The 279,084-nt window shown below is 40.8% G+C and overlaps 3 protein-coding genes across 9 annotated transcripts; 1 reads left to right on the top strand and 2 right to left on the bottom strand.

Annotated features, from left to right (window-relative positions):
* Window positions 1-3,293: 3,293 nt before the first annotated feature.
* Window positions 3,294-7,414, bottom strand: ATP5PF (ATP synthase peripheral stalk subunit F6). 6 transcript variants are annotated; one of them, XM_084201271.1, is made up of 4 exons: window positions 7,276-7,414; window positions 6,500-6,682; window positions 5,067-5,191; window positions 3,294-3,422 (listed from the first exon to the last, which is right to left on the bottom strand). In XM_084201271.1, exons 2-4 carry the CDS (start codon window positions 6,667-6,669, stop codon window positions 3,394-3,396), a joined length of 324 nt encoding a protein of 107 aa, XP_084057397.1. In that variant the 5' UTR covers window positions 6,670-6,682; window positions 7,276-7,414; the 3' UTR covers window positions 3,294-3,393. The 6 variants fall into 6 exon arrangements, with proteins under 6 accessions (XP_084057397.1, XP_084057394.1, XP_084057395.1 ...); XM_084201268.1 differs by having other exon boundaries at window positions 6,500-6,679; window positions 7,276-7,412; XM_084201269.1 differs by lacking the exon at window positions 7,276-7,414 and adding an exon at window positions 7,084-7,142 and having other exon boundaries at window positions 6,500-6,679.
* Window positions 7,415-7,430: 16 nt separating this feature from the next.
* Window positions 7,431-36,287, top strand: GABPA (GA binding protein transcription factor subunit alpha). Of its 2 annotated transcripts, none has more exons than XM_084201265.1 (10): window positions 7,431-7,569; window positions 11,379-11,479; window positions 14,946-15,090; window positions 15,951-16,035; window positions 21,525-21,770; window positions 25,258-25,452; window positions 26,184-26,240; window positions 27,272-27,412; window positions 28,706-28,898; window positions 33,532-36,287. In XM_084201265.1, the coding sequence occupies exons 2-10, from the start codon at window positions 11,403-11,405 to the stop codon at window positions 33,758-33,760; spliced, it is 1,368 nt and encodes a 455-aa protein (XP_084057391.1). In that variant the 5' UTR covers window positions 7,431-7,569; window positions 11,379-11,402; the 3' UTR covers window positions 33,761-36,287. The 2 variants fall into 2 exon arrangements, with proteins under 2 accessions (XP_084057391.1, XP_084057392.1); XM_084201266.1 differs by lacking the exon at window positions 7,431-7,569 and adding an exon at window positions 7,724-7,864.
* A 31,560-nt stretch (window positions 36,288-67,847) lies between these two features.
* Window positions 67,848-261,680, bottom strand: APP (amyloid beta precursor protein). The gene is made up of 17 exons (XM_084201337.1): window positions 261,461-261,680; window positions 212,969-213,136; window positions 190,473-190,602; window positions 154,576-154,688; window positions 152,985-153,178; window positions 146,934-147,133; window positions 134,978-135,145; window positions 129,334-129,467; window positions 120,286-120,360; window positions 119,949-120,107; window positions 112,316-112,444; window positions 110,146-110,245; window positions 92,001-92,222; window positions 85,460-85,513; window positions 74,307-74,407; window positions 70,710-70,856; window positions 67,848-69,088 (listed from the first exon to the last, which is right to left on the bottom strand). Exons 1-17 carry the CDS (start codon window positions 261,515-261,517, stop codon window positions 68,987-68,989), a joined length of 2,253 nt encoding a protein of 750 aa, XP_084057463.1. The 5' UTR covers window positions 261,518-261,680; the 3' UTR covers window positions 67,848-68,986.
* Between the last annotated feature and the right edge of the window lie 17,404 nt (window positions 261,681-279,084).

The raw sequence follows: 279,084 nt of genomic DNA, 5'->3' as shown, positions 1-279,084 counted from the left end.
CAAGAGAGACACAAGTCCCCAGCCTCTGGAAGCGACTCCTGTCAAGCCTGAAGGAGAGGTATCCTTACAAGAATGATACTACATGTTACCATGCAAGTGGAAAGATATCCAGTACTTGAGGGAATTAGCCATGCTAGAGATTTATTTTGACCTGGACAATACAAGGTCCCCACAGATCCAGACCAATTCCTTTGCACATGACCCATGTAGTGGAAGTTTGCAGAGTGTACCAAGAGTACACACCAACCCACTGGCAACGTTCATCTGCAAAGACATCACACCACCATCTGTGGACACAGTGGCTTGCCATCTCTGGGAATTTGAAGACAACCTCTCTTCCTCTCTCATCCGTGGAGAAATTATCAGATAAACTGTTCCAGGAGTTTCAGCAGTTCAAAGAGGTTATCTTCTATTCCTCACCTCTACAGACCCATGCTAATGATGGTAAGCACTGGCTCAAGAGGGAGGATATGGAAGGGACACACCATGGGTTTAGCTGAGACCACAAAGAAGGCATGAAGAATTGGGATGGGAGACCTACCTTTACCCTAGAGACATGAATTGTAAGGAAAACAATCCCAAATGGGGGTTCTTCCAGGAAAGCTGCTACTCCCGTCTCCACTGGATGGTTTCCCAGGCAGAGTGGAAGGGCTGAATTTACTTCTGATCCTATGGAAAGAAATTCTAATCCATTTCTTCAAAATGTAAGCTTAGATGTGGGTTTTTTGAAAATGCATATTCCAAACTAGTCTGATTGTAAGCCCTTTTTATCAAGGAAGAAGAATGATTTCACATGGGGCCCTGAGCAACACCAAGCTTTTCAACAGAATAAACTAGAAATACTTGGAAAACACTCACAGATGCTTGGGCCAAGGAACATGGCATTTATGGAGGAGCATGGGTGTATTTTATCATGCACCAGCTGAGAAAACTAAATGATCCAATGGACTGTTAGACTACTCTGAGAGCAATGGCCAGGGGGAACTTTCAAACACTGGGATGCACATTGGCAAAGGCCACCTGGTGAGTCAGCACTAGAAGATCTGCCAAGTGGGCTGGCCCTGCCCAATCAAAACTTTTACTGTAGAAGAGAATGAAGTTCCTGTAGTGCATATGAAAACTGTGCTGTGGAAGACAGTCTGCGTTGTTCCTGCCTTGGGCAAAGGCAAACTCATCTGTGGGATTGTTTTTGCTCAAGGACTTGGGCACACTTGTTAAGATGGGAGGATGGGCAAGTCTGGTTTGTGCATTGAGTGGATTTCATTGAACAGCCAGTGCATTGTGTGATGTTAATTGCTGTGAAATGCTGTGTATTAGCACTTCTACATCAGCTGCAAGCCCATGACTGCACTGGGCACCTCATGGTGCCTGTCTCCACCCCTCCAGCTTTGGGGATCTGAACCCAGCTCTCCTTCAACTGCCATATTAAGAATGAACTTTGCTGTAACTGGACAAGCAGAGCAGTGACGGAATCAGAACTGGCTTCAACATGCAACAATCCAACACCAGACACCCTCTTTCCTGCCCTGAAAGACTGTTTATGACACTCACAAGTCACAACTGTGTAAACCAAAAGTCATGGACTGAATGAATTCAATAGACTTCTATGGGGATTGTCTGTAGGTTAAGGAAATGGTATCTGTGTGTGCATCTATAAAAAGATAGGAAAGGTGCTGGTATATCAGGCAGTGTGGGATCCAGCGTGACATAAATGGTATGGAGTAAGCAGCTGATACTTTTCTGGTTTCAGCTGGGAGTTAATTTTCTTCCTAGTAGCTGGTACAGAGCTGTTTTTTTAAATTAGTATTAGAATAATGTCAATAACACAATAATGTTTCAGTTGTTGCTCAGCAGTACTTACCCCAATTCGAAGACTTTTCAGTGTCTGATGCTCTGACAGTGAGAAGGCGCTCAAGGGAAAAGGGCCAGGACCCTGACCTGAACTGGGCAAAGTGTGTAACATCATGCCCAATATTTAAACTGGGGGGAAGTTGGCTGGGAGGGGCCATGTGCTGCTGGGCAACAGGCTGGGCATCAGTGAGTGAGTGGCGATGAGCACTCATGCTCTGCATCACCTGTGCTTCTCAGGTTTTCTCTTTCTCTTTTTCCCATATTATTACTTTGGTTCAATTATTTAAGTGCTTTATCTCAACCCACAAATTTTGTTTCTAATTCCCTTCCCTACAGTAGGGGGAGGGGATAGGGAGTGAGCAAGAGGCTATGGGATGCTTAGTTGCTGGCTGGGGTAAACCACGACATCAAGGGATCTTCTGGCCTCTGCTCTGTAAATATTGTTTCCATGTCTTACATGCTGAAAATAGAAACTGCCAATATTTAGTCAACCTAGCTGTGGTGGCATTTCAAAAAAAACCAACCCCCAAATAAACTTAAAGACAAATTATCTTGTATATTCAATTTAGTTTTCTGTGAAAGCGTCTCATCTTGTTCATACATATATGCAGCAATAAAAGATTCACTCTTGCAGCTTGGAACAATCTATTCAAATAACTTTCATAGATGATCTCACTACTTGAGACACTACTTGTGTCTCAACCATTGTCAAGGGCTCAATTTCTCCTGCAATTCTGATTTACTAGGACTTAAAGAGATGATTTTGGCAAATCTGATACAATTTCAAAGTGTGTAGAAGTAAACTCACTATGCTGATAAAATAAATCTTCCTGTACTAAAAGCTCAAGCAGTGTTTTAGTGTTTAATGTGGAAGTCTCTCTCTCTTCAGACTGTGTATGTAGTTTCATTCTGAAGAAAAATCACTTCAATACAATTCAAACTGTAGTATGAAGACTCTGTCAAAGGGTTTATGTAGTGTCTCAGATAAAATTATTCTAAATAAATAGCTCCTCAGAAGCGAAAGTGTTTGTGTCAATAGTTAATTGCAGAAGTTCACACCTTACAGCCTATTTAGCAGATTTCCTTTTCTTCTGGAAGATTAACTTCATCACCTTTGTGTTCATTGATGCAGTGTAGAATTAGGGCATTTGTGCCTATGCTTTGACTGTGCATGTCCATCACTACTCTAAGGCTTTGCTACAGACTTAAGGTTCATGAAGATTTTTTTTTCTGCAGAAGGTTTTTGAATAAACTCAACAGAACAAATAGTTCCTTCCTAGTATATCATTACAAGTGTTATAATATCCAAGCATAAAAACATAACACACAAAGCAGTTTTGCAGTTAACACTGAGCAGCACTACTCAGCTGCCTCTGTCCTGTAAGAGTTGATGATCACAGCTAGCTACACTCACCATGCAATTAAGAGCTTCTTCACACCAATGAAATCAAACTGAAGCACTACATTTATTAAATTACAATCAGTGCCATGTTCAGCAACTCCATGGCTGTACACTGCTGTTTGGTGTACAAGCTGCAGAGATCACTTTGGAGTCTCCTCAAACTTGGGCTCTATGGGAGGAATGGGAGAGAGAAAATTCCTATTAGTCTCTTTTTATTCCATCTTCAAGCACCACAATTAATTTGCAATTCAAAGAAAACTAACCATTACATTGGCAAGCTAAATCAATACATTACAGTCTACACCCCCTCCTGACTGATTAAATGTGGGCAGCAGTAAACAGCAACTAGGCTGGAGACAGGTCTTTTTAACCTTGAGGGAGTTACGTATAAAGGCTAAGCCTCAGTAATATTCTGCCCAAACAGCTTTTAGTGACACCTGGCATATGAGAGAAGACAGCCGAGAAACTGAAGAAGTCAACCAGAATGTTACTGGACGAGTATTTCCAACATGGCTCTAAGAACAAGTCATCTCTCTTCTCTCCCTTTCATTAGTGTATCATCAGTGTATATTAACAGAGAGGAGCACACAATTTCAACTCAACTCAGCAAGATACTCTCCACATGCAGACACTGACCAAGGAGTTCTTGATGTCAAAGGTGCAGGCTCACAAAGGTTAGGGCTTTGGGCACTTGGGCTACTAATGCCTGCTGTCTTTAATACAAAGTCTGAGAGGCAAGGGTCAGCTTATAGTAAGCATCCCTAAGGTAAAAAAATTGATGTTCCTACTCATATAATTGCTCACATTAATTAGAATTTGAAACCTAATTGAAATTAGATCAAGGATAGGCAACAGGCAAAAGCACAAAGTCATGTTGTGTCTGTGCTTTGCTCTGTTCCTATGGCCACACAAATTCTTTTTCCTTACAAAAACAAGTAAAATTTTAATATGCATAGTTTCACATATGACACAGAAATAAAACTGAATGCAGAGAAACTACATCCCTAAAATTATGGAAAAATAAAACAGAAAAACCAAAGAGTCTACTTTACAGGTACTCTGTTTTATCTGCACCAGTTACAACCTGACACCAACTTCACCCAACTGAAATACTACCAAAACCCCAAACATTTTCAGGTGTGTTCCAAGTCTAAACTAGAATTCCCAGACAGTCTGATCAGAACTACAAGTTGCTGACTATGGTTGCTTGGCCTTGGCTTGCTGCCTGATACCCACCAAGCCTCATGCTGTCTGCCCCTTCCCTTCCACGCTACAACTTAGAGCAGTTAAACAGAAGTCATATCCAAATAGCTGAAGAAAAAGGTTTAATATAATTTAGCCACAAAAAATTCATAATTAAGGAAGTTAAGTCCTGTGTTAATTTTCTGAAATTAGTGGCTTTCCAGAGGAGCTTACAAAATCAAAAAAGTCACAGTTTGGATGATGTTAAGACTAACTGATATTCACATTATAGTCTGCTGATCTTTTTGGCAACATGAAAAAAATAGAGACCCTAGGCTATTTCTATTTGAGCTCTTTCTTAGAGTGTCTGAAGGACAATTAAGATATACTAATAATTAAGAAAACTTGCAGTCAGATCAGTCTAATGATGACCACATCTCTGCTAGAAAAGACCAATAATCAAAACAGGAGTTGCAAGGAAACAGATGTGAACGGTGCAAAAGCATAAGATTCCCAGTGGCCATTTTACACAAAATTAATGGTACAAATATAAACTAAAGGGGAATTTAAGAAGTCTGTGAGTGAACATGTCTCTACTTGCAATTAGAATTCAGTAAGATTGTTAACTCACCCTCAAATTTAAATTCTGGAAACTTGGTGAGATCTCCTTCACCATACGCCCGCTGGAGTCTTGCAAGGGATTCATTCATATCTTTTTGAAAGTCAGGTCCTGCATCAACAGGCCCTCCAGCTTGCCTAATAAAACATTAAAAGTTGTGATTAACAATTCAGTTCTAATATTTCACATGGAAAATTCTATGTTTTCAAGCCCATTTATAAATTAAAACCTTTCTAACAGCCAGCCAAAGGAAATAACTTAAAATATTTCCAAAACTCAGTATATGACACCTTAGGGCGTCCTTACCTTACACACAAACAAGATCTCAGGGTAAAGGTTTTCTGCTATCAGTGAAGAAAATCCAACTATCAGGGATGAAAATCTAAGCCTTTTGAGACAAAAGGTGGTCTTATGAGGCAAAACCACTCATGAGTATGGAGGCTCTCCTGGCTTTTAGTTTTGTTTGTTCCAGGTGTGAATTCCTAACAAAACTGTGATTTGCACCTCTTGTCTCTGAACTAGTTATCTCAGTTAGTAAAGCTTAACTGTTCTTGCCAAGAGAATGCATTTTGAATGCTAAAGAAGCAAAAATCCCCTCCTCAACAGGAGCTTCTTGGCCTCCAAGCATCAGATAACTGAAATAGGAACTCTTTAGATTGCCAGCACTCAGTTGTACCAGCACAGATCCATACTTAGAATTTGTAAAACCACCAAATATCTGCCTCCCTACACAGATGGGTTTGTAGGTAGGGATAGACACATCTTCTACCAGTAGAGCTAAGAAGCATCCTAATTCCTTCCCAGGAATACTTCCCAAGAATAAATTACACAGAATTACTATAGTTTTCTTTTCCTGGTCAGCAGTTCATTCAAACATTACAAGAATCTAAGATTCTATTTGAAGGAACTGCTTATTAACTTAAGATGCTAAAAGGATCATCCTGATAATTCCATTAATTCTCAATTGGTTTTGGAGGCTATTTCCATTCAGCTTCTGGAAACAAGACTACAGAATAACTGTTTTCCCCAGGAAAAAAAAAAACAAAAAAAAAACACCCAAAAGAAAAAGAAAGAAATTGTTTGTTTAGCTTTTCCCCCTCTATTTATAGAGCACGTAGGTGGGTAAAAATTAGCATACCAGTACATTCATGCTGTGTGCGAGAGACCTTAACTGTGTGGCTTAACTCCCCAAGAAGAATGGCATCAGATTTTTTTCTTAAGGGAAAAAATTTGGTATTTTCTATTAGATATGCAAGAACAACCTTTCCCACTAGTGAAACCGTAAGTGCTGCAGGAAAACACACCTTAAATATTTACAGGCCAGCCTACAGAAGTATCAAACTGTGAAAAATCAAACACTTCAGGTCTGATGTTTTTATGTCAAAATCAACAGACTTTCCCCTTTTGCCATCAGCCCCCTCCTTAAGACAACTTCCTTTACTTACTGGCTCTTTGTGTTGTACTCTCTGATCTTGTCCACGAAGAGCTTCTGGACGGGGTCGAGTTCTTTTGCCTTGTTGAAGACAATGGCAGAGAGCCCAATGTTCCTGCGCAGGTGAATGGACACCGCGGAGTGGAGAAGGGACGAAAGCCGCAAGATCTGCCGCAGGATCATGATGGCACTACTACTTTAACCATTAATACAACACGAAAGGAGAAACAAAAAATTAGTCACAGCGATATAATAAATGCATTAAAAAAGCAGGGAGAAAAATAGCTTGGACCTGAAACCAGAAAAGTATTTAAAAGAGATTTCCTTTAGGATATTATTAAGATAAATGCATAAGAAGAAAGAAAAATGTACTTTGGAGCTAAACTTTAAAGCAGAGAGGTAGTCAAAGGTTATTTAAAACAGCATGGGGGGAGGGGAATTTCCAGAAACCACTGAACCCAAGGGCACAAGGATCCCACGGCTGCAGCTCCGCGACCCCTTCGGTACGGAACCGCGACAGAACAACCCAGACAAACCGTGAAACCGGCTCTTCGCGTTAAGTAGGAAAAAAGGCGACACTTCCAAGCCCAGAGTCACCTTGGCCGAGCCGCTGCCTCCGCTCGGCCCCGCCGCCCTCGCAGTGCGCGCCGGGAGCCACCACCCGCCCCCCCCCCGCCACCTCCGCCCGCACACCGGGACTCCCCATCCGCACACACAGCCCGGCCCCGCTCAGCGCCCGCTGGGACCTGGCCAAGCGGGGGAAGAGCCCCGGGAGAGCCCAGCACTCACCGTCCCCGCACGGAGCCGCTTCCAACTGAGGGAAGGAGGCTCAGGGCCTTCCGGAGCCGCGGGGGCTGCCGGGAGTCGTAGTTCGTGCGGGGGCGCGGCGGTGTCGCGCGTTTCCCCGCGCTGGGCCTGCGCGCCGCCCCGATTCTGGCGCAGCCCGCTCCTGGACCCGCTCCCGGAGCCGGTCCTGGACCCGGAGCTGGGGGAGTTCACGGACGTGGACGGACGTTGGGACGTGTCGGTGCGGCGGGCGAGCGGACGGACGGACAGTGGCGGCGGCGGCGGCGGCGGCGGCGGGTGAGCGCGGCCCGGCCCGTGTTTTGTTTCCGTTTCTCTCCCGGCGGCTCCGCGGTCCCATTTCCGTTTCGGGTTCAAACAACGACACGGAGGCGCCGCGGGAAGCGGGGCCCACGGGGAGGTGGCGCCTTCGTGGCCGCGGGGAAAGGTGCCTGGGATCAGGAACCGAGGGCTCCCGCCGCGGGGATCGCCAGGCCTCCCCGGCCCGTGGAAACTTATCCCCGCTTGTAAAAACCCTGTTTTGGCCGAAAACTTAACAGCATGTGTGGTGTCCTGTGGCTCTCCCCTTGCAGTGGTGAGAAGCCCCTCGAGTGATGTGAGCAGTTCTGGGCCACCCTTTCCGAGCAGGACTTTAGGGGGGCTGGAGGGAGTCGGAGAAAGGCAGCGGAGTTGGGGAAGGGTCTGGAGCGCAAGTCTGATGAGGAGCAGGGAGGACTCACCTCGGGGAAAAGGAGGCCCAGGGAGGACCCTGTATCTCTTTACAACACCCTTTATCTCTTTACAACGGGAGGTTGCAGCCAGCTGGGGTTCGGGCTCTGCTCCTCCGCAAACCAGTAATAAAGAGTCTTAGGCTGTGGCAGAGGAGGTTTAGGTTGGACAGTAAGAGGAATTTCTTCACTGTAGGCGTGATTAGACATTGGAACAGGCAGCCCAGGTGGAATCACCATCCCTGGAGATGTTAAAGACTGGATGTGGCACTTAGTGCCATGGTCTAGTTGACATGGTGTTCAGTCATGATGATTTTGAAGGTCTCTTCCAGCCTAATTGATCCCATGATCTTGCATAGTTTGCTTCCTAATGTTTGACCAGGTACAGGCTGCACAGCTGCAGCTCCCAGTTTGGCTTTATTTTCTCACTTCAGGCTGTTGATAGGGAAGTTAAACACATCAAATCTGGTGTGATTTTCCCCCACCCTGTTCAGTGCTCCACTGTCTCCATCATAAAACTGAACGGGCTCATGAGTTGTAAAAGCTGATCTGTAAAGGATGGGCTATCTGCTTTGTTACCTGCTTTGTGTTGGTATCTATAATTTGGATAATATGAATGGATAGGAACCATGTGTTGCACACACCAGAGCTTCTCTGGGGTACAGATAACTCCAGTGACTGGGCTTCAGTATCATCTGATTATATTAATCCAGAACTGAACCCCATCTCACCATTACCTGGAAGGATAACAAACAATTCTACTCGTAAAGTTTGTGCTCATTTCCCAGTGGGCTCATTCCTTGCTTAACTCCTTGTGTTCTAGGGAAAAGATAGATCTTAAGTAGAACAGGAGGACTACTCTCCTTACTGTAAAAGATACTGGAGTAGCGCTGGGCTGTCACATGGGAAAAAGGCTCTGTTGACAGATGCCTTCTTGTGTATTTGGGGAGGTCAGCTTTCTTCTTGGTAAGTCTTAGGCTTGTTAGGCTGAAGGAAAAAGTAGAAACAAGCAGAAATCAGTAGGCTGAACCTTCCAGGAATCAACCACAGGTTTTATGTTCCTTTGAACAAATGCTGCTGTTGAAGTGTTCCTGCCACATGAACCCTCCATGCAAGCCAGGCTCTTTAAGCCTTTTTGTCTCTCAGCAGCCTTCAGGGAAGGGGCAGGCATTTTAGTCCCATCTGAACCTATATTCCCTTTCAAACTCTGCATCATCCTGTAGGAACAAACTCCTAGACTTCATGTGAAATATTTATATTGTAAGAAATCTCTTTATGCTAGTATAGGGAAGACTGAATGATTTTCCCATTTAGGCTTCTATGAACTTTAATGAGTTTAAGTGTTTACATTATGTTGTTTTTCTTAATACCCTTCTTTGTATCTGTGCTCAGCAGGACCATCTTTCTTCCTCTTTGTGTGCCTGCTCTTTGTGCACTTGCTTTTTGTGCCTGGGTTCCTCTTTCCTGTCCCTCCAGGGATCCGGAAATATAGCAAGACCTGAGAGATTCAACCATGAACTGCCTTTGAAGAGAGAGTGAGCAGTTACTAGTCCCAGCTGCCTGTTTGGAGTCCAATCCATAGGGACTTCTAAATATCTTAACAAATTCTGTACTGTTGCTGTGGGCAGTAATATTTTCTCACTCTGCATCCCTCTGCATTTAGCCATATTAAATAATTTCTGTCAGAAATCTATCAAGGTGGTGAGTTCTTTCTGTAAGTTTGCATTGTTTTCTCAGTAAATAACGTATGAATATGTCAAAGAACAGAAATCCCAGCCTAACCCCTTTGTGACCTTACTGGTAGACTCCCTTCATCAAAACAAGACAGTTTTAATCTGATTGCTAATACAGAAAAGACATTCGCCCCTTTTTTATCATATCAGTTTTCTTCTTTGGGAGTTTTCAGCAAGAGACATTGCTCAAATCTTGGTTTTGAAATATTTTTTAACAGTCTGACAGATCACTTGTAACCATGTGGGTATCACTGCATTCAGATTTTTAAGCCTGTCTACATTCTTCAGAAGTTGTGTTTCAGTCTTTCCCATTTATCATGACAATAATACACAAGATTAAGTGATACAGAAATTGATTCCTGGGGCCCTTTGGAGATTTTCACAGAGCCAGATCTGTGAACACGTTCTAGGTTTGCTTCTAGTAGTGAGATGTTGATAAGGTGATTTTTTACTTCTAACCTTGGTAGTTCCTTACAGAATGAACCACATGGAGCACTTGATTTCTTGACAGCTGATCTTACAAAATAGTTTTTGAAGGAGATGATGAATAGTTTGAATTTCTTTAGACAGTTTATGTAGCAGCTGTAAAACAAGTTGGTTAGTATTGCTTCTGAGAAGTTTTAAAGATTAATGCATATCCTTATTATCTTGTCTTCAGTACATACTCTTGCTAACAGTCGGGTTTGCGATAGAGTAGTACCTGGGAAAGGATGATTCCAGGATGGAAGTCTTGGTGCCCTCTTCTATTTTGGATATTTAAATAGTAGTAATGTTTTGCTTTTTCTTCAGTGTTTTTTTTTTTTCTTCCTCTGTGCTTCTAATTACTACTTCTTTTGCTATGAATTAATGATGTTATTTATTGTAAACTGTTAATATAATTTTGCCTGGTTTTTATCATATATATTTCATAGTAATGGTATATGTGCTGGTTAGTGAAAACCAGTAATACCAGACTAACTATGTCTTTACAGACCAAGTGCTGTAATTCTTTGTTTCCCACTTACGTTCCCAACAGATTCCAGTGTTCTAGAGGGCATGAAAATCTGCAGTATTAGTGAGAATGTCGTCACAGAATAGCTTTTCATTTCATTACTGACATCCTACTTTAGTTTGGGACTTCACAAGATACATTCATTGTGTTCATGTCATCAACTGTTCAGCTATGGGAGTCATGGTTGGAAAGATGAGATAGTCAACAAACACTTTGTTGTTGACTTTAATTGCCTATGAAGAAATTATGCATCTTCTCCCCAACTGCCTCCTCCAACATGTCATGTAAAATGCTGCTTAAATTTACAAGTATCTTTCAGCCATGCTGGGAAGGTAGTTTGGATTTTCAGATGTGCTTTGCTGTAGGTGGCCTGTAGCAACAATTAAAAAAAAAAATCTATAAATTTGGGTGCCTCCAAGAGAATCAGCCTTTGGACTCTGTGCAAATGTCTTAATAGTCCCATGTTTGCTTCTAGAACATTTATTTGAGAACAGGTATAGTAATATATTTTGTGAAATATATATTAGCTGTTGGATTTATTTTTTTGCTTTAAAAGGCTATTCTGGTATTTGATTTAAAAAATGTGTGATAGGACACAAAATATTGTCTAGTCTTGTTGGTCTGTGACTTACACAAAAAATTCTTTTCTGTTCACAGCTCTGTTCTTAAAACATTGCAGCCATGACTAAGAGAGAGGCAGAGGAGCTGATAGAAATTGAGATTGATGGAACTGAGAAACAGGAATGCACTGAAGAAAGGTATGTACTGTCTTTGCTTTTTGGGATCCTTAGGCAGCAATTAATTGACTAATTCATTTTTCTGTTTCTTGTCTAATTAAATGGTGGTTTTCCAGAAGATGTAGCCACTATAGGAAATCATTATAGTGCTGTCATGTTCCTCACCCTTAATTAGCTAAATCCCAAACTATTTTGGTTATCTCTTGCTATGTTATTAGTACTTTACTTTTCCTATTTTCATGTCTATAGTAGTATGTCTGTGTGTGTGCTGCAAACCTTTCAGCTTCAATGGATCCTTCTGTAATTGAGATGGACCTTTCTATATCTCCAGTCCTTTGCTTTACTGTTATACAAGATTTATACAGGATGATTTGTTTTTAACAGAGCAGAAATGATGCTCAGTATCTGCTATACTATTGTTAGGGCCATTGAAACTATACATACTGAAGTAGGATGCCTTCTGATTTAATTACCTCAGCCTGGATTTTTAGTTTTGAATGCTTCCCTTCTAATTTTCCCTACTGTGTTTGGAAGCTCAGAGCATCAGTCAATGTGTAGGATAGTGCTGCAATCAGGTCTAACCACAGAAGAGCAAAGAAAATTAATTCTCTGTGAATAAAACAGATCAAACACAGAGGGGTATGAAATATAACCCAAAACTTGATTAAAACAAAATAAGGTTAGATGTTGATACCAAAAATATTGATATATTTTATTTAATACTAAAAGAGGTAAAGAGAAAGAAAGAAAATAAGAAATAAGAAAAAGAGGTGGGAGGTGGAGTTAGGGAGAGTGACAAATATTAAGAAGAAGCACATCACCCTTCCAAAGGTCCCAGCGATATCTCATTGCTTCCCTCCATCTGGTCTTCTTGGTACTAAGGGTCCTTGCTGAAAAGTCTAGAATGCAATGGATTAATGTATGTTTGGGCAGGTGGGAACACACAGGTACCTCCCAGCTGGGGGACAAATTTGGCACTGTCCCTTGCAGGACTGCAGATCTGTTCCATCACGTAGGATCTCCTGCAGTGCAGGGTCTGGGGACCCCTTTGGTGGGGGGCCCTTGGTGAGCCATGGCACCCCCTCAGCTGTCCCTGACGTGGTTGTCCCTCACACAGATGTGGCTTCCAGGGGTGGGGGGCCCCACAGCTGGGCCAGTCTGCCCGGGGGAGGATGGGTGTTCCCTGCATCTGGCCAGAGGCCATGCCACACTCCCAAAACCTCTCCTCCTTCCCTGCCTTGGTGTAGGGATCTGTGGGAGCTTGGCAGCAGAGAAACCTAGGGATGTGGCCTCCATACCAAAGGTGCTGGGCTTAATCCTTTTGTGATAGATAAGTATTGCGATGGTTGGCTCTCACAATTAAAAGGCAAATATTACATATATGTTAAGAGAAGTTCTATGGTTATGTTTACCCCACCTTGCATTGTTATCACGGGGTGACCTGAGTAGTCAGGACATTTGGGAGGATCAGCTTGTTACTGTAGCGGCACCTGACCTCCAATCAACATGTAAAGAAGTTAATTCCACCACTGGACAGCGAAAAAGCAGTTGATTGACAGCGAAAAAGGAGTCAATAGACAGAACTTTGAGAGGGGCTAAAGGGTTTAAAAGGCAAAACCTCTACTGTGTAGATGATCACATGGTAGGAAAAATCCTTTGCTCCTGATCCTGTAATATTTTCTCTATTCAGTCTCCTGTTGTATTTTTGATAAGGTTTTAATAAACCTTTTAAAATTTTTGGAAGTGAGTATCATTTATCACACTCTTGTGAATGTATTCTTTTCCCCCAGCCCAGACTTAGGTCACTTTATATTATCTCTATTTACTTGCAGTTGAGGGCCTCAAGTCAGCAGGCCCATTCAGGGTGCGGTGGTGCAGTTCTTGTTACCCACTTTTGCTGTAATAAGCAAAAGTCCTTCATAAAGATGTTTAAGCCATATACCATAACATTTCGGTCTCCAACAGGCAGAAAGAACTGAGGCTGGTTAGGTTAACAGCTCTTTAAGAACCTATTCTGGAGAACTGATTCAAAGCCACTTACTAGTTTCCTACTATTCTAAGTTCCTTGTGTATTTTTACCACTTACAGACTGTCTGTGTACGTTCTGGTTTCCTTCTGTGTAAATGAAGAGACTGTGTAAGGTCATTGTTATAAATGTGTCCCATAACAATGACATTTCCGAATGCTTGTGCCAGTACTGGTGTCGTTGTAGTGCAAGACAACCATGTCATGTGACTAATAGTTCCTTCAAGGCACCGTGTTGCTCTACTTCCTTCTGGTTGCCCCTTTTATGTGTTAAGCTTGTTATTCTTGTACTGACCAGTGAAAAGACATGGAAAGTTGCTATGTATGAGTGTGAGCATTTTTTCCCTTCTATTTTCCCTCTCTGTGTTTCTGTGTGTGCTTTTAACTTGAATATCTTTTAAATACGGTCCAGGCAAAGCAAATAAAATGAGTTTACTCTACATGCAAGTTAACAATATATGATATGCTAACTATGGCTTACTGTCTTGAAAAATGTGATCTGAATCTTGGGTATTTACCCGAGCATTTTAGTGGTGACAGGGTGAAAGAAGAGTTACACAACTATAAAATTAATGAGACCAAATTTAGTAATTGACTCTACTCAAATGAAGAGTACTCAAACTAATACTGCATTGTCAGTTTTCACCTCATGAGGGATCAGTTTGGCTAGCTCTGGACCCTGGCAACAAAGACAAATGCAAAAGATGAGAGGCGCACTTTCTTCTGAGGCCAAAGTCCCACAGCTTTAATGTAGAACAACTCCAGGAGAGAAAAGAGGGAGCCTGGGAGAGAAAATGGCATCTGGGAGAGGAAAGACACCGGGTACCTCCTGGTGGGAGATTTTAAACCCGGGGGGAGGAAAGGAACTACAGCCAATGGGATACAACTGATGGAAGGGGTGAAGGGAGGAACCAATCCAGGGGAAAACAACACCACAGGACTTGGTGGGTTGTCACCCTGGGTTTTTGAGATTTCTAGAAAAGCCTTCTGATATTGACATTCTTGTAAAGAACTTTCCCACACACTTTCCTGTAAACAACTCATAATTTACATTCTTGTGAAAAACGGACACTGTTGACGGACTGTTGGTTAAGCCAGTGTCTGTGGAGAGGTGGCACTGTCATCCTCCAATCCACTGTTACCTTTGTAAAACTATAAATTATGGAGTCAGAGAATAAACGCCCTCTTTTCCTTCTCACCTGGAGAACGGTGCGTGTGTGCGTTCTTTCGTGTCCTACAGCGACAGTGGGTGTACGGAGCAAACCCTGTGATACAAAACAAACCACTCAGTGCAAAATAATAACTGAATAAACTACTCACTGCAATACAACACTGCATGATATTAAGATTTCAGAGTCAGTGGTTTTTTTTATCTAGTTTACTTCCAACTTTTATTAAGCTTTCCTATACCTGCTCTATTAACATATAAGTAATGATTTGTTATATTAATTTGCTATTTAAGCATTGTCGAGCAAAGCTACACCACCGCAGAATTTGTGAGTCAGGCTATTGACATCAGTGAACCCATTGGAAATCTTAAGAAGTTGCTGGAACCCAGACTGCAGTGTTCCTTGGATGCACACGAGATTTGTCTGCAAGATATCCAGGTAAACTGAAAGGTTGTTAAAGATTTAACTTCATACTGGAGAAGTGTTTTACATACTTTTTCCCTTTTTTCCATTGTCTGTGGAATTCATGCTTCATGTGGAATATTAACTACAGTTAAGAGTTTAATTTCATGTCAGGTTCATTATCATCAGACCATTTAATGTATGCACACTAATTCAGTGGGAATACAATCAAAATATTCTTGGAGTTCCTGGTGTGAGGTTAAGAAACCACCTTGCAAGTGAAAGAAGAATGAGGGCAATGACTGTACTACTTTCTCTTGAGGTAGCCCGCATCATTTGTTGCTGCCAGAATTTCCATAATTCTAATCTTGCTTTTAATCTAAATGAGAAGGTTTCTGTATTATTGAGGTATAGAGGTAGCAAAGCATTACTCAAGAAATCTCCCCCTCCCATTTTTTCAGGCATTGGCACATGTTAGTGTAACTGTTTTGTGTTTTATTTGGAGTTACAATCACAGTTACATCTGTGGTTTTTCCAGAAACAACAGGAGAATATTGTTATAAAGATAAGAATTTTTATGAAGGTGTTAAAAACTCAGAGAAGGAACTGTAGATAGTTTTCAGGTAGTGAAGATACCTCCTCCTATTGCATTACTTCTTTTAGGTAAAAAAAGGTTCCTGTAGGCAAAAATATCTTAAACAGAACAGAGTGGCAAGTTTCAAATACTATCAATTTTTTTCTTTTATGTACTATGTCTAAGACAGTACTAAAAATATTTGCACACTTCTTCAGAAAATTTGCTGCAGGCACCCAGTGTTTCTAAAATTTAAAGGAGAGTAAGTTTATTGTATCTGTGAAACTAATACATATTTTTCATTTTTAATGCTTTTATCAAGCTGGACCCAGATCGAAGCCTTTTTGATCAAGGAGTGAAAACAGATGGAACAGTGCAACTCAGTGTGCAAGTAATATCTAGGCAAGGTAAGCAGTTACATTTGTCTGTTGTACTGACAAACTTGTGAAACAGTTTGTTTGTTTTACAGGCAAATTTGCACGAATACTTGTGAGCAAGCAAATGTAATCTCCTATTCCTAGCTTTAAAATTCAGAAAATCAATGAATGGTCACAGAGCTTCAGAATGTCTTTTTCATTGTGTACTGTAGTTCTAAGTAGTAAAATTAAAATAAATGTCATGCACTAATGCTATTTGAAATGTTTTTTAAAGGAATTTAATATCATTTTTATAAGTAACAAAATTAAGCACAAATCCAGAACCCAAACAACTCTTAGTCTAGTAGTATCAGTTACAGTATGAGGTTTTCCTCAAGGTTGAGTAGTTACTCTTATCAGACCAATTATCGATGCAGGCAAAAGATTTTTGTGTAAGTACGTGGCAGTTTCATCCCTGTGAGGTGAGTGAGCTTGTGTGCTTTAGGAACAATTACATTTTGAAAGTAAATGTAGCTAACTGAAAATCCTTATCAAGGTCCATGATCACTCTCTATTGTCTGTTTTCTTTGGATGAGAAGTCAGAATAAACCATTGTGTAAGAAGAATATTAACCAGTTGCATACAGATTTGTTAAGGCATAGTTTTTACTTCTATTATATGGTATGACAGGATTTCCCCTTGTCAAATTCTCAGGAACTAGCAGTTCATTGTTTTACTTTTTGTCCTAGTTTTCTGCTTTGCCCCCTCCAAATGTCTTGAGTGAAGGACAGCCAGACAGCCACCACTCTTTATAGACAATGAACATATTGGGCTATGGGAACAAGTGTTCATTTCTGTATTTTTAAACAGAGACGAGTTTGTACAGGAGTAAATTAGTTATCTGTTTTGAGTTACATCAGCAAAGCAAGGAGCAAAATTTGGGGTGCACTTTTTGTTTCCTTTTGGGTTCATTGTAGATTAAACAGAAGAAAACTTTTCTGCTTTGTATTAACAATCTTCAGTAAGACACAATTTGCATTTAATGCTGAATGTCAGGTGACTAGTGCTAGGTTGAGTCCTCAGTTCCCCATATGTAATGGGAAGTGTACTACCTTTCTGCTTATAAAATAGAATGGAAATACCCTTCAGGGAACTAGAATAACTGCTCTTAATTCATGCCCAGTAACTTCTAGTATTCAATGCTCAGACTTCCATTTTCAAAAGGATGTGAGTGATGAATATCTTCACTATCATCTTCCATGTTCGTCATGGTTTTGCATGGGAGACATTTAGAGAAGTGATGCAAAGCTTCCAGCCACTGGAAAGCTGGACACGCCTTTATGAAAAACACATGTTAAAGACAAAAGAAGTGCAGGAACTTCCTCTTTTGCTTCTGGTCTGCAAAGAGGTAATGTGCCCCGGCCCCTGTCAGCCAGGCTGGGGCCGGGCAGTCCCGGCCATGGGGCTGGGCCCCTTCCCCCTGGGGCACCTGCCTGCCCCCTGCCATCGGCTGCCGGGCAGGGGGGCAGTGCCATGGGCCGGGCCAGGCAGGCTCTGCCATGGGGCCAGGCCCCTCTCCAGGGCTCTGGGGGCTCACCAAGCCCATCCTGCCTGGGCCAGGCCCCAGCAGCTGCCAGGCAGGGGGGCAGTGCCATGGGCCGGGCCAGGCAGGCTCTGCCATGGGGCCAGGCCCCTCTCCAGGGTTCTGGGCGCTCACCAAGCCTGTCCTGCCCAGGCCGGGCCCCAGCAGCCGCCGGGCAGGAAGGCGGGGGAGGCTGCGGAGCCCTGGCTGGAGCAGGGCCGGGCCATGGCTGTAAACATCTTGCCACCAGGTCCCCTTCCCCCAGCACGGCCACCACACGAGATCAAGCGGTGAGACCGGGGGCAGCCCTGCAGCCTGTGCAGAGTGGCCCTGCAGCTGGAATTGAATGCAGAGAAAACCAAAGACCTGCCACGAGGCCAGTCCTGACACAGCCCCAGCCACAGTTCCCACCTCTGGCACTGAGTGACCATCTGCAGGCCCTAGGCAAGATGTTAGCTCCTTCAGTGCTTCAGTCCTCCTTTGAGAGAGAGAAAGGAGCAAGATGCAAGCATGTAAAGGAGCAACATGAAGACACCAAGGTTAGTGAAGAAGTCAAGTCCCAGATGGGAGGGATGAAGAGATGCCTTGATATTGGAGCTGAAATAACTTTTGTAAAGCTGTGGAGAAAAGACTCTGTTCCCCTGTAACACATGAAAGCCATGGGGAGATGAAGGGTTCAAATTAATACTGAGCAAAGGCTTCCATGCTAAAGTAAGCAGATATGAAAGCAGCTGTGATCCCATGAGAAGTTTGAACAGAGGAGATAAGAGTGGTCCTGTACCCCCAGAAGAAGAAGAAGACCTCTGTTCCCAGCGATGAAGATGATTTCAGAGATAGATAATGAGAACTTTTGCCTTTGAACAGCTAATCTTTAAAACAACACCCCATAATTTGCTGTGGCCCATAAACACAGCTGTGGGAAAAGCTTGTGGAAAATAGGAGGGACTTCACAATGGCAGAGTTCCCCAGGTGGCTGCTATTCGTGACAAATTGAGAGCCACGAAAGAACTGGCATTTTTTCACTCATTGAGAAGTCTCCATAACATTAACAAGAAGGACTTCTCTCCCTAAGTGAACTGAAGAAAGACTATCCTAGAGGTGGTAAACTCTAGACTGAAATTTTAGGTTTTGTTTCTTTACATTGTCAGTGGGAAAGAAAAGGTTGTGGGGGAGGAGAAGAAGTGTTCTGAAGGTTTTGTTCTTATTCTTACTATTCTTTCTTTTAGTTATTGTTAATTTAAAGTTTTGACCCTGGTTTGTCTTTCTCCTAATCCTACCTCACAGCAGGAAGTGAGTGCATTGGTGGTTGGCCAGTGCTGAACCCATCACACTCCTTGGTGCGCCACCCGGGAAATCTCAAAATTGGCAAACCAAAACCACTACATGAAATTGGTGTTTCCACCTGGTTTTGAACTGAAACTGCCACAATGTTCTTCTTGTGTTTAGTTTTTTCCTTTAAATGTAAACTGAGGTTCATGATCACTTAACACAAGGAGCTTCTTGTTCCATGCCCCCAGCACACCTTGTCTCTCTCCCTCCCTCCTCTCCTCCCTGCCTCCCATCTTAAAAGAAACACTTGAATATTAAGTACTTCTGGGTCACTTTGGAACACTCCTCTGTGTTGTTTTTCAGGCATGGAAACTTTAGCACCTCATAAGGTACCTGTTTGTTGAAGGCATGTAAAATATGGCAGGGCAGAATATCAGAAAGCATGCATATAAACGAAAGGAAGATACTTGGATCACTAACAGGAAAATTGACTTGTTCCTCTTGACCACAGTACCCCTTTGAGCCAGATGGGAAAAAACGGCTTCTTACTCCATCCTCATATTTTACCTGCATGAATGAGGTTTTGAGAGATTCTCAGTTCACTTATGTTTATTTTCCCCTCACTTATGTAATGTATAGAATTTAATTAAGAGTAATCAGGGATGCTGATCCTTGTGGTGGATTCAACTCTCTTATTTCGTGAAAGAAAAGCTGCTATGTCAGTTCAAATGTTCTACCAAATTTTGATGAGCTGGCTTTAAATTCAAAGACAACAGGTGAAACATAGTTCTTTTTCTATAATGGAACTTGAGTGTATTTTATAGCATTTCATTCTACAGCAGATAAAATATCATTCCTATTTTTTCATTGTACTAGTAAGACTTACGGTGGTTTGCCTTGCCCTAACTCATTTCCTCTGGTTGGAGGGATGGGAATCTGGAACTGGTCATCTTTTATGGATAGGTAAAGGGAGAAGAGATGTGAAGAGAGATGCAGGCAAACCCAGAGAATTAATGTTGTTCTAGTGTTGCAGTAAGTTAGATGGCAGATTGTTAATTCACATTTTTACTTACAAGGTGTTTCTTCTACAGAGACTCATTGCTTTGATCTCCATGTTTGTATTGTGGATGAAGCACAAAGTTCTTTTGACATGTAGTTTTATGACATACAGTGAATTATTTTGTTGAGCAATAATGAACTGTACCTCTTTTTTCTTTACTTTCTTTTTTGAGGCTAAAAAATAGAATCTTAACCCTTAGTAGTTTCCCTTACCCATTTTCATATGATTTTGAAAGAAGCCTGTGTTGTGCATATTAATTTTTCATGGCCTAGATAAAACACTCTCCTAAGTAAGGTATTTGTTTCCTTTTTCTTCATATTTGCTTCTTCATCTAATCAACCACTTACTGGTTGTCAACATCTGTTTTCACATCCTTGATTTCACATTGCTGAGTTTTAAACTCTAGGGTCTTTATAGTGTTTGTTCCCTTTCTAATAATTTTTTCAAGCTGAATGCCTATTAAAATCTAGAGGAATACTTGTCTGAAAAAGACTTGTTTTTTTCTTACTTGTAATACAGGTACATACTCCATTTGTTTTCCCTTACAAACCATGACTGGATTGTGGATTTAGCATTTAAGGCTGTTACCTGCAGAACCATCTCATGCTGTGCTTTAATATAGATTAGACAGGAAGGACATAAAGTAATATCTTTATGGTACAAGCTACTGAAGTTACTCTGGCCATATGATGTTCTGTGAATCTGACTTTCATCAGCCTCACCATAGTCAAGGTTTTCCAACTGATGATAAAATAGAATTGAAAGCATTATTTTTTAATGTGAAAATATGTTTGATAAAAATCTCTTGAAATAAGTGTGGTTGTTGGCATTATAATGAAAATTATGTGTTTCAAAAATTGAAATAATTTTGAAAACTCTTCTGTGCAATGTATGAAAATTGGTGAGGCACCAGCTGGAAAAAACACCCCAGAAGACAACAGAGAAGTTGGTGATACAAAGCATTAGTGAATGTGTTCTTTCTTGCTGCAGAATAGATGCAGACATATCTTGTTAGCTCCATGATCTAATGCCTGAAATGACAGACAAAAAGCCAAAACATTAGTAGCTGATGAATTCTAAGATGAGAAGAATTTTCTAGGTTTCTTTTAACTTGCTCTTTAACACACTGCCTGCTTCAGAGTACTGGAAGAAAATGTTAACTGCTTTGTGTAGACCCCAGAGATATCAGGGAAGTATTGTAAAGGCTGAAAGAAATGCCTTATGGTTGCAGTATAGCTGGATACTTGTTCTGGGTCCTTTTGGAGATTGCTTTTTTTATTTGTTTTGGGTTTTTTTATATGGTGTATTTCTTACAGACCAAAATACTGTGCTTTATGCTCACATGCTGACCATTCTGTTCAAGACCTGTGAATAGATCACTTAAATAGAACAAGAAGCTGTAATACTGGGGGAAGAAGGAGGGACAGTTTTGTTACTCATCTTACTAAAGTATGTGCTCTATAATAGAGTGTGTAATTTTAATTTAGGACACTCACAGAAATTTGATGACACTCCTGTGTCCTGCTTCTTTCCTGAGTTTGCTAGCCCTACTAATCAGAAAGCTTTAAAACAGCATTTTTGTCATATTTGCATTACTGTCCTTAAGTTTTGTGATGTTTCCATGCTTAGGGATAGAACCCAAGTTGAACATCCTGGAAATCGTGAAGCCTGTGGAGACCGTGGAGGTTGTGATTGATCCAGATGCTCATCATGCAGAGGCTGAAGCTCACCTTGTTGAGGAAGCTCAAGTGATAACCTTGGATGGAACAAAACATATTGCAACAATTTCAGATGAAACGTCTGAGCAGGTGACGCGGTGGGCGGCAGCGCTGGAAGGCTACCGGAAGGAGCAGGAGCGCCTTGGAATACCTTACGGTAATAGTGCACAGCTGTGGGTGCATTCAGCTGGGGGCTGGTCCCTTCTGTTCTGGGTGGGGCTGGTGCTCAAGGACCTCAGAGGAGGAAACCTGTGGTATGGGTTGGTTCAATGCATTTAATCTGCATAAGGGAATTGTAGAATCATGGAATGGTTTGGCTTGGAAGGGATCTTAAAGACCATCTGGCTCCAATCCCCTGCCATTGGCAGGGACAACTTCCACTAGATGAAGTTGCTCCAAGCACCCTCTAGCTTAGCATCAAACACATCCAGGAATGGGGCAGCCACGGCTTCTCTGGGCAGTGTGCCGGGGCCTCACCCCTCTCACAGGGAAGAATTTTTTCCTAATACCTAATCTGAAACCAATGCTCATAATAGTTTCATTAAATGAATGCTTTTGTGCCATAACTACCTTATCAGTGCAGTTTTTAGAAAGCACTTTTCTTCCTGCCCATAAAATGTGTGTGTTAGTGATAAAGCTCTTCAGGTGTTCGTGGAATTTAACAGACTTGGTATTGGGGCATTGCCTGGAAAGTTGTTGAAACAAATTGTTCATGGACTGGAGGATGCTGAATATTCTGTTAAATTAGATTTTGTATCATCATACTGGAGGAAGATGATTCAGAACTAAAAAGAAATATTGTTCCAGATGATCATCTTTTTTTGAGTTGGTGTTGTTACTTAGCAGGTTGCTCTTTTAATGTTAGCTTAAAAAACATCTCAGAATGTCTGTTTAAGATTGAACTGGAACTGTGGGGTGTAGACGTATATCATGTTTGGGAGATTATCCAGCTGAATTGCTTCTTATGACTGGCAGAAATGTGCTGTCAAGACATATTCAGGAAGCTGTTCTATATGAGCAGACCTGTAAAACTGGAATATATTTGGCTAGGGGGAAGTTTGGAAGGATTTAGGAATTCCAGTCAAATCACAGGTCTTTGCAGGACATGCAACTTGCCAATATTTTGAGCATATTTTTGATAACCAAAGCAAAGTCTTTTTCATGGCTTTTTAGTTTTCTCATTGGTAAGCACTTCAAAAATAGTTTTTCTCATGTTATGTCTGTTGATAATCAGGGATTTGATATGTAATGTTGGAAAAAAAAGTGAGGGATTATCAGAAGCAGACTAATATTTTCATCGTGCTGTCACGTTAATATTAGAATAAAATTACTCAAGCCAATGTTGTTATGTTGAATAATATTTTTAATAAACTTTAATAATGTTGATACTTTAAGAAAACCCTATAACCCACAACTGTGGCTTCAAAAATTCAATGATTTTTCGGCCATAGGAGTGCAGATTTTTCAGGAAGATCATATTGGTTCATTATGACAGAGATCCATAGATTATGAAAAATAGTGTTCTCTTAATATTAAAAAATTGTGCCAAATTACACTCCTAAAAAGAATAATATTTTAGATGTTTTCTGAGTAGATATTACAGGGAACTGGGCTGAAATAAGGTGCCCCTAGGTTCTACATTTATAATCCAAAATTATTTCTTGAATCTTTCCAGAAGACAGCATGCGTTGATGTTAAAAGTCAAGGCTAGTCAATAAATAACCATACAGAAAAGTAGTGGTTCAATGTCTTCATCCTTACAGGCTTCTCTGGTTTGCTGCAAATGGAAAACTAGCATTTAGCAGGTCTTAAAAATGTTGTTTTATTTTATGTTATGTTTTGGGTGGATTTTATTAGAGATCATAAATATTTTTCTGTTACAAGTATTTCTGCTATTAGAATCCAAATATATGGTACCTAGAAAGAAGGAAAATAATAATTGTTATGAGAAATAAATGCAGAAAACAGAGCAGCAGAAGGTTTGGAAACCACAGAAGTGGTTAGAGAAAGTAATGATTTTTGTTTCCTTGCCGATTGTGTTCTCTCAATGAGAACAAATTAGCAGCTTTTTGATGGAAGCTCACTGCTGCTGATGTTTGGTAGATCAACCCTCTTGTGGTGTGTCTTTTGCCACAGGATTACATTGCATTGTTTTAGGTAGCATTAGTGGAAAATGATACCATGTAGCTGTTCTTTGTTAACCAAAATTAAATATGTAGCTCCTAGATAAATGTTTATAGACTTAGGATACTTTGTTTTCTCTAAATCTTAACTTTCTTAATTTTTCTTAATGCTTAATTTTATTTGTTTTAAATCTTAAAATAAAAAAATTGTCAAGGTGACATCTGCTTGGGATATCAGAATTTAAAAATATATAATCACTCTGCTCCAATGAAAAGTAGATGTCCCTGTTTCAGTTTCTTGTTCTTAACCCGTTGACATATTTTAATATGTTGTATACAATGTTAACATCCCAAAACTTGGTGGTCGGGCTGAAAAGGTCCTGCAGAAGCAATCACTCACCTCCAGCAGGCCAGTGCTCAGACCAGCTCTATGCAAGGGATACTTGGAAAAAACCTGGTCCTCAGTTTTATTGCTCAGTATTCCCTGTAGGGTGGAATATGCCTTTGGTCAGTTGAGGTCATCTGTCCCTCCTCAGTTTCATGTGAACCCCCTGTCTACTCACTGGGGTGGCTGAATGAGAGAGAAGGCCTTGCACTGGGGTCCAATAGTCTGACGAGATAGTCTGTTCTTCTACTCCATGTGTGTAGGGTGTAATATTGAATATGAGATTTGCTTGAAAGTCATTGATATTACATGGGATTTCTGGTTTAGTAGAGTGATACAAGGTACATTAAAACCCAGCACAGAGGTAAGATATACTTGAATGAATACAGCAGTTTCAGAACATTGCACAATCCCAGTCCCTATCCCAGGATTCCTGGTACAGGTGTCACCATCACAAGGTTAGGTGGTCCTAATGGCCAGGAAGGAGAACATGGGTTGCAGCCAACTCAAGCCCATTGCTCTCTTTGAAATTCTCTTGCAAGTTTTGTGGTTTATGTTCTTTGTGTTGGGCTAAGCCACATCTTTGTGGCCTCTGCAAGCACTGCTCAGCAGTGGACAAAACATCTCAGTGTTAGTAATAGCGGTTTGGTCACCAGCCTAAAGTACAACACAGTAAGGACCTCTGGGAAAAAAATTATTCCATCCCAGATATAGCCAGTGGTGGTTTTTGTCAGCAGAAACTGAGATTATGTGAAACAGCTTAGAATGTAGTACTTTGTCATAATCACAAAATGATCAACGTTTTTGAAGGAGAGTATCCTTCTGTGAGAGAGGGTACTCTTTTCTTGAAGCTAAAGAGCTGTGGAAGAAGAAAATGCTTTTTTTTTAATGTTTGAGATATGTCAGGCATAGATCTGATGTAAAAACTTTCTCTAAAGAAAATCATTCTTTCACCCTTTCTGTCACCCCACCAACCCACACCATTCCATCACCATATTAAGTGCAGTCACCAACTTCCCATGTAGATTTTGGTAACCCTACTTCTTGATGTTGTGCTTTTACTCTTACGGAAGTTATTATATAATAACCTTGCAGTTCATAATGGGGTGATTTGCAGTTTCATCCATCTTTTCCAGACCCAGTTCAGTGGTCAACAGACCAGGTGCTCCACTGGGTGGTGTGGGTGATGAAGGAATTCAGCATGACTGACATTGACCTCAATGCACTCAGCATTCCTGGGCGGGACCTCTGCAACCTCAGCCAAGAAGATTTCTTCCAGCGTGTCCCACGGGGAGAAATCCTCTGGAGCCACCTGGAACTTCTTCGAAAGTGTATGGCAGTTTAGTTTTTGGTTTTTTTAGACTTTTTTCTTGAACTATGAAATCAGTTGCGAGCAGACATTTTTCCTTTACTTGACGGTAAAAACGAGGATATCAGTACAAGATAAGAGAATGTATTAGAATGTCTGCTGCCATGAAACATTGTCTGCATACTAAACACTGCCTGCCTTTTATCAAACCTCATAACTGGTAGAAGGTAGTGAATGATTATTCCACCTCTCTTTTTTATAAAGCTTCATTGTTTGTGCATCCACTAAATTTGTTAGTTCTATAATTAAATATTGATTTTGAGTTATTAAATGTACATTTCTGTGTCATATTGAAGTGGAGATTTTTAAGCACAGGAAGTGAAATCCTTAGATGGTACACAACACTGCTAAGTGATGCATTTTATGTGCATAATACAGTAACATAGTAAATATAGTTGCATTTCAGATGTACCATGCTTGGAGGTAACTTCCCAGACTAATAACTAATTCTGCCTTCATTTACATAATATAGCAGAAGGTTTTGGGGAATGGAGCTAGTGGAAGTTTGCCATGTTCACCCTTTAAAAATGAGTGACAGATCTTAAATGTCTCCACTTGTAAGACCATGAACTGTACACATCTCTTGCAAACTAATACCAAATTTTTATTTTTTTCCTCTATGAAATAAAAAAGTTTTTGGTCTTACTATTTGCGGGTTAAATCTAAGCCTGTTGGTTTTTTTCCAATCTGCAGATGTGTTGGCTAGCCAAGAACACTCTGGAGAAATAGCAACTGTTACAATTGATCAGCGTAAGTACTCCTGTCAGCATTAATTCACACAATTCACTGTGTGCAGGTTCAGCACTGTACTGTGGTTCAGAAGTATGATAGTACAACATTTAGAAAATCACTTGAGAGAGATTTTCTTTGGGAAAGGAAGGAGGACATGTTTTAAACTTCAAAATCTAACATTGAGTTTTGTTACTGGCTGAAAGGTAGTGTTTGACCTTAACTATGGAAGTTTATAACTTTCATTTTGGATGGTCGATTTTTCACTTTCTTGAAATAAGAAGTCTAGGATACATATTTGAGGTTTTTAGCTGTTTCAGGGCTTTAGGTTATATATTGCATTAATGAATGGATCTATTTAAATATTAATTTCAAATAATAAAGTGTTTCCAAAAACTGAAGGGTTCTGTGGAAGAGATGACTTGCTTAGAAACCAATATTAGAACTAATACATTAAAGTAACTCTCCAGATATTTGAAACTTATTCTTTCAGCTAAGCAGTTTCATCAATTATTAAAATGAATCCATTTTCAGATGATTTATAAGCATCTCATATATTAAATAGAAATACTGTTTATTACATCCTGGGTTGTGCCTAGTTAAAGCCAGCTCGAGTGGGGCATCTGTATCCTCCTACACCATTGCAATAGAAGGTGTTTGGTGTTTGAATATCAGGTATAGAGGTTGTGCAGTGACTGTAGAGAAATGGGAATTAGGGCAGATCATGTGGGAACAGCATAAAGATAAAACAAGGGCTTGAGAGAGTTTGTATTATTTTTCTGGAAGCATGTAATACACATGATAATAAATTAAAACTGGTGTTTTATCTGTAATGTGACACTTCTGCAATGAGTCTAAAACTGCAGTTTTCATATAAGAGGTAAAAAGGTCTTTAAATTATACTTAGCATTGTGACTTAATGCAGTGTGCCTTTTTAGCAAAGGAAAAAATTAGCTTCTAGATGTTAAGATAATACAGGTAATAACTAAAATATGCCTATTTCTGTGCAAACAATTAATAGTTGATGTTCTGCAACATTCTCTGCTCTACAGCTGTGCAGATTATACCAGCATCCGTACAGCCTGCTACCCCAACCACCATCAAAGTGATAAACAGCAGTGCAAAAGCAGCTAAAGTACAGAGAGCTCCAAGGATCTCTGGGGAAGATAGGAGTTCCCCTGGGAACAGAACAGGTATTGCCTCCATTATTTTTACATGCTAATGTTCTGAACACTGACCCATTAATTTGAATTACAGTTTGTGAGATGCATCCTTGTAGCTCCAAATGTGAGGCTTGTAGGTGTCTGTGTGAAGGGAGCCATATGTACAAAAACCAGCCCTGCCAGGTTGGTCAGCTCACACAGGCACCATGTCAACATGATGCTGCAGTTTTTCCATCCTGCAGCAGATAAAATGGATATATTTCCCCATCACTTAACAATCTGTCCTCTCAAACCACTACATAGCATTTATTGAAGCTTTTAACATCTTTCAATTTGTAGAAGGGGAAAAAAATAAACTCTGTGTTGTAAAATGTAGCCTAGCTGCTACTTGCACTGTCTGTTGTGCTCCTCCTCCATTTTTCCCCAATATGGTGACTTCAAAATTTATAAAGTTTCATATTTCTTTTTTAGTTAAAAGAATGCATGTCTGGAAAACTGCACACTAAATTTGCAGTTTAATTTTGGAATTACTGTAATTTGTACATACTCTTTGATTATTAATTTCTTTATATTTTCTTGTCATTTTTGTTTTGCTTCTCTTTAATGTTGTGATTTTTTTTCTGTTAAATCCTTCCTTCTCTTCCTCCTTGAGTTTTTATTTGTTTTAGACTCTATAAAGGCCTCTAAGGATGTTATTTGGAATTTTAAGGCCAGGATTTTATTGGCTGACATTAGTGAGGAATACTGTGTGTTTCTCTCTTTAGTCATCAGGTCTCCTCTCTTTATCTTGTTGAGAATTTAGGAATTTTACTGTGGGTACTTGAGTTAGAAAAAAAATCTTAACTATTGGATGTGAAAGACGCAACATTGATGAAAATGAAATCTGGGGGTTTCCTTTGTGTTTCTCATATTTCATGCTGAAATTTTGAGACTAAATTTTTTTTAAAAAACAACTGTGGCACATATATGTGTGTGCGTGAAGAGGAATTAGCAGCTCTTGATAAATCTCTTCTATTTGAAAGACAGATATGCTTCTTAATTATTATATTGGGGGAGTTGTGTTTTTTAAGTTCTAGGGGAAGATTTATGTGAAATCTTGATTAATTTTTTCCTGTATTCATAATTTTTTAAATAAAAATAGGTCCTGATGACTTTGCAGAAAATGTTTGCGAAAAAATCATTAGAAGAAATTAATTAAGTGAAAGTTTTCCTTCTATTATATAATCTATGCTGGTCTGCTTTAATATGTTGGTTGCAAGCTTTTAACCATGAGTGGAACATGAAAAGGACAAGTTGAAGTGAAACTTGTTATTCCTTTAACAGGGAACAATGGCCAGATCCAGCTGTGGCAGTTTTTATTAGAACTTCTCACAGACAAAGATGCTCGGGACTGTATTTCTTGGGTTGGTGATGAAGGAGAGTTTAAATTGAATCAACCTGAACTGGTTGCACAGAAATGGGGACAGCGCAAGAACAAGCCCACCATGAACTACGAGAAGCTCAGTCGGGCTTTGAGGTAAGAAACTTAAGGAACTCATGGGGTATGATTTGCTTTCATTTGGCTACCTCATTTTAATTAACATAATGCAAAACTTGCAGCTTTTTTAGTAAAGTCACATCTTCTGAAGCTGGTCCTTGCAATGAGATCCTGCTAATCTTAGGGGAGAGTTATTTTCTGGGCTTTTTGCCTTTGTTTTGTTTTGTTTTTTTTTTCCATTTTTAAAGAAGATAGTAGAATAACTTCTTGAAAAATGATTTTCTCTTTTCAAGATCATTAATTTGGGTTCCTTGCTTCCAGAAATATACCTGGTTTTTGTTTATCTTCGATATTTATGATTATAGTAGCATGTCAAACAATATTGATTATTGATGAAAGATACAGAAATATGTGAATTATTATTTTGATGTTCTACTGTCCATGTTCTTCTTGCTCTTGTTATGGAATAAAGCAGACACTTCTCTGTAATTGTTAGTGATTTTCTGTATGTAAGAACCTTTTCTAACTTCAAATATTCATTGTTTCCTGTAATTGCTCTTATTGTGTGGATCTTAAATTGAAAAGTACAGTTGACAGCTATGTTCTAACAGTTGCAATTCTAACATCACAGTGATCTGAAGAAATGGAATTTTTTCAGTGTCTTCATTTCATTGAGATTTTTAGTTTGACCTTGATAAAAAGGACTTGTATTATTGATTCACTGGGGGTGAGGTACTTGAGGAGGAGGAAGAGTGCAAATACCTGAATTTTAAACTTCTTTTCCCTGATTTTTTAGTCTCTGGAATCATTTGAAAATTGATCCATGTTCTTTGAAATTGTTGAGAGTGAACTTCTGATTTCTTATTCTGATATTGTTAAATATATGTGTCTTGATTTGTTTTCAAGAAAGATGCTTTTTGCCTAATCCTGCAAATTATTCAAGCAGGTTTAGAAATTCTTTTTGTATGAGTGAAGTTGCATTTTGATTGAGGGTCTGTGTTTTAATTTACTAGCATTTTCACTTCTGGATACGTATTGTTTGCTTGGTTGGTTTATTTGAAGTAAACTCCTCTAGCATTATATAAAAATATCAACTTCTATTTGAAAATACCTCTGTAAGAAATGATGGTAAAGTATTTCTGGCTTTCTTTACCCTTTTAGGGACTGTTTAAGTAGCATTTGACAGGCACAAGATACGCAGCTAAACTCTTCCCTTCTGTTTGCCTTAGAACTTCTTTAGGCACAGTACTGCAGGTGCTAGAATTATTTTATGTGTTTGACAGACAAGTGGAAAAATTAATGAAAAACAAATATTCTGAACAACATTAGGTATTGAAAGATGCATTTTATGAGAGTTCCTGAGCCTCAGGTCACTAAAAGCAGTGAGGAGCATTGGTAGATGCTTACTGTCATGCTTTTCCTTGGGTCTCTTGGGGTCTTGTTTCTTGTTTCAGTCTCTTGGAGTCTATTCCTGTTCTAGATGGATCTTTAGTCTGGTATTGTATGGCTGTTCTTGCATTATTTATATATTAATGAGAATGTTAATTTTTTCATAGAATCACAGACTCTCTTGGGTTGGAGGGCTGGAGGAGGTTTCTGGATCTTTCTTCCCCAGCCTGTATTGTTCCAATACCGTTCCCATGTTTCCAACCTGTGTATCTGTGAGTCTGTGTACTAAAGGCATATGTGAAAACTTTCTGATACATAGAAATGTAAACCATGCTGATGTTTTTGGGTTTCATCAACAAGCTCCACAGAAGATGCCAAAGGCAGCTGAAGAACTTTGGAATAATGCTCTTATCAGTGGGATATTAAACACCAGTTTGCATAAATCACTATTAGAAATGTTTTGCATTTATATTTTAGTCACAGAATTACAGAAATCACATTTGTCAAAGTGGTATCATTTTGGCACTGCATCAATATTGACATGTTTTCTAACAGTTTAATGTCTCAAGGGATATTTAATGACTCTTGCTATTCCTGTGATAAGCACTGTTGCCAGGCTGAAGTTTAATAAATGATTATATGTTTTGTTTACTAATGTATTGAAATCACTGTGTCAGTTATTGATTAATACAGGAAATTGTGTTTGTATTATTGAGAAATATGCTGGCTCTTCTGCCCAGCTGTAGGAAAAGCAGGCACATAGAAACTAGAGCAGAGGGGCAGAAAGGGAAGAGCAGCTTTTTTTTGTTATACATGTCTTGGTAAATGTTCTAAAAATCCAGGTCTGTTTAGTTATCCAGTAGGGAGGTTAGACTTGAAGAAAAATAATTCATCTCCTGTATTATTCTGAAACAAAGTTTCCATGTCTCTTGGAATGTTCCAGTAACTTTGTGAACTTGTGTGGGTTTTTAATTTTATGTATTTTTAGCTTTCTGTATTTTTGAGTAGGCAAATGCTGTAATCAGAAATACATTCAACAGTGTTCAAAATATCCTCTCACCACATTAACTAATTTTAACTTGAGTGTTTCAAGCATGAGATGTGGGAATCTTGCATGTTTTGGGCCTTCATATAAACATGATCTAATTTCTTGTGATCCTTTTCCTTTCTGATCCTATCAGTAATGTGGGCTAAGTCATTCAAAGTATATTCAGTCTGTTAAAACATTTTTCTACAGCATTTATTGAGACAGGAATGATTATATGGCATTGTACAATAAATGGAAATGCTTGCACAGAGTTAACCAACTTCAAAAAAATTATGACCACTGCCACTTGACATATGCCATGGCCACATATTGCAAACTTTATTTTTCTGCTTCAGACTGCCCAAGTGAGCAGAGCTCAGTTTCTCTATGTCCTCTACCCTGTCATATTCAACAGGAGAGTCCTGCCCAGTGTTCTCACACTGAACCCAGTGTTCCCTTTCACACACAAGGGACACACCAGGCTATTGCTCATCCTTCTCCAATTCTTCCCAGTACTACAAGACTCTGCTTCAAAGCTGAACATAAATTATGATCATGCCCTCATGTTTACAGAGTTCATTCAGCCCACTATAACTAAACCTCAGTAAGAGGCTGAAAGTGCTGGACAGCATTCCACAGCAGTTCCTTCAGCTGGTGCTGAGATGTCTTGGAGGACAGGGCTGGCATAGAGAATTGCTGGGTGGAAGCTGTAGTAGCAGCCAAGAGTAAGCACAGAGATACAGAGAAGGAAATGGAGGAGTTGAGGGAGGCAGGTGGTATTTGGGGGGCTAGAATGAGCAGAAGGACTGAAAAGGAAGCTTTTTTATAATTATGCCATTCAGGAGAAAGCTGAAGGAGAGCTTTAGTAAACACACCACACTGTCTTTACCCACAGAGCAATAATAAGCTACTCTGGCATTTCCTGTCCTCCATGACAGACCTCTGCAGTTTCTTGTATGATCTCAGTAACCAACAGATTTACCAACATGGTTTTCTACACAGCCTGTCTCTCATCTGTCTTTGGTCCTGCTGTTTAGGTCCTGACCCTCAAAAGTAAGAAATTAAAAGCTTTTTTTTCCAGAACTTGAGGTGTCTGAAGAATTTGCTGGGATTCTTAGTTACTTACCTCTTTTGCACTAGAGCTGGGAGTCAGAAGTTTGTGTTTTAAGTGACTTAATTTTGCTACTGAGCAAGAATCATCTTTGCTTTATGAACATGTCACAGGATTGAGTTTTAGACAGTCAAGAAATCTGGGTTCCTTTGTTCTATATTTGGGTGATGGTTTTGAGGAAATTATATTGTGTGAATTGTGTTGGTTGAGTTTTTATTATTTTCCAGATTTAACATAAGCTTTCTAGCTCATCAAATTCAAATTACATCCCAGTCATTTAAGTTTCCTTAATGAGAAATGCGATACACATTCTATTAAAGCTTGTAGTGAGAGTAGAACAGCAACAAAACTGCAAAACTCTGACTTCTGTTTTATTGGTGTGACCTAAACTGGGAGGGGCAGGGGGGTCATGTAAGAGCTTGTTATCTCACCATTTCTGCCCAATCTGATAATTCTTTTGTCACCCAATATAAAAGATATTTATAGTTAGAGACCTCACTTTTAGTTGTAAATAAAGGCAAATATGTAGTTTTGTAGTTTTTTTATAATTCATATGATAGCATATTAATTATAATAAAATAACCCCAACCCAACAAAAAACAAACAAAACAAAAAAACTAAACCAACAAAACCCCACAAATCCAACCCATGGCTTTATAGTTTTATTTCCATCTTTAAAGACAGTGTGGAGTAGCTGCTTTCATATCATATATCATAGAAACTGCTTGGTAATTTTCAGCCTGTTTCCAGCATTAATTTTTTTCTTCTGAAAAGCGAAGCAAAGGACCACAATAAGGGGACAGACAGTATTTCTTTATTAAGGCAAAGCACTACCTGTAAGACATCTTCCCTGCCAAGCTGTTTTTAAACTACTCTGACTTACTCCTGAACTGATGCTTCCAGTAGCCTGTAAAATAATTGCTGTGTTTTATTTCTCCTTAATATACCAAGGTAAAGAGACAATTTCCAACACTTCCCTTTTCTCATAAAAGAAAATGCCTAAGCAATATCTTGGAATATGAAATTATGAGAATCTCAGTGAGAAAAAGAATAGTATTTTAGCCTCTGGTGACCTTAAGTAAGTAATGGATGCATATGAAAAATGCAGATGCTAAAATTCTCTGTTACTGATTTCTGTTTTGCAGGTATTACTATGATGGAGACATGATCTGCAAGGTGCAAGGCAAGAGGTTTGTGTACAAATTTGTGTGTGACCTGAAGACTCTGATTGGCTACAGCGCAGCAGAGCTGAACCGCTTGGTCACGGAGTGCGAGCAGAAGAAACTGGCCAAGATGCAGCTCCATGGCATTGCACAGCCAGTTACAGCAGTGGCACTGGCTACAGCATCCCTGCAAGCAGAGAAAGATAATTAAGCACTGGGACCTGTAAGTGGGAACCTGAGGCCTTTCCTCTATAACCAGAGCAGTTGGTGCTCTTACCTTGATCAGAATTGGAAACGTCTTTTGTTTCTTGATTGTACAATATGGAGCATGAATTTCTATAAAGAACTCAGACATGCATAAATTTGGATCTTTTAACAGCATATATTTTAATGTAATTTAAGGGATCACCCCAACTTCTGCAGCTAGTGAGAGGTGGAGCCCGTGACCACAGCTGTGCAAAGTAATTTCTGCAACACTTTTAACAAAAATTAAGTCCCTGTAGTCCCCAGGCTGATCAGTTCTGTGAATGCAGCCTTTTCCAGTCTTTTGTTCTCTGCTGAACTACCAAATGGCATTTGATGCTTTCAAAGTTTACAATATATTCATTATTCTGTTAATCAAGTGGAGCTGAAAGACATGTTAAATGTTACAAAGCATCAAGTTCTTAAAATAGCTTCTGTGTTTAAAAGCAAAGGACACTTAAGACTAGACTTAACTGGAGATCAATGCTGAAGAAGAAGATCCAGGTTTAGATGTGGCTTAGGTGAAAAGCCAATTATGAGTATTTCATTGTAGTATGCACATAATATACATATACGAGGGCAAATACCTGTTTTGAAATAGATACTTGATATTAGCCATTTGGCAGAAAGCAAAGGTGAACTTCTTCCTCCTATGCCATTCCCCATCAGGTAATTCAAAAACTTGAAAAACCAGCCCTCACCCAAAGAGTAGATTGTTTTGGTGGGGAGTATTAATGCTGTGTTCTGCAAGGTGCTTATACCTGCATGGTAGTCAACCTTAGTATCCAAAGACTTAAGTTAATCACAGTCAGTAGTCCCTGGTTAGGAACAGAAAGCAAATTGAAAATAGTTTTACAGAGAACTGTGGTTTAATTTCCCAATCATTGTACAGTCTAACGTATATTAACTACAAAGAGGTACTTTTTATTTAAAATTAAATTCTTTGAACTTCAAGTGATATTTTTGAAGCTTCTTAAGCCAAATGCATGCTCCAGAACTGGGTGCAATTTGAAGTCTGGATGATGAGTGAGAAATAGTTGGGATGTATCCTGAATTCTGAGCTACTCAGTGCTTCTTGCAAACTTACACATGCAGTAAAAAGTAGGCTTCAGCTTTTGAGTTTCCATACTGGTGTCTGTTAGACTGCTTCTTTTGATGTCTGAGAACAGTATGATTTGGGGGTTGCTTTTCCCTCTTCCTGCTAATAAACAGCACAATTACTATGTCAGCATTGATGTTCACCAACTTTTTATAAATTAAACCCCCTCTGGTAGCACTTAACAATTACAAGGGAAGAAGACCTTTAATTCTGTTAGGGATTGAGCTACTCTTAAACCTTAAATCTGAAGTCCTTGAACAGAGAGATTCTGAACAAAGTGTGTTTGTGCAGAGCAGTGAGAGCACTGGGCTGCTGCTCTTGAGCCGAGCAGGAACGGTTACACTTGCAGGCAGAAGGCAGGGAATACAAAGACTTGTGTGTATCCTAAAGATGTGTTGAGGACAAGGTTTTTTTGTAGGTAGATGCTCATCTGCAGATAGTTTTTGCTTGACTAGAAGGTTTGCATATAGTTCTAACTTGTGTTTTTTCATCATTGACATGATTATAAAATCAAAGGTTTTTTGCTGCATTCTTTTGGTAACTCTTACTGTTGTTTTCATCCTTGAGTTCTTACAGCACTCCATCTGCTGAGCATGCTGATGTCATTTTGTTTTTTAAAAAAACTGTAAGCCCTGAGCAAAAAAATGTAAATGTATCTGTCATGAAAGGTCAACATCACCCCTTTTCTTGCTGTTATAGTTGATGTCACTGATTAGCAAGTGTTAGAGGCGTCTTGTGCAGGAGATGCAGGTTTGCTTAACCAAGAATTATGTGAAGTTGATGTTTGAGGGCAGCAGCTCTGCTTGTAACAACATTCCGTGACTAAGCAAGTCCAGTACAAGTCACTAGTTCTAGTTAGCAGAGTTCTTGAGAGGCCTTTTTAGTTAAAGTACAGGAAAATAAGAAAAGAAGCTTAAAATACCAGCTTTCTGTGTCAGACTGGACTGTGGGTTAACACAGAGCAAAATTGAAAAGTAGTATCAATACTTCATTTCCCTGCCTCTTCTTGTTACATGGTAAGTCCCATGGGGGAAACTTCTGCTCCCACCCTTTGTTTGTGATTACATCCTGTTGTTGCTTTGCAGCCTTTCAGTAGGAGTAATGGTCCTTGGGGTTCTTTGTTGTGGCTCCATCTGCTTTTCCACCATGTTCTAATTAGTAAAGAACCTCTCAAATGGTATAAAATTATTATCGCACTGTCTGTAGTTGAGGGAGAAATCTGTGACTAACTTGATATCTTCAGTAAAACAAAAGATGTAGAATATATTGTCAAAGGATTTTCTGTTACTGCCAGAAGGAAAACATAGAATATTCCCAATTTTTGTAAAACAGAAGGGGTTTTGCATACTTTTTACTCTTTAAATAAAGACACTTATACTCTGCTAATTATTACAAATTTCTTTGTTTTGCCTTTTTTTTTTTGTAATTTTCCATGAAACAATTATTTTCTATTTTTACTCTGATAAAGTATTTGTGGATAAAATGTCAATATAGTAAAATAAAAATGTTATACAGCTAATTTGCCTTCTTAATTTTTCAGACATTTGTAATATCTTTCAGGGACAAGCAGTTCAAAGATGCATATTTGCCCTTTATTCTCTTTTCTCTTAAAGTCAGAAGCTCAGTGCAGAAAGAAGGCAAACTCAGCTTATATTCTGAAGATGCATCTTCTTTGACTCAGTATTTGGCTATGTGTTTCTGCTTTTAAACTGCAACTCGGTGTCCTTTATTTCTGTAGCAGCTTTCTTTAACATCTTAATTGTAAATCTCAGAATGGTGCTTAGATGAAACAAATGATGAAAACTCAGTAGTGTGAAATTATTCCATTTATGCTTTTCTCAGTGTTTAAATCAGAAAGGTTCATGTTGACCTGTAAATTTTGGATTTCTCATTCCTGCAGATGGCCCCATTTACTTCATGTGGCTCTGCTAACAAAACTGTCCATGTTAAAAACAAGATAAAATTCTGATTGTACTGCTCTTACTTTATTTCTGCTGAGACACAATTTAATAATATTCTCATTATACTTCTGAACTCCTCCACCTGGACTGCCAAATCCAAGACTGAGATATTTTGTCATTTTTATACCTACCACATCACTTGATTTTAAAATGTTTATGTTTAGCTTAGTAGCAACAACATGTAATTGACGAAGATACTAGTTTTCAGACTTTTCAGTAACTTGTTGGACCTGATGATCTTAGAAGTCTTTTCCAACCAAAATTAATCTGTGATTTTAAAGTTCACTTACAAGTGCTCTGGTATCATATTAATGGAGGACCTATTATTTGGGTTTATAGCTATCAGTATCAGTTTCTTTTGGGATTCCTACCATACAGAAATTGTTTTTGAGACAATGTAGGGAATCACAACTAACTAGCAATGTCTTTCTTAATCAAGATAAGCTGATGTGGGACTCTACTGTCTGATCAAGAAACTGTTATATTGTCCATTGACACAGGTTTGTGGGGAATATTTTTACTGACTGGACTGGGATGTCTTGTTCTTCAAGGTCATACATATTCTTAAAGGTTGTGGATTTAATATTGGGCTGCTAAAATATATTTGGGTTGATAGTGTTTAATTTTTTTCCTTTGGAAAAGTAATTCTTAATATGAATGATGCTAAACAAGAAATTAATTAAAGGAAAGGAATTAATGATTGACTGGTTTTGAGGGTTGTAACATGGAACCCTGTGCATTAGATACATTATTGCTCCATTACATTTTGCCTCATTATTTCATGATTGGAGCCCAGGGAATCTAATCACGCACAAAACTGAAATTTTACCATCTTGCATTTTTAGAGTATTGATATCTTACCCATTCATAACTTGAAAGGAAGGTTAAAAAATACTGAAGAGGGAGAAACAAATATTGTCTGATATTGCAGGGGTCTAATTTTAATTAAAATTGCCTTTTACTTGTGAAACTGGGCTTCTGAAAACCAAAATGAAATGCTTCTAGTGGCAGTTGTATCAGAAGATGGGTCTGGGGGCCGCAGAACAGTTCTCATTTCCTTTGAAAAGACAGAGGAATCAGTTGTTGTGTTTGTGGTTTGTGGTACACAATGTCCATGTAACTTCTTTTTGTAGGCAGTGTCACTGTAACCAGCTGTGATGGGAAAAAAAGAAGCCAAAGAAGTAATTGATCGTTGTTTTAAGCAACTTACTTGTGCAGATATTTAATAAAAATTTCATCAGTTTAAAAGAGAAGATAACTATAAAGAAATAATTGGAATCCTCATGTGAATAGTTACCAGAAAAAGCTAAAAACTAAGCTAAATAGAACATTGGTTTTTCATAGTCCAGCAGTTCTTGACTTATAAAGCAACTACTAGACATAAAATATTTTAAAATATGAGTTTTTAGTAATTTTCATGTTGCAGGAGTTGAAATATTTGTTCAGAAAAAACAGAGAAAAGGCTTGTTCAGTTTAGCACAACTTGGGGTAGACTGAAAATTTGTCAAAATCTTCCATTTTGTCTACTGAATTGCTTCAAGTATTCGTTACTAACTATCTAAATGAGCTCACATAATAAAAAACTTAAGCTGTCCATCCATAAGGTCTGAAATCTTAAGACTTTTTTTTCCTTACCTCTTCTACCTCCCTTTTAACCTAAATGTATGAAATTAGCATTTAGGAGCTGTATTTCTAGTCCTATAGGACTTGCTTCTCAGAATTCACTAATCAATGTAGAATACCCCCATCTCAGTAGATGAAAAGCAAATTATAGGAATTATATCTGAATATAATTAATTACTGATTGTAATGGGAGGAAACATGGATGGCACTAAAAAATTCTGTTTCTTAGAAGATTTATTGTTTATTTGAAATTCCTCCTGGTAGGGAAACATAATTTAGGATGAAATAATGTGAATTAGCTGCTTCCCCCTTCATTCTGATAAGATTTAGTTTTTCAATATTCTCATTTTCGAGGACTCTGCAGGAGCTGCTTCATATGAACTGGTTTGCATAAACCTTTGGCTACAGAAGACAATGGGAAACCACTGTGTTTTATACAAATCTCATCAGGGTGAAAGCTGGAAACCATGCATGGAAAAAAAAATTAGTCTGGAAGAGTGAGAAGGCAAGAGATGAGATTTAATGAGATTAACTAGAGATTAATTTGGCACCTGCAGGGTGCAGTTCTTTAAACTTCATGGTTAGGATAGATAATAGATTCATTTTTTTTCCTCCATGAAAACAATGTTTTATTCCAGAAACTCAGAGCTGTGTTATTCCCACATCCTATGGCAAGCCAGCCTGTTGGGCTTCAGTGAAAGTGCCCTGTGTTGAAATCTGTAGTACCCACTTTGATGTCCACAGTGAGAGGAGGTTAGGAACAGTCAGGATGCAAAACTCACTGTGAAACTCGACTTGTTCCTGTGAAAAGAGCTGAGGGAGGCAGAACCAATGGGAAGCTATTTGGCTAACAACCATAGCTTAATAAGATGACCTGAACTGTACCCAAAAAGGAACTAAAAGCTGTAACAGGAGCTTGCACTTGTCCTCAGGCATAATTCACCAAGCCTGAAGTGACATTAGTACAACTGAAAAGAAAAATAATCATCTGGGTGATAGCTACAGAGTAGAGGAGTTTTTATAGAGAAATTTGTGTCTTTCTTGCTCAACTAATGGGTCAGTTACATCTAAAGAGTTATGAGACTAAACACAAGATCTGTGAAACTGAATAGCTGGGCCATGCCCAAATTAGTGTGCCCAGCTAGGAAAATGAAGTGTAGTAATTCAGCTTTTTTGCAACAGACAGCATGATGTTATAGACTGGCCACTTGCTGAACATTGCTCAGCTGCAGAAGCAGGAACAAAACAGGGAGCTGTTATTCCTGGGCCTGCTTGTGTCAGGATGGAAAAGCCTCAATTATTTTAGAAAACGGGTTTCAACAATTAGTTTAATTGTTACTCCTGTAATATTTTGTCAAAAGGAAGGTAGTTCTTCAAGGAGAGGCAGTAACCAGACAGAGCACAATATCATACCAATAGCTGGTTTAGGGTACTAAACTGGCATTAAACTGGAAGTAGCAATATGAATTCCTTTTATTAAAACCAGACAGGTGGCAAAAGAGTTTTTGCCTTAGACCAGAAGGCAAACTAGACCATATTGGTAGGTACAAAGAAAATAGATGATCTTTGCCTGGGTGTTCTGCTGAGGACATCAAGGGATGTCCAAGACTGATTGGTGTTGAGGGACCGAACATGTCCTGACAGAAAAATGCTGTTGCAAGTTTATAAAAATACATAAATACATATATATGCAGGGCAAGGGGTGTACCTCCAAATTTGCTTGGTCAGATTGTATTATGTGCTTTGGACTTCACCATGCAGTACAGAAAGCTGAAATGAGTGAGTGCTTTAATTTTTTGTTTATTCTTAAGACAGACCTAGCTGAAGAGAGCAAATGGAGGGAAGAAATAAAAACTTCCTTGGAGGTGCAAAGCTGGTCAGAAATGCCACCTGTCAGGCTGGAGGACGTGTTAAATAGACCACATATAAATGCAGGTAGAGCACTGATGTTGGCTGAAGGTGCAGGCAAGCCAGAAGGAATGGAAACAGAGCCATCACTGAGAAACAAAAATGCAGGGGAGCAAAGAATTGCCTGATTCAGCCCAATCAGTTCTGAGACAAGCTCAGTGAGAGCTGGAGCTGCAGGTTGGGAGCAGCCTGGTGTGCCAAAGGACTGTCTCTTCCTGGCTCCCTCTCTCCCAGAGCCTTTCTAAGTAAACCAGATGGTGTCGGGGTAGTTCTTGGTTTTATTCTCACCAGCTGCTGTCCGAAGCAACTGGCATTGATTATCCCCTTGGGCTAGGAAGTAAATAGATAAATGCAGTTCTCTCCTCTAAATGGTGATGTCCACCATTTCCATCAGTGGACATCTAGAAATATGTAATCTGTCATTATTTGTGTTTCAGTGAAGGGGCCTGAAAAACCTACCCTGATTAAAGTTTGGGCATCCTATGCAGAATTGTTTTCAGTATCAGCTAACAGATATGTCGTGAGCAGTGATCCTGGGGAGCAGCTTCTAACTGCTATTGTATCACAGTGTTATTCAATGAAGCATTTCAAATTACCAATTAAGGACTTTGATCTTGAAGCCTCTGCCTGCTGGGGAATCTTGTATTTCATTTTTTAAACTGTATTTGGCCTTGTGATTATATAGGATGCCATGGTTTGACACTGGTCCAATGCCAGGCACCCACAGCTGGGCCGAAGAGGAAAAGGTAAAAAAAGTTAACAAAGGATTCCTGAGTTGAGATAAGGACCAGCAGAAAACACTTCAAGGGCAAAACAGGCTCAACTTAAACTTGCAAAGTGAAATTTATTACTAACAGGGTCACAGGAGGACAATGAGAAGTAAAATAAGCCCTTAAAACACCTTTTTTCCCCCCAGCCCCTCCCTCCTTCCTACTGACAGCACAGGGAGACAGGGGTGGGGGTTTTGGTCAGGTCATCACTGAGATTTTCTTCCCCTGCTCCAGGAGAGGAGCCCATCCCCTGTGAGGCCATGGGGTCCCTCCCACGGGAGACAGTTCTCTGTGAAGTTCCCCGTTGTGGCTCCGCTCTCACGAGCAGCAGCCACACCACACCTGCTGCAAACATGAGTTTCCCCATGGGCACACAGCCTCCCAAAACTGCTGCAGCGTGGCTCTCTTCCACAGGGTGCAGTCCGCCAAGGACAGGCTGCTCCAGCCTGGAGCAGGGGCCCTCTCTCTTCTCTGGGTCTCCCACTGGATCACAGCCTCCTCCAGGCATCCACCTGCTCCAGCATGGGCACCTCCCCATGGATGTGGGGGGATCTCTGCATCCCCCTGGAATCCCCACGGGCTGTGGGGGGATTTCTGCATCCCCCATGGATCCATGGCCTGCAGGGGGACAACCTGCTTCACCATGGACATCACCACAGCCTGCAGAGGAGGCTGGGCTCCAGCACCTGGAATACCTCATCCGCCTCCTTTTCCACTGACCTTGGTGTCTCCGTGTAGTTTCATCACATGTTCTCACCTCCTCCCCTCCTCTGACTAGAAGCAAAAACTTGTGACTTAGTTTTGATTTCCTTCTTAAATCTGTCATCACAGAGGTGTTATCAGCCTCTCTCATTGGCCCAGTTTTGGCCAGCAGCATGTCCGTCTTCAGAGCCATCAGCCATTGGCTTTGCCAGACATGGTGGGAAACTTCCAGCAGCTTTTCACAGAAAAAAGAGGGGGGGCATCATTGTGGCCCCCCTGCTGCCAAAAACCAGGCTGTGCCAAACCAATACCTTAGAGGTCTCACTAGAAATGTATACTGGTAATGCTCTACGCTTTTCCATTGCTTGAGCCACTGATGACAATTTTGTTTCAACCAGGAACCAAATAAAAGTTTGTTCACTGTAGAGAAGCTCACAAACTTCATACCAGCTCAATACTACTTTCAGAAATAATTTGGGAATTACTGGAGGTATTTACTTTATTTATTTTTTATACTGGAGGTATTTACTATATTTAAGCATTTTTTCCTTCCTTTTACTTCTATGACCTTTGAAAGTCTTCAATGAGGTGGAAATACAGCAGGCAAAAAAATTCCTTTTTCCTGACAGTGGTCCCAGGGAGTGTGCTAGCTCAGCACCTGCCTTTTGCCAAGGGACATTGGTGCCAAAATAAGTCCAGAAGTCACTCTCTCCTGGGAAGCTAGCTTGGCTTTTTCCTTTTTTCCAAAAGACATGCTGTGTGTGCAGACTTATTTTCAGGAGATATTTTCAATATCTTTTAAACTAACTTGTGTCTAGAGAATGCATTTTTTCTCCATGACCTTCAGGGCAATCAGTTTTCTGTATGGAAAAGAGGCAATTTCCCTTTCCAAGGTTAACTTAGACAATGAAAAAATGCCTGTCACTTGCTGGAACTGTAAATCTTTAGTCATGAAACAAAATCTTAATTGAAACCCTGGTTGTAGTGGTTCAGCAAACCAATAATAGGTGTAAGAGAAGCAAACATAGATATTACCAAGTAAGATCTCATGCAGCTTCTTTCCCAAAAGATGAGCTCCGCTGTACCTATAGAGATTTTTGGCTAAAAAAATTGAATAGTCTCCTGCCCCAAGGAAAAGAAACCTTTTTGCAATGCTGATCTGAGTCTCTGAGAATTTCTTTACCTATCTTCCTCTTTGAGAAGGATTTCTCCACCCACACCTATCACACATTCAGAAACACAATATGCATTCTTTCTTGTCAAAGAAGAAATCCTGATATATTTCCCACTTGTCTGTGTATTCTAGAATTGCCCATGGCACTCTACAGCAATTCTGGATAGCTTTCAGAAAGAAATACAACTGTGCTTTATGCCTTGATCATATGAAATCCATTAGGTTCTTGCATAGTAATACATGTTGGCAGCCTGTGATGACAATTATTAACATGTTGACTCAGTGTTGTGTTGTAACTGCTTTGCCTTTAAACGAGGAGCCTGTAGTCTTAATAGTAAATTAAAATACAATTACTATCACCAGAAGGACCAGGAAAGAAACATTCTCAGCAGCCAGCCCTTCAATATGACTGTTGTCACCTCCAGCCCCCATAAGAGCTGATGCTGAAGCTTCATTCCTGTTAGAGTAAAAGAGAAAACTCCACTGTGCTGAGCTCTGTCCCTCAGCTGCGCTGCTGTGCCTCACTCTTTCTCATTTCATCTGTGAAGAATTTACAGTGACAAGAAATAATTAAAATAGAACTTCATTGGATATTAATCTTGGTAATGCTCTTGAAGAGGGAGGTCATTGCTTGCTTTCAGATTGCAGAAAGTTACAATTTTCTAATGATTTTTTTTTATTTTGGAAGAACTGAGGTAATTTTCTATGTACTGTAGGGGGGAACTTACTTTTGGGTGGAAAGTAACTTCTTAAAAAGAAGTCCTTCTCCACTACCAGCATTTCCCAGCTGATGTCACTCTGACAATAGATTCAAGCACACCAGAGGTCACCAGCACTCTTTATAAAACCTAGTGATGCTCCTGAACAGAGATAACATGTCCTGGGTTTGCAGGAGGGAGATGCATCGACACACACAGCAGAGCTGAAGGCTGAGCATGGGCACCACTGGGCAGCTGAGCCCCACTGGGAGGGGGCAGAACAGGTGTGGGCAGGGGGCTGGTGCAAGGACATACGCCAGCAGCCTGACAGCCCAGCCCTTCTGCAAGAAACAGGAGGCCTGGCACCCCCAGTCTGAATTTGCAGCAAGTCTAGCACAGCTGTTCTGAGAAGTATCAATATAGCTCATTTGTTTTTACTGGATTTTTGATGTGCCCCTTCACACTGTTTTGTCCCAAAGCCCAGCACAGAGCTTCCCGTTTGCTACTGCTGCATGCACCTTCATCCTTCCAAAGCTGCATGGTTGGGTTCCACCTCTCTGGGCAAGTGGAACTCTCTCCCCTCCTCCTTTCCACCACCTCCAGCTGCTGGCTGTAAGCACAGAGCTTTTGCCTTCCTTGCTGGAGGCAAGATGTGTTTCCAATTAATCAGTTGAAAATGGCTCTTTTCAATCCAGGATTTTTCCAAGTATATGAAAATTACTCCCCTCCTTCCCAAATAAGTACTTTGGTTACCTGTTGCATTGCAGCTGAACATGAACCCAGATATAAATAACAAATCCAGCCCACCTCCCCAAACCAGCCTTTGGGCTGACTGACAGAGGCGTTGACAAATAACAGCTCTCCTAAAACACAAGCATTTGACTGCTTAAGAGTCTCTGGGGCACAGAGTTTAGACCAATGTCTGTGCAGCACCAGGAGTCCTTGAATTGCCCATGAAAGGGTGTTGGATAAACAATAACCCAGGCTGTTTGCTGGTGACCAGAGGGAGTTTCGTCGTGTGTTATGTCTCAGACACAGGAACATCATGGGTGTTATTACTGTAATACGTGGTGACCCCTGACATGAGGACTAGCAGTCCAATGACCCGTGGAAATTGCAGAGGGAGACGGCGCGAAAAGCTGAAAGAGACCAGGAAGAGCCAAAAATAGGCAGCAAAGGCAGCAGGAGCTAGCTTTGAAACAAAGGTCACAGGAAATCACAGACAAAGGGCTGTGTGGAAAAGAAACTGGAGAAGTTGAAAAAGCTAAAAAGAAAGAGGCTGGAAAAGAGCCTGAAAATAGGCAGCAAAGGCTGCCAGGATACAAATAGTAATGAGGATTGCAAGAAGTCAAAGCCAAAGGGGTGTGTGAAAAAGAAACTGGAGAAGTTGAAAATAGAAGAAAAACCCCACAGGAGACCATGGGCACCTGGATTTCAACATCAGAAAACCCCACAGTACAGGTATGGAACATTTTCTTTAAGGAATGGGACATAGACTATGATGAAGAAGCATTATTTAATTACATGGGCAAAACCCCACAGATTTGACACAATTCACAACTGCTTTTGGCCTTAATACCTGGAAACAAATTTTATATTAAAAGCAGCCTCGAAAAGGGAGTGTCACCATCCGCTTGTACAAGTGGGGGTCATGATGGTTCATTACCTGATCTCAGAGTGCAAAAAACACAGAGGGGATTTCAGTATTACTCAAAACAAATGCATCTTTTATTGAGTGCCCACAACAAATGCGATAGAAGGATTAGAAAGGAGATAAAGGATAGAGAGAGAGAGAAAGAGGGGGAGGGGAATACAGCTACCAGTGGAGAGACGAAATCCTCGTGGTCCAGCCAAGAGATCCGTCCTGTTACGCTGGGGAGAATCTCAAAGTCTTTGGTTAGCTCGGGGGTCTTTTATAGTCCTCTGCCAGCAGGGGAACAGGTAAAAGACAATAGAGAATGGGTCCACTGAAAACAGGTACAGACAGTCCATGTTCTGAAGCAGGGCAAGTCAATTTCAGCTGTGAGTGGACCCATTGTTCTTGGTCCACTGAAAACACCTGCAGGTAACACTTGGCAGACATCCCGCTTCAGCCAGCCCAGTACCCCTGTGTCAGAATTTTAAGTCTCAGTCCTTGGGAGGGGCCTTCAATCTCCATCTGCCATGGTGGTCGTGAGGCAGATGAGGGATTTTCCATGGGGGACCACCGAAGTTACCCCAGAAAGTCAGACTTTCTCCAAAGCGGGTGGCATCTGGCCAAGAGGAGGAGAAATTCATGGGTGTGAAAAACACCAATTGCTTGTTTTAAAATTTTAAAAGTTTAATAGTAATAAAATGGTTATAAAAATAGTAATAAAAATTAGAGTAATAAGAATTTGGACAATCAGAGTTAGGACAATAAAAAAGCAAAGAATTACGAACGTTCAGATGTTTTCCTCTTGAAAGCTAGCAAAGGATTGATTAACTCTTAAAAGCAATAGCCTGTTGCATATCCATATATTTCATACATGATTCAAAAATTCTTTTCAAACAAAGGGTGTTTTCTGGTTATTGTCAACTTCCCTTCCTCATCTTGTAAATCAGTCATCTCGGTCCCCACCAAGTTTGGTCCTTCCCGATAAGGAGGCAGTAATTCTTCTCCTGGACAGCTTGGTGTCTTGTTGCTGTTGTCTCTGAGAGAAGAATTTTTTGAGCTAGTTACAAAAAGTATCTTACATTGCATAGTTTATATTTTAATATTACCTTATAGCCTAAAACTATATTTAACACACTACTGAAAAGGATTAATACAGCATAACTTTCTAACACAACACATATAATATTCATTTTAATATTTGTGAAAAGCCAATCATAAAATGCGCATTTTCCACAAAGGGCTGTTGGGATGAGCAGGGATAGTGAAGCAGGTGTAAGACACAGCAAGCTGTGATGACACAGCAAGCACACCTGCAAACAATCACTTGGTGAGCATCCACCTCAGCCAGGCCAGAACTCCAGCCGGGGTCTTCAGGGTCTTGGTCTCTCATTTGTGACGGCAAATGAGGGAAACTTCGGACCGTCTCTTACAGGGAGGAAAATGCAATAAGAGTTATAAAACCGTGGAGGCTCATTTTGGATTTAATAAGACTATTAAATACTGAACTCTATGGGGAGGAAAGCACACCAGATGAGTTTTTGGGGGGAATGCATACCTTTCTAAGCCCAAAAAGCATGTGGGGGAATACAGTGGCTGGCCATGCTGCCTCACATGGCCGAACTGCACTGAATCAGCACTGCTCCAAAGAGATCTGTGAAAAACGCCAATCACTTGGTTTCTTAAAATTTTAAAAGTTTAATAGTAATAAAATGGTTATAAAACCAGTAATATAATTAGAGTAATAATAATTTTGACAATTAGGATTTAGGACAATATGAGACAATAAAAACAAAGAGCTACGAACCTCCGGGTAGGTTTTTCTGGGCAGCATAAGCCTGAAAAAGGACACCCGTTAACAATTAACCCTTAAAAACAACAGCCTGTTGCATATTCATACACGTCATACATGATGCATAAATTCCATTCAAACACAGGATTCTGTCTGGTCAGTGTCAGCTTCTTCTTATTAGTCCTGATGGCGTCTTCAGGACTGAGCGAGGCAAGAAGAAGTTCATTTCTTCTGATAATGGAGCAATAAATTCTTTTTCTATGAAAGATTTAGGTGTCCTGTGGCTGCTATCTCGGTGCGAGTTCTCTCTTTAAAAAAGCATCTTACATAGCATAGTTTCTACTTTAACATTATTTTATAACCTACAACTATATTTAGCACACTACTTAAGAAAATTAATGCAACATTACTTTTAACATAACACATATAATATTCATTTCAATATTTGCAAAAAGCCAATCATAAAATATGCAGAAGAAACGAACTTCTTCCTGCCTCACTCAGGATCCAAGATGCCATTAGGATTCAGAGGAAGAAGCTGATGATTATCAGACAGAATCCTGTGTTTGAATGGAATTTATGCATCATGTACAAGGTGTATGAATATGCAACAGGCTATTGCTTTTAAGGGTTAATCCTCCGTTTACCGTGTGTCCTTTTTCGGGCTTATGTTGCCCAGAAAGAGGTGCCCGGACATCTGTAACTCTTTGTTTCTATTGTCTCATATTGTCCTAATCCAAATTGTCCACATTTTTATTACTCTAATTATATTGCTATTCCCCCCAGCCCCTCCCTCCTTCCCACTGACAGTGCAGGGAGACAGGGTGTAGGGGTAGTGGTCAGTTCATCACCAAGATTTTCTTCCACTACTCCAGGAGAGGATATAATCATTTATAACCATTTTATTACCATTTTATAACCATTTTATTAACCATTTATTAACCTTTTAAAACTTTTAAAACAAATGATTGGTGTTTTTCAGAATGTTGAGCTGGGAGGGGTCCGATACCGGCACCCCAAAAATTCCCCCCAGTGCCCGCACCGGGCAGCTGCTGCAGAGGCTCAGACCGCGCTGCCGCTTCGGGAGGCAGCCGGTGACCGTGCCCCAGGCTGTGACTGTGACCCGGCCTGTGATTGTCACCGGGCCGGTGACCGTGCCCCACGATGTGGCCGTATCCCGGCCCGCGCAAGCGGGGCACCTCCTCACGGCTGTAGGAAAGGGCACAGCCCCGGGGGGTGGGGGAATCCCCCGAAGCTGAGATCATCCGCAGAGATCATCCGCATTTGCCCGCGCCGTGGCTGCGGGCATTGTGCAGCCTCAGCAGGCACGGCACACTCTGCAGAGCCGTGACATCGAGCGGTCTCAGGGAGGGCCCGGCGGTGCCATGGCAGGCGGCGGCCGGGCCCAGCGGGCCCCTCGTCGCCATGGAAACGCCCGGCCCGCCCCTGCCCGAGCTGATTGGCTCATCCCTCAAACCACGCCCACATCCCCGCCCCCTCAAACATCGCCTGCCAACCGCTGCAACGCGGGGGTGGAGTCTGGTGTGACGTCACTACAAATTCCCGGATGTTGGTATACGTCACAGCCGGAAGCACACCGGAAGCAGGAAGTTCCAACACCATGATGGAGAGCCGGATCCCGCAACGAGCTCAGCCAGGCGGCTGTCACTGTCACTGCCACTGTCACTGTCACTGTCACTGCCACTCTCACTGCCACAGCCACTGTCACAACATCACGGCAGCTGCAGGCAAGGTCCAACAAGCTGAGCAAGTCCCCGCAACCCTGCCAACACCAGCTCCAGCCCCTTGGATGTCCCGAGCAGGAAACGCGCCCAGCTGGGACCCAGTGACGCTCTGGGTAGAGGTGAAACAGAAGGCTCTAGATTGTGGAGATATAGAGGGGGCTGAGCTAACTTCATCGTCAGAGAGCTGGCAACAGGGCGGGGGAATCATTCCAGCATTCCCAGCGGTGTGAGGTAATAGGAAAATACACCTGAAAAATACACAGCCTTTAACTGGCAAATCCTCTCGGGGCTACGCCAGCCAGCTGCTAAACATGGGCTGCTGTTGCAGATATGCTTCGATTTATAACTACTACTGAATTAACCCCATGTGATATGAAGTAAATAGTGAAACTGCTTGGTACTCCAGTGCAATATAGAATGTTCAAATCGAGCAGGAGAACTTATGCAGAAGATCAGGGACTAAAAATAATTAAGAGTTTCGCAGCAGGACCCATGTTTCGTTCCATATTTCAAAAACTCTAATAAACTGATAGCATATGATGAAGGTAAAAAACAATCAGACAAGAATTACAAAAATGTACAAAGGTTTGTTAAATATGCCTTAGAGTTCATAGTACAGTATTTGTCACTGCTGTTTACATTTATTAAAATCAGACTCGTTAAGCCCATGGTATCTGATTTTACTAAGGTTATTGAGAAAGTATTACATTCCTCTCTCAGGCATGGGCTGCTGTGTATCAAAGAGATGGTAGGATATATATATTAATAATTTGGCTCTTAGTATTCCTAATAGCCCTGCTTGCATTATTGCTAGATCAAACCTGAAGATGCAAAGAATATAATCACCTTAACATTGTAGGTCCATTGACACATACACAGAATATTAATTTACTCATTTCATAGGCAAATTTCAACTACAAAGTCTTTAATCAAGAATTTACCACCTATCATCATTTTAAAACCCAAAGGCACCTGTTAATTTTCTGTTTACAAAATGTTTTTTCTAGTAGGTAGACTTTCTTTAACAGTTTTAGGAGTTAAGTAGCTTGTTGTTGTTAAAATAAGCTAATTTGTGACCTAAACATTAAGAAATTCTTACCTACGGACTCTAAACCAAAATGCTGCACCTTCACTAAGAGATAATTCATGCAAATTACCATACTGTTTTCTGTCATCCTCTTTGCTAGGGACTCCTACAAATAGATGACAGAGAACAAGTCCTTTTAGTAAAGAAAAATTTTAGGGTGAGATGTTGCATTGCAAGCTGAACATGAGCCCAGTTATAAATAACAAATCCAGCCCACCTCCCCAAACCAGCCTTTGGGCTGACTGACAGAGGCTTTGACAAATAGCAGCTCTCCTAAAACACAAGCATTTGACTGGTTTGGAATCTCTGGGGCACAGAGTTTAGACCAATGTCTGTGCAGCACCAGGAGTCTTTGAACTGCCCATGAAAGGGTGTTGGATAAACAATAACCCAGGCTGTTTGTTGGTGACCAAGGGGAGTTTTGTCATGTGTTATGTCTCAGACACACGAACATCACGGGTGTTATTACTGTAATGGTTGCCTGCTGTGGCACACTGGCAAAGGTTTGTCATGCTTTCTGAGCTTTGAGCTGAATTAGAGTAAGATGGTCATCTAAAGTAAGACTAAAATCATTGCTCTCCTCTCTTCCTTTGGACAAAAGTGTCAGGCTGTGGCGTTGATAGCAGCAAAGCCTCAGCAGACAGGACTGCTCTCTGAGAGCCTACAGGGGAAGGTTGGTGGCTGTGCCCTGGAGGGGAACACCATGGCCTCCAGGCATGCCTTCTACTAAGGGTGAGAGAAAAGGCTTCCCTCATGATGCTTTGTAATGACACGTTACTTCTCCCCACTTGTGTTTCTCCCCCCTGGCCTTCCCTACCCCTTTTACCCTTATATGTTCACTTTCTAGCAAGTTCTTTATTCCCTGTTTTCCCATTGGTTCTCATATCCCCCCCTATCCCCCCTGGCACTCCCTATGGGTTCCTACCCTTTGTACCACCTCTATACCCTCAGTTCATTGCCCCCTGATGCTCTTCTCCTCCCTCTCTTACCCATACTTAAACCTGGACCCTCCTTCACTCCTGGTCTTCTGTCCCTGGACCCTTTCTTTGTGTGGCTTCAATAAACCCCATGGAAATTCCATACGGAAGACCCTGCCTGCCTTTTGTTCACCGGGAGCTGTCTGTGGCTGTGTGTGTGTGGACTGAGTGGCTGTTTGCCGTCCTGCCTGAACACCTTCAACCCAAGATGCTTCCAGGAGGGCAGTGGTGACTCACCACCCTGCCATGCTGCTACAGTGTGATGCAGCAGTGCATCAACAGCTCCCTCCTCTCCTGACACTGATTTGTTCTCTGGCATTTTCAGTGCCGTGGCTGAAGCACGTTGTGAGAAACGCCATTCACTTGCTTTAAAATTTTAAAAGTTTAATTAAATGGTTATAAAAATAGTAATACAAATTAGAGCAATAAGAATTTGGACAATCAGAGGTAGAACAATAAAGGACAATAAAAAAGCAAAGAATTACGAATGTTCAGATGCTTTCCTCAGAAAAGCATCACTCACTGACAAAGGATTAACCCTTAAAAGCAATAGCCTGTTGCATATTCATGCATCTCATACATGATTCAAAAGCTCTTTTCAAACAATGGGTGTTTTCTGGTGATGGTCAACTTCCCCCCTTCATCTTGTAAATCATGGTCAGGCTCCATAGAGTCTGCAAGGAGACTAGTTCTTCACAATAAGGAGGCAATAATTATTTCTCTTTGGGAATTTTAGTGTCTCATTGCTGTTATCTCTGTGCGAAGAATTTCTTGATTAGCTCATCTCTTTCTTGAGCTAGTTAAAAAGCATCTTACATAGCAATTTCTTACAGTTTCTATATTAACATTATGTTATAACCTAAACCTGTATTTAACACACAAGATAATTAATACAGCATAACTTTCAACATAACACATATAATACTCATTTTAATATTTGCAAAAAGCCAATTATAAAATACGCATTTTTCACACACACCTACTGAATTAAAGTGGGGGAAAAGGGGGGCTGGGGAGGGAAGCTGTGAAGCTCTAAGGTCTGTGTGCCTCCTGTGTCACAGAACTCTGCTCCCATGTATTTGCTGGAGAAGCACTCAGAATTCCCTGTGACCATGGGTGTTGCTGCAGCTTTCTCTTTACTAACCTTGGGTTCTCTCAGTCTCTTGCTGGTAAAATCCTGGGTACATGTGCCTGACAAAATGGATGAAGGGTCTATGTTTTTTTAAGTGCAGATACAAATAGCAGGGAAATTAATAGAAGATTGCAGTATTAATAATTTAAATAAAAATTGTAACATAATCTTTAAAATTCCTACTCATTTGTGCACAATTCCAGCTTCCTAATGAGCTGTGTCAAAAGATTTATGATCTTTTTACCTCCTCAAAAGTGGGGCCATTTTTATTCAAAAAACATTCCGGTTATGTTATGGCACAGCTCCATGTTCTAGCAAATGGGGGAGCTGGGGGATCCCTTCAGCTGCAGCTCCCACAGCAGCAGAGATGCCCTGGCCTGGCTGGGCTGCAGCTCCACTGGGCTGCAGCTTCTGCTGAGAGAGGCAAGAGCCCTGCCAAGGGCACAGCCCTGCCGCCTTCAGCAGCTCTGTTTTCTTCTACACTTCTGCCATTCTCTACAAAGCTACAGTCAGGGTTTTCTAGGAGGGAGAAAGACCTTTCCTGGCACTTCCAGCAGCACACTGACAGTCAGCTTGAACCCTCAGTTTTTGGTTTGATTGCCTTTGATTGCCTCTTGCCTTAACATTTGATGCCTTTACACCACCTTGCACCTATTCTGCCAGTACTTATTTTTCTGTGTTTCTAAAATACTCCTGCTGCTTAGTAACAAAGGAGTTAGTTCAGAGTGACCCAGAACCTGTGGTGGCACACAGCTCTGACTGGGACACACACACATTGGAGCCTGCCTTCCCTGACTAGCCCAGAAGCTCTGTCTCCTTGCCCAGGGAGCAGGCATAGCACAGTTGTTCTGATAACTCACACCCCAAACCTTGTGTACACCAGCTCTCCTCCCAAGTGATGAGTACCATCCACATACCAGCTGTCTAATTACTCACTGGCAGGCAGAGAGAGGATGGTGTCTTACAGCCAGAATGGGAAAGAGGCACACACTGCAGCTTTGCACCAATAAACGTCTACTGCTGAGTGAAGGAGCTTTCTGAGGCAGCCATTGAATGCTTAAAAATGTCCAGCTATTTTGAGCAAAAGGTTTAAACTGGTGCCTGTAGGAATTCCTGCTGTTTTTTACCCTGGAACGGAGCTTCTCTGACTTAAAAAGCCTCCAGATTTTTGCTAGCCATGTGTTCTGATCTGTCACTCTTCCTCCCAGTTTTCAACCAGGGTCCTTGTAGAGCTAGCAACCTCTTCAGCTGGATCCTTTGTTGCCCCACTGTGTCTTGGCTCACTGTACATCTCTGTCATGTAGCATGCAATTCCTGTGAAAAAATGAATAAAGTTTGGGTTGAGATGGCTCATTTGAGATGACTGTAATGCAGTGTAAAAGCACTGACAAATTGCATGGCCTGGTCTCACATGACCAGGATGGTGACAAAGCCTAATGAAGCTTTTGCTTTTTGGTTGTGTGTCTGGTGAATTAAGAGGATGGTCCTGTACCCTTGTTAGATGGAGAAAGTAGTTATCATGAGCAAGCTCAGGACACTCTAAACATTAAAAAAATTTTTCTAATTGTCTGTCAGGCAAAAGCAAGTCAATGTTCCTGCTGAGTCAACTTAGGTTCAATTACTTTTAGCTTGCTGTAGATTCAAGATGGGAACTACTGAAAAATCACTTGGCATTCTGAGGGAAGTGTTAACATTTCTTAGTGAGTGGGAGGGAGGGGTGGACAAAGAAGGACAGGAAAGACTGACTGTGTCTCACACCTGGAAAAGGGACACTGTTAACTCTAATGGTTTGGTTAGGATCTGCTGGGGCTGGGGTGTGCTTGTAAAATAACCCCCCTGAGAGCCTCCATTTAACCCATTGACATATTTTTTCTCAGAGGGATTTTGGTGTATGGAAGATAGATCCCTTTCAGAGGACATCAACCTGCAAGGTCTATTTCAAAGGTGCACAGGTGCCTGATGGAGATTAAGAGCCCAAATCACTGAGGGCAAGGGGAGGGGTAACCCAAGTAATTCTGCTTGCTCCAAACTTTTAGATTGAGTCTTACTCAGGAGTGAGAGACTCGAGTAGGCAAATCTTAGAGGAGGATGGAAGCAGTCCTCCTCTGAGGAAAGACAGAAGAGAAAGATGACAGAAAGAAGTGCTGGGATTCTTTTGTATTGACCATACTTTTACTACAATAACAAAAGCATTGGTTACTAACCACCCTGCCATGCAGTCTGCTCCTGGTGACCAGTGTGTTTGGGGCCCTCAGTGACAGCCACGAGCTCCATGTGCCACCAGAAGACTGGCTCCACTTCTGGCTAGAAACATCCATCCCACTTCCACCATGAACATGGTGAGGGCTTGGAAAAAAAGTATTGACAAAGGTATGGAATCCAAGGCTGGGACCAGATGCCCTGAGTGACAGGAGTCCTTCTGCAGAGATGTCCATAACTATAATATGAGGGTCCAGGAAAGCCCATAAAGGGATGGTCAGCCTTGGCAGTCAGTGCCATCAGAGATCCTCTGAACTTGGGATGGGAAGGTGAGCACAGCCAGCAGCTCCAACAAAGAGAGCCTGGAGGACTATCCAACAAAGAGAGCCTGGAGGACTACCCAACAAAGAGAGCCTGGAGGACTATCCAACAAAGAGAGCCTGGAGGACTATCTGACAAACTCTGGCACCACCTTACTCTGGCAGTCTTGTCCACCCCAAACTGATTGGTAATGGTTGGCTGGCAGGACTGGCATGGTGAGTTGCCCCAGGCAATAGCTCCAGGACACCAGATCTTCTGATCCCAGAGATAAGCTCCCAGAAATTGACATGGAGCACCAGAGTCTCCTCACAGCGGATGGTCTTGACTACAGCAACTCACATTGAGGAGCTGGATGCTTGCCAGGCACACCAAGGGCAGTGAGGCAGTGCATGTCCCCAAGGCCCTGGTCACACTCAGACCCAGCATGGTGGCCACTCAGGAGGAAATCCTGCTGTCCTCATCCTTGTGGAAGAGATGACAACAGACATCAGGTATCTTCCCGCCTTCAGGATTCATCTTGCACCCGTGACCCACAGTCCCTTGGAGATCACTCTGTCCAACATGAACACAGTGAATGGATAAGCCAGCTTTGTGGTGCCCCTCAGGAGTCTCACCAGGAAAACCAGAGATTTTTCTGGCATTAACCCTTAAAAGGGTGATGATGTGTGTACAAACTGATGTGAGCACCAACACAGTGACAGACAAAGGAAAAGACGCCGCAATACTTTCTAGACGGGGTGACATGTGTGTGAGACAGGGTTTGGTGGGGTCACTCAGCTCATGAAGGTGCCAGACTGTATGTGCAGTCAAATTCTCTAGTCCTGAATGCTGGATTATAGATAGTCTGAAATAAACACCTTGAATTTAGGCTGTAATGGGGCAGGACGTGTCCTTCCCCTCTACCACAGATAGCTGGTTCATAAAGAGATAACCTTGGCTGAAAGGCTCAGCAAGGGGTCGTGTCTGGCACCAAAAGTGAAGAATCAGCATCTTGGTTTGGAGAGCAGATGTGGGAAGAGTTAAATATTCTTGACTGAGAGACAGTTTTAAACTATAAAAGTTTATACAGAGTTTATATATATATATAAGTTTATACAGAAGCCTCTTACACCCTGACAAGCATTTAAGACTTCTTCCTGGAGTTTGGATGCAGATTCCATGGTTACTTTCCTGGGAATTGAGGGAAAGGATCTCCATGTGTGCCTCACCAACAATTAGATAAGATAGATTGAATCCTAAGTTATATTATTTCTTTGCTGGCTGTAAAATTAATAGGTACCTTTAACCTCACGCTGTATTTGCTTACTAGTAGTTTCTTTTTGTCTTTATTCCTCTTATTTCCTGTTAGTTGGTTTTAAGTCTTATCCCTGGTAGTTTTGTGTCTATTAAATAAATAAATAATTCTATAATGGACTGAACTAATCATTATTAAAGAACTTGTGAACAAGAGTGGGTTTTGGGGTGCTGGCCACATCAATAAAACTACTGCCTGCTGCCAGAGACCTGGGCAAAAGGCAAGGACTTATCTAAACCCACATCCATTAGAAACAACTGTAGCTTCACATTTCTCTTCACAGAGAAAAGCAAGGCACAATTTTTCCCAAGAATATTTCTGGGATCCAGATTCTGGGAACCTCAGGGAAAGAGAACACAATTCTTATCTCATTTGCTGTGCCTGTGCTGTGCCAAAGTAGAATGCAATATAGAGATTGTTTACCCAAAGTGAAGGTGTTTTGTTTCCTTGGCCTGTCAGTGCCAGGTGTGTGTGTTGGAGTGTGGGGTGACAGTCACGAGATTCAGTGCAGTGCTTGGCAGATTCAGCTTTAGATGTATAGAATATTACAGTATAATAAAGTAATTAATCAGCCTTCTGATATCCATAGAGTGTGGTGCATCATGCTCTGCCCTCGTCGGGGCCATCACAGCACTGCAATGAACAGTGAGGACGTGAGATGCCTCAGGACCAAGTGCTTTGATCAGTGGCTCCACACTTCTTACATTGCATTGATTGCTAAGGTGGGCTGGGCCAGATGTCACACCAGGTTTCTCTTCATCAAAAGCAGCAGCAGCAGCATCAAGTTTCCAATGCATCTCAGCGCTCATTCCTGTCCAGAACTGCTTTTATATTTGATGGTTTCCCTGCTCCCCTGCTCTCTTTTCCAGCTGATTGGAGAGCTCTGTCTTATTCATCCATGAAAGAGCTTGCTTTATTTTTTCAACATTGAAACTCATGCACTTGCCAATTTCATGAAGTCCTGAGCTGGAAGCAAAACAAACTGAGACATGTTATATGTTTACAGATCTCAAGCTAATGAAGACCTTTGCTCACAGGTAAGGAAAGGCTATCAGTGCTTATTGATTATTTATTGTTGGAGAAGGTCTGGTTTTGAACCAGAGTTTCCTTCAGCTAAGTATCATTAAAGTAGATTTTTAAAAAACTGCTTTGGAAGAGTTTACTGTTGACATGGTCTGAGCCAGGTTGGAGGAATATAATCAGAGGAGAGTTATTAAAAAATGCATGGGTTTGTGTTGATGAAGCCAGAGTTTGTTCTTGAGTTGTGTAATAGTCTGCAACGCTGTAAAACTGAAGGAAACATTCATTACACATTAGCAAAATTTTGAAGACTTTATTGTATGTATTACAAAATAGTTTAGTCAAACCATATGGAGCCATTTAAAATGCCATTTGGCTGACACTGACTTACCTACACCGTGCATATATTTAGTGTTCATTATAATTTTAGAGTGAGACACATATTTTTTTTAATAAGGTTGACTGTGAGCTATAGGCCTATTTTTATAATGGCCTTTGACTTGTAACATTTCTTGAGTTGCATAGTTAAATTTGAATTTTAAATATGAAACTCCAAGGTAATGAGAATTTTGTGTGTTTTTTAAAGCTCTGTGGAGCTGCAGACCTCAAAGAGCTCTAAATTATTTCAAAATAGAAATAAGAGCAACATTTTCCATCTTCACAGAAAGCAAGAGAAATTGTTTGATTAGGTATTAGCTGTGTTTGTGTTCTCAGCCCTATACTGTAGGGCTAAGACAGGGAATTTACTGGAACAGGGAAAAAGTGAATCTCTGCGATGCTTTCTGAGTCTAAAACCCTGACTCCTGTTGTCTCACCTGCACACAAGCACTGAATTTTGAACAAGTATGTATTTTAGGTATGCTGACTTAGTAAGGTTTCTAACACAGAAACAAGTGTGCTATGCAAGTGGCTGGGGATTTTTAAAGGGCAATTTTATGATCAGAAAAGTCCAATATAGTGTTACACTCTGTGTCAGCCAGAGCAGCATTAGGGATTCCATTTGTGCTGCTGATAGACAGGACTGATCTGGCCAGTGCCCCATCCACAGCATCACAAGCTGGCTGCATCCATGGGGCTGAGCACTTGAGAGGAGATGTGAATGGACCTTCTTGAAATAGAGGCAGATAAGAATGGTTAATATATTAAACCCTCAGGATCTTGCATTGCTCAAGCACGTGTTTTGAATGCCTAGGAGTGTGAAAACTGCAGAGTGCTCCTTCTTTCAATTAAACTTGTTACAGCTCTCCCACACAGCTATCAAAGCCATGTGCCAGGGCTCACAGTTTTAGGCAGATCAATGGAAGACTGATGTACATAAAAGCTGTGGGTTGGGGCTTTTTTTTTCAATGTGTTTGGTTCCCAAGCCTCAGATGAGTCAGGATAATGATTGGAAAGCCCTTTAGAGCAATCCAGTAAGAAAAACAGGGGATGCGAGTGTTTATTCCACATTCTCAGAGCTTCAGAGCTCTGTCTCTGCTTCCTCAGAGAAGGGCAATTAATCCTTTCTAGAAGATAGGTTTGTGTGTCTCCTCCTTCCAAAAACTGTGCAAGGTTTACTTTCCTGCTCATAAAATACAGGTAAGGGTTTTGCTCACTGTTTATGACTACCTTACAGGAACCTTCTTAACCTCTTTTTCCCTCCCAGGCTCAGTTAACCTGAAGCCATGAGATGGCACAAGCTGAGCTGAAGACCTTCCTTCCCTGTGCAGCAGCTGCAGATAATGGAAAGCATGTTTGCGACCTCGGCAGTGGAAGGCTTGAGCCATCTTGTGCCACGTATGCTGAGGAAGGCTTCTGCCACTGGGCTGGTCACTAGAAAATAGAAACTCTGAGATTAACTAATGCTGATACCCTGAAGTCATGAAGAGCTGTATCTGTTCATTGTGGTGCATTGAATGGACCCTGGGGGAGATAAAACAGCGCAATGGAACTGATAAAGCAGCCTGATATCTTAGGCCTGATGGAGCAGAAACCACGGGAGACACAGACACAGATAACAGATAACAGATCCCTGGGGTGGAAGGACCAAGAGACACACATTGTGAAACTTTGTAGTAATTACCAGGTAACTGATGTCATGAAGAAATTGTTACCAAAAATAGAATCCTATACAAGCAAAAAACCCATATATAAATGGTTTGTGTTCTCAATAAAGATTGGCTTCTGATCCAGCTCAGTCCTCCCTGTCTCTCCATTGCCATTAGGACCCTACTTGGTAGGTGGGCATGGGACTGAGCCCACACTTCAGGAGAGATGGGCAAGCAAACTGGCTTCCTTGACTTCTGGAGCACGGTGGGAAGGGGGGGCATTGCCTGGGCTCATGGACCCTGTGTATTTCTTCTGTCCCAGGAGCAGCTGTGAAATCACAGGCATCTTCCTAGAATGGATCTTGAGGTTTGGCTGCAAAGGCAGAAGTGACCTACAGAGTTTAGCTTGGGGTGGCAAGGTGGGTGAGTGGGGCACGAGAGCTCACTGAACTGCAGCCCATTCCCTCCACCAGGATCTGAGGCTAGGTGTACACAGGCTGGCTGGTCCTTTGTAACTGTGACAATCAGCCAGCCCCTTTCTGATTGCTACTTTTTAAATGTGGTTTTACAGGGAGAAATCCAAAATGCCACTTGCTGCTGCAGTGCTAAGATTACTTTTCTGTCAGGAGTTCAGATTCGAAAGCTGAAGCTACCTTCAATCTGCATTTGCCCTGTTTAGCTTAACCACAAGGCCAGCAGCAATTTGACTAGAAACATAAGGAATCCTGATTCTTTAATATGGCCACAAGGCTAGAGAATCTGGGAGTTTTGAGGAATCCACAAAATAATCATTCTGATTTGCATTATGTTGTTGAATCACTATGTTTAAACATTGTATTATCTCATCAAAGTCATGCTCAAAATGAGTGATTCAGTCCTTTGGCAGGTTTGGTCTAAAAGTTTAAAGTTTACTGGTTAAAGAGTTTATTATCAGACATGTCACTCTCCAAAAATGCTGGGTTTCACTCTAATGATTCTGTGCCACAGAAGTGATTCTGCATTAAAATGTCAATAAAGACCAGTAGCAGTTTTCTTGGCTAGACACGCTCTGCTTTGGTATTTCTCTTATATGGAGCATTCCTGAGGGCCATCAAAGCCCCACCTTGCACTCCCATGTTCCAGATGGGCCTGTCTCAACCAGGCATTATGGATGTTAAATCTTCTTCAAGGCTAGTACCAGCTAGCATGCACTCAGTCACAGAAACACAGAATTGTTGAGGCTGGAAAACACTTCTGAGATCACTCAGTCCAGCTGTGCCCCCCAGCACTACTAATTCCTGTCCCCAGCTGCCACATCCACACATCTGTTAAATCCCTCCAGGGATGGGGACTCCACCACTGCCCTGGGCAGCCCCCTGTGCCAGGGCTTGGCAACTCTTCCAGTGAAGAATTTTTTCCTAAATTCAATCTAAATGTCCCACAGTACAATTTGAGGCAATTTCCTCTTATTGCTCAGGAAGAGACCCAAACTCCTTACTACACCCTCAAGCAGTTGTAGAGAGCAGTAAGGTACCCCAAGCTTCCTTTTTCTCCAGGCTGAACACCCCCAGCTCCCCCAGCTGATCTTCACAAGACTTGTGCTCTTCCCCCTTCCCCAGTGATGTTGCCCTCCTCTGGACTTGCTCCAGCACCACGGTGTCCTTCTTAAAGTGAGACATCTGGAGCAGAACACGGTGGATATCTAGGCACCTCTTACACCCTTCCCCAGCTTTCTGTTTTCAGTCACCATGGGGAGCAGGATGCTGGGCCCAGGTGGACCTTGGCTCTGACATTCTGTATCCCTGTGCTCTTCCATCTTTCTTTAGGTTGATCATGCCAGCACTATGCAATGCCAGTCAGAATTTTCTCTCTCTCCTTTGTAACCCTGCTGGTGTGTCCTGCAACCCTTTGGAAGGTGTTCTCTGCTTAGGGAACTGAATGTGCATTGGAAAGGGTCACAGTGGGGATGTGGTTGTTTCTGGATAAACTGCAGATTGTGAATAGGATTTGCACCATGGATGAAATCTTTTTGTGGCTCCAGGCTCTCCCTCCCCTCAGAAGAGGCTGTGAGTTGCTCCACTCTACGTGAGCAGATGAAAATTTAGTGTGCCTTGGTGTCAACACTCTTTTGATAGAGGATGTCCTGACACCTTCTCTGCACCCAGCCAGAATTATGGCATTAGGGCTGTTCTGGGCAAGCAGCACAGAGAGGCTTGGCCAGTCCTCCTTGGGGGAGAGCAGCTCTTCTTTAGGGTCTGTCATCAGCTTGCTCCTCCTGACTTCCCCTTCATTTGTTTTTTTTTTTAATGGGGCATTGGATAGAGAATGTCATTCTCCATATCTAGGTTTATCTACCTTCTTTGATATCAATCATGTAAAATTTAGGCTTTGCAAAACGCCAGCTGTTGACTGCAATGCTCTTTTGGCTTCTGAATTTTGGCAGCCCACAGACATTCACAGCAGATTTTCCACCAACTCTATTGTCAAAAACAGCCAAGTGCATTTGGGTTTTTTTTCTGTGCCAGGGAAACAAAAGAAAACTGTACTACAACACTTTGTATAGGTTATAGGGTATAAATTATGTTTTTAAAAAGACTTGGCTAATTGTAGCTCAGTCTTTTATTGCTCATTTTTTGTGTAATTTCTGGGGAGACTTTATGTTGTTGCAAACAAGGGGTTTCTAATTAAGATATCTGCAAGGCAGGTGGAGATCATTTTTTGTAGCACTGTGTCAAGACTACCCTGGCAGCAGACGAGGAACTTCATCCTGACTCCCCAGGTGCTAAACCCACATAATAAATCAGCTTCCCAGGTCCATCCCTTACAGTGCCAATGAGCACAGTTTCTCCAGGAGGTCAGTGCCGGGCATGGATCAGGATTCCAGCCCCCAGTGCTGCTGGAGTGATTCTGTAACTCCAAACCTGTCAGCAGTGGGCTGGATCCCGGCTGACATAAAACATTGGTGCTCCCCTGAGTGGCCTGAACGTTGCAGACACATCCTTGGCTGTGCCCTGGGCCAGGGACACCCCATGAAGGAGCAGAGAGGTCAATGTGGTTGGCATGGGCTGGCCACAGAGCAGGCCAGATACAGGGCTTGGAATTCCCCCTCCAGGCAATCCCAAATGAGTGCCCTGGGCCTGCAGTTTCATCCCAGCTAGGAAGGGAAGCACAGCCTCCTGCTCTTCCCCAAGAAGCAGCCAGTTCACATACACACAAAAAAATTTAAAATAAACTGCTCTCTTTTTTCCATAGAGCAGGTTGAGGGACAAGGCTGTTGAAAGGAAAATAAACCCCACTTGCCCAGTATTTATTTGGTTTTGGTTTGTGAGAAACAGAGCCCACTACTCTGTTAAAAGTTAAAAATTTAATAAGGGACAATAGGGGACAAAGTGAATAAAGGAAAAAGAACAGTGCTGGGTGCTTAGCCACAGCCAGAGGCACACCAGTGAGCACAGCAACAGCCCTTATATACCCTGGGCATTGCATCAGCCAACTGCATAGTCATAAATGGTCACATATATTCAAACATTTTAACCTGGTTCCTCCTCTGTCCCGCCTTTCTGCAGCATGTGCAGCGACCTTAGTCATGGCCATTTGTTACTTTTCGATACATTCAGCAGGTTTTGATTCCTTCCTTGGTTAAATGTTAACATCACAACAACTCTTCACCACCATTGGCATTGCAATACAACATTCACACTAAAAGAACTCTCAGCTTCAGCCAAACTTCTCTTACAAAAGTCAGCATTGTAAAACACACAGTATTCACTCTAACAATTGTGAAAGCCAACACTGTAAGATATTTATCACAGGTCTGGTTTTTTTCCTTCTCAAGGGACTCTAAAAGTCAAATTAAGACTCCAGAGTTCAGTTGCCTTCCAGGCAGGGACCACTGCTGGCCATAGCTTGAGTTTGCTCTCATCTCTGTGCAGTAGCTGGAGGGATGCAGACCTTTCTTCATAAACCCCTTTTAGAGGAGCAACATATGGGGTAAACAGGATTTTGCCTGTTTCTTCCAAGCCCTCTCATCCTAATTAAATGGAAAAAAGATCCTGTGCTTGAAACACACCCCAGAGCTCCAGCCTAAAGTAGTGTTTAGATACAGTTAGATGGACATGGTGTGGCACTCAAAATAACCATAATTACCACAGCCTGTTTTGGACCAGCAGCAATGTCACAGCTATTTCAAGTATCTGCTTCCTGCAGGTGCTGGTCAGCCCCTGCTGAGGTGTGTCTGCCCTGTTCCTGCTAGTTTTCTTCCTCTGTCTCTCTCTCTTTCATTTATTTATTAATTAGCAGCAGTTTAAAAGACCAGTTGTCTTGGTTTTGGAGACAAATTTCTGGAGAAATGAGCATTTCCTCTAAAGAGAAAAGAGCTTCCCTCCCTTTTCTTCTACCAATGAGATAAATTGATACCAGTGGATGAAAGTGAAAAAAAAAAAAACAAACCAAAAGAAGTTTATTGACAAAAAAATAAAGGGGTGTGTGTGGGTGTGTGGGTGTGTGTGGGTGTGTGTGTGTGCGAGGGGCATGTGCCCACAATGCACAGAAAAGGATTGAATAAATGCTAGATATGAACTCCCAGAACTTACTCTCCACCCACTCACACATCCCCATATCAGAACAAAAAAACCCCAAAAAATCCCCAGGAAAGAAAATTGCTCAGACTGACCATGTGGTCTGGAAAACAAAATGGCAACTCATCCCTTTTGTCTCCAGGAAGGGGAAGAGGAGTTCACATAGCATCCCAGAGCGAAGCAGATGGGAAATCTGCTGAATTTCTGGTGTGGGTCCCCTCCTTGCAGCAGCCAAAGTTGGGGGATTTTAATGTTCTTTCTCAGGCTGCTTCAGGTCCTCCCAGGTCTTGGGCTCGGGGCGGTCCTGCTGGCTCTCCAGACAGGCCAGAAAGGAAAACAAGCCAAGCCAAAAAGAGTTCAAGGGAACAAAAACCCCAAAAAGCTGCGGGGAGGATTCCCAGTACAGCCTCCAGGCTAGGGAAAGGGCCGGAGAGAGAAAGTGAACGGCGCCCGTGCCCTGCATCCCCAGGCTTCACCTTAAAGATACCCCAGCCACTTCTGGGCATAAAGCAGATGATCAGGGAGTAAAGTATCATCATAAAACCAAGACACCAATCACCCTTTGATCTAGGTGGTATCCTATCTGAAACTGCTGAGGATGCTTTTCTGGAACGATCTTCCTTAGAAAAGCTAGGCTACAAACACAGAACCAGGGAATTGTCAGGGTTGGAAGGGACCTCTGGAGATCATCCAGTTTAACCTCCCTGGAGCAGGTGACACAGAAATGTGTCCAGGTGGGTTTGGAATGTATCCAGAGAGGGAGAACCCAGGACTTCCCTGGGCAGCCTGTTCCAGTGCTCTGCCACTTTCCGTGGAAAGAAGTTCCTCCTCATGTTGAGGTGGATCTTCTTGTGTTTTAATTTATAGCCATTACTCCTCAACCTGTCATGGAGCAGCACTGAAAAGTCTGCTGCTTTTTCATCCTAAAAACCTCCTTTGAGGTATTTTTATGTACTGATGAGATCCCTTCTCCTCTTCTCTTCTCCAGACTAAACAAGCCCAGCTCCTATGGGGTCTCCTCACAACAGATGCTGAAGACCATACATGGGAGGCACTAGTTAGAGAGACTTGCTTTCTAATTCAGGGTCCAAATTCAGCTTTAACTAAGAATCCTATTGAGGCCAGAATATTTAATTACTTCAATATAAATCTCAATACTTCTATTTGGAACCTTGAAAGATTTTGCTGTATAGTCAGGTAAATAAATTTCCCAGGACTGCAAAAAGCTGTGGGGAATATTCGGTGCTTGCTTCTTGTAGGAAGGAGGAGGAATAGATAATTGCTGAAAAGCAATGAGAGAGAAGAGCCATTGTAGCCTGACTTAATTGAGGCCACTCATTTTCCAGTGATGGAAAAAGTGCAGAGAGACACAAGCAGAGTGTAATTTGTAACCTGTTCTTATGTGTCATTAGGGCGTTCTCATGCACGCTGCCTGGAGGCACTTGAACAGCAGCTTGCCTACTGCCCACAAATCCATTCCTTTAAACAATAAAAATGAGCCATTTGGCCACAGAGTGAAGGCCCTCAAAAATTGATTTGGTAAGTGCAGACACAAAGAGGATGGAGGCTTTGGAGCTGTGCAAAGATCACAAGAGACCTAGAGGGAAATACAGCTGCTGCGAGGCATTGTCTGCAAAGGCAACACAAAGCCTTGGTTTGCTTTTCCTAGATAACCATGGAGTCAGAGAAACACAGCATCAGCAAGGTTGGAAAGACACCCTCAAGGTCATTTGTACAACTGTCAACCCAGCACCACCATAGTCACCCCTAAACCCAGTCCCCAAGTGTTGGTTCTCCAGGCTGATTTGGAGGCAGATACTGAGTGCAGAGCCTGGCACATTTTATGGTGGCTCCACCACTGTGTGCCTGAAAATATCTGAAACTTCACCTTGCACCTGGGACTCATTAACCTGAGCAAGCCAACACAAGCCAGCCAAAGCAAGACCTCCCCAAGGGCTGAGGAGGCTTGGGCTGGCTCTCATCCCTGCCAGGCACCACTCTTGCTTGCCAGGGACCACCCTCACAGCTCTGCTGATGAACCTGCAGTGCAAACACTCTCTGTGTTCTGTTGAAATGGACAGGCTAGAAAACTTCTTCATTGTAATAGATCAACTCAACAGACAGGGGTATTTTTATTTTATTTATTCCCCCACCCCTCCAAGAGTAATTTCCTCAGGGCTGGAGAATAGCATTTTGTTTCCAACCCATGGCTGCATGCAGTGGCCCTGCCTGGTTCATTGCTGAAGAGGGTGATCCCAAATCAATCCCACACTTTTCTAAGCAAGGCATTCAGCTGCTGTCCTCAGTGAGCTTTCCTACTTTGTGTTCATTCACACCTAATATAATCTTTCCCCAATAAGGAGCTTGCATGGCTGGAGATAGGCAGGATGCTGCCACCTTCACCTGGGAACATCAGCTTCCAGAGCTGGAACAGTCATGGGAGTGTTCCTCTTGAAGTTTTGGGAACTTTGTTCACACCTTGTGCTTTCCATGCATGTCATGGTGTGCATTTATTGCCTTACTTTCAGGAGAGCATGTGTGGAGGGAATCATAAAACCTGATCACTTAATCAGTGCATTAAACAGCAATTTATTAACAGCTCCTGCACAAGGAGCAAGAGCAGCACCAGCATCTCTCTGCACACATAACCCCACACCAGGAGGCTTGACTGTCTGGGAATTGGTGTTCAAAGCAATTGCATTTTTCTGTAACTGGGATTGCATGGGATTATGGTATTATAAATGAAATTTGCTCTAAAGGCCAGTGGTTCTCTGTATCTTATGGATTACTCCAGCTTCCTCTCAAAGGAATTTTGATAATCCCTCTTTAATGAGACTGGGCTAAATTGAATTACATCCTGCCTTCCCCCTGAAGTGGGATCATCTTCTATGATACTGGACATGTGCACAGTCTTATGTATTCCTTTTCAGGTGGTATGTGTGTGTGACCTATATAACAGCACCTACACAAACAGACACAAGCTTAAACCTAAATATTTGTAGATTTTTTTTTTTTTTTAAAGCAGCTTGGGGCCTGAAAGCCTCTGCTTATCATCACACATTATTCTGGCCCAACCAGTTCAGTTTTAAAACTGGAGAAGGTAAATCCTCTGGGGGTATTTTGTAAGTGTTTTTGTAACACACAAATTCCAAGGCCTGCAAATAACACCAACCACTTCCAGTGTTCTGATCCCTTGAGATGAATTCCCTTGACACAGTAGAGATGGAAGAGCAAAGGGAATAAACACTTGGTTGGTAAGAGGCAATAGGAAGCTCTGCAGTTATTCCCACTACTGGTTCAGGGTAGTAGGTGCCACCTCATCATCCTGAATCTCCACAGACCTGGTTGTTCCCTCACTGGGAACATCCCTCCTGGCCTGTCTGACAGCACGGCAGTGTTCCAGGCCAGCAGGTGAATTACCTGAACAGGTGAGGTTTTGTGTAAGATCATGGATGGGGAAGGACTAGTGAATGGGGAAGGACCTGAAGGAATAGGACTGGAAATGATTATTTTCTCCTAGTTGAGTGACTCAGCCATTTGCCTGAGCTGCAGCCACGCCTCATCTTGCCTGCTGAGACAAAAGCTGCCAGTGATACTGAAGAAGAGGCTGCCATGGCTTGCACACAAATTGAGTTACAAGGAACTTTCCCTGAAGAGATCATGCTGCCTTTATTCTGCTCCTAGTTCTTCCTTCAGTCCTGCTTTGTCTAACCCGTTCACTGTAGAGAAACACTAATTCACTTTCTTTTCCACAAACACACCCCTCCAGTTTTACTCCACAACCCATTTCCAAGTTTGAACAGAAGAGTTCTTATTTTGGACTGGGTATAAAAGCTGTCTTGAAGATGCCCAGGTCCACTCACCCACTGTGGTCTCATCTTCTTGGCAGAAGAGCCCTGTGGTGAGTTACTGTGCTCTCCCTGTGCCACAGGAGTGCTGCTGGAGAGCCAGGAGCTGGAGGAAGCTCTCAGGCAATGGAGAGAACATGCTGGGCTGGGGGTTATGTATCCCTGCTCACCAATGGCTTAGCCCTCTTCCTGCAGAAAACAATTCCTGGTGCTGCTGTCCAACCCTCCTGGGCACTCGCTGTGAGGCAGCAGAACCAAGCTGGATGCAGTCTGGGAGGCTCCTCCTCGCCTTCATCAGTGTAGCACATTGCAAGGCATGGATCTTGCCAGAAAGCCAGCAGAGGTGTGGGGAGGAGAGGGAAGAACTTGCTGGTAAATCACAGCAGGGGATGGCCAGGAAAGCGGGAGGTTGGTTCGCCATCCACGCCATGCTCCTCTGCATGAGCAAGGGGGGCTGGCTGGCACAGAAACGCACTACTACAACAGGGCTCCTCCAGGAATGTATTTATTTACATTAAAACACTGTTATACAAACCGAAATAAAAGAAAAGGAAGAAAGGAAAAGACATCTCAGAGGGTAGCTGTGCCGAAGATGGCACTTCCCACTTCCTGCCCTGTCTCACTGCTGCCTTCCTTCTGCTCCAGTCCAACTGTCAGCGCCACAATCTCTGTAGGATCCCAACTCTCTCTCAGCGTGAACGCCCTTGTATGCTGTTTGAATGGCTTTCAGAACTCTTTGTTTTCTGCCTCCAAAGAAAACTCTTGCCCACACATTCTTTTCTTAATTTATTTATGTAACACAGTGTAGAAAGCTATCAATTCATAAGCAATGGCTCTGTACAATCATCCTGCAGAGGACCCCTGTTAACTTTTGGCCAGCAGGCACTTCGTCCCCCAGAAGTGCTCACAATTAACAGGGACTCTTTTTAATAATTTTTTTAAGATCAAAAAGATACATGGAAAAGAAAATAAAGTTTACCTTTCAATGCCTAAAGTGTGCACATAAAACAGGCACAACAAAACAAATGTGTATTCTCATGATTTCTACATCACTAATACAGCAGGAGCAACAATCCGTACAATAAAATGCAGTTGCAGAGAAAAAGAATTTCAATAACTCGTCTGAAATACTTTTAAAAAATGTTGGTTTACTTTAAAATGCATAGTGATCAGAAAAAAATGCTCAGCAAAGAGAAGCAGCTAAACCCCACAGACACAGAAAGCATCCCCCATCAATTCTTAAAGCATGTTTCAACTAGGACCTAATTTTTGTCACAAATCACAAGAATAATATACAACTGGCTAAGGAGCTACATGATAAATAATTGGGAAAGAGAATCTATCCATGCACTAGTTAAATACAGCTAACCTCTTTACAGTACACAAAAAACATTCATTAATAATGTAGTGTAAAGACTGAAATGTAAAGAGAAAGAGAGAGAAAATACATTACCGATTTTATTAATTCAAGTTCAGGCATCTACTTGTGTTACAGCACAGCTGTCAAAAGGCGAGAATGAGTAAATAATAAAGCAGAGTGTTTTTCTTTCTTTCCACATTATAACTGAACACCAATGGGCAGTGAAGCAATTATTCTTCCATTCAACTCATGAGGCTGCTATGATGTCCTAGTTCTGCATCTGTTCAAAGAACTTGTACGTGGGATTTTCGTAGCCATTTTGCTGCATCTTGGAAAGGTGGCGCTCCTCTGGTGTCACTGCAGCATCGACCTGCCAGGAGAGGGGACAACTGGGGTCACATCCCTGCTTAATTCACAGCATGCCCCTGTGCCTTTTAATTTTCCTATTAAGCTGTAGTTTGTTGTTGTTGTTTTCTTTTTTAAAAATTTATACACACTATAAAAGAACTGTGATTCCTATCCGCATATCTTTGCCTGAGAGCCCCTAATTTCAAAATTATAGTAATTCAAAGGGAGTAGGTTTACATTTTCCTTTCTGAGAGAGGCTCCTGCCTTCCTTAGCAGACACCTGTCTTCCAAACCAAGACATACTGCAATAATGGCATGTCTACATTCAATGTCTGATCTGAGGTTTGGCCTAACAAGGTTCCTGTCTTTTCCATTATTACTAAATTCACCCAAAGGAGTCTCTGGTGGCACAACTGTTGGCAGCAAACATCCAGATATCCACCAGCTTCAATTTTCTACAAAATAGGCTGACAGCTATCACATCAGAAGCTAAAGTTGAGATTCCTGTTTGCTATTTTCTGCCTCTTGGACCAAAATTCTGCACAGGTTTCTATCTGTGCAAATCACCCCACACTGTTGGTGATCTTCTGACCATGTCTCTTTGGAAAGTTTCAAACCACATGGATAACCACAGTGTGTACACAAGGATGCACAAGCATAGGCTTAGGACAAAGGCTTACACAAATAATTCTTAAGACCCTTTGTAATCCCAGACAGTGGAATAAATCATGTGTGTCTCTGGCAAGAACAAAGCAAGGTTCATTTGACTAAAAGATTAAACCAACATAAACTATGGACTTGATCAAGACTTCAGTTTCAATCAAAAATGTCAAATACCAATTCTAAAAGGCAAAACTAAACAAGTGTCTCAAATGCTTACTAATACAAGTGCTATCTGCAAACCAGACACTCACACAGCAAACTAAACAGGAAGAAAAAGAGTTACATGAACCCCATCCAGTTCTCATAATGAAGTCTTTCTAGTTACAGAGATCTTATCATAAAGCCATGAAATAGATAAAATATTTTAAATTACTGTAAATTGACCACAAACCTCCTTGGCAGACTGAGAAGAGACAAAGATTTTAATCTTGAAAATCTTATATAAGAGTCTTACATACTATTTGTTTCTCAAAATGATGAGTTTCAGATTAGCCATAAATCCAAAATTGTCTGTGGCAACAAAAAAAATCTTGTTTAGAGAACAGAGAACAACAAAATACCCGTCTAGGGCAAAATCCTTGCAGTGCACAGCACAAGCTATGGGAGGGCCAGTCTCAAACATGACAGCTAAATAAAAAAATTGCTGTATGATTTCCCAACAGTAAAAGCAGATTTTTCCTCTTGCGCAGTGTCTTCTCCTTGGCTGCTGTCAAATTTCTTATAAAATGAACTTTCACATTATTAAGTGATTGGTCTGGAATAGTTGCAAAAGAAAGTTTTGTGGTTTTACACCCACTTTAACATGGTTTACATTGTGCTTGCATTTACTAAATAAAGCAAATTGATTCCCCACTGCTGGATGTAGCAATGCCAACATAGCTAAAACCACAGATTCTTCCCTCATAAATTAATATTTATACAGCAGTGTGTTGACTGTGTTGCACAGGTGACACCAGCTGTGCTTGGAAGTCTTTTCTTACCTCCACAACCCCATGATGAATAGATGTGTACTGCTTCTTCTTCAGCATCACCAAAGTAATGACAATCACTGTTGCTATGACAACACCTCCCACCATTAGTCCAATGACAGCACCTTTATTTGAGCCCACATCTTCAGCAAAGAACACCTACAAAAGAAATATAAAGGAAGATGCTACTAAAAAGCTCACTGAACATTTGACTAACCTGCTAAGCTGCCACAGCAATATAAAGGCTATTGAAGCATCAGTAATTCAATGGCACTGCAGGACTTGGGAATTACTCAATCCTGGATTGCTGTGCCACAAAGCTCTGGAAGCTGGAGAGGAGCAATCTGGGACATGTATGGCCTGTGGTGTGGCAGTGCTGTGCTAAAAGGGGGACTCAGCTCCATGTTCAGCTTCACACAGGTCTTGGATAGTAGCTCCCTTTTTTATTTTCAGAATGCTTATCATGAGTGTGGTCATAAATTCACATCTGTGTGGCCTGTTTGGACTATGATGCATTTTTTCTATAAAAGAGTAGTGAAGGACCTGTGAGCTACAGTGAAACCTGCACACAACCAGCTGGGAGAGAATTCTCACACCAAAGGAGATGAGCCAACAAAAGCTATCACTGATTTACGTGACCACGAAGGAGTGCTTCAAGATTTTGCAGGGTAAAGAGAATAAGCTGTATCTGCATGATGTACTTCTGTGAGACCTAGGAGGTTATAGCTGTGTGGAAACCAGAGAAAATCCACTTGAATTTTATACACTGAAAAGGCAAAACAGAGGACAGCAAGATGCTTTACTGTGCACGTAATAAATTGGGCTTTTACAAGCAGAAGCAGGTATAAAAAATGGGTGATTGCCTTCATTGCCTTGCTCCATATTCAAAGAATACATAGGATTATTTCACATCTGAGCACACACTACAATTCTTTTGTCTGCATGCCAATAGCAGGCTATTTTAATTATTATAATTATTATATTATATATATTATAGAATTATTATTGTTGTTGTTATTGTTATTATTATTGTTTTAAACCAAAATGGGCAAAAATAATGAGAGAATAAATGACATTCACAGAATCATATGACTATCTCATGCTGAAAGAATAAATACTTTGACAAGTATTCAACAAAAGTGTAGAGGGAAGCAAGAAACCAGCTGAGAATTACACTGAGCTGTGTAGCATTTGCACTCTTTAATAAACACAACCTTCATCAGAAAGGTATTAAAGTATGCAGTATAAATATTTATATTGTACCTAGTCACAAGCAAGAAATGTGTTATAAGAAAGCAAAAAATTTACTAGAAAGTACAAACAATGAATAGTGTTGGCATAAACTGGTGCAAAGTAGTAATTTCTTCCATGAATTTTACCTGCCTAGGACTGAAATTCTGTTACTGTACTATTTCAGGAGCACTGTGAAATACCCCAGCTAATATACATGGGCAAGAGAGGAAGGCCTTAAGCACTCTGAACCATGAAAATCAACTTAATGTACAGTTCAAACACAAACCTCCATAAAGGAGAAAATAAATGCAACTTCAACCCAATTCAGAGGTCTGCGTGAAAAATCCAACGTGCAGCTGAATTCCAAGAAATATCCTTAGGAGACTGTTTCAGGAAATTCTACTATGGGATAGAATGGGTGCACAGATCAAAGTGTCTTCTGCTCCCTGCTTTCAAATTAATGCTAAATGTAGAGGGGCACTGGACAGGACAGGGTGTGTGGCAGGGGAGCAAGGCCTTGTGAGCATCAGTCCAGTACTTGCTCAGCAATTCCAGAATCCCTGCTCAGTCTCAAGTGAAAAGATAAGCTAGAAGACAGCTCACTAATTTTTTAATAGTGGTTGTACCAATCAGTAAAAGGCATGGCAAAAGCCACTGTGAAGAGCCAGAAAGGTCCCATTTTAAGCATGAACAGGGACTGCAATGCCCTCCCCATCAGCCACCACAGTATGGGGAGTTCCCAGCACCTAATTCCTTGAGATGGTATCAAACCACTTACACACCAAAGGGTGCTGCTGAAAACTATGACAACCAGTAACTACTGTGTCTAGCACATGTTCCTGCAAATTCCTTCCCTTCTACACCCTGCACAGGTTTGCTCCATTGGCATGTTTAACCCGTCTGAGCTAAGCCCATCAGACCTTCCCAAATTAGTGCTAATGCATTTTGGATTAACTCATCAAATTGGTAATTCTCAGTTCTTGGCATCAAAGAGATGGCAGAATATCCTTTCACAGAGTGATTGTCTAGTTTAAATGCAAATTTAAGTCCCATGTTAATTTTGATTTTCAGTACTACTAAGCTTTAAAAATTTATTAAGGAAAAAAGCTTTCAAGTTTAGTATCAGGATATTGAAAGCTATGGAACTGAAACCTAATCACATAATATACCCTTACAAAGAAGAAACAGAACAGGTTTATAGTCAACATTGCTGTCTGGGTTCTTCATTGCTTATTAAGTGACCAAAAAAAAGCTTTTAGAAGATCCTTTTCTTACCTACAGTGATTTTGGTTGTCATTTTTATACTCACAAAAGCACACTTAAAACGAGGAACAATATTTCGCTCCCACCTGCCTTTCCCCTGTTAATCATAATTTCATATACCTTAAGGAACAAAACACACAGATACAGCCAGCCACAAACTAAAATTAAGCCCAGTGGGGAATCTCCTGTTACCCCAAGCAGCCATTCTTGTGAAAGGCTATGCTCCATGCACACACCACTACCATCAGTTTGGATGGGAAAGCACTCAATTCCTGAAATGGTGTCATTCTATTTCTTGCTGCACTGTGCTATGCGTCTCAAACTCTTTTTCTTTAAACTCAGCATTTTCCATCCTCTGTATCCCTTGTATGATACAGACAGACTGTGAGACAGATGGACTGTGGGACAAGTACTGTCCATATAAGCACATCCAGTGGCATGGTAGTGTGTCACTGTCATATTTTCTGGAAAAATCCCTTCACCAGGATTCTTCTCCTGCGAAACTGAGAAGCCTCAGAGAAAAATGAAAACAGTGATTGCTTCTCCTGTGTTTTGCTGCTTTGGAATGTGGTTGGAGATTGTTAATCCAACAGGTGGTTGTTTGATTGGTTTCAGGTGAATTAGTTTCACTTAATGACCAATCAGTGCCAAGCTGTGTCAGGACTCTGAGGAGTCAGTCACAAATTTTTAATTAGTATCTTGTTAAGCCTGCTGTCTGTATCCTTTCTCTATTCTTTAGTATAGTATTGTTTAATATAATATAGTATCATAAAATAACAAATTAGCCTTCCAAGAACATGGAGTCAGAATCATCAATTCCTCCTTTGTCCTGGGGACCCCAAAAATACCACAGTAGTGCAAGGACAGGAAGTGTCAGAACTTCCTCTCATGTGAGGCTCAATGACTTTCCATCCTTTTTAGTGACACTGTTCCAGGTTTACTCTCATCGAAGGGAGAACCAGAAAAATCATAATCTTTTCACATGCTAACTTTTGGTTGGCACTTAGAGTGTCCCCATCACTCAAGCAAAACATGGCCATAAGTGACTCACTAGTTCAGGATTGAATCAGCGTCTCAAAATGCATGCATGGGAAGCACTGCTGCATCACTCACCAGCTTTTGATGATGAACTTCGTATCCTGAGTCATGCCGAAACTCTGCATCCATCTTCACCTCAGATATCTCTTCTGTCTTAACATTGGTCAACCCAGAACCTGCATTGCACCACAAAGACAATTCATTAAATTCAGGTTCAGGAAGATTCTGTTTAACCCCATTGCTGGAGAGCAGAAGGCAGCAGTGCCATTCACATGGAGGAGGTGTGATGCAATGTGAAAAGGAACTGGGAGGAAAGTGAGGTACATCTGGTGTTTTAGTCCCACTGAGGTGACACAGAATGAGCTAGTAAAGTTTCTCCTCTGTTAAAACGATCCTTAGTCCTCAGCAGCCATATCAGTACAGGCATTAAAGGCTTCCAGCATGAAACACTGCATGAACAAAGCTGTGAGGGACCAACAGAGCCCTCCTGAATTGGCTCACAGGCTGCATACAGATCTGCTCTGACAGCCTCTTTAGCAACGTCAAGAAAATTTGTTGTTTAAGCCAAAATCTTCCTTCTCCCTCAGCTCAGGCTGCTGTGAGAAAAAACCAAAATACTCATGGTGTGAGATATCTTACTTTCTTGCTTCCTGTGAGTCTGTACCTTTTCCACAAACATGCACAAGTAACTAAAATGTTTATGGAGTTTACAGAGTTTTCAGATTTCATACTGCTCAGAATTAATGATTCTTCTTGTCTTCTCTCTGAAAGATGGTAACTGTCTCTCTGTTAAAAACATGCAGAAAAGCAAGTGACTACAGTTCATAACATTTACAACTGTACACAGTTTACAGTCCTGCTCTCTTATGGGTATGAAGAGAAGATGCTGCACTCGTCTAGCTGGAAAGAAGACCAAAATTTCCTCCTGGAAAATAGCCTTAGGAGAATGAGAGGTGAATCTTCTATAAGTCTATGAATCCTGAAGAGCTGGCTCTGGCTTAGAGAGATTGTATGGATATTCATGGAGCTGATTGTTTTCCTTCTCAGTACCCCAATGTACACAACATTTGTATTTCTTGGAGGTAAAACGCTGCAGAAGAATGGTGTTTATGAGATGTAATTTCGTCCCTCTACTGAATATACTAAAAACAAACCAGCTCATATTCCTTGTTTGTGTTTATTTCAGTATTTTCTCACTCCCAATTTCTCTCTCCAAGGCTTAAATCTTAGAATCTTGTGCTGAACTCAAGTTTTGATTAAGAGGAAGAACCTCTTTTGAAATTCTCAACACTACTGACTGCTCCTGTGCTCCACTATCTCGCTGGACTCTCAATAATAATTCCTTAAGAATTCCATGTGCCAATGGCTCAGCTCCACAGCCTAAAACAGCACTCAATCCAATAATTTTTTTTATTGCCTTCAAATGTGCAATTTCTTTTTTCATTAAATGGTGGTTTATTTTTGAATTATGAACTAGCAAGAATAGATCTTCCTTCTCTGGACTGTACAGATAACCCACTCTACGGTTCTGATCTTTATTTTCAGAGGAAAACATGCAAAGGAAAAAACAAGAATTATTCTCATGCTATAAAGTATTTATGGTTATTATTTTTTTTGTTTGTTTGAAGAGTCTAACTGCCCCAAAAATTTGACCTTACTTTTTTTTTTTTTTTTTTAAGGAATGAAACACTTCAACCCCTCAAATCTAATAAGTTTCTGATTTTTGATGCTTCATAACAGTACTGACACAAATGTATTATGACATTTATGGGAGACTATTTTTAAATGCATGAACTGTAAAGTTCCTAAGGAATTGCAGTCTGAAAACAAACAATGATATTCTGTCAAAGAAATGCAGGAGGAAGTGGAGCTGCAGGAAATAAAGCCCATGTGGTACCTGAAAACAGGTTTAACTTTCTATCCTTGAGCAGCTGTGGCTAGTTTTCCAAATTAAGAGCACAGTTTACTCTCTTTTGTGCATCATCTCAAAGTACCTCCTACACCTGCATCAATGGGAAATGAGGAAAAGCATGCTGAAGACTGAAATGTTGTGTTTTATGGCTTAAATATTTTTACAAATACTACTGCCTATTTTAGCAAAACTGTATAACAAAAACTGCACCGAAGACTCCTGAGCGAGGCCCTGGGCTGTAAATTGCTTTGGGGTAATTGATAAAGTGACACTGTTCTCAGGTCTGGTTTGGGAAGAATACTTTTACAGGAGGATTAAGCACCTTCAGGGGTGGAGGCTAGAGCCCCAGGCTTATCTGCTGCAAGGCTTGTGCAGAGCCCTACATCAAAGGGAGCATGGGGAGAGGTTTTTTTGTGTGACAAAAATTCTCTAATCAGAGGCAGTGAACACCCATCCTCCACTGGGCAGACAGGCCCAGCTGCAGGGCCCCTGGAAAGCCACATCACTGGGACATTCACATGGGGCACAGCTGAGGAGGTGTCCTGGCCCATCAAAGGCCCTCCCCAGACCCTGCACCAGACCCTGCACATGATACTGCATGGTGCAACAGGTCCACAGCCTTGCTAGTGTCAAACTGGCCCCCTCAGGGAGGTACCCATGTGTTCACCCCTGCCCAACAGTACACTAATCCATTGGATTCTACACTTTCTGCCAGGGGACCCTCACCAGCAAGAAGACCAGATGGAGGGATGCAAGGAGACGTCACTGGGACCCATGGAGGGGTGGTCTGCTTCTACTCAATCTGTCTCTGTCATTCTCCCTGTCCTCCCTCCCCCTACCCCCCATTTCTATTTCTTTCTCTCTTTTCTTTTCCCTTTCTTTCTCTTTGCCTCTCTTACTATTAAATAAATGATATTTTTTTTTTTTTTGTATCAACATCTAACCTCTTTTGGTTTTAATTGCATTTTGGGGATTATTCAAACATCCAGGTTTGTTCCATTTTATTCAGAGAGTTAGTTCTCTTTGCTCCTCTATGATTAGAGCAGATTGCAGCAAAGGAGAACAAGGAAGCAAGGAAGCTCGACCTGTCAGCCCCTCCTGCCTTTTTGGTTTTAGGATTAAAAGGGAAGGGGGGAAATTAGAGTAGTGGGGTACCAGTGCAGAAGCTGGGGGGAAAGGGCTTTCCCAGGACTTGTTTTACTGCCTTTGGCTGCAGCAGCTGAAGAGGTGGCTGCTCCCAGCTGCTCACCATTGTCCATGGCAACACCTGCTGCCCTTGCAGATACCCTGGAAAAGCACTACATGGAAATTCCACCAAGGCAAAGGCCTGAGGAACTGTACAGCTTGACTGCCACAGCTGGCAAATCCACTGAAACTATAAATATTGATTAGAACATATCCACACACATATAAGATGAATCAGTGAAGAATCTGCTTGTCTTTTGTTGAGGGAAGTCCTACCTCCCAAACACTTAGAAGTCACTGGAAGAGTTAGGAATCACATGGGAAACAGGAATTCTGCTTGGAGTGAATCTGGATTTCCAAAAAGCTTTTGAGAAGGTCCCTGATCAAAGCTCTGGAAGAAGCTAAGAGCCAAGGATTAGAAAGGAAAGTCCTATATTACTTTCCATACATAACTGACTAAGAGAAAGGAAAAGAAGTGGAAATACACATCTGTTTTGCACAATGGAGGAATATTACCAGTGGATCCCAAAAGGACCTGTGCTGTGCTGTTTGCAAAGTGATCTGGATAGCAGAGTGAATAGTGATGTGACAAAGTTTACTGACAAAACAATTCAAGAAAAAAAGAGGATAGTCAAAGTAAAACCAATTGCAAAGAACTGCAGAAGGATCTTACAAATTCCAAGAGCACAATAAAAGGGAAATTCTATATTTAGTGTTGATATAATGCAAAGTGGTGCTTGTGGGGATACAAAGCCCTAACTCCACATATATAAAGACTCTAATTTAGCTCTGTTCCACCTGGGACAGAGACCTTGCAGTCACAGTGGGTAACTCTGTGGGCACTTGGCTCAGCAGCAGCCAAAAAGGCAAAGAGAAAGGTAGGAGCAATTATGAGAAAATAGGAAACATTGTTACACCACTGTATATATGATGCATCCTCATTTTAAATCTGGCTATTTGCTCCGGTCACCTCACCCACACAGGCAGAGGAACTACAGAAGATACAATGCAGGGAGACACAGATGATCACAGGTATGGAATGGCTTTTGTACACAAAGGACTGAAATCATGAGTCTTCAGACTAGAAGAGGCAAATGAGGTGAAACACAACAGAGTGTGTGACTGTGAATGACAAGGGGAAAGGCAACAGGAAATGGCCATTCATTATTTCTCCTAAGAAATACAGGACACTAACATGGCTGTGATACAGCAGATTGAAAAGTAACACAAGAAAATGTGTGTACATACATATATAATTCAGTACAATGCAAAACTCTGGAACTCAGTGACATAAATCATGAGGCTGTTCAAAATACAAATGAACAAATGCAAAGAAGAAAGGTTCCATCAGGGTTACTAAACACAATGGTGAAAATACAGTTTTCAGTCCTGGAAGCTATCAAATGCTAGCTGCCAAATGCTCAATGGATGTGCTGAGGTATAAGGCAGAGGTGAAATCTGTACATATTCTGTTTGTACCACTGCTAGAGGTAGGAAAATGGACATGAGCACTTCTGCTTTTGACAATTCCAATCAAACAGTAGCATGGGAGCCATGCTTTCAGCATATAGCAGGATAAACAATGGGGTTTTGCCATGGAATCAGGCAGAAATTTTTTTGTTTGGGCCAAGTGACCAAGACCCCACAAAAACACCATGGAATCTGAGCACAAGGTAGGATCTGATATTAGGAAGTTAATGATGTTAAGACTTACTAAAACTTGTTTTTGGCAACTTGCACAAGAAAAAAGTCAGAAACAGAGAATTTTTTTTTTTTTTAATTAGCTGTTGCACTAGCAAACCTGATAGCAACTTTTTCCTTCCTTCTACCTCCCTTACAAGTGAGGAAAAAGACTTCAACTAGGGTAAACTGCTCATCTTCTGCAAATAACTGATTATATAGTAAGGAGAAGTATGACATTGCACTGGAATCAATTAAATACCTGGTATGAGATAAAAATATACATGGGATTATACACACCTTTCCACAATGTTACAGAATTGAGACTTTTTGTTGAGGAGATTCTCTCTATTACCAGTTAATTCACTTTGCTGTCCTAGTGACCACACATTTAGACTTTGTGCTAAAATCAAAGACATACTTTTCAAGGGTAGTAACTGAAGTAGGAAAAACTTCAGGGTCTATCTAAAACTTTGATCAGAGATGAGATGCAAACAGTCAAGGGATTCCTAAAACCTCTTCACCCTTGCACTGAAGACAAGCACACAAAGAACAGTTCTCTCTCTGACAAGAACTTTAATCCTGACCTCAGACAAAATGATGTTTTTTCCACTACCAATTCTAAAATACACAACCCAAACACAAAAGCCAATATACAAGATGAAAAGTGAGAGCAACAGCCTCATTGCAAATTCACAAATAATGATAGTTGTTACCAGATTTCTTCTGAATTACATACCACCTTTAGGGAGCTGCAATCTTAATAACTTCAATTTTAAAATGCTTCAATTCAGCTGAAAAATACAATAACTCATAGCTCCTTAGAAAAACTGACAAAACTATTTTGTTATAAAAACCATGGGCTTTTTAAAAAGCTTCTAGTGAAATGCAATAAAATGAGCTAACGATGATGGGCTTTTTATTGATATTGCCTTTAATTAGCAATATTAACTGCTTTTATGTATACATGTGTACACATGCATGTGTGCACACATACATTTCTCCAAATATCAAAAAATGGAGAGTATGAAAACCCAATTTTTCCTTGCCCTTATGGGAAAAAAAATATCATATGAAATAAAAACCAAGTAACTGCTTTGGGGAACAGTCTTTACTCACATTGATGGGCTGTGTTTGTGTAAACATATATTTATGCTTTCAGAAGACTAAAAAAAGAGATTACAGTGAATCCCATCAAGGATATAATTAGATGCACATTATCTACCAAACTGCTTGCAATTACTTCGTCTACTGGTTACAGAAACAGCTAGAAAGGTTTTGTGATATTGTTTTGCACAGATCAAGGAGTGTTAGCTGTGCCTGAGGTTACATCTAGAGCTAAAAATTCAATCTCCAAGTGAAGTGCTTCTCACTGTTGAAACAACTAGACCTGGGTGTTCTCACCACAGAGAAAATTAAAGCGGCAGTTTAAGTGACTGTGGTACCGACTGCATTTAGGAAAACATTCAGCTCCATGTCCATGAACTGTGCTTCAGTCATGGCAAGAACAAGAAAAGAGTTGTTGAATCAAAGCCTGTCACACATGTGGCAAACAGCTTTATCTGGGTTCATCTTCATCAAAAATAAAAAGGGTGGAAGGGAAGGAATGCAGTCTTCGAACAAACCCCTGGAGTAGAGAACTGCCTGTTCTAATGAGAAGTTCAGCTATTACTTCCATATGACTTGGTGACTTTGTGCAGGTCATTTAATTTTGAAATGAAAGAAGAATATTTTGTAAACTCATAAAGATGAAAATGAAGACTATATACTCTTTTTTTGTAAGGTTAACTCAACCATCTTTGAGGGACATGCGCTTTAAGACTGCATGGAGCTAAAACTTTCTGGTCTCTCCTAAGATGTCAGTGAACTGCTGGTTCACTTTTGTTTCATGGATGATTATGGGGCTCTCAAATTTAAAAAATCAGAAAATAAGTGCAATAAAAGCGTTATCTTTTTTACAAAAGAATCTCATTGAAATGAAGTATAAAATAATTATTTCTCAGAATAGATGTGTGTAGAAATGAATAATCAAAACAAATAAAATCTGGTTTGATAATCTTTCTGGCATGTCAGTCCAGATGTTGTGCCTATGTATGTATAACTGCATTCACAGTTAGCAACAATCTCATAAAACAAACCAAAACAATCTAATGGAAAAAAATTAATTATTTTTATTTTGTTTAAAGCAATTGTATTGAACTAACATCACAAAGACAGGAAAAAATTATGTTGGCAGTTTCTGACAAGAAAATCCTAAATAACTAAGCTGCTCTATGCCCTCACCTGATACACACTGCAGCATATGTGCCAATGATTCTGCAGAGCAGCCATTAGGCTTACAGAGCCTCTGCATGAGGGAAAAAACCCCTCAGTTATGATGTAATGCAATAAAGATGGACATGTCAGGATTTATTAGCAGAAGGGCCAAAGACACAGAAGCAGCTTTATTTCTTTGTGCAACATTTCCCCAGAATAGTTAAATGCTTACAAAAATGATCAACTGACAAAGAGCTGGAACAACATAAAAAACCACCGAGTCCAAACTATACTACATGGAAGAAAGTAAAATACTTAATAGCAAAAATCACTGCCTTGTGAATTATGGGCATCCTGTAAGTGATGTATTTACAGTTGTGAGTGTATACTTACAACTGCAGCTGTGTAACAGATGAAAACATGATCTGCCCTGAACACCTTGTATTACAGAAAATATGCTAATACTAAGCAATGTCCCTTCTGATGGCACATTTTCTAATCTTCACTCAAGTTCCACCAATCAGAGCTGCTGAATTAATGTAAGTAAAAGGTGCTTGCTCATGAGCATCTAGAGATGTATATGTACATGTATTTTATATGTATTTTTATGTGTATATGTCTCTATATGTACATGCACAAAGAAAAAATTAGCCAACAAACAGATAGCCAAAATTCATTTGCAAGAAATTAAGTGCTCATCATGAAAAAGTGACTGCTGGAGCACAGGAGAGAAGGAAACACTACTGAATAAGTTGTTACAGTGATGTTATCAAGAATAGAGGTACACATTCTATCTGAAGTTCTTCATATGGAAGTTCTCAGGCTGGACTGGAGCCTTCTAACACCTAACATCTCCTTGTATAAAGCAATTTATCAATAGCAAGAAATATGTCATATATCTGTTATAATTTTGTGCTGTATTAAAAAATAGTCCACTGATGACAACTTAGTACATCTAGATATTTTTCTTCCCTCTGACCATTTACCATCTCATTTACTTCCTTTTTAGGAAGAAGATGATAAGAAACGGTTTTAGGCATAATTTTTATGTTTGTTTGCCCATTTGTGAATTAGGGAGGGGAAGGACAGTAAGTTAAGGCACTAGAATTCTTTTCTAATGCCCATGTGAATTACACAGATGTTTTATCCATACTAGAAAATGGGATTCATCCAGACAATATTATTTTCCTAGGACTGATGTAGATCAGATTCCAATTCAAGCTTCAACTGTGGACAGTCAAGGTGGAGCACAACAGAGGTGGGGGCTTAGAAACTGGCATAAATTTCAACAAATGCTTTAAACTTGGTCCTTACTCATAAACTTTTCTACTCTATGAACTGGACAACTCCTTACTTTTTCTGGCTTGACTCACAGACTTCATTTTTTGAATGAGAATGATGTGGTGAAGGAAAAAGATCCCAGGTATCACAAATACTACTACCATCTAAATACTTGTTGGGCCAGATGATCATTGAGGTCCCCTTTCAACCCAGTATTCTGTGAGTCTGTGACTCTGTTCTGTACTGTGACCAAACTACCTCTCCTGTAAGAAAGTGACAAAGATGATCTGCATGACTTTGATCTGCCTGTAAGAAAAACATACTGATCATTACAAGAATGTTGTGTGAGCAAGAAGTAAATAAAATGGAAAAGAGAAAAAAGGGCACATGTTTGCATGTTTGTCTTAGTTCTTTCAGGGCTCATTTTCTTCAAGAAATTCAAACAGTTACAAAACATTCATTTGTTCTTCTTTAGGCTTGGAGCGTTACAGACTGACATGATACCAGTGTTTCCATCCTGAAGAAGAAGGTCACTTGAGCCAAGCAAGTAGAAGCATCAGCTGGAAAGTCAGGCCCACAGAAAGGGCAAAGCTTTCAGGAAACCAACAAGAAGCTGGGCAATTAAAACAAGAAGTCACAAGCAGCTGGATGCATTAATCTGCAGGTCTTTCATTCATACTTTTTCACTCTACAGTAATCTACTATATTTTTAGATTTTTTTCCTCAATAATAGCCCCAAACTGTAAAACAGACTATCCCAAAAGGACAGTTACTGCACAAAAAGTATTTATTTTCCTTTTTCAACCTCCAGTATAGAAATTTTGTTTGTAATTAGCAAGTAAAACTGTTTAAAAGCACACACTTTTAAACTATCAGAATCCCTTCTGTACTTCATAGTTGAAATTAGCATCTATTTGCTTTCCTCTATTCCTAGTTCATTAAAATATTCAGATTGGAATAATTTCTCTGTTAAAGTGAAATTTTGTAACACAATTTGCTTTTGAATGATGATGAAAAACCACATAGACATTTATAAACAGAATCTGTATGAGTAAGAAAATCTCTTTCTAAATCTATAAATGGCGATTAAAGACATAGGAAAATTAAGCACTACTTTTGCACTTTAGCACAACATTGAGGAAATTTCCCATGCCATTTTCACAGTAGAAAAGTTACAGCATCTGATCTGCCATCTGCCAAATTTCAAGCCCCAATGGTCAGACGCTGAAATATTTTTGACCTATCCTTAGTAGTCTAGCACACACATTCACCAAGATGACTCATGACTTATTGTCATGAGGCTTACAGACTTTGGTACTACTAGTATCAACACAACCAACAAAGCACTCTAATGCAGTGGACTAAAACATACAGTTTCATTCTGAAACAAGGGAGTGGCAACTGAGAGAAAATCCTCTCTCTAGAGAAGGGATACTAAAGATTTCTGAGATGTGCGTCTATGTGTGAGGGAACAGAAGGGAGGGAGGAAGGAATAACCTGCAGTAATAAATATGAGCCTCATAACAGGAAATTTTTCAAGAGGACTGAAATTAAAATTGCAAATAAAAATAGATTTTAATATTATAAGAAAACTGCTAGACTGAATTAGCATTACAAAATTTGGATTAAGCCATATGCATGTTTCATCTGTCATATTTCTCCTGTTCCTGGGGCAGAAGGTAGATAATGCAGTACTGAAGGGATTTTTTCCTGATCCCAAGATTTTTGGCATTGTAGCTCTGTAGCAGTTTCCAGGCTCTCTTCACGGACTGAATTAAGACTCTAAACATAAGTAAAGATGCCAGACTCCTAAAACAGTGCTAGAAGCACACTACCTTACCAGTTCTGACACATATCCCAGTTGGTGCAACATATGAGCTTATTTTAGCTCCCACTGTAGCAATTTCTTCAGTTGCTAAACATGGGTGAGTTAAGATTTAAAAACACTTAGGAAGATGTTGTGCACGATGCTATCAAATGGATATTTGGAATACAAGATAACAGGGAAAGGGATACTGATCAATCAGTTTAATATATGATCTGAAGGAAGAAAACACTATTATGATGTGACACTGAAATAATCCTGACACTGAAATATATTCTCACTACATCAAAGAGTCAGAGAGTAGCCTTTTCTGAAATAAAAGTCTGTTTCCTCTCAATGGCTTTAACAGTTTCAGATAATCCTGAACAAAAACCAGAGGAAAAAAAAAAAGGTATGAAAAGCTAAAATCATTTTTCCTTTTGGAAAATGGAATTGTCCCATTTTAACTTTTCCAAACATCTGCAGCCTGACTCAACCTAGTGGTCTGCTATTGTTCTGAAATTATTACAAAAACAAAGGTACCTACAGAGTAGAAACAATCACCCTGCTCCGTCCTAGAATGGAATGAACAGTTGTGTCCTCAGGCATCCTCAGGAAATCCAGGGGGATAATACCAATTTTTAGGTATTTGGAGTAAGATAAATACCACAGCAAAAAATATCAATGCCCCCCTGCAGTTCTGAAACTCTACACATTAATTCTTCATTAGCTCTGCTCACTCTACATAAAAGATTTGACATTTCTATTATACATTCCCAAATTAGAAGTAGTGTCTGTACAGGGTACCAAGTTTACCATCTCCTGAACCTGCCAAAGTGTTCTTTCTGGAAAGGATGAGACCTTTGATACAATCCAGTTCTGGGTCTGGGACCCATTCCTGCTGCAAGCACACATCCCAAACACCCTCAATAGGGACAGCACTCATATGGGGATTATTTGTGAGGGAAGGATGCTCCCATCCTTCATGGAATAGCATTAAATTTTGTGAGCAGGGTACAACAAAGCAAAGGTAAATCATTTCAGCAGCAGCAGACCATATGCATGCCAGAAAAAAATACAGGTTAGGTAAAAGCCATGCAAGTCATATACCTGGTCGTGTGGTGAGTCCTCTGTCTGCAGCTGGGCGGGCATCAACGGGCTCAACTAGGCACGTGCAGAAAAGAAACAAAAAAGCAAACAAAAATAAACAAAATCCCCATAAATCACAAAGTCAAGGGCTCTTCTGTTGGGACAGTGCAGGAGAGACATACTGCATTAACAGTTACTAAAGCAACAACTAGAAAATATCTGCCTTCAGTTAATCCTGAAAGTAAAAGGAAGGGGTGGGTAAGACTTAAAGAAAACTTCAGCGTTGAGGCAGCATCATTTTTACATCATATTCTGGTTACTGCTTCAAGTCAGAAACCAGTTAGACTAAATACTTTCTGTCAACAGAACAAAACCATATTTATTACATGCAAACTTTTCCCCACTGTCTGATCAGAACTGGCAGCCAGAATGGACATGATGAGTTCTTCCTGCAACTGCTCTTTATCAATATTGATTTAAAAGCCTCCTGAATCCCTCCTTTTTCCTTTCAATAGGGATTCTTTACGGCACCATCTATAATGTTTAAAAAAAGTAAAGTGCATTTTGAAAATACAATCCATATTCCTATATGTTCTGATTTGTGAACAGCATATTTATCTTCCAGTTTTTGGAAGGGAAAGAAAAAAGAAACACAAATTTCTATCCAAATGTACGTCATATACAGTTCTATAAAACTCTTTTATTACCCTACTACGGTTTTATCAGTTAAACCTAAGTTGAAGTAGCTCACTGGCACTAACAGAAAAATAGCATATGCAAAACTTAGAGCTATTTGAGTCACTGCCAACTGCCTCAGTAAGTTCAAACACACTGGAAATGTTTATTAAAAGATTTAGATTTGGTTTTGGTAGTTTAACTCTTTTGTTCCAATTGCGTTCCTTCCTCATCTACTCAGTCTTTGACAGTGTCGAAGTACTTAAATTCAGAAATGAAGTGTTACATTGCTCCTTATAATTCAGAATTTTTAACATATATTCTTATTCATTTGAGTGTCTGGATTCAGCTATGAGCCTTTATCAGCAGTGAGATGCAGTAACACAGGAAATCTGATGGACCCACAGTTTCCAATCAAGGAGAACTGTTCATCAGAAAATCACACAAGCCTGATGATACTGTTGACATGAGCAATGGAACTGCCCATCATCTCAGGAAGCCTGTGGCACTGGCTTAGTGTTCCTGTGGGCTGGACAAACAACCTAGCATGCTTGTAAAGTGAGAGCCCAAGTGGCTCCCACGTCCTTTGCACGTGAGATGACTGCATGAGCCCCTGTCTCTAAATAAAGCCCAGTACCTCAGCTTTGTACTAGCTGCAAACTAAAAGCACATCAGCACATCTGACTCACTTCTGTCTCCAGGAAGGCAGACTTTCACAGAGCTTGCAAGTCTGGTGCTGCAGAGGCACTTTCCTTCACAGCAGTTCAGAGTGGCACTACCATAGCACGTAGTTATTATCCTTGCATGGCTCTATACAAAAAATGTAATTTCCATCCTGAACTATAACCCACAGTTTTGAGTATTTTCCTATTTATACCTTCTGCTAGGTTTTTCAATACTGTCAGCACCAACCCTCAGGTGGGTCAGCAGTAATTTTCAGTGGCAAGGACTCAATGGAAGAAACAACCATGAGCAAACATTACCCAAACTGCTCTTGCAGACCCCTCCTCTGTTACCCTGGCCCCCACATCCTCCCTAGAAGGCTGAGGGGTTTTTTTTCCCCCTCCTCTCTGTAACCCCACATGGCAACAGCTATGGAGAACTGAGAGAGAAACCTGTGCATAGCATCAGAAATGGGAGTAGAGGAAGGGGAAAAGGGGAAAAGGATTAAAGAAGCTCCTGTTGTACAGTAGCATGGACCTGACCTCAGATTAATGCAGTATTTGTGGTTAGGTGAAAGCACTAGTAATTAATAATTCTTGTAATCTATAATTTTAGAAGCCCTTTACAGGGGGAAAGGCACATTTTGTAACTGACACACAAGTGAAAAGACCTGGTCAAGGAAACAAACCAGCTTCAGGGCAAGAACTGGAGGCAAATGGTAAGAGCCAAGAGTCTTCCAAAGCAGACTGTGATGCCAGGCAATGTGATACAAAGAAAGGCTGGTTTCTGGAGAGCCCTGAGCTACCACCTTTCGAATTGCAGCTGGATTTTAAAACCTCCTTGCTCTGCCCCAGAACCAGTACTGATACAGGCACAAACAGCAGTGAACTCTGAAAATCTCGTCTGTGGGTTTTCTCACTGCTTGCCCTCCAACGCTGGTTTAGCATTAAATTGATTTTGGTGAGGAGGAAAAATGTCAGCCACTGAAGTAATTCTCTGTAGAAAGCTGTTAAGAGCTTCACCTGTGCCTGGCAAAACCAACAGCTGTCTGGCTCTGAGAACTGCCACACTGCTAAGCCAATTAGGGAAACTGGGAACACCTCTAGGATAACTTATTTAAGAACACCTCTAGGATAACATCTTTAAGAGTTCATAGGGAGCTGTTTCCTGTGGGAAGGACTCCATAGCATAGCAGGGGAGACTCCTCTCCCAGAGTGAACTGAAGAAAGATTCTTTTTAGAAGTGAGAAACTGACTGAGAATCCCAGGTTTTGTCTCTTTGCACTGTCAGTGGGAAGGAAAGAGGGGCTGGTGGGAGGAAAGGTGTTCTAAAGGTTTATTTTAGATCTTACCATTCTTCTTTTACTAGTTTTAATAAAGGTTTCTTTATACCTTTTGAAGTTTTTAAAGCCTGTCTTCCCCTAAAGTCTCTTCTCCTAAAGCTTATCTCAACCCCATGAGCTTTAACTGATTTTTTTTCTCCTCCTTTGCTCAGTTATAGCAGAGGAAGATGAGCAGATGATTTTTGTGTTTGGCCCAGTTAAACCGCTACACCTCACCAGACCACATCACCACAACAGCTAATGAAGAGGGGAATGATTTAAACCTACTACAACATTTATCAATAATCAAAACTCAAGTATGTACTGTATGTTATTCTAACAAGTGCATTTATTTTGAAGCTCCAGAATTGTATTTCTCTTGAATACACTTTCATGTGCACAGAAGTAAGACTGAAAATGCATTGTCCAAATAGACTCATGAAACTAAACTGGTACATGTTTATTTACACTGACTGCTCAGGCTTCATGGAGGCCACACATTCCCATCTTTACCTAATACTAATAGATCTCAGAAGAGCAAGAAAGAACATGTTTACTTCTCTTTCCAAAAGTAAAAGAAAAGTACATCAAAAGCTGGTGCAGACCAGCAGGAGAGGAGTGCTGTGTGATGCTCACCTATCAAGAACATTGTTCAAGGGAGTAACTGAACAAATCATAAGGATAACACAGTACATTTACAGGAATCTCACTTTGGAGAAATACTAGATATAAAAATTAGGGCTCCCTGTAACCTGCAAGCTAAAACACAAAGGGTAAACCACAAAACCCAGTTAGTCACTGGCAAAATGCCCAGAGGGCTTGGCAGTGTCAGATCTTCACAGCTGTTGGGGCTTTGTTGGGGGTCACCTGTGAAGATGCATTTTGCATCACTGAAGTACAGCTTCCTGACACTTTTCATGGTCCCTCTGTACAGTTCTCAGAAGGTGTTTTATTTGTTAACCTAATTTGTGTTGCAGCATGCTAGACATCTACACAGCATATTATGTGCTGCTTCAGATTAACTCCTGTCAACATTTCCAAGGAATCTACTTCAGGGGAAAACAAGTTTGCAGAAAATACTGAGTAATGTTAGACTTTCAAAGTCTATTTATTTTTAGACTGTTTTTCACTTACTAGTCAGTAAAAGCAATTCTAGGAAAATAAACTGTTTGCATAAAACCTGTTCTTAAAAAGATGCAGTTTACATTGGGAAAATTTCAAATGGAGTTATGAAACTGTAAAATTACATGGCAAGATACTAATCCAATCCAATCCAATTGTTAATATCTGTGGGTGAAACCTGAGATTAGATCATGGCCATGGAAGGAAACAGGCATGGGAACTAATAATAACAAGAAATGTTAGGGGGAAGGGTTGTAGTATTTTAACTTCATCAGTTCATCAGTGGAGAAAAAAAGGAGGAGAAAAGTATGTAAGTTGTTATTAACTTCTTGCTACTTCCAAACCATTTTGTAAGAAGACAGAAACATATCTTTGGAAGCAAAGTAGACAAAGCCTGAAGTAACACCACTATCAAAGAAGAAAGCAGGCATAGGAAGTGGAGACAAACGGCACAGTCAGTCCTGGGGTTCTGGAACAACAAGGGGGGAGACAAACACAAAGGAAAAAAACAAAGCTGTGAAATTCCACTTTGATGCTATGACAAAGAAATGATCTCTAAAGAAAGAAGGTATTCTTGGCATATCTTGGCAATGATCCCATCGTGGTTTGGGTAGAGGACAGAGAATTATAAAGGGAAACAGGAAGGACTTGAAGAGGTTTAAGTCACCAAATAATTTCCACTTCTAACTGTGCATACTTGAACAATTATAATGGTTGGCCTAACTGAACTGACTGTTGCAATAAATTCATGACAAATACAATACAATCCTGGTATAAAAAACTAAAACTAAACCCCTACAACCTGGAGGCATGAAAGAGTAAGTGCTGCAACAAACCACATCCTGCATTAAAACACATAGGCCTAATAATTAAGAATGGTATTCCAGGCAGGAGAGTTTTATTTCTTATTTGCTGCCATACATTTTAAAAGGAGAACCATGTTCAGTATAGTTGCCTGTGGGAATTCAGTGTCACTTTGAAGTACCTTTCATTATTAGATCCTGAGCTTAGACAGGTTTCTGAAGGAAAAATACGCTTATGTGATTAAACTGTGGGTATGTCTGGGAGTACTTGTCTACCTAATAACTTCTAAACCCGGTGACTGAAATCAATATCTTTGGGAAGGTAGGAGGAAAGACATCAAAAACAATTAATCCCCACCATGTTTTATGAAAGAGGGCAACAGGTATGGAAACTGATGCCCTGGATGCCTCAGCTAGGTAAAAAAACTGGAGCAAGAGCTGCAATTGAAAATTCCTGCAGGACAGACGTGAGCTAGACTGTGACCTGCTCCTGGCAGACAGCTTTGCTAAGTGCCCTAGGGTTAGAGCAGGCTGCAGCTCCTTCCTCAGGAAAATGAAGTTCAGCCTGCCAGTCTGCGAGCCATCTGTAGCCCTTGCCAGTCCTGGCGTGCTCCAGCCAGCTGCTCTCACTGCCTGGCATGCCACTTGGCTGCAAGTGCCCTTCAGACACAGCTGGAGTCCTTGTCACAATCTCCTGCCTTCTGGTTCTTCCTGCCAGTGAGTCTGTTGAGTTTGCTCTGGCTCTGCTCTTTTACTTGGTCCCTAACTTGCAGTGCTGACTCACTGGTACTCCGATTTTAGCCCTATTCCTGACCAGCCTCTCCTCTTCCTCTCAGATCTGCTAAGTATCTGCCTCACTGACCTTTGTGCAGGTCTTTTCTTTTGCCTGATGCTAGGCTTCTCTGACTCCTTGGGACAAACTTTGATTGCAAATCTATTTCTGATTCCACTGATTTCACCTGGCACCAACACCAGACCTGGCAAATCTATGTCCCACACACCCAGTTGCTCACAGTCACTCACATACTGTGCTGGAATGAGACTAACTGCCTAAGGATGATCTCAGAACTCATTCTGAGGGCAGGAACAGCCTAAGCCAGTGGTTTCAAAAGACTTGAGGATGATGTTAATGTCTGTGCAGTTCAGCTACAAATACACAGATTTGCCTGAGAAGACTTCTGCAGTTCCAGGCTCTGTATGTACTGCGGCTTGGCAGTATCAACCTTTTACTGATGTGATTAACTTAGCACTAGTAACAGTGCAGTTGAAGAAAGGACAACAAAGGCAAGAGGAGGAACATGAATGACATGACTGAAGTCCCTCAGGTTTCTGATTTACTGGCTCCAACATCTAAGTGAACTACCAATTCCAGGTTCTATATGGATTATTCAAATAGCATGCAGTCACTTCATTGAAGTATCCCATGAACAACATATAATACTCCTCAGGAAAAACATTTTCACTAGCCAAGTTGAACAGATGTGCATGTAGAAGCATTTCTGCAGTACATTCCAGAAAACCAGTGTAGTGTAGGGAGTGAAATAACATTATCTGTCTGCTAGGATTATGCTGGAACTGTAATAATTTTCATGCCAGCAAATAAAAAGCTCTACCTTAAATAAAACACTCATTTCATCATGGCACAAATCTAACAGCTTATCTATCTTCCTGCAGTCATCGTCATGTATCTTATAAGACTGTTACTCATAATCTCCTAGACTTTATTATGGTTTGTTTCCAAAGGCAAGTAAACTCTGAAATTTATTGTGTGTCTAAATTACAGATTTTAGTCAGGCCTTTCTATTCCATCAAAGAGACACAACTGACACAGCAGACCAGTTCCAAATGTACATTTCAGAACCTCTGTCCCACTTATGCTTACTTATAAGAAAAATATTAATTTTCAGAGAATAATGTGAACAGAAACCACGCAGCTCAGCTCACAAAGTCCTGTGGTTTCTCCCCCTATTGTACTCACCTTCATTTTCAGTATTGGCTGGAACAGAATCAACTCCAAAGGGATGCCATGGCTGAAGGTCATCTAGGCTGAAGTCTCCATCCACTGGAAGAAGTTCAACTGTAGTCTTTGTTTCCGTCAATGAAGGCATAAGAGCATCATTTCCGTAGCTGATTCTGGGTTCGCTGATCATATTGGCCAAAACATCATCAGAGTAGTTTTGTTCTTTCTGAAGTAATTCATCTGCAAGGAAATTTCAATGCAGAGACTATGTGAAAGAGCCAGCATATCTGAAGACTAATTTTCAATGCTACTCAAGTAAGAATTCTCTGTTGTGAGATTCTGTTTTCCTACAATAAATAAAAATAGGCTCAGAATAGTCAAAACCCCATGATAAGCACTGCAGCTAAGGCAATTTTTTGAAACATCAACCACAGCTGCTCAATATTGTTTCCTACCCACATTTCCACTACATAACAGATCATAGATCTGTGCTACTATATATACTCCTTGGCTCTTCCCAACCACTTTGAAAGGAAGCACAAAACTATTCCCTTCATCTCAACATGCTTCTATAAGTCAACTGGTGAGAGATCCAAAGGAAGGAATGTCTTTGTGATTTGTCCTTCCTCTTAAATGCTCACTGCCAAAGCTCATCACAACTCTTAAATCCTAAATCTCCACAACAGTCACTGTATTAAATTGGGTTTACTATAACACATCTATGTTGTGGAGTTCTTCTTCTTGAAGCAAGGTGAGAAAAATCAAAGCACTTTTCAGTTCCATCAGGTGTATAGGACAGACAGTTCAACTCTGTGTTAAAAATAAGCTCGGAGGTTGCGTGTGCTTCATTATTCCTACTCCCTTCTCACATCAAAGTTCCTCTACTCTCAGCACAGAAAAGACATAGACTTCTTGGAGTGAGTCCAGAGGGCCACAGAGTTGATCAGAAGGCTGAAGTACCCCTGCTATGAAGACAGGCTGGGGCTGTTCAGCCTGAAGAAGAGAAAGGTCCTAGAAAACCTTACTGTGGCCTTTCAATACTTAGAGGGGGCCTATAAGAAAGAAGGGCCAAACTTGTTATCAGGGCCTTTAGCAAGAGGACACGGGGTGATGGTTTTTAACTGAAGGAGAGTAAATTTACGTAAGATCTAAGAGAAATTTTTTACAAGGAGGGTGGTGGTAGATGCCCTGTGCCTGGCAGCATTCAAGGCCAGGCTGGACAGAGCTCTGACCAAGCTGTTCTAGTTGAAGATGTCCTTGCTCATTGCAGAGAGGGCTGGACTAGATGATCTTCAAAGGTTCCTTCCAACCAAAACATTCTACAATTCCATTCTTGATCCCCCCTGCTTCACTGACATCTGTTTTTGTAGGAAAAACATACTATTTGCAAGTATTTTGAGGGAACCTGCTGCACAAGAGCACATTCAAGCAAGAAATTGCAATGCAGACCAATAATTGCTAATAAGGCACCAATAGTGAGCAAGTGCCAGAGAGTTAAATAGTTCAAAATAGGAGACTGTAGTAGAGTGCAAGCGACCACATGAGAACACACATGGCAGCTGATGACACAACAGCTTTTATTAGGACTGTCTTCTCTGCACTTCATTAAAGACCCCCTGACTATCACTACTTGACACCCACATCTCTACCACGTAGCAAGTCAGGGACATGAATCACCATCCTGCTGCTAAACTCTTTATGCCACTCCAGTGCTCATTCATTTCCTAGTAATATCAGTGATAAGGGGCATCTAAGTTTCTACACACACCACAGCTTTAGAAAACCTCAGGAAAATCTTTTGAATGTTCTGTTTCTCCCAGCTTTACACCACGAAGCTTCATAACACAGAAGTACAATGTAACCATGCAGTACCCTCAGAAAGGACCCTGACCACCCCAGGAGCATTAGAGGTGCCACTGCTTCAGTGCCTCTATCAGGGATGATGCAGTAGGGCTGTGCTCTGTAATTCATCTCTCAAAGGCCACCTTGAGATAGCTGATGAAATTCTCTGCCACCCTATTCCCATAACACTGAATTCAGAACATCAAAAATAAAAAGAATGCAACCTCAGCTCTGGGGCAAATACGGGTTCTGAATCTTACCAAATAACATTTTAAAATAAATTTTCCAGTTTAAACAGTAATTACTTGAGCAGATGGTAAGACTAATGTGAATACAAAATTTAATTCTGTGATTTAATTTGCCCATTACAATGACTTACTAGGACAGTATAGAAAGCCTATGTCAATTACTCTGAATTGTTTTTCTTTTCTGTTCATTTTACTGAAACCACTACTATTTCATGACACCTACTAAATCTTCAGCATTGAAGTTAAATCTGATTTTGTCTCCAAACTGCACTTAGACTACTCCTTTTTCAAATTAAACCACATCCTTTCATCAGAAGAGACAGGTGAAGTACCTTGGTATTTTGAGCAGACATTATCACATGCCATGTTAATTTTCATTAGATATGGATGAAAAGACTTTACAAAAAAGAGCTGGATTTTAGTGGCCTGAGGGAGGTGTCCATGTACCTTGCAGCGTGCCACAGATGACAGCAGCTCAGAACATTACTACCATGGACCACAGTACCATCATGGACCACACAAGAGAGTGTTACAGTACTGAGCATCTTTGTTACCACAGACCTTTCAAAACCTGGGCACTGGAATGGTTTTGGGGCACAGCTCTCCTTATCCCTGCTGTTCTTCCCATCTCCAGAGGATGGTGTGGGGCAACTGTAGAGACCTGGAGCTCAGGCAGCAGTGGCAGGGGATGGTGGAGCTGTGGCTGGAGGAGCTGCAGGAGCTGTGCCCCAGGCACTCCTTTGCCCTGGCAGTGCCTGTCCTGTACAACTCCTGTCCATATTCTGCTGCTGACCTACTCAGTGTCACCTGCAGACAGCTCCTGCCCTTGGAAAGGGACAAATGGTACACAGAGGGGAAAGAAGCACCTGAGCTCTGGCAGTGCAGGAGCAGCACCAGGATTGCTACAGAACTCAGGAGAGGCCACGGTTCAGGCATGACTATGCCTGCCAGGCTGACAGAGAAGGGTTCCAAACTCCCTTGAAGACACCATCATTATAGCCAAATTTCCGAGGGCTGGGAGTGATCACACACAAAGTCTCTCTCAAGGCTACCCAAGTGGGAGCACATCGTTGCCAGCTCCATTGTTTTCCACCCAGCTGTGGTGGACAGCATGGAAAGGAACTGACCTGCACAATAGCTCAAGTGAGGCAGACAGATACTACAGCCAGCAGATTATGATCACATCCATTCTACAAACAGGGAGACAATGGCTACATGAGTCAAGCCCATCTGACCGGATGAATCAGACACTGAATGACAGTGAGAAATTGGAAGTGCCTGGCATAGAAACTGCTGGAATCCATCACACTGAAGCAGCTGTGTCTGCATTGAGTAAATGATTCACAAACAATTGCTTCAACCGTTAAACTGCTAAATAAAAAGTTTGCCTTAGGATTTCCAGTTATTGATACTACTGGCAAAGTCCAAGATCAATTTTTCAGGGTTGATTTTGTTCCAAGTATCGATGGCTACTTGAACCATCAGTTACGCTAATGGAAAGCCACACATCCATTCATTGACACAGTGTTTCCTCCATCTGCAGCTGCCAACTCAACTCCCCCACTGTGCAAAAGACAAATCCCTAAATAAGCAGTGAGTACAGACAGAGCTGGAGGCTAGGATGTGCATTCCACACTGTTTCAGGGGATTTATTTGTACTATGAATATCTTATCATTAGGTGCTGAAAATAGAGAGATCCTAGGTTACTTCTCAAAATTTCATCTCACATCAAACCAACAGGACAAAAACACTCTGAGAATCTTCCTATAAAAAATGTTTTTTGCTTGGCTTATTATCTCCTCGTAGCATTCTGCTAAGCCTTGCCATGGAGAAAAATGAAGAGGATGGCAAATCTTTCTGTCCCTCTGAGAGCACATGCTCAAAAGCAACCATGCCCTTAGGAAAAGCCCACACTCAGTTGAGACCTCAGACCTCCCACCAGCTCTGAATTTGGTGTGAGGGCACACAATTGCTGCTTCTCCTCCAGACACTCAAAATTCGCCTTCAGGCACCCAAACTTTATCTTTTTCAGGATGAGAGACAGGCTCACTTCTAGTATTTTAATAAAATGTTTCTTGGACTTCTCATAGCAGTTAAGCAAGTTTCACTAATTCTTGGACTCATTGCAGGCCTCCTCATAGATCAATAGTCCTCAACAACAGCATCTAGAAAAATTGAAGTCAAGTATGTTTGGGGAACTGGATAAAAGTGTAATACCAATTCAAATTACTTTCAAGACTATTTTCTTATCCCACAAAGAGGCAAATGGAGCCAAAAGCAAAGAAAGAGCTGAAGAAAAGAAATAAAATTTACTACAAAATCTTCTGGTAGATACTGTATTGTTAGAAGCTATTTGTCTACAATGCCCCAAGACCACAGTTCTATTTGCAAATCTTTGCAGAGAGCACTGTGCTAGAAAAGACATCATGACAAATCCCAACAAAATTGATGGAGTCTCTGAGTGGCAAACCCATGTTATGTTAAAACCTTGTCTAATTTTACTGCCACACAACATTGTTTCCAATGCTGAACTCTGGGACATACTTCCCAGCCCTTAACTGGCACAGCTATAATGACAAGAATTTTATATGGAACAGCTTCTCTTGCTGTCCTGGAGTGCCAACAACCCATTAGCTATCTTTCAAACCATAATTTTTATTTAGTTCATAGTTTGTTTAAAATTTCCAAAAATAATTATAACATTTGTTGTGTTTTCAAGGAGCCCATCTCCTTGAAAAGCTCTGCAATCACTATTATGTGCCAAAATTATTGAATTTAGTTGAAAAGCAGCCTTTAAATTGGCAATTGTAATTGTGGAGTTCTAGGAAAGAACTTCTTAAACCAGATTAGAAATGAAGTGTACCCAAAACACCTCTAATTACGACTAGTTAAAATACCACCAAATTATATGCCATAGTTTTGACCCAACATCTAACTTCCTTTGTAAAATGCCATTTACATGGTAGAACATATATTTGATCCAACAGAGATGGCCTTGGAATCAGCTCAAATAAACTTGTACAAATGCAGTCTTATTGCCTCACTTATCATCAGTGACCATTCAGTCTGAACTGAACATGTGTTTTCCCCAAAGTTACTTGCTTTTGAGCACGTGCTTTCAAAATGACAAAACTAAAAAGTGTCAGCAACCTCCCTGTTCTTCTTAACAGCACAAATTACAGAGCAATTGAGTCACAGCAACAGCTTCATTTGCACTGGCACACATAACTACCTTAATCCAGGCTGAAGGCAATTTAAATGATGCACATGTTGTATGTCACAATTAGGATTCACTAAGAACACCGACACAATTATTTATTATGGTGCATGTGGTAAGAGGTAACATATTTAGCTGCAGCTTTCAATAGTATGCTTACTTTATGGGCTAATTTAATGTTATTTTCTAAAACAGCTGCACTGATGTAATGCAGTCAGGTTTGAACTAACTTTGAATGTCTGTATCTTGTCAGCTGTATGAATCAAAACTCTCCCAAACTGGTAAATATGAAAACAAGACCTCCTGTGCGTTACCACAAAGAGTGAAGCTCCACTGAATTTCAAGTATTTTGTTATTTTTAGATGTTTTGCTGAATCAAACACTGTATGATCATCATGTTGCATACTGCCATGAGTCATAATTATAGCATTATCAAGCTACAAAACACAATTCTGTGGTATTCAGCGCTGAACTAATTCATTTGTATAGGACAAATCAAATATAATGTAGAGAGACTGATGAGAATGTTACTGAAAGTGAACTGCCTGCTGGAGGGTGGAGAAGTGCCTTTGTTGCCTGCATGCTTTGAGGATGATGAGAGAGGAGTGATATGGTAGATCACTCCTGTGAAATACTGGAAATGAGCCCAACCTTCAGTGCTCAGATCCAGACTGACAGAGAAATGTGACCACACCACCAGATCTAAGTTTTCTTCTCACCTCCTCGACAGCCTGTGAAATTATGCCACAGGTCTCTCTATCTGGAACCTCTTTCAGTGCAATGTGTCTCTCCCCCATGGCTAAAGGGAGACAGAAAGAGCAAGAACCATGGAAAAAAGCATTTCATAGTTCTTATTTTCTGTCCTTCAGAGATACCACCACTAGGTAAGAGCAAATAGCAGCCAAAACCCTCCATTTTTCAGAAATTTCCTATGTGTATGAAAACCTTGTTCAATAAGTTGAAAAGTTTGCCCTTTTTAAATTCTCAGAAAATGAACATTTAAGGTATCATGAAACAGTTGACCTAAAATATTTTTTCTAGAAGTTAACATGAGAATAAGCATCCCATTGCCTTAGACAACACCTTGATGGCTAAGAAAACCTAACTTTGGAAAAAAAAACAAACTTTGGAAAAAATAGACATTTGAACTTGAGAATAGCTGCAATAATTAGAACCATGGTAAAAAGAACATGCTTCTACTAAATTAAAAAAACCCACAACTTTATCACTTCCATTTCTTTCCCATTTCTTGCTCCTTCTATTTCAGCACATGTAGATTTTGCTGTTCCCTGAATCACATCATAAAAACAACCCAAGGAAGTTTCCTCCTGTCAGCTGGCACATGGAATAATGTTTCAGTTAAATCTACCTTGCAGACATGTTGTCTTTATCATTAAAACTCCCAAAGATGTTTAAGTGATGTACAGAGACATTGTCTTTGTGCAGGTAAATCACAGGTTTTCTGGTACAGAAGGGTCTTTGAAGCTTGGGTAATCCAATTCAGGAAAATTCAGTGTTTAAAGCTTGGGTAATCTAGTTCAGGATATAAACTTCTCACCAAGTAATGACTGATTTCGAAGTGACCTCAGTGTCTTTTCCTTAGGGATGGACTTCAATGCAAATTTCGTTTCGTACACAATCACCGAGCACTCTGAGCAAAGGTTCATGACAATTTTCACACCACTTAATCAGCCTGCTATGAAACTCATGCTCTGAAATTTTGTCTAATTTTCCTAGAAGCCTAATATGACACTCTTTGCCTTCAGTGACAGAAACTTTAATTACTGCAGATCGATAATTATCTGCCAACTACACAAACCATCTATTAACTAAAATTAAATCTCAACATATGGCTGTGGCTAAGTGGACATTAATATTTTTTTTGGTATTTAACAGCCAGTCATCTGATTAATAACTGCATTTCCTCCTCACTTCAAAGCAGAGAGTATTGAAGCTTGTGTCATCTCTGGGAGTTATTTAACAGAAATGAGAGACCCTGCTCTTCCCTTTCACAACATGCCTTTTTGCTAATTTCTGTTCTCTCTTTCCCTTCCTCTCATCCCCTCCTCCTTCAATTTGGTTAAATTAGACAGGTCCTCTCCAAGTAAGACATGGAAACAATCCAACATGAAGGTAGACAAGATAATATTAAAAAATACTTGGGGAAAAAATTGAATTGAAATTATACCACAAACCAGAACATATATATCATCATCCTGATCCACAGAAGGCACTGTGACAAACTCTCCAATTTAAATTTAAACTCCACATTTAATTCTGAATTAACATATCATTAAGTGCTTTAAAATAGGCTGAAGAGTCTAAATTAAAATAAATAAACAGCCTGACCAATTGTCACTGATATTACAGTCAGATGAATCAGCAATCATTATTCCTGCTCAGGCTTGTGTAAAGTGAAAAAAGCCAAGTACCTTTCCCTCTTAAGGACCTGATAAGGCTTATAAGTGAAACTACTTGGCAAAAAACATTTTTATGAAATCCTGCTACCAAATTTTATTGTCTAATTTTCTGAAAATAATTATTTACTTTATTTATCAATTATTTTTTGGTCTTATTTACTGAGAAAAATAATTAAAGTTACTTGCCAAACTTACAATACACCATACAATTTAAAACTGCAGTAGGACCTAAAACTACCACTTTCTGACACCTGAAACAAGTCAGTTACCTATCATTTTCTACAAACACTTCTCAAGCTCAGATTGTGAATACCACAACAATTTTTGTCATCCTGGAAGCACTCAATAATCTATAAAAAAATATAAAAAATCTGAACATGAACTTGTTGCACTGATGCTTTAAGATTTTAGCTTTTGTATGTTTTATATCCTGTACTGCATTAGTGTATAACTCTGAAGTCCATACAGAGTGCTAGCTAACTCTCTTCATATTTTGGTCAGACAAAGCAATTCTTCTAGGCCTGAGATCCAAGGACACCATCTGCCTCAGGCCCCCAAAAGTATAAACAAAAGTGAATTGGGGGAGAGGGGAGCAAACTGGGGGAATATGACTTCATTACCTGAAGCTGTAATTGGAGGATTAACACCTGATATGCTAACAGACCAAACTTATATCTGTCTGACAACCTCGTGACCATCATCCATTTTGGATGTAGCCCCTTGGGGAGGCTTTGTCTGCCCTTAATTACCTGAAGGCCTTCATGAAATATATCTGCTTTTATCCTTTTAACTTTGTCTGGCCTCTGTTTCTAGGTAAGCCCAAAACAGGCATCAGCAGTTGATACCCTTGCTCAAAAGAGAATATTTTTAAATTTAAATCCAAATTTACAGAACTGAATTGTGCAGTGCTTGCTCCAGATAACAAATATTTTGCCTATTTATTAACTGAAGTTTTAGTGTTTGATATGCCAGATAAATCCTAGGTTGCCAGAGTATCTAAAGAGATGCATTTATTTAATTTACCAAATATATCTATGAAGTGGGATGTGGCCAGTTCTGATGCCTTTTAGGCTGTTTTTCATACACATGATCTAAAGAAGGAAGCAGAACAGAGCAAGAACTGGAACCCTGCCCAGGCACCACTATTCAGAAAAATGAATTTTTCAGTCAAGTTGGGTATATGAGAATCACAAGCAGGAGAAAGCGGCATTGATGAAAGATCATTTGTAATCCCATGTGCATGGGAACTGACAGAACATTACTGCAACATCTCCATCAACCCAACCATTCTGTAAAATCACATATCCTCTGTAATATTTTCCTTTTTTATCCCAACAGTAACAACTTGCCATAGAAGAACACCACAGACACTCTTGACCATTATAAACAGCTGTGAATTTTCCCTCTTCACTTCTGGAAAGCAAGCTATGCTTCAAAACAAAATTTAGTACACCATTGGCATTAGAGACTTATTTTGCCATCCCCCTCAGGATACCTGCCCACAGTGATTGCAGACTTTAGTGTTTAAATCCCTTTGGAAAACAATCCAGAGACTGACATACTAGCACTGTAATATATTACATATAAAACTATATTACCTTGTGCTACTATAACCAGTCTGTAACTGGTTGTCAATGGAGACTTGCAATTTGCCAGCAGGTAAGAATTAGGATGATTCCTTTGTTTCTTTCACAGTCCAAGACCTCCTACTAGGAATCTGATCTTAGAGTGAATCACACAGAATGACACAACTGTGTTTCCAAAATATGTTAACTTGGGAAAGAAAATCCATCATTCGACAGCACAAATGAAGCAGAAGATGTTGGAGTGTTTGTGATCCCACAATTTTGGGCTGCTTCAGTAGTCGTGGACATTGACACAATGAACTTGATTTAGGATGGCATATTTATGAAAAAAATCACACATATATTCAGTTTATTGAAAAAATCTCCAATAGCTCAGTATAATGAGATTTCTGTAAGCAGGCAACATTGTATAAAGTCAGAACTTCCCCTCTGACTGGAGCTATGCATTTGGAAAGTCACCTGCTCTCAGATCATATCTGAAAGCTGGACAACTGGAAGACATTTTCAGACTTTGGTTATCTATCAAAAAAAAAAAAAAAATTCTTAAATTTGGCACATGATGAACGAACATATGAGCTCCTTAAAGCATAACACTAGAAGCAATTATCAGGAAATACTAATGAAAAAGGCTGAGATGCCATTCTGCTTCTAACTAAAAGCAGGCTTAAAAAAAAGTCTTAAAAAAGAACATGTTGGTTCGGCCTTTAAAGAGAACATGTTGGTATCACTACATGCTTTATCTGCATCATCTCAAAACTGAATGCTTGGCTTTAGACTTTTCACTGAAGACACAAAAGAACAGGAAATAATTCAACAAGATGTTTATGAGCAAATCTGTAGCTATAAGGTAATCCTGACCTATAATGCTTCTTAAAAGCAAATATATCCAGTATGCCAATTTAAATAATATACACACTCCTTTAAATTCACCATTTTCATACAATTGTAACCCTACTCCTTGGAGAAACAAGGCTCTCCAAGACAGAATTTCCCAATCTGTTGTATTCATGACACCAGAAAATAACTGGTGATTAAGAAGAAAATCCTGATCAAATCCACATGCATCCAATAAAGCAAGAAAAAATGGAAAAAAATACAACCAATAACTGGACAATTATTCAAAGTCTAATGCATTTTTTTCCATTGTGCACAAGGTTACTGTAGATTCTTCCAGAAGGGTATCAAAAAAAGTTGTTGAGTGGACACTGTCTCAGTCTCCACCTGTTGTCACTGTGAGCCCAGAGTGGTTCATGATCATGAACTCCCTGTGGGATCTGTAGTGGGGATGGCAACTTTCTATTAAAAGAGAAGTGTCTACAAAAACATACTTCCAGCTAAAGTAATGGAAAGGTCACAGAATAAGGTCGTCAAGAAGGGTCTACCAACGCAGGGCAGAGTGCCCTCACCATCAGCTCCTGAAAAAAGCCAAGGCAACACCTTTAAACCTCTCCTGCAAATACATGAATTATTTAGAGTGAAAGATTTAAATACTCACTGAAATAGCAGATGCTCAGAAAATTTAAAAATGACTTCGTTTATAATTTACAGGTCCACGATTATTATCAGTTTTCAGTTCTAACACGTGGATCATGAGACCAGATTTTTTAAAGGTGCAAGTGAAACAGAACAGTATTATTCTAAACCAAAGGAAAATATTCTCTTAATAAACTTAGTCACTTCTATTAACTTTTTATTCTGACTATATTTCTGAACTGGAAAACAAGATGTCCCATATCTTTCCTTTAAGAAAAAGCCACCTCAATCCAAAGCCACCTGAAGCAATTTATCCTTTTTCCCAGTATCTGTGCAACCTGGAGGAAACTGGCTCTTTTACTGACTGAAGTCGTGTTCACAATATTTATAAGATGGAAAGAGGGCTTGTGCACACAAAAATCAGGATTCATGTCTTTTCTGGAGAACATTAGTGCCCATGATAGTACACAATAGCCCATTTAGCTATAAAAAGATGGGGAGGATATAGTACATTGCTAATGAAAGCACTTCAGAACATCAGTGTCAGTGATGTGCATTTATATCTATTTTAATCATCTACAATTCTCCACCTAATTTTCTTTGACAGTTAAATAATCTTGACAAAAAATAAGAGATGCTTAGAGAAAGAAAATGTTGGATTTACTTCCAGGATTTTTTCCTTCTCTCCTACACTGAAGCAAAAGTCATATCTTACTAGCAGAGAGCGCTGAATCTCTTAAAAATGCTTTTTCATTGTGAGGGTGACCAAACACTAGCAATTGGCTCTGGGTGGCCTTGCTTTAGCAGAGGAAATGGAGCAGATGTCCTCCAGAGGTTCTGTCCAACCTCAGGCATTCTGTGCTTCTGTGACACTGGCTGATTCCCTATATAAACATCATACATCACCTTGCTCCAATAAATGGTATCTTATTGTTTATGGTATTTGAATAACTGTAAGAATATTTTATAGAGACAACAAAGTGGCAAAATGGATAGCTTAGTAAAGGCCACAGGCTTGTGATGATGAAAGTAAAAAACAACACTTGGGGAAAAAAAAAGCTTCAGAGTGTGTGCCTATATATATATATATATATATATATACATACATTAGTCAAAATTGTTTTAAAAACTAATGTCCTTGGGTGGAAAAGGTCTTAATTGCTCATCAGGCTCTCCACCTGGGCCATATGTCAATATTTAAGCATACAAAATCTATCTCAATGTTGCTGTGGAAAGTTTAACACAGAATTCATTTGCTTTTGTGGAAGACTCTGCTATTTTTAACCACTGATTCAACAATATGTATTTTGCTAGAATCCTAACAAACCATCCTTTTGACTGAATGCTATAGGCCTTCAAGGGAGAATATTAAAGGTAAATAGCCACTTCACAGAAAATTCAAATTTTTCTTTGAAAGGCTGAAGTTACTGGATACACATAAGTATGTCAAATCAATTATGGGGAGGAAACACAGACGTAGTTAGTGCTGGAAGTCACTTCAGCATACCTGTGCAAATACACATTCTCTGGAGGCTGCTTTTGACTGCTTGTTCCAATTGCATTACACTTATGGGGCACAAAGGGCAGAGCAGAAGGGCAGGAACATGGGCTTGTATGATACAACCCAGACACACCAAACAGGCTATTTAAAACTTGAAGGCAGGTTTTACAGAACCTTTGGTAAGACCTACATACTATTGTCCTACTTCCACAAACTGTTTTAAAGTTTGCTGAGAAGTTTCTCTGTGTTGTAGATATCAACAAATCTCAACAGAATACTTGCTGTCACAGAAAAATTGTGCTGGTTTTAAAGAGAGGAGGGTGGAAATTCAATACTTCTGCTTTGGCAAAGATGATGATGTTTCGTTGTATCCAATATTGAACACTCCCCTACACAGTACTAGCCAAGTGCCTGGGGCAATTTAAAAATGACAATTCCACTGATCTCCAGAATGGCAGAAAGTATAACACTGAACAGAAATTGTCCAACTTTCCCCAGCTATGGGTTTTTGCAACTACTGCAAATGCTCACTCTATTTACATTGTCTGGATGAAGCACACTCATCAACTAGTGCAAAACCCAACTGCCCTGATGATGAGCACAACTGGTGACTATTCTTTATTTTCTCTATGCCAGTTCACTGAACATGGTTTGTCTCAGTGCAGATAAATCATGGAGTACTAATGCATTTACCCATGCCTCAACAACGCTGTTTTATTTTACCAGAAAAAAAAAGTTAAGGCATTATAAGGACTCTGATGTATGACATTATAGCACCAATCAGATGCTACCAGTACTTTTGCCTCTAGTTTTAGAGGAAGACTAGAACTGGTTCCTATTAAGCAGCCTAGAGCTGCCACTCTACAAACAAAAAGCAATTTCAAGAATTTTCTAGTCTAACATACTCAAATTGAGTTAGAACATAATTACTGTTCTTACTTGATATGAACTAGACCATTCTGCATGATCCCATTACAATACTCTTGAAAAGCTTTAAACAAGCTTTTGACACAATCAATGTAAGTCAACTACCCTTTATTATTCTGATACCTAACTTCAAATAAAGGTTCAGAAATCCTAAGTATTGCTTCTACATCTTTAACATTTTTGAAGGTGGAATTCTTCCCATCAGATAAATTTTAATACAGAACAATAAGGAAGAGTAACAGAAAAAAAGGACACTGAGAAGTCCCATTGCAGTCTGACAGACACTACTAATTACATATTCAAAACATGGAATATTTTAAGGGAGAGGATGGTATTTTAAGGGAGTGGATGAAGAAAACAATCACAAAAGAAATAGCACCAAACAGGACAAGACACAGAATTTGCTTTTGCAAAGCCTCCAAGAGCATGTTTTGGTTTTGCAGTATCAGTCCCCAGACCACTCTGGTTGAGGTTTTAAACTGTCAGTCTGTGGCAAGAAACAAACACCATTAAACCTCTTAAGGAGGATACCACAGAAGGATGGGAAACAACATCCTAATTCAACTCATGGCAAGAAATGCAGAAAGGCTGTGGATTGACTACAGGTCAAAATTACAAGGTAAAAAAAAAAAAAAATCAAATATCTGTCTAATAAATGCCAAAAGACCAGAACCAGCTGAGGTAGCACTAACTTTGCCCTCCACTCAGACAGGTATTGGGCCTGATGATTAAAGAGGAAGTGTCAAAAGAAAGGAAGTCTTCAGATGTCTTGAGTCTGCAGCTGCTTCTAAAAACACTTACAAAAATCTTCAAAGGAACTTGAAAGGCAAATGTCAAGAGGCAAATGTCTCTTGTTTCAAATTTTGTCATGCTAAGTTGGAGCACACAAATGTTTAAAATAGCACCTGACCCACAGTACACTATATATATCTGAAAGCAGGCACTGATTTGGGGTCAGCCTGGGTTTGCCTTCTCTTCTAGACAAGTAATGTGTGTGTGGTATCCAAAAAATGCTGCAGAACAACAGGACAGGCAGAGTGGAACAGAATAATAAAATAACAGTAGTTTGATTTTATTTGTCAAGGGACAGTTGAAATAATATTCTTTTACTTATTGCTCATAACTGAATGCTTCTGAGCTTAGGTACAATACAGCTGTGGTACTACTACAGGGCTTAATATTTCCTCAGTGGTGGGCAAGAAAAGTTGAAGCTGAGGACATCAATTTGGAAACAAGCAGCAAACACAGAATTAAAAATTCAGATCACTGCCTACCCACATGACTGATGCACAAAGCTCTGACGTGGTTTCTGATTCAGAAGCTGTGCCTGCTATGCCACTCTCTGCAATAAATTGCCTTTTACATAGATGGATAAGCAATCTAATCAAATAAGGATTTAAAGCAGGACGTGCTCGAAGGAACTGCTGATTTCGCTTAAAGCCTACTCTTGCTTTTTCTGGGTTTCCATACATGTTAAATAGTATCTGAGATTTATCAGAGAGAAAAGGTGAGTACAAATACCCAGGCAGGCAAATAATCTGCTCAGATTTCTTTTTGTGCCACTCTCCTCTTCATGGGGCATACTCCTGCTCATAAGAAACTCCATTTATCACCAAGAACTACATCAATTGCCAAGAGCGACCTCTTTTTTAATACATTTGCATCACTGTCCCTTGTGAAATCATTTGCAGCCAGAATGCCAGCCTCCTACCCAAATGACCTGCTTATTCCTCCAAGCTTTTTCAGAGCAACCATGGTCAGGTGACCTCTTTCTGCAGCTCTCAGACTGGCTCCTTTTCCTCTGTCCCAACATGAACAAGAGGCAGCCAGCAATATCCTTTCTCACACATCTAGAATTTGCTGCTACATTACAGTGGCTGAAATCCTTATGGGACATTTGCACATTACACATTGGTCAAAAGCTTAGTATGAAAGCCCTCACTTAATTTAAGTGCTGTTTTCTACCCTCTGGAGTGCTGTGAGTCTTCCAACTATCTATATGCTCCTACGACACCCACTGTTAAAGTTGGTGGACATCAGATGCTGATGGACACCTGCAGGTAAGGACTAAACTCTGTTAAATTTTACCCTAAATTCCTACCATCATCTTTTGCTGGACTTAGAAAATAACAAGAAAAGGCTTCTCTTAAAAGACATAAGAGCCTGTTTTAAGCACAGAAGCTGGATTTTTTATTTTGGATTTTGCACATTATAACAATGGCTGTAAGCCTGCCTTTTAAGGTAGAAACTTCCAACATGGTCTGTATTTTAAGGAAACTCCAAATGTCCAACAGCTAGGCTGTGATTTATTTGATTAACTGAGCAAAAATAGGTCACAATATCTTTTAACAATAGGAAAAACAGAGTGAAAAACAGCACCACATTATATGTAAGAAGAATAACACCCATGGGACAAATTCATTACAAACTAGATCTCATTTGTACTGCTGCTTATAGAGCTACTTGTTCGATTCAGGGAAAAACAACCTTTGTCAGAGCTCTGTTATCTAAAGCAAAGATTATCCATTCCTCAAGGTAAAAACTTCTCATGAAGAACTCTACAGCTAGAGTGGAACTAGAAACTAAAACTATAATGAAGAACTCTACAGAAGAGTGGAACTAGAAACTAAAACTATAATCAAGAAAGAAAATGAACTCTAACTATTTTCAACCGTATCTCCTTATATGTAATTGATTAGTCAGACTCTCTGTGTGAGATGTTCCTACCTCGTTTATTTTTCAAATTTTCTACTGACTCAGACTTTCTAAGTCAATGGTTCCAACAAAAGGTATTTAATCAAACATCTGTCCTTTTAATGAGAGTTGTAATGCTTCTTGGTAATGCTACAAAGTGAAGTTTTATTAGAAGTTTACTTCTCCACAGATTTTGTAGCTGTAATAGATGTCCCTTCTCCATAGGTTTAGGAAGAATACAGAGACTAAGAAATTGAATAATTTCAGAAGAGAATTTTAAACAGGCTGATCAGAGCTAGAAGGCTCAAAGCTAGAAGGATACTGTCTTCTTGAACACATGGGAATAAACTCTACAAACTTTCATTAAAACCAACATGTAAAACAAAGTATACAGAAAATATTATCAACAAGAAGAACACTGATACTGAAAGGCATTGCATTATGGAAAACTATTTTATCTAGATCTGATATTTTACCCAGAAGACAGTACTTTAATTTGTGCTGCTTACTAACTCCCAATTATGAGAACTTCGTTTTAATTGTTTTAAACTTTGCAATGTATTGAACAGTTTTTAGCACAGCCTAAACCACAAAAAGTAAAAAAAATCAAGGTAAGGAAAAACTGCTCAAGAGACTGTAACAAACATTTTCTTTATGATTTCTTAGCTGCGCTCAACTTATTAGGAAATAATACCTTAGTAATTTTAGGCTCCTTTCTGCCCTTTAAAATCAGTATTACATTTGAGGAGTCAGATTCCTGTAAACCACTCAGCAGTTACTAGACTTTTGGTCTCATGCCACTTCAAATATTCTGGAATTCTTGTTCCACTTCAGTACACAGAAAGGAGAACAAAATTTACAAGAATGTCCTCAGCAACAAGCATTAACAAGACTAAGAATAGAAGAAATTGAAATTTGAAGCAAAAACCCCAAGGGAATGATAGCAGTGCAAAAAGTAAACTAACTGAGCATCTCAAAGACCTCACAGTACTGACATCTTCTTTCTACAGAAATGATATGCTTTCAAATTATCAATAAGATGTTGTTCCTCCCTGAATGACTCTACATCCACAGACTGAGACTGCTGATTGTGCCTTATAATTGTGGAGCATAGAAATTACTCAGTTAAGGACAGTTAAGGACAATTACTAACCAGTTATCTTTTGGCTGCCTCCCAGTCCCTTCCACTATTTCTTGATCTCATCTCCAGCCCTCTCAAGCAGAAGCATATCTCCATCATAATTGATACTTTGGGCAAATGAATCCACCACTATTCCCTGTCCATCCCTCTCTGTGTCTTAAATGCATCCTAATCCTTACTGCAGTAACACACCTCCTTTCCTCGTGTTTTGAAGAAATCAGTGACTTATTTATTCAGCTGAACCTGTTTACTAGTGAAACTAATTTATTAACTGCCATTTACTGCCACAACTTGAGCAAAAAACTGCTCCAAAAATGACTGTCCCATCTCTGACCTTCACATTTAACCATCTGTTATTTTTCTTAAAGACAAACATCAGCAACGTGATGTCCAAAACTGAGTGCAGTTGCCTTGCTGCAGTACAGCAAAAGGCAAAGTGTGAGTGCTGTACTGGAGATCCCTGTGCTGCAGCAATGCCACAGCCAAGGGCAGGAATCTGGATGGAAGGAAAGGCCATTCTCCCTCACAGCTATCTGCCCTTACAGCTCTCAGGGAAGAGGCAAGCATAGGTCTGCTACTGGATTCATCCACAGTCCAGCTTGTATGCTGGAAAAAAATGGGAGGAGCAGAGATATCAATTTGATAACTAACCAAGAAGTAAAATGCATGACCACTAGGATACTGCCAAGTTGATACCTACACTTTTCTCAGATGCTTGCTTCTGCAACCAATTTTTAAGCTGTGGGATTTCCAAATAGACTATATCATGCAAATACTTACCAGGTAAACTAAATAGCCAAAGGATAGGGTTTGCCTAAATCTCATTGTCAATTGCTGCATCCCTATAGCATGGAAGGCTCCAAACATAAATTAACATATTTCAGGGAAGACATTTACAGCATGATGACACCACTGCATGGGTTATAGAGGATTTGTCTTCCAAGGGTCCATTACAATTTAATTCAAAATTTAAGCATGTTGCCAGGTTTACACTTCTATTTTTCAACTGAGATAATATATCAAAAGGAAAAGTGAGACGATGTATTTTTGCTTTTGGTGGTAATTTCTTATCACAGAAATATACGTCTTTTTCTACATTAGTAGTTTGCATACCAACTTCATCCTGGATCTCCTCTGCCACAGCAGGCACATTGTAGAGGAAGGAGAGAGACTGGTTCATGCGTTCGTATATCACACGTAGATGTGTCATAACCTATGGAAACAAAAGTGTTCGAAGGAGGGGAATACTATGGATAATTTGACATTATCACAAATTTCATAGATTATAGGAAGCAAGACCATTTTCACTTGTGCAGGTATAAGACTTCAATATGCTCTATGTATCAAAACTGTCAAACCTATTACAAAACTCACCTCTCTTCTATAGCTGCTAAAAAATACCATTCTCGATGCTCTTCCATAGTCACCTGAAATCCCATGGAAATGCGGTAATTTAAAGTAGGGGTTTACATTTGCTGTGGGGCAGAACATGCACACAAGCAGCTATTGTGGCAGAAATCCACAGCTTCATTCTTCTTTCAGCAAAGTTTACATTTGCCCATAGTCATAAGTTTTCACATAACATGTAAACCAAGTGAGACACAGCGATTGCTGCATCAAAATGTTTCAGGCGTTTGGATTTATTTATTTATTTCCTAGTCCAAAAACTGCAAAAAGAAACAGCTCTCCAAAGAAAAAGAAAAAAAAAGGTAGCATTTACAAATTGCAAACATTTCAGCTGCAAACGAAAATATTTCCACCCAGAAGCATTACTGCATCCTCTCATTCGATTACAGCTCTTATTGCCTCAAGTGCCCTCACACTGTAATGGGTTGAGTTATGACATCACATGATATGTACTCCCCCAGGCTACTCTTCATACTCTTCACAAGTAGCACCTTTCTTCACTAGAAGGAGAAATTGAGGTGCATCTTAGAAGACTGACAAGATAATTAGGCCTAACAAGTAAAATGAGTTGCAGACAGCAATTTTAATGAAACAGCAGCATGATTTCTTCAAATCTAAATATTTATGTTATTGAACGAAATATTTTGTTTTTCATTTTCCACTGAAAAACATTTCACAAACAGAACTTCCAGGCCACATTTCCCCAACCATCTGACCAATTCTAGACTCAGAGATGCTACATCAATATTCATTCTTACAATGACACGTTAGACAATACACTGCACTTCTTGTATTTATATGTCCGTTTCTATTCCTCACTAGTGCTGCCACACAACCTGCACCCTGCAAAATTTCACTGATTTTTGTTATTTAATAACCCAATGAGACTTGGAAAAAAAAAGTTATGATAGATGCTTAAGACAAGGCAAAGACAATAGTTACTGCAGAAGACTTTTAGAAGTGCACATTTCTCACTTCAGCAATTTCAAGACAGCATGATCTCAATGTACACATTTGGCTGAAACAGATATTTGAAAATCTAATCTGCCATTCAGGGAGGCACATGGTTTTGATTTTTCTTTTAGTGATGTCAGTCAATTAAAATATTGTGGCTGGAACTGTGCCTGCCACTGAATCTTACAGAGGGAACAGCAGCAGATTCCACAGATTCCAGCACACTGTTTTTACAGCTTATCCATTGTGACTCCAATTTTAATTGCTGTTTTGAAAGCCAAATACATCTTCAATCTTGGGTGTTTTCACTCTGCTTTCTTGCCCTCTATAATTTATGAAGACAAGATAAAAGACGTTCCAAAACATATGCATTGAGGACTATAGTGACATTCAGCAGTTAAATGCCATGAAGGACAGTGTCTGTTTTAAAAGAACACATTAAACTCAAGTGCATCGCAGTAATCACATTTATAGACATTACAAGTGCCTCTGCAATGACTATAGAAAGGTTGGTCACAGTCAGCTAGCTACACCACTTCTGGTTCTGCCACTTCAGCTGAGAGAAGCACAAGCATGAGCTGTTGCTAAATCTAATACTGATGTTTTTCCAGAGGTACTGTTTACCAAAGCACTAACAAAGGCTCTCAGCATTAATGCTCTGGAAGGCTCCTCAGAACATGCCCATGACTGACTCATAGTCCAGATAGACAAAAAACCTGCATTCAGTTCTTCTCAGAAGAAAAATCGTACTTACATTACTCTATCACTTTGCCTTAATCTTCTGGTGGAAAACAGATTGTTTCTGATTGCATTTAAAGCTGTCCATGGAGAGGAGTTGGGTATTTTATAAAAAAATAGGTTGACAGAAATTTCACAGTAGTTATGAACCACCACAACCTCCCTAACCATCAGTGGGGATTACCTGAGATCTGATCTGGGCAGCTTTCTTTGGGTCTACCATGCGGACGTGTTCGAAGTGTTTGAGAGTGTGCTGCCTGTCCTTCTGCTCAGCACGCACATACTTCTTCAGCATGTTGAACACGTGACGAGGCTACAGGGAAAGAAAAAGAGCAAAAAAACCATCAGTTTAGAATGACACATGTTTTCATTTCTTGCACTGGAGATGTATCCCAAGCCAAAAGACCTTGGTGCTATGTTCTGAAGGCAACTCTGACTACTCTAAGGAAGATCCTCTCAAGTGAACACCATCAGGATGCACCATTAAATAGGAATTGTAGGCAGTAGATAATGTTCCTGATAAGGGTGTTCAGATTTCTATGTTTCTATGAATAACCAATCCCCAGACATGACTGCAAAACTTAAGGAAAAAAAAATTGACAACGTTCCTGCCCTGTTGCTATTGTTACTCCACCAGAGGAGAAAACAGAGGAAAAGAACCACAGAGCAGAGGTCAGAACATACACATGGAGAACACAGATCCAGAACATGCAACTGACTGAAAACAAGTAAGAAAAAAGAGACATCTGCCTGGTTTTATGAAGTTTCTCAGCTTACATGCCAGATTTTGCAAAAATATGAAGTCTATTGCAAATTATATTAATTAGTAAAACCTAATGGATATATGCCTTCAGGCAGGTTATTGATTACCAAGAAAGAAAAAGAAAGAAAGGATCAGCAGCTGAAGGGAACTTGAAAGTATGCACAGTGATGGCAGAGCACTGAAGGCTAAGACATGAATTCCTATGTACTTTCCTGCTCTGCACAATAATACAGTGCCAAAACAGGAAGTGATCTCCAGCATCCAGCTAAGACATCCATCTTTAACTCTGAGATTATATGGATTCTGGAAAAGCAGCCCCCCTTCTCTCCATTCCCACTTGTGGTGCTGTGCTTGTGCATGCTACCTGAAGCTGCTGAGCAGTGAGAAGGAATAGAAAGATGACCTTACTGTGCAGCAGATTAAAGAATGAACAGAAGTGATAAAGAGCCTGTCTAGGCACAGAGAGTGACACAGGGAAGAAGGTATGGAAGTGATAAAAAAAGTGTCAGAAGCTCTGTGCACAGCTTTCCAAAGCAGGAAGAACTGTGGGTGAAGATGTATTTTTAAGAAGACACAGATTCATGGACAAATATAGAGCTTAAACTGATTTAACATTTACACAAGAGATGAATACTCAGATATGGAGTCCAAAGATTTCAGAATCTTTTCAGTTTAAGAGAAGCAACAGATACAAAAATGTCTGAGGAAAACAAACCAAAGGTTATTTGAAGGAGAGATGTCAGACAGAAATAGAGATATGAACCCATATCCTGCCAGAGAATTAAACTTAGTGTCTCCATGCTGAAAATTCACTCTTGAGAGAAATAACTCAAAGTCCCCAAAGCCAAGTACTCTCAGATGAAGTTGCAAGAAACTGCGGACAAATGCTGCAAAGTGAGTAATCCTCACAACCTTGTGGGAATGGCCAAACAACTGAAATGTCAACTGTAAAATTCTATTGAAATGAAGGCTGTAAGACCAGAAAGTTTAATAACAAGAAGAAAAATTTGAAGACAAGTATTTAGCTACCTTTCCTGATAATTCAACTTTTCTTGTCCCCAAGACACATCCAGGTAACAGGCTGGGGCTATGCTGATTAGTTAGGAATAGTATGGGCACTGTGTACTCCAAAACTCTGGACTGGCTGGCAAGAAGCTTAAATCCACAGTCTCATGGCACACACTATTCAGGCCAATGCAGCAAAATCACACACCTAATAAGACTAATAAGATGTGAAGATGTGAACCTACCAACTATTTCAAGCACATACTGTAACACTGTTTGCTCTCATCAAACTCACTCCAAAGCTCCCCCTTCAGCAGATTCAAACACCTGTTTTTATCTACAACTGAGCACAACTGAGATTGATCATAGTCCTTCTTACAAGCTATTGCAACCATCCAGCAGATGTGCTCATGTCTTTGAGTATTTTATAGTTGTTAGTTTAAAATCCCATTTATGCTGGAGAATGTTGTCAAAGTACTATTTTGTATAGCTTTCCTGAGTACCTGGGGACTTACATGCATTCAATACCTGTGGACAGGTTCACAGACAATGTATCTGGGCTACACAGACTACCTAGGGTGACCATGCACCATTAAGAACTAATGTTCTACCTAGAACTGTAGAGAATATGCCTTGTCTCTCATTTGAAAGATGAGTCATTCTGTGGTCTTGTATATGAGATCTAAAATGCCCATAATCCAGTTTCTAGCAAGTTATATATAAACATGCAGATGTCCCTGTACTGATCCTAATCTGCTATTTCAGATTTTAAGGGAGTGATGAAACAGTGCAGTTTCATTGAGCTTGGAAAATGGAAACATCACATATAGTTTGCATGGCTAAAATCTCTCCTCGTAGAAAAAAAAAATCTCTTCTCGTGGAAATCCAAAATACTTACTACAAAGAAACCACCCTAAAACCATAATAAAGCAGGTCTGTGTATTGAAAATACAGCTTCCTGGCTTTGTGCCATGGAACTTCCACGGGAAATTCTAAGCTAGCTTGTCATTTTGATCAAAATTCACTCTAAATCAGAGAGGCAACTTTCACAATGCTATTTAACCTTGTCTTTAGAGAAAAATCAATCAACAGTCCCTTCCAATTACTGCTCTTGCAATGTGCAACAATTGCTTCCTTTCATTCACTATTCTGAATACCTTGTGTATCATATTCAGTACATATTTCACTTGCTACATTATTAACTAGCAGGTCATGTTTCATCAGGGAGAAGTAGCTCATTTTAGAAACAATAAAGAAAAGTTGAACTGGTTGAGTGCAAGCACTTACTCATGGGCAAAACAAATAAATCCCCATCCAGGTACCTGTTCTGTGGAGTTATAGATGCCTTCTCATAATTTCTACTCATTTGTCACAAAACATGTTATCTCACACATGAAAATCACATTGCTATAATGGTGCCCAAGACTTAAATTTGCCTCCCATCTCAAGGACTCCTCTGGCAGCCAAATAAAATGAAAACTATTTGTTTCAATTTCATTACTTGTTTTTCAGTATTTCAACTTCCTGAACTTTGACAAATTAACACAAATTTTGTTTCTGCTCACTATTTTAAAACACTTAATTCTAGTTATAACAAATCTGCCAGCGTTCAAAACAACACTCTGGAAAATGGAGTTAGCTGACTGCATTTCTTGAAATCTGCCTTTGTATAGAAACAGAGCTGATATCCATGCTGTTTCACAAAAAGACCTACAAAATTAAGTTTTTGTGGAGAATTCCACAGCTGGAAATTAATGGGTTTGGAGAAGCAGAGCTAAAGGGTGGTGTATTAGAGCTGGACTGTTGTTTCCTACTGCACAGGAAGATTTTTATCACCAATTCAGCAGCAACACCTTGGCCTGCCTCCAGCTGCATATTTCCACAGCAACCTCCTTGGACTCAGGAAATGCTTTGAGCTTCCCAAACTCTGACACACTGAGCATGGACCCCCCTGCAGATTCCTTTTCCCTGTCCAAACAGCCAAACTGGACTAGTTCCAACCTGCCCTGTGCTCTCTCTGTGAAGAGGCACTGCTCCCAAGCCTAAAAGGTACCAGAGTAAGTTCTGAAGAAAAAGAAAACAAGGGAAAAAAAATCAGCTGGATTAATGCACATTACAGGGTTGATCTTAATGATCCAGCTCTTCTAAGCAAGAATTTCTATTTCAGTTAAATAGTGCTGAATTAGAGGAGAAGCATTTTAAACTGATTTTAACGATTATATGCTCACTTTAATTTATGTGCAAAGTAAAGAGGTTAATTAATTACCTTTCAAAGTTTCCCTGTATGTTTCCCTCATCTGAAACCCTTTATTTCATCAATTTTATTTTCTGCTTGTCTATGTCACCCACCACCACCTTCCCACAGATAAGGTGCCTCTCTTACCATCCAAGATTAGAAAGGAATACATAAATCCACAAAAATTTGACATGACATGAGAGAGGGAACGGAAGTAAATTACAGCATCAATCTGCTCACAGAGAATGATGGATTTGAATTCCCCTATTTAATGTAAAAAATTAAGGGGAAAATTTCCAAATGTTTTAAAAACTAGAGGCGTATTGTTTCCAGCTGCCACAAATCCTCCTTTCCAGTAGTAAGCCCACCAAGGATGATGAAACAATCTACTATCTTGACACTGGATACTGAACAGCTGCACCCCATTTTCAAAGTACAGCAGCATGGCTAAGCTGCATCAGGAATCAAGAACGAGGATCAAATTTTGAGTTCCCCGGGAGCCTGCAGGACAGTGCTCCTGAGAACAGAACAAGAGTACAAATAATTGCTTTTGCTTAATTTTATTTTCTTGAACACCTTGAAACTTTCCAATTTCATCTCTGTGTGCTCCCTCTCTCCCTTGCTGCCCTGAGTGGTACTCAGAGTCACAACTCTGACACTGCACTGGGCAATCATCCATGTAGCACATGAAAAAAACCTGCAGTTAGTTCTGGATCCAATACAGGAGCTATTCACAAAGGATTCACTGACTTTTTAACCCTCCTAACTGCATGCAGCACTTCCATAAAAAAAGTATAATTTATTTTTTAAATTTAAATCCAAATTCTTCCTCACAACTTTAGAGAAAGAGACTCCATCACTTAAAGTATTTAGAATGTATTTTTGTAGTAAACATACTAATAGCAAACCATGTAAGTTGAAGCAGGGAGTGAAGGGGGTTCTTAAAAATAATTTGAGAACTCCAGAACCCCCCCATTCCCACAATTTTTCTAATAATACTTAGCAAGTTATCAGTAGGATAATGAATTACTCTCCCAAAGACAACACAACTGCATCAAATGCACTTTTAGTTTACTAGGAAACTGCCAGACTGAAATACAGCTAGCGTATCAAAGTTGCATTTTCCATTAAGCCCATTTTCTCTTTGGCTAGGCAGCTGAAGTTTGGATTCACAGTGTATTCAAACTTCTGGCTCCATATCCTGCAAATCAGTTAGTGGACTGGATTAACTCATTAGATCATTCAGCTATCATCAATCACTTCCCAGGTTTCACCCTCACAGAATCACGAGGTTGGAAGAGATCTTTAAGGTCATCGAGTCCAACCCATGCCCTAATATGCCCTAATAGCACATCAACTAAACCATGGCACCGAGTGCCACATCCAATCTTTTTCTAAAACACATCCAGGGATGTTGACTCCACCACCTCCCCGGGCAGACCATTCCAGTACTTTATCTCTCTATCCATAAAAAATTTTTTCCTAACACCCAGCCTCTATTTCCCTTAGCTCAGCTAAAGACTGTGTCCTCTCATTCTGTCAGTAGTTGCCTGGAGAAAGAGACCAACCCCCACCTGGCTCCAGCCACCTTTCAGGAAGTTGTAGAGAGCGATAAGGTCACCCCTGAGTCTCCTTTTCTCCAGGCTGAGCACCCCCAGCTCCCTCAGTCATTCCCCACTGGGTTTGTGTTCCCAGCCCCTCTCCAGCCTCGGTGCCTCCTCTGGATGTGCTCCAGCGTCTCAAGGTCCTTCCCAAACTGAGGGGCCAGAGCTGGACACAGCACCCGAGGTGTGGCCTCACCTGTGCCAGGTACAGGGGAAGAACGAGCTCCCTGCTCCTGCTGGCCACACTGTTCCTGGCACAGGCCAGGAGCCATTGGCCTCCTTGGCCCCCAGGGCTCACTGCTGGCTCATGCTCATGTCAGCCAGCACCCCCAGGTCCCTTTCTGCCGGGCACTGTCCAGCCACTCTGTCCCCAGCCTGTAGTGCTGCAGGGGGTTATTGTGGCCAAAATGCAGGACTCGGCACTTGGATTTATTAAACTCCATCCCATTGGCCCATCCATCCAATTGTTCCAGGTCTCTCTGCAGAGCCCTCCTACCATCCAAAAGATCGACACACGCTCCCATCTCCAAATTTACTACCATAGACTCAATACCTTGATCCATGTGATCAATAAAAATATTAAAAGCAGAACTGGCCCCAGCACAGACCCCTGAGGACACCACTGGTGTCTGGCCCCAGCTGGATGCAGCACTGCTCACCACCACTCTCTGGGCCCAGCCATCCAGCCAGCTCCTAACCCCATTTTTCCCCCTTAGAGAGTTCTGCAGCTGAAGTTCACTTTGTGTCCTCTGCATTCCACATTTTTCTCAGCTGTAGAGACCTTTCTGTTGTTATGTGTGGTCCCTATCATACCCTTCAACAACCAAAGATACCTGAAGAACCAAGCTTCCAGCCTAACACACACACAGCTTGAAATCAAATAATTTTACTGGGGTACTTTTCAGACAGGATTACATTTGTACAAGGCTGAACTTCAAAGCAAGACAGCTTGGCTCCAAAGCCAAATGTGGAACCCTACCTTTGGTGAACTACCCAAACCCACAGTGCAAGGAGGCAAACATGACCCGCAGCCAGTCCATACACTAACCTCAGTTCTGAGCCACAGACTTCAGCTACTTGAAAGAATCCACATCCCAGCTTATAACTCACTAATCTGCCTCCTAATGAGTTCAAGCCTTTCACTACCCTCACTGTGGTAAGAGGTTATAACATGCAACTCACACTCAGGCCAAGTAACATCCTCTACCAATTTAACATCAACTAGCTTCTTTTCCACAAATTACTACTGCAAAATACATGGAAACTCTTCACACAACTATCCTGAAGTCACCCCTCAACACTTTTACCTAAGTGAAAGGCAATTAATTTTTACTTGGTGGACACGGTAAAAGCAAGAGAGTTTTGTACCACGGGGTGGAGAAAAAAGTTCAATTATGATGACAATGATAAAGAACTATGAGAATGATTATTTTTCCATGGTCATCAAATACGCAGGTTTCTCCTCAAAAGGAAATTTACTGAAAATATGTCATGTAATCATGTTAGCCATAATGGTGTAACTCCCTGTAAGGTCAAATTCACTAAAAGATTCACAGTGTAACAATGTTTTTTCCATCTAGGAAGCGTTCAAGAGGCCAGAGATAAATAAAACTGCTTTCCCCAGTCTTTTGCAAATTCTCTTCCTCTGGAGGTCACCAACCAGCTATTGTGGTATTGAAACAACTATTAGAGATATAAAGTCATTCAATTCCACTCAATCTGCATTCTGAATGCACATGTTTACACCTCTAAAAAGCAGACAACTTCGAATTGCTAGTGTGCTAACTTCATGCCATCCAACAATCCTCACAAGATCCTTCACCAAACACTTCAACAGTTCAACAAACAAAACAAAAAATCACAACCATCCTATCTTTAAGCTCCATGTTGTCATGGTGAAGTATCCTAATGTACATTACTTGGAGGGACACCATCCTCCTGCAGGATCTGTGAACGGCTACAACTTCTGACAACCAAATCATTTCCACATTATTTGCTGAAGTATCTTTATTATGCATCTATCCATCAACAGCTATTCACACGGGGAGCCTGTGTATGCATTTAGGCAAACTGTCTGACTGCTGTCACAGCTCTTGCACAGTGAGCTCCTGGCTCCAAAGCTAGACTGCACCTGGGCACATTCACATTTCCCCCAGGACAACTGCAATGATTTGGACACAGCTGGCAGAGCTTGTGGTACCACACTCACCCTGGGTGGGACGGTCTGCAGGGCTGTGATGTAGTTCTCCAGAGCAATGCGCCGGCGGTCATTCAGCATGGCTTCCACCCGTGCCATGTGAGTCTCCACAAGCTGCTGTCTTTCATTTGCTGCTTCCTGTTCCAGTGATTCCACTTTCTCCTGGAAATGCTGAAAAAACCATCAATCACAACAGAAACAGAGAAGACATCAGCATAGATGGGAAAAAAAGAGTAGAGAATAACATGAAATCTCCATAAAATAGATTATTAAATTACATCCCACCCAGCACCCCTTGTATCTTAACTGGGGCTCCAGATGGTAAGGTTGTGGCTGCATTTTCCTTTACCTGGATGACAGCTTTCTTGTCGGCCTTTGGCAAGCTCTTGGCTTGGCGTTCTGCCTCTTCCCACTCTCTCATGACCTAAGGAATAAAATAAGGAGTGTGACTTTGCTATTTTCCTCCTTTGTCCCACAGCTTAGCAGCAACCAAGCATTGCAGCTCCAAGAGTCATATTTTTACATTCCTCTCCTCCTTTTATCTCTAAAAATAAAAAGGCAGTTACAACCTTTCATGAAGGTAGGATTCTGTTATTAAATTTAAAAAATCGTACTTGTGGGCCTGAACACTGTGCCAAGCTCTCACAACTCTGCTGTGAAGGAACACATTAACCAGCCCTCAAGCAGGGGAAGTGGAGATCTCCATGGGTAAACACACCAACCCTTTTTCATCTTAGACAGAAAGAAAACAGATTCCACTCTTTTTGTCCAAGGGTGTAAATTTCACACCTTGAACTCATTCCAATTGAATCATGCCACCTTTTTTGGCACCATGGAAGCTTTTAATTTATTCAGACTGCATCACTGGCCTGAGTAGGACAGATCAAAAATTACACATAATTTGTGCTAGTCCAGCTATTTGTCCAGAAACAGGGGTTGCAGAAACACTTTCAAGAACTGAATATGCATCTCAAGCACAATACTGTCAGAAAAATAACACAGGAGATCTTTCAGTGTCATGTATTTCAGCATTGTGAGAAGCCTCCTCTTCCTGTAACACAGAGCAGTAGTATTTCAATAGTCAGGGAGTGGGTTAATTTGCTGCCCATGAGATCTGAAACCTTTCTGTCCCTTGTAGGCATCACTCATTTCACACTTAGACAGCCATCTCCTCAGATAATACATTTTATATAGGAACAATTGTTCTCACTGAATGAAGTGCACACAAATAGGTGGCTATTTATGAGCCGCATTAGCATGATAAGAAACCTATAAGCAATTATTCACAACGTGCATTTCCTTTCCTTCCCTTCTCAATAAAACACACGCTTTCACACCATTTAATAAAAATTGTCAAGATAATTTTTAAAAATGCTCAGAGTCCAAATGGAGAACTGAAATTTTACCAAGACCAATACCAAAGGCATGAGAAATAAGACCTGCTGTGTCTCATATTTGGAAGTTGAGCCTCCAGCTCTCACCTCCTGTCTCAGGTTTCCCAGTTTTCCCCCACACCCCACCAGCCATTGCTAATCAGGCTCGCTGATGACCAGACTGCAAAGTGCTGGTGGTGCCTAAGGTACCTGGCTGAGCCTGTGCCTTAAAAAAAAAAAAAAAAACAACCCACACAAACCTGGGCTCAAAGGAGACTTTTACAAGTCCCAGGCCTTAAAATGTAATACCTCTCAGTTCTATACAGGGTTGTAGAATTACCCATACCCAGCAGCTGAAACCTACACTCCAGAACAACTCACTGTATGGGATTTCATTGCCAAGTTTTAATCTCCCTTTTCATCCCAAATCCTAGAGTATCTCAAGACAGCAACACATCAGTTATGGTAAAAACAGATCAACTCATTGTCAGCAAAATTATTTATCTGTAAGAGATTCTGGCCTCAATAGCAGCCCAAAAGAATGGAGACTTATCTTTTGGGAAGTGAATGGGGTGCTGTAAGTTTTAAAATTTTTTGGTGAAATTTGAGAAATTGTTTTGCCTGCTTTTTAGCTTCACCAGGGGCATGGTTAGACAGCAGTTAAAAGTAGAGACCTGAAACTAAATAGTTAGAATCACGGGTCTTTATCTCACCCCACTCTTTTATTGAAAACTAAACTGAAATTTAAGTCTCAAGAACTGTACTCCAACCAATGTAACTGTCAGCCTAAACCTGCCTCTTCAGTTTACATTATCTTGTCATCAGACAACACCCATTGATGTTTAATTTGAAGCCAAGCTCTAAGGCAGCAGGAAAACAAAATTTACAAGGAGTTGTAGCAAGGAACTAACAACAGAGAACATGATGGGCAGCACAGTGAAGTTATAGGTCACCCCCCACCTGCTACTGGTGCAATACTTTGGCACAGGAGATTTCACTGATTCCCTGACAAAACAGAACTAGATGACAATAACTGAAACCACAATTTAGAGCACAGTGATGTGTTCTGGGAAAACCATATTAATTCTCAGTGTTGCTGTGTATTCAGTGTGCATTAAGCACTCAGCTCTTAATTGTGCTTGGGCCATATGACTGTGGGGGCTGAGAGAATAATTCGTGTACAAAGGCAGCATCTTTCCAGAGACCTGAGATGTCACTGATGGCAGGATGTATCAGAGACTGAAATTTTATGGTTTTGTCTATTATAGCAAAAGCACATAACAAAAGCTGCACAGAAGACCATCCAAGCCCACCCTGAATGGGCCTCCCAACTGAAACCCTGAACTGTGAGTTAAACCCCCTAAGAAACAGAGATAAGAAAAGTGACATTATTGTTCAAAGCATCTGGAAGAGCATCCACTGCAGGGCCCAGCCAAGAACCTTCAGGGGTAGAGGCTACAGTCCCAGGCTTATCTGCTGCCAGGCTTGCACAGACCCCCACCAAAGAGGGGGAGGAAGAGGGGTTGGGTGTATGCAGAAAAAGTTTCTGGTGAGAGGCAGTGATCCACTATGCAGAGGAGCCCAGGGACCCCCTGACTCCAGGAAAAGCCACATCCATGTGAAGGACAGCTGAGGGGGTGTCATGGCCCATCAAAGGCCCCCCAAAGGAATCCCCAGACCCTGCACCAGAGCACTGCAACATGATGCAACAGATCCACAGTGCTGCAAGGGACAGTGCCAAAGCTAGCCCCTTAGGGGAGGCACCTGGGTGTTCCCACCTGCCCAAATGCATATTAATCCATGGGATTCTATACTTTTCAGCAGGAGACCCTCACCTCCAAGAAGATCAGATGGAGGGGAAAAATGAGATGTCATTGGGACCCACGGAGGGTGATACGCCTCTACGACATTTCTGTCACTCTCCCTGGCTGTCTGCCCCCTCTTTTTCTTTTCTCTTCTCTTGCCTCTTTCAAATAAAATACATCATTTTTTTGGTATCAACATCTAACCACTTCTGGGTTTCATCCCATTCTGGGGAATATTTTAACCAATATTTGAGGGAATATTCAGGGTTCTTTCTGCTTTACTCACAGAGTTAGTTCTCTTTCCTCCTCCGTGATTAGAGAGGATAGCAACAGGATGTGAACTTACAGAAGGCCCAGAAATTATGGCATTAAGCCAAGTCATGAACTACAATGATGTGCTCAAGCTTGAACATTGGCCTAGAGTAGCAACTTTATGATTTTCTTCTTCCTCTTCTCCCTTTCTGTCTTAAAATCACATCTCTGACATCTGCCCAATTTTTTTTTACTCTGAAAGAGTAGTTATGGATTTTCAGAACAAGAGTAGCTTTGCCATCTTTATCCCCCAAACTAACCCTCTGCTAATCTGCATGACAAAGACAAGCACTGTGGGTAATGTGATTTAAGAGGACCTTTGGCTACAGCAGGTCTATCTCTGTCCATTTTATTTCATTAAACCTTTTAAGGCATGGAAGGCAGGATGATAAACTGACAGCCTATACAGCTAGTTGGGAGGGATGTGAATTAGTAGCCTCAGAGTTCAGCTCTGGTGCCACAAAACTGAAAGGCTTTGGAAAGAAACCAGAATTACATGGCTGTTTGCAGAAACAATATTCCCGTAAAGACTGCTGTGACCTGAGTGACGGATTTTTGTAACTGAGAAGACTTCAATGCTTGAGAGCATCTGTGTGTGTGTGCTAACCAGCTGAAGACACAGCTATCCCATGGGCCATGCTAGCCCCCACATGGAAGTGCTCCCACCAAAGGTCAATAACTTCAGGATTTGTGAGTGAGAAATAAGCCACAGTGCTACAGAGAGCCCCAAAGAGCGAGAAGGAGAAAAAATTCTCCAGTTACACAGGTGCAGAAGAAGGCTGAACTTGGCCTCTGCACTTACAGACCTATTCTCCTCTGCTGACGGCACAGACCTATGAAAAACATACAGATTTAGGGCTCTTCAAGGGTTGGAGGCTTTCTACAGTGAAAATAACAGCTTCTGACTGAGATATAGGGAGCAAGCCATTTCAAAGTCAAACTTCTTCAAAACTCAGGCCTTAGAGCCTGGCAGATGCTTTTTGAAATTGGGCTTCAAGGGACAGTAAGAGGGAAAGAGGCAGTATGGAAATGTCATGCATTATTAAGAGAAGCTAAATTTCATTATGCATCGAAGCAGCAGAATTCACTCCTATTTTTTACACTAGGGCACAAAAGCATATATGCAAGAGAAGAATTTATGGCAGACATTTGGGTTAGCACAATCAGGCCAGCAGAGGTACTTGCCTGAAGGTTGGCTTAGTGAGAATGGTCACAGTCATGCCAAAAAGGGGTCTATCTTTGTCAAGGGCTTTTTTCCACACTTAAGTCTTGACCTTTTTTCTGGTAATATCATTAAACTTCTCCAAAGAGTCCTGACTACAAGCGAGGGGGCCAATCCTATTAACTGGACAGTTTTAAGGAAGGAAACAGGCTTCCCACACACTGTGGTAGAGATGGTGAAATCTAGGGAATACATGAACTGGTATTATTTAACATCTTTGCTGAAGACATGGACAGCAGGAATGAGAACAATCTCAGTTAGGTGACACCAAGGTGTGATTGCTACTCTACAGGGATGTCATTTAGAGGGACCTGGACAGGCTTGAGGGGCAGGCTTGGGAAAACCACAGGCTCAAGTTCAACAGGGCCATGTGTGAGCTCCTGCACTGGGGCTGGGACAATCCCCAAACCAATATAGGCTGGGGAATGAATGGACTGAGAGAAGCCCTGGGAAAAGAACTTGAGTGTCCTGGTGGATGAAAAACCAAATATGAGCTAGCCACGTGTGCTCAGAGCCCAGGAAGCCCAGTGTATCCTGTATCCAAAACACCATGGACAGCAGATTGAGGAAGGAATTCTGTCCCTCTGCTCTACTCTGGTGAGACTTCACCTGCAGTGCTGCATCCAGCTCTGGGGCCCAACAGAAGATGCACATCAACCTGCCTGAGTGGGTCTAGAAGAGGACCATGAAGATGATAAAGGATTGGAGCACCTCCTCTGAGGCCAGGGTGAGAGATTTGGGGTTCTTGAGTCTGGAGAAGACTTCAAGGAGACCTTATAGCAGCTCTCTATTGTCTAAAGGGGGGCCTTCATGAAGGCAGGAGAGGGGACTTTTCAAAGTGTGTAGTGATAAGGAGGAATGGTTTTAAACTGAAAGAAAGTACATTTCAATTCAGTATTAGAAATTCTTTACTCTGAGGGTGGTGAGGCCCTGGCACAGGTTGCCCAGAGATGCTGTGGATGCCCCATCCCTGGAAATGTTCAAGGCCAGGCTAGACGGGATTTTCAGCAATCTGATGTATTGGAAGGCGCCCCTGCCCATGGCAGGGGGATGGAACTAAATGATTTTTAAGGTCCCTCCAACTCAAACTGTTCTGTGATTCCACAGTGTCATTGGGACTAAAAATCAGCTGAAGATGTATCCAGGATGTTAGAACAACTGGCATGCAATGATCAAAAAAAAAAAAAAAAACTCGAACGAACACCAGACCTGTTTGGGCTGGTTGAGAGCTGCAGTATTTTTAGATGTTTGCTTTGGAAATAAACTTCCAAGAAGCAAAACTATTCTAGGACACAAGGTGTCATTAAGTTCCTATCATAAGTATTCTACATGCTACAATTCCAAAAATATCGTAGACAGCCAAAGGAAGAGCAAATTTAAGACATGAGGACGTCACAGGATGTCTTAGGAGAGAAATGTATAAATATACTGCTCCCTTGAGTAAGGTTTGGTATCTGGTTCATCAGGCTATTTAGCAGCAACTAATTAAGTAAGAGAGCTGTACAGCCATGAACAAAATGAGAAGAGAAAGAGAAAAAGGGGAATTGTAGCAAAACAAGAAACAAGAACCATGACACCTTGCAATCAGTTCACAACCTTTCCCTGTTATCTTTTGGAGAACAGCAAACATTTAAAGGTTACAAATGCATCAATGATTGGTTACCCCTGTTTGCATGGGAATGCAGTTTTCCTGCTATTGAGACTGCATTATTAATTCTTGGGAAAAGCCTAAAATTCTGTGTTAATGTAATTCTCCTTACAGTACTTCCTGTAAAATAGGAAAGTTTATAAGCCTTGTTGCTTCAGGTGTGGTGCAGAAACTTTCACAATCTGTGGTCTAAAGAGATGGACACTTTAGAGCACAAGAGACTGAAAGAGTCTGAACCAGAGGTGCATCAGGTAATCACACAGATAAACTTCCCTACTAAAAGTCTTTCATGAGCTGTGAACTATGATGTGACATAACCACTGACAGAATCTTGGGTCTCTGCGTGTGTGAACATCTTTATACAATAGAAAAAGAAACACAAGTTGTCAGAATTTCATGGTAAATTAAGGGAAATCTCAGAAAAAGGATATGCAGAATATTTACATTTTTAAAATGTTTTTAAATATTTTACTTCAAGTTTAGTGATAAACTTCCCTACTCCTTAGATGATTACATTTTTCATGTCAACTAGAATGCATCTGGTTTTTTTCTTAGTTGACTGTTGCAAAATAAGGTGTGCACCAAACCTATTACTATTTTAAAACTAGACATTTTATTAAATGAAATAATTTATCTGTGTTTTATGAACAAACCAAACTATTTCAGATAATGACATTGATCAGGATCAAAGAATTACTTGATCATTTTTTCTCTTTTTATTAGAAGAAAAATGGCTATTTCTGCTGATTTCTAAGCCTCCACTTTTCAGCTTTGAAAGAACTAGACTTTGAATTTAAAAAAAGTACGGTGCAGCTGGAAGACTTGGCTAGTGACTCTCATTTGTTACCTTTTCTTTTTACCAAGAAAATCATTGACAACAAAGGTGTGACAACAAAGTTAACCTATTCAGCATTATTTTTAACATAACAAGTAAGAGTTCCACATTAATTTTCAGCTACATATATATGTGAATTTTCTATTAAGAACATACTTGATTTTAAATAAAATGTGAAAAGCCATTTAAAAATAAATTGTCTGAAGAGGAAACCAGTGGTATTGGACATAGATGTTTATGTCAGAAAACACAGAAGGGTGAACTAGCTGGCTTTTCTACTAGCATCTACTATCTTTTAAACATTTGACAAATTAACATGGAGAGGCTAGTTCAATACTGTACAAATCATAACTTAAGTTTCTAAAAATTACCTTTCCCTTCTAGATCTTCAAAGCTCTGCAGGGGGCTGTGTATTTCAAAACACATGTCCTTTAAGATGTGATTTCATAAGCAGTTTAGGCAGCTTAATGATTAATTTTTTTTTTTAATGTACCTATCAGGCTGCTTTTTACTAGGGCTGACTTAGGTTGCTGAGCTGGCCAGAGCTGGTTATTTGACTTGTTTTTGGAGGACTGGCATTGCAGGAGGGAGCAGCTGAATGGCCTCACCCCCTGTGTGCTCAGTGCTGACAAGAAGAATGGTTAGCAATGTGCTAATGAGGGCCAGAGCTCCAGTTTCAGTCAAACCTGAATCACACCCATCAGTTGACAGGGTCCTCCAGATGCTCATGTTAACACAGAAAATACACAGTTCACCCAAATACTGCCCCTAATTGTGCAGCTTAACCTTTACATACCGGGATTTTGGAGAAAAACATGGAACCACAGTGAGAATCTAAAGACTATGCCAAGGAAATCTGCACTATCCTTTGCTTTCAAGAAACCCACCTCAACAGCACTTTTTTACAAAAAGGTTGTTTCAAGGGGAAGGGATGATGGGGTGGTGACTGTTTTATTCACCAACACTCTGCACATCTAGCCAAGGCAGGGTCTCTCCTCTGCTAGGCAGGCTATGTGCCTTTTTTTATTCTCCAGATTCCCTGTCCATTAAATTGGCTCTGTTTTCTCTGTTTAAAATGGAGACAGATTGTTTGTGCTACAACACTTCCCAAGCAGATGAGGAGCACCTATCTTCCTATCTATGACATGTTATATTCCATATCCTCACTATGTGGCTTGCACCAACTGGATGAGTGCTTCAGGTAAGATGCACTGCCCAATTTGTTACAGAAGTGCCAGGCACAGCTGTGGTACCAATAGGCATGGATGTACAGTAAGATCTTAATTTCATTTTCATTCATAACATTTTATTTTCATTTTTGGAATAACGTTTTAGTACAGAACTAAAGGCTAGTAATGTATCAGCAACAGACAGACACACTGAAATCCCATCAAGGGAACAAGTTATAATGAGAAAATACAGTAAATTAGCTGTATGGGTATATGAAGTGCATCTGAATTATACTACATTCATTTTTTTGTGGATTTTTCATTCTCAAAAGATATACTTTCCTTTAAACCTCTTATATTTTTCTTTGTTGTTATTAAAACAGAACTGTGACCATTTTTATTGGCATTGCTATTATAAACCTGGTTTCTGTGAGAGCAGGTAACTCATCTCTCACTGGATTAAAACCTGGGTACAGTTTCAGGCTACACAAATCTTTTTGGTTGAAGGGAAAGAAAAGGGGCGATTCAGTTTGGATTTTTAGTTCAAAAGCACCAGTTTTTCCTCTTTTCTTTGACTTTAGATGCATATCATGTTACCTTGAGGCTCAAAACCATTACATGAACATGTGATCTTACATTACCCCCAGAGCACACACAGAAAATGCTCAACACAAACCATCTTCCCTCAGCTGCTCCAAGGGAAGGACAATTAATAGAGAGGCCAAGTTCTTTACTTTGAAACATGAATAATCTCACAAGACAGATATTTTCCCACAAAGATGAGAGACATTTTTTACAGTTTTCTTTTCTTTTAACCCTTCTAGCAAGTTATCATCGCACTGGTCACAGAACCATAAATGTGTCAGACAGCTGAATTCTTAGACAAGAGTCACAAAGGCAGTAAATAATGTGTTTACAGCATTGCACACTGGCAGGGCACCTGGATAAAGCCTTGGGAAATAAGAAGATGAAGGATCACTCATTACTTGACAGACAAACTCACACACTTTGGAATAAAGAAATCTCCCCTTACCTGAGACATTCTTTCACGATGCTTAGCTTCAAGCCTCTCCTTGGCCTTCTGGAAATGGGCATGTTCATTCTCATCTCCAGGTGTCTCCAAGTATTTGTCAACAGCATCAGGAGTGCTAGCAGCTGTGGTAGGGACTGACATAAAATTTGAAGGTGGAAAGAGGGAGGGGAGGGAGAAGAAAAGAAGAATTTCTACTTTAGTATGAGAAAAATTTAGATGGACAAATAAAGAAGTATCTGTTTTGATTTCCACTGGAATAGAGCCATCTATTCAGCCTCAGAGGAAGACACAGAAACAGGGTTTAGATGAACATGTTACATACAGCAAGTACATAAAAATACATCAGGATTTCTTCCCCCTTTCTTACCCCATTTTATAAACTAGGAGAAGCTCTGCAGAGCGAACAAAACAATGTTCTTGAAACAGGTTAGAAACTGCCGCCAAAAGAAAAATTCCAAGTATGAAAAGAAGCCTGGCAATGAATAAAGTCTGTTAGCCAGCAAAACGCCCTTTGCAAAGTTACATGCTTTGTACGTAAGTTAATTTTTAAAAGATTACTTGTAACATATAAATGTGAATGCAAATCCCTTTTAAAGCAGTTATGGACCTCACAGTACCTAATGAAATACCTCAAATCCTTCCCTTAGCAAGAGAGTGGCTTCACACATAGTTACTTCATTTGTAATAAGTTTGATTTAAAAAACCCCTCACAAAGGCAGGAAATAATCAGCGAACTTGCACTTATAGCCAGCCTTCCTGTTGGATAACTAGGAGGTAGCTGTGACACTTGTAGTGGAAAGGTTTGCAATGAGGGTAATTCAAGCCAAGTGAGCAATAGTCCCCTCTCTATGCAGTATATCCAACCCCTGTTTTACAAAGACTAATTCTGTTTTCCTTTAATATGTTAGAATTTAAGAAATTGGTATGGCATCAAACAACAGGCAACTTGAAAGAGTTTAGTGAAATTTCTCAGAGACTCCTTGGAGAGGAAAAAAACCCACCCAACAAAATATATCATACTCTTATTATTCTCGATCCATTATTTTAATTAAAGGTGCTACTTGCCATCTAAACTAGGTTTAAGTTGAATTTTCTCATATAAAAAGCCTCCTGAACAAGAACTTCAAGATACATTTCCTACCCATGCACAGCTAGAACTTGGCAATCAAACCTTCCATGAATGCCTTCCTTTTCACCAACCCTGACAAATACAATTTTGCCTTGCTGATATCCATTCAACATTCATCCATTAATGGCTCAGATCACACCTCTCCAAGTTCTTTGATGCACTTGTTGACTGGGAGGAAGTCCCCAAAGCAAAACTTCCTCAGGCATCTTTGTGGTACTCTACTGCAAGGTCATTCTCTTTCAACTTTTCATAAATTTAAATATTTATGAGAGGAAAAAAACAATTAAATTCTTCACGTGTGGTTCAAATGAGAACAAATACAAGACAAAAGTATTTTCCTGAACATGACTTCAGCCAAGGTTGTAAACAAGAGTCATCAAGTTCCACAGAGTAAAAAGAACCAAAACAAAAAATGCTTTGATTACACACAGCAAAATAAGTTACAGTAAACATTGCCCACAGCAATACCTTATATTAATTAAATTATTTGTGTTTGAAATTAGTAGTAGTCTAACTTTTGGATATGAAAACGTTTGCATTATTTCCTTTTTGAATCCTAAACTTCATCCACTTACTTATTAAAAGGTCTAGTACAACATGTGTGGTTCAAAGGTGAAATAAAAGTGAAAATTTATATAGATGAAGAAACTGTGGAAGCATGCAATTAGTCAATTGCATGCAGTAAAGGTTGTAGTCAAAATTAATAATTTATGATATAAGAAGTCAGTTCTTTAATATCTTAGACACTAGAAGCTGTCATGCAACTTCAGCTGCCAAAACATTTCACTTTCTGCTAACTAGGGGGATGTCAACATCCCAAACAAACAAAGAATGGATAAAGGAAATGATGACAACAAGAGTATCTTCTTGTAAGCTGCTGCTGTAAAAAGTACAAATCTTTATTTGCAATACAGAGCTGCTCCTTAAAAATCACTGAGATTTAGAAAGTTTGGAGGTTCACAGTACTTAGTCTAGAGAATAAATACTATTTTTACCTAAATTCACCCAAAAACCTGTGATACTGCCCTAAAATGATCAAAAATAAAACCACATGTGTCATCATTTAAACTTCCTACTAAGTTTCAGGGTTTATGCAAGGAAACAGGGAACTGACAACACTGAACCCTGTTGGTTCCCTCTGTTGTGAGCACAGAAATTCAGTACTGTCATAAAATTTTAAAAACCCATTTATAAAAGGCCATTTTAATAATAAAAATTTTCAAAAACTGACTGTGCCACAAGAGTTCAACTAACTCCCACTTTGAATGAGGGGCAAATGAAAACACAGTGAATTCCAGTGACGTCAGGCTCTGACGGCTGCTGGAACTGCTGGGAGAGCTGTCTGAGAAATGAAGTACATTTAAGAAAATATATTTTCCCAGCTTTTTACTTCCCAAGCTAAGAATTAAACATTAACATACTATCAAGGTAGCACTCATTTAAAAAAATATATTTCCTGTAACTTTAAAAATGTTTAAAATGCAACAATTAACAGACAAGTAAAAAAATTCATACAATAGATTACGTTTTAGTATAAGACAGAAATCTTTCCTTTGGTAACTGCAGTATGTTCACTTATTTTTGTCAATATATATTCATTCTAAGGCCATTCAATCCAAATGAAATGCCTGACAGATTCTATGACTTCAAAGAAGCCACTATGGACAGTCACACAGTAGAAGTTAGAATCATTATATTGAATGGAAACCACAGACAGTACTGAACATTTTTATTACGAATCAATAGAGACTGAGCAGTTAATCTGACAGGCTGAAGGAATTGGTAACATCAGCCTCATAGCCTTCTACATCTAAGGCAATTATGTATCAATTTCCACGGAGTTGAATGATAAATGAAAAATGTGACACCAGTAGTTTCTACCCTACAGATAAATCACTTCCATCAGACCTCAGAGCACCAGTCAAATTCACTCAACATGGAGGGAGTTTAGGGCTTTGCATGACAGGACAGACCCACCTTTCCAGATCAAGGCAAAGAGACTGAGAAAGAAGGCAGAATAAAACATGCTCTTCTAAACTCTTTTTTTAAAAAGAGAAAGTATTCAGGATACTAGTATTGAGATTTCACAGTGTATGGGTATTTGTGACAACAGAACATCCTCACATTTTGGTTCAGTCCAATTCCAATTCATTACCAGAAAATCTGACTCACATCCCACACTGCCACCCTTTGCCCACTATACAAGAGAAACCCAATGCTATTCACTATTTCATATTACTCTGTAAAATCTAAATAGTTTATCCTGAAAAGCAAACTATAGCTAGATAAAGGAAAGATGTGCTCTAGCATCCATCTTTCCTCCTGTTTAAGAGAGGCTTGATTTTTCTTTTGTTTTAATAGGACACAAAGGAGCAAGAACAATCTGAACTTTGGAGAGAAAAGAAAGAATGGAATAAATACATTAATAATAATGAAGTGGGAAGGAGAAGGCATAAAAATCAAATACAAAGACTAAACTAGGGGTGATGGCGTGAGGAAAAAACAGGAGAGAACAAGAGTGGCCTTGATGGAAACTATTCTCCACTGTTTTTCTTTTTTTCTGTGAGATTCAGGTGAAAAATGGTGTCTGTTCTACCTCCTTCAGTAACTTTAGATTAGTACTAAACACAAGACATTGTTTCAGTGATGAAACTGGTTATATTCAGCACTTCCAATTATTTTCATTACAATTTTTATTCAGCAAAAACATGAAGAATAAAGAGAAACTGCATGGTGAGACTGAAACAGTAAATGAAACTAAAAGAAAAAGTTACTTCAGGAACAGAAAATACAGGTGTATAGATGGGGGTATAGAACACACTGTCATAACATTAAAAACCACAAATAAAATATAACTGAAATAGCTTAGGAAGTGTATCCTTATAGACTCAACTGTTGTTTGAGAAACTACTGAAGGAAAAAAAAGGCAGAAAAAAACCCCTATGGGAGATAAAAAATCCAATTGAATTGTGCAAATAAAGTCAAAAAAGCTCAAGTACTCAACCTAACTCCATTGTCCTTAAAGAGAAAATTACTTAGACCAAAAATTTTGACTTCCAGAATAAACCAAGAGAATAATGGAAATAATAATACTCTTGTCATTGTTTTATTGAAATGAATCTGAGGAAAAAACCACCCAGACAACCACCAGCCAGACAACAACTTCCATGAGACAAAGAAGAATCTCCTGAGAAAAAGAGATCATTTATCGTCCCAAAGAGAGGCTGCAATCAACGACAAATCATGTTTTGTATCTCTGGAAGTACCCCACCTAACACAGGAACTTAATGGTTCAAAATGTTCCTCTGTCAGTAAATACATTAGACCTCACTCCAACCTCCTGCACATATCTCTCCCTTCACTACATCTTCTGCCTTGTTGCACGAGCTGATCACAGTTCATGAAGTATTCTCCTCATTCCCATCACGGCAGATTTCTCCACATCCCTTCCCTGGAGCTTTGCCATGAGCAGCTCTAGAAGATGCTAAGATAAAATTCTGCTGGAGCACCAGTTCAGCAATCCTGGCTCCAGGACTGCTCTTGCTTCAGCTCCAATAAAATACAGGTCAGCTCCTCTGCTCCATGACACACACAGTACCCCTTGCTAGGGCTCTACACTTGCTTGTGTGCATTTTTAACCCTTCTGCTTACTGAAAATGCTCCTGACAAGGCCAGGTTTGGAAAACCTTTTATTAAAAGGAGCCCTGAGATGCTGTTTGTGTTCTGCTCCTCCATGTCCTGCGAGCAGACAGGGCAGTGAGACATGTACTCACTCTTTAATGTCTCAGATGTAAATGTCAGGTGATGCTCTCCCAGGAGTTGCAAAACAGATTGGGAGGAGAGTGTACAAGAGGCTCCCAAAACAGAACCCATCTGATAAAACTATCACCTAATTTATCAGCTTCAATGGTGTATGGTGGAGAACGCCACCACTCTCAAACAGTGCAAACACCATTTTTTCAGCAAAAACAGCCATTACAGCATATGGTTGACTTAAAGTTTTAAGTGGGAGGTGATTCACATCCATGTGCACCACAGCCCCTAGGGAAACAAAAAACTCAAATACCTTTTCATTGCAAACACACACAAAGAATTCAACCAAACAAATCTGGAAATACACATTTTAATACCTTTTAGCTTTGGGAAAAAAAAAAAAAAGGTCAGAAATACATGAGAAATACATTTTTAACATACTGTTAAAAACACCAGCTATTTTTAAACTTACCTGATGCTCCCCTAAAGTTAGTGTTTTTTCCTGCACATGCATGGTAGGTGCACACAGACACACGAAACATCAGTACATTCTGACAGAGAACAGAGAGAAGATGGGTGCGAAGGTCTCACCCAAGGGAGGAGGTGTTAGGCTCTCAGCCCCCAGCTCAGAGCGCACCTACAGAAGTCACCCACCACCATTCCAGGTTAGCAAGAGGCCGAGGAGGAGCAGAGCGCGGACAGACCGCGGCCGGGGTTAGTGTGAGCCCAGCGGGGCGGGCGCCGTGCGTGGAGGGCACTTACTGATGCTGCCACAGACCGCCATGCAGTACTCCTCCGAGTCAAAGTTGTTCCGGTTGCCGCCGCAGCCGCCGTAAAAGAAGGGTGCGCACTTTCCTTCGGCCATGTCAAAGTACCAGCGGGAGATCATCGCGCGGCACGGCCCGGTCTCGGCTTGCTCAGAGCACACCTCTATTCACAGGAGACCCGGAGGAACCAAATTTAGCACGGGAATGGGATGGGCTTGGCTTCTTACTTAGGTGTCTCTCTGTGTCCACGCACTCGGGCGGGGAAAGGACGTGCACCGAGGTGGTGCTTTGGAAGGAGATGCACCAAGGTGGTGTTTGAGGAATAGGAAACCCTTCCCCAGAGATAATGAAGGTAAATTTTGAACTGTCACCGATTCCTGCCACAAACTCTCCTTAGCCTGCCTGTATCTTATGTTTCTAGCAACTTCTAGCTGCCCTGAAACAAATGTGGAATTTCATCTGCTTCCAGGCCAGAAGGGTACAACCACCAGCTGACTGGGGGTTTTGCCGATAGCCCTGGGTGGATTCCTGTCCAAGCAGCTTACTTGGTACCCGAAAGGAAACATCTTAAAGTAGGAGACATTTTCTCTTGTTCTTTTTTAGCTCTATATACCCTCCCTGACCAAATTATACAAAAGAAAACAAACAAACAATTGTTAATACATTATAGTGGAAAACAAATTCACTTCAGACACCTATTTAAATGTAGCCAGTGATGAAGAAACTCCCATGTGCAAGCCACCCAGCACAGGGTTTTTAATTCACAGTTCTAGGGCTCACATATATAAAATTACTGCTGTAGCTTGAACCATCCATGGGAGGAAATCTCCCCCCCTGTGAATATACCTACAGGAAAAAAATTAAGATAATTTGTGCTTGTGTTCACTGTAAGCTGCTCTCTGCCTACATTCTGCAACACATGGAAATCTGAGGGAAGAACAAAACCACGCAAATTAAAGGAAGACAAAGAAAATTCTGCCTGCAATTTGGAGTTCAGCCAATTACACATGTAAACATATAGCCTTTTAGCAATAATGTTCCAAACAGACAAAAACAGTTTTATCTTTCAATGTGCTGCACAAGTAACTTCAAATATACATAATATTAAACCAATAAACCCCTCTTTTACTTTCATCCCACACACTACCTGGCAAACAAACTGCCACATTCAACTGGAAGCTTTTAAATTCTCTGCATAAATTTGAATTTTGTGGAAATCACATTCCTAAGGGTTGAAAGGTAAGGAAAAAATATCACTGCACTAGCACTGAAAATCCCCTGCATGTTCATCACCTCTCAAAATGTTTGCTGCAAAGAATCCTGCTTTTCAGTGTCTGTCCTGATCCATCAATTCACTATCCTCAGAAGCACCACTGCTTATAAACAGGATTTTAATGTCCAATTGTCACTGGCAATACAACCTACATTTCCTTAAATATACAATACAGGTACAATTTTACATGCATTTAACTTATTCACATATTCTAACTACAAATTATGTCAAGAGTCAATTTCAGGAAGCATACATTTAGTGTGAGAGAAACAGATCCAAGAGTATGCAACCATCAAGGATGTGCTAAAAATGCTGCACTTCTGTATGAAGAAATGAGGGGGAAAAGTTTTTTACTTGAAGAAAAAACAAAATAAGTATCATTAATTGCACAGCACATGAACTACAATTAATTGTATATTACCATATGATTAATTATAGATCATTTTTAGTATACAAGTAATTCTCCTGATTTATTTTAAAACCAAATCCAGCCACACCACCTAATTATACAGTCAAATCTTGACAAAAAGCTAGCTTTGCATAGTCTTGGAAAAGCTGTCACATGTAAACTAAAAATTAATAGCGACTTCTGATATAAACCAGAGGTGAAATCAAAAGAATTTTTACTGACAGGAAATGTAGTTTCTGAAAATACAAAGGTCTCAACAATTCAGCCTTTATTTAATGCTGATTGTGGGCTAGCCTGTAGCCACACAGAAAGCCCTTTCTAGGTTTCCCTCAAAATATTTGTTTTGCTATACAGACTGATTTATTTTGCGCTGTTTTCAGGTTGGAAACTGTTTGCAGATTTAATCTGAAATTTCCTACAGGTACCTCTCCCACAGAAATAGCAACAGAGGTTTGAATGTGCAAAAGCAAAGGTAATTTTCTGTGAGATTGGACGCTGGAATTGTTTCATTGTTGAACTAAGTCATTTATACACACGCAGATGCACTTGAACAAGTGTTCAGTAAAACACAGAGTAACATATTAAAAAGAGCAAGCCAGAAGCTTTGGAGCCCACTGTTGTGGCCATCAACAGGCCCCCTGCCTGACCTGTCACCACTCATCAGGGGAGGGACATCCTTCCCTCCAGCCTGCACTGCCAACCCTCCTGCCCTCGGTGAGACCTACATGGTATTTAGGTCACCACAGAGAGAAATGTTCCATTGTCTTCTAAAGTTTATGACCTAAATGGAGACTAAATGAAAGAGGGGGAAGTGCTCTGGTTTACTGTCTCATGCCTGCTCTTTTTGATGGAAGTGTGGTGCCAGTTCAGTCTAGGAAACGCGTCACTGCAGTCATTCATCCCTTTCCCGATGTTACCCTGCCTGCCTGCCATTTTCTGTAGAGCTCAGAGTGGCATTCCTTCACCCCTGCTTTGGGGCAAAGGTACATCTTTAAACCAGCTTCTATTGCTGGACAATGGTCCCATCACTCCTGTTTGTGGGCCAGATACTCCTCCTGCGCCTCTCTATATCCCCATCCATCACTTGTCCTTACAAGAAAAAGCCACTGCATTTGGCTCTCAGCTGCAACACCTCAGCTGAGAAGTTAGGGAAATGAAGTGCTGAGATGAGAAATTTAACAGGTTTTCTTGGGCTATTAATCCAAACACCACTTCCTCTTCCTTCTGCTGCTGCCAAGTATAGCAATTAGCGTCTGCAGAGGGTGAACTAGAGTATTTCAGCAGATATTAGGAGCAGGTAGGCAGCATGCACTGCTGTAGTGGGTGGGTTAGGCTAAATGATTCATCAAAAAATTAAAAGCTGTCTTTGCTTCATATTTTAATTCTGCTGCTGAAAACTGAGGCAAAGATGAGCTATTTTTTGCAAACATGCAATTTAGTTTTACTTGATACCACAAATAATTTGTATGCACTACAGCATCAACAATGAGCTTTGCTTTGTTTAAGGAACTTACTCTTCCTGTTACATACAGGTAGAAGTATTATAAAAGAAAGGCCTTATGAAATCAGGCCTTGCTCTGCTGAATTTCCAGCTGGCATGTTACTTCTTCTAAGTGCAGCTAGCTAAGTTCTCAGGTGAAGAAATCTTAAGAATAAGAATCCGTTCGCATAAAAACCTATTCTTGTAGAAAAAAATAAATTTGCACCCGCAACAAACAAGAAATCTGTCCCATGAGAATCAGATAAGAAGATATGTAAACAATCCAAAATTAGGGAGATTTGATAGGCAAAATGCCAATTGCTAACCAAAGAAATGAGTAGCAAGAAAACTACTAGCCAATCGGAGTAAAACACGAGGTCTGTGAAAACTGTATAAAAATGAGTTATGTGAATAAAGAACAGACTTTTCAGCATAAAGAAACTGAGTCCCATCTGCTTACTAATGCAATGTTTCCCCCTCCAAAGACAAACTTTTGCCTTTAGTTTCAAGAAATTGGATACAATTAAAGAGGACAAGCCTTTGCAACAACACAGGTTCATGAACAGTTGCTTTTAGACGCCTCAGAGTTTTCAAACCATTCTACTCCAACAGTCAAATTTCTCTCAGGCTGTGTCCTAAACCACGATACCTGTTTTGGAGAACAATACCTCTGTTCTCCAAAACCTTTGACATGACAAATTACTTTTGAGATAATCAGGAAAATGTAAGTCAACTTTCTCCATTCCAAGCTCCTTGTACTTATTCCAGCATGTCAGGGCAAACCGAGCTGTTTCTAACCAAGCAAGCACCATCCCTGAAGGACTGGGCTACGGCAAAACTTGTTGATTTGCTTTTAAATTAAGTACTTGAATTCTGAAAACTAACCAGTCACATTAAACATTGGCACAGGCCATGTTATTTTTTCTTTGGAAAGCACAGACTTCAGCGCCCTAGGAAATACAGTCTTTAAGTATGTGGACATTGATTTATACTGGCTTTATACAAAGTACTTCCATAAGCACTCATTTACCAAAATGCTGTAAGTAGAGCTCATTAGAATTTATGTGCAAACATTTTTGATGTTTTTGATCATCACTTTTTACAGAGGGAAATATAAAATATGATTCTGAATGTCAGTTTAAATTTTTCATTACCATTTATTTCTACTGCTACTTGAAGGAAACCAATTTCAAATCAAAGTGAAATTATAATTTCTTTATTTCAAAATCTCAACTCCATGGTTTTTTTTCCCCTTATGGGACTTAAATTCTTACCAACATTTTCGATTGAGAAATTGGAAATAAAACCTGGACTTCTAACAGGGAGAATAATTAAAGCTACATTTACATATTTCTATAACTGTAAATATCAAGTTTATTCAATATTTTTTCAGAATTTGAATTTATTTACATGATCATGAGAACTAAGCTCATTTAATACTGGCAGTCAGCCCCAAACTTTAAATCAGAAATTAAATTTGAAGAGATCTAAGAAAAAAGGGACCAACAGGAGGAGTTAGGTTACTAACTCTGACCCATCTTGGAAGTTGGTTTCCCATGTCTAGTTTACACCTCTGAGAAACCTGTTTACCTAAATGCTACAGAAGAAAGGTACCACCATGCTGACTTATAAATACTGTGAGGTCTTGATAAATATAGCCAGGGTAGTGGAAAATATATTGCATTGATGAGGCTTTCTGTACTACCAGCCCTGCAAGTTGGAAGCTGATATAATCAAGTACACACAACTAAATCACACTGAGGGTCTGAATGAGGCCATTAGCACTGGTGTGTGTTTACTGTCCATTCAAACTGTGTCACGATCACACAGCACCTAACAGCTCTTAAATGAGGACCTCAAACAGTTGCTTAAGTACATGGGATCAGATCTTTTATTTTACCATTTATATCTCGCTAAAGAGCAGGGTAAGTAACTGATAAAGGCAAGAGAGGTCAAAGGAATAAACCTCTCAAATGTGCATCATGAGTTATATGCTCCCCTTCTTCAGGCACTAGTATATAAAACATCACAATTGGAATAATTTTGGCTTCCATATCTTCAGGAATTCAGCTATAGTTTGAGGATATTAATATATATGCCCCTATATTAGTCCTTATTTTTTAAACTAGCTGAGAAAAATTAGGCAAGAGTAATAGCACTGTTTTTCTTTCAGTTATATTCTTTGTGTTCTAAAAAGGCATAACTGTTTTTAATCAATGATTCAATCAAAAGGCAATATTTGAAGATAATTTCACTGAAACAAAACTTCCTCATTCTGAATATATGGTTAGAAGAGGCAACCAAATTTTAATTTGAGTATTCAAAGACAAGAGCTAATTTCAGAAGAGGTTTTTGGAATTAGGAGAAGACAGCTGTGAAGCTGGCACATGCACTGGGACTAAAGTTGATGCACAAGCTACACAATTGCTAAAATGCTTTTTACAGAGAGAAGTTAAAAAAGCAGAATTATGACTTCTCAATGCAATACTGAGGACAGCTCCTCCAAAGCTGTTAAATACCCTTAATTGTAATTTCCATCCTGTGTAATCAAGATGAAATTCTCTCTATAATGTTTACTGTGAGGGCATATTTAGAATATTAAAAAAAAAATTAATGGTATACTTGGCTAGAATACAAAGCCTTAGAATTCTGAAGCGGAACAAATATGTGAAAATATATTTTTTATTTCTTGTGCACAACAGAACTATATTTGGAACTAAAGTGCCATAAAGTTACCACTGATGGCCAGAAAGCAAACGAAAAACCCAGCTTGATTTTAAATCTAGGCTAATATAGTTTCATGAATTTATGTGTTTTAGAAAAGGTAATCTTTCCACATAACATCACAATTCTGCTAACATAGCATGACAGCGAGTATGAGGATTAGCCTGAAAGTGCATTCCAGTCTTTTTACACAGCAAAATCTTCAGAAAAATAAATCTGCAATTAATTACTACTTCAATATAATAATATGACATCTTCTTTAGGGAAACAGATTCTTGGTAAATTTTTGTGTCAGGATATATTTCAAATGAAACTACTCTCCACCTTCCAATTTACATAAAATAACACTATTAGTGTGTTTAGTATTTCAGTATTTTTGCCCTCAACCCAAAATGGTAGTACTGTACTGCATCTCCATCAACAAGATCACCAGATTACAAAAAATATTTCCACCAATTACAACATATAATAAAGTATTATGTTATGGGGGAATAGCTGTGCTTTAAATTAAAATGTCTAATTAAAAGCTATAAATGCAAATCCATTAGGTTAATTTTATCAGCTCTCATTCATATATTACAGTAGATGATCATTGTGAATGCTGATCTCACAGCAAAAAGCCCCAGTGGATTTATATGAATGTGTACTATTTATATAGCAACCAATCATGTTTTCTTGATATGAAATGCAATCACACATCGTCCCTCTCAAATTAAGCATACTGCATAGCCTTGAAGGCAATGAAGAAGAGCAGGGAACTACTACTACAGTACAAAGATGGTAACTTTTCAAAGATGAAAATTTGCCCTGGTAAGCTGTGGATGCCCCATCCCTTGAAGTGCTCAAGGGCAGGATGGGCAGACCTTGGAGCAACCTGGCTAGAGTAAGGCATCTCTGCCCATGGCAGGGGGTTGGAACTGGGTGATATTTAAGGTTCCTTCTAAACCAGGCCATTCTATGATTCTGTCAAAGTGGGGCAAAGCTATGGAGTGTGGGAAAAACCCCGCAATTAATGTGGCATACACTATTAATATTGTCCCAAAATTCCCAGCTGACAGCTCTGGCAATCAGGGTTGATCTCTCTTGCTTTACAATATATAGTAGGAGTCACTGAATGGATTTTAAGTCTTTCAGTTAAAAATCTTCAGGAGAAAACGGCTCATGACACTAAGACCTACCATACCAACATCAGGCAACTTTTCTCCTGCTATGAAACCGCCATATGGTCTCTCACTTGTAACTCCAGACAGTAAACACAGTCAAAATGTCACAGGAAGCAGCACTGCTTAGATTGTTTCCTAACTGCCTAAAGAAATCCAGCTGAATTAGAGAAAGTAAAACCAAGTGATAAAGGGCAATATTACACTGCTGGAGGAGGCAGGTGAGGTTTATGCTGCTGATTCCCCCACGTCTGTTGGCAGGGGTGTGGAGAAGCTGCGCGTGTTTTGTTCCAGGCTGCTGGGCTGACCTCACTGCTCTGCTCTAATGGGATCTGACTGACCATGATGACAGGCTTTTGACACTGTCCCACAGCACATCCTGGAAAAGCTGGCAGCCCAGGGCTTGGACAGGGCACTCTCTGCTGGGTTAGGAACTGGCTGGATGGGCCCAGAGTGGTGGTGAGCAGTGCTGCATCCAGCTGGGGCCAGCACCAGTGGTGTCCTCAGGGGTCTGTGCTGGGGCCAGCTCTGTTCAATATTTTTATTGGTGACATGGAGGAGGGGACTGAGCCTTTCCCTGGTAAATTTGCAGATGACACTAAGCTGGGAGTCTGTGTCAATCTGTTGGAGGGTAGGAGGGCTCTGCAGAGAGACCTGGATGGTTGGATGGATGGGCAGAGTCCAGTGGGATGGAGTTTAATAAGTCCAAGTGCCGAGTCCTGCATTTTGGCCACAATAACCCCCTGCAGCACTACAGGCTGGGGACAGAGTGGCTGGACAGTGCCCAGCAGAAAGGGACCTGGGGGTGCTGGCTGACATGAGCATGAGCCAGCAGTGAGCCCTGGGGGCCAAGGAGGCCAATGGCTCCTGGCCTGTGCCAGGAACAGCGTGGACAGCAGGGGCAGGGAGCTCGTTCTTCCCCTGTACCCGGCACAGGTGAGGCCACACCTCGGGTGCTGTGTCCAGCTCTGGCCCCTCAGTTTGGGAAGGACCTTGAGATGCTGGAGCACATCCAGAGGAGGCACCGAGGCTGGAGAGGGGCTGGGAACACAAACCCAGTGGGGAATGACTGAGGGAGCTGGGGGTGCTCAGCCTGGAGAAAAGGAGACTCAGGGGTGACCTTATCACTCTCTACAACTTCCTGAAGGGTGGCTGGAGCCAGGTGGGGGTTGGGCTCTTTCTCCAGGCAACAACTGACAGAATGAGAGGACACAGTCTCAAGCTGCACCAAGGGAAATATAGATTAGATATTAGGAAAAAGCTTTTCACGCAAAGGGTGATAAAGTTCTGGAATGGTCTGTCCAGGGAGGTGGTGGAGTCACCATCCCTGGATGTGTTTAAAAAAAGACTGGATGTGGCACTTGGTGCCATGGTTTAGGTGAGGTGTTAGGGAAAGGGTTGGACTCGATGATCTTGAAGGTCTCTTCCAACCTTGTGATTCTGTGATTCTGATGGGAAGCACTAAGCCAAAACTGCTTATTCTTCGTTGTATGCCAAGAGAGATTGCTGCCAAGACTGGTTTTGTATGCCAAGACTGATTTTTCTTGTCACCTCCCGTGTCCTTCTGCTGTCCTGTGCAGAAGGACAGCAGAAACAAAATCCCAAACAACTGCACATGATGGGGGAAGCAGTGCTCCTGCTTGCCTCCATCACATGGGGAGCCTGGATCCTCGGGAGCAGCTCTGCAACACCCATAACACCATGGCAACGACTGCAGAAATTAAAGCACTCCCTTACCTAAATCCTGGCCATCAGTCACTTCCCTTGCTCCACATGGAGACAAAAATCAAGAGCAGGGCTTCAAGAGCCAAATTTTCTTCAGCACAAACTCAATGCTAACATCTCCCCACGGTGAGAGGGGAGACCAGAGGTGAAAAATGTGTATTTCACACTAATTTCACCATCTGAATCCCTGTAATCTCAGACCCACAATCATCTGGATTTAACATCTGAAGCCCAGCAAGAGCATACCCAAAACCTTTAATTGGGTCTGCTGCTATACACCATATGAATTCAGAGTAAAGATCACCTCTCACAAAGGTAGGAAAGTGAATACTGGCAAATACTGCCCTATGGAAAGTTTATTCACATTTTTTAATAAACACATAGAAATGTGGTTGCTGTAGAATGAAAATACTATCCTCCTGCCAATGGACCTTTTTCATTCTCTGGGAAAGATGAATTTCCTTTTCACTGAAAATAAGTTTGTAAGTGGTTCTATTATTACTATTTTGGTCACGATTCATTATAATATGCACAGAAATAAAACTGCCTGAAAATTTGATTCTACAATAGCTCAAGTATCTTTAAAGTATAAGACTGCATTTACACTTTTTAATTATTTATGGCTGATGGCAGCCATTCCACTGATTTGGCAGAGAAATGGCTCAGTACCAGCCCACAATTAGATCCCAACTTATGGCTTTACAACAGCTGTCCATTTGAAAAGCAGCTCCTCTTAAACTGGATAAACCCACTCTCTGTGTTCTTTAATGCTAAAGACATAATATCAGTTACAGCTTCATAAAACTGGGTGTAAAGGGTGGTGAAGAGCATCCTAGGATGTTTAATAACCAGTGATTAGGCAAGGCAGCCTGGAACAGAGGCTGTCCACATGAATGAAGCTCTGACACTTCAATCCTTTTAGAGAGGCTTTCAGGGTGTCTCCACAGTAAAGACCACTTCTTAATACATATGTTCTCAACAAGGTCCCTCCATCTCTTTCATTTACAATGACACTTGCATCAACAAGATGCTCACCACACAAGTTCCTATGCTGGATCTGCTGCCTGCACCAGGAGGACAGGGACCCTGTAGGAAGCTCTCTCTTGTGTGTAGGAAGGGAGGCAAAAGCAAGAATCAAGGCTATGTCATCTGGACACTTGTACTTGAATAAATAAGCAAGCATTTTGCATAGTGCAGCTCTGTCAGACACCACTTACTCTCCAGGACAGTCCCTACACCATGCATGCCCCAGCAAGGCTGAAGGTCAGGAAGGCCAAAGGCTTGTGGCAGAACTGAGCTGAAAACTTGTATTGGTAACAGATTGTCCTCATCCCACTGGAACCAATGCATACTTTCCTCACAGTTACCCAAGGGGGGAAATATTAGACTTGGGAAAAACAGCATGCAATCATTTCATGATCAGCAAATATATACATTTCTAATGGGCTTCTGAAAGGTCGTTTCAATAGTTTACCTCATCTTTTATATGTTATGTTTTATATTCAGGTGATTGTATGCTACTTTCCTGAAAGCTATAAATCTTAACCTCTTTGAAACATCACCCTCAGTAAAGAGACATTTCTACCAAATTTGTTCTCATTTCCACTCATCCAAAATCCTAATAAAGTCAAGTGTACTTGTAATTTTTTCTTCCCTTTCAATATTCATTTGCCAGTGAAAACAGGGCATTGTATCCCCAGGGGGTAAAAGCTCACATATGGAAATATGTTTAATTGGTTTAAAGATATAAACTCCTCCTACCCCCTCCTCACTGAAAGGGCTCTCCAAGAACTAAGCAAAACACTCAACAGTTATATAAAACAGAAACACACAAGACTGAGTTGCCAGCCTAAGAAAGAAACATTTGCTAGTGATTTAAGCAAAGCTTTAGTGCTCCATGTAGACTGAACAGAAAAATATAAGCAAGTAACTCTGCTTTTCCCAAAGCATCCCCTGGGCATGCTTCTGTATGCTGGTATGATAAACTGCAGCCAGCACCCTCTCCTCTGACAAACACTCGAACCAAAGCTCGAGAGGAAGGGCCACTGCCACATGCAAATGTGGGACTCCACTACCACTGGAGTCCCAAGAATGCCCAGAGGCAGGGGACAGGGAAGCACGAGGAGACAGGCCAGATATTTTCCCCCTCATTTCACAATGACCTCAATTTATATCATTTTCCCTCTGCCTCCTGCATGTCACAACTCCATTCTCTGCAAATGTAGTCTTTAATCTCATTTCTGGTACCATCTCCAGCATTTACTGGCAAAGATGTAAACACTGTAGAAGAACTGGGACCTATTTTACTTAAATTTACACCACACTGACCTGTATTACTAAAATAGAAAAATAAGGATAATTAATTCCAATATGCATTGTAGGAGAAATGAGGCATTTAAAAAAAGTATGTTGCTACGCTGACCACGAACTAGTGTAAAATTCAAATTTTAAAATGCAGTTCTGTTAAGAACTAAAAAATATAACAAAAATTAAATTTTAGGAAATAAGAGCTCTTTCTCACTCCATGTATTCTATTTTTTCCTGTTTCTTTCTTCCCCACACATTAAAACTCATTAGTTTAGTTAAATAAGTGCATAGTTATTTTAAATTTGTCTAACTTTACTGAATTACTAATTCATGGAGAAACATAACAAACAAGTATCTAACAGAATCACACAAAATGACCCATCATTGCTGTTAATATGAGGGACCAAAGCAGCTCATGCTACCTCCTGCTTGGAACTGACACTTCATATCCTTCTGTAACTCATGTGCATGATAAATCATACACACTTTCCTGTCCTATTTGCTACATAGGACAGCTGAATTTTATTTAATGCTACTTTAAAATAAAATCAACCCTTCTGTTTCTGAACAAGAAATGTTGTAAACAACACACACAACAAACACAATTCAAGGACAGACAGTCCCTGCAGCATCTGTGCACCAGGAGGACTGGAGGTCAGAAAATCCAAAGGGCTGTGGCAGAACTAACCCCACAGAATATTTGTAATGGGAAAGGGAAAGGTGAGGAGATTAAACACGTAAATTACAGGATCCAAAAAGCACAACAACACTGCAGCTTTGGGTATTTTGCTGTTTGGAACATTTTTTTGTTGTAAAGTGCAAATATGCAAAGCAGGAGGATTAGTGTTTCAGACCTAAGCCTGATGAACTTACCTCTGACAACCTCTTCCACAGACTCTGTAGTTGTGGTGGTAGTGGTAGCAATACTGGTAGTTCTTTCAGTTGCCTCCTCATACTCTTCTCCTGTCTCTTCAATTTCATCGCCATCATCATCATCGTCATCAGCATCTTCATCTTCCACAACAGTTAGCTCCTCATCGTCCTCTGTTTGTTCTTCTACCGCCTTATCATCACTAAATGAAGAAAATCATCATGATGTCTCAGCAACAAAATTCAAGGTCATATGAGAGAACATTTTATTTGAAATCTCTATAAGGAAAAGTTACCTGTTTCTTAATCTCCCTCCCTTCCCTTTAAATAGAAAAGAAAGAATCTGGGGCTCTGGAATGTCCCAAAAAGTAAGAAATGTCTAAAGAAGGAAAAAATATTAGCATCCCATATTTTGACAGCTGAAAAATACTATAAACATGCTCACTTCATGATACCATCAACCAAATTTTATTTTGAAAGACGATCAACTTTGCACAAAATGCACTTATTTGATGTGAAAGGAGCAAGGAAGTTCCTCAGGAACTTTTCTGCCTCTCTCAGGAGACAGCTTGTCTAGAGATTCCCTGCATGCCTTTCATGAAGGACTACCAAGTGTTGAACTGACCTCAAATTACTGACTGCAGAGTTTCTCCTTTTGCTGTTACAAGTGCTATGTGAATGGAAAGGGCACTTCCACTGGACAACAGGAGGGAATACTGAAGTTGACTAGACAATGCATTTGGTGGATTAAGATATGTCAAGAATCTTCTGGAATAATTCTTAGTTCTGTTCTGAGTGATACAGACAATAGGTCAAAAAATATATGTTCAGCTACTGCTACTGTTGCCTTCAAAATATTTCTTGAGCTTAATGCTCTGTTGTGGGAAGGTTTCAGGTTTGTTTCTGATCTTCTACTTGAAATTTACTACTAATGAATAAATGATCTTTAAATATGTAAACATGCAGTGAATCTTTCTCATGGCACCACATGTGGTTGAACAGCCTTCTAGGTGAAGCTAACTTCTCCAACTCATTTTGGAGATCAAGCATTTAACATTTCATTTTATATTATCTTGCCTACTACAACTCTGAAAGCGACCTTGGCAAAACAGAAGACAGCATGATTCCTTTTTAACAGAGTACTAAGAAGTTAAAACATGTTGATAAAATTTTCATATGCCACAAACCTGACTCTACTAGGAGTTAAGCCTCTAAACAAACAAGAATGATTTCCCTGTTTCCTTCTCCCCAAAATACCTGGCCTCCAGAAACACAAGAGAGACTTAAAATAATACTGTAGCTTTCCCCTGGGGGAAACCCAGGTATATTTTATGAATAGATATGGTTAAAGTACCTTGCAGAAGAGTCTGCATGAAAGATCACTTGTTCCCATTTACACAGGAGAAAAAGTTAAAAAGGGGCGCAAACCCACTTGGTCCCTCTTTAAATTTTTCTTGATTTCTAAAAACTGGCTTGGAAATTTCACCATCTCCACTTATCATTCATCTGCAATGACATCATTGTGTGGAGGAACATGGCAATGGAAGTATTTGAGAAAGGAGAGAGGATCATCCAGATTCTGCTGGAAGCTGGCTTTGCCATTGAGAAGAGCAAAGTCAGGGGACCTGCCTGAAAGATCCAATTCCTGGGAGTAAAGTGGCAAGATGGATGGCATCAGATTCCTACTGAAGTTATCAATAAGATCACCACAATGTCTCCACTGACCCGCAAGAAGGAAACACAAGCTTTTCTAGGCACCATAGGTTTTTCAGGAATGCACATTCCCAAGTACGGCCAAATCGTGAGCCCTCTCCACCTGGTTACCCACAAGAGGAATGAGTTCCACTGGGGCCCAGAACAGCCACAAGCCTTCGCCAAGATCAAGCAAGAGACCATTGATGCAGTAGCCCTTGGCCTGGTCAGGACAGGACCAGAGGCGAGGAATGTGCTTACTCTGCAGCCAGGAGCCATGGTTTGTTCCTGGAGCCTTCGGCAGAAGGGAGCCCAGCTGCCATGATGCCCCCCCTGTTGCTTCTTCAGCACTGCTATGAATTTTATGCTGGTCTGCAGCCCCCCACCCCCTGCCTGACATCCTGCCAGCCCAGCTTGCTGCTTCCGAGTGTCCTGCTGAGGCAGTGGGACCAACTGCCCCAGGGAGTTTACAAAGCAAAAGCTTCTCTTCCATCCGTCTCAGGCAAGCCACCACTACCGTGTGCTCCCTGAGCTGTGCCACAGCCCCCGCCTGCAGCCGCGGGGGAATCAGCACACCCACCCTGCCCACCGGGAGCCACCAGCACCCCTGCCAGCTCTGACCATCACTACCCCAAAGAGGAAAGTGACTGCAGCCAAGAAGGCTCTCACTGGGTTGCTGGTTCTGTTTGCTGTTAATGCTGTAGTTGTTATTGTTGTTTATTAGCTTTTATTATATATACTGATAAAAAACTGTTATTCCTATTCTCATATCCTTGCCTGAGAGCCTCCTTAATTTCAAAAATTATAATAATTAGAAAAGAAGTGGTTTACATTTTCCATTTCAAGGGAGGCTCTTGCCTTCCTTACAGATACTTGTCTTTCAAGCCAAAACAGTAGAGAAAACCTGGAAGTTTCCAGCTTGGCCATCACTCCTAAAGATGTTCAGCTTTGGACATCAAGGACACGAAAGCTTCCAGCTAGTTCCCACACACAGGCAGGAGGGCCACCAGGCTGTGCTGAGCTGCAAGAGCAGCCAGAGCTTGCAGGTCACTTGACTGAGCTGTAGCTATTCAGGGAAAGAGTCTGCAGTTATACTGGAAGTCAGCACCTACATCTGACTGTCCCTCAGGCAGAGTTCAAGGTAAATTTTAATTAAAGGTGATGATAGCAACAAGGAACTCCACTGCTGAGAAATGCTTGTGACCTCTTTGTCAAAGTTAAAAACTATTTCAGGATGAGCATGACAAGACAATTTAAAAAGCACAGGGGGATCCTGCCTCTTGGCCTCATGAATAAAATGGGTACACACATCACCAAAACACACCCTCCAACCTTCCTCCAAGTACTGCCAACAAGCCACAGCAAGCAAGTCACATCTTTTTATATCCAGACCCAAGTGGTGGTCAGATATTGGGTGGGAAGGACACCCAACTGTGAGGCACTGCAGCCCAAGCTACCTCCACATCCCCTCTAACAGTGTTGCTACAACATGCAGCTGAGCTTTTTTTCTCCCTGTGGAGAAGAAAGCACCCTTGACAAAGCAAAAAAAAAAAATACTGAGCCTCAGGGACAACTGTTGGAGGTGAAAACACAACAGTCTGAAATAGGGCATTTATTAACCAAATGGCTGCAATGTGCTTTCCCCTACACACTGAGAACCACAAATGCAAATATTTTAAGATTTAAATCTGATAGCTTGACATATAAAATAAATGTAAAATCTCAAAATAGATCACCCACATTTGTTAGAATCTGCTCTGTCATATTTTTGAGAAACAAGAATATAATCATCTGCTTTTCAGCTTGTTACCTCCACCCCAAACATGTCACCTTCACTTTGACTTGAGTACCCATGTAAGGTGACAAATGTAGACTTGAGTAAGCACTTTAAACAGACATGCTTTAATAGCAGAGAATATTGGCAATTTAGCATTAGCAAAGTGCTTTCCTACCTTACATTTCCTTTCTCCTTCACAATCAGTTTAGGACTAAGGCATATATGTATTGATAGCCACACAAACATATGCTCAGATATGAATAAATATACACACACAAAATATTTGAATTACCACATACTGCTATGTAATAATTTCTTTTTAATATATACATATATATATAGCTAAAATTCAAGAGTATTTCTAGCTGCAATACACACAGCTTAAATGTACTTGGCTTAAGAGGCAGCAAGAAATGAGTGAGTCATTCTAAAAGAACTACCAATTACTTGGCTCTTCATCTGCAGATGAAGGACAAGTGCCCCATAGAAGGGCACTTTCATTTTCCTTTTGCAAGCACTTCTATGGGAGGGGAGGGCAAAAAAAAAAACCCAAAACAGTATTTGCTTGGAATTTCAGAAATGGACTGAAATGCAATTACAGCTCCCATTCCTAGAGAAGACAAAATTTATGAAGTTACTCTTGAACTCAACTCTTCAGATATTAAACTGCCTTATGTAGAAAAAATGGACTACAACAGTAAATTTAATGTTCAGTGAAAAACACAAAAAGGACAGAAATGCAGCAGATATTTGCCTTACGAACAAGAACTCTATAACCCTGTAAGCTCTTTTATTTAAAATAATTTTGGTATCTTTGATCCTGTATGTATAAGACATGTACTTTATATATAGGTGTGTACATATATAATAAATATGTTACCTATATATTTAATAGATATTTAAGATAGATTGATAGGATAGATCTATCTTGTGTGAATAATGTTTATATAATGAAAAAACCAAACATTTCCATTAGAAAACAGTCTGCACTCATTTCTTAGAATGAGAGAACATTTAAACACCCAATCAAAATCTAAATTACATATACAGAAATGGCACAGCAAAAGCCCAAAAGCTGATTTACAAATCCTACTGAAAGGGTTATAAATAGTGACACTGATAGCTGTTAGAAGTACAAATCAGAAGAAAGTCCAAAGATATCAATATGGAATATACAAAGTTTTTTGATGTAGGCTTTTGAATCAAACAGTCTGACCATTCACTCCTGTGTATGACAGAAAACTGGAAATTACCATTGGGAAGTATTTATTTTAAACTCATTCCATTATTCACAAAGGACTCTACCTTGCAACACTTACCAATGCTTTGTCAGGAAAGATTTAATTGCCCACCATTATATATGTTCTCATTATTCTAGGTCTTAATGCCCCCTCATTGCATCACATTACAGCAATTCAGTCTCTGTCCTTCATCTCTGTACTATTCTTTGAATTGTTTCCATCTAGATTACTAGCAAGTCCAAACATAACACAATTCAGACCTATTAACTTTCTGCACTATTCACATAATTTAGTCCCCATTTATTTTCTGGGTACTCCTTGAAACCACTTGCAATCAGCCCCAAGTTTAAGATTTTGTGCATTATTTGTACAAAAAAAGAAGTAGAAACACTGCATTAGCACAGTATGAAGTGATGAAAGCCTGGGGAGCACAAACAGAATTTGAACATTGATCTTAGTTTGTGAAGAAAGCCATCTTTGCAAGTTCCTGGCATCCAGTTGCAAGGACATGACTTGTGGTACTCTGCTCTTCCAATTGCTCTCTGACAGGCTCAGGAGAGTGATGTGAAAAGGCACCAGACCACTCAGTTACCACTCAGTGTTGCAACACAGTTATAACCCCTTTCTGGCTCAAAATTAAACCTATGTGCACAGGGGATGGGAAGGGTAAGGACAGGGATGGTATCTTTTCACCCATCACTGCCTTGCAAAGGAAAGCTCCATGTTCCTTCTCAACAGCAGCAAATTAACAAGTCAGTCAAAGGCTAGATACTAAAGCACATTTTCTTTGAGATCATGTTTAGAAACTAACTGTCAGCAGAAAAATATTCTTATGGCAATAACAATATAATATATTGTTATTATATATCTATATCTATATCTATATCTATATCTATATCTATATCATCTATATCTATATAATAATAATTAGCACACAGCTAATGCCTATTATGAATGAAGGCCACTGGTTATGTTGGCTGATACCTGCTGCAGTACCCCGGACTGCACAGGAAGCATCTTAGGAGTACACCATTTGTCATTTATTTGTAAAAAATAATATGAATTTAGGCATTTTTGTTATAAATATGGCAATAATTCTCGCTGAAGAAATTATAAAGGCACTAGAAAGAGTGCCTTAAAAGTGTATCTTTTAACAATAACCTTTACTGCAGAAAGCTAAAAATAAAAGGAGTAGAACACCGATGCTTTCAACCACTGTAAATGCAAGTTCATGTATAAGGCACAAAGACTCTTCTATAGACTCTTCTAAAAGACTCTGCCAAGGTCTTTTAGACAGATTTTTGGCATTTTAATAACAAGTTGAAGGGTACAAAGTCACTGTACCTTCCATCTGCATAGTCTGCATCTGCACCTCCCCACCAGACATCTGAATCATCATCTTCAGCATCAGCTGAGTCAAGATTGTCACTTTCCTCTGCTAAGGGGCAGCAGACAAACTCCACACCACGAAACTTGTCAATTCCACAGGGCAGCAGCATGCCATAGTCGTGCAGATTCATGCTCTTCTCACTACAGGACTGAAGAAAAGAGGGGAAAAAAAAGCAGCAACAATATTGGCATGGAGGAAGACTAAAAAATCTCACAGACCTTGGAAAATATGAAGGGACTAACACACTGCCCTAGGAAGTTAAAGCTGGTGAACTGCATCATCTCTGAAATTTGAAACACGATTTAGGAAGATCACACTTGTATCCACTACTTTACTGTAAGCAGCTCCCTACCCATGTCCACTGCAAGCAACAAGCTCTCCTATCAATCTTACCCAGAAGAAAATCTTCCTGTCTAAAATCCTCACAGGCTCTGCCTCATAAACAGAAAACGTGATGACAGAATAATTATTTGATGTGTTAATCCCAATCCTGCTATTGAAAACTTTGCCTCAAGGTAAATCAACATTTGAAATACCTCTTACATTGGAAACACGCTGTGTCTGGTCTGACACCTCTGCCAGTACAGCACCTCCTACCCTTGTATGGAAAACAGTCAGTTGGGTATAATTATACCTTAAAGATATTCTGATGTATGACAGATGAAAAAAGGAAAATGGTTCAGTGTTGCACAGTGATGATGTCCTTCCAGGCCATTGACATTTCAAGTTTGCAAGTAGTCAAAATGAACTAGAATTCCTTTGTGTGCAGGTTGGTGCCTTACATGTTTTATTTAAGTATAATTCAAACAAGAACTGAAAGTCTGAAAAGCTGCTGATCCCATTTCAAATTTCATCTCCAGAAGGTGGAACAACGTACAAACTAAGAGGTTCCAAAAATAAACCAGCAATGAGAAATCCTCACCAGAAACTCATCTCAGTTTTTATTCCTAAATCTCTCTATGTAGGGGAAAAAACTCCAAAACTCATCAGCAATTGTAACACAAAGTTTATTTCTATTTTCAGTAAAGCACTGTTAAATTGTAAAAACTCTGTGCCTGCAAAATGCCTGTGGCAAGTCCTTGTTGGATCAGCTCTCCTACCCTTTTCTCCTGAATTTCACATAGTGCACTCCCTGAGGCCTGTTTGATCTCTGTGGGCATCTGGCATACCAATATCCACTATAAATACTGGATATCCACCAGGGATAATGATTCAAGGTAAATCCTAGGCATTTAATTCCAGTGCAAACACAGGAAAATGGAGGAAGCAGAAAGCACAGTGAGTTTGTGAGTGAGTCTGAAGAAAAAAATAGCGCTATGAAAGAGGGCCAGTGTTCAAAGGTCAAGGTAAGTATTCAGTCATGGTCTCTCTTGTGCTCTGACTCCCATTTCCTACCTTACAAAAAATCCCAAAATGCTTCTCACTCAAACATTTGAAAGTATTGCTTTTTGTTTTCCATGTCGCTGCTATATTTTAAATCATCCTCAGAAGAGTGACAAAACTTTAAAGAAGGAAGGCAGGAAATTTTAAGACAGACGAATGTACCTCTTTAGCAACAGTATGCCAATGCAGGTGAGTTTCACACACATCCATTCTTTCCTGGTGAAGGAACTTGCACTTGTCTGGCACCAGAAGAGCATCACTCACAAACTCGCCCACTGGAAGGGAAAAGAAAAAAAATGAACACGCAAGAAATATTACTTTTACTTCCAACATCTCATCCTATTAAACCTCTAGCTACTCCTAGCAGCTTTTGTGAACGAGTGGCAGGTTTGCAGAGAATGGAACAGTTTCTAGATGGTGCTTCAAATTATGACCATCTTTCAACTTGCCATTGGAAAGGAGCTCCAGCCTTTGATTTCATATATATTTGTTTATGAAAACCTCAGCATAATAAAACTTGCAGGACCCATTGCAGATTTGTGTGGTGCAACATGAAGTCAGGAGTTGGCAGGTCTAATTCCAGGAAGGGAACTAGAGGGCCAGGGAGGGACAACTATGTTTTGCATCTTCATAGCAGTAGGGAAAGGGTATGAAGTGTTCTGAAATACTTTGGTGCTCTACATAAAACAAATTACACTATCACCTTGTTTCAAAGCATTTGAGAATATTTCCATTGATACAGTGCTAACATCAACACAGTCAGCTCAGTTATTTTTGCTTCTGCAGCCTCTTCATTGCATCCTCATTTCATCAGCCAGATGAATTCATGTTAGCCCAGAAGGCTGATAAGCAAGTAGAGCTTATCAGCCAAGAAACAAGATGATTCATCATCACCAGAATATCTGGTCAGATCAAACTGGGTGAAGAGTCTTTTTTCCCAAGGACATAACTGACCAAAGAGATTCTTTCATATTCAACAGCAGAACAAAAACTTACATGCTTATGAAATGAACACTGCTCACAGCATCTGTAGTCAGAAACTCAGGTGCTAGGTAACATGATTTATTAGACTAAAATCACTGTAATTCTGTAGAATTCTGATGTTGCAATTAAATAACCCCAAACCCTCTCAAAGATATTTTTTAAAGGGAAAAGTACATAGTATTTTAGAGAAGTGTATATACTGAACATATACTGGATTGTGAAAGCACATGACTCAGTTGGCATAAATCAGTTCCCTAAAGCCCACTTGTCTACAGCCTACAAAAAACTACAGTCTGTGTTATATGAAAGAATCAGGATGGTCCAATGGCTATTAGGATGCAATAACAGGTTAATTGATCAAAATGAAATGACTACAAGTTTACTGTTGAGTAGAGTCATTTCAGGAAGCTGATGAAGTGGCCCTTAAGGCTTACAATTAAAAAGTCAGTTTAAAAAATAACCAACACCCAATGCATAGGAAAAAGGCAGAATTCAACAAACAAACCTTTGCTATATACCACCCCAAGATGTGTATTTCACAGTAAATTCCTCGCTGTATTTCAGTGCCTTTGATCTGAAGCCCTGAAGTCAATTAGTCAACTAGGAAATAGTAACTAGTTTCTGTAACTTACTTAGTTAACTAGGGGGAAAAATGTTATTTTTATGCTTCCCTAGCACACCCTAAGGACTGCAAATTAACAGAAGCATTTTCTAGAGGCGTCCAAAATTACCTTGCAAAAATGGTAACCCTAAATACAAAATCTGCATTTTCATTTAACAAAGTCTCAGTTCCCAGCAGTGTCACACACAAATCCTGCAGTGAAAGTCACATAAATTTGCAGCTTTTTGGAGACCAGCCTGGCACATACCTGAACTTTCTCAGGACAAAAGTAATTGGCAACTATTAATGCTTTAATTTAGCCAAGTGCCTGAGCGGTGGATAAGCACACAGAGGCCTTGCTGAAGACTCAAGGATATGATGATTTCATGCAGAACTGCAGTGTCCTGCCCTGGGGAGGAATAACCCTGGGCACCATCACAGGCTGGGGGCCAAACTGCTGAAGAGCAGCTCTGTGAGAAGGACCTGGGGGTCCTGGTGGACAACAAACTTTCCCGAAGCCAACAGTGCCCTGGGGACCAAGGAGGCCAATGGGATCCTGGGATGCATTGGGAATAGCATTGTCAGCAAGTCAAAGGAGGTGATCCTGCTCCTCTACTCAGCCCTGGTGAGGTACATCTGGAGTGCTGTGTCCAGTTTTGGGCTCCTCAGTCCAAAAGAGACAGGGAGCTCCTGGAGTGGGTCCAGTGGAGGTTACAGAGATGATGAAGGGATGGAGCTTCTCTCTTATGAGGAAAGGCTGAGGGAGCTGGGGCTGTTCAGCCTCGAAAAGAGACAAGGGAGAGGGAACTTCATCAGTGTCAGTCAGTGTCTGCAGGGAGGGGTCAGAGCAGGGACCAGGCTCTGCTCAGTGGGGGCCAGCAATGGGACAAGAGGCCAAAGGAAGAAACGGATGCACAGGAAGTTCCACCTGAACAAGAGGAAGAAATTCTTGCCTGAGTGACCAGGCACTGGAACAGATCACACAGAGAGGGTGTGGAGTCTCCCTGACTAGAGATATTCCAGAACCCCATGGATGCAATCCTGTGCCATGTGCTCTGGGATGATCCTGCTTGAGCAGGGAGTTTGAACCAGATGGCCCACTGTGGTCCCTTCTAACCTGACCCACTCCATGATACTGTGAACAGTAACACAATCAGATGTACCACTGAGTTACATCCACCAAATGGAAGAGGGAAAGCTGTATGCCCAAAGTTCTGGGCAAGGCAGATTGGGCTGCAGTGTCATTAAACGTATGCATGAGTATGCAATAATTTAAAATAAAGCACATTAATTTTTGAGCATAGAATTATATCAACCAACTCCTAACAATACACTACAGAAATAGTAGATGTTCAGATGTCAGTGAAGATACAGTGTTAGATTTGATTAGCACACAGAAAATGTGCATTGCTTTATAGAATCATATTGCTTGAAAATAAGGCAACAGCATCCTCACACTAACCCAAATTCTCATTTCAGATGAGGCTCCATGTTGCAAACAACTACTGAATTTCACAGAAATAAACAATTGATTGGAACAAGCCCTCCTCTGTCTTTTGGAAGGAACAGAGGACCTGGGGAGAAGGATGGCTGCTCATGGCAATACTCCTTCAATATACAGAATTATAGTAAATTAGGTGTGTGAACATCTAGGCAATAGCAATCACTTGCAACTTTACATGTGGTTTCTATTGCCTTCAATTCTATTTTTATTACAAATAAAATTTAATTCTATCCATTATTTAGACTTGCACAGAGCTAATATTCTAGAAACCTTTTTCATTCCTTTCACAATAATTACTACAGAAGTTTTAATGCAAAGCTTTAAACTTCTGTTCTATTTCTTGGGGATTTTAAAAAATATATTAATGCTCAAGTAGCAGTTTGACAAACTCGACTGAAGTAATTTGACAACTGCAATATTTAATTTGCTTGGAGTAATCTAAAAGAAACACAAATCCATCAGAAAAAAACACTTCTAGCACTTTAGGCTTGCAGGCAAGCTTCTACCTATATTGTCCCTGTACTTGTTTAACTTTCAGTTATGCTGAGTCATAAGATTTCTAGGATTTTTCGCTTTTTTGAGTGAGTAACCCACAGATTACACTGGGAAAACAAGCACACACGAAGGGAGAGCAATCCTGCACATCCAAAGAGAGGCTCTAAAAATAAAGAAAAACTGTAATACTACTTTTCTTTGCCAGTACATACCACGACAGAGCTATGCAATACTACATTTCTTTGACTGATGGAGCAACCCAGACACAAGTGCTGGTTTTAGTTTCTACTATAAAGTGATGGGATTGCCAAATTCAACTCCAATATTATTTTTAATTCCAACACAGCAATATAGTGACTTTGCATCATATTGGGCCGGTCCCCAACACCCAGCCTGCTTTGCTTAAGCAGGATAAGCACTTCCCTAGGTGGCAGCACTGCCTTAAAAGCCTCCCTGGCCCCAAGCTGTCCCCTTGTCCTGACACCTTGCCCCTATCCCCCAGCAAGTCAGGGCAAACCCTGACAGGACCATGGATGGGGGGCTTGCAAAATTCGTGCCAACCACAAAGCATTGGTATCATTACCACCAACAACACTACCTCTGTCTGCCTTATATTTATCACTACTTTACAGTACTTTTCTGCCTTCTTCAGCATCTCTTGTATTTTGATTACAGCTGGAAATATGTCCTGTGTAGAGGTACTCTAATAATAAACCATGATGGCACCATTTTTCTGTTGAGTTTATAAATCCATACATCCACTCAGGTTATCCAACACGCCAGTGTATCAGCTACTTGTGTTCCAGTAACTGCTCACCCACTTTTGCAGGGAAGGACTGGTTAAAACCAGACCCTGCTGGCTTATGGGTGTCTGGCCATCTGGAGAAAACAGCCCTAAGGGGGAATTCTGAGTAGAGGTTGTGTTACCACATTAAAACTCACCATCATGTGCCCATCATTCATTTAGCTGAAGGCTGCCAACATCCTGCTCAACATCCTACAAATTGCTTCTTGCTTAACTTTCCATTTTTAACTGCACATTGCCACAACATGTATTGTGTCAATATAGGAAGTCACATTTTAATTTAATTTTAGAATATCATCTTTGCCCCCATAATGCCAGTAACCTCCCTCCAGTTGTCCATTGTGTTTGTAGCAGACTTCTTTTTTTGCCCCATACACGTATATCACAACAGGTTACCAGCTCACATTGTTCAAAACCAGTTTTGCCTGACGTTATAATGCCACATTTTAATATTTAACAACTTTATTTCAGTCAAGGACGTTCCATCATCTGAAAAATACTCTTGAAACAACAACAGATTTTTTGCTGTAAGACCAGAAGTTCTGGTCCAGAAATTTCATTTTTCAACACAGTAAATACTAAGAATATCATTAAGAATCAACCTCTAACAAAAGAACTGGAATTATAGTGAAGGCTACCGTTCACACAATCTTTAAAATCTTCTGTCTTGGTTTAAAAGACAGATGCCTGCCAAGAAAGGCAGGAACGTTGCTGGGATGGAAAACATGAGCCCCTTCTCTCCAAATTATTATGACTTTGAAATTACAGGGCTACCAGGCAAAGACATGGGAAAAGGAATAACAGCTCGTTACTAGCTGTTATGTATAACAAGACAAACAAACAGCAGCAATGGCAGCAACAAGAAACAAACCCAGAAACCCAGTAAAGAATAAAACAATAAAGAATAAAACAATAAACAATAAAACCCCTTCTCTCAGCAGTCGAGCGCTTTCCCCTTGGGTGCAGTTCCGCTCACGGCCGGCAGGGGCGCTGGTGGCTCCCGGCCAGGCAGGGCCGGTGCGGTGATTCCCACGCACCTGCAGGGGGCGCTGTGGGGCGGGCTTGGCCGCCCTGTGCACGGCAATGGCAGCGCCAGCAGAGGGAGGGCAAGGAAAGGGCCTTCCTTTACAGGGAAAGGGGCTTCCTTCCCAAGGAAAGGGCCTTCCTTTCCAGGGAAAAGGGCCTTCCTTCCCAAGGAAAGGGCCTTCCTTTACAGGGAAAGGGGCTTCCTTCCCAAGGAAAGGGCCTTCCTTTCCAGGGAAAAGGGCCTTCCTTTCCAGGGAAAAGGCCTTCCTTTCCAGGGAAAAAGGGCTTCCTTTCCAGGGAAAAAGGGCCTTCCTTCCCAAGGAAAGGCACTTCCTTTCCAGGGAAAGGGGCTTCCTTCTTTTCCAAGGAAAGGGCCTTCGTTCCCAAGGAAAGGGCCTTCCTTCCTTTCCAGGGAAAGGGCCTTCCTTCCTTCCCAAGGAAAGGGCCTTCCTTCCTTCCCAAGGAAAGGGCCTTCCTTCCTTTCCAGGCAAAGGGCCTTCCTTCGCAAGCTCACAGGCAGCAGCCGTCCCGGGGCCGCTCCGGGTGGCAGAATGGACTACAGCAGAACCTCGGAGCAGCCGGCTGGAACAGCAGAGGCGAACGCAGCCAGGGTGCCAAAACAAAGCGCAGCAAAGTCTGCAAAGCTGTGACAGGAGCTGGGGCTCTGGGAGAACACGGAGGAGATGGAGTTAAAGCGTGGCAAAAAGCCCAAAGCAGCAGCAGGAAACAGCAGAGCTGGGCAATGGCAGACAGGCTCCGCATGCAGCTGGGAGACGCTTCCTCCAGAGAGAGGGAGGGAGTCGGGCTCCTGTTCCCGGTGAGGCCGGGGGTCGGAAAGGTCCCGGTTCAGCAGCTGCTCCTGCCAGCAAAGCCTCACCCAGAAGTGGTGAAGGACAGAAAGTCTGCAGTGGCAGGGAATGCCCTGGGCAGCAGCAGTCTGTCACCAAAACCACAACTGTCTCCACTCCGATACAGAGAGACAAACAGGGAGAGGGGACTGAGCCCAACCCCTGACCCCCAGCCAAAATCTCATGGTATCTCTGCACTTTCCAATAGACAACCCCCCAGCTACCAAGCTCACTCCTCAGCTCACTCCTGCAGCCAACTGCACCATCTCCCCCGTGGCAACATCTTTTTTCTCTTAAGTACTCTTTGTTGCCATCTCTTAAGCAACAAATGGGAGAAAAATTCTGAGAGAAAAAAAAGGAAAAAATCCTGACCTCCAACATCTTCTCTAGGAAGAAAAAGGCTCAGGAAGTCCACATGTTCCTAACAAGATGATTGCCCTATCTGTGTAATGGAAGACATCAAAGCAAAATAGTGCAAAAAAAAAAAAAGCACAGTGTGAGACATGGTCCTGATCATCCTGATCAGCAGATTTTCCAGCCAGTCCATAAACTAAATGAAATGTGAAGATCCCACCAACACTGAAGAGAAAAAAAGCAAAGATGATAAAGGTAGTAAAAGAAAATCCATTACAAAACCAAGCACCTTCTAGCAGATGGCTGGGCTCCAAACCAAAAAGTAAGCATGTTCAGAGAAGTACTTTCAAACAAAGCCTGTGTTAAATTTTCCATCAAGAGACAGTGCACATGCTGAGGGTCTGGGGCTCAAGGCTTCATTTTCATGTTACCAATGAGAACAAAGGCCTTGCTAAAACAAATTTACAGGCTCAAGTGCCTGCACAGGACATATTTGAGAACATTCAGAGAAATGTGTCACTTCCCTTTGTATAGATTATTCAGAGCCATCCCACACTTGGCATGATGCCAACCAAGGGACAGATCAACCCCTTTCCTGTGTTGCTCTGCCCTGCTCCCCAGCTCCAACACCTCTGCCACCTCTTGTGCTCACACAGCCACATTTCTTTAGTATCTATTATGTTATGCACACAGTATTACATCTATTTAAGCAGATATGTAGCTCTAGGAATTTTTATTGTTTCATGTTTACCTAAATCTTTATGTTTTCTCATTTATAACATTGTAATTAAAAGTAAGCTGCAATCTGCACGAGAGAGCAAGCCAAATGCACTGGCCTGAAGTTCAAGGAAACAATGCTTTCTTGAAAATTTTCTTTTCTTCAGAAGTCCAGAAAAGCAGAGAAGATGCAAAGCACCTAGATGCTTTAAAAAATTTTCAGTAAAATGGTTTAGTAAGCACAATTATCTAGCAATAAAATGAACCAGCCATAGTGCTCTTCACTGTATTAGACTTGGTACCTATAGATGAAGAGGCTGTGCCAGTCAAAATGTGATTTGAAGGAGTTTGCTGCTGTGCCCAGCCCCCGGCATGGCTGTTCCTTGAACTTGGGCATGACACATGTTAAACCATGCACCTAAAGATCTTCATTCTAGTTTGAAGGACTTAAACAGCCTATAGTATATAAGGGATTTGTAGAGATCTTCAATTTCAAATTTAATTTTGAATGGAAGTTACAGGCCTCTCCCTAAAACCCACCCATCAGCCAACATGAATGCAAGGTAGCGCTGATAAACTGTGTGTGCCCCAGCAGCCTGAAACATCTATATTTTTCTGATGAGAAGCAGACTAACTCCTGCCCATAACACTGCCTCCAAAAACAGCTCTGTAGCAAAACTGTTCCTACTCCCTCAGTTTATCTGTAGCCTATAATATGAATTTCAGTTAGAGACCCACAGCATTGCAGACAGACAGCAATGCAGACCTGAATTGGAAAGGTAGGAGCAGAAGTGACAGCATCACCTGCACATCCACCTCTGGTGCACGAAGTGGGAATAGCTGCAACTCTTCTGTCCTCCAGAGGCTTGGCCAAAACTCTGTTGGTGAAACAGCAAGGCCAAAGGCCTACAAACTGAATCCTGACTTGAGCTGACAGAAGCCATGAGAAAGCTGATAGCTCTTTGTGAGAAGAGAGTTCTGCAGCCGTGAAAAACAACTTGTTTTCCTTGAGAAAAACTTTAAGACTGTGGAAAACAACCAGCTTTCCCTGAGAAAAAACTCTAGGACTGTGATAAACACTAGCCACCTGTATAAACTGTTTCTACACTGTTAGATAGGAAAATGAAAACCATCTCTCACAAACAACTTTTTCTGCACATACACACCAGGGAGTTTGAGTGATCGATTAATACAGGGTAACAACTCGTTACTGACCAACTGGGGATAGACAGGCGATGTTCTTTAAAAACCTTATAAATAGAGACATGCAAAATAAACTGGGATCAATCTTTTTCTTCTTTGCACCCTAAAAGCGTGTCCTGCATCTTTCATTAGAGTGCCACAGTGACACAAAACCAACACTGATTTCAATATTTCAACCCTTCAAACTTAAAGTACCAAGATTTTTTTCCCATAACTTGAGTTTGGGGGGACGGGAGTGCTATTGTTCTGTTCCTTAGCAAGCATAGTATCAACCCATCACACATAGCAAAAAATACACTCTGATACAACAATCTCAAGCAAAATGCCTTCATTGTTCTAGGCTACAAAAGGCAATTATTTGGGATGAGCAAAGCCCTCTTATTAGATTAAGAATTGACTGATAATTCTAATTGTACTATACATTATCATCATGATGCTCTTAGAATGGTGCTATGAAATCATGGCAGTTAAGGTACTTTCCACAAACACTGAGATGGCACACAACATGCAACACTTGGGACACAAGATCAAGGTAAAGGGAACCCTTCTGGAATGGACTCATATCTACCTATGCACCACAAGGAGCTTCAGTGATGATATATCACATGATTTACTGTGATTTTTGGCAAGTCCAAATACCTCACACAGAACTGTTAGAGTCAAAGGACTAAAATCCTGTAGGTACAATCCATCAAAGTACATTTGACTGCACAAAAACAATTAACTATCTATGTAGAAATATACATATAATTATTTGTGGTGCATACCATGTCTTCATTTTCATAGGATACCATACATTAAAAAAGGTTCTTTCTCAAACCTTCTTCCTCCTTTCTCTGTAGCTCTTCCCTCAGAGATATAAATGGAATTTCAGCTCATTTTGCTATTTTGTTGCCTGACTGAATTTTCTGATATAATTGTCTTACTTCCCAGATAGAACAGAAGATCAGATTTGATGCATTACACCATGAGCAGATATATGTGTTTACATGCAAGAAGATTCAAATGCACATCACCACACACTGGCATCTTTATAAACAAAGCAAATAAACATTCTTCAAAAGTCCACAGCACCTCAACAGTTTATTGCAACTTTAAGTTCATTTACTTCTCTCATGTTTTTTACTTGTTTCCTAAATCTTCGAGGAAAAATTTTGCTGTGAGTTCAGTAAGATGCCTTTTCTGTCCTTTTCTTGCTCAGTAATGCAATATGAAAGAGCTGTGCTAAAGCCCATTACCATCATGCCACATGGATCCCTGCTCCTGTGCCACCTTCCTTCAAGGCCTACAAAGTAAAAAAACACCATCCCAGAAGTTATCAGTTGACCAGCAGCAAAGGTCACCTTAAAAAAGGCTTCCTGAGGGATTTTCCCTTCAGTTTTCTTCCTCTAGGTACCCACCACTCATGCTAGCAAACTTGCTGGCCCTGCACCACAAATCAAGAGTTTGCCTCTCAAACACCATTTACCAAAAGCAGACTGCAAAATTCACCTTGGGAAGATAACAAATTTCTGGACTGAGTTCCTCTCCCTTCTAATTCCTTGGCACATGTTATATCTGCAATGCTTGTCCCACAAATGAGAATTTGTTGCAGGCACAACCCCTTCCCTTACAATTACATAATCCTGCCTAATTTATTGGAATTCTTGAGTTAGAAAACAGCAGGAATAATGAAGTCTGGATAGCCTGACTCCATCCTGCCTCAGTCACAGAGCTTTTACATGATTGTGCTCAAGTAAAATCCTTTTATTCTCCTCCCACACTGCGCTTAATTGCTTAATGCTTCTTCCCTTCTCTTTCTACAGCCCCAGCAGACTCTTTAGATCCACTTTTTCCTTTCCACTCCATTATGGCAGTAATTCTGCTTGACAAATCTGTAAGAGAACATGCTCAGCTGCTTTGGAAGGCTGCTGAACACACTGGTGACTGAAGCATTGCTGCTTACAGTGGTAAAAAAGATTATAAAGTGAAGGATGCCATGAGTAGATGCTTGCTGCAGAGTAATTGGTAGCAAGTTTTGCTGTTTTTTCAAGTAGGAAGGTTGGTTTTTTTGAGATTCCAGGTCCCACCCTAAACTGACAACAACAGGTCTGGCTAAAACAGGTGTACTGCAGTGCTATAAATAAAGCCAGCCATAAAAAGTTGGAAGGTGCTGAAAGCCAAGATAAGTTAGAAAAGACTGCTTGAGCCAGAATAAGAGGGAATTACTGGGCTACTCAAATGGGAGGGCAGAATAACCAAATAACTACTGGAAATTATTTCATCTTCAGAAAAGTCAGTAAAATTCACATAAAGGAATAAGCCTGAAAAAAGAACAGTACTGGAAAACTCTAAGGAACAGATCTAAAATATGAAAGGCTTAATGTGAAGATTTTGTGAAGATTTACTACAATTTTGTCAAGAACCCTGGACAGAATTCTGGCCACAACCCAGCAGGAAAAAAAAAAAATCCAGGAGGAATACAGGACAGTGGTACCTTCAAAGATAACAGCACTTTTACTTGAAACAAACCATGTGCCCTCAGAGGCTGCTTACACAGTGCTGCCTAAGAGATGCAGTTCTATCTCTGCCATTACATGCCACTGCCATTCTGTTTGCAAAGCATCCTGTCTCTTTATAGCTTTGTACAGCAAGGTGTAGTAAATGAAACACAGAAATGTTCCTTAAAACACTGACCACCTCAGCCTGGAAAGGAAGTGCCAGGCCTAAGAGATAAGAGTAACTTGACCTCCATGTCCCTGAAAATGGTCATGAAAAAAAACCCCTGGAATATTCATAAATATTTCTCATCCTCCAAAACAGGTAGAATTCTTTTTCTTCCACAATGAAGTGCACATGTCCCTCTCAAGTACTTAGGGAGACATGCAGGGTGCAAGAAATAGGAAACAAAAGGGAAAAGAACCGAACAATTTCTGAACCACACGTCGTATCTTGAGGACTTCCTATATCCAAAATGGTGCAGAAGATTCCAGATATTTGGGTATGCTCCTTTCAGCAAGGTCAGATTTTTCTAGACTTATCCTCCTTTTTCAGACAATGCTTTAATACAGAGCAATTCCCCGTCATCCAGTGTATAAATCTACCCAATGCCTTTTGTTCTCGACATCTACTTCTTTTCATAGTGCTTAGCTAACAAAAGCCATCATCGAGCACGTCCCAGGACCTCAAAGTCACTACCTGCTGAGTCAGCCAGGTAGAACAAAGTATAAGAACATGGACACAAAAGGTATTTGGGGGCACTGGCTGCAAGACAGGTTGTCTAGCTTTCAAAGACAGGTGTCTGCTAGGGAAGGCAGGAGCCTCCCTTGGAATGGAGAATGTAAACCCCCTCCCTCTGAATTGTTATCAGTTTGAAATTAAGGGCCTCTCAGGCAAAGATATGAGGATAGGAATAACAGTTCTTTACTAGTATTGTATAACAAGGCAAACAAACAACAATTATGGCATTAACAACAAGCAGAAACAAGAAGCCCGTGACAGCCTTCTCAGCCGAGATGGGAAGGGATGGAGGAGAGGCTTTGCTTCACAAAACCCTGGGGCAGTTGAACCCGGTGCCCCTGCAGGACTGTAAGGAGCACCAAGCTGGAACAGCAGAAATGAGCAAAAATCCCAGGCTGGTGGGCAAGATGCATCAGAAGCTCCGCGGTGGTAGCTGGAACTGCGGGACCTCCCGGCAGGGCAAGGTGGTGCAGGGTTATAGGATAGAGAAATCCGGAGCAGTGCCAAAGGAGCGGCGGGGGCGGGACAGCAGCGGCCCAGCTCCCAACAGGGCAAGAAAGAAACCAAACCCCCGATGCAGGTTTTCTTCTAAAGAAACACATTTCCCAAGTACCCCTGCACTAGAGGTCAAAAGTACCATCGGGACTCACCAAGCCAGGAAGGCAAAAGAGGAGAAAACAGGAATGTCATACTTATGGGTGCTGCATGTAGTCTTAGTAAAGGACCAGCTATTACCTCAAGAAAGGACCTACTACAGAAAAATTACATCTATAATGTCACTGTTAGGTTGGACATGACATACACACATGTGATCAGGGTCCAAGAAGAAAAAAGTTTTTATTTTACGTGTTCTCCAGCTTATATACCCTTAACAAAGCGTGATCTCAAGTCATTAACTACATCACAATAACTTATTATATTCGTTAGTGCAAAGCAATTAGCGTCAATGTAACTGGCAAAAGTTTTACAGAAATTCCATAAGGCACGTACACACATCTACTTAGGCACGTAGTCTAGCTTGCAAAAATTCTCATGTATCTTTTCTAATCTGTTTCCATGCTGATGGCCTTGTCTTCTTCCTTGCTATGGATACACTCGAAAATCATCAACTGTTATTTCTTCTATTGACTCAGCTCTGCTTGCAGGCCAGCTGTCAAGCCCCTCCATACTATACACCACTGAAAGTCTTTATGCTAGCATCATCAGTCTAGTGTTGAGATACTGTTAATTTAAAAAAACCCCATGGATACTAAAAAAAAGCCTCAAGTGGTGCATAAAATAAAAAATTATTTTGCAGAAATGCATTCTCTTAATCCTTTTCAGGCTCTTCTTTTATATAAAGTAGCACTTTGGGTTTTTTCTGATCTATTTTGCATCTCAAAATATTAATTTCCTCCTAAGTTGTAGTCTTCCAACTTTACTGAGATTCCCTTTATTCCCTGTACTTGTGTACTTTAGTTTTCTTCCAATTACATATTTTTTCATGACTGATGAGCTCCTGTACAGTTCTGTCAGGCAGGACAATAAATAGCAGAGCATGGCATGACTCAAGTTAGGGGAAAATTGAAGAGCCTACTTGCACATGCTAACTCTATAACAGGAAAGGAATCAGATTATTCAAGGCACACTTCTCTGTACTCAGTGAGTTTTTAATAGAGTCGGTTTCCACAAGTGTCAAGGCTGAACAAAAGCAGCAGCTTTTAAAAAACAGAAACATTTCTAAGAACCTTTACAGAAATTATTAACAAAACTGTATACCATGATTTAATAAAGATGACTGATACTGCATGACCCATTTTAGTGCCCTTCCTTATACTTAAATATAAACACTAAATAAAACTTAGTGGTATTTCTAAAGAGCAGATACATTCCAAACCTTCAGGAATCTTGTATTTGTGAATGTCTCCCGCCCCCAGCTGTCTTCAGGTTTTCAAAAGCTGGAATTGTGTCTGAATTTCAGAACATATTAGGCTTTACAAATGCTACCAAATGCACTAATTTTAGTACTCCAGCTATTGACATCACTTTCTGTTGCTGCTAAGCTGCACAATGAGTTGCACACCAGCTGTCAGTGTTCCTGCTGCCCCTCTCACAGCAGGCAGCACACGTGTTTTGCAGCAAGACCTGCAAATGCAAATCTCCAAGCAGTTTAAAATTTTGTGCCATCCCTCTGGCTGAAGGGATACTTAATGCACTTCACTATGTAAGATGTACTTGGCAAATGGGCTCTGAAATGACAACAACATCCAGTGAGAAGCAATTTGGATTAATGAATTCTTTAATATCTTATGTATTCCTACCAGAGACTTGCTAAAGACACCAATCAAATGGAAAGATGGCATAAAGACTAAATGCTTGGGAATAATTCAGTACAACTGGGACCAGTAATCCTGCTGTGTTTGCATTATTATATGATGAGATGCTTCTCATGGACAATTCTTGGTAATTAGAGTAGAGCATCTGATATTAGGAGTACAGCTAGAGAAGGGCCTGCTAGTCATTGATGTCTAGCGAGAGTAATGACCATAGATAGGTGGAAGGAATGAAAATACTTCAGATATTTAAGATATGATCATCAAAAGCCATTTCAAATGCTAACATTTCAATGAGGAATATAACACATCTTAAACAAGAACATGTTTACTTCAGCAAGATTTCAATTCTATTCCCTTCTTCTCCCTTCCCAAACACCTTGATATGGCTCATTTTTAAATAAAAATTTTGACTCCTTCTACTTCAGTTGTAAATTAATCCAGTTGTTCCTCTCCTTCTTTCTCTTCTGACAAAGAACTGAAATTACTACAAAATCCAGTTCAGGCAGTAAATGTTTCTGCAATACTATCTTGTGCAAAGGCTATAATGAGTGAATAAGTAACCTTAGAAGGAACATTTGAAATAAATAACTCCATAAGCAGGAGCTGAAATCAACCTTGTAGAAATACTTTGTTGATTATTAACCCCCTAAGCAATCACTCCCTGTAACACTGCTGAGTCCTGACCAAAATTTCGCTGAAATTGTTACTACTCATGAGAGAAGGACTATGTCATATTACCAGTGTTATGGGAAAACAAAAAAATGCTTTGAGGCTTTGCAAAGTTTACAATTAATTTTCAAATTAATTATCAATTAATTTAATACAATTTAATTATCAAATTAACAATTACCTGACAACACAATACTTTGTTCTATACAAAGCAAAGCCTTTACCCATGTCTTAGGAAGAATGGCAGTGTGGTCTGGCAGCTCAGCCAGGATGGGACTGCTTGGAAGAAAGAGAAGAGCCTATCTGCACATGTAACTCAAGGAAGATAAAAGCAGTAGCCACGCAGACCGAAGGCAATATCACAATCAGCATTCAGCCAGCAACACTTTTTAGAAATAAAACAATAATTACTAGCAACAGACAACTAATAAACACTGACATTTCTTCATGTTAAGGACAGTTCTGAATGGTTAATAAGCCAGGTTTTAAGTATTAGAGCAACAGAGGACTTGAAACTTGTCTATGATTACCATATGGCTACCAGTTTTCCAAAAAACACCTTCATGGTTAGCAGTTTTAAGTTCTCTGATTTATAAACCAGATTAAAATACAAGGTTTAAAGCAAAACCTGACTGATTTACATATTCTAGGATACAGAATCTGAGGGAGTTTTTCCTGATGTCTACAAAATGCAGAAGCTGCAACCACATTGCAAGAAAGATGCTTAGGGGAATTACAGGTTGCCTCATTTCAGTTTCTGGGAAAATCATTAACCAAGTTCTACTGAAAGCCATTTCTGGGCACATGGAGATGATGATGATTAGCAATAGCCAAAACAGGTCTAATAACAGTAAATTGTGCTTGATCAAACTAACTTGCCTTCTAGGATGAAACAGCAAAATTGGTAAGTTAAGAACAGAGCAGTAGACACCATTCAACTGAACTTTAGCAAGGTATGCAACACCATCTCCCTCTTGCAACATCTTTGTATCCAAGTTGGAATGTTATGGTTTTCATGGATGCAATCCTAGTTGGGTAAATGTTGGGGTTGGGTTTTTTTCTGTTCTCTCCTTATTACCGCTGTGTTGCTAAGAAGCACTGATGGCTGGGTCCTACAGATGGGTGGGGAGGGGAAACTCTTGGTTTTTGGGAATTTCTCTCAGGGGGGACAGACATACCTTGAAAATGGGGGCAGGTTAAAAGAGACTGGGTTGGGGGCAACTGGAACTGCAACAAAGGGGAATGTGCCGCAGCCAAAAAAGGCCGGGACTGGGTTCCTGGTTCTGTTTGCTGTTGGTGCCGTGGTTGTTGTTGTTAGCTTTATTATACATACTAGTAAAGAACTGTTATTCCTCTTCCGTATCTTTGTCTTTCCCTTAATTTCAAAATTCTATAATTTGGAGGGAGGGGATTTATATTCTCCATTCCAAGGGAGACTTTTATGCCTTCCCTAGCAGACACATCTGTAGTGTCTAGTAAACCAAGACAGTCTAGTAAACCAAGACAGTGAAAAACTGTGCTGTGGAGCTCTGTGTGTAATGGCTCCTGGCTGTACTGTTCTCACAACCATACTCTGCGTGGAAGGAAGGAAAAATACCACACCTCAGGGCTTCTTTTTGGCACTGGTTTTGTTTAGCGTATTCTATCAATGAGGAGAAGATGGGCTGCCTAATGAGGAAGACAGTACATTTGATTAGAGAAATGAACTGCCTCACTGGGTATGCAAATTTTTTGGACCCACTCCAGGTATTAAAAAATAGTTTCTAAAAGAAGCACAATGCAAATACAATTTCTGGCTTCTATCGTTAAACATACCGAGAGAGGAAAGGAGACTGGATTGTGTTCACCAGGACTCCAACTCTCCTATCTTCAAGGGTAGGATGTTGAAGTTATAACTGTTACTAATGATGGAGCTGAATTGCCCTGAATAACTAAGAAACACAAGCTCTATTGTCACTATTAGTATTGTCACTAACCTTCTCATGAGTGCACCCAATAATACAGAAGTCCCTGTACTTTCTGCATTCAATGAAAGTCAACAATTCCTGTGAATGTCCAATGCCACATAAATATTTTATATAAATATTACTACCTACAAAGAAACCTCACCCTCTTTATAATAAAACAGTTTCTCTCCAGTTCTCGTTGTAAGAATTAACTCAGTGAACACAACAGTAGTTACCAAGAGAAGATGTTACCTGGTAGAAGCTATTAATATTTTATCAAGTTTTTAATTCCAACCGGTTTCATTTTTTTCTCTTTGTTGTAAATGAGTCATTATGGACAAAAGCAAAGTCAGAATTAACAGGTAAGATCATGTTCTGTTGAGAACTGAATCCTGACCTTGAGGAATAATATAAATAATATGTTCCATGCAAATACTGAATGACATAATATTTGCTACTTGCATGGACTTTATGCTCAGAAACACTGCATAGTGTCATAGTCTAATCCCCAGTATCAGAATGAAGATTTTGTTTTTAATTCAAGTATCTTGCATCACATCAGCAGATAAAAAATAATTGAGAGTAAATGGATTTTAGAGTAAGGTGAGCAACGGTAAGGAATACATCAAACTCTACAAAAAAACTAAACATATTGTAGGTCTACAGAAAGGATGACTAAATAAGAGAGAATAAACTAGGATAAACCACTGGAGCAGAACATTTTGCAATATATCTAAAAGGCCCATAAAAGCTTATTTTTATAATTAAATCCTTTGCAGATTTCTGCCCCTAGTCAAAAGGGTCCAGTTGAACCATCACTGAAAAAAATGTAATGCCAAAGCATCTATCCCAAATGATACAAACAGTATGATGGGGAAGAAGGTAAGTGAGTAGAAGTCTATTTTTAGGCTGATGGAAATTCTGAAGTTTATGATGAATTTTCATTCTCAGAAGGAGTTAAGGCTTTCTGTTCCTGAGTAGATGTAGATTGTTATGGGGATTAAGCTCATTAGGAAGGAGGTTTTGACTCTGTCTGTGATGGTGTTGGGGGTGTTCTTGAGATTGTGGGATAAAAGTGGGAATATATATAAATATATAATGCACTGACCTTCCTTAATATCATTCTCGTGTTGTATTACTCCCAAATGAGTAATAAAACATGAGAATGATATTAAGGAAGGTCAGTGCATTATGTATTTTTACATACATATTTGACAATATGTATATGAACTGAAATGTATCTTATCAGTTTCCACACAAAGAAAACATTAAGCTAACAAAAGTTAGCTGAAGTGGGCACTGCTCAGGAGAAGCCAAACTCCATTTGGACAGCATTACACACAACACAGGGAAGCAAAGAACTTTAAATAACAGGTTAGCAAATCAGGAGCAAAAACTTTCAAAAGAGCAGATGATAATTGGCATTATGCTGTGCAGTTCCTCTGACATCAGCAGCAATGCAGCATTGCAGATAAACCTCTAGCAGTGTTAATAACTAAAAGTGGAGAACAGATATCGCTGGCTCAGGGTTATGTACAAATTATAAATGGGATGGGACTGCTGAGGAACGTGCCTTGAGCTGTTTTATTTTCCAGCATCAGTCTCATTACATGGTTATGACAATGGGAAGATGCCAGCAGCTCACATCCCAGGCAGCAGACCAAGAACTTAATGTTACAACTTATACAGTAAGTTTTTTGACCAATCACACAAAGCAAAAGTGCATTGACAGTAGTTCCATCCAACCACTATAAGCACACGTACCTTTTGTTAAAACAATGCTTGCTTATTTCGAATACAATACCTGCTTGTAGGCCTTAAAACAGAATGCACAGAGCTCCATTATTAAGCTTACAACTTTCCAATATCTTGCTAGATAAACTTTTCTGTAGCTTAGGGAGTTATTCTAGACAAGCATTAATACACAGACTGTTGTTCTGTTCGTCCTTACTTTTCTACTTCTTACATAATTTTTCTGCTGACCTAACTCATGGCTACTGCTCAGCTCTAATCACAGTTCTGCTGTCTCTGAGGCCTGCCTTTTGCAGCTTTCCCAAAACCCTCTGATTTTATGAATTCCCACAATCAGACACAAAACGTGCTCCACTGCAACATCTATTGGTGGTGCTGCCTCTTCCCGCCATGTGCCTCTGCCCTAATTGCCCAGGAAGCTGAACTACTCTCAATGCTCCTCTTAAAAGTCACACAGAGGAGACACCTTGCCCACAAACTCATACTCAGGCCAAGACTGGCCCAACAGGACAGCAAGAAACCTTGACTGCTTTTGAAGTCAAATTGCTACCATGAAAAACTTCACCTATTAAAGGCGATAAAATGAGGAAGGGACTGGAGCATCTTCCTTATGAGATCCCTCAGAAAGACTGAGGGATCTGGGACTGCTCAGCCTCATAAGGAGACAACTGAGAAGGGACTTCATCAGTGTCTGTCAGTGCCTGCAGGGAGGGGGTCAGAGCAGGGACCAGGCTCTGCTCAGGGGGGCCAGCAATGGGACAAGAGGACACAGGAAGAAACGGATGCACAGGAAGTTCCACCTGAACATGAGGAAAAAATTCTTCACTGTGCAGTGACTGGGCACTGGAACAGATCACACAGAGAGGGTGTGGAGTCTCCCTCACTAGAGACATTCCAGAACCATCTGGATACAATCCTGGACAATGTGCTCTGGCAAAATCCCCTGAGCAGGGAGGTCGGACCAGAGGATCCACTGTAGTCCCTTTTAACCTCAACCAGTCTGTGATTCTGTACGTAGGATTAAATTATTCAAATAAGATGTTTGTTTGGACTGTCATGGTTAAAAAGTCTTTTTAATATATATTGCCTAACCAAAGCTTCAGATGACAGCTGTCAAAACAGATATTCAGGTACTTTATTCCAGCATAGCCCTTCCTGCTCAGAAAGAAATCTGAACTTGCTGTGTCAGACAAGAGAGTCAAACAAGCTGATGTTCCAGTTCAGCAAAACAAACACTTTCCTTCTAGCAGTACTTAAAGAAAAATCCTCTTTGCCAAATGAAAGGGCACATCAATGAGTTCTTCATCAAGTTTTCACCAAAGGTGTTATTGTATCCCATTTCACCCTCTGCTACAGTTGTCATGTGATAAACAGAAATCTTGAGAGAATAAAGAAATGCTATGGCAGAGAGACAGATGGGAAAAAAAACGGTAGTTCGAGAGATTAGTACCTCAATAAGGTACCATCTACAGAGACACGAATTTTAAGAGGAATTTTTGGGCCCTCCACATCTCCTAGTGTGGTACACAGGCCAAAACACAATTAAGACACTTCAGATTTTCTCTTGTTACAGGCAGTTGACAACAAAAGGATTTTTGGCCAATGAGCAGTATCATAGACACCTTCCTTACAAGCCATATTGCTGGAAGAAGGGAGAGGGACAAATAGGAAGAGGGGGCACCTCACAGCACTTGGGATGACCTGAAAGGCATCCTCCCAGTTCTCCGACGTGGACACATTACAGTGCAGGCAATGTTAGTGAACATCTCACTTCAGAGCTGTAGCTCTGATAACATGCAAAAACCTGCTGTAAACTGGTTTTGTTTTAACAGACCAGACAACAATAACTGTACACAAGCAATTGCTCATGCATAATAAAATGGCATAAAAGCGAAACCTTCCATTTTTATTAGAATATAAAAGTTAATCTTGAAACAGCTTGACATAAGAGACATAGTGAGGGCAGTTACATTTGTGAAAAATTGACATAAAATACTATAGCTGCCTATCATTTCAGAGAACTTCACAAAAATAAAAAGGTGCATGGGAATTCAGTATTACTCCTTTATGACATGTCAAATTAACTTGGAGTATCATTGTTCCTTAATAAAGGAGAACAAATGAAATAGTAAAAAGGTTCTGGATAGGCTACAGAAAAACATTAGAATAAGATTAAATTAGATGTTCATTCTAAAAGCCTTGTTTCCCAGACTAACTGAGAACAAAGTAACATACAAAATGTTATTTACAGAATAGAGCACAAGGACATGTGGAGGGGAAGTTCACACTGTAACTAGAATGAAGTTTGACTTTTTTTTTTTTGCCAAAAATTAAAGGTTACTTCAGTTTTGTACACTAACTAAAAATGAAAGGTTACTTCAGTTTTGTACACTAACAGTACAACATTCATAATGATTGACACATGCTATGTTTTCTATATTCAAAATCAACCCTGTATTTCAGAGATAAAATCCAAGATAACTAGAAAAAACCCACACTAGGTAGCCAAATATTTCATGGATCATTGATGAGCTTTGTATTTGGGAGCTTACATTTTCAATTAACTGAAATAAATTTCAAAAGCTTCCTTTTCAGCCATAGGAAGCTGTGTCAGGGGGGATTTAGGTTAGATACTGGGAAATGGTTTTTCACCCAGAAGAGGGTTGGGCACTCAAATGGGCTCCCCAGGGCAGTTGTCACAGCACCAAGGCTGACAGAGCTCAAGTGTTTAGACAATAGTCTTGGGCACATGGTGGGATTGTTTGGGCTGTTTTCTGCAGGGCCAAGAATTGGACTCAATGATCCTGATGCGCCCTTTAAAACTCAGGATTTTTATGATTATAGGGCAACACATAAACACAATATCTGTGTTGGGTGGATCCAGACAACTGTATTTACAAGAGCTTACCATAAATAGTTAATAATCTTGTAATGGATTAAGAGCATTCACATGCCAGAGATAATGACTTGACAAAATAACATATTTAGAAATTGTGCCCCAGGTTAAACTATAATAAAAAGAAATAAAAGCATATCACATGCAAGACTAACTCAATTAGGAGCAGCTAAAACTAAATAAAAACCAGCTTCCTTCAAAGCATGGAAGCTCAGACTTCCTAAGAAGACACTGCTTATGTATTCACCTGAGTACCTTCTAGAAAAAGAAGTAAAAGCCAATATTACTACCCAGCCAATATTATTTTATGTTACCAAAATTAACTTTGATATCAAGTAGTTAAGATTCAATTTTCTGTTGACCTAGTTGCAATGACCTAATAGAAAAACAGGGTAATTTAAATATTTTATACATAAGAAATCACTAACAAAGCCGCTGGGAGTTAAAGATCAAATACCATAATGCATAAAGTAAATAATTTACAATAATCATGACCTTCATTCATTATTCCTAATACGTTTTTTTGCCGTTCTTCAGTATTTTAAACTGAACAATTAGGAAGCATTTTTAATGGCTGGGTTAAGTACATCAGCTTGGCTACAGAACTAAAAACTCTTAAAATACAACTCTTACCTATCAATTCTGTGATTTTTAGGTACATTCAAATTCACTAGAAAACAACAGAAAGTCAGGAGGTTAAGAAGAAAGATTACTACTAAAGTTGTTTTTCATTTTTGAAGCACACTCATATGTTCTACTAAAACTGAAGGACTTTGTAGTAGCTTGCGTTTCACATCTTTAACTGGAACAAATTCCCCTTTAAGTTCCCTAAGTGACAATAAGAAAGTTTCCATGTGATTCTGAACATACTGTAACACCCTAATGTTACTTCTCAATTTGAAGGTCAGTAAGAAACTTCAAAATGTCAGAATAAAACTTAAATTAAAAAAAAAAGCAGAACTGCTTATACATGCATTAATATAGATGCAATCTCTCATCAGTACAGCAGTAAAACAGCAATCCTTCAAGCTAACAGAGTACTAAAGCTATTTGGTTTATTTTGTTAACAAGGAGGCTCTGGGCATCATTAAGGTATGACCTCACATTGTCCATTCCTAGAACTAGCAGTATTCCTATGAAATGACAAGCTGGGATTCCAAGGCTGGCATGATCTATGTATAAACAGATCAAATCTAGGAAGTTAAAAGCCAAGCTGGCTATGGACAACTGCTCTGCAGAACCAGATTCTTCCTTTCCATCATTTTCTGACTCCCCTACACAGGCATTTTCCCTCACTTTTAGCCCAATGAAGGCAAAAGGAGAGAAGATCAGAGTACAGTCCCTTTCAAATAAACCAATTCAAGTCTTCTCATGGAGAATAAATAAATAAATGCAAGCATAGGATTAAACAAAACCACCCAAACATTCCCATCAAATGCTTGCTTTAGTAAATGAATGCATTCCCACGCCTGGGTACCACCACTGTTCTTGCTATAGCTCCCTGTGACAGTAGGGATGAGTAACCGATGGAATCCTGAGACACAGCCTGTGCCAACAGGCAAAGACTGGCAGGCAGATGGTGGTAGGAGGGAAACAAGAGCTTGCTCTGGAGAGGACAGAACACCTACCCATCAGCAGTTCCTAGCTTTCTGGGTCCAAGCTGGTGGCTCCTTAGAATATCCACTTCCATCCCAACCATTTATCCCCTGCCTGACCCTCACACAGGTTTCCAAGCACAAAAACCTCACACACAGTCAAAATGGTTCCTTAAAAAAAGCACACTACTGTTCCACTTGTTTTGGCAGAAGACCTGGACAGAGGGATGACAGCTGTAGTCTACTCAGCTCTCAGTTTTTGGCGCTGTTGACAAACCACATGGCCAACTTTAAAGACCTTCAGGAGAAGTAAACTTAAAATAACCAAAATAAAAAAAAAAAAAAAAAACCAAAACAAAACAAAAAAACCCACATAAAAACCCAACCCTGAAGAAGTCACAGCCAAAAAAGTATTATTGAATGTATGAATTGATGGAATTTGGAATGGATGGAATTCTGTTAAAAAAACCCCAAAACACCAAATACACCTATTGTATTTGCTGGGAACGTCCCAACGAAGGGAGGAATGATGCATCTGACTCCATGTTCTCAGGAGGCTAATTTAATTTATTACTTCATAATACTATATTATATTAAAGAACACTATACTATACTAAGGAATACAGAAAATACTTACAGAATGCTAAAAAGATAATAATGAAAACTCATGACTCTTTCCAGAGTCTCGACACAGCTTGACCCTGGTTGGTCAAAGAGTAAAAACAACTCACACCAGAATCCAACCAAACAATCACCTGTGGGTAAACAATCTCCAAACACATTCCAAATAAGCACAACACAGGAGAAGCAAATGAGATAAGAATTGTTTTCCTTTTCTCTGAGGCTTCTCAGCTTCCCCGGAGAAAAATCCTGGGCGAAGGGGTTTTTTGCAGAGAATGGGAATGCCACATACACCTGCCTGAGAAAGTTCATAAGTTACTGTTGCTACTCATCCCATGACAAGAATATTAAAAATAAAGACTCTGCATAACCATTCTCAACTTATATCTTCCATTGCAGAAGGTTTTTGGAAAAAACTAAGTGCCCAGACTTCAACACAAAGTGCCTTCTTGCTACACAGCCATTCTTAGTATCAATCACAAGCGAAAGCTTTCATGTAAAAGACAGGAACCTAAAGGGAATTCCTGATTGCACAACAAAGATGCCTGTGCTTGTGAGCAAGGGAGACTGGAAGTGTTGAAAGATGTTTGACCTTCAAATGCCAGTTCAACTTGCAAAGCTTTTGGATGTTTACACAAGCATGAAGAATTCTTTCCCCAGGCACACACTGAGCACCACAATCTATCCAGCGGAAAGGTAGCTGATATTGTCCCATCAAAGCCCTGCAGCCCTTGAATCCCAGCTTGTCATTTCATGGTTACACTGCTGACTCTGCATCTGGCCAAAGTGAGGCCATTCCTTTTCTTCATCCTATGTCAGTAATGAAGTCTGATGAATGAACGTGCTAGAATTAAGTGACTTCCAGTACTTAGAACACAAGCCCTGTAATGCTGCCATTCTTCCCCTTGCCAGCATGGACAATTTATCCTTCGAGAGCAGATAAACACTGAGGCACTGCACTGTCACATCCCAAGTAGCACCTTTACCTTTGCCTGCAGGGCAATGTGCCCTAAATGAGAAATCCTTGACTGAAAATTAACCAAGCTCTTTCCCACACTTACTGAAGGTCAAGGTTACAGGTGAACTCTCTGACACATGCCTTCCCCAAAACCCAGGCTATCCACTAGAGACGAGAATGTAAGAACACATTTACAAACAATAAACAGTCTCTTCCAGCTCTTCACAAACAATAAACAGTCTCTTCCAGCTCTTCAAGCATTTCCCCTTGGGTGCAGTTACAGGCACAGCCGCAGGGGCGCGGGCAGAGCCCTGGGTGGGCACGGCAGATGCAATGATCGCCTGCGGCTGCAGGGGGCGCTCCGGTGCGAGCCTGCAGAGCACGCAGATCATGGAGACTTGGCCGGGACAAGACGGGACGGGAGAAAGATTTGCTTTGCAAACCCCCGGGACCGCCGATTGCAGTGCCCCAGCAGGACCCTCGGATCTAACAAACCGGAACGGCAGGAATGAGCAAAATCTGAGATGTATGAGAAAATCCGCAGCTGGAGCTGGAACCGCAGGGGCGTCCCGGCAGGCAGGGGGTGCGGGGGCTACAGTGTAGCAGAAAAAACCCTGCAGTGCTGAAGGAACAGCGCGGGGCTGGGCAGTGGCAGCCCGGCTCCCAAACACAGCAGACTGAGGCTCCTTTAGGAAGAGGGGTTGGGGGGAGAAGGGGCTTGGGGTCGTGGGGTTTCCTCTGAGGCACCCCAGCAGACGGTGAAGGGTCCCCTGTTTGGTGAGGTAGGGTGTTAATAAGGTCCAAATACAACAGCTGCTCTTATGAGCAGAGCTCCACTCACCATACAAAGAAATCATGCTGGAACAGACTGATCTCATCGCTTCCAGGAAGGATCACAGAGCCCTTATCTGCTTGCTCAGGTAGCATCAAGTGAGGTGTGAAATAAGATGTCAATAGATGCATGGCAGAGCTGATGAAGAGCCGGGAAGTGGACACAAAACTTGCTTGGATAGCAGATGCTGACAGGAAGAAGAGAATGTGCTGAGAGGAAAAGGCAGATGTCAAGGTAAGAAGGGGATTACTCAGAAGGAGAGGAGAGGTGAAGAAACATCATTGCCTGGGAGACTCTGGTAAGCCAAAGAATAGACCAAGGCTGGAAAATCTGGAGCAAGTGGCTCTGTAGGAAGAGCCAGACAGGGGCAGCACCCTCAGAGATAAAGAAAGGCAGGAGAAAAGCAGGATAGAAGGGAAAGGAGTAACTAGTCTGATGGCAAGCACTTTGATATGGCAGAGGAAGGCACATAAGCATGACAATGTCTATCTCAGTCCACAAAACATTTTAGCTCAAGTGGTCAAAAGCAGGTCAACACAAAAGCATCACAAAAGGGCATAAGGTGTATGAAGGGGTCCCTAACGCCTTATGAGTCATCTTGAAATGAACTGCTGGGTTTTGAAACTTTTTAGGCTCTCAGCATCCAAAAGACGCTGTGACAGATGAATGAGGAGCTTACATACACATTGTGCCACAAAATTTATAACCTTTCAATTACTTGTTTGCTTGAAACCTGAAGCCTGCAAGTTTTACTTGATAATCTGAGGTCTTCTCATGAAATACAGGCTGAATGACCATTCCTCATCCATCCTCTCCAAGCTACTCATGACTGCCAAGTGCTATCAGATCTTCTAGTCATCTTCTTTTCTATACAGGAAAAATCTTATCTACTGTGTCACTTCTTTTATGGCAGCCATGTCATACTTCAGGCACTCCCCATGACTCTTAACTCTTCAGCTTCCACTCTGCACTTCTGAAAACAACCAGAACTGCATAGAGCATTCACAAATACAAGAAAGTCCACACCTGACACAGTGCTGCAGTGACGTGTGCCTTGTTGCCCATTCCTTTCCTAATAATCCCTAAGACTGTTGGGTTTTGGCACTAATGAACATACATTTTCACAGAACTGTTAATCCACAAAGTCTCAATCCTGAAAAGTTTGAAGCTACTCGAAGTCTCACCACATACACTAACATAAGATTACTGCATTTTGGGACTCTCCAATGAACACTGCCCTTACTGCATTAATTTTTGCTTCCATTTTACATCCAGTCACTCTGTATCAACGACACTTCTGAAATTCCTCATAATTTGCCTTTATTAACTCTACCTTGAATAACTCGGTATCTTCATCAGATGGGTCACTGCACAATTTAGCCTTTTTTACATATCACACATACTTTGAACATCTTGAGATTCTACTGGTGACCTTTCTCTAGTTTGAGGGTGGACCTTTAATTCCTGCCTTTTCTTATCTTTACTTAGCCATAAAAGAGTTTTCTCTTCTATTCCATGGTAGATTAAATTCTTTAATAGCTTTTGGTAGTGGATCTTGTTAAATATCTTCTGAAAAATCAAAGTAGGCACACTATCCATTTGTTTAGCTACTCTTTAAAAAAAAAAACAACTCTTGCTCAGTTATCATACTCACTGATAAGTCCAATATTCCTGGATGTTCAGCACTTCAAAAAAGTATCCCCTCTCCCAGACAGGCTTATTGAACTGCATTTCCAGAATATTCCCCAGCACCTTTTAGAAATACCCAGTGAGTCCCATCACTGACTGTCCCTCTGCAGTTAACTGCATCAAATCTGCTGGTAGCATTCAGTTCTACTCCAAGACCAGAATGTATTTAGCATGAGATTTTACAGCTACTTTCAGTTAGGTGAGAATTTTTTCAAAGATGCTACATATGCAGACCAATTTCATGACCAAATGGTAAGATGGATGCTTCCTTTCTGTTCCTCTCCCCACCCTTCCTTCCTACGATGCTAAAACAAACAACACACTAATTAGCAGGATGCTCCCACTACAAAATTAAGTTCTTTAGCTTGAAGGAAAGCACAAAAAAAAAAAAGATCAATTAGCTGTGTGGCACTACAAAGTTATTTGGATAAAAACTTCCTGCTCTGCTTCAAAAACTGGATGTGTACAATGAACAAGACATGGAACTTACACAACAGGTTCATGCATGACTCACAGGTTGTGTGTGTGTGTGAATGCACTCATATATCAAAACCAAAGGTTCATGCTTCATAAAGTCTCCTTGGGTGCATACACTCACATACACATTGAGACTGTTTCAAGCATTTTACAATTTGGAGCCCAGCTATCAACAGATACTTCTGGTTTTGAAGCTTCTCTCCAGCTCTTCTCCAGCTTTCAAATACAACTTAAGGACAACACCCCTCTCCCTTATGACATTTATGAAATGAAACCTATGATCTCTGAAGTGTTTGGGTAAGATTATAGAAACTTCTGAGAGGAAACTTAGTTCTGTCTTTGAGCAGGATCTGAGTGGTGAACAGTAACTTGGCCATGGGAGGGGCTGGACCAGGAAAGGAACACAGAATAGCTCATTAAAGCACCCACAGTAGAACAAGGCAGGCAGACAGAGCAGCCCCACAATCACAGCCTCCCTGGAATCCTCTGCACAGGAAGGGTCCAACTATGATCAGAGAGGCACCTTAGCTTCCCCTTGTGCCCATTTTTGAGCTCTTTTTAACCTTACTAATAGTCTTTTAGCACTTTTTCAGGGTAACTCTTATAAAGCACTGGAGAAAAAGCAGGAACACCTGCTTTTAATCCCTGATACCTCATCCTGGGCAGAGTTACAAGTGACAGAAAACTTAGTCCAACTTAGTCATCATTCAAGAAGGAAAACTGATTTTCCTTCTTAAGCTCCTAAACACAGTATGGCTTACTACAATGTGTAATGCTGCCTTTGGCAGATAGCTATGAAGAAGATTCACATATTTGTGATCACTTCCTGCGAGCTGTTGCTGAAGAGTGGTTTCCTTAGTCCATTGTAAAGAGACAAATAAGCATATAGTTTTCAATCCTAACCTATAAGAAATTATTCTACTACTTTAGGAGTAGATCTGCAGATCTGTGATGTTCAAGATCTCAAGAAGTTTTTGTGTTGTGACCTGTTCTTATTAAAACCTTACTGTGACCACCAAACAAGTAAGACATGTATATCCCAAGAATGCACAGAAACACACAAGTTCAGAATTCTTTCTTCTTCTGGTCTTACTATACAAAAATTAGATGTTTTACATTAGTCATATATGAAAGTACATTCTGATATTCAGCAGAATGTTAATTTTGTTTTATCTCTTCCCTTCAGTGTTTCTATGCCTTCAGCTACAATCTGGCTAACCAAACAGCTGAACTGACGTTCGGCTTGAGTGAAGAGGTGGAAGAAACAGAGTTGTGACAGCCTGAGGAATTTTTGTGCTGCTGGAGAGTGATCTTATTCAGGATTTCTCTGCCAGCTCCCTACCTCACTGTCGAGCTGATGGGATTTTATCCCTTGAAACATGCCAAAGGCCACTTCAATGGTTTATACAGTTCTGCTTTGAGAAGAAAATACTTGAAATGACACAGTTATGAACCATGAGGCAATAGACCGTCTTAGAACTATAATAAACCAATAAATTCGTTTTTGTTTATGTGAGAAATGACTGCTCACTTTTAAGAATTTTAAAGGTTTGTAAAACCTTAACAAAAAAAATTTTAGCACTGGGAACCCTCCCTTCCATCCCGGTGACTATCAGCCTCCTGCTCCCCTACAAAATGGATGCTCTGCCTTTTAACTCTTTAGCTCTTCCCAAAGTTTTATCAGTCAACTCTTTTTCTCCTGTCTATTGGCGGAGATTTTCCCTAAATATCCTGACTACTGAGGCTATTACAAGGGGGAGGGGAAAGAGGACTATGGGGAACATACTACAATAACAACACTATACATCTTAACATACACAAAATATCTGTCTCTTAATTGTTAGAGCCAACCATTTCATTACTCATCTATAACAGTTTATCTGAATGATCAGAGACTCCTCTGCTTCCTGTCAGCTAGAGTTGTCAGAAAAACTAGACATGTTTTAGTTGTGTAGGCTGAAACTAAGGGAATTTTTTTTATTTTAGGAACAGTGTGGTGTGAGGCTTGTCTGCATCACTCACATGGCTGACTGAAGACTGAGGCAAGCTGGAGGTGAAAAGCTAAACTAACAGGGACAGAAAAACACTGGGAAAATTATTTAATGTCATTCTGTTAATTAGGCATTGCATGGAAAAGCTAGTGGAAAGTGTTTCCAACTACCCAGAAAAGAATTTGTTTTGTCAGTACAATACAAATAGGTGCAGTGTGAATTCAGAGGAGGTAAAACCAGCAAGTTTTGACATGTATACAAATATACAGGCACATAACATTCTTGTGTGAAAAAAATTCCACTATTGAAAGGGCAAGTAATTTTAGAAGAACTACTACTAGAAGAAGTTCCAATTACACATCAGGTTGTAGGTTAGGGGCTTTCCTGTTTTTTTTTTTCCTTTCTCTCAGGCAATTTTGTCCCATTTGTTGCTTAAGGGACTACAAAGACCAGTACTTAAGAGGCAAAAGATGTGGTTGGGAAGGGGAGGAGGGGGAAGAGTGCAGCTGGCCTCTCTCTTAGCTGGAGGAGGTTTTCTCTTTGGAAGGGAAAATGTTATAGATGGATAATGAGATGATTGTCTCTCACAATCAAGGGATCAATATTGTGTGAATATTAAGAAAAGCTTTAGTAATGTATAGTTATGCTATTGTAGTTTAGATGTCCTCTGTTCTCCCCACAGTTCCCTTTTCCCCCTGCATTGTTGCCATCAGACAGCCGGGGCTGTCTAGGACAGGTACAAAGAAGGCTGCACATGTGTCCCTTGCATGGGGCAGTGGGGATGGAAAAGCTCAGGGGGTGCTCAGGGGGTGAGGCACGGCAACACCTGGCCTCCAATCGAGTTACAAGAGAGCAGTTCCCACCGATAAATGGCAAAGAAGAGCTGACTGACAGACTTTGGGAGGGCTGGGCTGGCTGATGCAACCCCCAGGGGTGTAAAAGACTGAGCATCCAGCTTGAAGATGAACCGGCCACGTGGTATGCATGCGGGCAGTTCCCAGCGCTGCAGCTTTTTCCTTACGTAGTCCTTTGTTGTATTTTTGTTAAGGTTTAACAAACCTTTTTCAATTTTCCAAGTGAGCAGTTGTTTCTCACATAGAGATAATATTTTGGCTGGGGACTCAGGTACTGGGCTCAAGCTCCTTGCTCTCTCTCGCTCTCAGGATCAGAAGGGAACAGCGAGTTGTTGCTACCATGGGGAGAATTCGCTGCCACCGACCTTAACTCTTTACTCATAAGAGCGACTGTCAAACTGGGACATTATTAACACCGCTTTTCTCACGGGAAAGGCCCCTCATCATCTACTCAGGTACCTCAGGGGAAAACCCGGGACCCGAACCTCTTCCCGGTCCCAGAAGGCGCATCTCCCGGCTGCTTGCAGCAGCTGCCTGCAGAAACCCAGCTGCACCGCCCAGCCCCACTGTCTTCTGCCGCTGCCTCAGCCTTTTGTGCAACACTTTAACTCAACATCAGGTGCGCAACAGGACACCCCAGGGCTCCTGCCAGAGCTGCCGAGCTTCTGCTACATTTTGTTTGCCAGCCAGTGTGTGCCCACCTCCGCTGTTCCAGCCACTGCTCCAAGGTCCCTGCTACAGCCCATTTCCCATCCAAAATGCACAGGAATTGCCTTCCTGAGGCGAGTTTGTACAGGAATCCCCTTGTCTCTCTCTCTCTCCCGCCAGCCCGCCCGCCATTACCGCAGGGAGGAACGGCCGAGCCCGCGCCACAGCGCCCCCTGCAGGCGCGGGGGAATCCCCGCACGGCCCTGCCCGGCGGGAGCCACCAGCGCCCCTGCCGGCCGTGAGCGGAACTGCAGCGGAGGGAAGCGCTCAGCGGCCGAGAGACGGCGGGCGCTCAAAGGCTGGGTTTGGTTTCTGGTGCCCGCTGTTGCTTGTTTGTTTGCCTTGTTAAACATATAGATCTACATATAAGTAAAGAACTGCTTTTCCAATATCTTTGTCTGAAAGCCCTGTAACTTCAAAGTTATCATAATTTGGAGGGAAGGGATTCATATTCCAAGGGAGGTTCTCGCCTTCCTTGGCAGACACCTATCTTTCAAACCAAGACACTTCAACAAGATGGTAACTTCACAAACTGCCAGAGTAATAAAGCATGAAAAGTTTAAAAATATTTTCAAAGACTTTTTTTTAAAAACCATTTTTTTTAAAAGCCAGTTTTTCATTACATAACCAAGCAGGACTATGTACTTTTCATATAACCTAATGTGCTGGGGTGACTTTATGATGCTCGTATGCCTTCACCTGTTTAGCCCAGAAATAAGTTTTTAGACTGGTTCTGAGAGTGAAGGCAGGAGGGGGAAGAAGAGCGCACAGCTTGTTTTCAGAAATTGCACTCACTCCTCCACATTCCTGCTCCTGGACTGTGTTGTTTGCAAATGGCCAGACAGCAGGACAGAGCTCTCCTTTACTCTTAATTAGTTTTTAGCTAGTTGAGGCAGAGAAGTTCCCTGGACTGCGGTTTTTATTTTTATTTGGACCTGTTTAAAACTGCTCTGGACTGAAAGCACAGAAGAGCACCAGGCTCACACCTGGGCTGCAGCATTTCCAGCACCAGAGGGACTGATAAGAGACTGAGTGAGCTGGGCTACAGCCCACAGAGGGACTTTCTGAGTCTGTCATCTCTTCTGGAGTGGCAAGAGGTTTTATTGTTTAATATTGTTCATATTTTGTGTGGGTGAATGCTTTGCCTGTTAAATAAACAGTTTTATTCCACTTGTCTCCAAGGAAATATTTTCCCGAACTGAGAAGGGGGAGAGGCTGCTTGAATCTGCTTTCTAGAGGAACCCCTTTAGAGGTTCTCTCCCAAATTTGCCCCAAACCAGGACACCTAATCTACTTCTTTGTGAACAAATGACTGCAAGTAATCACATTCTGATTGACAGAGGCAGTATACATAATGAGATTCCAACACATCTGGATCTTTCCAACACTGAATGCAGTGTTTAGCAGCATACATTAATGGGATAATGAGCCACTCCCGACCATGCACTTCACACAGCACAGGTAATGTGTAATTTCCCCTTTGCCACACCTTGCTATATCCTGTCTGCCATGCCCACATAATGATCCACCAACACCCACATAACTGAGCTTCTCATCTCTATCCAGGGTTCAGGATGTATTCCACCAACACAAAATGAAAGGTCATCTATTCAGAAATGCATAGCCACACATTTATCCAAGGTATTGAAAGAATCACATCTCTGGGACAAGGATACCTGTTCCCACAACCAGCAAGGAACATGGAGTGAACTACTTCATTTCATGGGCCACACTGCACAAATTCATCAGCTGCTTTTCCTCGGGCAAGCAGTGAAGAGAGAAGAAAGTGCAAACCAGAAATGCTTACTGCCCACACTGCCCCAACAGTGGCAGAAATTCTGCCCTCCTGCTGTGACCACCAGCAGAGCTCCCACCAACACTTACATGGCCAGGCTGGTGGCCATGGTATTTTCCCAAAAACAGCTTCTGTAAAGCAAAGAAGAAATAATTGTTTTCTTGACACTGTCTGCAGCAACCCTGCAAGCTGTGCCACACAGCAGGTAGTGCAGGCACTAGGGTGGCACACACACCTGATACCAGGAGAAGGGAGTTCTGCAGATCTTCACTCTTCCACCAGCACATCTCACAGCTCCTCAACTTTGCTGTGTACCCAAACACATTTGTGGCTCTATGTCAAGCACCACAGTCCTCACTCAAACAACATAATTTAACTTTTTAAGATTAGATCCAATTAGAACATTTTTAGGGGTGGTCAATGCAAACACATGGTTGACTCAAGGGGCTTTCATTTTGTCTTGTTTAAACCACTGTTTTTATGCTTTAGTTGCATTCTCTTAAGAAAATATGAAGCTGTGTAATCTAGTAAATCTGATGGATGTTACTGAAATATACAGCTACAAAGAACTGCTGTAACTACTGCCCTGCGCAAGTCTCAAAGAGAAAAAACTGGAGCAGGCAAGGGCTGTAGTGAAATGGGCTCTACACATTTGAAGATCATGATGCAAGCAGACTGTATATCAAAGATGCTCTGGGCTGAAAGCAGCCAGATTTCTGTCACTTGCTGTTTCTCAACTGTGAAAAATACTGTCAAGATGGAAAAAATTACTGGGCTAGTGAGTATCCTCAGAGCAATGCAAAATTAAAACTCAACCCTGCAATCAGCTGCCCACTGACAAACTTTCTGTCGGTATCTTGATTCTTACCAGATGGATTTAACAGTGGTCTAGGGCAAGGGTCTATTTGCACTAAAACTACAGAGGAACAGGCACAGGCAATGCCCAACTTCTGACAATGTCCACTAACAGCTACCACACTAAGAATAGCTGAGGCACACACAGAGCTGACAGGCAAGATACAACTTTTTAGAAAATTATCTTTTAAAACTGAAGAAATACTAGGAGGAGAGAAAAAAAAAATTAAATCTCTCTGGACTCCTTAGTTCTGTACAAAAACATGATTTAAGAGAAAGTATTCCAAGACAGACATGGTACACAACAAACAGAGGGCTGGTTGATGGAGAAATTGCAGATTATGGCTACTGCCACCGTTTTTCCTCCAGAGGAAGTAATTATGTGGCCACCTATGCCCCAGTAGACCCTTGGCAACATCACTATCTAAGGTTTATTCTAGTCAGGGTCAAAAGATGAATGTCAGCGTATGAAAATGATAAACAGTGTGTCAGACACAACCACATAAGCCTCAATTACAAGGAAATTAGAAAAAAAATAGCAAATATGGAGATTTTAAAATAAAAATAGAGGGCTACGGGCTAATGGGAATGAAGTGCTTAAACATCTTTAAAATCTTTGTATCCAAACCTTGCTACCTAAGATACACCTTGCAATGATTTTTCTTTCAAAAGTGCAACTCAGGGAAGGCACCTTGAAAGTCCAAGTACAGCTCCTCACTCCTGCAAGGAACTGCATATAGTCCTGTCCACAAATTTATGAACTTCCTTCCACGTGCTTAGACTTCCTACTCTTTAACCAGATGACTGTTGCAGATCCTTATGCTTCCAGATACTTCCTTATAATTGCAGACTAAATGTACTCACAGCCAATTTATATTCATTTGCCCTTATGATGACATTGTGTTTTTGCTTAAATTAGGTTGTAATACCTCCAGGGCACTGAACAAACCTACATGAGGATAGAGAGTCCTGAGCCTAAGTCCTAAGCCTTAATTCAGAGTTTTGCTTGTGGTGACAATAAAATAAATAATAAAATTTAGTTAATTGCACTCTCATGGAGCCTGATGAAACATATTGTGATGTGTTCTAGGTGAGACTGCAGCTCTGCCTCATCTCTGACAAGTTGCTTATGTGGCTTTAGACATACATTAAGACTGCAAGCTGATGCTTCTCTCCTGACTACAAAAAACTAAAGAAAACACAGCAACAAATGGGTAAAAGGGCATGTCCCCTTTCGCAGTAAAGCTTGTGGTGGAACCAACCAACTAAGCCAGTTGGTTGGTTCCACCACAGCAGATTCATTCCCAGAGTCAGAATCTGTAATTCCTAGAGGCAAGTTCTTCTCCTCACCAAAAGTCTTGAATTTGAGTTCTCCTGGAGGATTTTTGCTCAGAATAAACTAGTCCTTCAGAGCCTCAGTAGCATCAACGATATATTGGCAGGTTTAGAAACACTGAGTTTATATCTATACAAACAAACATCAGATCTAGAAACTTTGCCAAGCAAAAACATTTCCCTGATACTTAGCACAGGTTTTATACACCTGCTGTTTTGGCACTTTTGACCACACAGGTAGCATTTCTGCTAGTTCCTCTTCAGTCCCAGCTTTGCTGTGGGCAGATTGCACCCTGTGTTTTATCTACTCTACACAAATGAAGAAAATTTCTAGAAACATTGCAGATTTTAAAAAAATTTCTTTCATTATTTGTTTCATGGAATAACTGGTCTGAGTTGGTTTCCATGCCTTTTAGCTGTCCTGGCTTACTAGAAAAGCAAGTTCCAACTCTGAACTCCAGCATTTATCACCATTCAAATGGCAGTGATAAAGCAACATACTTCAATATGGAATAATATCAAGAAAATGTCATGCCTAGAATGTTAATGAAAACGGCAAATCAACAATTCTATTTTCTAATGCAGACAAAAGTAAAGTTTAGCAAAAACATGAGGGCCCAAACATCCCTTTTAATTGATTTAAAGCACCAAGGACACAGGAGAGAACAGCAAGCAACTGCTACAAAAATAACACTGAAGGATAAAATGAGGGAATGCATAAAGTATCTTTTGTTTTGTTTCAACAAATACAGATTCCCATAGTCTTTCATGGTAAGAGTCCAAGTACTAGATATTCAAAAATTAATGTGAAAAAAGAAGGGTTTAATTAGGGAAGAGCAGGAGTACTTTCTTTCTAGATAATGCAGTTCCAAAGGACTGAACAACTGGACAAAACTCCATTCAGAAAAGACAATAATACTGAGGTACAGAAGACATTTATGCAGATTCTGTCTTTCTTATGAAGAGACTGAAAAAAATAGAGCAGGAAAAAACAGACTAAAGCAGAGCCACTCACCCAGACATCTGTAGGGAACCACAATATGCGGGTGACCATTGCACTGCTTCCATCCCCTCTTGCACCAGTTCTGTATTGTAACTGGCTGGTTGGCTTCAACAACATTGGTGATTTGCAATTCAGGGTACACCTAGCATTAAAAGTAGAGAAAAAGACAAATGTTATCACAAGTATGTACTCTGGGTCACTGTAACACATTTGTAACAACACAATGTTCATCTTCCCTCTCTTCTCCCTCTTCTGATGTGTAAAATATTTATGTCATGGTTGGACTATGTGCATCTATCTGGAAAGCTAGTGTGTCTGTTCATGAGTAAAAACATCCAGCTGCCAGTTCAGAAAAATTAAGGTGGTAACAGCTGATTGTCAAAACTATAACTTGCCCAGTTATATCTGACTAAGTTAAAGATCAGCTGACCATAAGTTAAATACCTTCTCCTCCATGTCTAGGCAAAGCTCCATATACACAGCATATTCTCCATACAACTAAACTTAGTAGCATGCCTTTATGTTCATCTCAACCATTTTAACAAACATCATAATTCTTGCCTGCTGCAGTCTGCCCAGTACTAAAAGTCTGTTGAAAAGGTTATTCATGTTTAGGTCTACATTACCAATTTCTAAATTGCTGAGATCAAAATTCCATCTGCTTTAATACCACAACACACTTCTACACCCAGAACCATCACACCAGCAAACTTGTTGATTAGTTTATTGGCAAACCACAACTTTGGCTTTTTATCCCACTCAGTCCCTTTATCCGATCCCCCTTTTCTACGCTAACACAGCCTATAGCCCTCACTTTACATTTTTCAAATTGGCAATCTACCAGCCCTAACATGAAACTCAGAAAGCATTAATTTTCCTTTGCCTTTTCTCAAGCAATCCTTACCAATTTCCAGCTGTGTGAGACCTGAGGATTTAAGTGCTCTAAAAACTACTGTCTACTCATATCTGCCAATGGAAAAGAAAAACAGAAATAGGAACAAGTCTGAAGTAACTGGAGATGGTCCAAAAACATTCTGCAGAGAAGTAACATAATCCCAAAAAAAGAAAACTGGGTTAAAATGGGGTGAATTCTGAGAGTCCAAAACTGGTGCTTGGAAAAGTAATCTAAGAATCTTGACAGCCCCACCTCAAGAAAAAAAGATTTGTCTCAATCAAGAATCTCCACTGAGGTCATAGCATCTGAGAGGCAGTGCCTCCTGGCACTCCCTTGATTGAAGGTTTAAAACATAACCACGGCAAAAATGAAGAAAGCAGCTTGAGCTAAAGTCTTAAACTTTAAAAGATGCTAACAAATGACAGTACAGCCTTCTCAGATTTGAGATCAGTGGTCTTTAAATGAATGTGGCCTGGTCCATACACATGGGTACATCCAGAAAGCAATCAAAGCATAACTGGAAATAATTGGAAATAATTTCTTACTTTAATTAAGAGACATGAAGGGGCTATTACAGTTTTAAAGTTGAAATCTATTAACAGCTTAATGCACAAACAAGGGCAGATACAATTACAATGCCATGGAAATGACTACAGAAAGAAACACTTCCTACTAAACAATGCACTTTATGCTAAAGCGCTTGAATATCAATCCTGCCTTCTATTCAAAAATAAAATTTATTAATCAGATACTTCTTTCCTTGTGCCAATCCTTTATAGAATACTGTCACAGTTAGGTTGATCATGACATACACGCATGTGATCAGGGTCCAAGAAGAAAAAGTTTTTATTCTGCGTGTTCTCCAGCTTATATACCCTTAACAAAGCGTGATCTTAAGTCATTAACTACATCACAATAACTTATTATATTCATTGGTGCAAAGCAATTAGCGTCAATGTAATTGGCAAAAGTTTTACAGAAATTCAATAAGGCACGTACACACATCTACTTAGGCACGTAGTCTAGCTTACAAAAATTCTCATGTATCTTTTATAATCTGTTTCCATGCTGATGGCCTTGTCTTCTTCCTTGCTATGGATACACTTGAAAATCATCAACTGTTATTTCTTCTATTGACTCAGCTCTGCTTGCAGGCCAGCTGTCAAGCCCCTCATAGAATACATCTGTCAGATCTTTGCCAGTTTCAACAGCAGCCTCAGCTCGCTACAACTGATGGCTGAAGAAATACAGAGGCTGAAGGTGCAGCCTGGGATGTTAACCCAGCATACAAGACACAGCAACCTCAAGAAAGCCCACAGGCAGAACTGCAAAGTGTGAAAGTTTCCTACACTCAGAAGACTGAAGCTTTACTTTCTTTTGTCAGCAGGTGGCCAAGGCTGATGGCCATCATCCACATTACCTACAGATGCCCATTTTCACACTGCTTGCAGCAAGTGGCTCCAGAGGAACGTGCTGCTCCCCCTGCTCCATCAGTGCTTCAAATACTGAATTCTGCAGTGAAACAGCAGGTTCAGGGAAAGCCTTTGCACATGCTCACGATCCCTGTAACAGCACTGCCAAAATGGATTAGCAGGAAACTTCACACTTTAACTGCTATGTAAATATTACCCTGCAAGGCTCCATAGCTGCCTCAAGAGCTAACATGCATGATGCAAGAGGAAGATTTGTTCTTCTTTGGGTACTTCCTTTAGCATTGCCATGCTGAACTCTTCCAGTTCATGCCTCTACAAATGTCACACTCATGTAATTAGAACCCATGGTTAGATAATAGTGGGTGCTGTCACAAGCCATGTGCTTGATACATCAGTGTCCACTGACATGTTCTTATCAGGGACCCAGGGTTAAGTGTCACTTGTCATCAGCAGCAGAAATAAATGCCTTAAATGAAGACAACTAAGGAAATTTAAAAATTGATAGACTGGAATGTTTAAAAAAGGAATTTAAGACGAAAATTACCATTTATTTACCCACATGAATGTGTACATATCTCTAAAGTGACAGAAAATAGGATTCTGAGCCACAAGAACGAAGACACGTTTAGTTGCTTTCCTGAGATGAATTTGTAAAGAGTAAGAAAGCATTTTTACTGTAGGGCCTTGATGAAAGAATAATATTAGTTGGAAAAATAAGTTCATATATTTTTTTTATTTTTACTATTACCCAAAACCACCATTTTAACTGCTGGTTAGTAAAGGGGACCAAATACTAAGTAGTTCACAGTATTTGTCAAAAGTACACAAGGACAAAGAAATACAAAGAAACCTCTTCTTTTGTTACTACATCAATTACTGAACTCCTAATTTCCACTGACAGCTCACACAAAGCTTAGTCCACCCTTTTGGAGAGAAAACAGGCTTTGAATTTCATTAACAATAGGTTAATGCCAGTGTGTGTGCCAAGGAGAGCTCCCCTCACTAGACTTATATAATGTATTTGCTCTGAATTGAAGTGGGACCTACTTAGTGGCACAGAAAAATGAGCCTCACATTTATTTATAGTGTCCCTAATGAGCTCATTCTACAGTGTCAGTGTAAGCAGAGCTAGAAAGTTGCAAGATAACCAAACTTTCAACATTATTGTGACTTGATGTAGAGAAGTTTCGTTAATTCATCTTAAAAGAAACGGCGGAGAAAACAGAGATCAGTGTAATCTAGAAAATTCAACTGGCCATCAAGAGTTACAGCTACATCTTCATCTACTTCCATTTTCATTACTGACTGGAAAAAAAAAAAATCTAAAAAGCCACTCAGACTATGCAGAATTTAATATAATCTTGCTAAAACTCATGTTTACCACTACCAGCTTTAAAGCCACACAGATTTAGGACTAAAATGTAGATGAACTTAATAAAAGGAGAGAAAATAGGATGAGAAAGATTTTGGGTCGAGATAGAGAGAAAATATTTACCAATTACTATCATAGGCAAGAGAGATTCAACTTGGGGAAAATATTTTTAATTCCCAATTAAAACAATTAAAAAGGGGACATAGTGGGACAAGCACTGATTTCTTCTCTCTTACCAGTAGGAACAGCATGAAGCTGAGTCAAGGAAGGTTTAGGTTGGGTATTGGGAAAAGATTCTTCACCCAGATGATAGCTGGGCACTGAAACAGGCCATTTCTATTCCTTTCTAAAATATATATATATAGAATCTATAAAGTTTTTTTGCTTCCCAGAATTTTGCATTGATGAGCTGAAGAGCAGCAACAAGCAAACATGCTTGTTGTAATTTCCAACTGTTTGCATACCCATGAAGAGGAAACATAGGATAATTATTCCTGTATGTCCATGCACAGTGTCTCTGCAAGCTTTCCAACCTACAACTTGGGAAGCAGCAACAATGCAGAGTCCCAAATTAGCAGCAGCAGGAGTGGTGTCACATGAGTAGCCATGACACAAGCACCATCAACCCTAAAAGAAAAGTCTTGTTCTCAGTCTTGCAGTCTGCATCCAGAAAATAGACAGCTATATGCAGAATAAAGTTACTAAATGTCTCATGTGAAATATCCTCATTTATTCCTGGTTTTTAAAACTATTATACATTACTTTACAGTAGCTCCATGGCTTTCCCTGTGGCTGTCCCCTGCCCCATCACCCCTCTGATCCAGAGTACTCACATCACCAGCAGAACACCTTTCTTTCTCTTCTTGGCTTCAGCTGTGCCCTGTCATGTCTGACCAGACTCAGCCACTTGCTCCTGGCTTTCTCAGCCATCAGGCTCTTATACACACAAAGGGAAGGCTACAGGGCTAGCTGAAGCTGGCACCCAAATTTCTCCTGTCACTCTCTGTAACCCAAGCAAAGCCTTCACTTGTTCAAAGAGAATTATGAGAGTCAAACCCAGCATTAGTAGCATTGGAGCTGTTTTGAAATTCTCTGCCATGAGCCAACATGAGAAATAGCAAGGAAACCAAGAAGGGACAGCTCTGCCCCTGCACTACAAGTTCCAGGCATCTACTGCTGCAAATTAATCAGTATAACATCTCGGGTATTTGCACTAATTTCCAGCAGCCCCCTGGGAAAAGTGCATGCATACACCCTTTTAACCCCACAGTTTTAAAGAAAAAGTTTAACACTAATCAATTTCTAAACTAAAACCCACACCAATTACTTAGGATAAATAAATAAATCCACGTTGAACGTCTTCCAAACCAGCCAGGGAATTTTATCTATTAATTAAATCCTGAGGACAAATTTCCAGAGACACACTGCTTCTTATCTTTAGCCACATCCTCTTGTATCCATCCATAACATCATTTCAAGTTTAATAGCTCCAGCCTCATTAGCTATCGGAGTCAATCCTCAGCCTCACCTAGGAGCACATATTGCCCTTATAAATACTTAATTAGGCCCATCTAATAAATCACCCTTCTTTCCAACATCTTAGCTGCTTCACTGTTACACACAGAGTCGCTCTTTAAGAGTTTCCTGCCACAAAACTCACCCACTATTTCAATTCCTTTCACCCCAACTCTTGCCTCTCCAGTCCACTCATCCCGGCATATTTTTAGTTCTCATTTCCAATCTCTCTGCCCACTCAGAGACTCTTAAGTTCCATGCTAAGACACAAATGCTGTCCTCTTTTCTTTAGTCCTCTTCCTTTTATTCTCTAGGCATGCAAAGTCGGCGAACATTTCAACACTCCAACTAGTTTCCTTCTTTACTGATCTTATCCTATGGAAAGGAAAGCAAAGCAAAACTAAACATGCAGGTGTGAGTGTACATGTGAGAGTGAGATGGCAGATGATGAACCTTCTAGGCATTAACCACAGATCAGGGGGAGATGGGGTCAGAGATCAAAATGTTGCTGCAATTTTTACTCCAGGTCATGACAACAAGCACTTAGTGCTTTTCTCCGTGAGCAGGGTACATACAACATCCTGATACATCATTCCAACTGCCTGGGGTATTGAGAGTGCTGGAAACATGAGCTGGTTTTAGTGCAGTGACCAAATGGGTTGGTTCACCCAAGGAAGCTTCATACATACATGATCTCTTCTCTTAAAATTCCCTAATGTGCTTTTATCTGGAATTTCATGCAAGACTGCCACTTCCTCTGTAATGAAAGTGTTCAGAAAGGCTGCCAGCCATGAGGCAGCCGGCTCAACCCTAATCCATGCACCAGACTCCATATTTTACACAGACCTAAAGTGAGCACTGTATTGGCTTTCTCTCAACTTTTTTTCCTGCACATGGGGAAGGCAGAAGCCTATGAAAGCATAAATAAAGATGCAAGGTCAAACACATCCTCCTCACTGCCTTTCAAGTACTTGATTTTATAGCACAAATGTCTGTATGCAGTAAGAAAACCAAACCAAAACTTGAGCCTTGCCAAGAATATTCTGTTTACCACATTAGGTTTTCTAAAGCCTCTCTTGTGTAATTGTAGAGGATATCCAGCTGTAAAACCTCAGAGTAAACAGGGCTGAACTTATAGTCTCTTCTAAGCTGCTTCCCTGTCCACTTTAAGCACAACAAGCACTTCTACTTCTCTGCAGGCAGAGGATTTTATTCACAGTCAACAAAGTCCACTTCATCATGTCACCTGTTCACAGATTCACTACTCTCCTTGAGTTGAAACCTCATCTGCCTCTTACTCTACAGCATCACCAGAAACAATTAACAGCTTGGGGTTTGGGGTGTTGATGGTTTTTTGTATTTGTTTTGCTTCTGTGCTTTCACTTTTTAATTAAATTTCTGCATGAATAAGGTTAAATATTCAAGCAGTGAGAATAATGCCTAATCAAGCTAAGAGGGTATTTTTATCTCTAAGTAATATATATGTGCAAAGGACAAGGACTATTGTCATCCCAGAAAGCGGGTGGAGGGGAAGGGGGAAAAACTGCCAGAAGTGATTTAAAAACAATAATAAAAATCTCCTCATTCAGGCATGATACAATATTTTATCCATCCACTTCCCTCTTTAAGGGTGTGATAGCTTAATCCGGCTTTCAGCAGGGGTGAAGAATAAAACACAGAGTCTGCTTCTGGGAGAGAAGCTCCTTCAAAGTTCTACTCTATCCAGCAGAGCCAATCCCTAAAGGCTCTGATGGTTGACATATTGGTTGGCCCAATTAGAGCAGTTAGCAACATATTTAAGAAGGAAAAAACACCATGCAACTGCTTTTTCTTCCTGCCTTTGAGGGGTGGTGAGGGGGCCATCAGGCTCCTTCCTGGCAGGGCAGCCAGGGCCCTTCCCGGTGGGGCTGGGGTCCTTTCCAGCGTGGCTGCTGGGATCATGGTGCCAGGATCATGCCACCAGGGGGGTGGGGACCATCAGCAGGAGCAACCACATGGCTGAGACCACACGGCTGGAAGCAGCCCTGCGGCTGAGATTGGCACAGCCAGGGCTGCACAGCCAGGGCAGCGCCACGCGGCCGCTACTATTTCAACATGACTCACAATGAACTTTATTTGCTTTCCCGCTTTTAACCAGCCATGCTGCAGATAGAAGGGCAAAAGTGGCGACAGCAGCTTTTCTCCTTCCGGCACCCTGCAGAAGAGAGGTGCTGAGCAAAGCACCAGCAGCACGGCAGCCAGCACAGCTCGCACGGTGCCGGTGGGATGACGTGACCGGCAGTGAGAGGCATGGCGAGCAATTCCTCAGTGCGGAGCCCAGACAGGATCAACTTTTCGGTTCTGCAGAACTCCATCAAAACTTTTCAATTGATAGAACTTGAGAACAAATGAACCTACAGACACCAATTCTCTCCTGAGTCAGAGAAACGGAAAAGGTGAAGACATGTGAGAACAACATGGTGACACTAAGGTCAATGCAAAAGACAGAGGGGGAGGAGGAGGTGCTCTGAGCATTGGAGCTGAAAGTCTGCTGCAAGCCACGGTGAGGACTGTGATACAACAAACTGTTTCCCTGTAATTCACAAAGTGCTTGGGGGCTGCAGGATTCACTTAGAGCCCGCGAGAAAAAGGCGCTCACACTGGAGCGGGTGGTTGTTGAGAAGCTGTGATCTGGTGAGAGGATTGAACAGAGAGAAAGAGAGAACCCTTGCTTCCAGAGATAGAGGAAGAGGACCTTTGCTTTTATGTACACATAAGGAAGGAGAAAGGTTCTGAGAGAAGCTCTCAACAACAAACTCACATAAGCATCATCTCCATATGCATGAAGTTGCCAGTCACTGGCTGCCCATAGGCATCTCTGCACTCACCAGAAGCAGCTCAGAAGCCTGCCAATCTAAGAACATCCTCTCTTAGTGCTCCATTCCCCACCAAAAAAGAAGCTGAACATTTTCTTGCCAGCTTTCTTCCTCCGGCAGTATGTTCCCACACAGATGGCAAAACATTTTCTGAGACTTGGTACTGCGTGCTCCACTGAAGTCAGAAGAAACTCTGCGACGCCTTAGGATTTAGCTTCTGTATTTTTCAGATCATGTACTGCTGTAGCGTGTAACTCTAAGACTCCACAGCCTATCAGCTACTGTTCTCCCATTATATTCAGACAAAACAATTTCTCTCCAGGCTTGAAACTCAAGGATACCTTAGTGTCTCAGGCCCCGAAAAATGTAAACAACAGTGAATTTGGGGGGGGGGACAAACGTGGAGTAAATTACTTCATTACCCAAAGCTGTAATTGGAGGATTAACCCCTGATATATAAGTGGACCAAACTTTTATCAGTATGAAAAACTCATGACCATCTTGGGTGTAGCTTCCTGGAGGCTTCTACTGCCCAAGGTGTACCTCTTGAAGGCCTTTAATAAATACTCCCTTTTATTCTCTTTATCTTGTCTAGCCTCTGTTCTAGGCAGCCACTCTAAGGCATCACCCGGCACCACTTTCTCTAACAGAAAGATTGAATCCAACTCTAAGAAAACCTGAAATATGAAAGATTTGTTTCCTCCTTCCACAAAAGGCCAGTCCCAAAAGGATTAGGATGGCTGCCAAATGGAGAAACCACTTCAAATTGCTCCCAGTGACTCAACTGACCACAGTGATGTCAATCCCTAGAGAACAACACTCTTGGGGTGCAACGAAATCCAATCATATCCCACAAAACTTCAACACCAATATATTTAAGATCTTATTCTCAGAAATGGGATATTAATTTCCAACTGCTCAAAGGCACACTGAGCAAAGGGAACATCAAAATAAACTGAAATTCAAGTAAATTATGAATCTTCTGAGATGTGTTGGGACAGAGTAAGGACTGTAACACTGCATCTGCTTTCCAATATAAACCCTGCAAAGTGGCAACACGCCCATGAACATGTCCCTCTGCACCCTGCATCTTGCCAGCAGATATCCCAGCCTACTCACAGAATAGCCAGTTCCTCAAAATTCAGAAAGAATTTTAATATTAAAAGTAATTACAATAATTTATTACATGTGTCTTTTTTTTTTTTTTACTGTTTCACAATAAGGCTGGCAAACAATACATTTAAATTAATATGATCTTTGGTACCCTTTCTCCAACAAGAATTAAGTTCACTGAATTGGACTGAAGTAAACATAAATAAATCAAATATGACCATTCAAATCAAAGACTTCTGGACTTAAAGGATTTAGAAATTGCTGAAAAAACAAACAATAAATCCTTAACATTCCATACTGCTTTGGCTCATCCTGGGAAAGAAATTACTTTTTACCTCTCAGAACTGCGCCTACACTTCTCTTGAAACTTCCAGAAACAAAACAAAAAAAAAAATAGCAGATCAAAATTTTAAATGCTCTTATCTTCAGGATTCTTCAGGATTATGTTTTGATGCAATCTTTTACTGTGCTCAGTGGCTTAGCAATTCCTGTTGTTTAGTGGGGTAACGGAGATAAGCTTTACTTTAGCACTCATGAAAGTTAAACACTAAACTAGAATGAAGTTCCTTCTCCAAAGATTAATCTAAGCAGCAAAGTCAACGTAAGGATTGCACAGATTTCTGTTTTTAATTCCAGCACAGTGCAAGCACTTTGGCACCACTCTCGCTGAAACCTAGTGAAAAACACCAGGCTGATCACTGACAGTCTGACAACCCATAAACCAGAAATACCATGACACAGCTACACAACGTGATAAATTATTTTGCAAATATCAAATCCATTTGTGCTATGAAAAAAGCAATATTTTAGTTTGCCAAGCAGCAACAAAGAATCCTTATCTTAGAAACCAGCATGTGATACTGATGCTCCTCCTGTCATTCCAGCTGCAAAACCCTGGCAGAAACTAAAGCTACAGCAAAATCAGCAGCAATTGGGATTCTGCATTTGAGATGGAGGGTTCATATGCTTTTTCTCCAAATCTTTATGGCAGGTCTGTGGAATCTGTGGAACTGTTCAGCAACTGACCCAAAAAACCTAAATTTCAGATCAAATAATCACTGCAAGGATACTGAATCACATAAAATTTCTCAGTCTTTCATTCACCTTTCATTTCTCCTCTGTCCTTCCTGTTGTCATCGCTCTGCCTAAAAATACCAACCTTTTCCACATTTCTTTATTTTCACCTGCCTTTTCTCTCATTTTCTGCACAGATTCTGGTACTTTTTGAATACATTTGCTCTCCGCAAAATGAAATTGTGGATCCACATTTTCATCTCCGATTAACATGTGGCCTACTCTTCATTACAGACTTGATTTGACATCTTTTTGACCTAATAATATTGGGACTTTTTCTGCTTTCAAATTGCTCATGTTGTCTTTTTCTATTGCCCAAGAAAGCTTGCTGGCAAAACTCAGAGATTAACAGCATGTGTTCTTCTGAAAACACACAGAACCAAGTGGCAGGAAGATGTAGTGCTTTTAGAAATATCTAAAGAGCTTCTCTTCACAGGCTGTTCAAAGACCATAGCAAGCCACCCTCTGGTCAGCTGTCATGAGAAGAAGTCCTGCCCTCACACCTCCTCCAACATTACCAATCCAACTCACCTAAGGAGAGGGTCAATTAGGGTCTGTTTGCTGGGGTTTGCTTTGTGCCATTTCAGCTCCCTAAACTTCCTTGCTGCAAGATCAGACATCTGCTAAAATTTAGCAGAGAAGAAATGAGGAGGAAGGAGAGAAGCAAACTGACTGTTTCTTCAACAGCATGCACTGCTTATGCTCAGTGCTTGTGCCAAACTTGTGTGGCATCTTTCCTGCTAAGAAACTCTTAAAAAAAATCAGCTTGCAAAATATCTGACCATCTCAGATCTGGCTACACATCCTAAGCTACAACAACTCAAAACATATAAGCTGAAAGTCTGCAAAAGCAGGATTATTCAGGAATTTCAAGCCTGGCTGAATATGGGAGACTCCTCAGTCCTCTATGTTGCTCCAAACTCCAAACCAGAGCAAAGTCTAGGTTAAAGGAACAAAATTGCCAGGAACACATCATACTTAAGAGTGGTTCCAATCCAAGTGGCTCCAGAATATTAGAAGTCATCTTGCAGACTTAAACAAGTAATTGTCTGTTAGCATATCCACAGATGTCCTCTCAGCAGTAGCTTAAAATTAGTTTCTATGACAATCACCTTTAAAATGCTAAAAAATATACACATATTAACTTACATGATATTACAAGTTTAGCTTTGTAAATCCTCTTAGATTCCTTATTTAGAATCATAAGTGCAATTCCTGCTTCTTAGATGGAACCTTTTCTCTATCTTTTTTTTTTTTTTTGTCCACTTGAGGGTACAGACTGGTCAAATTGTGAAAGAACTTGGAAAAGCAACATTACCTGCAAAACTTTACAGATGTTTGAGGAAACACTCATCAAAATCTTTTTTTTTTTTTAAGCTTGTAATTGGCTCAAACAAGGAAAGAAAAATAATACTAAAGGATCTTTAGAGTGCCTTAAACCTCATAACCTGAATTTACAAGGAAGCCATTTATTGACCACAGCTCTGGCACAGATGTCTCCCCAGGCCAAGAGGAAACAAGCAATGAAGGGACAAATCAGATGTTTTATAAATGCCTAATTATGTCTGTTCTTCAAGAAAACCTGTGACTTAGGATAAGAATTTAAAAAATAAATTGTATTGGCTTGGAAAATTGCGTGGTTTCTTCACACAGCTGGAATGGGACATCTTGAATATCATTACATTCCCATGGGATTAGTACTTTTCTAACCTACAATGATATGTATAGAAAGAAACTATGCTGGTAAAACAAACATCACATTGGATAATATTTCCTCACATCCAGACAAGCAGCATTCCTGTTTCAATATTCATGTCTGGGCAGAAGAAAAAACCAATTAAACACATTATTGTCATTACTGTACAAATAAGTTCTGTTCATATATGCAACAGCTATTGGCACTCACAAAATACAAAGCTGATGTTTAAGAGATACTGTGATGCATCTTCTAAACACTAAAGCATTTTTCTAGTAGAAGCTCCTGTCTCAGCTCAAGAGAAGGAACAGTTTCCCTTTCCATAAAAGGATTCATAGCAATTTGGAACAGTGTTAGGGACTTATATCCAATGTTGGTTTTGGTTTCAGCACTAAGCCACATTCCTGTTGTGGGTCGCTGCTAGCCAGATGCCAGGCACCCACAAAAGCCACTCACTCACTCCCCTTGGCTGCTGGACAGAGGGGAGAAAATTTAACAAAGGGTTTGTGGTTGAGATAAGGTCTGGGAGAGAGATCACTCATTAAATACCATCACAGGCAAAACAGGTTCAGCTCTGAGATAAAAGATGCATTTATTACTAATGAAATCAGAACAGGATAATGAGAAGTAAAATAAGCCCTTAAAAACACCTTCCCTTCCCCCCTACCCCTCCCTCCTTCCACACAGAAGGCAGGGAGTGGGAATTCTGGTCAATTCATCATCCATGGCTTTTCACACTGCTCTGGGAGAGGAGTTGTTCCCATGCTGCACCATGGGGTCCCTCCCATGGGAGAGTTCTCTGCTAACTTCTCCCGTGTGAGTCCATCTCACAAACAAAACAGCTCCCTGGGAACTGCTGCAGGGTGAGTCCATCTCATGGAAACAGTCCTCCCAAAACTGCTGGGAGGGTCACTCTTCCATGGGCTACAGTCCTTCAAGAACAGCCTGCTCCAGCATGGGAACAGGACCCCTCTCTCCAAGGGTCTCCCATCCGTTCACAGCATCCTCCCAGGCATCCACCTGGCTCCAGTGGGGGCTTCTCCATGGGCTGCATCAGATCTCTACATCCCCATGGATCTCCAAGGGGAGACAGCTGTTTCACCATGGTCCTCACCCCCTACCTGCAGGAATCTCAGCTCCAGCCCCTGGAGCACCTCCTCCCCATCCCTCTCCACTGACCTCGGTGTCTGCAGAGTTGTTTGTCTCACATATTCTCACTCCGCTATTCTCTGACTAGAATTAAAACTGTGCCACAATCTTTGTTTTCCTTTCTTCTTAAATAAGTTAGAAGCACTATCACCCTGATAATTGGCCCAGCAGCATGTCCATCTTTGGAGTCACCAGGGTTTGGCTCTGCCAGACATGGTAGAAGCTTCCCACAGCTTCTCATGGAAGCCACCTCTGTGCCCCCACCCACCACCAAAAACCAGGCCATGCAAAACCAATACAATTCCTTAAGAACTCTAAAAAAATAATCTAAAAATCAAAAATCCTCACCTTTCAAACATTTCTGTTAGTAATTTGAAGTAACATCCCTCCAGGAAAACCTTGTCCCACTCAAGAAAAAAAAAGAAAAAAAACAAACAAAAAAACCCAGCTAAAATTCTGCTTAAACCATTAAAAACATCCTGTAGACTTACAAGGGGAAAAGGTGGATAAAACCATTAATAATTGGACAGATATTCTGAAACCTTTCCATGATTACAATTAATTCACAACCATCTAGAACAAGTTTTTGTAAGGAACACACATCTATAAAAAAAGATTATCAGTGGGATTTTGTATTAGCCAGAGGCATACAGTATTTGGAAGATTATAACAGGCACTCAGTATAGTGCTACATAATCATTTTAATTGGATAAAGGTTAACTGGATGATAATGCTGATGTATGAATTAGAAATTAGAAAGTAGCAGTTTTAAACTGCTTGGGGAAAAAGGAATGTGCCAGAAATCCAGAAACACTACCCCCATCCAACCTGGGGACATTGCCCTGCTATGAATTCAAGCAAATGTACTTCCTGACAGCTTCAAATCTATGGAAGGAGAGAAACTGTCTTTCCTTTTTTAATGTTTGCCTGTAGAACCAGCAACAAACTCTGTGAGTAATGGCCTTTTCCTTGCCAAGAGACCTCTGAACATGAACCCATTTCATGATCCAATCGCTGCTCCTACTACAAGCTTCATACACTGGTATCAGGAAGCAATCACCACTGTAGACAGTTTTTTTTGGTTTCCATATCTTCCAAAGTAGATGGACAACAATTAAATGGGAAAAGAAAAAGAAAAAAAAGAAACTTGCCTCCACAAAAAACCCCAAAACCAAATCAGAAGCCAGTAACACTTCCACCACAAGAAAAAGCAAGGTAAGAAGATAATAACAACTTAAGATTAAAACAATAACAAGCTATAGCACAGGAAAGCTATAAAGCCATCCAAAAGGGATGGGGACAATAAAAAAAAAAAATACAGAACATGACATAAAGCTTGGCACCTATTCCTACACACACAATCATGGACAGAGACTTGTGCAAGACCAGAAGGAGATGAAGCCCCAAAACACTCAAAACCACTCAACCACCCAAACCCTGCAGGCAGCCTTCCAGGTCTCAGGAGCACCATTCCCAGGACGCATCACTCACCCATCTGCAGAGGTACACTTGCAGATGCTGGGGCTGTGGTTCCAGTGCCTTGAACTGGACACAAGTCTGACATTGCCAGGGCACAATTCCTGCATTATTCCATCTCTTGCCCATTAACTGCTAAAACCTCTCCAAGAGCCATTTCTAGCACAGAAGCTAGATCAAGGAACTGACCAATCTCTGAAAACATTCCCCTAAGAATAAAAACTGCATCACAATGGAAAGTGCCAGGAGTTCAAGAGAACGCTGATCTTGAACAAAAGTGGGATAGATCTGTGCCAGACTGAAGCACCCATGTAAACATAGTCTCAAAAGGTGGATTAAAAAAAAAAATCACAGAATTGCTGGGGTTGGAAGGTACCTTAAAGATCATCTGGCCAACCTCACTGGCCTTGGACACATCCAAGGATGGGACAGTGTTCCAGACTGCAAGGCAAGATGTATTCTATTGCCATCTGCATGGCAGTTGTCTGGTGTCAAGTGGGCAATGCTCCTTATCTCTCTTCCTGAGTGATCATAATCAGGGTCCCTCAGCAGGGAACATCTGCTGATAAGGGGCTATTGAATGTCACCACATGACTGATAAGAACTATAACATCCCATTGGGAGATGCTCCGCCCAGAGGGAGGAGCCAAGCATTCCTACCCAGATATAACCTGGAGATTCTGACACACCAGCACGGCTCTTCTCCACTGGACTCCCCAGAGGAACAGCAGCTGCTTCTACTTCCATGGATCTGCGGAGGAAGAATACACCCCTTTCCTACAGGACTGCCCTGCTCCAACAGAACCACGCCTGACACTCCAGGAGGACTGCAGCCCCTTTTCCAACTGGACTGCTACCAACACCCTGACCCACAGGTTGTCAGTTTGTGTTCTGACTCTGTCAGTGTTGTTCTGGTGTATTGCATTGCTGTATTTTATAATTTTATTTTTTTTCCTTTCCCTATTAAAGAACTGTTATTTCCTGCTCCCATGTTTTTTGCCTGAGAGCCCCTTAATTTAAAATTCATATCAATTGGGAGGGGTGGGGAGGGTTTGCATTCTCCATTTCAGAGAAGGCTCCTGTCTCCTTTAGCAGGCACCTGTCTTTCCAAACCAAGACAGACAGTCACTGTTTCTCTGGGCAACCTGTGCCAATGCCTCACCATCCTCACATGTCTAATATAAATTTACTCTGTCAGTTTGGAACCACTCCCTCTTACCCTGTTACTACATACTCTTGCAAATAGTTTCCCTATCCTCTTCAAAATGGCTGAAACATAACAGCTGTATATTTATAATAGATTCTTCTTTACTTAGGGCAACCATCACACTTTTTGCCTGTTATGTCTTAGCCTTATTATTTATTAAAGGAACAGCTGCTACCAGTCCATCTCAGAGTTACACAGTGAAAGAGTGGGAGATGTGTGTGCAAAGAAAACTGCAGACCGTATATGATGAGAACTCTGTATGCAAGACAGAAAAGAGAATGTTCACATGAGCAGTAAATGTCAGCAGTGTTGTCCCCACCAGGATGCCATGGACATGGGAAAGGCAATGTCTCTACAGACCACACCCAACTCTACTCAGCCCTCTCCGAAGTATCTTGGGCCAGGGGATAGGTCAGTTGAGCTTTGCTCCCTTGGCTGGGCATGCTGAGCATCTAGTGCAAGTGTGCCTGGTCTCTTTGGAACCTGAAGGAGCAAACCACAAGCACAGAACACATCGCTGACTATAATGAAGAGCTCCTCCTCAAGCATGTGCTAAATGGTTGTCTCTAGCTCAGCTATGAACCAAACAAGGTAAGACAAGAAGGCTTCCTTGCATACAGCCATTGCATTCATGTCTTTTAGAAGACAGAATAAACTGCTGTACTCTTGGCACAAACATTATGCTGATGGAACCCATTGATTAATCTTGTCCATCATATCTGTGAAATTAAAAATTAATCTACAGGAAAATACAGCATTGCAGTTTCATTAAATGCTGCAGTACATGTTTACCTAAATATTAATTTATACAAACAATCCTCATCCCTTTTCATCCTTTTTCCTCCCTCAGCCTCAAAGCAGAAGCACTCTTTGAAAAAGTCCTTATTTTTTCATTTCATTTCATGCAATAGAAAATCAGTGCAGAGAAAAACAAGAAGGAAGAATTTTTATTATGAGCAAAAAAAGACGGGAATCATCTTGCAACATATGCTCCAAGTTTTATTAGTCACTTGATTTGAAATATATTTCCATGGTAGACTACAGTCGGGGCTAAAAATCCCAGGCTTCCTTCTCAAGTAGGTGAGTATACTAAGGTTTAACTGCAGGATAAATATACCATCAGTGGTAATCCTCTATTTCCATGCAAATCAAATTTAACCACTTGCAGAAAGAGCAAACTAATTTAACCTTTGCTGCGGATGAAAAGCTAAATAAAACCTAAGACCTCAATAATCAATGCAAAGAGTGCTAAGATACCATTCAGTCAAACTTTTAGGCATGACTGTACACATCTCAGAATATACCAACACCCATTTCTGTTGAAAATGTCATTTGTTTTTAAGGACGTTCTGTGCTGCCAAAAATCTGCATTTCCCCTTTCATTAAATGGATAATTTCTTCAGAGCTAAATTTATGGCTTTTTCAACTGCTGAATTTTAAGTAGAGCAGGTTTAAAATTAATTTTCACCTTCAATACTGTGGCTATTCGCTTTGAGAAACTAGAAAGGGCACATTATGCAGCCTAGATAAAAACAACAATTTGTATTACAGTGAAAATGATAAGGTGGAGAGAAACCATTATCAAGGCAGTAAGACCATTGTCATTGTGTCTCAAATTTTCAGAAAAAAACAGGTCAAGCAATTTTTCTCTTTTCAAAAACCTTGTCATTCCTGGCAGTTTAACAAACTCTTTAGCAGGAAGACAAAGACTAGAGGGGAGGAACTGCTGCCATCAGTGCTGGCTGAAGTAGGCCCCTGGACAAGAAGCACAGTAGGAGTATCAGATATGGTGACAAGAGGAAGCTAAGCAAATAAAAAAGAGATGGGCCAGTCATTTGGTGGCCCTTTTGGCTCATGTACAAAATAGGGGACATCTGGGGATTACGGGCTAAGATAATGTCAAAGCTTTAGTATGGTCACATCCCAGCTTGTCCTGGGACTGGCTAAAAATGGCTTTTGGGTTTCACAAGCAACATACCTAAATACATGGCACAAAACCAGGGGATTTGAGAAAATGAGAAGATAACAATTTCTGGAAGCATTATGGTTAAGGATCAGAAATGCCAACAGTGTTCTGTCAACAGTTATACTGAATTACCTATTACAGGAATTAGCCCTACTATTTTCTGCTCCATGTAACACAAATATAACAGTTAAGAATGTAGTAACATGCATTTATAATTTTGTTATTTCTGGGGAGGATTCTTCTAAGAAATACACACTGACCACAAAATGGTCATGCATCCCAGTGATGTTAAAAAGAAAGTGGACACCTGTAACGACTTCAGAAACGAAACCAAGCAGTCATGAGATGCCAAGTGTAACACCTTTCAAAGCCAACATTCACTTTACATCTGAAAGCTACTCTAGGCATTTAGCTGAAGATTGCAAAGCAAGCCAGCTCTGATTGCAAAGTGCACTAGATTTCCAAACTCCCAGGTTTAATTCATCCGCACAATATCCAGACCCAAACTTGCTTCATTATAGTTGTGGTTTGGTCTTCCAGGAAAGGAAAAAAACAAACAGTCACATGGATACTTAAAATGGAATTAGGTATCTCCAAATGAAATTAGGTGGGGAAAAAAACATTCATCAGACAAAATAACTTTTTGTCAGCTGTGACTGTTTTACAATTCAGTTTGGACAGGAAGTTCAACACAGATGGTAAAAAAATTTCAGTTCTTCAAGGAACTCATGTATGCTAACTACTAGACATAAAATTCTGCACATAGCTGCTGCTCAAAATTGCTAATATAATAAATTTACATCAATATCTTCCATCTGAACACTCTCTCCCTTCAAAGAGGGAATGAAGCACACCTAAATTAACTTCCTACTCTGCATACTCCATAACTCCGAAAGCAGCTTTGACAAAGGGCAGGCTCCAGATGGGTTTCATGAACACTGTTCAGAAGACAGGAGCTGATTGACCTGCAAAAGCACCTTCCTATGACAATAATGAGTAGGTGGGGGCAACCCAACTCCTCCCATAAGACAACAAAAGGCAAATCCAGGAACAGTGGTATCCACCTGCTTTGGGACACCAGCTAACCACCCATAAGGGGCTATTAGGAAGAAACTTTTGTCAGGGGTAGTTATCAAGTAATTGTGTAGTATGACAGGGTTTTCCCAAAATTCCTCTGAAACAGCTGGTGCTGCAGTGTCAGACTCACTGACCAGTGGCTTGGTCTGAAGTGTCATCTAGATCACTCAACATCTTAAGGATTCTGGCACACAGAGCTGTAAACCATCCAAATTTAAATCAATTCTAGCATTTGCAGCACTTGCACTTGACAGCTGCTTGCAGATCAGGCCCATGCAGTTTTACTTCCAGTAACAGGTACAATCCATACAGCAGTATGCTAGCTAGTTTGACATTAAAAGAAACCACTACTAAACTGTACTTATCTATACAGTATTTCATTCCACCCAAGAAAGTTTCATTTGGTGATATTTAAAAAAGAAACCAACAAGTCACCAGCTGACACTGAACACAAGAAAATGTGGAGATATGCTTCCAGTACCATCTCCAATGACTTCAGTGTTAAACTGAAGTCAAGGAAGCTGGAAGGCAGCATTCAAATATCTTCTATGTCCTTTCAAAAAAGCAATCTACTGTCTGAGCTTTGCCATATTTAAACTGTGTGATGTGTTGTCCAAATATGAACTCTGAGGGATGCACTGAGCTCCCACTCAAAAAAAGTAAAGCAAAACCAAGCAACATTAATCTTTAAAACACGTAGGTGGTTCTGCTTATTCCCTGTTCCTCCCTTCCTGCTCTGCAATGCTCCTCTACTGCTAGTTCCTGCATCAAGACTTCAAAATCCACCTAAGCTGGCAGTGGACCACAAGAGGAAACAACGAGAATCTCAAGGTTCACAGTACATCTCTGCAGGAGAAATACAAGTCCTTCTATAGTCTTTGCACCTCCTAGCCCTGTGCTCTGCCCACTACTCAGACATCTAACCTGGTGTTGTCAAGAGAAGCTCTTTTAAAAGAAGAGTTAACAGGAGGCAGAGAAACCAATCTGCTTGTAAATTTTGATGAGAGGAGAGATGGTATTTTTTATTTTTTGAAAAATACCTTCAAGTAAGAAATCAGAGCCAGAGAATATGTGAAGTATCTTTTTTTTTAATGAACAGTGAACAGAGTTTCCTTATATATTAATTTTGTATTATTTTATAGCCAAGGAGCCACAGATCACTGCACTTGCACATTGGGTTTCCACCCAAACGGCTCCTTTTGGGATGTCACTCCTGGTCTTTCCCAAGCTGGAGGAAGAACTGGGTGCATGGGTTAACTCTTCAGGTTTTACCACAGGAATGCATCTCCCCTTACAATGCAGTCATTATCACAATGCCTGGAACAGTGCTCACAAGGGATGTGCAACAAAAACCAGATGGACAGATTTCTCAATAGATGTACAAGGTGGAAAATTCAATCCTTCCTTTGCTTGCTGTCACTTCAAGGTTCTGTTTGGATCTGGGTAAAAAAATCCAGTTCCTCAGCAGATGGTACAAAGAGCTGCTGCTACAGCAAGAGTGAAGAACCAAGAAAGCTGCCACAGAGGCAGGGAACATGAAGGCAGACACAGGAAGAGTACCTGCCCGCTGGATTAGCAGAGCATTTACACTCAGCCTCTGCCTAGAGCAAGAAGTGAAGCACACAGGAAGAAGGAATCGTTCTTTTGGGGGAAATAAACAGCATTAAAGGAGAGAAAAGAAAGGAAGGAAAAGATCATGTTTGGTAAAAGCAATCAAAAAGGAGACTATTACTTGTGTACTATTCCAACACAAGAGGTACCACATCTCAGCCTTGCTAGTTATCGCTTCCTGCTAATGGGAATATGCAAATTTGCCCCATTCCCTGAGAGCAATTACTGTCTTGCAGCCAAAGTAAACAGCAGAAAGCAAGGAAAATACTAGGCATATTTGGAGTATCAACCACAATAACAAGGAGTTCTCCAAAGCTAAGAAGCCAGTTTGAGTTGCATTTACTAGCAATCCTCTACAAATTAATTTCTTTGGTAGAAGCAGGTGCTGTTATCCAGCTCTTTCATTTCTCTTGTGGGGGTCATAGGCAAGTTTAGCAGCAAATATTAAATAATATTAGCTATAAAATATTATTTAATACTGAATAAAAATATTAAATAATAGCAAAGCATCAGTGCCATTCCCTAGCCAAAGCCAAAGCCCAGCATGCCACAGACCTGGTCAAAGGGGTGTGAGGAAGGAGGGAGGACCATGGGCAAGAGTTGTACAGAACAGGGAACTTCTTTCCATGCTGCTGAGTCGCATCAGCTTTCATGTGGCTTTTTGTTTTAAATTGCTGTCAGCAGATCTGAACTTCCTAATATTTGCTATCCATTTCTGAATTCATTACCAGCATTGAAAAACCTGGGGCTCACATGATTCCACCCCACCCCAAACACCTGCTGGCAGCGACCCCATTGCTGCCACATGCTCTTGCACCCCACTTTGGTCCCTTCTCCATCAGCAGCCTATAGCAGCTGCACTGTGTATCTCAAGGGGGTGTGTGGGAAGGACATGGCAGGACAGAAGGACAGCAGCAGTTTCTAGAAAGCAAACCAAAAGCCTACTGGTGAGCATAGCAAGAAAAGATAGGGGGGGTTGCCAGATTCCCATGTTCAACACAGCACAGCAGAACTGCTCACTTCAAGTTGGTGAAAGCATACTGCTTCACACAATTAACAGAGATTAACTAAAATAAAAAAAAAAGCTCACCCCATTTTTAGGGAGTAGACCTGCCCACACTTTGCCCCACAACAGGGCAAAACCCTGTAAGCCATATTTTTAACTGGAACTGGAGACACTCTAAAATAGTGACAATCATCTAATACTAAGTTACTAAATTGTCAAGCACACAAAATAGGGCTTAATACACTGTAATTTAAGTATTTACCTTTAAAAACCCAAGTATCAATGATGAGAAAATTTCAGATTTGCAAAAAAAAAAATCAGGTGCTGGAAATATGCAATAGCCCTCGCTTAAAAAATAAAAAAAAAAAAAAAGAAAAAGAAGTGGCATAGTAAATGTAAGAACTAAGGCAACTTAAAGCATGCCCTTTTGTTCCACTGCATGAAATAACACATTTTCTTTTCAAATTGTCACACCCTGCTACAAGGTTATTGTACTATCACATCACAGAGACAAAAGAAAATAAGATCCATATGTTCTTAGGATATAAGCAAGTGGGTAAGAAGTTTCTGCTCTCAAATATGAAATCAGTGATTGTGACTTCATCTGTAGGGGAAGCTTTTCTATTAAGAAACTCTGAATGGTTCTGTGTGCAGCAGAGGCCTTTAATTCTGGACTGTAAAAGTGCATTTCAGTGTCATGGCAGAACTACAGAAGGCATGCTACAGCTGACCTTTCCAAATCAGCCCAAAAAGCCCAAGGACATTTTAAATAATAAACTGCCACCTCAGCTTTATTCAAAACACTTTAAAAGAAAGAAGTCCATTGCACATATACTATACAAAAACTATCCCCCAAGGGTAGAAGAGAGGGAAAATTTTCCAACAGTCCCAGTGATTCCCTCAGCAAGCAATTCCATAAGCTGTTTTAGCAGGAGAGAACCTCTTCAGAAAGGACAGGAAGGCAATGGAGCAAAAGAGGGAAGATTCCCTACAGACTGAGCTCTCTGGCACATTACACTTTTGAAAGAGCAACCACTACAGTTATTCCTGAGACAGCACTTACTTCCTGGCAGTATTGAAGAATTCCTTCTTTTGTCCCAATGCAGGTCTTGGTGCCAGAGGGGTCTGATTCCCACTTTCCATTCTGCACATTCATATGCATGTTGAGTTTGCCACAGAACATGGCAATCTGAGGTTCTGCCAGCAGCCCTGCATTTCCATCAGCAGGCACCTGGAAGGAGAAGGAAAGTTTTAATCTCACATTTGACATTTCAGTCCAGCCAAAGCAGCAACAGGTTAAGCAAGTCTGAGACAAACTCCAGACTCACCCACCAATCGCACCAAAACCAAAATTTTTTATTCAGGGAGATGTGAGAAATATAAATGGGATGTTAATAGAAATCCAGATTACAATAGTATAATTTTAAAGCTTAACTGTCACAGTTGGCCCCGAGTAATAATTAGCATTGACTCCATTATTCACAGAAGGCTGATCAATCTCTTTATTTAGTATTATTATTAAGAAATCCATTGCTTTTATAGACAGTTGCGATACACGAGGACATAATTGGTTTACCAATCCAAACATCATCACCATTGGCTAATTAGGAAACCACCCTGTGGTAAACAGATCTCCAGAACACATTCCACATGTTCACAACAACAGGTGCAACAAGTGAAGATGAGAATTACTTCTCATTCTTTTCTCTGATCTCACAGCCTTTCCCAGAAAGGCCTGGGAAAGTCGTGTTTCTCTCTGTGACCAGAGAGCTGCTACCACACTTAACCAAACTGTTTTGTGGCCCAAAACTGTCTTCTTACCAACTTGGGCTAAACAACAAGCACAGCTGGAGCACAGTTACAGAAGTTTAATTTTCCAAATACAGCTGTTATAATGTAGGGGAGGCGTTTACCAGCAAGTAACTGAAAAAGTAACAAGATTTTAGCAAGAGTTTGCTAAAAAACCTCACAGTGTATCCTTTTCCTCAGAAGTTCATCTCCTTGTTGAGCACGCTGGCTGGATTTTATCAAGGCTTATGAAGATGGTAGGTTAAAAGCAGCTTTCACCAAAGCTTTTCTTGGATTGAACCTCAAAATGCAGAGGGGCTGGGGAGGCATCAAAAGGGCTCTGCTGAAGGTTAGCTGACAACCCAGGATTACAGAATACCATCTCCCCAACGAGCATTAAAATACCAGGCTCAAGACAGGTGCTCCTCCTCTTGAGACACTGCCCATGACACCAAAACCAGGCGCTGCTGGGGCACAGAGCCAGACATCAGAGGCACTCCCAGCACAGGTTTAAATGTCTCCCATGGTACTACAGCACTGAACACAAATCAAGAGCCAGCCCCTGAAGGTGTAAGGTGAAAGAACTAGCTTTTTGTTTTACATCTGAGGAACGTGACACAAAGAAAAACCTCCTCTCTGGGTTAGGTACCTCAAGAGACAAGTCTACAGCTCTCCAAAGGCCAGTCATATTCAAGGTGCAGCAGAGTATTCATTCCAGTTTAAATATCTATTTTGAACTTTCAATCTCTTACCTAGAAGGCTTCTCAAGAGGAAAATTAAAAGCATTTTTAAAAATTCACAAAAAAGAGAAGAAACAGAATTATGGCATCATAGGAGATATGCAAACACAGGATATTAGTTTGACTTTTTGTTTAAACACAAAGAAGATTTAATGAATTTTATATACCTACAGTACTATAAAAAACCCCAAAGTCCACACTGAGAGAGTGAACATCTAACTATCCGTTGGATTCGCATTGAAAATAAACATGCCAAAAATTAAACTAAGGTTGTGTTTGGGTTTTTTTTGAGAAGAAAGAGAGAACATTTCTTGTCTGGTTTTCATAAGAAGTTAACTTGTTACTGCAATCCAGCTCAAAAAAAAAAAAAAAAAAAACCAACAAAAAAAACCAGACAAGAACACCTCAACTGGCTGAGATTTCCCTTTACTATCTCAATTTCTCTTCTCCTGTGCAACAAGTATATTCTGTACAATTTAAAAGCCAACTATCACTGTTGTTCCAGTGGGTAATTAGAGAATTTTCCAATCACTGGGATGCCACCTTGTCTTGGCTTGCCTTGATCAGGAAAACTATCACATGCTTACTTCTTCTAATACCTTCAGAAAGTTTGGAGAGCAACGCCAATGTAACAATTCTATGACAATCTGCAAAATATCCTCCAAGTTAATTATTTTATTTTTCATTATACATGCAACATAACACTATCAAAATTTCAATAAAAATAGAAGTGAGTCATTTCACAGGTGATGTATGGATGAGAACTCTATATTCCCAGTCCGCTCCTTCAATTGAGATCTTTAGTAAATTAATAAGGCACACAGTAGTCCAACTGTGGCATATTTTAGATTTTTTTACTCACAACCATAAATTAAAACAAAAGTATTTAGATCATAGAATCAAAGACTCATTTAGGTTGAATGAAACAAGATTGAGTCCAACTGTAAACCTAACACTGCCAAGTTTAACCAAACTAAAAGCCAAAAAAAAAAAGCTAAAATTTAGCTAACTAATTTCAAGGGATTTCTATATGGTGCAAGTTCCTGATAACATAAAATCTCATGAAATATTACTCATTTTAAGAAACATCAAACAGCAGTATTTTTGGGGAAAGGTGGGGAAATGTAGCCCTTTCTGTAAAACACATACACTTACAAAGATTATAAACTCAAAGAAAAGCAGGAGACTAAAACATTAGTAAAACTTACAAAGTGATAAGTGATTTGTCCCACACATACTACCATAACACTTTAAACATGTGAATGAATTAATCACTGATCAATATGTGAGCTGGTGATGAATTTTGTTCATCATTGAAGTTTTCTTCATAACCAATGGTTTCATTCATTTACATTCATACTGTCACAAGAAAATAATATCAGCATTACAATGAACTTAAATAATCTAGAGCAGCAATCTACACTGATAAGCAGCTTCTATAGAAGGAATGCTCAATAACATAAAGCTACAGTCCAGTTTGTTACAACAATACCTGTAGTGGCAAATCTCTCCTTGACTAATCCTAAAGCCCTTAGGCAGACTAGTCTCCCCAAGAATAACCCATGGGACATAAACATAATTACATTAATAGCAACTATTTACTTTATTAGTATTCTGCAGAAGCAAAAACTCGAAGCATATTAATGGAATTGTAATCACATCATATTTTTTCTTGTTTGTATATGACTGTGAGCTAGCAGCATGGCTTTTTTTCCTGCTTCTTAGCAAATCATTAAATAACAGCATCTCAAGGTAACTTCAAATGTTATGCTCAGGTTTTGTCAGTATATCCAGTTTTCAAAGACCAAGTAAGAACACTACTCATCACTTCCACAAGACGTCTGTAATGAAAATTACATAAATTTGAAAAATGGCATGTACAGGACTCTGAAAAAATCATCTCAATTGATGGTACACTATTTAGATCTCTACATTAGTCTACTGTCACAAGACATTCAAGCACCAGCCTGATATCTTTTCATATAGAAAATAAAATTATTGATTTTTATAAGTATAAGGATACAAGTTCTGAAAGAAAGGTTCCATGGCTATGGTAAAGCTCAATGCTCACAACAGGTTCTCCCTTAAAGAATTCCAGCACATCAGAGGTCTATCTTCCAGTTTCAAGACTCATTTTACCTCCAGCTGAGTGAATTTCCTGGTTTAAGGCAAATTTGGGAGAAAAACCTCCAAAAGGGCCTCCCTCAGAAAGCAAACCCCCACGGTCGCTCCCCCCAACCGGTTCGGGAAGGATTTTCTCAGATATAAGTGGAACAAACCTGTTTATTTAACAGGCAAAGCACTCCCCAGCACACAAAATGAACAATACCAGATGACAAAACTCATTGGCCGCTCTGAAGAGATGACAAATTCAGGAAGTCTCTCCTGTGGGTGCTCGCTCTGTTATCAATCCCTCGGCACTGGGAATGGCTGCTGCCCAGAGCAGACCCCAGTGGCCACAAAGTGCCAGTTCTCAGTGCTCCCCAGTCCAGAGCAGGTTCAAATGGTTCCAAAAAAAGGGAAAGAAGAACAGTCCAGGGAAAACTTCTCAGCCTCAGCTGGCTAAACTAACCAAAACACAAAGGAGTGCTCTGCTCTGCTCTGCCCCGTCCGTGCCCAGACACCCAGAGGAGGAGTGAGAGCTGATCACAAACTCTGCGCTTCTTCTTCTCCCGCCTTCACTCTCAGAGGCAGTCTTGAAGGCACAGAATATAACATCCAGCATAAACAGAACAGATGATTGGGGATACAAGCATCATAACATCACCCCAGGACAGTGCATCTTCCTGCACCATGTTCTCATACATTTCCTTCTTACAAGCAGATAAATGATGAAGTGCTTAAAACATTGTTTTAAAGAAAACAAATTCAAAATCCCTTTCAAGGATAGGCTTGCAGTATTTTGCATACTCTCACAGGTGGGGATATTAGAGAAAAGAAAATCTAACCAACACTAAAGACTGAAATCAGAAGACAACTCTGTACAACAAAGCTCACTGGGTATGTAACTGCTCTGGATCTGGAAAGAAGAGGGACTTAATTCAAGTGTTTTCTCCTCAGATTGGTCAGTTTAGGACAAAACAAGGTCAGTCTTAGCAAGGCCACCTGAATGGCATAATTTAATTACTGGAGCCTGTCTTTATAAAGTAGGTGTTTCATAGTATTTTTCTGTTTGTTTTTAGAGAAAATAGTCATTACAGGTATTTATTTCATGTCAAAATATTGAATTACATACAATAGAGAAAAAAAATAAAAAATCATGTAAGCAGTAGGAGACTATGATGTAGGCAAGGTGTTTCCTTTCCATGCTAAGAGGTAGTAGAGATGCCTTTGCTTTCCTGTCTTTCAGGTCTGGCAATTTAACACACTTATTTGAGAAGAGATGCACATCCACATAGCATGTTGGATGCCATTTATACCATTTCTGAGACACTCGAAAAGGATTTTGATAGCAGAGTACAGAGGACTGAAAGAAGTTTATCCAACTCCAAAACTATAAGGAAATACCTTACATTAATAGAAGTGTGTGGAGTTTTTTAGCTCACTGCCATTCCATCATAATATCAAAAGACCTCATCCTGTCAAACATTATCTTATAAACATCCAAAGTGTCTCAATTTGCAATAAATACTTAATTTGCAATTACTTTCAAAGAGAGGACGTTCAGTAGCAACCTTCATAACTACAACTCGCTCAAGAACAACTGTCCTCCTTACTTTAGGAGATGACTAAAATAATCCCTCCCTGATTTTAATTTTTCATGCTAACACCCGTTCAAACCTCCAACCAGGAAGTCAGAGACTAGAGTTTGAAGGTTTAACAACAGTAAAAGTGGTTCAAATAACGTGAACAATTAAGCATATCCAATCATAACATATCACCCTTCCAACCCCTGGCTGTGCTTTCTCCAAACTTTTATCCCATATTTGGGTTGAAATCTGAGGTTTCTCATTAACTAAAGCAGCACCAATTTGCATACATAGCAGTTTACTTCCTCTATGACAAATTTCAAAAGAAAATAAATTCTGTCTTTGAAGTGGGGCCACTCATAACTCTTTTTCCTATAAAGAACAGAGGTAAAAATAGAATGAAAGGACAAAAATAGAATAAAAGGATTCTCTGCTTGCCTTACACACTCAGTGAGCAAAACCTAATACAGAGACTTATTATTCCCAGGGGAAAGACCAGGGATTTTTTTCACTGAACTGTCTGATCTTCTGTACCCTACAAGTGAAGTTTGTTGCTCAGTTCTAGAAGTCTGTTGTACAAACTGGGCAAATGCCATGCAAATACAGGCTTGTATCACCGGACACAAATCCATGGCTTCTTGCCCATCAGTTAGCCATCAACTTTGGCAGACTGTAATCTGTTACACTCTGCTCTAGACATCTTATTTAAGCCATAAAGTATTTCTCCTCCTAGCTTTGTTAAGGATCTCCTCAGAACACAAATGCTTTAAAGACTATTTATATTTTAAAACCTGCACATGTAGATTCACAATGAAAAAAATCTCCTTTCTTTAAAATGCAATCAGGACAAAAATAATATTAAAAAAATAAGCCACCTGAATTAGAAAAGGAGGAAATATCAAATTATTGTCTTGTCACAATTTTAGGATGTCTGTTTGTCAAAACCAAGGAAAATATTCCATCTCCTTGCTTTTCTTTAGAGATGAAAAAGACTAAGAGGTTGTCAAAATCAACATGAATAACTTAGAAACATGTTTTATTGTATAACGTTCACATAGAAACAGCAGCAGCAATTACTGTTGTCAACAGCATACAGAAATAGGTCAGAAAAACATTCTACTGATTACGCAGTTAAATTGCTCAGTACAGTTGCTCCTCCTAGAAGACAAACATTTATCACAAACAGTCACAGAAAGAGCCACCTTCCTAAGCTGCAAAAACCCTGTGAACATCTGTATCTAGTTTACAAAAAGCCACCATCCAAAATTTGGTCGAGAAACTAAAAGCAGCTGGAAAACTAGAGAAGTTTATTTGGCCTGACTCTAACCCATGTAACCCAACTGCAAATATCTGTGCACTGTCTTCCTGGCCTGCTTCCTAAACAATGATGCCAAAATGCATCACAACAGTGCAATACCCACATCTCCACAGCAGCTCAAGGATCAACTAACTGCTCCACAAATCAATTAAAAGCAAGTTTTCCTTCAAGCCTGCAGAGGAAAATATAATATGCTCCAAACTATCTTCTGGCAGCCAGCCATTCTCCTCACAAGCATCCTTCACAAGGTCCTGAGAAATAGGTGGTATTTATTCCATACATTCCATACATCTCAGTTTTAGTGCTTCCCTCAGGTCACGTTCCAAGTACTTGCAGAACAACACCCCAAGCCAGCCCCAGGCATTTGTTTACCCTGAAACCAAGTATTAAAATCAAACCAACAAATATGCCAGGACTAAGCACTGAGTTCACAAGACTATCTTGTGGAGCAGCAGCAAAGTGAGTGCTCCCCTCCCTAAAGACCTGAGTGAACCAGCAACCAAGTGCATACAAGAGACATTCACAGGACTTGAGCAGAAGTGTCTGTATAAACAGCTGACCTGCATGTGCATGTGTGAGTACATACAAGAGCAAAGGCATTTCCCTCCCTGGAGTCCCTGGAATCACTAGGAAGCAATGAGGCAAATCCAAAAAGCAGCAGAAGCCTAGCACCTGTGTGGAACCTGTCTAGCATCATTCCACACACATTTCCATGCTCCTGTGAGAGTGACTAAAAAGTAAAATTTAGCTACAAAGATCAACATCTCTGAATGTAATTGTAAATGTGAGGAATTATCACAGGGGAGTATCCCATCAAGTCAGAGAAGGCAGAGCTTTGCATCAGCTACATAAACATAAAAACAAATTCCTCTGTAAGTGCAGTGTCAAGAGCTTCTTACCTGCCACCACCACAACTCCCAGCAACATATCTGCTTCCAAAAAAAAGCCCCTAAAAGCCACACTCCCACAACCTCCAATTTGAGTGTCTTAATTTAAGAAGATGTGAAGGTGCTTGAATGCATCCAGAGGAGAGCAACAAAGCTGATGAAAAGGCTTTAAAGGAATGACATGCCACAAGAAAAACCTGAGGACTCTGGGCTTATCTAGCTGGATGGAAGGAGGCTGAGGGGTAACCTCCTTGCTCCCCACAGCTTCCTGAGGAGGGAAGTGCTCAGCTCTTCTCTGTGGGATCCAGTGATGGCATGCATGAAAATGGTTCAACCCTGTGCCAGGCTCAGATTGTACATTAGAAAGCATTTTTTTAACCAATAAGATAGTCAACCACTGGGACAGGCTTCCTGGAGATGTTGGCAGTGCCACAAGACTGTCAGTAGCAAGTGACAAAGGGCAATGCCCTTAGTAACAGGCTGTAACTTGGTCAGGCAGCTGGACTAGATGAGCACTGTAGCTCCCTTCCATCTGAAATACAGAATTCCAATCTAGCCTCTCTATCACCATGGTCACAACCAGACCAGGAATGCCAGCAGCTTGCTATGGGTGATGATGTGCTCTGCTGTGAGCAGAAGGATAAAGGGAGGAGCAGGGACAACCTTCACCCAAGCAGGTCTTCTCTGGACTTACCTTGAGTCCATACCAAACTTTACAGACCTTGAAGTTAGCCATCAATATAACAGCAACTGAAAACCCTCACAGCTAACCGGCATCCCCAGCCTGCAGATACCTCCACACAGTTTAGTTACAATCTTCTATAAAAACTGCCATTTTGGCAGGAAGAAAAATCATAACATGTAGGCACACAGTTTGTGGAAATGGGGAGTGGAGCTGCAGCCAAGCCTCATCCCTGATGGGCTACAACTGTGCAGGACAGGTGAACAGTGTTGAAGGTAATGAGACATGGAGTGCCAAGGTGCACTGACCAGCCACAAAAGGGTACAGGGGGCACACAGGTGTAGTGCATGTTAGATGAAGGGTATTAAAGGTTGAACTGAAGAACAATAAAATGCTGATGACTGAAGCCTTCTTTGGTGTCAGTTCTACCTCCACCTTCAACAACAAGCAGAATGACCAAAGTTACCCAAGACTGGAAAGAATTTCAGGAAGCATTAAATCTAGTGCAGCACCAACTAAACATTACCATAGGGAATGAGAAAGTAGAGGGAGTGAAATAACATCAAGATTTTACAAGCTGAATAAAAATTGCATTAAGAAGAAAGCAAAAAAAAAAAAAAAACCCAACAACAAAAAAAAAAACCCAACCAAACAAACAACAACCTAATCTTGCTCCCAAGCTATTCATTTAGATTTTGAAACAGTCTTTGGACATTTACATGGCCATATGTGCTGACTAATAGCAGTAGGGTAAACAAGAAAAAGACAAATCCCATCAGAATTAAGGATCTTTTATTCATCTAGAAAAATAGGAGATAAAAAAAGATGAAATTCGGCAAGTGCGCAAGTTTGACAAAAGAAGTGTTTAATGATACCAATAAATATGACAAGTGTCACGGTTTCTTTTGGTACACCTACACATACAGGAATGCATACTGCATTTAAATTTCATCATCTGCAGGGCTGTCACTACTCCAAAACAAACAGAAGATTCTGTTTTACAGGGCAAATCAAAGTTTTGCACTGAAATAAATCACTATAAACCATCTAATTCCAGCATTGTATTTTCCATTTCAACGCTCAAAGCCACTATCACTTAAATAAATACAGAAAGCAGAAGAAAAATAAGAGTGCATTTCACAGCAATGCAACAGATCACAGAAGTACTTCAAGCTCAGTAATAACTTCTAGGGTCCTATCATATCCATGAAACTCACTGCTGTAAAACTAAACCTACAAGGTGAGAGCGAATACTTAAAGACCTAAATTCTAGTTTGCATTTACATTAAAGCACTTTTTTTGGTGATGTAAATTATATTTTAAGCCTATTTCATTGCACCTGGGAAGGATGGGAAAAGGAAAATTACTATAATGCAGTGTAGCAATGAGGAATAAAGACACACAGGCTCCCTTCTAGCAGTCGTAAAGAGAAATTGTTTCTTGCAAAAAACGAGGCCTTTTAACGCTCTAAACTTCAGCAAAGCAAGCATGCTTTGGTTGCCTGCCACTACAGGCACAGCTGTTCACATGACCTTTTACCCAACCACCTTTTTGACCCCCCAGTGTCCATGTGTGTCCCCAACCAATGTCCCAATGAGTCCCCAACTCATGTCCCATGCATGAGGTGACCATACACTACTTATACAATTTGTTCTCTGGTAGTATAACCTGGTTTTTAACTCACCGTTAGTTGAACCTTTCCCAGAGTGCTTTCTGCTGAGCAAGAGTGAGCAGAAATGAACAGGATTTAACAATGGTGAAAAGGGCCCATATTCTGTTAGGCTTTTCTTATCTCCCACAATGCAGAACCAACCTCGATAATACGGAACAAATTCAAATTCTGCCTGTCCAGTAAAAAATTGAAGAACAATCCTAGTTCAATTAACTTGATAAACAGTTTAACATTTGAGCAATGTCAGCTTCTCAAACGACCTTTATCCCTCAAATGTCAATGCTCAGTAATTTATTGACTTGTTTTTCATTTGAAGTAGCTGATAACTCTAAGATAGCTTCACATCTCGTTCATCACATTCCCACTACTGTGCTGGAGCCGGTCACAGAAGTAATGTTCCAAGAGAAGCTGCTGGCAGTTTCCTCCATGTCTGACAAAAAGACCAATCCATAATTAGCTTTGAGAATTGACAATCTGTTAAACCACTGAGAAAGCTGAACATGCCTCTATGCGTGTTAAAGATGAAAAAACCCCAGGAGGGTATCTTTTCCTTCTGGCCTGGAAGGAGATAACAAGCCCTGTCTTGGCCAGCCCGGGCTGGGCAGGCTCTGCCATGGGGCCAGGCTGGGCAGGAGAAGGAGAAGTCATCGGCCCCCAGCGTGCTGCAGGTGAGCCCACCTGGCAGCTGAGATCCTGGCTGCCCCCCCAGCATAGAAGAAACCTCCACTGTGAAACAGTTCCAGGCTCCAGCTACCAAGCCCAGCCAGGGTTACATGGCCATCTGCAGGCCCCAGGTGAGATATTAATTCTTTATCAGTGCACAGATGAGACTTGGAGACCTTCAATCCTCCCTTCAGGTGAGAGAAAAGGGCAGAGTGAAGACATGTAGAGGAACAACATGAAGACACCAAAGTCAGAGACGAACTTAAGTCCCAGATGGGAGGGATGAGGAAATGCCTTTTGTTTTGGGCTGAAATCCTCCCATAGAGCTATGGAGAAGAGTCATTTTTCTACCATAGAAAAACAACACTAGATGACTGAACTCATTAAATCTACAGAATTATTACTGCAGTGCAGCAACTGTACAATGCATTTGTAAGCTTCTCCAAAAAAAAATGGAAGCTGAAACCAACCTGCTCAGAGGATTTTTTCCTGTGTTCCAATCTGAAAAAAAGCTTATTCTACCTGAGCAAAATTCACCACAGCCAAAAGAGCTGTAATTTTCCTCGTGAAACAGAACCTCCACCCTGCATCAACTGGATTTCAAAGGAAGCTCTTAAATGGCTGTTTTATTCTCAGTATTACTTGCATGCAGTTCTTTATCTGCCCTTGATACAGAGGCACCATCTACACTGCTAAAGCAACTCTTCCACAGACTGCATCACTTATGTTATTCTCCAAATGATAAAGGCTAGAATCATTCTCTGCAGCCATTGGTCTGAGCCACAAACATCTGAACAAAGCCATGTGAGAAGTCTGATGTAATTCACCAGTTTTAACATGAGGTGTTTCAGCTATTTTGCACTATGACTGCACTCCACGTGTATGCCAAAGGTCCTTCTCATCTTCCTTTTGATGTAGAACTATTCTTTGCTCAAGAGGCAAGTCTGTGACTCAGTCTGCTCTGCAAGCTGTCTAACTAGTTGGGTTACTAGAATTAATATTATATTTAGAAAAAATATAATTTTCCAATTTCATTCCACAAACAATGTGAAGATGAATTAAGAAAATATTTCTGGCATTTGCTGACTTTAACCAGCAAGTGTTTGTCATGATGAGGACTTGATGACTGCTACAAGGAAGAACGTGCCCAGAAGATCCTTCCTGAAATATTTACGCTACTCAAGATGCCAAGACATCTCTAATTAGACAGACCTTTTTTTGGCACACAAAACCACCACTGTAAGCAAGCCAGAAGGAACTAATCTGTCAACAGCAGGATTAAATAACATAACACATTACCTGGATTACTTTCAAGGCATATAAAAAAGCTGGACAGAGTCAAACAGATGGTTGACAGACTTCATTCATTTTGAGTTGAAGGTACAGTTCTTCAATACTTCCTCTATAAAAATCTATGAATTTTATCTCTCCACAACAGAGCTGTGATGAGGGAATTAATACAGCATTACCAGACACCCCGTGCTGAAACAGATCCTGCCCTGTATCTGTTTCTAGGGTACTTAAATTACCTGTTACTAAAAAAAAACCAAACAAAAAACCAAAAAAACCACCCCACCCAAATTTCACTGTCCCACTAGATACAAACTATTTTCATATCACTATACACCCAGTTGCTGGTTTTTGAGCAGCTACTCCATGTCCATGAGGTTTTTCCATAATAATCATGTAGCACATTCAACCTTCAACCTGGCTTTCAACCTCTGATGCTATGCACTCCATCATGAACCCCACTCCCATGGTCTCCAACATAAAGCCATTTCTCCATCTCTCTGCTTTCTTAGACAGCTTATGTATTTCATCCACCAAATCAAAGACAAGACCATCATTACTGCATACATAAAATATTAATAAAAATTTAATTAATAAAGAAAAATAACTTCAAAAGCGCTAAGCAGAAAAAGGCAGAAGATTCCTCAGTTTGGGGAAGAATAAAAATATTCCTTCAGTCTTTCAATTTGGCATATTTCAGGTTTCAACTCTACAGTTTGAATTCTGCATGTTCTTTTACTGATTAAATGCTACTGTACATGACCTTCACACAATTGTGCTAATGCTCAAAACCAAGAACCTTTTCAAGATCTATGAACAAGAAACAAGAATAAGGAAAAAAACCAAGCAAATGAAGATACAGTGAAGCCCTCAGAAACAACCCAGCAGCTTCCTTCAGCAGACTGGGCAACAATAACACAGGATGAGCCCCAGCACCAATTCTCCCTTCTGCAGGGATCACACACCAGGTACATTACATACAAATATACAGAGCCCTCTGCACAATCATGATCAACAAACAAAAACATTTTATGAGCCAGAAGTCTCAACTTTACAGGAAATAACAAGACAAAGAGGTACAGGTTTGACCACGCAAACCAGTTATTCTATAGAACACAACTCTTCCGTTTAAAAAGCTAAGCAGAAGCACTGGAAATTGGATGTGAAGTAATTCAGTCAGCCTCAAATAAAATAAACATCTAATGACACAACAATCAGAAAAAAGAGTTAAACCTTTCCAAAATCCATTATTCAAGAGATTCAAGAAAACAACAGGGGGAAAAAAGCAACTAATAAGCAGGAAGCAGTATGGGACAACACAAAAAAAAAAGTTCAAACCACTCTTGCCAATACATGAAGGCCACTCTACAGAAGTACACTAATTTTTCCAATACATACAATTTGAATTTTCAAACCCTTCCTCTGGTATCTTACAGTAACTGCTCTCTTTAAAGACACAGCCTTCATCTGAATACTTCCACACACTGTCTCTAGCAAAAGCTTTACTGATTTCAATATTTGGAATGTTACCCAAATAGACAGTAGAGTACCCTGTACGGGTTCTCACTCTTTCCTATTTAGAAGGCATATTCCCACCTCCAGTTCTGGATTTCTGATCTTACTGAATGCTATGGAATACTCCAACTGGTTAGGTCTGGAAGCCAGGAAAACTAGAATCTGTCAATCCTAAAACTTTCTTCCACTGTGGTAGTCTTACAGTAATTTTCTAATAATACAGAAATAGGTACACCACATGCAAGTTTAGCTATGCAAAACATTGAAACACAAGAAAAACTCTGCTTGAAAACTCTTGCTCGTCTATGGGAAGACATGCTGTTCTTATGGTCTCCAGAACCTTACACAAACATCTCTCATTCAGACAAGGATAGAGAAAGTAATTGATTGAAGAGGCGAACCAGAAGCCAAAAATTCAGAGTATGAGTTTCTGGCTTTTTCAACTATACCAAGGCCTGAGAGTCCTCTTCCAGGACTCCCACTAACACCACCCACTGACAGCAGCTGCTCTCTGTCTTGACAACAGTGATAGCAGAATAGACATGTTCACACACATTTGATTTGGAAGCGCATGAGAAGTACTGCATTCAAATACAGCACCCTTAAAGACTATATTTCAAATTCATATTAATTGAATTTAAAAGATTTCCATGAAAGAGACTAAGATGAGCTTGGAGGCAACTTTCAGATCTTCAAATGATGAAGATAAATTAGATTATCCATTGTTAACTCTTACAGCCAGATCCAAATAAGATGACATAATAAAGATGAAGTGCTGTTTCCTTACCAGTAAGTACACACAGATCATTAAGCATAAAAAAAGTCAAAGCATTATCTCTCTGCTAAGGAGGGCAAAAAAACCTCCAAGTTTTTTAATCATGTTGGAACCACACACTGGAAAAGCGAGCACTTTTTGTCTTAAATGGCTCCATTGTATTTAGAACATGCAAATCCTTCAAACAGTGAGTTACTCTGGGGGATTTTTTTCATTTATCTTTTAAATTAATAATTTGGAAGATTAAAACACCATCTTTCTTTTGACAGTAGTCAGCTAGAGCATCCTGATAAACCATCATCACAAAAGAGAAAACAGTACTATGCTTTTTCACCTCCCACTTGTTGCTTTATTGAGCTGTAATAAGAATGAATTATACCATGAAAGATGTCACACATGCTGCAACAATGGAAGGAAAAAAAATTTATTTGGCTGCTGAGCCTGGTGCTCTACTACAGAAAATCCCACTGAACACTAATGATGCCTTGTGCAGGGAGTACAAGGAAACCCTATTTCCATACACTGATAAACAATGGCTGTCAACTTTTATTTAAGGCTAGCTAGGTAAGAGTGTGCAGCAAAAGCAGAAATAACATGTATTTTATTTCACTTGATGAGACATCCAAGGACTATAAGCAGGGATGCTGACCCCTGACAGGGAATTTGATCACAGTACTAAATGTAGAGCACAAACTCTACACAAGCTGCCCACAATCCAAACACAACAATTTATTTCTCCTCCAATTCTCCACACAGATATATCTGCAGATATTAAGATGTACTTGCAAACCACATTGGTAAAAGTTGCCCCAAGCTGCAACAAAGCCTCTTCTATGTATGTTTCTTCCTCTTCTGAAAGAATATGCCCTCTGAAAGTTGCACACATTCATTTTCACACTCAGGACAAGACACCTTTAAACCCAAGATGTCTTCCACAGCTAGGCTTCATTTCACCTGCTGTGCTGAGAGATCAAAAGAAACAGTACCACTGAAAACACAGTAACAAATACAGGTGACATGAGTAATTACCTTAATATCTGCTCTTATTCCATGCGCTTGCTAAAGTAATCCAAGGTAACACCTGCCTTCTATTCCTACCTTCAGAAGATTCCCTTCATGTTCTACTTTCATTTACAACCCTGTTCTGCTGCTGAAAGCAGCAGCAGCCATGCTCAGCAGCCACAGTAACTTTGACAGGATTCCCTGAAGCGCAGCAAAAGTAAAAAAATAGTAAAAAGATGGCCTGAAAATATACCACAGAGCTGAAAAGTACAAGTAGGGACGACTCCATGTGAGCCTTGAGACATCTCAAGCATTACCCTCAAAACAAAGACATCAGAAATTACTTAGTGCTTTCAACCCAAGACAGGTGAAAAGGTCAGAGATCTGCACTGGAGCTTACAGTCCTTCTCCTTCGAGCTGGCAACAACCACCTTCCAGCAGGAACAGACTTCTCAGCGGGCTATAAGCAGGCAGCTCCTCCCTTCCCGTCCACAAGCTCAGGAACGTGGTCACAGTTCCCAGCATTTGCCAAGATGTCAAGGGGGTTTCAGCTTAAAACAGCACAGCAGCAACAGCAGCACAGTGTTGGGCTCCAGAGGCTCTGGAAACCCTCAAGAGAAGACATGGCAACTCCCTAACTTGTGCCCAGCCTAGGCTTAGCCAAGATAAGTGTTCTTCATCACACTCAGTCTGCAGTGGTGAGGCACTTGCACACAATGCAGGACCCCAAACTGAGATTTATTCAAAATAAAGCAATTCTTAGTATTAAATTCACAGTATGTACACACATACCACGGGAACTTTACTAATGGTATGCTTCCCTATCAGTGAATCACCCACAACCACAATAATAATTTGAAAACTGAGTATTATTAAGAGTTCCTCAACTCATTCCAGCTGGTAACAGAGTTCTTCCTTTTGATGACAGGGCCACATGGTCTTTCATCCTCACCCTCTGCAGTCAGCCAGTGTACATTATGTGTTTCTTCCTTTTGTTAACACAATAGGGAACATCATCCATTAACACCAGTGCTGTTTTTGCTAGCATTGTAGAACCATGAGGACTGCTGAAGTTGTTTCAAGGTAACAGACAGGATCATCAGAAGCACACATACTTAGTTTCAGATTTCCTTAATTTTCTGTGGCTACATAAAGGTAGAAAATAAGTATCAAATCTATACTAACAATGAGCTCATCCCAGGCTCCCAAGAGTGTAAATTGTCACAAAGGCATTTTTCTTCCTCCAACTATCCCTTATTTTGGCAAACATCTGTTCGCCTTATTGATTTACAAATGCAAACTACTGAGAGAATTTTAGCACTTCTGCAAGAATTCCTCAGCTTCTAACAGGGAAAACACAGTTACTGTTTTTCTTCCACATTCACAGTGCACTAGATCCATACCCATGCTTTTCACCATGCTGGTAAATCTTCAGAATATGTTTGCCTGACAAGTTTAGAGTCCACAACATACATCTCTGACAATATTATAGAGAAGGATAAATTAAATGCAGATTTGTTTTAAATGTCAAGCCATCAGTTAGTAGCCTTTTCAAACAAGTATTTTTTCTAGTGCTTGCAAGGTTTCAAGGTTGTCCTGTCACCAGACATTTCAGCCTGTTCTCACAGGACTTGCAAAACTCTCTTCCTCACACAAATACTACATTCTGTCTCTAGCTCAGAGAACCTTCTGAGATATTAGTTATCTACCCAGTGTGATTCAAAACATTTTATTAGAATCCATAAAATGCAATTTGCCTGATGTTGAGGGTTGGGTTTCTTTTTCTTTTTTTCCTTTATTCTGACTTATAGAATTTTTTCCCATAAGTTGCTAGGAATCTAACTACTGGGTACTTATGGGTACTTAAGAAAGAGAAAAGAAAGTGACTGAAGATTAGAGAGGAAAGTAAGCTTGTTAAAAATAATCAGAGCTTTTACCATACATTGACTTCACTCCAAACACACCATTGAGGAAGCTAGGAACTTTAAGGACTGAAAAATCTGAAAGAAACCAAACTTCTGTAAATCTGTATTTGGGGATATGGAGGTATTATTATTGTGCTAGCTGTATATTAAGCTGCTTACAAAGTCTGTCAGAAAAAAAAGTTATGATGCAATTTATAATTGCTAAAATTTGATGAGAAACTCACTTAAGAGTTAACAGCAAATGATCAGAAAAGCCAACACTCCAAATCAACTTTGTTTACCAAATACCTTCAGACCACCGTTTGAGCACTCCTCCTCTCATTCTTTATTCTACTGAAAACAGCACATGGCTACAAAACCTGCACTGTCCCAGCTGCCATTCAGTCTTCCATGAATTGCAGATCTCCAGCACAACACAAAAGCACTCAAGCATTTATTCTTGGAAGAGATCAGTGTTACATGCATAATGTTTTCATTCTGAGCCTGCACAGGCAATTTGTTTACTACATTATGATGTAAAAAAATGCACAGGTGCAAAGGCAAGGTAATAAATTCTTCCTCTTCCTTTGCCCAGGACAGCTCACAAGGGATGGAAACTAGAACCTTCTAACACAAGAGAACATCTCTCTCCTTGGCATTAGGAAAATGGGACAAGCTGTAACTGAAATACACCCTACAACAATAGGTCCCTTCAGAAGAAGCTAATTCTGGCTCTTCTCAGAGAACAAATGCAGTAAAGAAGAGGGCGACAAGGATAAGGGGATGCCAAAGGAGGGGAAGGACTCCCACTTCTCTCACCTATATTAGCCCACAGCACCTGCAAACCTCACCCAGACAGTTCTGCTGACACTTGAAAGGTGGAAATATAAGATTAAAGTACCACAGAAAACATTTGCTTCTTGTCAATGCAAAATACTACATTCAGTTTTGGAAACCACTGGCAAAGATCGTTCCAAAGTAAATGCCTACCAAGTTTCAAGGAACACAAAAACAAATGAAAGTATGCAAAGCAGTACTACTCCAATAAAAATCAGTACATAGGCTGTCTAAAAAATCTATCTCTGAATTCTGAGCAAATGAGAAGAAGTAAACAAAAGGAATTTTTTATTTTTCCTGCACAAAAAAGACTGCAATACTGTATATTTGGTATACACTGGTACAGCAATGACAACTCCATCTCATATACCAATTAAATCCTCTGGGGAATACAAACCTCTAAGCCAGTTTGCCAAGGACACAATTTAAATAGTAAAATAGAGATTTATTTTCTCACCAACAAACCAAACAGTAAATTCAGGATAGTGTCCCAGAAAGACCCACAGGTGAAACGTGAAATGCTCCTCACCCAATCAGATCAATGCACTGGTGAGGAACATCCCTCACTTCCCTGAGCAGAATGATGCTTCCCTGTGAAACCATCACCACTGAAGCTACAGACACTACTTATAAACCAACATACTCCTAAGACAGACCAACACCAAGAGGATGTTCTGTTGATTTCTTGTTTTGAAAAACAAGGTAGATTACTAGAGAATCCCAGGGAATGTCAGTTTCTGAAAGTCAATACAGTGAAGACCTGGGCCACCAACCCAGGCTCAGAGCATGGCCTTCCTTCCACCAGCACAGCGAAGGGCCAAGATAACCAATCCTGAACTACCACATAAACCTAAATGAAACATAACTGAAGTGCACTGATCCATGCATATGGATCACATAGCGTTTAATTTTTAACAGAAATGTTAACCCTTTTTCTAATTCGCCATTCAGTTTATCACAAACAAATTACAAAAAATCAGACAATAAACTTGTGTATGGTCAGGCAAACATTAAAACACTCAGTTAAAGCTACAGGATGTGAATGTAACAAGATCACAGAGTGCAACATTTGATCTGGGTCACATTGAGGCCAAATGCATTCAGAGGAATTCACAAGCACCCAAGCTGGCAGCACATGACCATGAACAGCCCCAGCACAGCAACACTGCAGGAGTCTGTGCAAAACCTGTTTGCCAGCAACAATGACATACAGCCATGGTCTAATTATCACCAACTGGCAATGAGGACAATACACAGAAGAAAAAAGTATGCACTGATTAATATGCACACCCCAAGCTTATTTTGCTACAGAAGAGGGGATGTGTGGAAAATCAATTAAATCCACACAATTAATCTAAGGATAGGCTTCCAGACAGTAACAGAACTAACTGGCTGCAGCATCATCCCTTAACATGCTGGTGTAAGATGGAAGTGCTTATAGAATCTCAAAATCATTTAGGTTGGAAAAGCCCTTCAAAAGCATGAAGCCCAACCATGCCCCCAGAACTGCCAAGTTTACCACCGAATGATGCCCCTAAGTGCTGCATCTACCTACATATGTTCTAGTTTCAGTCAGGACAGGGTTTATTTTTTACAGTAGCCAGGAAGAGGGGATGGCCAGACTACCATTACTTGAGATCATCTCACATCCTGGAATAGTCCGGTACTATTTTACTTTCCGTGTAAATCATTTATCTTATACCTTTTGTAATTAATATTGCTGCTCTTACTGTTTATTTTTCTTATTGTTCTTTCCAGTAAATTGTTCTTATCTCAACCAGTGATTTTTCAATTTTTTGTGCCTCCAACTTTCAACTCCACCCCAGGAAAAGAAGGCAGGGGAGGCAGGGGGAAGGGGCAGGGGAAAGGTGGAGGTGGGGAGCCAGTGAGCTGTGTCTGGTTTGGGAGAGTCTTGATGGGAGCACTAAACTGGGGAATATCATTCCTAAAGCCCAACAAAAGATCTTTTAAATCCCTCCGGGGATGGTGCCCCCACCACTGCCCTGGACAGTCTGTTCCAGTGCTTGGCAGCCCTTTCAGTGAAGAAATTTTTCCTACATCCAATCTAAACATCTCCTGGTGCAACTTGAGGCCATTTCCTCTTGTCCTATGCTTGTTACCTGGGAGATGAGCTCAACCCCCACCTGGCTACAACCTCCCAGCAGGCAGAGTCTCCCTTAAGTCTCACCTGGATCCCATCGGGTGCCACAGTTGTGTATGTCTAAGGAGTGTAGCAAAACACTGACCATTTCCCCTTGGATTAGAGGGCTTCATTCTGCTCCCCATCCTGGTCTTAGGGCTCCAGGAGTACTTAAGGAACAATGAGTCTTACTATTAAAGACTGGGGTAAAGAAGGCATTAAGTACCTCAGTCTTTTCTCATCCTTGGACACCATGTTTCCCTGTGCATCCATTAAAGGATGGAGATTTTCTGTAGCTTCCCTTTTCTTGCAGGTGTATTTATAAAAACATTTTTTATTGTTTTTATGGTAGTAACCAGATTAAGTGATAGTTGGGCTGTGTCCTTTCTAATTTTCTCCCCACATAACATCATGACATCCTTGCAGTCCTCCTGGAGTTGTTTTTTCCTTCTTCCAAAGGTCATAACCTCTTTTCCCTCTGTTCAACTTGATCTTCCCCACCTGCTCATCTTCCAGCACATTAGGACAGCCTGCTCCTCTACTTCGAGAATTGTCCCATCTCTTTCCCTTTATGAGACCGATTTTGACACAGAGCATGTGTCAAAATAGCATCCCCACAGATGGCACAGGCCCACTCCACCTTGGCAACACCTCCACACTAGATGAACTATCACTGCAGTTGTTTCACTGCCCTCACAGAGCCTCATCCCTGTCATGTGAGGGCACCTTGGAAGCGAGGCATTTCTGTGGCAACTGTTAGCCAGCACACATGAAAATGCACAGTATAATAAACAAGAAACCTCTTTCCCTTCTTGTCCAGATGCAACACCGACTAAAAATAACTGAAAACGAGCACATTGTGGGTTTTTAATGGCTACAGCACTGAAAGTGAAGTCAATGACAGAAAAAAAGCCTGATTCTGGCTGCTCCCTTTATTACTACTCCTGACTATAAACATTACTCCAGCACTTTATCCTAACTCAACAGAAATTGTAAGGATACAGTAGCAATAATAGATGTTCTTTCTGAGAAGGATAATCCATAAAGTCTAAGTAGCCATATAAAACACCATCCACCTGAAAAAAAAATTATTTTGAGTGACTGCTAGGCAAAAAAATTCAAATGGCTCCTAGAACTTCTCATTTACACTCATTTTAACTTCAGTTAGGGCAGAAGAATAAAATTATTAGTAGTGACCACTGTATAAATGTAATCTACCTTGAATTCTTCTTCTTGTACAATTACTGCATCTCACAGACCCTAAAACTCCCAAGCTTAAGCACAGCATATTATCTTACACATAACAATGCTGTATTTATGTTCAGGGCAGTTTCCTTCCATTTCAGGGTGAACTCAGTGCAGTAGAAATGCAGGAAAAAAGGATGGCTCCCAGTCTGGCAGGATTCTTCCTTGACTGAAAAGCTGCCATGCTTATTTATCCCCAAAACTAACTTATTAGCAAAACCAGCTTATTTATCCCCAAAACTAGCTTATAAGCAGAATTAGCTTATTTATCCCCAAAACTATCTGCCTGTAGTCTCTAGGATCCCAGATGGCCTTCATTTCTCAAGCAGCAGAGCTCTGAAGCTGCACCACACAGGCTAGGCTGGGACCACGCTGGGCTCACACACCCTGCCCTGCCTCCAGGCCTGTGTCCATCAGAGCATGTGATTGAGAAATGTCACTTGACATCACTTTAAGATATGGAATGATAGCCTAAATAAATCACAAGTCCTGAAGCTGCAAGCACATAGTCTCAAGTGACACAGCAAAGCATAAATGTAATACAAATAGGAAGTGTTTTCAGGTCAGAGTGCTGAGATTCCAGTATATGTAGGTTTGGGGGTCCTGCTATCTCAGTCAAACATTTGCTCTGTCATCAACTTTCATGTCTGCATATTCATCAAAATTCATGCAAAATTTCACATCTGGTTTTTCTGAATCCTGAATCACACACAACCTCAGCCTAGGTTTCACAAGGCTATTCATACCTAACTGGGGCAGATGGCAGAGGGACACACATATAAACCTGTGGATTCTTTGCTTCCTTTTTGCCAAGGTCGGGATTAAACGGGTGAGATTCATTTAATATTTATTTAGTATTTCTTGTAGGGACTCAAATGTTTATTAGTTCTTATCTATATTACAGTCTCACAAACTGTGAGTTCAACAGCACTTCACTCTAACAAACTAAAAATGGAACCCTATCTCTCTCTCTCTACAAGGCCTTTTAAGCATAAACTGTCCAATTAAGGAATGACATATAAATTATTTTTACTTTTAACCCAAAACCAACCCCCCATGCCCCATAATGTGGATTTTTTTATGCAATTACACAATACCACTCAAAGCCATGAAGAAGGTGAAGAAGGACTAGCCTCCGCCCTAAATTGCTTTATATGTATTACTATATTCTAAAACCTTAAACTCTAAATTTTCCACCATGTGATATTACACACTTCTATTCAAACTACACACCCATAATCCCAGTCTGTCTCAATTTTGGAAGCCTTCTCCACAGCCTCAAGTCAAATGCAGTGTTTCTCTTGGAGATCAGTGCCTGTCAGCACAGAAAGTCTAAAATTCTCAGTAAGCAGGGTTCCAGTATAAACCTGTTACAACTACTGCATAAAGCCCATGCCTCAGCCCCTTTATCCCTGCAATAATGCATCACTTCCTACCTATATCAAACCTTAATAACTTCACACTATTCATACAACAGCAACCACATTAATTTGGGTTTGCACATTTTCTGCTTGTATGAACTTGTGGAGACCCTCTAGAGAACCAACCTCAGATCAAGGCCAGTAATCTAGCTTTCAGTGCCAAAGAGTTAAGACACTGTCCCTCCAAGACAGGCAGAACATTTTACTTATCCTCTCACCCTCATTTGAGAGCAGCAACTCAAAATTTGAGGTTTTCTCAGCCACCTTCATACATTTCCCCTCTGCTGAAGGTCCATTATCCATTAAGGTTTATTATACTTCTGAAAACATAGCTTGCTTGCTCTCTGCAAAAGTAAAGCCTTCTGTTCACATGTGAGCTGCCATATCCAGCTGTTCCTCTTCATATCCTTACTGCTGAAACCTTTTCTTGCTTCTAAGGCCCTGACACACAGCAGAGCCCTGTCTTGTGACATCTCTGTCAGCCTGACTTATTTGCAATTACAGGTAAGACAGAGTATCTCTTCCAGCTATAAAAATGACTGAGGAAGATGTGCTGGCAATCAGTGCTGCAGTGGCTAGAGAAGTGCATGTACTGTACACAGTCACTGCATTCAGCTTCAAGATAAGCAAAATGCATAGTCAACATAGTATTTGCTTCAATTATACATTGTTATTTATTTCATCTGCAGGACCAGATTTGTAATTGGCATTCATTTAATTTCACTGTTTTAAAATATACACCATTGCTTAACTTAATAAATAATCAGAGAGAACAGTGTCCCACATCATGCACATTTACTCCTTATTCCCAGAACATTAAAAAGTGAAGCTCTCCAGGTAACCAAGAAAAAAAATGAGCATACCAGTGAAACATCAAACCAGGACTATCACCTATATGACAACAACTGACCACGGTTTTCTCTTTATGCATTGCATACCTTGATTATTTTTGCTCTTCCAAGAATCACATTGGGAAATACCTACAGCAGTAGCTGAAAGAAGACACTGCAGTTCTGTCTAAACCTCTCTTTCCAAGATTGTAACATTTTTTATGTAATTCTAAAGAACACTTCTAATACAGGGCCATAAGTGAGCTGCTCACTAAAAGTTTTTGAAATTACTAAAACTCTGATAGTTATATTTCTTCCTAATTCTTATTTTAATTAAACAACCTAAGAAAAAAAAATAGCTGGGAACTCTTAACAGATTGATAGCTTAAGAAAAACATAAGAATAGATGAGTATCACTTAAATTAGTCTGACAAAAATTCTGAAAACTACATGATGCTAGATCATTAGCCTTTCTGCAAGTCACCTAAGTATTTGACCATAAATTAATTATAAATAGGTGTTTCTTATAAATAATTATCAAGAGCTACCTCAACTCAAGCATAACATCTGAACTCTGCTGCTAAACCTAACTGTACTATTCTTACAAAGAAATAAAAGATGAAAGCTGAAAAATAATTCAGGTGCTCAGTGAAGAAGAATGAATAGCATAGTATTGGATAATAAAGTAATTTATCAGCATCACAAGTTTCAGCAAAAGAGCATGAAAATACAGATACATTCTTTGAAATATTTACTGACCTATACAGAAGTGTCAGAATGGGTTCTATTTATTTTTCTAATTGTGTAACATTTTCATTTTCTAGAGATGGTTTTGTTTGGTTGGTTTATCACCAGAGGCTGGAGTGTTCGACCCTACACATGCACTGTCACTATTGTGATTTTGCCTGATGCCAGGGAGCTGACATCACATTTGCTTGTTCAGACACAATCAAAGAAAATAAAGTCATATCTCAGTATTGCTCAACCTGCTACACTCCATCTTTCATTCTCTTACTCTAGAAGCAAACTTTAGCATAATATTAGTGGGATGAATTTAATATGCTACTTATTAAAAGGGAAGGCAGTCTAAGACAACCCCAAGCTTACATTTTCTACTCAAGGAAATACAAATTCAGAGGTACTAATGAACCCTGTCCATCTGGCTCCCCCCTCAGAGAGGCACTGTACAGCTAATCATAAGTAGCATTAGTTATCTTTAACATGCATACACAACACACAAGCACACACAGTCTGCTACCTCAACAGCCTGCAATGCCAGTTCAGACTTGAGTTTCACCTATTTCATATTTACACTCCATGATCATTACCCCTTTTAGCAAGGGTCATTTTATTTTGACATCTATAAAGCTGTTCAGTACCTTCACCAAAAACAAACCACACAAGAATATTTGACCAACTCTCTGTGTATTAAGTAATAATTTCTCTGATTTTCATTAGATTCTAAGCACTCAGCACCTAGGAATGAAAAAAAAATCCAAAACAAAAAATCACACACAGATGTATGTTAGGCATCAATCTTTGCCAGCTATAGCCTACATTCAACCATTATACACAAACTACATCCTTGAAACACCCACTTCACAGCCAGAAGAGAATGTACTAACTACCCCAAAACAGGGAGCTGTTCTTTGCTCTTGCACTGCTCCTTAAAGCAACAGTCTCAAAGGCCCTAATGCTCAGGAGGGATGCCTGGGGAGCCTGGGTTCCAGACACACACACTGCCCAGCTTAACACATTTTCATTTGCAACAGAGGATGTGACCATGCCCAAATTACACAAAGGAGTCACTAAGTGCTTTGTAAGGGATATGGATTGCTTTAGTCAGTCTTCCCCAAATGGCTGCATACCATTCTCCCCTATAAAAAGGGGAGTGAAGAAAAAAAAAAACAAAAACCAACGCTCTTCAAGCTGAACTTCTCTCTTTGCAAACACTATCTTCATCCCTTTACTTGGAGTCTTAGCACAAGGCCAGTGGTGTCTAACCACAGGTTCTGACCATGGTGACAGCATACCCAGTGCCTTTATTGCATAGGTAACACTGAGAAGCAGGAGAGTCAGCACCTCCTTACAACAACCAACCCATCAAAAAGAAATTCCCAAAGGAGTTTGACACTCACATTTTTCTTTTAGCACTCACTGTTACATTTCTGACTACAGTGTTGCAGGTATATTACCCTAGTCAAATAGAGTATCCCTACAAGCTGATAGGCATTGGCCTTCCCACCACCTCTACAGTTACAACTGCATTAGAAATGGAGAGGACATGCAAAGCAGAACTATTTCCACCAGTCCTCAGTGAGCTTCATTTCCAATCAGGCTTAGTCCAGTTATGTGCCATTGGCACCTGTGAGAGGCCAGCATGTTTCGGATGCATTCCTAGAGAACGTTATCTAGTTGAGCTCCACTGTGGAAGATGTTATTCCAAGCGCTCTGAAGTACAGCCAACCAGTACACCAGCACAACAGCACCTTCTCCTCACACATGCTTGTGATTTGAATATAAATGCCAGTACAGGCACAGCATAAAGCAAAGGAAAGTTTAATCAAAAGGAAACACCAAATCATAGAATCATCAGAGTCCAACTACCGTCCCTGCACAGAACAGCCCATATAAGCCCACCATGTGCCCAGGAGCATTGTGCAAATGCTTCTTGAACTCTGGCAGCCTTGGGGCAATGACCGCTTTCTTGGTGAGTGTGTTCCAACACCCAACTACCTCTGGGTAGAAAAATCTTTTCTAAATATCCAAATGAAACTTCCCTTGAAACTCCAGCCATTCCCTTGGACCCTTTCACTGGTCACCATAGGGAAGTGATCTTCCCCTCCTGAGGAAGCTGTTGACTGCCGTGAGGCCTCTGCTCAGTCTCTTCTTCTCCAGGCTAAAGAGATCAAGTGCCCTCAGCTGTTTCTCATATGGTTTCCTCTCCAGGCCCTTCACCATCTTCACAGCCCTCCTTTGGATTCTCTCAAACAGTTTTAGGTCTTTCTTATATTGGGGTGTCCAAAGCTGAACACAGGATTCAAGGTAAGGCTGCCATAGTTTCTTGAAACCAAAGCGCTGTACCAATCCTCCCTGTACCACAACATCAACCTATTCTATCCTCTATGCTCACTGTGCTGTCTTCCCCTTCAAGGCTTCATTGTGATATCTTCTCCTTCAAAGCGTAACAGGCTTTTTCACTGGGATTTATCAACTGATAGCAGCACATGCCACACAGCCAAACAAGGCTCAGCATGACTGCTTCCAGTTCACATTCCAAGACGTTCTAAAAACAGGTGTACAAAATGTACATCCTACCCCAGAAAGGCTGGGCTTTTTCAAGCTGGTCTTTTTTCCTCACTAACTTTGGCAGTTACTAGAAATAGTTCACTGACCTATTAAACCTGCTGGCAGACCAACCATCACTGACTTGAAGCATAAACTCCTTCAGAACAGGTATCAGTTCCAGGACAGAGGCAGGGGTAATATCTCTCAAAGCCATACCTGTTCAAAACAAGTGCCTCACTTCATAAAGGTATGGGCAAAGCTGACAAGAAGATGTGGCTAATGGGAGCACTGTAGGGACTTCCCGTCGCCGCAGGCCCCCAGCCAGGTAATAATTAGCATTGACTCCATGATTGCAGAAGGCTGATCAATTGCTTTATTCCATTACATTATACTATACTTATTAAAAGACTTGTAACCCTCACAGAAAGTCTGATAGAGCTTTGACCTAATTGGTCAATCCATCCAAACACCATCCAGTATCCAATTAAGAAATCACCCTTTGGTAAACAAATCTCCATAACACATTCCACATGTGCACATCAACAGGTGCAGCAAGTGAAGGTAAGGTTTCTCATTCTTTTCTCCCATCTTCTCACAGCATTCCCCAGGAAAATGCCTGGGAAAGTCAACTGTTGCTCTCTGTGGCCAGAGCTGCTGCCACAACTTCCCAGAGCCTATGTTCTTTGGTTTGCCATGACTTCCCGAGGAGACAAGGGCATCAGCACACACTTGCTCCCCTCATTCCAAAAGATCATCTCAAGAGCTAAATTTCATGAAGAGAAAATTGTTTCGTTCTAACATCTCAGAAAAATCATCTGTGTAGGAACTGTATGTGCTTGCACACAGAGAAGGGAAAACAACAACCCATGTCAAACACACCCAGATGCTATTGTAAACCAAAACTTAAAGCAGGATGGCAAACACCATCCAACAGAGGACTCGGAAGAGGTGCTTCTGAAAGAGAACCATCACACGCAGCTGAACCCCACGTCTGGCACTGCAGCCTCAAGGATGAGTGAAGGAGGGTGGCAGAGATCAACAAGCAGAAGTGGGGGGCCACAGCAGTGATGGTGTAGAGCACACACTAAGCACAAGACCAAATATGACTGTGTAAGACTTTTCACCATCAAAGCCAATGGGGGCACTTAGGAAGCATCACCTTGCCTAGGGATAATCACTGCAAGGAAAGCATGTTATTTTAATTCACCTTTCTTATTGCCTCCCATCATTAACTGGGAAGAGAGAGAAATCCACACAGAGACATGGGTATGTCTGCCAAGCCAGCATTAATAAAGTATTTGCTGTATGTGTACCTTCAAGTACATCTGGGCTACATATTTCAAACAGTTTAAGGCAACTAAAGCCATTTCCTAACTCACAATTAGTTCTGCAGATAACTCCAACCATTAAACGTGTCAATGGCAGGAAGGTGTTAGGGATTTACATAGTATATGGATCTAACAACCTACATACAGAAAAACAAACAAATAAAAAAAACCCCAGTAACTATCATTACACAAAAGCATATATTTTTATTAACAAGAAATAAACCCACATGTATACCAAATGTTTCTTCACACAAGTCATAACAAGCCTTGCATTAGCAAGGAAACCGACTACAAAACTAAAAGGCTTACTGAAAATTGAGGGGACACTGAGATGAAGCGCTCTTATTCTAAATTACAATCTCTCCTTTGTTAACACTGCATTTTTAACTATGTCAAAAAAAAAATTCAAACATTCCTGTGGTATGTTCTAAGTGAGCACTTTCCTAAAAAACCACAGCTGTGTGTTGTGAGTGCCAGTTACTCAGCAATTATGATAAGCATTTCTGAGTACCTAATCAAAACAACACAAGCTGCAGAACTGCATTATTGACTTCAAGCACAAATTCATAACCATATTGTACCAAAACCTGCTAATACCAAAAGCAAAAAGAGCAACAGTTACTATTCTGGGCACCAAAAAATGGGAGACTCAGTATGGGAAGTTTCAAGAATACTTTTCAAGTATATTGAAGAGGGAACTATCAAGGGTTTTGTAAAAGTAAAAATAAAAACAGAAAAGTAAACACACACAAAACCACTCCAAAAAAAAAACCCAAACAACCATGCCCACCCAAAAAAAAAACCCGCCAAAATTTCATGGTTGGTGTTTTTTTAATCAAGAAACTAAGCATCATTTGAGGTCTGAGACAATAAATAACAGAGGAAAGAGAAAGTTTCTAAGCAGACTAAAACAAACCACCATCACAAATCTGAACAATTATATTTAAAAAGACATGTATAATTTTAATTTGACTCTGCTTAGTTTAACTCCTCTTTCACTTCGACATTCTTTTATTCTTCTAGCCTTGATACTCCCTTAATGACTAAAATGAAACCTTCTCTGAAAGGCATACCTGTGTAGTCAGAATTCCTCATATGCAGTTAGTGACACTGACCTCATCCCTACCTACAGTTTAAACAAAGTCTCCAAAGTAACACAGAAACAATAAACATTATTTTCAAGGAATAGCTCCAGAAAGCTGTGACCTCTCCAATTCCATAAAGGAAAAGATAAAATTCGTACATAGCACAGCATCTCCTATAGACTTCAAGAGCCACATCCCAAGAAGGAAGGCAGGGCACTACTTGCCTGCATGCTCTTCTTACCCCAGGTGCACCTTCTCCTTTCAAAGCACAAGCAGAACAACAGGGAGGATGTGGCCCACTAAATTCAAAGCCTTCTGTGTCTTTGACACCATACCAATTTAGATGCCGTTAAGTGATTTGGCTGCATAGGTCTGAAAATATTGAGTCTCTTTCCAATGGAATTTTTACATGATTTTTATGATATGTTGTTAGGTTGCAGGTGGGGGGGGGGAAGGTGAGGGGCAAGGAGACAAAGACACAACTCACCCTCAGATGTTGGTGTAGCAACAGAGGGATTTATTTCCCATGCCCCCCCGTTATAAAGCGTTATAAAGGGCATTTTGAAAGACCTGGTCTGGATATTCTCATTGGTCTGAACTTAGGATATGGCCAGTGAAATGCTTGCAGCTCCATAAGAGATCTGATTGGGAGAAGCCTCTGTCAGTCAATCCCAGGGCTTGGTATTTGATATCTGCTAACAATATGTAATTGAAGTCATGGGAACAGTTGAGTCAACATACTCTCTTTTCTGAATACTTTGACTCAAAAAAACCCACCTGACTTAGGAAGAAAACTTGGTATCCTATGACATATACAGTTCATCAAAATAAAGCCAAAGGATGAATGTGCAAGGTACATATGCCCAAAATCTACCGGGTTTTAATTAGGAAATGCTAAACCACATAAAGATTTATTTGTAACTATAAGGCTTTCTCTCTATCATTTCCCTTGATTCTTACAAGAGAATCACTAGCTTTCCAAAGACACTCGGTAAGTTGTTTGTTGCCTCTTCCCATCAACGTGGGAAAACTATTCAAATCTGGTTCTTACAACATCTGCCACAGAGCAGCAAGTAAAATCTTCCATTTTCCTACCCTTGAAGATCACCTTCAGACAGACCAGCAACTTGACTCCTGACATGACCAAAAGCAGTCTTTGAGCGACAGAAAACAGAATTGAAAGTCAAAAGTCACAAAAACCAGTGCCACAATGTTTCTCAAAGATGGTTAGGGTGAGAAGTGGGGGCGGGAGTGGTACTTCTTTGGGGTGTTGATGAGTGTTGTTTTGGTTTTTTTTTCCTAAATGAACCTTATATTGCATTGCTGCTCCCGAAATAAGAATTAAAATTCTTAGTGCAAGATAAAGGAAGCTGAACACCAAAAAAGACAACACTGAAATGAAAACATATCTCACCGGACTTATGTGTTTACTGACTGCACAAGAAGTGAGAACAGGATTTTTCATTGGTGTAGAAGACACTCACAAGCCCCTCTGGACTTGGTGGATGGATCCTGGCAAACCATCAGCCCAGACAGGCAGGAGAATCTCAAGGGAGCAGCACCAGAACCACAGAGCTTGGCAACAGGACAGAGATCCTGGGAGGTTTCCCCACCCACACTTCTGCAAAGGGCAAAATAAAGGCAAGAATTTAAAGCAAATCTTAAGGCTCTAGACAAGCACAACACAAACAAAACAAATGATACTCTGATGGAGTGGTGCTGACACACAATTACTTCTGTTTTCTTTCACCCTCCTGGACAAGCTTATACCTTGCCAGAAGCCTAATTCCAGGGAAAGAGTAGGGGCATCTGATGGCAGCCAAGGCAAGGGTATCGCACCAAAATTTAACTTGCAGATTTCTCTGGAACTATTCTCCGGAATTAAAAAGCAATAAGTAATGGATAAACAAAGCCTGTGCTCCAGCTTAAAAACAGTATTCCCCAAAGGCTCCTGTGGCCTTGTACACCAGCCTCAGCTGTCACAGGAACATAGGAGCTATTGCTCCTAACCACATTAGTGATCTTCCTCACAAGGGTTTTTTCCCTCTGCAGACTCAGTCATCTAAAAATCAGAAGATGCAAAAATGCATTAAATACTCCTCATCTGTCAATGTGAACCAATTTCTTAAAAACTGTTTCTTTCGTTCTTGAAAATTTGTTTTGAAGAGCCAAGGAGCAGGGCTGAATGCATGGAGGAAAGATAACCATAAGCAGATACAGAGCAAACTTGCTCAGCACTACCTAAAAGCAACCAGGATCTTTAGTTTTTTACCAGTCCTGCTGAAACAAAATCTTTCAAAGGGTTCAAAAATTGTAGCACTCACTTTTTATCACAATTCAACACCAAGAAGAAACACTTTCCAACTGTCTCCTTTATTAGTTCTGCAAATGTTATTGCATTTTTATCTGTGAAATCCCGAACTACAATAACCAGTTTTTCAAAGAAAACACTTGCTCACAACAGGCTTAAAAAACAAAAACATCAAGTTTAAGGCTTAATTATGTTTTGATAGCAGCAAATATCATATCCTGAAATCAACAACAAAATAATTTATATTGTATTTGCAACCAGTCTTATTGTCTACAAAATATGGCATGACCAGACACTAGTGTATTCCCCTCAGGGTGTGTGGTTAAGGCACTGGGAGTATTGGGAGTAGCCAGTGCAAAGAGAATTCAAATACCCTAATTAGAACAGAGAAATCTGATCTAACCTCTTCCACATTACAGGTTATTATTGTATTTCTCCTGTTTACACTTACGAAGCCATCTTGTATTTACCTTCTTGGAAAATTAGTTCTGCAGTCTTCACATCTGAAGGCAAAACAATCTATTTACCTTTTCAGCTTATCCCAAAAACAACTGCCAAAAACAAGTCTTCAGTTTCTATCTGCAAAGCCTTTCAGATAGGATACTTGGCATGTTTTTCCTTGCCTAGTATTTCTTCTTTGAAGAGGCAAATAAGGCACTTTTCAAAGTCTTCATTTTGATAAATGAGATTGTTCTTCTCACCTGGTTTAACCTCCAGAGTTGGAATTCATTTTTTTGGTTTTTAATGACTTCTATCCATCAGAGACACCAGTTGCTGCCCCAAGTCTCCCTTCCCCATGCCCTTCTCAGAGAGGATGGCTTACTCTCAACATAGGGTCCAGGCCCCAACAGCCCCTCTTAAAAAGGATGCAGTCACCTGACTGATTATCAGACTCAGTGTCAAACACAAGTTTTACAGCAACAGAAAACTCAAGGCTTCCATCAACTACTGTTGAGCCTCACAAGTCAACAGCACTTTATAAGTCATGTTTTCTCTCTCTGCTCATAAAAGGAGTACACAACAGCTTTTTGTTACTTCAAAATTTTCTTTCAAGAGACAGATTAACTAAAACTTTCTTTGTCTTATCAGTTAAGAGATATAATTTCCTTAAAACACATAACAAACATTTATGCATGCACTGACATTCAAGCATGTTCAGCCTCACTCAAATAGAAGTGGATGCTTCAGATGAGACAAGCAACCTACGCCAGTCCCAATTTTTACATCCTGAGCCTTGACCTCCAGTATTTCTGCCACTTCCCACGGCAGTTCTGTACACAGTTTAGCATTTGTGTTATAGCTACTGCCTCAGTTCTGGAGACAAATTTCAGGAGAAAATGCCCTGGAATGAGCATTTCCTCTAAGGAGAAAGGGCATCAATAACTCCCTTTTATTCTGCTAATGAAAGAAATGGGTAACAAGGGATGAAAGTGAAAAAAAAGTAGAATTGTTTATTAACAAAGTAAGATACCTGCAAAGCACAGGGGGGGAAAAAAAGTGAACCTTACACTCCACCCACACCTCACTGCATGGCCAGAAGGCAAAGATGGCAGCTGCCTTTCTTCATCTCTGGGAAGGGAGGAGAAAAAAGCGTTCACACAGCAACCGGGAACCTGCCAGATTTCTGGTATGGGTCTTCTCCTCACAGCAGGCGAAGGTGGTGGAGTTTAATGTCCTTTATTGTGTTGGTTCAGTTCCTCAGAGGTCTTGGGTTCAAGGCAGCGCCCCCACTGGCTCTCCAGAGGGGCCAAGAAGAAAAGCCAAGCCAAAACCAGTTCAATGGAGAAAACCCCCCCACCAAAAAAAACCAAAATACAAATTAAAACAAACAAAAAAACCACCAAAACCCAAAACCAAACAAAAAAAAATACACTGAGGGGCCTTTCCAATACAACCTCCAGGCTGTCTGGAGCACACCAAAGAGAGAGAGAGAGATCGAACAGAGCCTGTGCCCTGCATTCCCAGGCTCCAGCCCTGCTCCCAGTTCATCCGAGGTATCACAGCCATTTCTGGGCATAAAGCAGAAGATTAGGGAATAAAGCACCATCATAAAATCGCCCCAAGAAAATTATGAATTTATCTAAACGTGTTTGACTGTGGCAGTTTCAGTTCAAAACCAGGCAGAAACACCAATTTTGCGTAGTGGTTTTGGTTTGCCAATTTCCCGGCCAACGCACCAATTAATGTGGTGCTGGCCATATGCCAGTGCACCCACTAGCATATACATACTTATTTCCCGGGGTGGGATAGGAAGGAGAAAGGAAAAGCAGGAGGAAGGAAAAGCAGGGTCAAAACTTAAAAAGGATATAAAGAAAGCTTTATTAACAGTTTCTAAAAATAAGGAAAAAAAAGAATCAGAATAGAATTTTAAGAACACTTCTCCTCCCACTACAACTTTTTCTTTCCCACTCACAACGCACAGAAACAATTCAGTCAGTTTATCACTTCTAGAATAGTCTTTCCGTAGTTCACTTACGGGAGAGGAGTCCCCTCCTCATCCCTCCCATCTGGGACTTGACTTCTTCACTGATCTCAGCGTCTTTACAATGCTTCTCTGCATGTCTGCACTTTGTCCTTTTCTCTCACTCAAGGGAGGATTGAAGCACTGAAGGAGTCAGTATCTCGCCCAGGGCCTGCAGATGCTCAGGTGGCCCCGGCTGGGCTCAGCAGCTTGCGGTGGGAGCTGTGCGGGCTGCGGCTGGGCTGGGACGGTGTCCGGGATATCAGTGGCCAGCCCAGAGCTCAGCGGCCGGGTCAGAGCCCAGCGGCCAGCCCAGAGCCCAGCGGCCAGCCCAGAGCAGCCCAGAGCTCAGTGGCCAGCCCGGATCCCAGCGGCCAGCCCAGATCCCAGCGGCCAGCCCGGAGCTCAGTGACCAGCCCAGAGCAGCCCAGAGCTCAGTGGCCAGCCCGGAGCTCAGCGGCCAGCCCAGAGCAGCCCAGAGCTCAGTGGCCAGCCCAGATCCCAGTGGCCAGCCCAGATCCCAGTGGCCAGCCCAGATCCCAGCGGCCAGGCCAGATCTCCCTGGCCAGCACCTGGGGAGGGGGGGCCGATGGCTTCTCCTCCCCTGCCTGGTGGTTGTGTGCGAACCCCAGTGGTGGCAGAATCTTGGCCGAGCCGGCCCGGTCCCGTCTGCTCCTGGGGCCCGGCGGAGTCCGGCTCGGCGGCGGGCAGGGCTCGGGCGCAGCAGCAGCAGCAGCAGCAGCAGCAGCCCGGGGACAGCAGCCGCGGCACAGCCCGGCCTCGGCCCCGCGGCCTCCCCGGCCCTGCCCCTGCCCGCCAGCCCGTGGGCCCGGCCCCGCAGCACAGCCCAGCCGGGCAGAGCCGGCCCAGCCGAGACAGGGGGGCCAGGTAGCTGAATTATCTGCTCTCAGGCCGGAAAAGGCAGAATTCCTGGGATTTTTCATTTTTAACATGAGAGTTCACAGAGGTGTATCAGCTTTCTCAGTGGTTTAACAGACTGTCAATTCTCAAAGCTAATTACTGATTGGTTTTTTTGTGAGACACGGAGAAAACTGCTAGCAGGTTCTCTCTGCATCACTTCTGTGAGTGTCTCACATGCAAAACCACCACAGTGACAAAGCCTAAGTCTCATTTAACTCTGTTTTTAGAAATAGTTTAGACTGATTTCAAAGTAAAATGCTCTGATTTAATTTTACCCTGCTGTTCATCAGCAATTACACTTTTCTCTCCAGGCTCAGCTGTCCACGGGATTTTCTTGCAAACACATTCACAAAAGCATCAGTTCCTCTGACCAAATGAACACCTCCTGAACTGGATCAGGGATGTTATGAACACAGCCAGGGCAAGCCAGCAATCCTCCCTCCCTCATGGCACAACAGGAACAGCATCTGCCCCTCTCCCACTCACCCATCTAATCTTGGCCATTCACCAAATAAAACCCAAGGAGGTAAGTGCTGACTTTTGCCAGAAATACTGCTTCAGCCTGGATTCCAAGGAGGCTGGCAGGGAAAGGTGAGTCACTCCACCTACACTGCTCAGAGATGTGACCACGACTAGGAAGAATACTCTGCACATGGAAAAGGAGAAACTGGCTTTTCAGATGCTATGGCTGGCAGGAAGAAGGAAAAAAATCCTGACAACTTATATTCCACTATGAGAATAAAAGAAGACTATGCCAAATTAGAAACTAATCTGAACAGAAGAAACTGCCAGTGTTTAGGTCCCCTCAGAAGACTTCACAATCCCCTCATTCATGTTTGTGTTTCTGGGCCTCTTATTTGGTCTTTTAGGCTTTTTAAGTCCCCTTCTAATCGTTCTGCATAAAATTTAAATATTAAATTTAAATTTGGGTGGTTTTTTTGTTGTTGTTGTTTCATTTTGTTTTGTCTTTTTTAAAAATGAAGTAAAGCTGACATCCTCACGATAAATCTGCATGTTGGGATTACAGACAAATTATCCTCTGCAAATTGCTGGCAATCAAGCACTAGGAGAAAAGTAACACTGAAAGAAAGATAATTTGGAGTTCCAAAATTCTTTGTTTAAAAAGCTTGTTCTTAATCAACTTCAGCATCATCATACTTTTAAGGCATAATGGAACTGAGGAGAGAATTGGCAAAAGAAAACAATGAAATCATGATGCTGCAAGATGAGTCATTAAAAGCAATTTTATTCCACTTCATAATTAAGAGAACTGGGCAGAGGACAGACAAGGCACACATAGCAGAGTTCCAAAAAAGTATCAAACAAACTTCAAAACAACCCAACAGCTCAATGCATGTGACAGGTCTATATGCTCACTAATACTATGCACACACAAACCCCCCACATTTCCATACTGGAAGCATTCAACAATTAGACAACAATCCACCAACATTTAGTACATTTAAGTTTACAACACCTTTAAAGAAAACAAAAGAAAACACCCAAAATAATGAATGCTTTTTTAAAGTCACAACCTTTTTATTGCATCTTACTTCCTTTCTCAGTTTACCTTCCCTTAATAATGTTGTATTTTCCATTGTTTATATAAACAAATATGTACACATTATATGGGATGTACACTAAAGAGAGGTTTTTCCAAGGAAAAAACTCCAAACAACTAGAAGCCACTACTTAGCTCATGAGGAGCTTTAAAAAATAACTACTATGAAATCAAACCTTTAACAACAATACATCTAAAAAAATCTACTTCCCCTTGTTTTCAGATAAGGCTTAGCGATCAAATAGCTTGTAGTTACATTTGAATGATGGGAAAGCAGAATGCAATAATTCTATCAGTTCAGGATCTGTATTTCAGATGCAAACTGCAGCTAAAATCAATTTACATAACTAAGCACAGACAAGAGAACAGCTTAGCCATTAGTTGTTTGTCACAACACTGTATTATGCTATCTGACCAGGGGAAAACACTCTCCCCTTTCCAGAGACTGTAAGTTGGAGAAAAATCAATTTTACAGGGTTAAATCTTCAGAACAAGCAATCTCTACTTTAAATCTCTACTTGTGCTGATAAGGTAAGAGAAGGCTTGCTGCAGGCACAAAGACAATGCAATAGTATGACATGGAGACTGGAAACAACTCCAGAATACTGCCCCATCTCTATGGTTTTTAATTCCAACGGTTGGAGGTGGATGAGGTGGCAATTTTCACTTTCACCATAAGTTAACGGTATACTTCAGCTGCACTGGAATCAATTAAATGTATTACCTAAATTTAAGCTGTATTCCTGCTTCATAGTTTCAGAAACCTTCAAGTCCAGTATTAACACAGATCCACAAAAATGTAAGAAATTTCTCAACCTCCCCCCATCTTGAACACCTATTAAACATGTGCTTTCTTTGATTAATTGTAATCCAAAAAGATTTTGTATGACAAATTGTCATACTGGATCACTGTGGTAGCCTCCTTTGAAAAGGAAACACTTCTAAATGCTTTTACAAACAGGCAAAACCAGTTTTGCCCCATTCCTGTCATATGTTACCTGCTGTGCTTGAATAGGTAAACTCTGCTCTGGGGAATTACGAGACCAGATGAAGAACAGAGTGTTCCTATCTGGATTAGCTCCAAATGGGTCAGTGGGAACTGAGTGGAGTCATCTATCCCTGAATGTACTTCCTTAGAGATTTCTGCCTTTTTGCAGTGACTTGACACTAAGCTTTAACCACCAGACACTCAAGAGGGGTGATATATGAAAAAACTTTAATGTCCTGCTGCAAGTCACCAGAGGGAGGCAAAGGAGCCAACACCTCAATTAAATGTTATTGCACAAACTTCCATAAATGTGGTTTTGGAGGTTGCTCTCTTCTCCAGAGAAGCTGCCTGCTCTTTTAGATGAACCAGCCTGACTGCTTGTGGCCAGTTTCCAACTCAGGTCTCTGAAATGTTTCCCAGAAGATTACCACCTACCAAAAAATGTCCAGCTCATTCCTTTCAGCAAGCACAAATTGTAAAACCAGCCTAGAGAGGGGTCACAGAGCACTTACAGAGTGGTGGCCACTGGAGAAGCAGCTCTTTGCAGCCAGGTCCTGAGTGAGCTCAGTTGCCAACCAGATGCAAACTACTGCCTGGAAAGAACAGCTAGACTGCAAAACCACAAAGCACCCTGGCTCATGTGCTCCTCTGTTTAAAGCTTGGCTGTCCCATGGTAGTTACATCTGAATGATACACAGATGTATACATATAGTAATGTTAAATGTAAGACATTATATATGCAAATATGCTCAGGGGTTAAATAGATTTGCATACATTATCTTGATACATAAGGCGCTTTAATTCATGGAATGCCATCACTTGGACAGAAGCTTTACTTCTTTTGGACAGCCTCAATATATACTTACTTAGCATTTAATATTCAATCCCCAAGAGAGGATGAAGTTCTCCTGAACATGCTGGGAGGACTATCAAGAAAACAAAGCCAGAAGTCCTGCTCCCCAGATGTACAAGTCAGAGCGCTCACAATGTTGTTACACTGGGAGCTCCAGTAAAGAAACCAGCAACATCTACACCTACTGCTCAGCCCTGTTTCTGTTAATCAATGCAGGGCAAGAAACCTGCAGCACACAACCACATAACAGTGGAGCCCTTACTGTCAGTAGCTGGTTTTCCACCCTTCTAAAAAACATGACTTATTTGAACATCTTTACTTTCACACTCCACGATGTGCTTGTCACCTGGAAAGCATGTTTCGCAAGCTACTACTCTGATTACAACCTCAGACTGTACTGGCCCTTACCTTAATTTCCATCGCATGAAATTTTTGGTTTGCAATTACTCGAAGCATTGTTGTGCTAGAAAGGGCAGAATCAAAACAATCCTGTATCCTCCAAACAGCAAGGAGCTTGAGGTGTGGCATTCACATATATAGATACAGATATATGCAAACATACTAGTTTGCTGTAATTCAAATTGATATCCTTTAAGAGAGGCCATTATCCACATCTATTTTGTTTCTCTTCTGTTCTATGAGTAAATTCTCACGTGGAAAGATAAATATTTTGGTGACTGGAGGCATCTGGAGAGCTTTGGAATCTACATCAAGATTTAATAAACAGGCAGCTATCTAACAGTTTTCTGGTCCAAATGAAGGAAAAACCCCTAGGTTTCAGAAGCAATTAAAATCAAGGGCAGAAAAGTAACTTATTTAGGGCTTAAGACTCAAAGACACACAGCTGTTTCTGGCTGACATTCTCAGCTAGCTCATATCTTCTAAGAGGGCAGAAAATATGTTTTGAAAACTTCAGCTATAGGTTGAAGGAGAGTTAAGGGAAGGCTGGCAGACTCCAGATCAGGTTGTGAGAATGAGGACTCATCAGACTGCATTCAGCTTTAAGCAAAAAAAAGGTCTGAGTGAAAGTTTAACTTCTCTTAAGAGTCCTTTGACTCCAAATTATTCCAGGCTCAAGCCTGCTATCAACATTGCTCCTGGCATTCCTCAGCCTGGCAGCAACTGTTGTAAACTCTCACCACAAGAGCACGTTCTAAGAGCTAGCCAAGCTTACATAAAGTCCTCATTCGGTATTTTTCAATTTGCTTTACCTTTAATCTTCTTATACCACAGGAATTTTTTCAAAGTCCCCGGAATTTAAATCCAAAAGAACACAGCTCTAGACTTGCTTGTTAAAACCACACCAGACATCTCACCTAACAACTTCAATAAACCTATTATGACATATAAACCAAATTACATTTTTATCAGCAGCAGTCTTAATCTCTTAATTGCCTCAATGTAAGGAGGTATGTAAATGTCTGCTGGTTTAATACACTCTATGCACTAATAAAATACAGATGTATACATACAGTAATGTTAAATGTAACACATATATGCAAATATGTTCAGGGGTTAAATATATTTGCACACATTACCTTGATACATAAGGTGGTTTAATGCATTATGTGTATGTGTCTGACTGATTTGGTGATCAGAATCCGATTTTATTGTGGGATGCAAACATGTGCATACTATTTCAGGGAGACTAGTAATGTGTGCTACAGTGATTAGGCTAAAATCACATACACAAACTTATGCATATCACAACATCTCTTGCTTGCAGAGTTTAATGAGATTTTCTTTTTCCGGTAAACCGGTCTGATTGAATCTTCCTGCAATCTAGGTCTAACTTTCAAAGTTCCGTTTGCTTTTGCCAAGGCATCCTGTTATCAAATCTCTTAGGTTAACCAGGTCCAAAGTCCATCATCTGTCTTGTGTTTCCCAACACCCCAACATCTCCCCCTTTCCTTTCAACCAAAAATACTCTTTCAATGGCCTTATTAATTAATCTCTGCATACACTGAAATGTATCATGATTAATACAATTATTATCAAAATTCCCACATACATTCCTATCCTAAAAAGAGTCTTTTAATTAAAAACTCCAGCCACTAAAAGGCTCAGGCTTGATCTTTAAAAACTTTCCTGATGGCAGCTGCATTACTGGATTTAGAAAGGCTGCTAGAAGTGTAATTGTACCAAAAGGTTTGATTCTCATACACAGGGTAATAGGAAGAAACATTTTTAGACTGATTCCTTCCCATGTATTCCAAATTAACACAAAAATCCAATTTCAGAGAACCCAGGAATTCCAATTCTTGGGGTTCCACCAAGGGTGTTTCAGGATGGTCAAGGACCCAATTTGATATGATTTGATTTACTTTCAAAAACTTTTTGTGTAAATATTAGTGTAAAATTTTGGAGGAGCTATATTCCCCCTAATTTTTTAGTGTAAATATTAGTATAAAGTTCTGGAAGAGCTATATTTCCCCCTAATTTTTTGGTTTTAATAACATGTGTGTTTCTCATTATGAACGTGAAGGTAACATAAAAACATAACAATATGTAATAAAACAATAAACTTATACTAAGTAAAAATAAATCAGATCATAGAAACAACTAGTAGCATATAAAAAATAAAATGGTGATTTAAAACAATTTAAATGAATTTCTTAAATATTGTACTATTACTTAAGAGTCTGTCATAATTGGTAACCTTTATTTTTTAAAGTGAGGGTTTGGAAAATCATTCCTGGGTAAGATTTTCAAGTTCACCTTAAAAGAAGGTTTAGCTATTAGAGGGTCAAATTTGATAACTAAAAATTAATTGAATATAATTTTGGTGCAGAAAATTTTCTCTAAGAGTAAAGCCAGGACTTGGCCAGGGTCCAGGATTTTAACTGGAAGAGTCTTTTTATTATATTTTAGAAACTTCTAAGTAATAGTAGTAATAGTAGTTAGAAGACTAATATATGTCTTATAAATAGCTATATAACAATAAGTGAAGGTTTGTAAAGTAGCTGGCTTTCTCATTTATCATTGGTTAGTCAATGGTACCATAGACAAACAGCAAATTAATAAAGTAATGCTTGTTACTAAATGCCAGGGAATTCACATCATAAGATTAACAACATAATCAGGGTTACTAATATATCAGTAGAAACTGTCTTAAGAAATTGAGGTTATATTTTCCTAGACATTTATGCATACATGACATTAAAGTAAAAAAGTAAAAAAGAAAGCATTAAATAACCCATAACTAATAATGGTCATAATACAGAATTGTTTCTCATTCGTCAGTATTACTTGTAAAAAATAAAATAGCAAAAATTGTTCTTATATCTATATCAAAATAGCGTTATCTTGTAATTTAAATGAGCACATTTTGACAAAAACTCATTCAGACTTTATATCTTATAATTCAAACAGGTATACTTCAACAAAACTTAAAATCAACTTCACTAAACTTAACCTTAATAAAGTATCTCTAAAAGAACTTAAAGTTAACATCACTAAGACTAAACAAAAATCATTCTTAACAAGAATTAACTTATTTAAACCCTATTATTACAAAAAGGTTACTGAAAATTTGTCATATAACAATTAAACATAAACAACATGCAAGTAAACAACTGTACTGAAATCTTTACAATAAAATTACCTTGCTAGAACTATGGAGTAAAAAGCAAGCACTTGATAAAGCTGACAGTGGAGTTAAGTCTCAAAAACTCACTACAGATAAAGTTCAAGGTTTGTCTTGAATGTGAGCTAAAGAATCTTGAACTTAAATTCCTCTTAGTGAACTATGTGGTTTTGCTATGTTACTAATATGTAGAAAGACACCACCTCTACATCAACACCTTTGAATTTTTCTAGTAACAATCCTATTAAAAATCACAAATCACAAGTTACTAAAATTAGAAGGTAAATCTCAACACTGGCTGATGCCAGGCAGGGGGGGCTGCACCCCCTGCAGCAGCTTTAAAGATTGCTTGTAGGATTGATTTAAGTTTGGCTTAGTAAGAGTAATGGGATATAAACATGGAAGGCTAAACCAAAAAAAGATTTAGTTTGATAGTACTAAATAGCTGTACCGACAAATTCACAACAAAACATATTGTTAATAAAAGGCAAGTAACTGGAAAGTATAACCTGTTTGACAGGGCTAGGTGTCCCCCAGGGCTTTAGATCTGTATCAAGTGACCCTTTGGTAGCTGCTGCTCCTTTCAGTGCTTGAAAGCACCTGGGGCACTTCAGCCAGGGACCATTGTGGGAGTGTCCCAAATGACTCCTATACAAAATCCGAATGCATAAAAATTCCCCACTGTGTTAACACATCCCTCCCCCACAAAACTGGGGGGACACACAGCACCAGAAGTTTAACTGTGGGGGATCTGCCTAGCAGGCCCCGTTATTTGCGCCAAGTGTTGGCTTTGCAGGCTTTCTCTCCTTCCAACCATGCCGGAGAGTTCCTTTGTGTTAATGGTCAATCACTGGGCTATTGACTCCTTGAGATAACAGCCACAGCAGCTCCGGTATCAATGAGTCTCTGCCTTTCAGAGTCACTTTGCACTGGCATGTTGGACGTTCAGACGTAATACAGCTGTGTCCATAAAATCTGTGGAACCAAAACCCCCATCCCTCTGTTCAGCTATTAGGGGCGCTGCAGCAAAGGGTATAAGCTGAGCTATATTGCTCCTGGCCGGGACTGCACAGGGCAGCTGGGGAGTGCATGCCATGAGTCAGCGTCAATAGCTCCAGGGAGAACAAACAAACAAAGTATGTGTACACTGTCCAGGTGGTCCGAAAACTCCCGTGGGAATCAATGAACCGATGAATCAAGCAACATTACTGTGTTGTTGGAGGTTGGCAGGTCCATTCCTGGGCTGGGCTGGCTGGTTGGTGATGGTCTGGCCAGGGCTGCCTGCGGTCTGGTGTAGGCTGCTTGCGGCGGCGGCTGGGCTGAGGTTTGCGGTGGACCCTCTGAGGAGTCGGCTGGGACATCTGTGTCTTCTCGTGGTGCCACTCCGTGCTTTGGCTCCAGTTTCCCAATATCAGACAACCTTCAAAATCATACTTGGACCGACACTGATGACGGCACAAGAGGATAAATACTGGGAGCTTTGGTCTGGCCTCCCGCTTTTCAAAACAGTCCCTTTTCAAATACCAAGACTTCCTGCAAGTTTGGGGGTCCCTCTCCTTAAGGGCCCTTTCCTTTAGTTGTGTCCATTTTTCAGAAGGGTCAGGAGGAAATGGATCAGTCTCATAATCTCTCTATCGGCCCTGGATCAAAGGGCTCCCCCTCCTCCCTGCTGGAGCTGTGGTCAGCAATATAAACTGCTAAGGACCATGAGAAAGGATGCCTTTCCCTTCTTTCTCTAGGCAGGGTCGAGGTGATGGCTGTGGCCACTCTTCAGTACAAGAGGTGCCATCTTCAAGCGGGCAGGGAGAGTCAGAGTGAGGAGAGACAGAGCAGAGTAGGAAGCCATTAGCATCCGGGCACTCTTGCTTTTTCAATGTCTTAAAAAGTATTCTCCAGGACAGGAGTAAAAGTGACTTAAAGTCCTACCTTAGGATGGGGAAGTCAGGCTTGTCCAGAAGGGCAAGCATGGTTTCATGTGGATGTGACAGCCTGGTCAGAAAGCAAGAAAACCAGTTAAGTTTTCTCACTTGTGAGACTTTAGGGAGTTGTAGAGAAACGATGATAGCCTGTTATTATAAACAACCTGCCGTGGTGTTTTCCTAATCTCCTGGTTTTTCTCAAAGATTGGCTAATTAACAAAAACATCTTTCTTATAAACAATCAGGTGAAATGTATTGATTGATTGACAAATCTGGTCTGTCTGTATAGGAACAATCTATAAAAAGAGAGATTTTTTTGTTGTAAAGCTGCTGCTGTGCAAACCAGCCTTCCAGTGAGTCTGTGCCGTTTCGTATTCAATAGCCACAGTTTCATAGACATCTCTGTCTTTGGATATTTCCTTTCCAATTTATAGTTCCCCTGGCTCACCTGTCTGTCACAGCACCCAGGCTATTGTGGGCCCAAACGCGGTTCTCTCACCATCATGATCAGTTTCAGGGACTCGCTGACTGCCGCCAGTCAGGCCCGTTCATTTCCTCACATGAAGGTACCAATTGTTGGTGATGGAGAGAGGGAAGACTGATTTGGTGATCAGAATCCAATTTTGTTGTGGGATGCAAACCTGTGCATACTATTTCAGTGAGACTAGTAATGTGTACTACAGTGATTAGGTTAAAATCACATACACAAACTTATGCATATCACAGCATCTCTTGCTTACAGAGTTTCATGGAATTTTCTTTTTCCAGTAAACCTGTCTGATTGAATCTTCCTGCAATCTAGGTCTAATTTTCAAAGTCCAACCTGCTTTTGCCAAGGCATCCTGTTACCAAATCTCTTATGGTAACCCGGTCCAAAGTCCATCATCTGTCTTGTGTCCCCTAATATTCCAACAAGTATGCATACATATATATATATATACACACATGGACATTTGTCAAATTTTATTTTTATTTATTAAAACAAAACTCAGATCTTTTGGTTATTGCATACCATTTTTGGAAGATGTCAAAATTACATCATTCAGAGTATTCAGGACTAAGGATGTCAGTTAAACCTAGAGAATTCCAACACAGGTGAACCAACCAAAGAGAGGATGGGGCAGGCTACCCAGAGAGGTGGCTCTGTCCTTAGAGCTCCATTTTCAAGACTCAATTGCAGAAAGCCCCATGCATCCTGGTCTGCTTTGGGCACAGGGTCAGACCAGAGACCTCCTTCAGGTGATGCTATCTACGAACTTTTTAGCCAAGCCTCCACACCCAACAGTTTGTGTTAATTATTTTACTGAGTCACTAAAAATAATTATTCTACTCAAAGAAACAGCTGTCAATTTGTCAAGCAATTAGAGAAGTTACTATACTCCTCAGCTATTTTGTTAACCTTTGTTTTGGAAAAGAGCTACTAATTAAAAGAAATTGTCATACCTTTTCTTCGCAAAACTTAAAAATCAAACTGCTTATTATTCTTCACAGTTTATTAAACACATGCAAAGCACAAGTCATGAAGAACCAAAGGAGATCAATACTTCTTGTGGGTTTGCCCAATAATTCAGGACTGATCAATTAAAAATGAGTAAGGGAGATGGTTTACATCTGTCACACAAACAGCTCATGGGGGGAAAATTAAAATGTAAAAGCATGAAGATCTTGTCAGCTTCCTCAGGTTTTCATACACGATTCGTGAAGAAGCACAGCAGTTGATAATGTTTTTTCCACAGAAAAGGCATCTGAAGATCATGCAAGTCTCAAAATTGTCTGTTAATCATTAATCAAACAAAAGACCAATGAGAAAGCAAGAGAGAAGCTTCCTTTTTGTATTTGCTCATTTGTTCACCTGACTGCCAAGGATCCTGATGATCCCAGAGAGCCTGCCCTATGTACCCACTCAGCCACCCACCCCATGTCAGCATCTTAAATAAAAGTGCAAAAGGGTTCCTGCTACAAATGCAAACCTTTGCCAGGGAAATCTGGGAATAGAATCGACAGAAAGAGGAACTTAAAATCTGTAATAGAAGCAAAGTAAAGGCATTGCTCCCCCTCCCACATTTAAATGTCATTTCTTGAAAGACCTACTAGGAAACTAAACAATGAAGAAACAAATATTTGGGATCTTCTCCTAAAAAGCAAACAAAAAAATGCCAAAATAGCAAAAATAAGAACCTATATACATTACCCAGTTTAAAGAAAAACACTATCAAGAAACATCCTTTTTGTTTTTCTGAGGGCCAGCTTATGAGATACCGATATCTTAACAATTTCATTTCAGTCAGCTGGTAAAGGAGTCTTGCTTAGAAACAGGCAGCTAGAGCAAGGAGTAAAATAGGCATAGCAGAAACCTCAGTGTGCTAATGAGAGGAAATTATTTCTAAACTGGGATCATTCACACAAATTCATGAGGATAGTTACTGTCTGTTGCATTTATCTACTAAAACCAGACAATTACTGAAAAAGATTAAATGCAAAAATAGCTACTGCAGAATATGGCAGTTTCACAAACCATGACAACTCTCAGCCAAGGAGAATGATTCACATGAGGGTCAGAAATATGCTAAACAACCATGGCATCACCAGGACATCCCTACAGAATATTTCCTTTTAAGATGCTAAATCATTCTTAATCTACCTGTAATTTTAGAAAGGAATTCTTCATGTGTAAAATAGAGAGAATTTGTTTTGGTCTTGCTTTTTCTCTTCCTCATACCATTTCCCAAACCAAAAGTATACTGCAAAGCAAAGTGCAGATTCTTTGCTGCTTTCCAGAAAGTATTTGTTGAAATAGCAGGAAAAACATTTCATTTCAGAAAAGAGACCTACAGAAAATCTAATTCAAACATAAAAATTTCACCCTTAAAAAGATATTTCAAGACCAGAACATGCATACACACCATTCCTATTATGAAATATTTAGTGTTATAAAAACAAGTGGCTTGCTCAAAACATCAACCTTACAGAACCAAGACTGACAAACACCTTACCACAAGATCACCAGATGTTAAAACCTACTTCCCCATCAAACATAAAGAAAAGGAATAAATGTCAAGCCTCAAACGTTCACATGTAATGACAGAAGACAGAAAGCTTCTGCAGAAACATCAGTACCCATTTCAGTAAATGTTTCCAGACAGAGGATGTCTCTCAAAATTCTGGCCATCACTAAGGCAGACAGCATCGCAGAAGTCTCTGAGCATACACGTTCAGTCCTCCTGAACAGTTCTGGTACGAAATTCAAGCCTCCTTTCTTCCAGCACCTTCGCAGTGGCAACACCTACACACCTATCATTAAGGCCAGGGCTACAAAAAGAAAAGCCCATCCTTCTATGGTCCATCTTGATGCACAGTGTCAATCATAAAATCTCATTTTTTACTTGAGCTACACACCCAAGGCAGACATTTCCTTCTGTTACATTCAGAGAAGAAATGGTTGAAAGAAGCTACTAAACTCCAATGAGTGCTATAACTGGAAGCTTTAAACATCTGAGCATCTGCAGAACTGCTCAAATTGATACATCCTGCTCAATGTTGGCAAGATCATGCCTCAAATCAAGAGGCTGTGGCTGGCAGCCTTGGCTGCAGGGACGGAGGGCTGGTATGAAGCTGTCTGTCTCCTCTTATTCATGGCGTACTGGGGTACGGGAAGGGCACCTGAGCCACAGACCTGCATCCCCACCCTGGCGAAGGGGGGCGGGGACCGCGAGCATCCGTCTGTACTATTAGGTTAAATACTGTCAACCACCTCACCCCCACCCAGCCCTTGACGCCCCCCAGGAGAAGGGGGAATGGACACAGGAGGAGGACAGAAGCCGAAGTCTTCAGGCCGAAGTATGGCAAGCAGGGAGCGAAGGAGACCTCGAGGTGACTCACCCCTCCCACACCTTCTTTTTTGAGATCTGGCGGGGGGGATGGGGGGGGCGGACGGGGGAAGAACGACACCCAGCCGTGCTAACTCCTCCTCTGGGATCCAAGCTTTCCGCCAGCCCACTCCGCAGCGACTGCGGTGCGCGCACACCCCGGCACGGGCGGGCACGGGGGACCCCCAGCCCCCGCCCGACCCCGAGGGAGTGACCCGCGGAGGTGCCGCCCGGCCGGGGCGGGCGGAGCCACCCCGGGGAAGGAAGGAAAGAGGGCGGGCAGGGGCGGAGGGGCGCGGGCTGTCGGCGCCTCCTCTCTGCTGCACTGCAGAGGCGCCATCTTCCCGCGCCTCCGGCCCGCGGGGGGGCTCGGGCCGGCCCCGACCACCGCCCCCCGGGCACCGCCTTCCCGCGGGGCCACTGCGCCAGCCGCCGGGGAGCTCTGGCCGCCGTCCCGCACACCTGCGCCGCCCAAGGCCCCGTCCCCCCCGTGGGGGGATACCACCGACTCCGCAGCCCGGTTTCGCTTCCCTCCCGGGGAGACGCCCTCGCGTCCCCCGGTCGCAGCCTGGCTGCTCGCCCCTGGCCCCCGCCCCATCGGGGTACGGCACGGGCCGTCCGCCTGCGGCGTGCCTGCTCCTGGGGAAAGTTTCCCTTCCCGAGCCCCCGGTGGAGCCGAGCCCAAGGCAGAACCGGTGCCCCTGGCGTACGGGGCAGCGCCCCGGCAGCCGGACACGCGCAGCGGGGCTGGGGGCGCCAGCCCCGGGAGCTCCCAGCCCCGCTCCCTCCCCGACGCCTCCGCCAGCCCCCGGCTCGCCGCTCCTATTGTTCGGCGGCCGCTAGGGATGGAACACCCCAGGAACGCAACCCTCGCCTGCCCCGCCGCGGCCAAGCCCACGCCGCGGGGGCGGCTGCGGACAGACAAAGCTTCGGAGAAGCGGGCAGAGGGTGGCGGGGAAGCCCCCGCCCGCTGCTTCCTGCCCCACTTACCTCTAGAGCCCGGGCGGCGCCGGCGGCCAGCAGCAGGACGGCTAAGTGGGGCAGCATCGCGGCGGCTGGGAGCGGGGAGGAAGGAGGGGAAGGAGGGATGCCGTCCGGCGAGACGCGACGGGGTCCGACTATAAATCCTCGAGGCCGTGCCGCTGCCGAGGAAAACGACTGATGTGCGGCGGCTCCGGCTCCGGCGCGGCGGGGCCGGTCAGCTGATGGCCCGGCCCGCCCCCGAGCGGGCGGTGCGGCCGCCCGGCCTGCGGGGACCCCTGGCGGCGGCGCCCGGGCGGTGCTGCCGTGGCTCGGGGTAGGCGGACCGCCCCTACCTGCCCGCGGTGAAGCTCAGAAGCTGCTCCCGTGCCCTCCTCGGCCGCTCGGGTACCACCTATCGCCTTCCTCGAAGGCACCGTACTGCCTGTCCGCCGCCCGCGTCTGCAAGGACCGGGGCGCCTCCATGCGCGGTCCCCCCCTCGCTGAGGCACTGCGTTCAGAAACGCAACCCCCATCTTTGCAAGGTGCTTGCAAAAATGCACAAATCTAAACTTGTTGTGTGGTTTAAAGGCTATTTAACACATTCTGCCTTTCCTAGCAAGGTTGCACACCAGCCCGGGATCTCCTGTTCCTGTCGAGGTGGAGGTGATGAGTCAGCAGAGCCGTTTCACAGGACACGCCACACACACCATTGATAACAAAGATATGTAGGAACATTGGAGATGGCAGATGAACAAGGAAGAAATCAAATTAAAATGTAGGACTTCATCAAATACTATCAAAAGGCCAGCGTAATCTCACCATCTCACCCTCTGAACAGCACTGTTATAATTGGTATAGTAAACCTGTAAGAAGAACTTGAAAGTGAATATTAGGAGCTTCATGTTGAAACAGCTGCTATTGTAGCCAAAATTCAGTGTGACAGAGCCTGACCCATTCTGGCACTGATGTGCAAACTCCATGGCAGGATTTCTGCTCCCACTAAGGCTCCCAGGACAGCTGCTGATAGATCCACCCTGTAATGGGGACCTGCACCCAGGCCATGTGAGGGGCAGGTGATGGAAATCTGGAGCATGAGTCTGATGAGGAGCAGCTGAAGGAACCTGAGGTGTTCCGCCTGGAGAAAAAGGAGTCTCAGAAGAGATTTTCTCACTTTCTGTAACTACCTAACAGGAGGTTGCAGAGAGGTAGGGGTCACTCTCTTCCCCCCAACATAAGTGATAGGATAAGTGAAAATGGCCTCAAACAGTATCAATGGCAGGCTTAGCTGTAATAATTGAACACCATTTTCTGCTTTTCAGGATAATGATCACATGACTTTGAGGGCTCACAAAGCATTTGCAGAGCAAATTTTCTAACCAGTTGGCTTCTAAATTCAGACATTGGAAAAGCAGCTCCATGGCTGCAAATAAGCAACATCCCTTTAAAGCTTATAGAGGTCATTCAAAAACAATTCTTCCCTGAAACAATGGAGGCAGTCAGAAGGAAGCTCTTTGCAAGTTTCTGGGGGGGTAAAAAAAAAAAAGGGACGGATGGAAAACTAAAATAGATTCATGTAGCTCTTTTATTATAGGTTGGCTTGTAGCTCTCCGTAATCACTTCTTCCTAGTTCTAAAATCAAAAGCTATTTCAACTGCTGCTTCTCTGGATCAGCCAAGCCTGCTTTTTTTGTCACAATGGGAGTGCAGGAAGGCTGGAGGTTCCTTTTGCCTATGGCTAGGAGTGGGGCAGACCCATGGGATTGCACCCTTCAAGGAAAGCAGGAAAGACTCCAGTGACAAGATGGGGAAAAGTCAAAGGGACCAGGAGACCTCTATGAAATAGGTATTTCCATTTACAGCAACTAAACACCAGTGGAAATATCCAAAATACAGTGACAATGTTTGCTTAATATGTCATGAAGTTACCCACTGAAAGGTCAGAGGTAAAGACACTTTTGAAAGCTGTTCGTAAAGTCTACAGAATTTGGAGATGACCTGCTGATAGAGAAAAGAACAAAGACTGTGTCCTATTTTCCACTCTTTATCATTTTCAGGATTTGTACAGAAGGTCCAATACACTTTTTTCCATTCTTTCTCTACTCGTCATTTTAGTATAGAAATATATTCTTACCAGACCTCAGAAGCTGTCATAGCTGGAGTGCAGCAAAGCCCACTGCTGCCTCACAGCAGAGCCAACAATGGAAATCATCTTCCTGGAGAAGAAGGAAGCACAGGCTGGATCACAAAATGATAGGGCTTACATTCAAATTTAATACAATGCAAACGATTCCAAACTATACGCAGATGTGATTTTGCCTTTAACTCCTGAGCTTTTTTATTCAATCTTAATGTGCTAACTTTCCAGTGAGTGGCAAACATGCATGTCATGGTTTTGCTGTTTGTTGGGTTTTTTTGTTGGTGTTTTTTTTTGCCACTTCTGTGCTCTGCCTGTGTATTTTTTTTTTCACAAATCATGTCTAATATTATTTTACAGCCTTGTAATTTTAATATATTAGGTATATGCAAATGTTGTTCAGCCATTCCCTTTCTCATTAAATACTCATGAAGCAAGTGGACCTTAACCACAGAGGCTGATACTACTCTACAATAGGTAATAAACCACCTCAGCCTGCTTCATAACCTAATTAATTAGAGAACAGAACCTCTCTGTGATTTCTGAAGAGGGACAGGCAGTCTGTGGCTGGGACACAATTACAATTGCCAGATATCTCTGAATATGAACAAGTAGTTCTACATAATGCCTGCCATTTACCCTTGTTCATTGAATTTCTGATGCCCAAGGCTCCTTTCATTCACACCAACAAAATAGAAGTTATTACTGCATTTGTCAGCTATATTTTATTTGTATGAGAGATACTTGCTCAGATTCTTTCGGAACAATGCTGCAGCTAGTGATTTCCTGGAGACGATTTCTCCATTTGTTCTCATCTCTGAGAAGAGGGCTCTGAGTCGGCAAACTTGATTTTTTGGTCCAGACTTCAACGCTGACTCACTGTCTCCTTCTGAAGTTGCTTCACTTCAGTGCTTTCCATTTTCTTTGCAGGGGATAATACTGTTTGCCTGTTTTTTGATTCACATATGGAACAGATGAAAGCACTGGGGTTAGTATTCCTGAATGAACCTATGGAAGCTAAGACCCAGATCCTACTGAGCTGACACTTTCTGTTTTAGTCCCAGTTAAGGAGTTTTTCTGTACTCTGAAAACTAGTACAGCATAAATTACTCTGCTGGTTTGAAAGTAAACCAGAGGGAGAAATGAACCCCACACAAGTACCTTGAGAGATATTTCAGGGTTGGATTTACAATATAATAGAGATTATAATAAATGCAATGATACACAGAAACTGGCTTAAACCCACAAAGTCAGAGTAAACCTGGCACCCTGTTGGTCAGGATGGTGGTCACAGTGGTGGATGCAGTCCTGTTGAAATGATTGCTGCAGTTGAAAGCAGCCATCCTCTGGAAGTCCTGGTCTTTCTCTGGATCCATCCATTGGTGGTGCTGATGGTATCCCAAGTCCCCAGTTATATATGATCAGGTTCAGGTGGGAATGTTCAGTACCTCCCCCAGGGTGGAGAACTTTACAATGGAATTATGTAATCATGTGAGTCACAGGATATTTTTGTGAGTTCCTGATGTTCAAAGTCTTTAGAGCCCTGCCCGATATGATGGTGCAGTTGAACCATCATGGCTCATTAGCAGAGATGACCCCCTCAGGATGGATGTAACTATGCTGGTGCTTCCCAGGAGGGAGTTATCATGGCTGAGTCATTTGTGAAGACAAAGAAACACTTCCCCACCTCGAAGGGTTTGCCTCTTATTTAACACCCAGCCTGTAGCTTGCGGAGTTGGCTATGCACTGGGCAGGCACAACAAACCAGCCATCATTAACAGTTTGTCAGAAAAGGTGTAGTAATACAGAGTTTGGTTACACCCCACACTGACACTCTCCTGTAACGCAGGACAATGACCAAATTTATTTCAGACAGCTCCAGGAGGAGTTTGTGTTTTCAAATGCACAACATAAATTTTAATGGAAAACCTTTTGGATGTATGCTACAACTTGAACCACTGCAGGTATAACTAATCTGTTGACTATCATGCAAGTGCCCTCTAGAGACACTTTTTTTTTCCTTTGGAGTCAGCCTGCAACCCTTAGAAAAAGACTGTGTAAATATTAATCCAAAATAGGGAAAGAGAGATTGTACATAATCAACCCTTCACAAATACGTGCTGATAGCAACAGCAAGAGGTGCAGATATGATTTTAAATAGTGAACAGTTGGTCATTGTCTGAATTCTGCAAATTTTTAACTTTGGCTTTTACAGATGCAGTACACAGTTAAGTAGCCAGTAGCCACAGAGACCTTCTCAAATGCAATGATTTGTTCTGTATAGCAGGGTAGTATTAGGCATTGATGATATCTGCTGGAGCAGGTACACAATAGAAATGGCAGAGCAAAGTGAATTATGAAATCACAGTCCAAAATCCCAGGCATGTTCAGCCAAAGAAATGAAATGGACATGAGAACAACAGTAATTGCTCCAGTGATTAGGATGTGACTATACATGGGCATCGCTCCATATCAAACAAATATGGTGCTATACTGGCTTCTCCTTTTGACACAAGCTATTGTGTTTGCTGATTGTGTCAATAAAGTGGAAATCTTTACGGTATCAGCTTCTTCATTTGATTCTGTACACCTGATTTTGTTTACCTAATTACTACATAATGCAAATATTCCTATCAGAGAATCAGAGTTTAAAATCTATTCCTTTTTTTTCTGCACTGCATGCACAGAATCTTCCTAGATATTTTTGGCCTCATGCTTGTGTGGTTTATTTACTAGTAAAGTACTGCAGGTGCAGACTTTCTGCAGCTGTTTTAACTCACCATCCTATATGCAAACCACTCAATACTAACATGCTTCTTCCAGAAAATAAAAAAGCCACCCTACAGTAAACCAAGCCAATTTCTTTTCAAGCATGTCATGTTTGGCATTGCTTACAGAACAATGAGAATTTCTGAATGATTAAAGCAAATCCTTGAGAGCATCTAACTCCAAGGGAACCCCAGAGCAAATGACACTTAGCCATTTCCTCCCCTCTTGTGGAGGCTGGAAAACTGGCTGAGGAAAGGCTGGCTGCACTCCCTTGGAGAACCGACCCCTAAATCATAACCTCTGTGGTTGTGGTGAGCTAAAAGATTCCCCCCAGAGTGCTATGCGTCCCTAGGTTGAGTCTTTGTACCCCTTTGGTCCTTCCCCTTTGCTCCGCCCCCGTGTCCTCACCCGATTCCTTCCAGCGTTCTGCCCTGCCCCTCGCTATTCCTGTATAAACCCCTGTTTGTTTTCCTTCTGACTCTCGGAGCTCTTGTCCCTGGCACCCTTCACAGAGTGCCCCTGCTCACAACAAAGGCTTGTTCTCTGTGGATCACCATACAAGGCTCTTGTCTCTTGCCTACACATCTCCTGAGAGTGGGTCTGCGCTCATCACACGTGGGTTGTGCCTGTGAGAGCGTGTTCTTTTCAGGACATTTCTCTCGAGGAAGGTTGGGGCACCCCCAGAGACTTCTGCCTGCCGTGACACCCTCTAACTGCAAGTTATGATGTGCTTTTTGCATTTGCAGTTATGGAAGCCACCAGATGAGATGGTTAGGGTCCTCTCGGCGTCTTTTCAGCAGCCTGTTTACTGTGATTTGTCTTCCCAGATAAAAGAATATTGCAGTTTGTGGTATGAATATCCCAAATCAGTAACACTTTACAAAAATAGGGGCAACCTACATTGTCTTTGATTTCTCTCAATATCTGAGTGCACTAGTAAGCTTTTTAATACTATTTAAAAGTCATTAGGTAATTTTTTTTTACTATCAAAGATTTACTTTGTTGTTCTATCCCTTCTTGTGATTCCCGATGTTATAGATGAAAAATGCCATGGTTGACTCTCACAATTAAGGGGTGAATATCACATATACGTTAAGAAAAGTTTTGTATATGTATGTTTGCCCTCCCCCTTGCATTGGTATCGTGGGATGGCCTGAGTACTTGGGGCATTTGGGAGGCAACACCACCTGACCTCCAGTCCAGATGTAAGAGAGTGACCTCCACCACTGGACAGCGAGGAAGGAGTCGATTAACAAGACTTTGGGAGGGGATAGAGGTATAAAAGGTGGAGCATTCTGTAGACAAGCACATGGTGGTTGAATCCTTTGCTCCTGGTGCCGAATTTTTCCTTATTCAGTCTCCTGTTGTTTTTTGATAATGTCTTAATAAACCTTTTAAAATTTTAAAAGTGAGCTTCGTTTCTCACACCACAGTACTTTACCCAACTCTCCACAGACACAGCTCTCAAGGTTTGTCCAGGTTCCCCCCAGGAGATCTAGCTCTTATGTAGCTTTGCTCAGAGCTGTCCTGCTGTCATCTGTCTTGCCCAGCCCCACAAACCAGGAATCCACAAACATTCCTCTCAGCTTTTAGATTCTTGTCTTTAGACACTTTCATAGTCTGAGACAGAACCTGTTAGTACACACCTTATTTTTCTTATAGACTTTGTACAAGAGTGCTGCCAATAAATTAACCAACTCTACTTGGAAGCTGTAAAGTTATTGAAAGAAAATCTTGTTACTTTTGAATCAGCTTCCACCTCTTCCAGGCCACACAAGCCCTCCATGGATGCCTGAATGGACCTCAAGATAAAAAAGAAGTCTCTGTCTGGGCAAAGAAAGCTGTCTGTACAAAGTCAGACCTCGTACTTTGTTTCCACACAACCTTGGAACAGAAATAACAATAAGGAAATTTATCAGATGGTTATGTATGTATACATATATAAACACAAAATATTTCTTAGATTCTAAGTTCAGTTTACTGAAGACATTTGTACAGAAGGAGAGATTACACTGCTATTTTGATTCTTTCAGCATCATGTCTCAGACCATAAAGCACCTGTTTAATTGCTAACACAGCAGGTTGGGATGCTCAAAGACCAATCCTCCCACCTGTGCCTGGGAATACAATGCTTGACTCAATTTTGAAAGACCCAGCTAGATTGCAATAATAAATTCAAAAACAGCAGTAGACCCTTACATAATACAGAGAATCTGTTTGTCAAGGAACTTTAAGAAAGGCATTCCCATTCTTCCAGCCCCCTACAGCAGACTTAACTCATCACATGATTTAGCCTTTCCTCAAATGTCCGTGAAGAAAAAAACATAGTAGTTTTCTGAAGGCTGTGAAAATCTGAAGTGGTCAACAGGGACTCTTCAGAGGAAGTAAAGTCTGAGACCTTTACATTATGAAATGACAAATTCATCTGGAACACAGCTCCACCAAAATTCAGCAGGTGACAAGAAGGTCTTTTGACTTCAAATGTGGACAAAAACCACCCAACTCAATAAATTGTTGCATGTGTTCAGTTATTTCAGCAGCAGTGAGGTACCAGGTGCCACAACTTTCTGCCTCTTCACTCCCAATACAGCTGCTTCAAAGACTACAGGTATTGCCTGGAGTCTCTGGTTCCAGTGGAGTACAGTGGCAGCTATAAATGGTGATGCTGCCAGAGCCCCAAATGCTCACTCTGTACACAGCTGAGGCTTTCATTCTGACAATTCCCATCACCCTCCACAGCAATGGTATGTCTGCATTCCCAGTGCTGAGCTGCAGCAGCATTTGAGGTGGGAGGAGCAGGAGGCAGAGGCTAAAGTGTGCATCTGTAGCTCTCTTAGCATGCTGTTTGTAAAGTCACAGGAGACTGAAAGAGTGTCGTGGGGCAGCCTGTGCAGTGTTTGTATATGTGAGATTTTTATTAAAGGGGAAAGAAAGTGGAAAGAAAAATAATTCTTCCTTGATTTGTATTGCAAAATTCTGGTAGTTTTTTTTTCCTGAAGATCTACAGTTCAAGCCAAGTGGTAGACCTGAAAATAAAAGAAACATACTAGTTTTAAATTAAAAGTAGTGCTTCTTGTTGGCTTTCTATATTTCAGCATGCTATAGAGAGTGCAAATGCCTCCCATCGTTATCAACCTGAAGCAAATTTATATTGCAAAAGAAAATATAAGGAGGCAGAAGGAAGAGGAGGAGAAGGAAGCCTCAGAATATTGCAGCATTTGCTGAGTCCTTCTGGACCCTCCCCGCAGCCGTCATTAACATATTTCAGGCGAGCTGACTCAGTGTACTCAGAAATTCACATGCAAATATGGAACATGAGGCATTTTCTCATCTTTAAGCTGGTGCTCAAAGAATGAGCTCAAAATAATGTGCCTGGCCTTATATGCACAGATTAGAAAGTACAAATCAGATCACTTGGTGAGACAGTTGATATTGTTCTTGGACAAGGACTCACATAATCTCATGGGACCCTCAAAAATGGGCTGCAGGGTAGCAATCAGGATTTTGCTATCAGAGACTGTTACCCCAAAGAATAGTGCATAGTGCAGTAATGCAGATCAGGCGATCATCAAAATGTAAATGAACTCTTCTATGAGAATAATTTCTGTGGAGTCTCATAGTAAGACTAAAATCATTGATGAGGCCAGGAGCATAGTAAAGAAGCTTCACAACAGCACAGGAACAGACATCTAGAAATCACAACCATCTTTTATAAAATACTCACAGTATTAGAAGCAGGAAGGTTTGACCACAAGCACATAAATCAGTGACTGCAGGATCTTTGTTATGGATGGTTTTGGGTGGAAAAAAGGGGGAAGGGAAGTAGCAAAGAAGAACCACAGCCTGTTCTGTATACAAAAACAGTGCCATCCTTAGAGCCTCCATGTTTTGTAATCACCTTGCAATCTCTCTCAGCACAAGGGTTTTAAAATATTTGTTCAAGTTGATTTGGCATACATCTGCCTCATTCTTTTACACAGAAAATAACTGGACATCCTCTTTTCTGACTTATAGCAGAGACTCAAAAACATACTGAAAGCAGGAGAATAGGTGAAATTTCCTTCTTGCTTGGCAGAATTTGTGAGGAAAATGGTAGGCACAAGGTTGGTTCCACCAAAAAAGGCTCTAAAACTGGACTCTGCATACTCGTAAGCTAAGGTCAGGCTCCTGTCATCAGATCCCCTCTCATAACCTCCTCTTACACGGTGCAGAGGGCTTGTACACACTCTGTGTTCAGCCTGAGTGGCCAACAGGGCAGGGTGGCTGCAAGCTGGGACACCAGCACTCAGCACTTGTGCAACTCGAGGTGTGTTCCTTCAGGCACCCAGCAGTGTGAATGTCAAGATAACAGAGATGCTGACATTTTTGCATTTTTAACGAGCTACTAGTGGTGAAGTATTATAAATTATACAATGTGGAGGCGCATGAGCCCACTGGGGAGAGGGGGATGGTGATGCCCTGGAGAGATGCAAGTCAGGCTCTGGGCATTCCTCCCAGCTCAGGGTGAGGAAAGAAGCTTCCCCCATGGTGCTCTGCATCACTATGTAATTTGTCTCAGTTCTGTCCTCCCCATTGGCCCATTGGCCTTCCCTACCCCTTTTACCCTTACATGTTCCCATTCCAGTGAGTTTTCCTTTCCCTGTATTGCAGTTGGTTTGTGTAACCCTGCCCATCCACCCTGGCATTCCCTATTGGTCCCTTCTCTGTGTACCGCCCCTGAGCCCTCAGACCTTTGGATCCCTGATGCTCTTCTCCGCCCCCTCTTTTCCTGTATTTATACCCTGGACCCTCCTTTGTCCTTGTCTTTGGCTCCTGGACTCCTTCAGCATCCCCTGGAGTTAAAGCAGGTTGGAACTCCATGCCTGGACCCTCCCGTGTCTTCACTGCCGAGCTGCTCTGTGTGTGTGTGTGTGCTGGTGCTCTCCTGGCTCCTGTCTGTTGGCACAAGATGTTCTCAGGGAAGGTTGTGTCCACCACCACCACGGACCACAACAATGCAGCTGCTTTTACATTAGCACAGAATTATGCAGAGTTGATGAGGATCAGTGTCCTGTCAGACATTTCGAGAATAATCCACTTTTTTCAAAATATCAACATGGTGCTGTGGAGGGAACATATATTCTGACACCTGCTTATGAAAGCCTGTTGCTGTACTAAACAGAGACCTCCCTGGCCCTGGGTGCAGTTTATTGTGAGCTACTGCACTACAGACTCACAGAGCAAGCCAGATCGAGCTGTAAAAGCCAACATCCACTTAAATCTCGCTAAGTTCTATTTTGAAAAGCAATTTGTTTGAAGTTGACTTCATTTAAAGCAAACAGACTCTGAAATCACCAAGGTTATTTCACATACATCACCTGATATATTTTGCATATACATTCATTGCCCCAAATTGAGTCTCTAATTTTTTTTTCAAATTTAAAAAGAACCCCAAACCACCAAAGTTGAAAGTTGTCATAAGGTTATATAGCTCAACTGAGGTCACTAATATATCTGTCATTTTTTCAGAGTTTGGAACACAGAAAATTCAAGAAAACTCATACAAATTCAGTTTTTGGAGAAAAATGGAACAGAGACAATCTTATGGCTGAGAAACCTAATGAAAAATTAGCAGCATCTCTAAGTATAATGTACAAATATTTCTCACATAATAGCTGTACATTATGCCTACTAAACTATGGCTATAAACCTAAATATATTAAAAACAATAGATATAAATACTGGTGTTCAGCCTCTAAAATCTCAAATGAAAAAAAAAAGAAGGAAATTAAGCAGATAAATCCAACATTAGTAGGTACAATACCAAAGTTGCTCTATTTGACTTCTTATGCTTTTTACACCAAATGTAGTACAGCTGTTACTGTCACACTCTTAAAGTAACTATTCCTTCCCCCTCCTCCTGGCACTTAAATAACATATCTATACCAAGAAATTATTTCTATACCTACCAATACTAAATATATATATGTCATATACACGTACATAAAAATATATAACATGATACACTTACTATGGTGTATTTTATAGCTGTGTAGCTCTGTTAAGGTAGTTATTGCTGTCACTGTATGTCTAGATGAGAAAAACAACCTGGACTCCCATTAATCATGTGAGATGCTGGAAACAAACTACAAGCATTGCAGCTGCACTGGTGAGATTCAAAACTGACTGAACCATCATTGACCTTATGAGAAAAAAAATGAGAAAGCAAGCAATTTATTGTTCTTTTTACATGAACCCATGCTGATCCATGTCTCATGGTGATTCACAAAAGCAGATACCACACAGGATTTGAAAGCAACAATTCTACAATCTCCAGTTCACATCAAGAAATACTGAAGATATTCTGGTGCAATTCCATAGCCATTTAAACCACCCAACACCTGCTTTGGTGAACTTTGTGCAGTCATCTCAAACTATGCTTCAATTTCTCATTGGAGGCTCAACCTAGGCTTAAATTGTCATGGAACTCACTATTCACACCTACATCTGGTAGGAAAGAGATGTTAAAAACCAGTGTGCTTGAATTACAAAATACACATCTATGTACATATAGATATTGACATAGAATATAGATACATAGATATAAATGAGAATTACCATCATCATAAGGATGATTTTTCTGCTCTTGCATAACTGCATCATACACTGTTTTATTTAGATGTTAATAGTATTCTGCTCAAACAGAAATTATCTAAATTCTTTCATATTCCTGCTCTCAAAGAAAGAAAAAAGGAAAATTTAAAAAAAAAAAAGAAAAGAGTTATGTATAGCAGCAAGGGTGTGAAAAGCTGGTGTGTTTCCAGTGCATTTCAGGTAAACATGTCACAGCAGCAGCTTGAATTAAGCTATCCATAGGAAGTATTTGACTGATTCTCTGTCTTTGTGCAAACAATAAGTAGAAACCATGGACTGAAAATATTTGAATTCATTTCTTCAGGATTGTATCTGGGTAGCATTTAGTTAAAATGATGCTTAAACTGTACTTTTCAAAACTGTTCAGGGTTGGCATAGTTCTACTCCCAAGTAAAAATCAGTAGGAGTTTTACTGCTCACTTCTACAGAATATGAGCCAATGCTGAACACTTCTGAAAATAGCTTTCCATCTGTATATCTATGTAAATGAACAGGCACTGTTAGTAGAAATAGGAATAGAAAAGATCAGGCTTTTAAATTTAAAAGTTGGAGTTAAATATAGTTATTTATACTAGAAAAAAAAACCACAAGAAAATCTCAGGCAAACTTTAACACTTTTTGCTTTCATTTATGGCAGGAATGGATGGAAAACAGCTCCATTGCCTCAGGTGACACAGCTCCAGGGTTTCTAAGGTCATTGGACACCACCAACTCCTTAGTAATGGGATTTCACACTTCTAGTGGGCAGATGAGGACCAAGCCATCTCTGAGTTAGTCCCAGGCAGTCCATCACCACTGAAAGAAATAAATTTATTAGCCAACACCATAAAAAACATCATTTTCTAAATTTAGTAGAAATAGAAATCTACTTCCCATTTTCCCTAAGACAACCTTTTCTCCTCCCATTAAAGGTGGTTCTTTCTTTGAAGGAGCAGCCCTTTGTGACAAGCAAACAACTGTTGGCTCTGAAGCAGCACAACATTTACAGGAATCAATATTTATCACATGAATAATCCCACTGACTACAGGGAGGCTGCAGGTGTGCCTCAGACAGCCTTTCTTTAGTACTCTGTATGCTCACAGCCTGACTACTGCAGAAGTTAGCAAAGTTCATGGCAAGATCTGGGAATAGTGCTTTTTGGTATTTTCAGCCTGCTCAGTTTTGGTTCCTTTAGGTCTTTCTGATCTCACTGCACTTCCAGAGGCCTCTACTGACTGAAGGGTCATCCTGCATTCTTGCTCCGTTGTGCACCCCCATGGACAAGAGATCCAGTGGGCTAGAAGACAAGCTGATATAAAAGGCCAGGAACCTTATCAGCTGCAAATTTAGCTCTTGAATTCTTGAAGGCTCAGTTTTGAGCAGCAGTGCAGTGTGGGAAGAAGGACTTATGTGACACTGCTCTTGGTAAAGAGGTAGAAGTTTATTCAAAGTCATTAAAGTCTAGTATGTGTTAAGCCTTTTTTGTTTTTATTTTTTATTAGAGGTTTGAAATCTTCGATGTATTTTGTTATATTATCCAATTCAGATTTAAGTACATCCTTTACTGATTTGCCAACCAAAGTGGCACCTCCAGTCTAACTTGATTTTTCTTCTTTTCTGTAAATTGGTCTTTTTAAAAATCAGGAAGTCAATAAGAGAGGAACTAGAACTAATGATATGATAAGCTTGTTTTCCCATGGCAGTCAGAACTTGATGATCACACCTTCTGAGTGTCTTGGGCTGTACTCATGTTCTCAGAAAATCAGTAAAGCTTATTCAAAAATCCAGGTCTTCAGAATGGAGCTAGTTTTGTAATGGGTGGGGATTTTTTTGCTTTGTTTTTTACATGTTATAAAAATACATGTAAAAAAAAAACCAGCCAATGATGCTGTTAGGTTATTGCTAGTAATTCACATCTAATACCAAAGTACAGAAAGCCTCACATTAGTACTTCTAGTACTTCATGTGGAACATTTCTCCCCTGTGATCAGTCTTAAGTTGACTTAAGTCAGATTTAAACTATCCTAATTGAAACTCCAGAATAGACAATTTCTTCCAATGATAAGGAAATATGAGAGTGAGAGATGAATATTGATGCAGTTTTGAGGCTGACTTTCCACAGAATATTTTGGTAAGTTCAAGAACTTGTCCTTTAATCCAGTATATCTTAAAAATTACCTCAGTAATCCTCAATGTTGGAAGGTCCTCTGTGGACCTGCTTCATTCTCAGAGCATTCTGCTGCATGAGCCCCCCTGTGTTTAGGCAGGAGACACAGATCTCAGGGGCTGCTCTGAATTTGCAAATGGAGATTTTTCAGAGAATGGTAAAACTTTATTCCAAGTGCAAGGAGAATTTCTTTTACCCTGGCTTCATTACTGTACAGCAACACACAAAAATCATTCCTGAAATCCCCACACTGTTATTACGGTTTGAGCTTGCAGAAATGATGACATTTTTTGTTTGTCATTTATCTAAAGGAAAACAGCATAAAAGCACAGCAGATGAGAAGAAAAAGGCATCTTTCACTAAAGATTGTTTATTTCCTCTCAGAAGTGTCACTGGAATAAGAAGTGGATGTGTTTCCTGACCTCTGCTGACTAGGAAGTAGTGCTATGTAAACCCCTCCATCACAAATCAAATAGTTTATTGATGCCTGTCATTTCTGGCCATATCATCAAGGGCTTTTCAGTCTTTTTCTGGGCATTCTTTCCTAATGTCTCCTATAATGAGCAGTAAGTTATGAGCAGAGACAGGAACTACTGCATAACTAGATCTACAATACAATCTGTTATTGTGTCAGGATGAAATTTAATAGAAGCTCTGCACATTCAATCTCTTGCCAAAAACTACAATTTAAGTAAATTGTGTTAGAAATTAAGTCATCATGTCATATAATAATTGAAAGTGGCAGATTATGTTTTGTGGTATAAAGAGCTGTGTGTCATCATAGCAGGAGATTCAAGATCTTTTTTTAAAATAAAAAAAACCCCAACCCACATCTGTCTGAAGGATTGGCATCTAAACATAGCTTTTCAAGTAAGAAAATATTGGGAAATATCTTTATAGGCTCAAGTCCACATGAATCTCAGTATTGAAAAAGAAAAGGAGTTTATGAACCTGATTAAACCTTTCTTTTTCCAGAACACCATATTTGAAGACCATCTTGTACCAAAATTTCCTAAAATAAAACTGAAAATAAAAACAAACAAAAAAACCCCAAACCCCAAAACACCTCACATAAGACAACATAAATGCAACAAGCAAAATATCCACTACCAAAAGTTGCCCAGGCACATACAGAGAGTTAAAATCAAAGAAAGTTAAAGCTGGCATGAGCCAGTAAATATCACAGAAAGATATGATAGATTCATGCCAATAAATTGGTAGCAACAAATGAGTTTTATGGGCCCTGGCAGTTCTGTTGACCCAAACATTTTCACAGGCATAACAAACTGAAGATATTACCTCTCACTGTTATTGAGATATCATGATTTAGCATGATTCTGTTTTTCTTCTTTAGGACACACTGAGTTCACAGTGAAGCAAGTGCTGAGCTGAGCTAAATAACAGAAGTGAACAGAGAAACAGAAACAAGCCAAGAAGAGTGAATATATTTCATAACTAAGGAATCTTTTGAAAGAATTGCTTTGAACAGCTACCCACCTTCAATCAGTTGGATCTAACTTTGGAAATAATATTTTGCTGGGGTGATAAAAGCTGGACATATAAAAATAAATAAAAAACAAACACAGTTCACAAAAAGAATGAGGTTTTGTTACTACAGGTGAAAATGCCAACATAAAGCACTGTGGAATAACTTTGTTTTGCCACTTTTGGCATTTGTAGCAACAATGTTTCTGGTTGTTGAGATACCACAGAGCAAATCATCACCAGTAATTTTGGTGTGGAAGACTGAAGAAAAATAGGAGACTGCCAAGTCAATCAAAAGAATATCATCTCAGGGTTTTGGTCCAGGAAAGCATATAAGAAAGTGCATAACTCCGTGCACTTGAATAAACCCACTGAAAAGAACAGCATCTGCTCACAATCTGTGAGGAACCAATTTAGTTTTGAAATAATAACGCTCAACATTGTTTAGTTTTATTTCTTGAACTGTGGGTTATGAATCTGGTACTTGGTTTTGAATGGAAAAGTACCAGACGGGCTGCACATGCCTTGGCAGTGGCAGCACATGGCAGCACCTGCACGGAGAAGGGCTCTGTTGCTAAGCAGCCCCTGTAGGAAATAGAGAAGGCTTCCATCTCTGGGTGATTTTACTGGCAGCCCATCAGAGGGAAGATCTCCTCCTCCAACAGGCTCCAAAATGCTTCCCCTAGAGGAATGGTAAGTCCTGCCTCTGGGGGAAGACCCTCCAGATGATCCAATAATCTTCCTCTCTTCTTCTGGGGTGCAAACTAAACAGAGAAAAATGAATCCCAGATATGAATTTGCCAAATAAATGTGCATGCAATGCATTATTACAGGTGTATATTACAGTCTTGAATTCAAATCCAGGGTGCTGCTACAGAGAGAAGAAAGAATACTGTCATTGCTGGAAGGGAATTTCCAGTCAAGGACCAAGCCTTGAATGACTCAGGACTTCCTTTCACCAGTATAATGCTATTTCTCTTGGGAATGATTGTGCAAGGTATTACTTGCCAATAAAATGTAGTTGTTCAAAAGTCACTTTTTGGTTTTGTTTAGCTGAAGCTAATAACTTTAGAAAAAACAAGGTACATTTCCACTCAGTATTACAATCAAAGGTAAAGTGTTACATGTTTTTACACACCTATGCAGTAAACATTGTTTGCTAGGCAAGACAAATATGTATTTTAGAGACTTCAGGGTTATGTTTCAGCTAGAGATGCTTGTCCAAGCTTTCCAAAACAATCCTCAGCAATCTTTCACACCTACAAGCAGTATTCTGAAGAACAGATTGTTTATCTGTATGATAGATGTGTTCTGCCCTTTGATGAGCACAAATCAATACCATTGCTAATCAATGATGATCTCCAGGATACAGGTACTGATTTCTTTCTGCAGAGGTTTTGTTGGCTCCATTGGCTTGTAGGGAACAGAGCAGCTACATGAGTTCTGCAAATCCACTTAGTTGGAAGATTCATTATAAGATAGCAATAGAAACAAAGAAAGTTATTACCTTCTTCTCTCCCAGCTCAAACACTTTTGAGAATATTAGATCATATCATTTCAGATCACTTTTCTGTATAAATCTCTATAAATCTTGGACATCAATAGACATGGACATGAAAATCTTTCTGAATTTTCATGGACAAAAAAGCACTGCAAAGCAATTTTGTGCCCAATTTCAGCAGATCTGTTTCAGTTTTTTCCAGATCATTCCTTATACACACAACTTTGACTAAGTGACCATGTATGATTCTATCTTAAAAATTTAATAGAGTTCCTGTTGCCAGAATTTGGGAGATGCATCACAGTAATTTGCCAGGACAGATGGACAGTGAGCTGTCTTGGTGCATCCCAGCTCTCTGCCATGCAGCATGGACAGGCACAGCACTGGCATCCATGTAGTATAACTACCAGCCAGAGGATGCCTTGGTTTTAAACCTTTCTTGGAGATTTTAAACCTTCCTCTCTGCCTGAGCTTTGGCAAGGACTGGTAGACACAGTCTGGCAGATGTCTGCCAGCTCAGGCTCCTCCAGTGTACAGGACAAGCCCAGCAGTGATACTGCACAGCTTCCCAGTCTCCTCTTGAACACAGCAATGCCACTGGAATGCTTGCAGAGCTGAATCCAGATGTTTTGGCAAAATCCCTTTGCCAAATGGAGATAACCTCCTTAGCCAAACTGCTGGAGGGGGTTTCTGCTCTAGTTTGAGTGGGAACTAGATTGAAGCCCTTTTAGTTTTCAGACAGAATAAGGTTCAAGTGCTGTGATATGGTAAGGGAGAAGTGACCAGTTAGCTCATCCGTTTTCCTTACAAAGTTCTGGACATTCAGTTTGTAAAGTCATAGCCTAAAAGTACACATCGAGAAGTTCAGTTCCTCTGGAGACAAAACTGAAGCAGTAGGATGTGCAGGACATACTGAATCAGGCCTTTCCCGGGGTTATGCCTGAAATCAAACACTCACTGCTCTGTTGTAGCAGGGAGAAAGA

This window comes from Fringilla coelebs (genome assembly GCF_963513975.1).
Source record: "Fringilla coelebs genome assembly, chromosome: 2".
NCBI classification, from domain to species: Eukaryota; Metazoa; Chordata; class Aves; order Passeriformes; family Fringillidae; genus Fringilla; species Fringilla coelebs.
The sequence above is the reverse complement of the archived record's forward strand: the minus strand, read 5'-3'. Positions and strand labels throughout refer to the sequence as shown.

Bases quoted from the DNA above. Each gene is read 5' to 3' on its own strand.
- GABPA (XM_084201265.1), top strand. From the start codon at position 11,403: ATGACTAAGAGAGAGGCAGAGGAGCTGATAGAAATTGAGATTGATGGA. The intron at 16,036-21,524 runs GTAAGCAGTTAC...TTCCATGCTTAG, and splicing joins GCAAGTAATATCTAGGCAAG to GGATAGAACCCAAGTTGAAC. The intron at 27,413-28,705 runs GTATTGCCTCCA...TTCCTTTAACAG, and splicing joins TTCCCCTGGGAACAGAACAG to GGAACAATGGCCAGATCCAG.
- ATP5PF (XM_084201271.1), bottom strand. From the start codon at position 6,669: ATGATCCTGCGGCAGATCTTGCGGCTTTCGTCCCTTCTCCACTCCGCG. The intron at 5,192-6,499 runs GTAAGTAAAGGA...ATGTTTTATTAG, and splicing joins GAGTACAACACAAAGAGCCA to GCAAGCTGGAGGGCCTGTTG. The intron at 3,423-5,066 runs GTGAGTTAACAA...TTCCTCCCATAG, and splicing joins TCCAGAATTTAAATTTGAGG to AGCCCAAGTTTGAGGAGACT.
- APP (XM_084201337.1), bottom strand. From the start codon at position 261,517: ATGCTGCCCCACTTAGCCGTCCTGCTGCTGGCCGCCGGCGCCGCCCGG. The intron at 135,146-146,933 runs GTAAGTTCATCA...TCCTGTGAATAG, and splicing joins TGTGGAAGAGGTTGTCAGAG to AGGTGTGCTCTGAGCAAGCC. The intron at 74,408-85,459 runs GTATATGACTTG...GGTGCAATGCAG, and splicing joins AGGACTCACCACACGACCAG to GTTCTGGGTTGACCAATGTT.